Consider the following 220,148-nt stretch of genomic DNA (forward strand, 5'->3'; position numbering starts at 1 on the left):
GGTGCTGTGGCACAGCAGGTTAAAGCCCCAGCCTGCATCCCATACGGGCACTGGGTTCACGTCCTGGCTGCTCTACTTCCGATCCAGCTCTCTGCTAATGCACCTGGGAGAGCAGGAGAAGATGGCCCAAGTGCTTGGGCTCTTGCACCCACGTGGGAGACCTGGAGGAAGCTGCTGGCTCCTGGCTTTGGATCAGCTCAGCTCTGGCTGTTGCGGTCACTTGGAATGGAAGTGGAATGTGGAATGGAAGACCTCTCTCTCTCTCTCTTGCTCTACCTCTTTCTGTAACTCAAAAAATTAAAATAAATCTTAAAAAAAAAAACATGGCACAGTGACTAAATAACATTCAGCAACTGTGGAAATAGTTATTTATTTTAAATATCTTGGAAGCTTTAGGTTAAAAGGACCCTTGGGGCCCCCTCAATTTTCATGAGCATTCAACACTTACCAGTCTCAAAACATGCAGAATGTCATACAATTTGGGTTTACAGTGTCTTAAACAGTCACTTCTGACAGGCATTTTAACATTCTATTACATTAATTTAGATGGCACCAAATCAATAAAAGCTTAAAAAGTGATCTGTTGGGTTTACTTCACAGTCCATATCTACAAAATAGTACTTTTCCATGTACTGATAATCTGTAAGAAACTTATTCATACCCTTGTATTAATGTGACCTACTGATGCACTGGTGTAAACAGGTTATTACACAAAAATAGTTACACAATCGCAATGTTGAGACAAAAGCTATTTTATATAGTTAAAAACAGAAGTTATCTTGCAAAAGATTAGACTCTAATGTATAAATATATACAGTCCCTAGCTTTTATTCTGCCGAGTCTGGCTTTGGCTACATGCAGAGAGCATTCTATTCCCATCATGGAGATTTCATCTGATGCACCAGCATTCCAGCTGGTACCGCCAGGACTCCATCTGACCCAGTTCCGGGCACCAACGTCTTTGATTATGCTGTCTCGTCTTCATAGCTACTTGGCCTATTATTTTTCCAAAGCTTGTATTGAAAACAGGTGGCAGGGTGGAAAACATCTTGTGAAAAATGTTTTCCTTAGGTGAAACACCACCACCACTTTTTCCATTATCGAAAACGTCGGGGCTTCTCCCAAGCCGCTCGAAAACACTGACTGCTAGGGCGTGTCAGCAGAAACCTGCTGCCTTCACCACTTTTTGCCGTTGAAAACGATCTCCAAGAAGATGATCCCCATTAGCACAATGTAGCCTGTTGAGTTTCTGGGCCCACACACAGGAGGCCACGGGAGCTGGCATCTGGAGGCTTCTGTCTGTCTCGGGTACAAGCAGCAACGCATGCGCTGCGCGTACGACAGGCCAGAGGTGCTCAGCTTCTGTGTCTCCAGGGTCCGGCTGGCCTCCAGGCTCACCACTCACCTTATCAAACACTAGTGGCTCCCAAGCCTGCAGATACATCAGAGTCACCCGGAACACCAGTTACAACACAGCAGCCGGGCACCACCCCTCCTCGGCCCCTAACCAGCGTCCTCTGTTTCCTGAGTCTGGAATGGGACTTGAGCACCTGCACGTCCGACCAATGCCCAGGTGACGTCCGTGCTGCTGGGCTAAGGCCCACGCTTTGAGAAACGGTCACCGTCGACACCTGCCGAGCCACCACAAGCTGCTCTGGATGCTGTGAGACGGGCTGCTCATTCGCCAGGACGGACTGTGTCCACGACCCCTGCGCTCAGCGATCAGCTCCCCACCGAATCAGCTCCACTCCTGCTTCACTCCTCTGCTCTTCGGTCCAGCGGGCCCCTGTCCTCAGTATCCCACTCTCCGGCCCTCCTGAGACACGTGCTTCCTCCCATGCCATCCCCTCTTCCCGGAGTTCAGAAAAACGGTTAATCCTGAGAGGAAACCAAGGGCCGAGTTTTGTTGGTCCTGGCAAACATTCCAAGACATTCCAGGCAGAGTCTGGTCAATACAATGAGGCCACTGCTTCCGAGAGGAAGTGGTGCTTACGGTACACAGTTCACCTTGTTTTTAAAGGACGACGGGCTGTCCCACAGAGCGGAGCGGCCACGTGGGTGGACGTCTCTCCTCTCCTCACCCCCCCCCGGCAAAACATCAGCCTTGAAATTCTCTCCAGTTTCAAACCAAAAACAACCGCACCATTCCAGACCGGGTCTTGGTCCTTGGCTCATTTACCGTCAGCAACATCTCAATAAAAGGAAATAACCCATTTTCTTTGGCTCCTGCTCACCACAAGGAGACATCTCTGTCCTAAATAACGCTGCTCTCAAATGCGTGGTTTATCAAATTCATTTCACAGCACGGGGTGAAGGTTTTGTTTTTGGAAAAAAGGAGGAGAGGATGATAGTATATAAAGCAGGGTTGTGACTTCTGACCTCACATTGGATTCAGAGCCCAAGCACGGAGTCTGGGATTAGTGCAATCTGTTCCAGGGCAGATGGTGGAGGAGACCCGGATGTGTGCCAGCCACCTCCCAGCCTGCAAAGCGAAGACCTGAGGAAAAGAGCACGCGCCCCCACCCCACCAGCCCACCCGTGTCCGGTCGCCGGCGCTGCCTCGCCGTTCGAGCTACACCTTCTCCATCTCGATCTGCTGGTGGTAGTGCCGGGCGTGCCGCTGGCCCCCGTTCAGCTTGTATACAGAGCTCTTGTGCTGGCACCTGCGGTAGCCCCACACCGCCCCCACGCCAGCCAGGACCAGCAGCAGGCACAGCACAGTGACCACGGTGGCGGTCACGGGGCCCCTGCCCAGGCTGGGACACTTGTCCCCCACACATGGCTCCAAGCTTGGCAGCAGCGCCTCCTGGCTTGCACCCGGCCTGGGATGCTCCTGGCCCAGGAAGTCCTCGGACAGCAGGTATGGGAAGCTGTCCTGGACCCCAGGGGCGCTGGTGTCCCCCGGAGGCCGTGTGGCGGCCACGCTGGGGGAGGCCGTGCGGACATGTGTCTGGCGGGTAGCAGTCATCCTCACCGGCTCCAGGGTAGCACTGGTGAGGTCAGAGGGTTGAGTGGCCAGGGGGGACTGCTCAGTGGTCACTCTCCAAGGGGCAGTGGACCCGGTCACGTCGCCATGCCCGCTGCGGGCACTCTCAGTGTCAGACACATTTAGGGGGGTGACAGCCGAACCCTCCAGGCCCAGGATGGAAGTCGGGGCGATGCCCCCAGCCCGTGTCGCGGGCTGCGTGGCTCCCACCAGCTCGGGCTGGTCAGGGGGGAGGACACCGTCATCCGGCCCCATCGACCCGTCCCCAGGGTCCCCCTCCTCCTCCTCCTCCTCCTCGCCCTTCCCCCACGCCCCATCCGTCACGGGGTAGCCATCTAACCAGGACCCGTCGCTGCTGCTCACCATCGGGTCCCCCGGCCGGCGGCCCTCCCCGCCCAGGCGGGCCACCTTGGCCTCCCGCAGGCCCGGGGCCAGTTTGGCACCGCTGTGGTTGTCCCCGGCCGCCAGCCGCTTCTCGCTGTCGCCGCCCGCCTCCTCTTCCAGCTCAGGCTCCTGGAAGGCCGGGAGCAAGAACAAGTCCTTGCGGCTAAGTCGGGGCCCCAGCCAGTGGGGGGGCGCGCCTGGGCTTGGCCCCGGGACCTCCTCTCGCGCTGCGGGAGCAGACACCCCGCGGACCTCCTCCGCTTCTCCCTCAGCCGCCGCTTCTCCCTCAGCCGCCACGCGCTCCCGGGCCGCCACGGGCCTGTCACCCGGGAAGTTGTCTTCGTAGTCGATGTGCGCCTGGGCCTCCTCTGCAGGGGAACAGGGAGAGCCCCGCTGAGTCCAAAGCCCAGAGCCAGTTTCCGCGGTGTGGGGAGCGACCGCCTCAGGCGCCGGTTCGAGGCCCGGCTGCTCCACGTCTGGGCCTGCTCCCTGCGAACGTGCCCGGGGCCAGCCGGGAAAGATGGCCGCCCCCGCGAGAGACCCGGATGGAGCTCTGGCTCCTGGCCTCAGCCTGGCCCAGCGCGGGAGTGCTGGGACTGGATTGGTGGACAACTGGGTTATCACCACAAGCCCCTAGAGAAAGCCCCAGAGTTCTTGCTCTCTCTCTCTCTCTTTTTTTTTTTTTTTTAAGAATTATTTTATTTATTTGAAAGGCAGAGTTACGCAGAGGTAGAGCCAGAGAGAGAGAGAGAGAGAGAGGTCTTCCATCTGATGGTTCACTCCCCAAATGACCACAACGGCCAGAGCTGCGCCGATCCGAAGCCAGGAGCCAGGAGCTTCTTCTGGATCTCCCACATGGGTGCAGGGGCCCTACTTGGACCATCTTCCACTGCTTTCCCAGGCCACAGCAGAGAGCTGGATCAGAAAAGGAGTAGCTGGGACTCGAACTGGCGTCCCTATGGGATGCCGGCACTGCAGGCTGAACCCCAGAGTTCTAAATACCAGTTTTAAAATCCTTTCTGGGGACCAGCGCTGTACTGCAGTGAGTTAAAGCCCTGGCCTGCAGTGCTGGCATCCCATATGGGCGCTGGTTCTAGTCCCAGCTGCTCCTCTACCAATCCCACTCTCTGCTGTGGCCTGTGATAGCAGTAGAAGATGGCCCAAGTCTGTGGGCCCCTGTACCTGTGTGGGAGACCCAGAGGAAGTTCCTCATTCTTGGCTTCAGATTGGTGCAGCTCCAGCCATTGCGGCCATCTGGGGAGTGAACCAGTGGATGGAAGACCTCTCTCTCTGCCTCTACCTCTCTGTAACTCTGTCTTTCAAATAAATAAATAAATCTTAAAAAAAAAATCCTTTCTGATCTGCTCCTAAAATTTAAGCCCATTCACGTGTGTCTTCTGTCAAAAAATGGAAAACAGTGGATGAAGAGCAAACGCTGTTGAAAAATGTCAATTGCACACAGGTTTTATGCTCAGAAAAGGACAGCCCAGTTATTAGTTCAGCGCATTCTCTCCCCTTTGTTCCAGGAAAATCTGGCACAGAATTTGGCTACTGACGTGCAAGGGTAAAGAAAAAATTCAAAATCTGGGCAGAGGAGGCAAACCAGACCTAAGCACAAAAATTAAATCCAGCTTGCTTGCTTTCTCAATAGGAGAAAGCACCAATAGGCATAATATGTGAGTGGAGGAAAATGTAATCCAACAATGTTGTGCTTTGTCAAGATGTCACACAAGGAGACAGCACTGTGGCGCAGTGGGTTAAGCCACCACCTGTCACACTGGCACCCCATATGGGCACCAGTTCAAGTCCTGGCTGCTCCACTTCCCATCCAGCTCCCTGCTTCTGTAGCTGAGAAGACACATAACGATGATGGCTCAAGTACTTGAGTTCCTGCCACCCAGGTGGAAGACCCGGATGGAGTTGTTGGCTCCTGGCTTCAGCCTGGCCCAGACCTGTCTGTTGTTTTAAAATAAATATTGTTTTAAAATAAAACAAAATATTTATTAAAAAATAAAATATTTTAAAAAGAAAAAATTTTAAAGATTTATTTATTTATTTGAAAGGCAAGGTGACAGAGAAAGAGGGAAAGACAGACAGACAGACAGAGAGAGAGAGAGAGAGATCTTCCATCCATGGGTTTACTCCCTTAAATGGCTGCAATGGCCAGGGCTGGTCCAGGCTGAAGCCAGGAGTCCAGAGCTCCGTCTGGGTCTCCTATGTCGGTGATAGGGGCCCAAATACTTGGGCCATCATCTGCTGTTTTCCCAGGTGCATTAGCAGGGAGCTAGATCAGAAGTGGAGCAGCCGGGACTCAAACCAACGCTCTGATTTGGGAATGCAGGGTTGCAGGTGGAAGAATGTCCAGTGCTACGGGTACTGTGTGTGTGCTGCTCACAGAGCTGGTCATCACCTGGAATTTACAGTCCAGACGGTCAGTTAGCTTCGTCACCAGAAAGTCACCCTCTACCTGTGGTACTAGTCAATAGACAATTGACTACCAAGTACTTCCAGTACTGGTCTCTCAATTGAAAACTACTGCTTTGCTAATGAGTACCCTGAAAATGGATTTCTACAGGCAAAACACATGCCTATTAGCTACCATGATAAATATTAGAAACAGGCTGTCATTGGAAAAATGAAAGGTATATATGACGTTGGATTAGCTGAAAATATGTTAGAGATGCTTCACACCTTTATACGGACAAGGTCAAACCAACCTGGACCTTGATGGTGCTTGAGACGTGAACCCTAATGATCTCAGTGTGAGATCAATAAGCTGCACCCCCAGGACAGTGGGAGCGATGGGAACAGCGTCCACCTAGAACAGAGGTCATTGCTGTCACCTCGCACTGACCACACCCACCCAGCTCCCACTACTCTGCCTGCCCAACTAGCCCAGGAACTCCCTGAGGACAAGGACACGTCCCCTCTGCCTTTGCGTCCCCAGGACCCTGCATGGTGCGTGGCATGTAGTACACACCCCTTGAATGTCTGGTGAGTGAGGGCAGAGGTGAACCCGTGAGTGGTGGAAGACAGTGTTTAGAAAGCTTGACTCAGCCCGGAGGCCCAGCAGCCAGGGCAGAGCGCGATCAATGACCCGGGAGTTCTATGTCTGCAAATTCTTCCTCCGGGGGACGCAGCCCATGACCTTGAAGTAGGCCATGAGGTCCAGAGGCACCTGGAAGGCGGGCCTGTCCCTTCTGGTGTGGGGAACCCCAGCTTAGCGTACACAACCTCAGAGCTGAGAATGCAGAAGAGGGCAGCCCACTCTGCCCGAGATGGGGTCTGCTTAGCCCTGGGCCCCTGTGGTCAGCCTGAGCTGTGTGTGTGTGTGTGTGTGTGTGTGAGAGAGAGAGAGAGAGAGAGAGAGAGAGAGAGAGAGAGAGAGTTCTGCCCCCAGAGCTCTCTGAGGCGAGGGCACCCCTGGAGGGGAGCCCAGGGCCCTGAGCCTAGCTCTTCTGTCTCCCCATGGGTTCACAGGTCAAGGTCCTGGCTCTCAGGACCAGAGTCTCGCTCTGCCACTGTCTCCCCCAAAACCTTAAACAAAGGTGAGGACGACGAGCGTTTCCAAACAGCCTACTCGGGACGAAGCACCCCGGGCTCGTTTCCCGCCTCCCTGAGTTCGCGATTCACTGAATTCCGCCGGAGATGGCCAGGTGTTCCTTCTTGCACCTTCCCTGGCTTCCCGAGTCTGGGCCCTCTGACTCAGACCACGTGGCCAGCCTGCTCGCCCGTCCCCTCCTCCAGGCCCTGTGCAAACCCCTGCCAACACAGCAGGGGCCTTCTGAATCCTACAAGCCATCTAAGGCATGTCAGTTTGGTAAGTTCGCCTGGCAAAACCTGGGCCATTCGGTGTAAAGTCAGAGTTAACTGCTGCTTTCGGAAACCAGAGGAGCACAGACGGCTGAGTCAGGAGCAGGAGGCGATGGCTGGCTGTGCACCGCCTGGTCTCTACCAGGAGGACGTGGTGGGGGCGCTGAGGTGCCAGGGCCCAGGACCCTGGGGTGTTCCCAGTGCTGCCGCTGGCCACCTCTTTCGCATATTGTTGCATTTCTAGAAGCCCGCACATACTTTCTTTTTTTTTTTTCCCCCTCTGGTCTTGGTTACACAGCCTTTAAAAATAGCTTTTTAAAAAAAGACAACCAGACAAGCCAGAAATAACCGTGCGCGAAGCGCAGCCCTGAACAAATATGGCAACGCTGATGAGGAAATGCTAAATTCGGTCTTGGGCGCCTGCTGGACTTGTTGAAGGAAATTCAGTTCAAAAGATGGGGAGAAACAGAAATGGAAGTTAAAGTAGGAAGACAAAAGCAAGCTGAGAGAGAGAGCGAGCAAGCCCAGGGAACTTCCTGAAAGAACAGTTTGAAAAGGGGTCTGTGCACTGCCCTGGTGTGTTCTCTACAGATGGGATGCCAGGGTTGGGAGCAATGCTCCTGGGTTTAAGCCCTGGCTCTGCTGCTTTTTGGGTGGGTGACAAGGCGAGCCAATGACCCTTTCTCTCCCTCTGTTGTCCCATCTGTAAAAGGGACCTAGCCATTTCTACTCCCAGACTTGCAAAGATTGCAGGACACGAAGCAGGAGCACAGGAGGAACCTTGGGGATGACAGAAATGCTCTGTGTTTTTGGTTCCCATGGTGGTATACACCTGTGACAGCTCAGATGACTTATATTTTATTTTAAAAGATTTATTGTAGGGGCCAGGACTGTGCGTAGCGGGTAAAGCCGCTGCCTGCAGTGCCAGCATCCCATATGGGTGCCGGTTGTAGTCCACTTCCGATCCAGCTCCCTGCCATGGCCTGGGAAAGCAGTGCAAGATGGCCTGCACCATGCGAGAGACCCAGGGCAAGCTCCTGGCTCCTGGCTCCTGGCTTCAGATCGGCGCAGCTCTGGCTGTGGTGGGCGATCTGGGGAGCAAACCAATGGATGGAAGACCTCTTTCTCTCTCTCTGCCTTTCAAATAAATAAATAAATATTTTTTAAAAAAGATTTATATATTTGAAAGGCAGTGTGACAGAGAAGGAGAGAAACAGGGAAAGAGAGAGAGAAGGAGAAGGAGAAGGAGAGGGAGAGAGATAGGGAGAGAGAGTTTTCCATCTGCTGGTTTACTCCCCCAAATGGCTGCAAGAACCAGGGCTAAGCCAGGCCAAATCAAGGAGCCAGGAGCCCCATCCAGATCTCCCATGTGGATTTTAGGGACCCAAGCACTTGGGCCATCTTCCACTGCTCTCCCAGGTGCATTAGCAGGGAGCTGGATCACAAGAAGAGCAGCCAGGACTTGAACGAGCAAACATATAGAATGCTGGCATCACAAGCGGTGTCTTAACACAACGCCATTTCCCCCTATTTTATATTTTAAATTTGTACTATTTATTATATGCAAAGCAAAACTCAATAGAGTTGTTTAAAAAGCAATGCCCATGGGGCTGGTGCTGTGGCGCAGTGGGTAAAGCCACCGCCTGCAGTGCCTGCATTGCATATGGGCACCAGTTCAAGTCCTGGCTGCTCCACTTCCGATCCAGCTCTCTGCTGTGGCCTGGGAAAATAGCAGAAGATGGCCCAAGTCCTTGGGCCCCTGCACCCACGTGGGAGACCCAGAAGAAGCTCCTGGCTCCTGGCTTTGGATCGGCACAGCTCCAGCCGTTGCAGCCATTTGAGGAGTGAGCCGGAAGGACAACCTCTCCCTCTGTGTCTCCACCCAAACTAAAACCAATTCTCTCTCAGTAGAGACAGGGAGCAGGTCTTTGGCTGGCAGCAGCTCTTCTCTCAGCGCCTGCGGGCGACAAGTGTTCCAAGAGGAAGACGAGCAAGTGATGGAGGAAGAATCTGAGCTGCATCCCCTGCACTGTGTGTCTTCTGTCTTCTTGCCCCCAGCTCTTCTCTGCCACCCCACCCACCAGACAGGATCTTGGGCCACACCCGGGACCAGGAGAAGTGCTGAAGTCGGGAGGGAGCAGAGGTGTGAAATGGTGTGAGGAGAGGAGAGGAGAGCCAGCGTGGCCAACACTGGGACCAGGTGGCGGGGGTGGCCCCCTGGAGGCCGGGAGGTCAGAGACTCTTCGCAGGGAATGGCATCCGCGACCAGTCACAGCAAGGCCACAGGTACCACGGATCCACCAGGAACTGGGACGCGAGCGGATCACCACCTCTCAGCCCGCTGCAGACTACAAGAGCCTTCACCGCGGCTGCCTTGGGGAGCCCGGGGGGCTTAAGCACGAGCTGTCCGAGCTGTCCGGCTCCTTGCTCTGTGCTTTGCAATAAGCGTCTACTTCCTTCCACCACCCCGACATCAGTGATTGGCTTTCTGTGGGTCAGGCAAGAGGACCCAGGTTTGGGGGCTCTACAGCAACTTTGGGGTGAAGCTCTACCTTCATGGCTTCCCCAGGCCTCACTGCCGTGGGTGGCGCATCCCGCACTCCCCACGGACACGCTAAGACTACCAGGCCCCCGGAAGCTCCTGCGCGCTGTGGAGCTAATGGCCACTTTTCAGCTTTCATTAACTTGATTTCTGAGCACGTCTCTCTGGAAACGCACGCTCTTTAAAATGTCACCTGCGCCACCTCACTTTCCAGCCTCCTCTTCTACTTCATCCCCTGCTTTTCGGTCTCCTTCGAGGCTCCCAGTTCACCAGCGTTTCCTTTAGGGTGGGGACATGTCCTGCCACAGCACCTGGCTGCCGTAGGATGATGGGATGTGGGTGAGTGCATGGCCAGCCGGCCCATCAGCTCTCACAAACAGGAGGAGTATCCCAGCCCACGGGGTGCCAATGCCAACCTCGTCTCACCCACCCCCCACAAGCGCTTTTTGAAGCAGTGCCCGGATCAAAAAAGTGATGTTCTGGGCTGACACTGTGGTGTGGCGAGTACAGCTGCTGCCTGCAACGCTGGCATCCCATAGGGGAAGCTGGTTCATGGCCCAGCCGCTCCACTTCTGATCCAGCTCCCTGCTAATGGCCTGGGAAAAGCAGTGGAAGATGGCCCAAGTGCTTGGTCCCCTGCACTCACATGGGAGACCAGATGAAGCTCCTGGCTTCGATTTGGCCCCACCCTGGCCATGGCAGCCATCTGGGGAGTGAACCTGTGGATGAAAGATCTCTCTCTCTCTCTCTCTTTCTCTCTCTCTCTGTAACTGACTTTCCAAAATAAATTTAAAACATTTTTTTAAGAAAAGTTGATGTTCGCTGGAAAAAAATAAATGTGCAAACTATAGTGAAATATCTGATGAAAATATTCCTCTAACACACACACACACAGATATTTCTTATAAGGATACAGATACTTCAAGTGTTAAACCTACGGAGCAATGAAAACTGTAACAGTTTGTACCCAGCCAAGTGTAGAAACCAGAGTTGCTGCCCAGCGGCTGAGAGCTCTCCCAAGTCTGCACTGCGGTGAGAAAATAAACAGCCTTGCAGACGCACAAAACCTGCATTTAGTTCTCGCTCTCCGCTCTCCTCTCCGGGGGCCGATCAACAAGGCAGCTGACCGGCGGGCGTGGCTCACCGGACGGTGCCACCTCAGTGCCTTAGCATCTCCGGGTGAGGAGGGGAGCGCGGGTCCGTTTGGGGGCTGTGGAGTCAACACAACAGGGAGCTCAGTTCTTACGCCTGGCTCTGTCGGGCAGAACTCCTGCCTGGCACAAAGCAATAGCGAGGGAGAGAGACAAGGGGCCGGAAGGTGCTTCTCCTGCTCCTCCTGCTGTGTAACTTTTTGTTACTAGTATGCAACAAGGTATACCGATACAGGGAGAGGCAGTTTTGTAGGAGTCTCGCAGGGGAAGTTTGTGTTATTTAATCTAAAAAAAGGGGACGGGATGGGGGTGCAGCAGTGCCAGCCCGCTCCCTGGGCTGCCTGTGTCCCGAGGAAGAGTGAGTCCTGGCTACTGTGCCTCTGATTCTTGCTTCCTGGTGCTGCACATCCTGGGAGGCAGCAGGTGATGGCCACATCCTGGGAGGCAGCAGGTGACGGCTCCAGCACCGGGGTTTGTGCCACCCACAGGGGAGACCTGCTTTCCCAGGCCATAGCAGAGAGCTGGATTGGAAGAGGAGCAACCGGGACTAGAACTGGCGCCCATATGGGATGCTGGTACCGCAGGAGGCAGCTTTACCCGCTACACCACAGCACCGGCCCCCTATTTTATTTTTACATTCATTTTTATTGCATTTTACAAAAGTGTCAGTCTGCTCTGATGACTAAGAAAAGTCTAATAGTCCACATGAGCCTGAAAAGTAGTAAAATAGATCTGAAAAACTCCTATTTATTAAAAAACATTCTAAGACTGATAAACTAAGTCACAGAATGGGAGAAAATACTTGCAACACACACACTAGTTAAGAAGAAGTTCTATAACGTAAATAATCGGTTCAAATCAATTTTTAAAAGGGCAAAATCCTTGAACAGACATTTCCCATAAGGAAATTCTAGTGCCTGACGGACAAGTGTAAGTGCTCAACTTCACCCTCAGCAGAGGTATGAAGATTAGAACTCCAGTCACTAGACTGGCAGTCCTAAGGGTTGGTGAGGGAGCTGAACCTGCACAGCTGGTGGGGAAGTGCACTGAGCAAAAATCCTTTAGAAAACTCTTTGCTTAGAAAGCTAAGCACGGCCAGTGCCGTGGCTCACTAGGCTAATCCTCTGCCTGCGGCGCCGGCACACCGGGTTCTAGTCCTGGTTGGGGCACCGATTCTGTCCCGGTTGCCCCTCTTCCAGGCCAGCTCTCTGCTGTGGCCTGGGAAGGCAGTGGAGGATGGCCCAAGTGCTTGGGCCCTGCACCGCATGGGAGACCAGGAGGAAGCACCTGGTTCCTGGCTTCGGATCGGTGCAGCGTGCCAGCCGTAGTGGCCACTTGGGGGGTTGAACCAATGGAAAAAGGAAGACCTTTCTCTCTGTCTCTCTCTCACTAACTCTGTCCAAAAAAAAAAAAAAAGAAAAAAAAAAAAAAAGAAAAAAAGCAAGCACACACACCCTGGAGGCACAACTGCACTCCTAGCACCCCACAGAAATGGGCACACAGGGGACCCAGACCATCATGGTGGCCTCATGTGTGACAACCCCGCGCGGGAGCGAGCCACATGGCCCACCGTCAGACTGGACTAACGACAGTGGTGCTTTCACAGCAAACCGCAGCAACCCGGCGCCTGACTCACAGCCACGGTAGCTCCCAGCTGTCCTAAGAATGGAGTCCTGCCGGCGCCGCGGCTCACTAGGCTAATCCTCCGCCTTGCGGCGCCGGCACACCGGGTTCTAGTCCCGGTCGGGGCACCGATCCTGTCCCGGTTGCCCCTCTTCCAGGCCAGCTCTCTGCTGTGGCCAGGGAGTGCAGTGGAGGATGGCCCAAGTGCTTGGGCCCTGCACCCCATGGGAGACCAGGATAAGCACCTGGCTCCTGCCATCGGATCAGCGCAGTGCGCCGGCCGCAGCGTGCCTACCGCGGCGGCCATTGGAGGGTGAACCAACGGCAAAAGGAAGACCTTTCTCTCTGTCTCTCTCTCACTGTCCACTCTGCCTGTCAAAAAAAAAAAAAAAAAAAGAAGAATGGAGTCTTGGAGTCACCACTCTGTGGGACCACCCAGATGTCAGGGGGACCACAGGGAGCCTCCGGCTGAGTCTGAGGCACAGGAGCCCTAAGCCAAGGTTGGCGACGGAGCTGCCAAGCCCCACACCAGGGGCAGTGCCCCCCCTGGGGGTGGGGAGGCCAGGCCTGGCTGTGGTTGAAGACACCACCGCCCAGGAGAGTCGGGGCGGGGCGGAGTGCTGCGGATACCCGGGCCCTCCAAGAACGTGATGCTGCCAGAACTGGAAATCAGATTAACCGAGCGTTCGCCACGACTGCCCTTGGAGTTTCGAGAAAATATTCAGACTCACAGGAGTGTCCCAGGCCACACCCGGCACTAGGAAGGGTCCCGGCGGGGGACACAGCACAGGGCAGGCGGGGAGAGCAGTCCTCCCTCGGTCCACATGGCTATCCCAGGGTTAGTCTGCTCGCCTGCCCATCTGGCTCCGGCCTCCCACGACTGTGCAAGGAGACAGGGCTGGCAGGCGTGCATGAGACCCACCTGGGTCCCAAGTCCCACGCCCACTCTTCCACCAACCCCACAGAACAGCTCTCAAGGTCCCCACAAGGGTCAAGTGCAGAGAGAAGATTGGGCAGCCCAGCGAGGCCCAGAGCTGGCGGCCTCTGATGTATTCGCCATGGTCCTCACAGTCAGGAGAGGGTCATTTTTACCACAAGCCCTGCTGCTTGGTGCCCACGGCTTGCGGTCCACCTTGTCCAGCTTTCCAGGGAGACGAGCTAGAAAGCCAACCCAAGGTCAATGCCATTGCAAGGGGGCGAGGAGGGTTTGGTAAGGACGAGCAAGGGCTGGGTCACGGTGGTGCTGCAGGTGGGAAACAGGTGGGAACGGCTCTTTGCAGAGGGGCATGGCCGGGTGGCCCTGCGGAGGGGGAGGCGGTGGCGGCAGCAGCCGGCCCGGGGCACTTACCCTTACCACAGGCCTGCACCAGGCCGTACCACTCCCCGCAGCTGTTACACAGCAGGGTGAAGGCGGTCTCTCGCTGGCCGGTGGCCGAGCCCGGGGCACACACGTACAGCAACTCATCCCCCATCTCCAAGCCGGTGCGGCCCTGCAGGACGGTGTGCGGGAACGAAGGCGGGTCTCCGCACGGCTTCTCTGGGGAGAGGGGACCACGGTCAGCTCGGCCAAGGGGTGCCCAGCCTGGGAGAAAGCGATCAGGTCTCCCCTGCCACTCCCCGCCACCCCCGGCCTGCACCCCGAACCGTGGTCACAGGGGCCGCTTCTGGGTCACCCTGGTGACTCGGGGCCTGGCAGAACGCCGGGCACAGCTGAGGCACAGAGAAGTCAAATGGGGGAGAAAGTGTCACCGTGCTGTCATCCTAAACGGCCAGGCAACAGCCCTGGGAAGAGCCAGAGACCCGTGGCTGGCGGCGGACGCCTTATTTAGGGAAATAAACACGTAGGTGTCCCAGGTCTGAAGCTAGTGTATTAGGCTACAGAGGGCAGCACAAGGGCCTCCCCTCTGCCCATCTCAACCCCGACCAACTCGGTTACCAGTGGGTATGTACAAAAGACGCACGCACACACACACACAGGTACAAGCGGTCTTCAGAGGTCGTTCATCCACTGGTTCACTCCCCAAATGTCTACAACAGCTGAGGCTGGGCTCGGCTGGAGCCAGGAGCCAGGAACTCCAACTGGGTCTCCCACATGGCTGTCAGGGACCCAAGTACTCGAGCCCTCATCGGCTGCCTCCCAAGAGCGTGGGAAGCAGAAGTGGGACTCAGTCCCAGCCGGTTCAGTAAGGGATGCGGGTGTCCCAAGCGGCAGCTTAAACTTCTATGCTGTAAGGCTCACCTGCAAACTTATTTTTGTTTCTGGGGCAGGGCATTGGACGTAGTGGGTAAAGCCGCCGCCTACAACACCAGCATCCCATATGGGTTCAGGTTCATGTCCGGCTGCTCCATTTCCAACCCTGCTCCATGCTAATGGCCTAGGAAAAGCAGTGGAAAATGGTCCAAGCGCTTGGACCCCTACCACGCATGTGGAAGCCCTGGAAGAAGCTCCTGGCTTTGGATTGGCCCAGCGCGAGGGCATTGCAGCCATCTGGGGAGTGAACCAGTGGACAGACGATCTCTCTCTCTCTCTCTCTCTCTCTCTCTCTCCTTTCTCTGTAACCCTGGCAAATAAGTAAAAATTTTTAAAAATCTGTTGGCGCATATGCTCATATATAAATATATAGATCTATTCTGTGTGGCATTTTAAACATAAATGGGGTTACATTCTGAGGTCCTCAGAAAGTTCATGGAGAGTGTGTATTATGACAAAAACTACTGGGTCCGGTGCTGCAGTGCAGTGGGTTAAGCCACAGCCTGTGATGCTGGCATCCAATACGGGCACTGGTTCAAGTCCCGGCTACTCCACTTCTGATCCAGGTCTCTGCTGTGGCCTGGGAAAGCAGTGGAAGATGGCCCAAGTTAGGGGCCCCTGCACCCACGTGGGGGACCCGGATGAAACTCTTGGCTCAGCCTGGCTCAGCACTGACAGTTGTGGTCATGTGAACAGTGAATCAGTGGATGGGAGACCTCTCTCTCTCTCTCTCTAACTCTGACTTTAAATAAATAAATATTTAAAATAAAATAAAAGCAAAAAACTATGCATGCATTTCAAAATAGTTTTGTCCCAAGACAAACATCTCTCATTTTCATTTTTCCATCAACGGTCTGAAGTGTCGTGGTATTATTGAGTATTCAGCCCAGTCTCTGACAAGGGCCCCCTTGGCTGTGTTGCCACCTGGCAGAGCAACACGCAGGGAGCTGGCTGTGTGCAGACGGCCGAGCAGAGCACGTGGACCGGCCTCCGTTGATAAGGACTGCCCTTGTGAGAACTCACACAGTCAGATCAGCGTTACCCCTTCCAAGGGCGGACGCCCAGGACCTGTTCCCGCGCATCAGGCTCTCAGGCCCCACCTCTTAAAGGTCCACATTACTGCCCAACAATGAGGACAAAGCCTCCAGCACAGGGCAGGTGGGGGCAGCGCAGTGAAACCTATCCACACCATAGCACAGCATCTGGCGTGCTAATTTGCACTCTCCTAAAGACACACGATGTTGAACATCTCAGATGCGTACTGGCCGTCTGTATTGTCTTTATCTGCTGGGGGCTGTTCTCCCATTTTAATCAGGTTCTGTGATTCACTGCTGTTGGGTTGTAAGAGTTTCCCGCTTATTTTGTGTAACATCCTTTAGTAGACGGTGACTGTGCTGGTTTGTCCTACCACGCTCTTGACGCCGTCTTTTGAAAAGAAGAATGTTGTTGGCTGTAAAGATGTCTAGCTCAGGGCCAGTGTTGAGGCACAGCAGGTTAAGCTGTAGCCTGTAATGCCGGCATCTGCTTCAAGTCCTGGCTGCTCTACTTCCAATCCAGCTCCCTGCTAATGTCCCTGGAAAAGCACAAGAAGATGATCTAAGTGCTTGGGCCCCCGCTACCCATGTGGCATGCCTGAATGAAGCTCCTGGTTCCTGGCTTCAGCCTGGCCCAGCCCTAACCATTGCAGCCGTCTGGGGAGTGAACCAGCAGATGGAAGACCCCTCTCTATTTCTCCCCTTCTCTGGAACTCTGCCTTTCAAATAAATAAGTAAATAAATATGGGGCCGGTGCCATGGCTCACTTGGTTAATCCTCTGCCTGCGGTGCTGGCCTCCCCTATGGGCGCTGGGTTCTAGTCCCGGCTGCTCCTATTCCAGTCCAGCTCTCTGCTGTGGCCCGGGAGTGCAGTGGAGGATGGCCCAGGTGCTTGGGCCCTGCACCTGCACGGGAGACCAGGAGGAAGCACCTGGGTCCTGACTTCAGATCGGCGTAGCTCCAGCCATAGCGGCTATTTGGGGGGTGAACCAACAGAAGGAAGACCTTTATCTCTGTCTCTCTCTCTCACTGTCTAACTCTATCTGTCAAATAAAAAAAAGTTTTAAAAAAATTAATAAACAAGTCTTTTTTTAAAAAAAGATGTCTAGCTTATCAATTCCTTCTTTCCAAAACTATTTATTTACTTATTTCAAAGGCAAAGCAACAGAGACAGAGAGAATGGAACTCAAACAGGCACTGTAATGTGGGATGTGGTGTTGTAAGCAGCGGTTTAACCTACTCTGACACAACACGTGCCCCTAGTTGTTCTTTTAAATCACAGAGACCATGATCTAGTCACACTTTCTCTGTTTAAGATTTATTTATTTCGGGGCTGGCGCTGTGGCGCAGTGGGTTAACGTCCTGCGGCGCCGGCATCCCATGTGGGCGCCAATTCTGGTCCCGGCCGCTCCTCTTCCAATCCAGCTCTCTGCTGTGGCCCGGGAGTGCAGTAGAGGATGGCCCAGGTCCTTGGGCCCTTGCACCCATGTGGGAGACCTGAATGAAGCTCCTGGCTCCTGGCTTTGAATTGGTGCAGCTCCAGCCATTGCATCTGGTTGGAGAGTAAACCAGCAAATGGAAGACCTCTCTCTCTCTCTGCCTCTCCTTTCTCTCTGTATAACTCTGACTTTCAAATGAGTAAATAAATCTTAAAAAAAAAAAAAAGTGGGGGGGGGCACTGTGGCATAGCAGGTAAAACCCACTACCTGCAGTGCCGGTAGCCCATATGGGTGCCGCTTTGTGTCCTGGCTGCTCCACTTCCGATCCAGCTCTCTGCTATGGTCTGGGAAGGCAGTAGAAGATGGCCCATGTTCGTGGGCCCCTGCACCCACATGGGAGACCAGGAAGAAGCTCCTGGCTCCTGGCTTCGGATCGGTGCAGCTTCGGCCGTTGTGGCCAATTGAGGAGTGAACCAGCGGATGGAAGACCTCTCTCTGTCTCTCTGCCTCTCCTTCTCTCTCTGTGTAACTCTGACTTTCAAGTAAATAAATAAATCTTAAAAAGAGAGAGAGAGAAAGAGAGAACCACTGAACAGAAGCTCACGCTCTCTCCCTCCCTCTACCCCTTATGGGGCCAGCATCATATCATGATCCAACATTTGCTGAAATGTTAAGTGGCCTGTGACTGCATTTTGTTGAAGACTTGGCACCCATGTTACTGAGGTACATTGATTGGTACTTCCTTTATTGTAGTGTCTTCATCTAGTTTTGGTATTGGGGAAATACAGGCCTCATAAAATGATTCAGGAAGTATTTCTTCCACCCGAATCTCTGGAAAAGATTAGAAAATTGGTAAAATTTCTTCATTTAATGTTCGGTAGAATCAACCCATGAACCCACATGGGCTTGGTGGTGTTTTGGAAGATTACTAACGATCTATTCAATTTATTTAACAGGTATAGGCCTCTCAGATGGCCCGATTCCTCTGTGTGAGTTTTGGCAGACTGCATCTTTCAAGGGATTGGCTGGCTACCGGAGTTATCAATTTTGTGGGCGTGGGGCCAGCACTGTAGCACTGCAGGTTAAGCCACCATGTGTGAACCTGGCATCCTATCTGAGTGCCCGCTGGGTCCTGGCTGCTCCACTTCTGATCTGGTTTCCTGCTAATGTGCTTTTTTTTTTTTAAGATTTATTTTATTTATTTGAAAGAGTGACAGAGAGAGGCAGAGACAGAGAGAGAGGTCTTTCACCCATTGGTTCAATCCAGATGGCTGCAATGGCTGGAGCTGTGCCGATCTGAAGCCAGGAGCCAGGAGCTTCTTCCAGGTCTCCCACGTGAGTGCAGGGGCCCAAGGACTTGGGCCATCCCCCACTGCGTTCCCAGGCCATAGCAGAGAGCTGGATCGGAAGAGGAGCAGCCGGGACTAGAACTGGCGCCCACATGGGATGCCGGCACTTCAGGTCAGGGCTTTAACCCGCTGCACCACAGAGCTGGCCCCTGCTTTTGAAGGCAGCATGGCAGGACCCACATGCTTGGGCCTCTGCTACCACGTGAGAACCCGGATGGCGTTCCTAGGTTCTAGGTAGCCTGGCCCAGCCCTGGTGTTGCAGTCATCTGGGAAGGAACCAGTGGATGGAAGACCTCTCTAACTCCCTTCTCTTTCAAATAAATGATATATCAATCTTTTAAAACTTCATCAACATGGAGTTATTCATAATATTCTTTTACTACCCATTTATGTTCCTGGGATCTGTAGTGATTTCTCCTCTTCCACTCCTGAGAGTAATTTGCATCTTTTTTTCTTAATTAGCCTGGCTAGAGGTTTGTCAACATTATTTAACTTTTTCAAAGAACTAGATGTTCATTTGTTGATATCTTATATTGTTTTCCCAATTTCGGTTTCACTGTTTCTTGCCCTAGTTTTTTTTTTTTTCCTCTGCTTGCTTTGGATTTGATTTGATTTGCTCATCTTTGAAGCTCAGATTGATTCCAGATTTTGCTTCTAATACATACTTTCAATGCTGTAAATTTCCAAGTACTGCTTCCCACAAATCTTCAAAAGTTGTATTTTATTCTCATTTAAATTTCTCTTAAACTTTCTTCTTGGAATCCTGTGCTATGTAGAAGTGTGTCGTTCAGTCTCTGAGTACCTTGGGATTTCCGACTACTTCTGTTATTGGTTTCTAGTTTAACTCTACTGTGGTCGAAGCCTCCTATCTCAGGTCCGCTCGTGTGTGTGCTAGGACCGAGAAGTTGGTCTGTCTTGGTGGTCGGTCCACGGGAGCCTGAGAGAATGTGCCGTCTGCTGCTGTTGGATGAGGCTGTCGCTGCCGGTCTTGCCATCCAGTTGGTCGACGGTGCTGCTGGGTTCCATCTCCGTCCTTACTGATCTGCCTGCTCCATCTGTCCATTCCTGACGGGGGTGCTAGAGTCTCCAGCCACAACGACGGGGTCTTACAGGGGTGTCCACTGGGACGCTCCCGTTAGGCACATACGCAGAAAGGGTCCTTACGTCTGCACTCCTGCCCTCTGTCGTCCTACATGCGACCCTTTCTCCCTGACTTCTCTTGCTCTGAAGCCAGCTCTGCCCGAACACAACATCACTATTCCCGTTTTCTTATCACTGCCACCTCCGTCCCTTTACTTGTAATCTATGTGGGTCTTTATGTTTAAAGTGTTTTTTTTTTTTTTTTTGGACAGGCAGAGTGGACAGTGAGAGAGAGACAGAGAGAAAGGTCTTCCTTTGCCGTTGGTTCACCCTCCAATGGCCGCCGCGGTAGGCGCGCTGCGGCCGGTGCACTGTGCTGATCCGATGGCAGGAGCCAGGTGCTTCTCCTGGTCTCCCATGGGGTGCAGGGCCCAAGCACTTGGGCCATCCTCCACTGCACTCCCTGGCCACAGCAGAGAGCTGGCCTGGAAGAGGGGCAACCGGGACAGGATCGGTGCCCTGACCGGGACTAGAACCCGGTGTGCTGGCGCCACAAGGCAGAGGATTAGCCTAGTGAGCCGCGGTGCCGGCTAAAGTGTTTTAAAAAAAAATCTATTATTTGATGGCTGGTGCCGTGGTTCACTAGGCTAATCCTCCGCCTGCGGCGCCGGCACCCTGGGTTCTAGTCCCGGTTGGGGCGCCGGATTCTGTCCTGGTTGCCCCTCTTCCAGTCCAGCTCTCTGCTAGCCCGGGAGTGCAGTGGAGGATGGCCCAAGTGCTTGGGCCCTGCACCTGCATGGGAGACCAGGAGGAAGCACCTGGCTCCTGTCTTCGGATCAGCGCGGTGCACCGGCTGCAGCGGCCATTGCGGGGTGAACCAACGGAAAAGGAAGACCTTTCTCTCTGTCTCTCTCTCTCTCTCACTGTCCACTCTGCCTGTCTAAAATAAAAAAAAAATTTTTAGAAATTTAAAAAATCTATTATTTGAAAGGTACACACACACACACACACCACTCACACACACATACACACACACAGAGAGAGAGAGAGAGAGAGAGAGGTCTTCCATTCACTGGCTGACTCCCCAAATGGCTGCAGCAGCCAGGGCCGGGCCGGGCCAAAGACAGGAGTCAGGAGCCTGGAACTCCATCCTGGTCTCCCGTGGGGGCAGCAGGGTTTCAACCGTTTGAGCCGTCATCCGCTGCTTCTCCGAGCATAGCAGGGGGCTGGCTCAGAAGCAGAGCAGCTGAACTGGAGGCCTCCAAGCAGCAGCGTCATCTGCTGCTACACAGTGCGGGGCCCTGCCTCTCATGGTTTAAAGGGAAAAACTTCAGATTTTGTTTTCTCTCCTTAGCGTATCCATTATAAGTTCTCTCTTTAACCTTTCTTAGAGGTATTATTTTTTTGGACAGAGTTAGACAGTGAGAGAGAGACAGAGAGAAAGGTCTTCCTTTTTCCATTGGTTCACCCCCCAAGTGGCTGCTATGGCTGGCGCGCTGCGCCGATCCGAAGCCAGGAGCCAGGTGCTTCCTCCTGGTCTTCCATGCAGGTGCAGGGCCCAAGCACTTGGGCCATCCTCCACTGCACTCCCTGGCCACAGCAGAGAGCTGGCCTGGAAGAGGGGCAACCGGGACAGAATCCGGCGCCCCGACCGGGACTAGAACCCCATGTGCCGGCACCGCAGGTGGAGAATTAGCCTAGTGAGCTGCAGTGCCGGCCGGCCCTTTCTTAGAGTTTGTAATATACATCTACAACTGTCCCGAGCCCACTCCCATGTAACACTACACTGCTGCGCAGGTGCTGCAAGTACTTTCTAATACAAAGGATGCCAAATGCCCCCTCTTGTTCCTGTGTCATTGCTGCCATTCACTAACCTGTTCACAAGCATCTATGTGTGTGTGTGTGTTGCTGATTTTATGATAAGAACTGGTCTGCTAAATAAGTGAACAATATGAAAAACAGAAGTCTAATTTTACTAATTCATTTCCTCTCCTTACACGGATCTGAGTTTCTGAACTGTATCATTTACTCTCTTGAAGAACTTTTTTTTTTAGATTTACTTATTCATTAGAAAGTCAGAGTTACAGAGACAGAGACAGACAGACGGATAGACACACAGAGAGAGCGAAGTCTTTCACCTGCTGGTTCACTCCCCAGATAGCTGCAATGGCCAGTGCTGGGCCAAGCCAAAGCCAGGAGCCAGGAGCTTCATCCTGGTCTCCCACAAGGGTAGCAGGGTACAAACACTTGTGCCTTCTTCCGCTGCTTTCCCAGGTACATCAGCAGGGAGCTGGACCAGAAGCGGAGCAGCCGGGACTACAACTGGTGCCCACATGGGATGCTGGCTTTGCAAGTGGCAATTGTGGCTGTGCCACAGCACCAGCCCCCAGGAACTTCTTTAAGAACTCCTTGCAAGGCCAGGGTCCAGGCTCCAGTGTCCCCCTCTTTGTGTTTGTCCGAGAAAGCTGTCCCCTTCACTTCTGAAGCCTACTGCATCAGGTACACGGATCTGGGTGTTTCTCTCAAGTCTTTAACTCTTTCTCTATACTCTCTTTTTACTTGCATAGTTTCTGAGGAGAAATCAGATTTAATTCTTAACTTTGCTCCTCATCAGATAATATTCCCTGTAGGGTCTTTCAAGATTTTTCTTTCTTTGATCTTCTGTAGTTTGCAAATGACATGCCTGGGTGTGGTTTTGTAATTGGGCAGGGTAGATTTATTCTGCTTGATTTCTCTGAGCTTCCTGGATTGGTAGCTGTTGTCAGAGATTAACTTGGCACAAAGACTCCATTCGTTGTTGTTTCAAACATTGCTTCAACTTTTTCTTTTCCCTCTGCTATCCCCACATGCAGAGTTATACAAATCTTGGATATTTGGTTCTATTAAGTTTTATTCATTTATTTTAAAGGCAGAGTTACAGAGAGAGAGAGAGAGAGAGAGAGAGAGGGAGAAAGAGAGAGAGAGAGAGAGACAGAGAGATCTTCTATTTGCTGGTTCACTCCCCAAATGGCAGTAACAGCTGGGCTGGGCCAGGCCAAAGCCAGGAGCCTGGAGCTCCATCCGGGTCTCCCACGTGGGTGGCAGGGGCCTGATCATCCCAGGGATCTTCCATCTCCATCCCAGGCAGGTTAGCCAGGAGCTGGGTGGGAAGTGGAGCAACAGGGATTCAAACTGGTGCTCCTGTGTGGATGCTGGTATTGCAGGTACTGGCTTCATCGGCTGCTCCACGACTCCTGCCCCGGCTGTGGTTTTTTCCCAGTCTTTCTTCCCCTTTGTCTATCCCTGTGCTCCTGGCTTTGGCCTGGCTATTGTGGGCATTTGGAGAGGGAGCCAGCAGACGCAAGGTCTCTGCTTCTCTGCCTTTTAAATAAATGAATCTTAACAAAGACACACACACAGAGACACACACACACATACACATACACACCAGCGCACACACACACACATACACACATGCATACACAGAAACACACACAGACATAGACACACACACATATACACATGGACACACGGACACACACATTCACACACACCAACGCACACCAAGACACACACACATACACACATGCATACACAGAAACACACACAGACATAGACACACACACATATACACATGGACACACGGACACACACATTCACACACACCAACGCACACCAAGACACACACACATACACACATGCATACACAGAAACACACATAGACATAGACAAACACATATACACATGGACACACACGGACACACACACATGGACACACACACCAATGCACACACACATACACACATGCATACACAGAAACACACACATAGATACACACATATACACATGGACACACACACACACATGGACACACACACCAATGCACACACAGACACACACATATACACACATACACGGACACACACACAGACACACACACATGGACACACACACCAACGCACACACAGACACACACGGACATGCACACATACACACAAACACACACATGGACACACACACATATACACATGACACACACAGACACACGGACACACACGGACACACATACACACATGGATACACACATATACATATGACATACACGGACACATAGACACACACATGGACACACACATATACACATGACACACACAGACACACTGATGCACACACACACACGGACACACACATATACACATGACACACACAAACACTGACGCACACACACGCACGGACACACACATACACACATATACACATGACACACACAGACACACACAGACACACACATATACACATGACACACATGGACACACACTGACGCACACACTTACACGCACGGACACACACATACACACATATACACATGACACACACGGACACACACATATACACATGACACACACGGACACACACACACACACTGATGCACACACACACAGAGCTGTGCTAGAGCTCCTGACTTAGCAGTTGAGGCCCGAGAATCTGCACAGCTCCCAGGCGCTGCTGATGCTGCCGGTACCAGAGCTGTTTTGGATAAGCAGTTGTCTAGGTAAAAGCCCGCCCTCAGCATCAGCCAAAACCAGGGCAGGCGTCCGGCTCAGCTGTTGGGAGGCCGCCTCGGACGCCCACCGGCCACCCACACCACTGCCTCCTTCCAGTCCCGGCTCCGTTTCTCCTGCCAGTGCGCACCCTGGGGGCAGCAGGCACTGACTCAACCACGTCGGTCCCTCCGCTCACTTGGGAGACCTGGACTGCACACCTGGCTTCTGGCTCCAGCCTGGCCCAGCCCCTGCCGTCACAGGCATCTGGAGAATTAATCAGCGGAAGGAAGCTCTCTCGTGCTCGCTCGCTCTCTGCCATTCACATAAATCAGTAAATTTAGAAAATCTCTAACAAAAACAGGCAACATGAACACAAGGCGATGCGAATCCGAGCAGAGGTGGCCCCTGGATCTGGTGGAGCAGGGAGGGGCAGCCAGAGCCAGGAATTAAACCCGGACTCCGATGCGGATGCAGGCGGCTGGACCTCCAGGCTGCACGCCCCTCCTTCCGGAACTTTTGACGGAAACGGAGCTGGGGATGTGGGAGATCAAGGGACGCGAGGACAGTAGGGGACGTGTGGAGTGTGGAGGGCCCAAAGCAGCAGCCATCAGTAGCTGTCTCTAGGGAACTCAGGGCTCTTCGGGGAGATCTATGCCGGAGATATGATTTGGGATTGATGGGCATTTAGATGAAAATTGAAGCCTCTGGGGTATTGAGTATGGGCGAATGAGGGCCGAGGGCAAAGTCCTAAGTCTAAAAAACCAAAGAGTTCATAAAGGACATTACTATGGCCAGACACAGAAAACCACAGTGGGGCCGGTGCTGTGGTGTAGCAGGTAAGGCCGCCGCCTGCAGTGCCGGCATCTCTTATGGGCGCCGGTTCGTGTCCCAGCTGCTCCACTTCCAATCCAGCTCTCTGCTATCTCCTGGGAAAGCCGTGGAAGACGACACAAGTTCTTGGGCCCCTGCACCTGCATGGGAGACCTGGAAGAAGCTCCTGGCTCCTGGCTTTGGATCAGCCCAGCTCAGGCAGTTGCAGCCATCTGGGGAGTGAACCAGCGGATGGAAGACCTCTCTGTCTCTCTCTTCCTCTGCCTCTCTGTACCTCTCTCTTTCAAATAAATAAATACATCTTATATTAAAAAAAAGAAAACCATGAAACTACCAGGATGTCTAATAATGAGAGAATGTTGAATCTATGGTAATCCACACTACGGATTATTAAAATAGCCATTAAAGTCACCCAACGTTGCTTTCATGATTAAGTGAGGTGATAAAAGCAGTAACACTCTGGAGAAATACAATTTTGCAACCATAACATGTTGTAAATTTGCTCAATTTTTTTTTCTTGTCCTCTCTCATTTTTAAATGTTAGCAACCACTGAATTTTAAAAATTAATTTTAAATTTTACATTTAATTTTATTTGAGGGGAGAGAGATCTTCCATCTGCTGGTTCACTCCCCAAATGCCAGCAACAGCTGGAGCTGGGCCAGGCTGAATCCAGAAGCCAGGAGCTCCACCTGTCTCCCATGCCTTGTTCCGTTTTCTTAAGGTATTGTTTATAGAAATAAAATGTGCCATCTTCAACGCACAGCTTCGTAAATTCTGGTGAACGTCTACCACTGCATCAAGCGCAGAACAGCTCTCCGAAACCATCTCACTGGCCGCTGGCCCGGACGCCCTCCCTACCCCATCCCACCCAGGTCTGCTCTCTGTCCCCGGGATTTCTGGTTTTTCTAGAATTTCATTCGAATGGAATATAGTATGGATCTTGTGTGTCTGGCTTGCTTCGCTTAGCTGTTTCTGCCAAGTGCACCACAGCTGAGCTCTGATGAACTTTCTTGTCGTTGGCAGGGGGCTCGGAGCCCTCTGCAGGGAGGACCAGGCTGGTGGTTCTCCATCTACCGGACCACACCACCAGCAGCTGCAGCTGCCTTCAGGAAAATGTCCCAAAGGCACAATGTCCTGGCCAAGAACCCTGCAATCTGTTTCCGTTTCTCCTTAAAATTCTGTTCAATTTCTCACCCCTGCATTTCAGCTCTTCTTCTCCCAGCCTCCCCAGCGCCATCTTGGAGTGTTCTCCCCTCACCTGGAACCAGGTAGGCGCACTATTTCTCAAACACACCAAGCTCTGCTTGGCCCACTGTTCAACACAGTCACCCAGCCTGGTCCCTTCTCCTGGACGCATACACCCAGGCCTGGAGATGGGGGAATCTACAGAGATGTGGTGCGGTCCACAGGAAGAGAGATAGGGAGACGCGGCCACGCTTCACCCACTTCGAGGACAATGGACTCTTAGACATGGGCTCCAGGAATGTGAACACGGGGCACCCAAAATGTTGAAGGAAGCCTAGTTCTTTTTTTCCCTAAGATTTATTTATTAATTTATTTGAAAGGTAGAGTTACAGAGAGTGAGAGAAAGAGACAGAGTGAAAGGTCTTCCTTCCATTGGTTTGCTCCCAAAGTGGCTGTAACGGCCGGAGCTATGCCGATCCGAAGCCAGGAGCCAGGTGCTTCCTCCTGGTCTCCCATGCGGGTGCAGGGCCCAAGCACCTGGGCCATCCTCCACTGCACTCCCGGGCCACAGCAGAGAGCTGGCCTGGAAGAGGAGCAACCGGGACTAGAACCCGGCGCCCATATGGGATGCCGGCACTGCAGGCAGAGGATTAGTCTAGTGCACCACGGCGCAGGCCCCAGAAGGAAGCCTAGTTCTAAGCGCAGACGCTGGCTGCAGTAACAACCACATCACGAGTGAGCCCACCTCCCTCTTTGGGATGCTTGGGTCCAACTCCCCATTCCGGCTCCTGAGCCCAGCTTTCTGCTGGTGCAGAGCCTGGGAGGCAGGGATGCAGGCTTGGGTTCCTGCCATCCATGTGTGTGTGTGTGTGGGGGGGGGGGTCTGGACTGAGTTCCTGACCCCAGCTTCAACTCCAACACCGGCCATTGTGAGCACCGGGGAGTGAACCAGAAGGTGAGACCCCTCTCTCTGTCTTTGCCTCTCTAATGAATGAATTTTCAAAAAGAACACCTACGTAAAAGATGAAAGAGTGAGAACAGATATTCAGAGAGATTTTAAAGTTAAATAAGAAATGTACAGGGCATGACACTGTGGTGTAGTAAGTAAAGCCACTGCCTGCAGTGCTGGCATCCCATATGGGTGCTGGTTCAAGTCCCTGTTGCTCCACTTCCGATTGAGTTTTCTGTTGTAGCCTGGGAAAGCAGTAGAAGATGGCCCAAGTGCTTGGGCCCCTGCACTCATGTGGGAGACCCAGCAGAAGCTCCTGGCTCCTGGCTTTGGATCGGTGCAGCTCTGGCCATTGTGGTCATCTGGGGAGTGGACCAGCAGACAGAGGACCACCCCTTCCCCCTGCCACTGCCTGTCTGTAACTCTGCCTTTCAAGTAAATAAATCAATCTTAAAAAAAAAAAAAGGAATATACAATAAAAAAATCCAAGCATACATAAAGCACACAGCATGAACTATCACTGTCTTCCTTTAGTTTTATACGGCTCCTTTTCTAGGGTGTATTGACTTCAGATGTCTGTCTTCCAAGGGGAGAATTTCACATACACAAATACATTTAAAAAACAAACACAGGGCCTGCGCCGTGGCTCAACAGGCTAATCCTCTGCCTGCGGCGCCGTAACCCCGGGTTCTAGTCCCGGTTGGGGCGCTGGATTCTGTCCCGGTTGCTCTTCTTCCAGTCCAGCTCTCTGCTGTGGCCCAGGAAGGCAGTGGAGGATGGCCCAAGTGCTTGGGCCCTGCACCTGCATGGGAGACCAGGAGGAGCACCTGGCTCCTGGCTTCGGATCGGCGCAGCGCTGGCCGTAGTGGCCACTTGGGGGGTGAACCAACGGAAAAGGAAGACCTTTCTCTCTGTCTCTCTCTCTCACTGTCTAACTCTACCTGTCAAAAAATAATAATAAAAATAAAAAAAAAACAAAAAATAAAAAAAAAAAACCTAACACAGGTTCTGAGATCCGGGTACGAAGCCCTGGGTGACGTCCCTTGTCGTGGCTGTCACTCGGCTGTACACAGAGCGGTTATGTGACCCTCGGTGTTGTAGGATGAAACCTAATTCCCGTGGGACCCTGTGTGGGCTGGGAGCTTCCAGAGGTGACTGGGACCTGAGGACTCTGCTCGCTCTCCTGCCCTCCTGCCTTGCGCCACGCGCTGATGAAGCAAGTGGGCCCTCTCCAGGTGCCAGCGCCTTCATGCTGGCCCTCCAAGCCTCCAGAGTCGTGACTCAGTGACTGCCTGACCCAGCCTCGGGTCATAAATTGGAACAAGACAGGCCCTCACAAGTGGCCCAGTGCCCTCGTGACAGAGACCTCGAGACCTCCTGTCCCTTCAGCCGTATGAAGTCACAACAAGAAGACGGTTACTGCCGTGGTGCCGCAATGGGGGAGTGCTGGGGGTGAGCATAGGCAGCCCCAAAGTCAAGGCCAGTGTGGCGACCCCGGCCCACCGCAGGGCTGCACCGGCCGTGGCCCCGCCCGGCCCCTCCAGCTTAGCGTCACGTGTCGGTTCCCTGGGCCTCCGCGTTCTTCTGTTTCTGGGAGATAATTTTTGTCTGTCATTGCAAGAGGAGTACGTGGAGCATTTGACTATTTTTGAAATTTAAGTTTCTATGTAGTTTCAGAGTTAAAGAAAAATTATAAAAGTAAGGAAGCCCCGTATATCCTTTGGCCAAGTTTTCTTTTCTTTTCTTTTCTTTTCTTTTTTCTTCTTCTTCTTCTTTTTTTTGACTGGCAGAGTGGACAGTGAGAGAGAGAGAGACAGAATGAAAGGTCTTCCTTCCGTTGGTTCACCTCCCAATGGCCTCTGTGGCCGGCGCTGCGCTAATCCAAAGCCAGGAGCCAGGTGCTTCTCCTGGTCTCCATGCAGGTGCAGGGCCCAAGCACCTGGGCCATCCTCCACTGCCTTCCTGGGCCACAGCAGAGAGCTGGTCTGGAAGAGGAGCAACTGGGACAGAACCAGTGCCCCAACTGGGACTAGAACCCGGGGTGCCAGCGCCGCAGGTGGAGGATTAGCCTAGTGAGCCGAGGCGCCGGCCAGGTTTTCTGATGTGTTTACATTCAGTCTCATCTGTTGCACCTCTCTCCTCTCTGCCCCCCAACACATACATGCACACACATGTATACATGTTGTCTAAACACACACAAGTGAATGTATACACATATTCTTTTCTGAACTCCCTGAGTATGTTGTAGAAATGGTGTCTCTTCGCCCTTGAAAAATCTTAGTGTGCATTTCTCAAGAACAAGGCCATTCTCACATAACTGCGATACAGTTCCCAAAATGAGAGAATTTAAGCAGATATGACACTATTATTTAATTTGTAGTCCATATTTAAATGTCACTAATTATTTTTTCTGGTTCAAGATATAATCTACCATCACAAATTGAATTTTGTTGTTAATTATTTTTACTTTAAGATTTTCTTCATTTATTTGAAATGCAGAGGGAGAGAGAGAGAGAGAGAGAGAGAGAGAGAGATCTTCTATCTGCTGGTTCATTCCCCAAATGGCCACAACAGCTGGGGGTGGGCCAGGTGGAAGCCAGGAGCCCAGAACTCCGTCAGGGTCTCCCACGTCAGTGGCAGGACTCAAGCACTTGGGCCGTCCTCTGCTGCTTTCCCAGGTGCGCTAGCAGGGAGCTGGACTGGAAGTGCAGTAGGCGGGACTCAAACTGGTGCTCACATATGGAACACCCCTGTCCTGGGTGGCAGCTTAATGCATGGTGCCACCTTTTTACTTAATTTACATGGCATCCCCTTTTTACTTAATTTTTGAAAGTTTTTATTTATTTGCGAGGAAGAGAGAGTCAGAGAGAGCTCCATTCTCTGGTTCAGCCCCTTAAATGCCCACAGTGGCTGGGCTCAGGCTGGGCTGAAGCCGCAAGCCAGGAACTCAGTCCACGCCTGTTTAGTCTTTCTTACCCTCAACATTTTTCCTTTCCTTTCTTTCTTTCAAAATTTTTTTGGTTCAGCATATAGTACTTGTACAGTTTTATGGGGGTACTGTGCGGTATTTCAACACAAGAATACAGTATAAATTGACCATACAGGCAGTTGGTATTTGATTTCCTTACCTTTTCTTTGTTTGGAGCCTACCAGCCCTGTCTTCCAGTTCTTCACGCAGCGGACAACACGTACATGGTCCATACGTGACCCTCAGTCACCTCACTGTGCAATGCAACACTATTACTGCTGATGATCTGTGTTTGGGCACCTGATGACCAGCTTCCCTCTGTACTCCGTTCTAGCCTCTAGTAATCACTTTTCTAAGATCAGTCTGCTTTCTTTATTAACTCCACATATAAGAGAGACCCTGTGCTATCTGTCTGTCTGTCTGTCTTACTTAACACAACTGACCTCCACCCATTTTGCAGGATCCTTGACATTCTTCTAAAGTGTGGCTTGTTCCTCAATCTGAGCTTGGTTCATGTTTCCTGTGAGTGGACTCAGCCACGCACGTGTGGCAGGAACGTCACTGAATCGGTGTTCCTCTGTGTGCACCGTGTCACGGTTACATTGGCTTCCCCACGACTCAAATGTGAAGTCACCATCCTGGCTTTGATCCTGGTGCCCCATAGGCTACACAAATGTTTCCAGCCTCTGGCTTCATGCCCTACAGCTGTGGGCCCAAAGGGCACAGCCTTGCATCCACACAACCTACTCGATGGGCTGTGAGGTGGGAATCCCAGGTTAGACTACTGCACGATGAAGAACCCATGTCTCACTTAGCGCTGTACCTGAGCCAACCAACTCCCAAAAGCCAGGGTACTGAGCTACCCAGCAGCTACCCACAGGCTTATGAATAAACCCAACTAGGACTAGCAGAAAAGCAACACAAGCTGGTGGCCCACACAACAGGGAGCTAAGTAAACAGCTGTTGTTTGAAGCCATCATACTGTGGGGTGGTATGATACACAGCAAAAGCTAACGTAGACCTCTTGGAACCAGGGAAAGAGACAGAACCAGAAGTCCTACACATTTCATTTGAGATCAGTGAAGAACGGAGGTCACCATGTTCTAGCTCTGTCCTGTCTCTCTCATGGAGTGAACCCTTTGAAAGGCAGAATGACAGAGAGAGAGACACAGAGAGGGAGATCTTCCATCTAATGACCAGCTCACGCCCCAAACACCTGCAAGAGCCAGGGCTGGGCCAGGCTGAAGCCAGGCCCCTGGAACCCCATCCAGGCCCCTCACATGGGTGGCAGGGACCCAAGTACTCAAGCCATCACCTTCTGCCTCTCAGGTGCACTAGTAGGATGTTGGAGTTGGAAGTGGAGATGGGACTTCATCCCAGGCACTGCGAGATGGGATGCGTGTATCCCAAGCAGTGGCTTAACCTGCTGTGCAACAATGCCCACCCCTCTACATCTCCTTCTGGGAAAAGGGCTTTTTTTTCTTTTTGGGGTGCTGTTTGCTATGAAGAGAGACTACAGGGCCATCTGTGAGCGTCAGCAACCGTAGCACGTGCCACCAGGGCTCTGCCCTTGTTCCCTGTATGTCTTGACCATTCCCATGCCCAGGTGTACCCAGTGGGTACCTGCAACTCTTTGTTGGAGGGTGGTACTCAGGCTACCAGGACCTTTCACCTGAGCACATGCAAACTCCAGATGATCGTCTTCTTCGAGAGAACCCAACCCAACTCAGCAAGCCCCAGCGGCTCAACCCCAGGAGCTCCACAAAGCCTTGGTACCAACCTGCATCCTTCATACAGAGGGCACTGTACGTGCCACCAGGAACTGGGTTGCTCTCAACTCTCACGTCCACAGCTCTCATGAGCTGCTGCTCACCACTCCCTTTGCTACACACAGTTGTCCTGAAACAGACAAAGGAGACACCGGGTTAGGAGAACTCCTCTGGCTTGAAAAAAGAATAGGGAAGAACGATTCTTTTCTGCTGTCAGTTCTGTATCAACAGAGATTTTTCTGATTCCTGAGTGGTGTTTGAAAGCCCCAGGGTAGAAACATTCTCCCCAAACAGCTCTAAATTTAGGAAGACAGGTGGCACTTCAGTTAGGCACTGATTGAAGTTTCAGAGAAAATATATATATATATATATATATTTTTTGTTTTTGATTCTCAATTTCAAAAGCTGAGAGAGGAAGAGAGAGGGGGAAAGATCTTCCATCTACTGGTTCACTCCCCCAATGCCTGCAACAGCCAGGGCTGGGCCAAGTCAAAGCTAAGAGCCTGGACTCCATCCACGCCTCCTACCTGAGTGGCAGGGGCCCAAGTACTTGAACTTGATACAATGTGTATCCCAGGGTTTACATTAGCAGGGAACTGGATGGGACGTGGAGGACCCAGGATGCAAACCAGGCACTTGTAAGGGATGTAGGCATCCCAAGTGGCGTTCTAACCACAATGCTAAACACCCACCCACCATACACTGTGGCTATCTCCTAGGTACGTGCTAGATTTTTTTTATAAAATCCTTTTATTTTTCTCTCATTTTGTTATTCCTTTCCAAATTTCTTAAGATACATCATGAGTTAAAGAACCTTCAGCCACTTCCCTTAACACAACATTTAATGCTTTAGATTCCCTCTAGATATAGTTTTAGCAGTACTCCGGGAGTTTAGATTGTATTTTTAATGCCATTTTGCTCTAAATATGTTAATTTCCATTATAATTTATTTTTTGTCCCATGATTTATGTAAGGATGTCCTTTGTAAACAGCAAATAACTGAATTTGAAAAACCTATCTGACAATCTTTGTTTTCTTTATTTTTATTTTTTATTTTTTTTGACAGACAGAGTGGACAATGAGAGAGAGACAGAGAGAAAGGTCTTCCTTTTGCCGTTGGTTCACCCTCCAATGGCCGCCGCGGTAGCGCGCTGCGGCCGGTGCACCGCGCTGATCCGATGGCAGGAGCCAGGTGCTTCTCCTGGTCTCCCATGGGGTGCAGGGCCCAAGCACTTGGGCCATCCTCCACTGCATTCCCTGGCCACAGCAGAGAGCTGGCCTGGAAGAGGGGCAACCGGGACAGGATCGGTGCCCCGACCGGGACTAGAACCCGGTGTGCTGGCGCCGCAAGGCGGAGGATTAGCCTAGTGAGCCGCGGCGCCGGCCCTTTATTTTTTTTTAAAGATTTTGTTTGTTTATTTATTTATGAGGTAGAGTTACAGAGAGAGGGAGAGAGAGAGAGGCCTTCCATCTGCTGGTTCACTCCTCAAATGACTGCAACAGCTGGAGCTGTGCTGATCCGAAGCCAGGAGCCAGGAGTTTCCTCCAGGTCTCCCATGTGGGTGCAGAGGCCCAAGCACTTGGGCCATTTTCCACTGCTTTCCCAGGCCACAGCAGAGAGCTGGATCAGAAGAGGAGCACCCGGGACTCGAGCAGGCTCCCACATGGGATGCTGGCACTGCAGGCGGAGGCTTAGCCTACTGCGCCACAGCACCGGCCCCTGTTTTCTAGCAAGAGCATCCTGTCTACTCGGACGTCATTTAATCACCAACCTCTTTGAATTTATGTCTGCCATCGTACAAGTGTTTTCCATTAGTTCTTCTCATTCCCTCTTCCTCTCCTTTCTTTTCCCTATTTTGGATTGCTTGGATTCTTTTTCTTGTTTTTCTTTTTTTGGAGGGGGCATTCTTCCTTTCCCTCTGTGTTATTTTGGAAATTATAAATTTTTACTATTCATTTAGTGATCCAGAGGGTACAATCTGCTTCCTTGACTTAGTAAAATTTAACACTACTTTTACCTCTTCCTCAATAAAACCACTTAAAATTCTATCATTTTACCATTTTTTAGGGTTTAGTATTATTTTTAAAATAATTAAAATTTAAAGATTTATTTATTGAGCTGGTGCTGTGGCTCACTTGGCTAATCCTCTGCCTGCAGCACTGGCATCCCAGGTTCTAGTCCCGGTTGGGATGCCAGGAACTAGTCCCGGTTGCTCCTCTTCCAGTCCAGCTCTCTGCTGTGGCCTGGGAAGGCAGAGGAGGATGGCCCAAGGCTTGGTTCCCTGCACCCACATGGGAGACCTGGAGGAAGTACCCGGCTCCTGGCTTTGGATCAGTGCAGCACTGGCCATAGAGGCATTAGGGGAGTGAACCAACGGAAGGAAGACCTTTCTCTCTGTCTCTCTCTCACTGTCTATAACTCTCTCTATGTCTCTCTCTCACTAACTCTGCCTGGCAAAAAATAATTAAAAAAAGGATTTATTTATTGAAAGTCAGAATTAGGGAGAGGGAGAGAGAGAGAGAGAGATAGAGAGAGAGAGAGAGAGAGAGAGAGAGGAGAGAATCTTCCATCTGTTAGTTCACACCCCAAATGGCTGCAATGGCCAGGGCTGGGCCAAAGCCAGGAACTAGGAGCTTCATCTGGGTTTTCCACGTGCATAAAAGAGCCCAAGAACTTGGGCTACCTTCCACTGCTTTCCCAGGTGCATTAGCAGGGAGCTGGATTGGACTTGGAGGAGCTGGGACTCGAACATGCATTCACATGGGATGTCAATGCTACAGATTGTAGCTTAACCTGCTATACCACAGTGCCATAAAAAAAACAGTTTAAAAATTTTTAAAATTTATTTGAAAGGCAGACAGACAGAGTTATACAGAGACAGAGATATCTTCATCTGCTGGTTCATTCCCCAGAGTCGCAACAGCTGGGGCCGGGCCACGCCAAAGCCAGAAATCAGACACTCAGTCCGGGTCTCCCATGTGGGTGGCAGTGATGCAGATACTTGAGCCATCACCTGCTGCCTCCCAGGGTCTGCCTTACACAAGCTGGAGTCGGAAGCAGGACCAGGACCCAAACCCGGGCATGCCAATGTAAGATGCAGGCGTCTCATGGACGTCCTTGGGTGTGTGTGTCTTTAAAGCTTTGTTTATTTGAAAGTCAGAGTGACACAGAGAGATAGGGTGAGAGAGCAAGGTTGAGACAGAACAGAGAGAGAGAAATAGAGAGAGAGAGAGATCTTCCATCCACTGGTTCGCTCTAAAAATCCCCAGAACAGCCAGGGCTGGGCCAGGCTAAACCAGGAGTCAAAAACTCCACCCGAGTCTTCCCCACATGTGGCAGGGGCCCAAGCACTTGGGTCATCATTCCCTGACTCCTAGGATGCATTCGCAGGAAGCTGGATGGTGAGCAGAGCAGCTGGGACTTGACCCAGCCCTCTGCTATGGGAGGTGGTGTCACAAGCCTGCCCCTCAAGTGACGTCTTACTAGCTGACAAACAGCCACCCAGGGTTCAGTGTTACTGCTGCCATCCGCGGTTACATGACGGCAGTGCCCACAGTCACTCTTTCCACTCTTCTGCACCTGCAGGCTTTCACCTTCAATTATCTTCCCCTCGCTGAAGAGCACCTTCTGGTGCCAATGATTCTGAGGCACTGGATTCTTTCAGTGTTTGTCTGTCGGAAAATATTTTTACCCAAATTTATTCCTGGAAGATATTTTCACTAGGTTAGAAGTCTTAAGAAGTAGTAATTTTTTTTTCAAAACTTTTTTTTTAGGATTGATTTATTTGAGAGGCAGAGTTACAGAGAGGGAGAGACAGGGGCCGGCACTGTGGCACAGTGGGTAAAGCTGCCACCTGCAGTGTTGGCATCCCATATAGGTGCCAGGTCAAGTCTGACTGCTCCACTTCCAATCCAGCTCTCTGCTATGGCCTGGGAAAGCAGTAGAGGATGGCCCAAGTCCTTGGGCCCCTGCACCCACATGGGAGACCCGGAAGAAGCTCCTGGCTCCTGGCTTTGGATCGGCACAGTTCTGGCCATTGTGGCCTTTTGGGGAGTGAACCATCAGATGGAAGACCTCTCTCTCTCTGCTTCTCCTTCTCTCTGTGTGTATAACTCTGACTTTCAAATAAATAAATAAATCTTTAAAAAAAAAAAAAAAGACAGAGAGAGAGAGCTGGGGGGGGGGTGTCTTCCATCTGCTGGTTCACTTCCCAGATGGCCAAAACAGTCTGAGCTGTGCCGATCCAAAGCCAGGAGCCAGGAGCTTCTTCTGGGTCTCCCAAATGGGTGCAGGAGCCCAAGGACTTGGAGCATCCTCCCCTGCTTTCCCAGGCCATAGCAGAAAGCTGGATCGGAAGTGGAGCAGTTGGGACTCGAACCGGCGTCCATATGGATTTACCTGCTATGCCACAGCGCCAGCCCCTCCCATTGTCAGTCATCTCCGGGGTTTCATCATCAGTTTATTGTCGCTGCTTTGAAGCAATCTCTCTTTCTTATTTCTTTTAATGTTTTTCTTCATACTCAATCCTCTTAAGTCTCATCATGGTGTTGTACCTAGTTGTGGATTTCTTTTTATTTATTCTACTTGGGCTTTGCAAGGCTTCTCGACTCTGTGCCTTAATGATTTTCTTCAGTTTTAGGCCTTTCTCATACTGTTGTTATTCTACTTTTCTCTCCTTTTAGCATCCGAATGCATGCATCGTCTTTGCCTTCCGCCCTTTCTTCCATATTCTCACCCTCTTCCCCCTACTATTTATTCCAGATATCTCCTCTGCAATCCCTTCTAGTTCACTCATCCTCTTTTTTGCTGTTTATAAAAAATTCAACTGTTCTAAAACCTTGGGGGGTAGTCTTTCGGCCTCGTGGTTAAGATGCTGCTTGTGGCTCCCACATCCTATAGCAGAGCGCTGGGTTTGGGTTCTGATCTGCTCGAATTCCAGCCCGACAGGCAATGGGGAAGGCTCAAGAAGTTGAGTCCCAGTAAACCAACTGGGCATCAGAGGAGTGAACCAGTGGATGGAACATCTCTCTCTCTCTGTGTCTTGAAAAAAATTTTTTTTTTACAAATTAAAAATCTTTTCAACTGATACATAACAATTGTGCACATTTATGGGGTATCATGTAACACTGTAATACACACACATATTGTACAATGTTCAAATCAGGGTCAACACATGTATCTCCTCAGATATGTATCATTTCTTCAGAGTGAAAATTCTTTGGCTCTAATAAGATCCATCCATAAAGTTTTTCATTTTGATATAGTTTTCATGTCCAGAGTTTCCATTTGCTTATTTTAGAGTTTCTTGCTCTCTGCCAAAATTATCCATCTTGCTTTTTATATCTTTGGACATTTTAAGGATCATTATTTTAAAGTCTGCATCTACCAATGCTAATATCCATCTGGAGTTTCTATAAGCTATTGTCTACTGAATCGTAATCCTGTTGACTTGTCTCCCCATGTGACTAGCTATTTTATATGTGTGACAAATCCTGTATTTGCTATAGTTGTTTTTGGAAGTAAATTAAAGCCTAGGCAGAATGGAACCAACTAGTTGAAAAGTATGCATCTCACAAAAGATTAATATCCAGAATACATAAGGAACTCAAATAATTAATCACCAAAAACACAGTCCAGTTAAGAAAAGGGCAAAGAATCTAAATGGGCATCTTCCCAAAGGAGGAATGTACATGGCCCACGAATACATGAATAACTGCTCAGTGTCACTAGTCACCAGGGAAAGGCAGATCAAAACCCCAGTGAGGCATCACCTCTGGCTAGAACGGTCACTGTAAGAAGACAGAAGATCAGTGCTGGCGAGGAGGTGGAGGGCAGGGTGTGCGGCTCTAATGCACCACTCGTGAGGATGTGAACTGGCACAACCATTAGGGAGAACAGTGTGAGCCGTCCTCAGAACCCTGCAATAGGCCCACCCGGGCCCCAGCTCTCCCACTTCCGGGTAGGAATCCAAAGGAAATGAAATCAGCAGATGAAAGACATACCCGTCTCCAGTGTTTACTGCCATATTATCCACACAGCCAAGATAGCAATCAACCTCGGCGCCCACTGCCGGACCAGATAACCAGAGTGTGGTACAGATACACAACGCAGTGTAACTCAGCCACAGAAGAGCATGAACCCTTGCCATCTGCAGCAACATAGATGGAACTGGAAGACAGTCTGGTAAGCGAAATAAGCCAGACACAAAGACAAAGGCCACATTTTTCTCTCGTATGACAGAGGCTTGGGATAATATTATCTCCCTCAAAAGAGAATTTCTATCGATTCTGCTGGACATCTGGAGCAGCAGAGTTCACGACCATGTCAGTCCAAGTTCCTGGCTTTCGAAGGTGTGGTGCTGCTTCTAAGTCAGTCCACGTCCCACCTGCTCTCAAGTGTATGGTATCCAGTTCACTTTCACCCTGGAAGGCCTCAACCCAAACCCACACCTCCTGTTCCGCAGACTCTGAACTCCCACCTCCATTCTCCTGGTTCCCCGGGGCTACTGAGCTACGCAGCCACCATTCATGAAACCTGCAAAAGTCCCAGGAGACCAGAGGCCCCAAGTTCTGAATTTGTGACTGCAGGTCCTCACCGTTCTCTGGATTTATGTGTGCAGTGTGTACAATGAACATCATTGCATAGAGCCCCAGGTCAGATCCGCTGTATACTTACAACATCATCAATTACAAGGTGCACCATGCACCCAAATGGTTGTCCCCTAGGGCTGTGGGGGAGGGGACCCCACAAAAGAGACCCATGGTTAAATGCACACACTAGTGGTCAGATACCTCCTGGTTCCAGAAACATGACCATGGAAGGCTAAAAAAGCTATTTTTTTTAAAAAAAGATGCATTTATTTTATCTGAAAGTCAGAGATCAGGAGAGATAGAGAGATCTTCCATCTGCTGGTTCCCTCCCCAAACAGCCAACACTGGGCCAGACCAAAGCCAGGAGCCAGGAACTCAATCCAGGTCTCCCACGTGGGTGGCAGGGGCTCAAGTCCGCTGCCTCCTAGGATGTGTGTTAGCAGGAGGCTGGAATCGGGAGAGGAGCCAGGATTTGAACCCAGGCCCTCCAGTATGGGATGTGTGTTTCCCAAGCAGCAAGGTAAACTGCTGTGCCAAATGCCCGCCCCTGGTGGGCACATTTTAAAACCTCTCCATACACATGCAGGTGAGCATCGGGAGAACAAGAAAAAAGAATTAACAGTCACTACCCCCGAGGTGGGAGAAGAGAGAGAAACTCACGTTGCACTGCACACACTCCTGAAGTATTGGAAATGTAAGGAGAAAACTCAAAATGTCAGTGTAGACCAACAGAACTGCGGGACTCAGGATGCCAGCGCCCCCCAGGCCACTGCCCACTGCACAACGCCTGTCCCCTGTCCCGGCGCGGAGAGGGTCAGGGAGCCCACGCAGAAGCGGGAAGGGGCGCGTGCCCCTGGGGCCTGACTTACCCGATGGTGCCATCTGCCAGCCAGCCCGTGGCGCACACGGCCAAGGCACAGTCACGGACCAGCCTGCGCAGCTCGTGGGCCGACACCAGGTGAGCGCCTCTGCTCTCACAGGAGAGCCGTGCCGCCTCCAGCCCCAGGCCCCCCGAGCCGGCCGGGGGCTCCAGCACAAACAGCTTCCCTGTGGGACAAGCACAACACAGGCACTGAGATCCCTGGGCGTTCCTTTTTCTTTTTGTTTTTAATTTGAAAGGGAGAGGAGAGAGAGAGAGAGAGAGGGGTCTTCCATCTGCTGGTTCACTCCCCAATTGGCTGCAACAGCTGGAGCTGGGCCGATCAGAAGCCAGGAGCCAGGAGCTTCCCCCAGGTCTCTCACGCAAGTGCAGGGGCCCAAGGACTTGGGCCATCCTCTGCTGCTTTCTCAGGCCATAGCAGGGAGCTGGATCGCAAGTGCTCTGTTGCCAGAGCAGCTGCGGCCCTTATGGGATACTGGGGACCCAACCTGCTGGGCCACAGCTGGCCCCAATCCCTGGGAATTTATCTTAATGAACTCGGTTCCTGGCAGACACCTGTCACATCCAAGCATTCTACTACCTGAAGTCCCAAGGGTAGTAATGACAGCCCGGCAGGCCATCCTTGGGACCAGGTTACGACTACGACATTTGTGTCTTTCTTTCTTTCTTTCTTTCTTTCTTTCTTTCTTTCTTTCTTTCTTTCTTTCTTTCTTTCTTTCTTTCTTTCTTTCTTTCTTTCTTTTTTTGACAGGCAGAGTGGACAGTGAGAGAGCGAGACAGAGAGAAAGGTCTTCCTTTTTCCGTTGGTTCACCCTCCAGTGGCCGCCGTGGCCAGCGCGCTGCGGCTGGCGCACCAAACTGATCCGAAGCCAGGAGCCAGGTGCTTCCCCTGGTCTCCCATGCGGGTGCAGGGCCCAAGGACTTGGGCCATCCTCCACTGCCTTCCCGGGCCACAGCAGAGAGCTGACCTGGAAGAGGGGCAGCGGGACAGAATCCGGCGCCTCGACCAGGACTAGAACCTGGTGTGCCGGAGCCACAGGCAGAGGATTAGCCTATTGAGCCATAGTGCCAGCCAACATTTGTGTTTTCATCCGTTTTTGCCCTTCCTTAAAAAAAAAAAAAAAAAAAAAAAAAAAAACAGCCATCTGCTCTAGTGTGTTATGGACATACAGGCCGCCTGTGACGATGGCATCGCATACTGGAGTCCCGGCTGCTCCACTTTCCATCCAGCTCCCTGCTCCTGAACCTAGGAAGGCAGTGGAAGAGGCCCAAATTCTGGGGCCCCTGGCACCATGGGAGACCCGGATGGAGTTCCTCGCTCCTGGCTTCCGCCTGGCCCAGCCCTGGCCCAGCCCTGGCTGCTGTGGTTTTTTGGAGTGAATCAGCAAATGGGAGATCCTCCACTGTCTCCTCCCCCCCCTCCCCCTCCCTCCCCCCCACCCTCCCTCCCTCCCTCTCTCTCTCCTTCTCTGTCTCCTTCTCTCTTCCCCTCTCCCTCTCCAGCATTCTAAACTTCAAACAAAATAATAAATAAATCTTTCAGAAAAGACAAATCAGCAAAAATATAAGGAGAAACAGAAAAACCCACAATCGTTATGGAAAAATGTAAGTATGACTCTTCTCAGTAATTGATTAAACAGGAAAATTCAGAAAGGATGTGGACGATTTAATTCACAAATTAAGACTTTGAAATGTCTATTTTTTTTATTTGAGAGGCAGAGTTACAGACAGAGAGAAAGAGAGATAGACAGAAAGGTTTTCCACCTGCTGGTTCACCCCCTAAATGGCCATCACAGCCGGCACTGCGCCGATCCAAAGGCAGGAGCCGGGTGCTTCCTCCTGGTTTCCCATGTGGGTGCAGGGCCCAAGGACCTGGGCCATCCTCCACTGCACTCCCGGGCCACAGCAGAGAGCTGGACTGGAAGAGGGCCAACAGGGACAGTATCTGGCACCCTGACCAGGACTAGAACCTGGGGTGCCGGCGCCGCAGGTGGAGGATTAGCCTAGTGAGGCGCAGCGCCACCTATTTTTTATCTACTTAGAAGTAGAAAGAGACAGACAGAGAGAGAGAGAGAGAGAGAGAGAGAGATCGTCCATCTGCCAGTTTACTTCCCAAATGGCTGCAGCAACCAGGGCTGGGTCGGGTGGAAACCAGGATCTTGGAACTCCGTCCTGGTCTCCCACGTGAGTGGTAGGAACTCAACCACTGCCCCATCCTCTGGCTTCCCCCAGTGCATTAACAGGAAGCTGGATCAGAAGCAGAGAGACTGAGACTGCATTGGCACTCCAATGTGGAATGCAGGCGTCCGAAGTGGTGGCTTAACCTGCTGCACCACCGTGCCCACAGCACTAAATTAACACTCTGTGTAAGGCCATGTGTGTACTACGGAGTGCACACACAGTAGGCATACAGGGAACATTTGTAACACTGATCATATACTGAGCAGCAAGGCAAATCTAGGAACCTCTCACAAGACCAAAATCATGTTTTTTAGAGCACAACACAAGCAAACTAAAATCACTTATTTATGAAACAATTACAATGTGCTTCCCATGGGCCAGGTGTAAAACAAATTGCTTTACAAGTCTTCTTTATACTCATCCTTACAACAGTCTCATACACCTGGAGATGCTATTACTCCACTTTATAGTTAAGGTTTACTATTATTGCTTGTCCAAGATCACACAGCTGAGATGAAAAACCACACCAATTAGCTTTCCCTCGGTGATTTTTTTTATTTGAAAGGCACAACAGAGAGAGACAGAGACAGAAATATCTTTCATCCACTGGTTCACTCCCCAAATAGTCTCAATAGCCAAGGCTGGGCCAGGTCAAAGCTGGGAGCCAGGAGCCAGGAAGGGGCTTCCATATAGGTAGCAGGGGCCCAAGCAGTTGAATCATCACCTGTTGCTTTTTTTTTTTAAGATTTTTGTTTGTTTATTTATTTGAGAGGCAGAGTTACAGAGAGAGAGAGAGAGAGAGAGAGAGAGAGAAAGAGAAAGAGAGAGAGAGAAAGGTTTTCACTACCCAAACGGCCAAAACAGCCAGAGCTAGGTGGATCCAAAGCCAGGAGCCAGGAGCTTCTTCCAGGTCTCCCATGCAGGTGCAGGGGCCCAAGCACTTGGGCCATCTTCTACTGCTTTCCTAGGCCACAGCAGAGAGCTGGATTGGAAGTGGAACAGCCAGGACTTGAATCAGCACTCATAGGGAATGCTGGCGCTGCAGGCAGTGGCTTAGCCCACCATGCCACAGCGCCAGCTCTGATCTGTGCCCTTCCAGGTGTATTAACATGAAGCTTAATGAGAAGCAGAGTAGACCAGACTCAGGAGCTGGGATGTGGGGTGACTGTGCTGCAAGCTGTGGCTTACTCAGCTGTTCCAAGATGCCTGCCCTGCCTTCTGCGATCTTAATTACTGTGTTACATTTGTTGCCTCCCGATAACTATATAATAACTAGGAAAATCCCCCTGTGTATAGGAATTACAAAATATACTTTTTAAAAAGATTTATTTATTTGACAGGCATAGTGACAGAGAGAGAAGGAGAGACAGACAGAAAGAGATCCTCCATCTTCTGGTTCACTCCCCAGATGGCTGCAAAGTCCTGGCTGGGCCAAGCTAAAGCCAGGAGTCAGGAGCTCCATCCAGTCCCCCACAGGGGCAGCAAAGCCCAGGCACTTGGGCCATCTCCTGTGGCCTTCCCAGGTGCATTAGCAGGTAGATGGATCAGAAGTGAGGGAGTCAGGACTGGGATTGGTGCTCGTATGCGATGCTGGCATCACAGGCAACAGCTTAACCCACTGTGCCACAATGCCAGCCCCCAAAGCATAGTTTGAAATAAACCATGGGTTCAAAGAAGAAACCACATCACCTAAAACATGTTAACTTAAGGAGAAAAACTTGTGAGAAATTACATTAGTATTTAAGGGAAATCTCTAGCCTCAAAGGGTAATAGTATTTTGAAAGAAAGATGTTTGAATATCAGTGATCTAAGTTACTATCTCAAAAACCTAAAAAATGGAGAACATAAAATAAAAGCTCTTCAAGAAGCAGGAAGAACAAAGTCATAAAGGAAATGCAGAAATCCATGAAATGGAAAGCAGGCCTATAGAAAATAAATAAAGCCAAAAGCTGCCTTTTTTAAAAAGGATAACAAAATTGGTAAAAATCCTAGCAAGACTGATCAAGACAAAAAGAGAAAATACAGATAACCAATTCCAAGAATAAAAGGGAACATCACTACAGACCCCGTGGACATGGAAATGATAATTAAAGATCATTATATTGTATTTATGCCAGCACATTTGTCAAGTTAGATGAGCTGGGGAAACAAATTTTTTTTTTCATTAAAGTAAGTTTATTTAAAAGGCAGAGACGGGCCGGTGCTGTGGCGTAGTAAGTTAAGCCTCCTCCTGTGGCGCTGGTATCCAATATGGGTGCCAGTTCATGTCCCGGCTGCTCCTCTTCCAGTCCAGCTCTCTGCTGTGCCCTGGAAAAGCAATAGAAGATGGCCCAAATGCTGGGGCCCCTGTTCCTGCATGAAAGACCTGGAAAAAGCTCCTGGCTTCGGATCGGCCCAGCTCCAGCCTTTGCAGCCATCTGGGGAGTAAACCAGAGGATGGAGGACCTTTCTCCCTCTCTCTCCCTCTCTGTAACTCTGCCTCTCAAATGAATAAATTTTAAAAACTTAAAAAAAAGGCAGAGACAGAGAAAGAGGCACAGAGAGACAGAGAGAAAAATCTCTCATCCACTGTTTCACTCTTCAGATGCCCAAAACAACTGACACTGAAGCCACGAGCCCTGAACTCGTCTGGGTCTCTCACGTGGGTGGCAGTGGCCCAAATACTTTGCCATCACCTGCTGCCTCTAGTATGCATATTAGCAGGAAGCTGGAATCCAGATTGGAGCTAGGACTTGAACCCAGGTCCCCTGAAATAGGATGTGGGCATCCCAAACAGCATCTTAAATGCTGTGCCAAATATCAGCACCAGGAAATTTCTTAAAAAAGAAAATTTAGCAAAACTGATTTTAAAATCTGAATATTTCTTTATTTACTAAAGAAATTGCATTCATTACTTAAAATCTTCCCTTATGAGGGACCAGTGTTGTGGCGCAGAGGGTTAAGCAACTGTCCATGATGCTGACACCAGTATGGGTGCAGGTTCAAGTCCTGGCAGCTCCACTTCTGAACCAGCTCCCTGCTAATGTGCCTGGGAAGGCTGCAGAAGATGGCCTAAGTGCTTGGGCCCCTGCTACCCAAGTGGGAGACCTGGATTGAGTTCCTGTCTACTGGCTTTGGCCTGGCCCAGCCATATTGCCATGTGGGGAGTAAATCAACAGAAAATCTCTCTTTTTCAAATAAATAATTTTTAAAAATTTTTATTTATTTTATTTGAGAGCTAGAGTTACAGACAGTGAGAGGGAAAGACAGAGAGAAAGGTCTTCCTTCCATTGGTTCACTCCCCAGATGGCGGCAACAGCCGGAGTTGTGCAGATCTAAAGCCAGGAGCCAGGAGCTTCTTCCAGGTCTCCCATGTGGGTTCAGGACTTGGGCCATCTTCTACTGCTTTCCCAGGCCATAGCAGAGAGCAGGATCGGAAGAGGGGCAGCTGGGACTAGAACCGGCGCCCATATGAGATGCCAGCGCCGCAGATGGAGAATTAACCTACTGTGCCATGGTGCTGTCCCCTCAAATAAATAAATCTTTAAAAATAAAATAAAATCTTCCCATAAGAAACTCCAAACACAGATGACCTTACCACTAAAGCATAGGGAAGGGACAAGCGCTGTGACACAGCGGGTTAAAACCCTGGCCTGAAGAGCCGGCATCCCATATGGGTGCCGGTTCCAATCCCAACTGCTCCACTTCCCATTCAGCTCTCTGCTGTGGCCTGGGAAAGCAGTAGAAGATGGTTCAAGCACTTGGGCCCCTGCACCCACGTCGGAGACCTGAAGGAAGCTCCTGGCTCCTGATTTCGGATCGGCGCAGCTCCGGCCGTGGCAGCCATCTGGGGAGTGAACCAGCAGGTGGAGGATCTCTGTCTCTACCTCTCTCTGTAACTCTGTCTTTCAAATAAATAAAATAAATCTTAAAAAAAATATATAGGGAAAGTAACTTCACAGAATCCCCTCCTTTTCCAACTCACTTTAGGAACCATCCTTCTGCTGCTACCGACACCTGACAAGAATATTACAAGACATGAAAATCGCAGGCCGATATATCTCATGATAGATTCAAGAACCGTAACCTGTGTCTCTCACTGCAGGCCTGGTTCTAGGTCTGCTCACTGCAAAGCTTCTCCCTGGGACTCCAAGCACACACACGTGGCTTCAAAGCCCAACCTCACCTGGGTGATACACTTTTCTCTTCAGCCCAGATCTCTTCCATGCAGACAAAACTGAGCCCAGGAGGTGTTTGACGGTGCCCCTGCGAATTCCTCCAGCATCGTCTCAAACCACTCCGCCTCGTCCTCGGCTCCAGCCACTCTGCCTTCATACATGTCCCGTTTCCCCTATAACTCAGGTTCTTCCACACTCTGCCTTCATTTTTTATCTAGTTCATCCCTAACCCATCTCGTAGATCCTCCTGCACCAAGTCAGAGTCTCCAAGCGTAAAATCTCAGGGTACCTTCTGTCCTGTAATATTGCCAATGATCAAAACAGGTGCGATTTCACATTCCACTCCTACACTTCCTTGCTTAACGATTCTCCCCATCATCGGATTTTAAGCTCCCTGATAGAAAGAACTCATCTCTCTCAATTTTTCCATCTTCGTTACCAAGGACAGTGCCAGGCGTGTGGCAGAGGCTCAATGATATCTGTTGAATCCCCGGTAGCTATCACCCAAATGGTTCATTTGCATTCAATGAGTGTTGAGATTTTTCCATTTCAGAAATATTGAAAAAGACCACAACAGGTCACCTTTATGCATGAGATGTATGTCAAGCCAAATGTCAGCTAAATGGCTTTTGTCTGAATGTTTCCAATTGCCTTATTTTTATAGACATGGTTTCTCTCCAAACCTGTCTCTTCAGATACGTGCAATGCATCGCAGTGTGGCTGTACAAGTCTTCCTCCTCCCCTCCCTGCGGCACACAAATAACTCCATGTGGGAAGTGGTGGTAGTTAGGCATAAATTTAGTAAAGAATCTTTTCAGAGCAGCTTATAATTCTTCAATGGCTCTATTATAAAAATTGGAGCTCAGAAAGGAAGTGACCAATAATTCATCGGGGAAGAGGGGAGAGAGAGGGAAAGAGAAGGGAGAAGTGGAGCAGTTCTGGCCATCAGTGACAAGGAAACAAACGGGCGCCTGGTGCTGTATTTCCAGTGTCCAAAGGCAATTCTGCCTTCAGTCCTTTCTGACCGACACCAAGCCAGGCAGGCATCAAACACTCCCCGATGGAGGGAAACTCTAAAATCTTCCTAATGGCAATGATATTTCTCTGAGAGAGATTAAAACTGGCACAGAAGCAACAGTTGTGCAGAAGTTAATGCTTAATAAGTGTCAGGGAAACATCGTGGGCCGCCTGCCAACAGGTGAGGGCTTTCTCTGGGGCGCGATGGGACTGTTCCAGAATTCATGCACAACCATGATTTGGGAAATGTTACGGGAACCATATCCTAAGAATGTTGTGTCTCTAACCCTGCCAAGGAGGTTTGGAGAAATGAAAACACCCTGAATTAGGAGCAAGGGCTCTTCAAACCTGCACATAGGACAGAGAGCACTACAAATTCTAAGCTAACATCTGGAAGGCTTTAGATTTTTCTTCTGGGCTGTCCCCTATCCTGAACCACCGTGTTGCTTTTTGTTGTGTCTATACCCACTCCGTGGTCTTCACCGCAGGACGCTTCAATATATAAATACAAAGCATCCGAAATCAGCGGAGGGCTGCTCTCCACGACAATCTAATGGTCTCAAGTGCCAACTGCACAGACCCCTTCATGGATGCGAAACCTGCTGGTTTTCCAGCCTGCCTCCTTCAAGTCCAGCCGCGCCGTGTGTGTGTGTGTGTGTGTGTGTCCAAAATCCGAGCAAGCTGGATCAGCTTTAAAAACGGAGTTGATACGGAGCTCCGATCCTGCTCATGTAATGGAAGCCTCAAAGCTGAATTCAAGTCCAAAAACTTAAAAAAAAAAAAAAAATCCTCCTAAAAGTGGGCCAATTCTCAGAGAATCGGCAGCACCATTTCGCGACGTCTCAAGACATCCCGACCTCGCACTCTGGGCTCCGGCCACTTCGCGGTCATTTGTCCCACACTCAGAAACTGCTCCCCACACCCGGGGCGGGACGGCGGGAGCAACGCGCAGGCTTCCTCGGAGCGCGCCCCGGGTGTGGGGAGGTCCCCGGAGCCCGGCGGGCGCTGGGGCGCACGGCGACTCGGCGGCCGGGGACAGCCACTCGCCACTCGCCGCGCTCACTCCAAGGAGCGACCCCAGCGAACCTCGCCTTCCCCGCCCGCCCGCCCGCCCGCCCGCGGCATCCACGCGGGGCCCGCCACCTCCCGAACACTCACCATCCGCCCGCACGGAGAGCCGCGGGGCACTGAGCAGGAGCAGCGCTGTCGCCACCCAGAGCCCGGGCAGGCTGCAGTGCGCCCGGGCGCGCGGGGCCGGCCCCGGGGCAGTCATGGTCGGGGCGTCGGCGGCTGGCGAGGGGGTCTGGCTGCGCTCCGGGGGTGCCCAGGCCGCTGCGCGCTGCGCTCCACTGCGGGCTCGCGGGCTTCGCGCCCAGCGCGCCCAGCCCCAGCAGACGCCGGGATGCGAAGGGGAGGCCCGCCAGGCCGGGGCCGCCCAACTCCCGGGAGGGGGTGCCGGGGGGTGGGCTTCTCCGTGGCGCCGGGGAGGCGGCTACACCCCGGCTCCACCTGGAAGCCGCCGTGGCAAAAGGGGCTGCGCCCGGGGCGCGCGCGCTGGGGCGGAGAGCCAGGGCGCAGAGAGGCGGGGAGAGCGCAGCCGCCGGCTACGAACCCCCGCCTTTTGGGGGACCGCGGGCCGGAGGCTGACGCCGTCGGAGCGGGTGCCGGACTCCGTCCTCTGCCTGTGGACTTGCAGCCGGCGGCTCCTGCTTATAATTTTGTTTTTGAAAGAGGAGGGCGCTCCCAACTCGCCAGCCTCACTCGTTCCTAGGCACGTCAAGGACGCACTAGTATACCCGACCGCGTCTCCCCGATCGCCAGCAGCCCTGTGCGTTTGTCACCGTCTTCGCCCACCTCCCGAGCGGGGCTGAAATGCGGATTCTGGCCGGCTGGGCTGCGAACTTACACTGAATGAATGTCCCAGCGGATCCGCTGCGAGGGTCCCTGCCCCGAATTGCGTTCCTGCTTCCAGGGCACCCCCGCCCTGGGTCTCCCCCGTGCGCCACACCGAGCGGAGGAAGGAAGGTTTGTTGTCTCCGCAGGTGGAGAAGCAGAGATCAGCGTTGTCATGACTGGGACGCTGGCGGCAGTCTACAAACTCCGTCAATATGTGTGTATTTATCAGCAGATTATCTATGGAGCGCGCACAAGAGCGCCTGATCCTTGAACGAGGCCCCCATCTGTTATAAAAATGTTCACTTTTTTTTTTTTAAGGATTTATTTATGAATTTGAAAGGGCCGGCGCTGTGGCAGGTACAGCGGCCACCTGCAATGCTGGCATCCCATATGCCCCCAGTTCGAGCTCCAGCTGCTCCACTTCCCATCCAGCGCTCTGCTGTGGCCTGGGATAGCAGTGGAAGATCACCCACGTCCTTGAACCCTTGCACCTGCGTGGGAGATCCAGAAGAAGCTCCTGGCCCCTGGCTTCCCATCACCCCAGCTCTGGCTGTTGTGGCCATTGGGGAGTGAACCAGAGGATGGAAGACCTCTCTTGCTTGCTCGCTCGCTCTCTGTCTCTCTGTCTTTGCTTCTCTGTAATTCTGCCTTTCAAATAAATACATGCATCTTAAATTTATATAAAAATGTAAATATATAAGTAAATAGACATATGTTTTATAATACTTAATTTCTAATATACATTTTACAATAAATTAATTTTAAATTAATTTAATATAATGAATATTTATGCGTAAATATATAAGTAAATAAATCTCAAGATTTATGTATCTATTTGAAAGGCAGAGTCACAGAGAGAGAGAGAGAAAGAGAGGGAGAGACAGAGAGATCTATCGGCTGGTTCACTCCCCAAATGGCCACCATGGCCGGAGCTGGGCCAATGGGAAGCCAGGAGTCAGGGGCTTCTTCTGGGTGTTGAGGCCCACATACTTGAGCCATCTTCCACTGTTTTGCCAGGTCACTAGCAGGGACCTGGATCGGAAGTGGAGCAGCTGGGACTTGAACCCCGGGGCATATGGGATGCCAGCGCTGCAGGCAGAGGCTTAACCTGATATACCAGAGCGCTGGGCCAAAAATGTCAGATTTAAATGGCAGATACATCATTTAATGAACCAGGACACAAAGACTGAAAAAATTCACTTTTCTTTTCATGGTAAGAGCTGGGATTTGAACCCACACCTGATTACTGCAGGTGTCATTGTTCAGCTCTCATAATTTTCAAAGTGTTCTGAAAAGCTTTCCCCTCTTCGCTCCTTCCTGTCGCAGACTGCAGGGCTACGGTCAGTGATAATTAAACGTTGTCTTTATAGTGCAGATGCTCTGGAATGTTAAATGCAGGGGGCCTGACTGCATCGTTCACTTAGCTGCTTCCTTTCTTTCTTTTCTTTTCTTTTTTTTTTTTTTAAGGCAGAGTTAGACAGTGAGAGAGACAGAGAGAAAGGTCTTCCTTCCATTGGTTCACCCCCAAATGGCCGCTACGGCCGGCACTGTGCCGATCTGAAGCCAGGAGCCAGGTGCTTCTCCTGGTCTCCCATGGGAGTGCAGGGCCCAGGCATTTGGGCCATCCCTCACTGCACTCCCGGGCCACAGCAGAGAGCTGGACTGGAAGAGGAGCAACCGGGACAGAATCCGGCACCCCAACCGGGACTAGAACCCGGGGTGCAGGCGCTGCAGGCAGAGGATTAGCCTAGTGAGCAGCAGCACCAGCCAAGCTGCTTCCTTTCTAACAGCTGGTGACCTGAGCTTTGAGACTTCACACATCTGGGCTGGGGGGGTGGGGGACACATTTTTAAAAAGTATTTGAGACGGAGAGAGAGAGAGCGAGTGCGTGAGCTCCCATTTCTGATTCACTCCTCAAATGCCTGTAATGGCCGGGGCTGGGCCGACCCAAAGCCAAGAGCAGCAGGTTCCATCAGGGTCCCCCAGTGTTTGAGGCATCACCTGCTGCCTTCCAGGGTGTGCGTTAGTAGGAAGCTGCAGTCCAGCGCTGGATCCTAGAGGAGCCCAGATGCTCTGATGTGGGACATGAACATCGAAAGTTCTAGGCCAAATGTCTGCACGGAGGGGAAATTTTAAATCCTAGTCGGTGGGCCCCGATTGTGGTGCTGTGAGTTAAGCTTCTGCCTGGGTCGCCAGCCTCCCTGTGTGGCTTCTGATCCACTCCCTGTAATGGGCCTGGGGTGGCAGCAGAAGACGGTACAACTGCTTGGGTTCCTGCCACCTGCAAAGGAGACACGAATGGTGTTCCTGGCTCCTGGCTGAGTGAGCCCACGGAGGAAGATGTCTCTCTCTCTCTCTCTCTTTTTTTTTTTTAAGATTTATTTTATTTATTTGAAAGTCAGAGTTACAGAGAGAGGTAGAGACAGAGAGAGAGAGAGAGAGAGAGAGAGAGAGAGAGAGGTCTTTCACCCGCTGGTTCACCCCCCAGATGGCCACAATGGCTGGAACTGAGCCGATCTGAAGCCAGGAGCCAGGAGCTTCTTCCAGGTCTCCCACGTGGGTGCAGAGGCCGAAGGACTTGGGCCATCTTCTACTGCCTTCCCAGGCCACAGCAGAGCGCTGGAAGATGTCTCTCATTCTCTGTCTTTTCTTTCTTCCCAGTAGCTCTGCTTTTTCTAATAAATAAATAAATCTTTAAAAATAAATCCCAGTTAGTACTGAGAACGGGGTGGAGGGGAAGGGTGAGAAGGCAGCCACGTGCTGCCTCCCTCCGGGGCTGTGCCCAGCAAGGTTGCTATATATACACCTACCTAACCACAGTCCACCTCTCTCAGCCCTTGGTAGCCGCTGATCTGTTTTCTGCCTCCCTGGATTTGCCTATACTAGGTATCGCAAGGGGTAGAATGATGCAGTATTTGTCCTTTTGTGTGACCTCTGTTTCTTAGTTCTCTACTGGAGTAGGGATGACAAGTGCACACCCAAGTGTGAAGCAGCCAAGGCGTTTTCTCTTTTGTTAACGCGAAATTCCCCAAGAGGCCTGTAGGTGTGGGTCGAGGGAGAGAGAGCAAAGCAGTGGAGCCGGAGACGCTGGCCTCTGCTCCTTCCAGGGCCGCTCTTGGATACGCCAGCTCCATCTAAGAGTGGAATTCTGCCTTGTGATTCAAAATACCGCATTCATGGCGCCAGCACATGTGGAGAAGTGGTCAGTCTCTGGCATGGCCCAACAGCCAGGTAGGAACTGCTTAGCAAATGGAGAGTAGTTGACTGTGCTCTGAAACTCTCCAAGTCTGCACTACCCTATGTGCCACAGACAAACTGTGCCTCTTATAACATGAGGTCAGTAAGACAAGGCTCTTTGCACTGAAGCCTGGGTGGTGCAGAGGTGCCTCTGTTTGAAAGCTTCAAGCCTGGGGCCGGCACTGTGGCATAGCAGGTAAAGCTGCCAGGATGCCGGCATCCCATATGGCCACCAGTTCATGTCCTGGCTGCTCCACTTCCAATTCAGCTCCCTGCTAATGCGCCTGGGAAAGCAACAGAAGATGGCCCAAACACCTAGCCCCCAGGCACTGGTGGGAGACTCCTGGCTTCAGCTTGGCCTAGTGCTGGCCATTGCAGCCATCTGGGGAATGAAGCAGTGCATGGAAGATTCTCTCTCTTTCTATAACTCTGCTTTTCAAAACAAATAAATAAATCTTTAAAACAAAACTTTAAGTCTTTTAGGTTTACACCTAGTAAAATGGTCCCTAAACCATGGTGTCTTTTCCTTCGTGGTGTAGCACGTGGACATCACTTTGTCTCTAGATACTGCTCTGAGATAAGACCTGAGAACATGCTACCATCCTTACGAGAAGGCAGGCTGCTTCTGATTATTTTTGCTGATGGAGTTTTAGAAGTTAAAGCATTTATTGGGTCAGTAACTACGTAATAGGAACCAGAAGCTGAGTTGAGTTGTTCTTGCACTGACTATAAGTATACCTGGAAGGACAGTTACAATAGGAATCAAATCTGATTAAGCTGAATATACACAACTAGGGGCTGGTGCTGTGGCGCAGCGGGTTAAAGCCCTGGCCTGAAGTGCCGGCATCCCATATGGGCGCTGGTTCTAGTTCCGGCTGCTCCTCTTCTGATCCAGCTCTCTGCTATGGCCTGGGAAAGCAGTAGAAGTTGGCCCAAGTCCCTGGGGCCCTGCACCCACATGGGAGACCCGGAAGAAGCTCCTGACTCCTGTCTTTGGATCAGTGCAGCTCCGGCCGTTGCAGCCATCTGGGGAGTGAACCATCGGATGGAAGATCTCTCTCTCTCTGCCTCTACCTCTCTCTGTAACTCTGTCTTTCAAATAAATAAAATAAATCTTAAAAAAAAAAAAAAAAAAAAAAGAAGAAGAAGCCGGCGCTGCGGCTCACTAGGCTAATCCTCCGCCTTGCGGCGCCGGCACACCGGGTTCTAGTCCCGGTCGGGGCACCGATCCTGTCCCGGTTGCCCCTCTTCCAGGCCAGCTCTCTGCTGTGGCCAGGGAGTGCAGTGGAGGATGGCCCAAGTCCTTGGGCCCTGCACCCCATGGGAGACCAGGAGAAGCACCTGGCTCCTGCCATTGGATCAGCGCAGTGTGCCGGCCGCAGCGTGCCTACTGCGGCGGCCATTGGAGGGTGAACCAACGGCAAAAGGAAGACCTTTCTCTCTGTCTCTCTCTCACTGTCCACTCTGCCTGTCAAAAGTTTAAAAAAAAAAAGAAAGAAAATACACAACTAACATTCTCCAAGCTCGAATGGCTTTTGCCTTGGTAAACACAGAAGAAAACATTGAAAAGCCAAATATCCTCATTTATAACTCTTGTTTGCACCTGTTGTCCCAGCATTCTATCCAATGTCACATTTGACACAGATTTTTCTTGGTTTTAAAGAAATATTAATATGACAGTGTTCAGTTTTACACTTCTAGCTTCTACGTGCTCTCTCAAGTAGTGTGTAAGATGCAGGTGCAGTTCTTATTGGAAATCATGAATGATAACCAGAGATCCATCTTATTTTCCCTGATCTCTTCTTGGGTTGAAGAACTAACTTCTCCCTTTTAAGTACTTTATGCAGGATGATCAAGGATGTAAATCAGGTGCACTCAGATACAAGTAGCCAGGGACTGTTCACTCCGTCTCTGGTCTCTGGTCATGATGGAAGAATATCTATGCCTCTGCCAGTCAGCTTACTGTGAGGCCAGTGGGAAAGGTGAGACATTAAAGGTTAGGTTTATGTGAACCCCATGCAGAAAAAAAGAGCCTAAGCAATCATGTCTCAGAACTGTGGGTGTATAGTCTGAATTCTTTTGCTACATGGAATGATCAGCTATCCCGTGGTACAGATCTACACTATTTAGTTATTTTATTGGTTGATAACATTTTAATTTTGCAATAAATCCTATTAGTATCAATGGGTTTAAGACTAGAAGTGCATATTTAATCAAGATTAGGCACTCTGTTTCCATTTCTCAAAGTAACTCATGAACAAATACATTGCTCAAAATATTTACCATTATTTCCCATTCAACATGAAACAGGCCGGCGCCATGGCTCAACAGGCTAATCCTCCGCCTTGCGGCGCCGGCACACCGGGTTCTAGTCCCGGTCGGGCGCCGGATTCTGTCCCAATTGCCCCTCTTCCAGGCCAGCTCTCTGCTATGGCCCGGGAGTGCAGTGGAGGATGGCCCAAGTGCTTGGGTCCTGCACCCGCATGGGAGACCAGGAGAAGCACCTGGCTCCTGCCTTCGGATCAGTGCGGTATGCCGGCCGCGGCGGACATTGGAGAGTGAACCAAGGGCAAAGGAAGACCTTTCTCTCTGTCTCTCTCTCTCTCACTGTCCACTCTGCCTGTCAAAAAAAAAAAACCAAAAAACCCCCCCCCCAAAAAAAAAAACAAAAACCATGAAACTTAAGGAAAACATGACCTCAGATGCAGAGGCACCAGCGACCATTTCAAAAGGTGGCAGCTATTTTACTGCTTTTCAGCTTAATAGGGTTTTCTTTTTTTTTTTAGTTAATGCATTTTAAAATATTTATTTTTAATTTATTTGAAAAGCAGTTACAGGGTGGGGGAGTTCTTCCATCCTCTGGTTCACTCCCCAAACGGCCATGAGCTCCATCCAGGTTTCCCACACGCCTGGCAGGGATCCCAGTCCTTGGGCCGTCTTCCACTGCTTTCCAGAAGCAGAGTAGCGGGGACTTGAACTGGTGCTCCAGTATGGGATTCCAGTATCCCAGGGAGTGGCTTACCCTGCAAGGGCCCAGAAGTAAAATACTTTTAATTTGCATTATAGTCAAAGGCTCCCCTAAATGAAGAGTTCAACACAAGTTATCATAGTCCAGCAGGAAACAGGCAAGGCCTATCAACAAGAATCAGATGAGAAAGTGTTCAACTTCTCTCAGAGATGGTACATTTAAAATAGTCACAAAGTCACTACAACTCTAGCAAGTTGGCCGCTATTTTTTTTCTAAACTTGAGATGGGATGTTCTATATTCTTTTTTATTTTATTTTTTTATTAGACAGGCAGAGTTAGTGAGAGAGAGACAGAGAGAAAGGTCTTCTTTCCGCTGGTTCACTCCCAAAATGGCCGCTACGGCCGGCGTGCTGCGCTGATCCGAAGGCAGGAGCCAGGTGCTTCTCCTGGTCTCCCATGTGGGTGCAGGGCCCAAGGACCTGGGCCATCCTCTACTGCCCTCCCGGGCCACAGCAGAGAGCTGGCCTGGAAGAGGAGCAACCTGGACAGAAACGGCGCCCCGACCGGGACTAGAACCCGGAGTACCGGGGCTGCGGGCAGAGGATTAGCCCAGTGAGCGCCGGGCAGATTGGCTGCTATTTTAGGAAGCCTATTGGAAACCAATGTGTAGTAGAGAAGGTCCATTTTCCTGTTCCTCTGCAACACTGAGAGCACACCATCAAATTCGAGTTAAATTATAGGAAGGAAGAATAAAACATTGACGCTGTATGTCCGGGGGGAGAAGGAACCATAAGTAGCCTCTCAAGCAGCTTGTGAGAACTTAAGTCACTGTGCGCTGATGGTGATGGGCCCTCCCGGGAGAGGCAGTGTCCAGGGCCAGGGCCAGTGTCTTACCATCCCTATGGCAATATCTGCCACAGTGCCTATCCTGGCGCCTGGCACATAACAGGTACTCAATAACCGTTTGTCGAATGAATGAGTGAGGCACTCTCCAAGATTTCAGGGACACGCCCTCACCCACAAGCCCTCTGGCTGGACCCCTACTCTGTATCTCCAGCATCGGCATCCATTCACTGCCTCCTGTCCAGAGCTGTCCGTCTCAGTGAGTCTTCTTTAGTGGCTAAGCCCAATCCCCCCAGCGATGCTGGCCTTGCTTGGGCTCCCCCTGCACCGTGAGCAGCTAGCTCCCATCTCAGGAATTGTGGCTTTTAATTATTATAGTTACTGTTCTGCTAGTCTGACTGTCCCTAAGGGCAGAGACCACTTCTTTCTTATGTCTTTTTTTTTTTTTTTTTAAATCTTGGATCCTTTGAAAAATGCTCAGTTCTCAACCATAAAGTCAATTCCCCCTTTGCCCAATCTCTCAGGCCAGTTCACCCAAAGACCCCAAGGAGACAGCAAGGGTCGCAGCAATGCTATGAATAAACTAAGGAACTTGCCAAGGGATCCCAAGGTCTCGGCATCCTGTTTCTAGAGCAGCAGCCACGTCTATCTCTCGTGGCAACTCCGGCACCCAGCATACGGTGGGCATTTGATTGGACGTGGCTCAATGGACGGATGAATAGCTGAGCCTCCACAGCAGCGTAGACCCGCCGACAGAGCGTCTGAAACCCCACGTTCTGAAGCAGCCTCACAAATCATCTGCTACCGCCTGGAGCCACAGAACTGAAAAAAAAAATCCCCGCACAATGTGGCATTGACGTGCAGGCCGTGGAGGCGGTGGGCTGGGTCCTAAATAAACACGGGTTGCACTGCAGAGCCGTTGTGGGCGTCGGCCGTTCCTGCGAGCCCTTCTGGGGTCTGAAGTTGATTTGTAGCTGGAGCCAAGTCCCTGCCAAACTTCCCCCCTCTCAACTTACCTTTCTCTCTCTCTCGCTTTTTTAAAAAATTGACTAGAAGAAAGCCATCCAGGGTGTAGCAGCTAGCAAGAGGCTGCCAATGGCAGGAAAAAAAATATTTCTTTTTTTGTTTACCCAGAGCGTTTGCACCCAATCTACTGAGAAGAGGGAGGGAGGCCTTGGAGAGCAGTTCTGAAGCCTGCGCCCCAGAGTCCGGGCCTTGGAGGAGCAGGAAGGCAGGACAGGGCCGCCAAAGGGCAGGGTCTCAGTTTGGTGGGTGTTGGCCACGTGCTGCTTCTGTGCAGGCATTTCAGGAACCCTGGGAGGTGCCCAGCGCCACCATCTCCTGGAGGTCTGAACCCTGGTGCTTTCTTTAATCCTCGTTGAAATGCAAATGACCCTAAGAGGAGCAGCTCTGGAAAGGAGTCCAGAGAACCGAGTTTGATTCAGACGTGTGCAGTTGCACCCTTGGAAACACGGACACATCATTTTACACCTCCGGGACTCAGCAGTTTACCTGTAAAATCGACACGATGGTGCCAAGGAACGTGCAGGGTTTTTGAGGCTGGAATCACTTAGCCACTCAAAAATGTTCTGCCGATAAACATTTTCTCCATAATGCTCCCACATGCAAGTTTCCTTAGCTCACTGCACACCTCTACACTGCTTGGGAGCAAGAGCGGTGTCTTGCTCCATGTGTGGCACAGCCTAGGTGCCCAGGAAAGTGAGCTGAGCGAGGCTCATCTCCAATAGCAGGCAGGACCAGTATTCTTCACCCTTCTGTCATGCCTGAACTCTGAACTTTTGCTGAGGGAAAGCAAGCCAAGCTCACCAACCTCCCTGAACTCCCTGTGCGACGCTCAGCCATGAACCACAGCGGCTGCTATTCTGGGCACCATTCAGCCCAGATCTCCCCCGGAGAGACCCTCCATTAATCGTACCCATCAGTAGAGGGGTGCTTGTCCAGGAGAACGGTCGCCATGTACAGGGTCATGGTGAAATAGCAGGAAGAACACAGTCTAGTGATGGGACATGTTGAAATCACTCATCTGAGCCCTGTGTTGACTTTGGCTTTTGACTGATGTTTAGCAAAGGCATAGATATTTTTAAATGCACGTTGAGAAGTAGTTTGATACATGAGCCCAACACTGGCCCTCATAAAATTGAATTCTTTTTTTTTTTTTTTACAGGCAGAGTGGACAGTGAGAGAGAGAGAGACAGAGAGAAAGGTCTTCCTTTTTCCGTTGGTTCACCTTCCAATGGTCACTGCGGCCGGCGCACTGCACTGATCCGAAGCCAGGAGCCAGGTGCTTCTCCTGGTCTCCCATGCAGGTGCAGGGCCCAAGCACTTGGGCCATCCTCCACTGCACTCCTGGGCCATAGCAGAGAGCTGGCCTGGAAGAGGGGCAACCGGGACAGAACCCGGCGCCCCAACCGGGACTAGAACCTGGTGCGCTGGCGCCACAAGGTGGAGCATTAGCCTGTCAAGCCACGGCGCTGGCCATAAAATTGAATTCTGCTCTTAGTCTATCATCAACTTGTTTTTCTGGCGAGGGGAAAGCTACTCACTCCTTGGCCCTGTATTTCTTTTCCAGCAAAGCCCAGAAGATGGAGAGATGACTTCCAGGGAGATTTCCCTTACTCCATTGGGGTGCAAGGGCCACTTTCTCATGCATGGCTGTTCCCTGTGTTGAGGATGTTGGCTGTTGGCCATGCTGATGTTGTTGTTCCCACTCTTCCAAAATTTGTCAGAACCTGGGACCAAACCCAGACGCGCCCAGAGAGAGCTGGTGCAAGATTAGCTTGGGCCTGCCACCAAAGGTCTCCTGGAGAGGTGAAGAGACGTTAGCAGGGAGAGGACTGAAGTTGGTGTCAGCCACCCACGGGCTCAGTAAAAAGCAGTGATGGATCCCAAACAGAGATACATTCATGGGAGCCCAAACCAGCAGAGCGGGAAGACCTGGTGCCAAGCAGAGCTGTGAGTTTTAATTATTAAGCATCTGGGACCAATATCTAAGACAAAATCATGCTTGTAATGGAAAGTGGTAGCAAGACCATTACCTTAAAGCAGAAGAAGTGTTAAGTCTGCTGGAGGTTGGGGAACAAAGACAATTCTCCGGGCCGGCGCCGTGGCTCACTTGGTTAATCCTCCGCCTGCGGCGCCGACATCCCATATGGGCACCAGGTTCTAGTCCTGGTTGTTCCTCTTCCAGTCCAGCTCTCTGCTGTGGCCCTGGAGGGCAGTGGAGTATGGCCTAAGTGCTTGGGCCCTGCACCCCATGAGAGACCAGGAGAAGCACCTGGCTCCTGCCTTCGGATCGGCGCAGCGCCGGCCATAGTGGCCATTTGGGGGAGTGAACCAGCAGATGGAAAACCTTTCTCTCTGTCTTTCTCTCTCACTGTCTATAACTCTACCTGCCCAAAAAAAAAAAAAAAAAAAAAAAGACAATTACCCCTTAAATAATGTTCAAAGTTACAGTGGGTGGTAAAAAATGAACTTCCGCTCTGGTTATTTTTTTTAAAGATTTATTTATTTATTTGAAAGTCAGAGTTACACGGAGAAAAGGAGAGGCAGAGAGAGAGAGAGAGAGAGAGAGAGAAATAGAGGTCTTCCATCCGATAGTTCACTCCCCAATTGGCTGCAATAGCTGGAGCTGTGCCGATCCAAAGCCAGGAGCTTCCTCTGGGTCTCCCACTCAGGTGCAGGGGCCCAAGACCTTGGGCCATCTTCTACTGCTTTCCTAGGCCATAGCAGAGCTGGATAGGAAGTGGAACAGCCAGGTCTTGAACCGGTGCCAATAGGGATGCCAGCACTGCAGGCGGCGGCTCTACCCACTATGCCACAGCACCAGCTCCCTGCTCTGGTTATAACTCATACGTCGCTCTTGTTCAACAATCTGACTCGCAAGTTCTAAACATTTTTGTACTCATTTGAAATCTCAGTTTACTGCCTGAAGTAATGTATCAAGCTGTGTCAAAGTATTTTCTCTTTTTAGTATTAAGCAGTGGAGGCTAAAACCACTCGCTGCTGAGAGAACAAATCAACAATGATTATAGTTAGCTGCCACCTGTGACCCTGGCATTCCAAATCAGAGTGCCTATAGCGATCCGGCTGCTCCACTTCTGACCCAGCTCCCTACTAATACGCCTGGAAAAGCAGAACACGATGGCCCAAGTACTTGGACCCCTACCACGCACCTGAGAGCCCCGGATGGAGTTCCTGGTTCCTGGCTTCAGCCTGGCCCTGTCTCAACTGCCATGGCCATTTGGGGGGTGAATCAGTAGAAGGAAGCTCTCTCTCTGTGTGTGTGTGTATCTCTGCCTTTCAATAAATAAAAATAAATCTTAAAAATTGCGTTAAATCATCAATAACAAATAGGATAATAGGATACATCTATCTATAGGAACACACACATGGACCCATGAAGGTGATGGGGAAGGGAGGAGAGATGGTGTTTGTGTTTCAGCTTGACCCGAGTAGCAGAGTGCTGATTGGAGAAGCAAGCACAGTTTCTCATTTGGTAGCACTGTGACCATAAGCAAATTGGTTGGCTCCCACCCATTGTTCCATGCAAGAAACAGGTGACAGGAACACCAGAAGCTGAGAGGCAGTCCTGAGAAACAGGCAGCAGGAGGAGGCTGACAGTCGAAGTCCAGGAGGGATCCAGACAGGCAGCCGAGCACCCGGGAGGCAGTCCAGGCTCGGAGCCGCCGAGGGCCGAGCAGACAGCGAGCTCACGGCCGACTGACCCCTGCAGAAGGGCACCGCTCCTCTGGGAGACTGCACTGTCTGCGGCTGGCACGGCTAGGCACACCTCTGCTGTCTCGCTCCCTCTCTACTCTCATGCCATCCATTCACAGGTGGTCAACCTTGCTCCCACTTACTGGGAAGGGAAGCAGTGGCCTAGGGGAACAAGCAGAGTGCACTGTTTTGCACGACTTCATATTTTAAGACAGCGTATTCTCTTGTCTACCGACTTACAAGAGCGTCCCGCCAAATAGTCTGTGCAGGCGCAAATGAGCAAATAAAAGGATCGCTCTGGGCCGGCGCCGCGGCTCACTAGGCTAATCCTCCGCCTTGCGGCGCCGTCACACCGGGTTCTAGTCCCGGTCGGGGCACCGATCCTGTCCCGGTTGCCCCTCTTCCAGGCCAGCTCTCTGCTGTGGCCCGGGAGTGCAGTGGAGGATGGCCCAAGTGCTTGGGCCCTGCACCCCATGGGAGACCAGGAGAAGCACCTGGCTCCTGCCATCGGATCAGCGCAGTGCGCCGGCTGCAGCAGCCATTAGAGGGTGAACCAATGGCAAAAGGAAGACCTTTCTGTCTCTCTCACTGTCCACTCTGCCTGTCAAAAAAAATTAAAAAAAAAAAAAAAAGGATCGCTCTGTAGCGATTTGGACTTGGTTTTTAAGGAACTTTATCTTCACTCACATGAGAAAATAAACAAACTCTGACTTCAGCTTCTCCAGGTTCCACAAAAATGTACGATGTGTGCCTACAGGCAAGAGGCAGAAAAGCAAGGAAAGAATGACAGTGTTCAGAGGAGAATCTGCTACCAGTAGACAGAGTCATGCAGACTGGTCAGGCGTGATATTGACCAGGTTACGGGGGGAACCTGGAGGGAGCAAGGCTGCTATACATAGATTATTTTTTAAAGATTTATTTATTTTACTTGAAAGAGTTACACAGAGAGAGAAGAGGCAGAGAGAGAGAGAGAGAGAGAGAGAGAGAGAGAGAGAGAGAGAGGTCTTCCATCCGATAGTTCAATCCCCAATTGGCTGCAATGGCTGGAGCTGTGCCGATCCGAAGCCAGGAGCCAGGAGCCTCCTCCGGGTCTCCCACATAGGTGCAGGGGCCCAAGGACTTGGGCCATCTTCTACTGCTTTCCCAGGTCATAGCAGAGAGCTGGACAGGAAGTGGAGCAGCCGGGTCTCGAACCGGCGCCCACATGGGATGCCAGCGCTTCAGGCCAGGGCGTTAACCTGCTGCACCACAGCACCGGCCCCACATATATTATGTTAAAAAATAATTTCCAGTGGTGGGCATTGTGACACAGTGGGTTAAGCTGCTGCCGGTGATGCCAGCATCCCATATGGGCACTGGTTTGTGTCCCACCTGCTCCACTTCTGATCCAGCTCCTTTCTAATGGTCTGGGAAAGCAGTGGAAGATAGCCCAAATCCTTGGGCCCCTGCCACCTTTGTGGGAGACCTGGAAGAAGCTCCTGGCTCCTGACCGTTGAGGCCATTTTGGAGAGTGAAACAATGAATGGAAAATCTCTCTCTCTCATTCTCTTCTCTCTGTAATTCTGGCTTCCCATTAAATGAATAAATCTTTAAAAAATATATTTGATCCAACATTCAATGTTTGGGAACCATTGTAATTCACCATAATAAAAGACAATAGATGAAATATCACATGGTAATCTCAATGGATGTACAAAAAGTACAGAAAAAGAACTCAGCATGGGTGAACCAATGGAAAAGGAAGATCTTTCTCTCTCTCTCTCTCTCTCTCACTGTCTAACTCTGCCTGTCAAAAAAAAAAAATCAAATAAAGGAAATCAGGAATGGAAGGAAAATTCTTCAAGTTAATGAAGAGTATCTACAAAGCACACAAACACACACAGCTATGGCTTTGCATCATCTTAATGGTGAAATGCTAAATGCTTTCCTCCTAAGTTATTTAGTCAAATAAGTTGAAAAGTAATGTTCACGGGGCCAGTGCTGTGGTGTAGTAGGCTAAGCCTCCTCCTGCAGCACCAGCATCCCATATGGGCACAGGTTCGTGTCCTGGTTGCTTCTCTTCCAATCCAGCTCTCTGCTATGACACGGGAAAGCAGTAGAAGATGGCCCAAGTGCTTGGGCCCCTGCACCCGCATGGGAGACCTAGAAGAAGCTCCTGGCTCCTGGCTTCGGACCCACCCAGCTCCACTGATTGCGGCCGTTTGGGGAGTAAACCAGTAGGTGGAAGACCTTTCTCTCTATCTGTAACTTTACCTCTCAAATAAAATCTTTTAAAAAAAAAAGAAGAAATGTTTACATAAAAATCGCATTCAAGTGTTTACAGAAGTTTCATTCAAAATTGTCAAAAACGGGAAACAACTCAGAGGTTCTCCCAATAGTGAATGTCTACACAGCTGTGCTATGGCCGTATGATGGAACACCACTTAGCAATAAAAAAAGACAAAGTAGTGATGCATGTAACAGCATGAATGATTTTTTTTTTTTTTTTACAGGCAGAGTGGACAGTGAGAGAGAGAGAGAGACAGAGAGAAAGGTCTTCCTTTTTGCCGTTGGTTCACCCTCCAATGGCCGCTGCGGCAAGCACACCGTGCTGATCCGAAGCCAGGAGCCAGGAGCTTCTCCTGGCCTCCCATGCAGGTGCAGGGCCCAAGCACTTGGGCCATCCTCCACTGCCTTCCCGGGCCATAGCAGAAAGCTGGCCTGGAAGAGGGGCAACCGGGATAGAATCCGGCGCCCCAACCGGGACTAGAACCCGGTGTGCCAACACCGCAAGGCGGAGGACTAGCCTGTTGAGCCACAGCGCCGGCCCATGAATGAATCTTAAATGCACTTTGCTAAGTAAAAGTTTCAGAAGGCGGCCAGCGCCGCGGCTCAATAGGCTAATCCTCCGCCTGCGGTGCCAGTTCACCAGGTTCTAGTCTCGGTCGGGGCGCCGAATTCTGTCCTGGTTGCCCCTCTTCCAGGTCAGCTCTCTGCTATGGCCAGGGAAGGCAGTGGAGGATGGCCCAGGTCCTTGGGCCCTGCACCCCATGGGAGACCAGGAGAAGCACCTTGCTCCTGGCTTTGGATCAGCGCAATGCGCAGGCCGCAGTGGCCATTGGAGGGTGAACCAATGGCAAAAAGGAAGACCTTTCTCTCTGTCTCTCTCTCTCTCTCACTATCCACTCTGCCTGTCAAAAAAAAAAAAAAAAGTTTCAGAAGGCTACACACTGTGTGACTCCATTTATGGGACATTCTGAAAAAAAGTAAAACACTAGGATGAAAAATAGATAATTCAGTGCTAAATTGTGGGTGTGGGAGGAGAAATTGACTACAACAAGGTAGAACAAGGAATTTTGGGGACAATGTATCTGTTCCACATAGCCCTATGGTAGACATCACATCATACCTTTGCCAAAAGCCTGTAAACCATACACTGTAAGGAGAAAATTTCACCGTGTGTAAATTTCATGAAGCCCAATTAGCAGGGTGGAATTCAGAGTGTGGCGAATGAATCTAACTGTAATACACATGGCATGTGTATTACATATTCTCAGTAGCCTTGGAAAACAGTGTTCTGAATGGAAATTATAACAATAAAGATAAACATAACTGTGCAGAAACAACATACTCTGCTAAGTTTGTTACTTACAGCCATATGGATTCTGAAATCACTTTATGTGTATAGTGGAATGAAATAAGTAAATATATTATGTATATATTATAATAACCAAGCTAATTACTGGCAGGAAAAAAGTTGCAATGCAGAGGAGGGGTGTTAGAAGGAACCCTCTGTACTATACTGAAGTCTAAAACGGCAGGATGAATTCATGAATACTTTTAAAAATATTTTATTTATTTGAGAGGTGCGTTACAGACAGTGAGAGGGAAAGAGAGAGAGAGAGGTCTTCCATCTGCTGGTTCACTCCCCAAATGGCTGCAACGGCTGGAGCTGTGCTGATCAGAGGCCAGGAGTCAGGAGCTTCTTCCAGGTCTCCCATGAGTGTTCAGGGGCCCAAGGACTTGGGCCATCTTCTACTGCTTTCCCAGGCCATAGCAGAGAGCTGGATCGAAAGAGGAGCAGCCAGGACTAGAACTGGCGTCCAAATGGGATGCTGGTGCTGCAGGCGGAGGATTAATCTACTGCGCCAGAGCACGCCCCCCCCCCCCTTTTACACGCATACAGAGTGGTAACAGAATACGTGGACTAGCACATGTATAATACTGTCTACTTCTGTCTGCTTCAAGGGCCTAGGAACAGGATATCCTAACAGCAAATGAGCACCTTTAAGGCCCAGAATTTGGTTTCTAAATGCCATTCTCTAACATAAAGAACAAGGTTATTTGAAGAATTGGTTGATTCTAGGTTTGAGTAAGGGAAATACAAGAAACGCTGGGAGCACCTTTTAGAGCTACAATAAGGAAATGAAAAATAAAAAGAGAGAGACAGACAGACAGGAAGTGTGCGACATTCCCCAAAGTTGGAATAGTTTTAAGAATAAAATGAAAAACTGCAGCTTCAGGTTGTAACTTACAGAATAAACTAAACACCCACAGGGTCCTTGTTGTACATGTGAATACATAAATAAATTGAGAAAAAGAATCAATTCTAACAAATTAAACTTAGAAGGGATGAAAAATAACTTGCCAACAATATTGCTGCTGGAAGGTCTGCCCAGGTTTAAGGAGACAGAGTGTTTGCATTCTCTCAAAGCATCCCTCCACAAGACACGGATTAATTACAAGAGGAACCGCAACTTTCCAGCAGAGAGACCTGACTGGCACCCCCTCAAATGGTCAGGTTAATGCCATCAGCCTTAGGACATAACTGGCCTCATCAGGAACGAAGGAGGACATATTTTTTAATTAATTAATTAATTAATTTATTTTTGACAGGCAGAGTGGACACAGTGAGATAGAGAGACAGAGAGAAAGGTCTTCCTTTTCCGTTGGTTCACCCCGCAATGGCCGCTGTGGCCGGTGCACCGTGCTGATCCGAAGCCAGGAGCCAGGTGCTTCTCCTGGTCTCCCATGGGGTGCAAGGCCCAAGCTCTTGGGCCATCCTCCACTGCACTCCCGGGCCACTGGACTGGAAGAGGAGCAACCGGGACAGAACCGGCGCCCCAACTGGGATTAGAACCCAGGGTGCCAGCGCGGCAGGTGGAGGATTAGCCAAGTGAGCCGCGGCGCCTGCCAAAGGAGGACATATTAATCACTCCTGTGGTATTCTGCTCCAGAATCTAATTACACAAAGCTATCAGAAAAAAAAAAATCAGAAATTGAGGGACATTCTGCAAAACGCGTGATCAGCGGTCTTCCTAGGCGAACAGATCATGAAAGACTATAGAAAACAAGGAATGGTCCCAGTTCAGGAGGGACTAGTGATACACAGTAACTAAATGCAAGGTGACAGCCAGCACTTCGTGCTGGGGCAGCGAAAGGACGAGGAAATGTGAATAATTGCACACTTTAGTTAGTATCACTGTTCCAGTGTTAATTTCTTACTTTTGATAAGTATGCCGTGGTTACGGAATACGTTAGCATTAGGAGAAACTGGATAAAAGACATACAATAACCTTCTTTAGTAAGTGAAAAGATTTTTTTTCAAAATAAAAAATTTAACCCCAGTATGTAATATGAACAGCTGTGAGAAAAGAAACAAAACTTTGTAAATATAAAATACGGTTGTTGAAATTTTGTAAAAACTCAAACAGCTGGGATGAATGACAGATTGGATGGACAAGTCCAGGGAATGATTAGAGAACAAAGCACCAAGCTGAGGGTATCTTTCAGGACATGGCACAATGAGACAAAAAGATGGAAAATATGGGACCGGCGTTGTGGTGCAGTGGGTTAAGCTGCCGCCTGCAGCTCCGGTATGGGATATGGGTGCCAGTTTGAGTCTCGGCTGCTCCACTTCCAATCCAGCTCTCTGCTGTGGCCTGGGAAAGCAGCAGAAGATGGCTCAAGTGCTTGGACCCCTGCACCCGAGTGGGAGACCCAGGTGAGCCTCTTGGCTCCTGACCACCGGTGGGCGCAGCTCCAGCCGTTGTGGCCATTTGGCGAGTGACCCAGTGGATGGAAGACCGCTCTATCTGTCTCTCCCTTTCTCTCTCTGTAACTCTGCCTTTCAAATAAATGAACACATCCTTTAAAAAGAGAAAGCAAGAAACCTGGATCATGAGGTTTATTTGGGCCATATTAAATCTGTGATGCCCCTGGACTCAGGAGGAGAGACGCCAGCCAGGTGGTCGAATCTGTTCCTTCTTGCTATAGAGCTGGGCTCCAGGATCAAGTTCTGCTCCACCATGTTAAAATCACCCAACAAATTACTTAATAAATCAAAGGCAGTGCATCAGTGCTGTTCCAGAAATGGGCACGCAAAGGCAGAAATTTTAACAAAAAAAAAAAATGCGGATTATAAAACAGCACATGGTAGGCCTCCACTTCTAAGAACACGTATTTTGCTGGAAGCTTGGAAGCCGGTAGACCGGAATACAATGGGTACCTCAACCCTGGGTTTTAGAGTGATCTTTCTTTGTCATCCTTGTAATTGGTAGGTACATGCATCGTGCATCACCCGCGCAGTAGCGTCTTCATCAGGAAGATGCACCCAAGTCTGGGTCCCTGGGCACGCCCTGCGTGCTGGATCACCGGCAGGTGCGGGCCGCCCAGGTGACGAGGTGCGGGAGGTGCCAGCTGCGAAGTGGACGAGGCCCCGCCCCCTCAGGCCCCGCCCCCCGCACGTCACGTGCCCGCCGGCCGCCAATGGCCGGCTCCGAGCTCACCTGGGTGCCGGGGCGGGGCGCGCGGCTGGCGTCACCAGGACAACGGGCGTCGCCGGCGCCGCGGGACTCGGGGCTGTGGGCGCGCTCCCGGCTCTTCGGCCATGGTGAGTCCCGGCCGGCGCGGGCCTGCCCGCCTCGCCCTTAGGCGCCCTGGGCCGGGTGTTCGCGTGGCTGCCCGCTAGGGTCAGACCGGCGGCGCCGGGGTCGTGCAGAGGCCGGGCCGGGCTGGACCTGGCTGGGCAGGGCTGGGCAGGGCTGGGCAGGGCCGGGCCGGACTGGACCTGGCTAGGCAGCGCTGGGCAGAGCTGGGCCGGGCTGGACAGGGCTGGGCATGGCCGGGCCGGACTGGACCTGGCTGGGCCGGGCCGGGCAGGGCCGGGCTGGGCTGGGCAGCGCTGGGCCGGGCTGGGCCGGACTGGACCTGGCTGGGCTGGGCAGCGCTGGGCAGGGCTGGGCCAGACTGGACCTGGCTGGGCAGGGCCGGGCCAGGCCGGGCCGGGCAGCGCTGGGCAGCGCCGGGCGGGTCCTGGGAGGGGCGGCGGGGGTCTTCCGAGCGCCCTCCGGCCTGTCGCAGCCAGGACCCCTAGGCAGCGGGCCTGGGATGCTGTGAGCCTGTTTGTCCCCGCAGAGAACCTGAGAAACCTCCCTGGGAGGGTGTGGTTTTAAAAAAATATATCAATCTATGAATATGATGCACATTCCTATTTACAGGATTGCGGGCTGTGTGCCTGCTGCCTCGTTTGCGATTTTAGGTGGCACACCACATGTGTTTCAGATTCATCATTTGATTGCCTTAGGAGGTGCAAATTTAAATTCGTGATTTCAGCGACCTCCCTCTCCCCCGATTTTTAAAATGAGGGGCATTAGAACTGCAGGGTTCCCCCCCCCACCCCCGAGTGCAGCGCCCTCACTAAGATTTGATTGTTCCATAATGAGTACATTGTAAATGTCTTCAGAAATCACCACGTTTGTTCAGTAAACGTGGGAAGCTGTGGGCATGCCACCTGCCACCCCGCCCCCACTTCAGGTAGTTTTTAAAACCTGCCTGGAAGACTTGGGGGAGGACTCCAGCAACTGCTAGCAAAGGTATGATTTCTGCAGGGGCTCCAGAGGGATGGAGCTGGCCTCGGGCTTGGGAGCACACCCTTGAAGTGGAATGTTTGGGGGTTGTGGGGCTCGCTGGTTGGGAATAGGGACATGGCTCGTTTTAAGAAACAGGTGTTGTGTGTGTGTTCTACACCCAGAGTAGTTCAGTGGAGTTGGGCTCATCTGCAGGGCTTAGTGGAAGTGCTGATGAGATGAAAGCGCTGGGCGCTTCCCCCAAGGCCTGTTGCCTTCCGGAGAGAAAAGCTCCCACTGGGAGCCCTGGCTGGCTCTGTGTTCCCCACTTGAGGAGACAGGTGGATTGTCTGGGTCTCTCACTGACTCTGGAGAAAGACTCCCAGGTGTGGGCTGTGGATCCAGCAGGAAGAGCCCACCACCCACAGCGACCAGGACCGTCTTTGTGTGTATTTCTTTTTAACTCTGAGTTGTGTTAATGGAGCTGGGAGGAGTTGGAGAGTGAACTTGATGAGAACATCGCTGCGCTCAGCATGGCAGTGCTTTCTTCGTGCAAGCAGAAAGGACGTGTGCCGGGGCGTTGCGTTTTCCCAGCCGTCTGAAGGCTCATTCCTCCCTCCGCCCTTTTCTTCTCCACCCCTTCCGCACAGCCCGCTCTGAGTTTGGCCTGTCCTGTGATGGAGGTGTTCTGCGATACTTGTGCACTAGTGGTTGCTTTGCCGAGCTTAGGAGTGCTTTGCTTTGAGCATTAAGCCTTGGCTTCAGAGGCGTGGCTGGGGCGCGTGTGTGTCTGTGTTTGGGGGAGGAGGAGGAGACTGCCTACGTAGCCCTAAATCTGTATTCAAGATCACATTGCACTTCATTAAATGCTTGAATCTCAACATACAACTTGAGCAGTTGAAACTTGGCGTATTAATGTTGGAACTCTGCCTTAGCTGTTTCTCAATGAAAGTTTCTTCCATGAAGCCATTTGCTTCTGCTGCTGTTACCCAGCTGACATTCACTGTGTGTATTCCGTGTCTGGGGCATTGTTTCTTAGTTGCCCTTGACAGTGACACTGAGAAAGGTACCATTTCTCCATTTTAGGGTTGAGGAACTGACCCAGCTTCCTGATCAGTCTTCAGAACAAGGCAGTTTATCTCAGCTCTTCCTTATGTAATTACTGGATTGTACAGAAATGTACAGTGTGTCATTAAACATTTCCCAGTACGTGCATATGTGCCATAGGTATGTTAGGGTATTCGTTTCCCTATTTGGACTTTAAGGCTTTGAACCGTTATGAATGGCTTGCATTTTGTTGTTCCTGGCATTGGGTTAGGTGCTACAGAACAGTGGGCGTGCCTGGCTTTCTCTCCCCTTTTTTCCTTCCTCTCTTTTGCAGACTGTGGATGAAAAAGAATTAATGAAAACACAGGTGGTGAGATCAGGTTCATACTCCCGGCTGAAGTGGCGTTGAGAGTTTGGTGTTTGGCGTTCACTTTCTGAATCCCAAAGACCAGTGTTTTACATAGAGGCCTCTAGCTGTGGGCATTGAAACAGTGTTTTCACCTGGGGCCAGTGTTGTGGAAAGCCTGCATCCCATCTTGAAGTGCGAGTCCGAGCTGCCCTGTTTTTGGTCTGTCACCCTCCTAATGTATCCTGGGATACAGGCTCGTCCTGCGAGGCCCGCACTGTCGGGGTGGTGGGGTGCCCACCAACAAGAAGCACTGGGGACAAGTTCGGGAACGTGTCCGTTTATTAAAAATCAAGCACAAGCTCTTTTTTTTTTTTTTTGACAGGCAGAGGGGACAGTGAGAGAGAGACAGAAAGGTCTTCCTTTTCTGTTGGTTCACCCCCCCAGTGGCTGCTGCGGCCGGTACACCACGCTGTTCAGAAGCCAGGAGCCAGGTGCTTCTCCTGGTCTCCCATGCGGGTGCAGGACCCAAGCACTTGGGCCATCCTCCACTGCACTCCCGGGCCACAGCAGAGAGCTGGCCTGGAAGAGGAGAAACCGGGACAGAATCTGACCGGGACTAGAACCCAGGATGCCGGCGCCGCAGGCGGAGGCTTAGCCTAGTGAGCCACGGCACCGGCCCAAGCACAAGCTTTTGAAGGGCAGGCAGAGGGGCCGTAGCTAGTTCAGGGCAACGCTAATTCTAAAGGATAAAGCCTGTATTGGTGCTACTGTGCTTCTCCAATCAGCTTGAATGTCACGTAGCCTTCCAGGTGGTCCTTATGGGTCTGGGCCACACCTGGGAGCTGTTTACCTGATTGTTGCAAGGGCCTTCAACAGGAAGGGGGATGGGGGAAGTGTGCCTGGAGCCCCTGCCGCCTGCCAGCAGTCAGGTCCTGGGGAGGCATGGTGTGCCATGCCCTCTGAACCTCCTGTGTGGGCCAGGCAGGCAGTCTCCCAGCCAGGCACAGCATCACCCACACTGGGAGGCAATGGATGGAGTGTGCCTGGGTCTGAGGCCTCCCCAGCTTCCAGTCCAGCTTCCTGCTAGTGCAATAGATGATGGCTTACGTGCCTGGGTCCCTGCCACTCTTGTGGGAGACCTGGATGGAGTTCCCTCCTCTATTTGATCTGGTCCAGCCTCAGCTATTTTGGGAAATTGGGAAATGAGCTGAGCTGGCAGATGGAAGATCTGTCTCTCCTCTTTCTGTAACTCTGCCTTTCAAATAAATCTTTTAAAAAAATTATTTCATTTTGGCTGGCGCCGTGGCTTAACAGGCTAATCCTCCGCCTTGCGGCATTGGCATACCAGGTTCTAGTCCTGGTTGGGGCTCCGGATTCTATCCCAGTTGCCCCTCTTCCAGGCCAGCTCTCTGCTGTGGCCTGGGAAGGCAGTGGAGGATGGCCCAAGTGCTTGGGCCCTGCACCCGCATGGGAGACCAGAAGTACCTGGCTCCTGGCTTCAGATCAGCGAGATGCGCCAACCGCGGCGGCCATTGGAGGGTGAACCAACGGCAAAAAGGAAGACCTTTCTCTCTGTCTCTCTCTCACTGTCCACTCTGCCTGTCAAAAAAAAAAATTATTTCATTTTTATACACATTTATCCAAAAAGTTAGAGACTGCTGAAAGCAGGAAAAATAACAATTTAAGGAGTTGGGTACCCAAAAGGTATCCAAAAATTTCATGGAGTGTAGTTGTTATGAAAAAACTACATAGGCTGGCGCCGTGGCTCACTAGGCTAATCCTCTGCCTGTGGCGCCGGCACACCGGGTTCTAGTCCGGTCGGGGCACCGGATTCTGTCCTGGTTGCTCCTTTTCCAGGCCAGCTCTCTGCTGTGGCCCGGGAGTGCAGTGGAGGATGGCCCAAGTCCTTGGGCCCTGCACCCCATGGGAGACCAGGAAGAAGCACCTGGCTCCTGGCTTCGGATCGGCGCAGTGCGCTGGCCATAGCGGCCATTGAGGGGTGAACCAATGGAAAAAGGAAGACCTTTCTCTGTTTCTCTCTCACTGTCTACTCTGCCTGTCAAAACAAATAAAAACTACATGGATTTCAAAATGTCTTTGTACCAAATAAACTTAGTTTCATTTTCTGTAAGCTTTTTTTTTTTTTTTAAATTTATTTACTTGAAAGGCAGAGTTAGAGAGGTAGAGACAGAGAGAGGTCTTCCATCTGATGGTTTACTCCCCCAGTGGCTGCAACAGCTGGGGTTAGGCAAGGCTGGAGCCAGGAGCTTCCTCCTGGGTCTTACTCGTGGATGCAGGGGCCTAAGCACTGGGCCATTTTCTGCTGCTTTCCCAGGTGCATCAGCAGAGAGCTGGATGAGAAGCGGAGCACCTGGGACTCAGATCGGCATCCATATGCGATGCTGACGCTGCAGGTTGGGGCTTTAACCTGCTGCGCCACAGCACTGGCCCCTCCATAAGCTTTGTGAAGTACCATTATATAAGAAGAGACATGACAGAAAGTGCACTGCAGGAAGTTAAGTGAAGTTAGATTGTGATAAGTTTAAAAGGTACTCCACAATTACTAGAGCATATGTTAAAATAAACAGGTAAACTATAAGGTTGATTAATGAAATAAATAGTCTATAACAGTTATAAAAAAGAAGTCACGAGAACAGGACAGAGAAAGAACAAATGGATCAAGTAGAAAATGAATATAAATAGGATAGACTCTTGGGGCTAGAATAGGGGCATGGCTGCACCTATGACACTGGCATCCCATATGAGTGCCTGTTTCAGCCCTGGCTGCTCCACTTCTGATCGAACTCCCTGCTAATGCACCTGGGAAAGCAGAAGATGGTGGCCCAAGTGCTTGGGCCCCTGCACCCACATGAGAGACCTGGATGGAGTTCAGGCTCCTGTCTTTAGCCTGAACTATCCCTGGCCATTGTGACCATTTGGGGAGTGAACCAGCAGATGGATGATATTCTCTCTCTAGCTCTGCCTTTCAAATAAGGCAGACTGGTAGACTTTAAACCGAGCAGGAACATTGGTACAGTGGTTAAGATGCTGCTTGGGTGACCACAGTCCCACATTTCAGGGCCTGAATTTGAGTCTCAGCTCCACTTATAACTCCAGCTTCCGGCTATTGCACATCCTGGGAGGCAACAGATGATAGCCCAAGTAGATGGTTCCCTGCTGCCCATGTGGGAGACCTGGTCGTAGTTACAGGCTCCCAGCTTTAGCCTAAACCAGCCCTGGCTGTTGGAGTGAAAAAGTAGATGGAAGATAAGTGTTCTCTCTCTCTTCCAAATAAATGAAAATAAAAACTTTAAAACACCAACGATCAGTAATTACACTAAATGTAAATAGATCATATACTCAAAAGGTAGCAGTTCTCAGACTGGATAAAAACAGCATGGTCCAACTGCATGCCTTCTGTAAGAAACACTATGTGGTTATATATTGCACAGTGATGGGACTATAGGAGGAGGTCTCATCAGTGTGAGAATCATGAAGTGTACTTCCACAAAGTAGGATGGCCATGACAGCACTACACAATATAATCTCATAGGGACCTTTGACCACAGCATCACTATGTGGTGCATGACTATGTATGTGGAGACACAGATTGAGAATAAAAGAATGAAAAAGATGTACCGTGCGAAAAGCATACGAAAGCTGACGTTGTGGAGATGGCACTGTGGTGTAGTAGGCTAAGCCTCCACCTGCAGTGCTGGCATCCCACATGGGCGCTGGCTGGTGTCCCGGCTGCTCATCTGCCGATCAGCTCTCTGCTATGGCCTGGGAAAGCTGTGGAGCCTGGCACAAGTGCTTGAGCTCCTGCACCTGTGTGGAAGACTCAGAAGAAGCTCCTGGCTTCGGATCAGCCCAGCCTCAGCTGTTGTGGCCATGTAGGGAGTGAACCAGCAGATGGAAGACCTCTCCCTGTCTTTCCCTTTCTCTGTAACTCTGCCTGTCAAATAAAATCTTAAAGCTGATGTTGCTATATTAGCATTTGTCAAAATAGAATTTAAGACAAGGATCATTTCTACAGAGAAAGAAAAATGATTTGTAATTATCAAAAGGTCAGTTCATTTAAAAATACATAAAAATCCTAAATATATATACCTCATTACAAAGCTGCAAAACCTGTAAAGCCAAAAATATGACAGAACCTGAAAGAAAACCATAATCATGGTTGAATATAGTAACACTTTTCTCACTCATTGTTCCAACAGATTTAAAAAAAAAAAAAGTGGCAGGGGCAGTACTGTGGTGCAGTGGGTTAAAGCCCCAGTCTGTGACATTAGCATCCCATATGGGTGCCAGTTCGAGTCCCGGCTGCTCCACTTCTGATGCAGCTTTCTGCTATGGCCTGGGAAAGCAGTGGAGGATGGCCCAAGTCCTTGTGTCCCTGCACCCATGAGGGAGACCCAGAAGAAGCTCCTGGCTTTGGATGAGCCCAGCTCCAGCCGTTGTGGCAATTTGGGGAGTGAACCAGTAGAGGAAGACCTCTGTCTCTGTTTCTACCTTTTTCTGTAACTTTCAAATAAATCTTTAAAACATTATTAAAAAGTGGCAGAATTAAGTTATTCCTTATCAGTAATTACTATAGATGCAAAAAAGATTAAAGCCATTTAGAATACAGACCAGCATGGTGGCTAAAAACCATATCTGGGTGCTGGCACTATAGTATGGTAGGCTAAGTCTTTGCTTGTGGCACTAGCATCCCATATGAGTGCTAGTTCGTGTCCCAGCTACTCCCCTTCCAATCCAGCTTTCTTCTATGGCCTGGGAAAGCAGTAGAAGATGGCCCAAGTCCTTGGGCCCTTGCACTCGTGTGGGAGACCCAGAAAAAGCTCCTGGCTTCAGATTGGCTCAGCTCTGGCCATTGTGGTCATTTGGGGAGTGAACCAATGGATGGAAAATCTTTTTTTTCTTCCTCTCATTATGTAATTATGCCTCTCAAATAAATAAAATATTTTTTATATTTTTTAAAGATTTATTTATTTGTAAGTCAGAGTTAGAAGGAGAGACAGAGGGAGAGAGAGAGATAGAGGTCATCCATCCGTTGGTTCACTCCCCAGTTGGCTGTAATGGCTGGAGCTGTGCTGATCCAAAGACAGGAGCTAGGAGTTTCTTCTGGGTCTTCCACTTGGGTTTAGGGGCTCAAGGCCTTGGGCCATGTTCTGCTTTTCCAGGCCACAGCAGAGAGCTGGATCAGAAGTGGAGCAGCTGGGTCTTAAATTGGTGCCCTTATGGGATGCCAGCGCTGCAGGCGGTGGCTTTACCTGCTACGTCACAGCGTCATCCCCAATAAAACCTTTTTAAAAAAATTTATTTGACAGAGTTACAGAAAGAGGTAGACAGAGAAGGAGATCTTCCATCTGCTGGTTCACTCTCCAAATTGCTGCAATGGCCAGAGTTGAGCCTATCAAGCCAGGAGCTTCTTCCAGGTCTCCCACATGGGTGCAGGGGTCCAAGGACTTTGACCATCTTCCATTGCTTTCCCAGGCCATGGCAGAGAGCTGGATCAGAAGTGGAGCAGCTGAGACTTGAACTGGCCCCCATATGGGATGCTGGCAGTGCAGGCTGGGGCTTTAATCTGCTGCACCACAGTGCCAGCCCCTAAATAAAATCTTAAAAACAAAAACAAACACCTCATGCCTGATCCATTTATGTGCTATCAAAGACTTTCAGATACAAATACAGATTGAAAGTGGGCTGTACTATATATGAGACACCATAGACTAAGTTAAAAATTGTCACATGAGGCAAAGGCGGTAGCTTTACCTGCTATGCCACAACATTGGCTCCAAAGACCTATTTTCAATTAATTTTATACACATATATTAAGAGTTCAATTAATAGTCTGAAAAAAAAAAACTTCCTCAATAGTTGAGACAAGGGCTGTTCAAAGTCATTGCATCTCAGTGTCAATTTCACTTCTATAGATTAACTTTTAGATGCTGTATTAGTTATCACAGATCAGGAGGAATGCATGGTATTTGTCCTTTTGGGACTGGCTTATTTCACTAAGTGATGCTTTCCAGTTTCATGCATTTTGTTGTAATCAGGACTGGATTTCATAATTACCGTAGTAATTTCTGATGATTCTTTTTTTTCTGTGGTGTCTGTTACATTTCCTTTTTCATCTGTAATTTTATTGATTTGGGTCTTCTCCCTCCTTTTTTTGGTTAGTTGGGCCAATGGTGTGTTAATTTTGTTTATTTTTCAAAAAGCTGCTCTTCATATCATGGTTACTTTGTATTTTTTTTTTATTCAATTCTGTTGATTTCTCTAATTTTAATTATTTCTCTTCTAGATTTGGGTTTGGTTTGCTGTTTTCTAGGTACTTGAGATGCGTTGATTGCTCATTTATTTGGTGCCTTTCCAATTTCTTGATGTTGGCACCAATTGCTAAAACTTTCCTCTGAACACTGCTTTTGCTGTATCCCATAAGTTTTGATATGTAGTGTTGTCGTCTTCATTTGTTTCCTGAATTTTTTGACTTTTCTTTTGAAGATGACTCATTGTTCCTTCAGGAGCATGTTGTTCAGTCTCCATGTGTTTGCATATGTTCTAGAGATTCTTGAGCTGTTGATTTCCAGCTTAATTCCAATGAGATCAGAGAAGATACATGGTATGATTTCGATTTTTTGGAATTGGCTCAGACTTGTTTTACGGCCTAGCATGTGGTCAATCCTAGAGTAAGTTGCATGCACTGTGAGATAAGTGTGTGTCCTGTGACTATAGGATGGAAAGTTCTGTAGATACCTGTGAGGTCCATTTATTCTATAGTGTCGATTAACTCTGTTGTTTCCTTGCTGATTTTCTGTCTGGTTCCTGTGTCCTTTGCTGAAAATGGGGTGTTGAAGTTCCCTATTACTACTGTATTAGAGTCTAGTCTCCTTTTAGATCCCTTAACATTTCTTTTAAATAACCAGGTGCCCTATAATTAGGTATATATACGTTTATAATAATCACATCCTCCTGTTGAATTAATCACTTAATCATAGTCTTCCTTGTCTCTTTTAACAGTTTTTATATTAAAGTCTATTTTTTCTGATATTAGGATGGCTACACCAGCTCTTTTTTGGTTTCTGATAGCATGGAATATCTTTTTACATCATTTCATTTTCAGTCTGTGTGCATCTTTGTTGAGATGTGTTTCTTGTAAGCAGCAAATAGATGGATTCTATTTTTTAATCCATTCAGTCAGTGTGTGTCTTTTAACTGGAGATTTGAGGCCATTTCCATTCTAGGTGACTCTTGATAAGTAACGACTTGACCCTGCCATTTTTCCATAAATAGCCCTATTCTTTACTTTTGATTTTGTTTGTATTTTTTTAAGCAGATATTTTCTTTTAAATCTTTTTTTTTTATTTGACAGGTAGAGTTATAGACAGTGAGAGACAGAGAGAAAGGTCTTCCTTCTGTTGGTTCACTCCCCTAATGGGCACTACGGCTGGTGCTGCACCGATCCAAAACCAGGAGCCAGGTGCTTCTTCCTGGTCTCCCATGCGGGTGCAGGGCCCAAGCACTTGGACCATCCTCCACTGCACTCCCGGGCCACAGCAGAGAGCTGGACTGGAAGAGGAGCAACCGGGACTAGAACCCGGCTTCCATATGGCATGCCAGCACCGCAGGTGGAGGCCACTGTGTTGGCCGCGATTTTGTTTGTATTTTTACTGGGAAGTTTTCTGCGTTCACCGTCTTCTGTAGTGGACGAACATGTTTCTGTGTAAAGTACATCCTAAAGCGTGTTTTGTAAGTCTGGTTGAGTGGTGACAAATTCTTTCCATTTCTGTTTGTCATGGAAGGTCTTTATTTCACCTTCATTCATCAATGAGAGCTTTGCAGGGTACAGTATTCTGAGTTGACTGTTGTTTTGCACTTAAGAGTTGGAATATAGCTCTGCATTCTCTCCTAGCCTGAGTGTTTTTGATGAGAAGTCAACTGTGAGTCTAACTGGAGATGCTCTGAAAGTAACCTGGCGTTTCTCTTGTACACACTTTAGGCTCTTTGACTACAGTGCGTCATAGTGTAGATCTTTTCTGGTCATGTCTGTTAGGAGTTCTGTGTGCTTCTTGTACTTGGATTTCCCCTTTTTTCTCCAAATTAGGCAGGTTTTCTATAATTATTTCACTAAAAGACCTTCTAATCCATTCTCTCTTTTCATGCCTTCAAGAACTCCTAGAACCTGTATATATTTGGTCTTCTATAGTAATTATAGTATTTTACAGTCAGACAAAAAACAAGAAAAAGTAATTAGAAAATTAATAAAGACTGCTGGAGACCTACAGGATACTATCAAACGACTCAAATGAGCCGGCACAGCTGATACCTATGTCCAAAACGGCACCTGCCGTCTCTTGGCTTGTTAGAGGATGCTGTTGCAGGGTTGTTGGGGAGAGAGAAACATGCCCCCCCCCACTTTTGTCTCCTGTAGTTTGGCAGGTACACTGTCCCTACAGGGCTCCAAACTGGGCCCACGGAGGCTCTTCCCACAGCCTCATCGCCAATGACTTCAGCAACTGCAGACTAATTTCACCTCTGTCTCCAAAGCTGGTGCTGAGATTCTCAGCTGCTGGGTCCTGAGCTGTGCACGTCCACACCCTCCATGTGGGTCTACTGTGTCCCTCTGATTTGCATGAAGTTTCCTCTGCCATTTTCTCCCTGACTCACCCCTGAGGCTATACCTTCTTCACTTTGTAGAAGACTATGGCATAATTTCTTCATCTGGTCTTCAGTTGACAGGAATTTGGGTTGATGCCATATCTTAGCTATTGTGAATTGGGCTGCAGTAAACATGGGGTACAGATGACTCTCTGATCTGTTGGTTTCCTTTCCCTTGGATAAAGTCCCAGGAGCGGCATTCCCAGGAGTGGCTGGGTCATAGGGTAGGTCTGTTTTCAGATTGCTGAGGTATCTGCATACTGTCTTCCGCAGTGGCTGTACCAGTTTGCATTCCCACCAACAGTGGATTAGGGTGCCTTTTCCCCCACAACCTCGCCAGCATTTGTTGTTTGTTGATTTCTGTGTGAAAGCCATTCTAACAGGGGTGAGGTGAAACCTCATTGTGGTTTTGCTTTGCATTTCCCTGATGGCTAGTGATCCCAAGCATTTTTTCATGTGTCTGTTGGCCATTTGAATTTCCTCTTTTGAAAAATGTCTGTTTAAGTCGTTGGCCCATTTTTTAACTGGGTTGTTCGTTTTCTTGTTGTTGAGCTTCTTAATTGATCTCTTTGTATGGTCTGGTTATTAACCCTTTATCAATTGCATAGTTTGCAAATAATTTCTCCCCTTCTGTCAGTTGCCTCTTCCCTTTGGTGAGTTTTTCTTTTGCAGTGCAAAAGCATTTGAATTTGATGTCATCCCATTTGTCAATTTTGGATTTGATCACCTGTGCCTCTGGGGTCTTTCCAAAGATCTCTCTGCTTATGCCAAAGTGTTGCAGGGTTTCCCCAATGTTCTCTAATAATTTGATGGTATCAGGTCATAAATTGAGGTGTTTGATCCATTTTGAGTGGATTTTGTGTAAGGTGTGAGGTAGGGGTCTTGGTTCAAACCTCTGTATGTGAAGATCCAGCTTTCCCAGCACCGTTTGTTGAAGAGCCTGTCCTTGCTCCAGGGGTTGATTTTAGCTCCTTTGTCAAAGATAAGCTGGTTGTAGATGCATGGATTGATTTCTGACGTTTCCATTCTGTTCCACTGGTCTATCCATCTGTTTTTGTACCAGTATCAGACTGCTTTGATTGTAACTGCCCTGTAGTATGTATTTTTTTTCAAAGATTTATTTATTTGAAAGGCAGAGTTACACAGAGAAGGAGAGGCAGAGACAGAGAAAGAGAGATCAAGATCAAAATCTTTCATCCAATGATTGACTCCCCATTTGGCCACAATGTCTAGAGCTGTGCTGATCTGAAGCCAGGAGCCAGGAGCTTCCTCCGGGTCTCCCCAGTTGGGTGCAGGGGCCCAAGGACTTGGGCCATCTTCTGCTGGTTTCTCAGACCATAGCAGAGAGCTATATCAGAAGTGGAGCAGCTGGGACTAAAACTCTATTTTGTCTGATATTAGGATGGCTACGCCAGCTCTTTTTTGGTTTCTGTTGGTGTGGAGTCTCTCTTTCCATTATTTCACTTTCAGTCTGCATGCATCTTTGTTGCTGAGATGTGTTTCTTGTAGGCAGCAAATAGATGGGTTTTGTTTTTTCAACCCATTCAACCAGTCTGTGTCTTTTAACTGGAGAATTGAGGCCGTTTCCATTCTAGATGACTCTTGATAAGTAATGACTTGGCCATGCTGTCTTTCCATAAATATTCCTGTTGTTTTTAGCGGTGTATTTTTCTTTCTTTTTTTTTTTTAGAAAGCTTTTATTTAATGAATACAAATTTCACAGATATAGCTTTTGGAATATAGTGGTTCTTCCCCCCATCTGCCCTCCCACCCCCAAACCATCCTACCTCTTACTCCCTCTCCCATCCCATTCTTCATTAAGATTCATTTTTTTAAATTATCTTTATATACAGAAGATCAACTCTATACTAAATAAAGATTTTAACTGTTTGCACCCACACAGACATATAAAGTATAAAGTACTGTTTGAAGACAAGTATTACTGTTAATTCTCACAGTACAACTCATTAAAGACAGAGGTCCTACATGTGGAGCAATTGCACAGTGACTCCTATTGTTGATTTAACAATTGAGACTCTTATTTATGATGTCAGTGATCACTCGAGGCTCTTGTCATGAGCTGCCAAGGCTATGGAAGCATTTTGAGTCCACAAACTCTGTCAGCTTTAGACAGGGCCATAGGCAAAGTGGAAGTTCTCTCCTCCTTTCAGAGAAAAGTACTTCCTTTGATGGCCCCTTCTTTCCACTGGGATCTCCCTCATAAAGATTCTTCGTGTAGATCAATTTTTGCCACAGTGTCTTGGCTTTCCATGCTTGAAATGCTCTCATGGGCTTTCTAGGCAGAATGGAATGCCTTAAGGGCTGATTCTGAGGTCAGAGTGCTATTTAGGGTATTTGAATTCTGAGTCTGTTGTGTGGCCTGCTTCCCATGTTGGATCATTATCCCCTTTTTAATTCTATCTATTGTTATTAGCAGACACTTGGTCTTATGTGATCCCTTTAACACTTAATCCTGTCTATATGATCAGTTACACACTTAATATGATCACTTTAACATGTAAGATAGCATTAGTACCTGCCAACTAAATGGAATTTGGAGTCCCATCGCAAATTTTTAGCTTTACCTTAGATGTAAGACCGTAGGAATGTGTGCCGGACTGTACATCTCCTCCCTCTCTTATTCTCTTATTTTTCACAGGGGTTGATTTTTAGTTGCATTTAAACACCTAAGAATATTTCTGTTAAGAGTTCAAAAAATACTAAAAATAATAAAATAGTAAGTTGTTCCTTGACAGGACAAGGGCTGATCAAGTCATTGCTTCTCATAGTGTCAGTTTCACCTCTGCAGGTTTTCTTTTAGGTGCTCAGTTGTCACTGATCAGGGAGAATATATAATATTTGTCCCTTTTGGACTGGCTTATTTCACTCAGTATGATGTTTTCCAGATTCCTCCATTTTGTTGCAAGTGACCAGATTTCATTTTTTTTTACTGCTGTGTAATATTCCATAGAGTACATATCCCACAATTTCTTTATCCAGTCTTCCGTTGATGGGCATTTAGGTTGACTCCAAATGGTCTTTACCAGTTTGCATTCCCACCAACAGTGAATTAGTGTGCCTTTTTCCCCACATCCTCGCCAGCATTTGTTGTTTGTTGATTTCTGTATGAAAACCATTCTAACTGGGGTGAGGTGAAACCTCATTGTGGTTTTGATTTGCATTTCTCTGAGGGCTAGTGATCCTGGACATTTTCTTTCCTTCTTTCCTTCTTTCCTTCCTTCCTTCTTTCTCTCTTTCTTTCTTTCTCTCTTTCTCTCTTTCTCTCTCTCTCTCTCTCTTTCTCTCTTTCTCTCTTTCTCTCTTTCTTTCTTTCTTTCCAGCATCCCCTTTAATAAAACGTGGAAGGTTGTGAGACAGGGCGGGGGGGTGGGGGGTGAAATATGACCATTTACAACCCCCCTCCCCAAAACAAACAAGCAAACATAAAAACCAGCACCTCTGTACACGTCTACGCCTGGCAGAGGGGAGGCGGGCCGGCCGGCCCTGTTTGTAGAGGATGTCGTCGTGTCCGGCCCGATAGAGCAGGTGGACCTCGGGCTCCGAGCCCTCGGGGACGACGTGCGGGTTGGGGGTGCCACCTCGCCGCGGTCCATGGACTCCACCTGGGGGAGCCGCTGAGGGCCTGGGCCGGCGCGGGGATGTGGATGTGGCCGCTCCCCTTGCACATGGGCCCACCTCCTCTGGCCGAACTCCTTGACGACGAGGTGCTCCAAGAACTTGCTCTGGCGCCGCAGGTGGACCACGAGCAGTCCGAGGCGCTCCGGTCGTTGAAGGAGGCAGCAGGTCGGCGACGGAGGCCTGCTTGGCCAGCTGCTCGGTCAGGTCCCTGAGCGTGTTGTGGAAGCCCTGGACTGTGAACTCGGCGAAGCCCGGGACGCCAGGTCCTCTCCGCTCTCGGCAGACGCGGCCTCGAACCGCGGCAGCTCCTCGCTGTCGGCCTGCAGGCCTCCAAGTGGGAAAACCCGGGAGCGCGGCAGAGGCACTGCCCGGGCCTGGCCTGCGGAGGTAGGAGCACGCTCTGCGGAGCTCCGTGGTCTCCGTCGGCGGACCTGGGCGTCTTCAGCCTACTGCTCGTACAGGACCGAGAGCTCCAGCCCTTCGGACACAGGGGTTGTGCCCCGCGGTCTCTTGCTGGACCCGGTCCTGCTGTGCCAGGACGGCCTCATCGTAGGCCACACAGTTATCGCTGCCCAGCGGCTCTGAACGTTTCTTCATGTCTGTTGGCCGTTTGGATTTCCTTTCTTGAAAAACGTTTAGGTCCTTGGCCATCTCTTAAGTGGGTTGTTTGTTTTGATGTTGTGCAGTTTCTTGATCTCTTTGTAGATTCTGGTTATTAATCCTTTATCTGTTGCATAGTTTGCAAATAATTGCACCCATTCTGTTGGTTGCCTCTCATCTAAATTTGATGAAATCCCAGTTGTTAATGTTGGCTTTGGCTGCCTGTGCCCCTGGGGTCTTTTCCAAGAAGTCTTTGCCTGTGCCAATATCTTGCAGGGTTTTCTGATATTGTCTAATAATTTGATGATGTTGGGTTATAAATTTACATCTTTTAATCCATGATGAGTGGATTTTTGTATAAGGTGTAAGGTAAGGGTCTTGCTTCATATTTCTGCATGTGAAAATCCAGTTTTTCCAGCACCATTTGTTGAATACACTGTCCTTACTCCAGGAATTGCTTTTAGCTCCTTGACCAAATATAAGTTGTTTGTGGATGTTTGGATTGATTTCTGGTATTTCTATTTTGTTCTATTGGTTTATCCATCTGTTTTTGTACCAGTACCAGGCTATTTTGATTATAACGGCCCTATAGTGTGTCCTGAAATCTGGTATTGTGATGCCTCCTGTTTTGTTTTTGTTCTATAAGATTGCTTTAGCTATTCGAGGTTTCCTATGTCTCCATATGAATTTCAGCATCATTGTTTCTAGGCTGAGAAAAATGTCTTTGGGATTTTGATTGATATTGTGTTGAATCTGTAAATTGCCTTTTATGGATATTTTGATGATATTGATTCTTGAAATCCATGAACATGGAAGATTTTCCCTTTTTTTTTTTTTTGTATCTTCTGTTTCTTTAATGTTTTGTATTTCTCATTGTAGAGATCTTGGACATCCTTGGTTAAATTTATTCCAAGGTATTTGATTTTTTTGTAGCTATTGTGAATGGGATTAATCTTAGAAGTTCTTTCTCAGCTGTGGCATTGTCTGTGTATACAAAGGCTGCTGATTTTTGTGTGTTGATTTTATATCCTGCTAGGTTACCAAACTCTTCTATGAGTTCCAATAGTCTCTTAGTGGAGTTCTTTGGATTCCCTACATATAGAATCATGTCGTCTGCAAATAGGGGTAGTTTGACTTCTTCCTTCCCAAATTGTTTGATTTTTTTTTTCTTGCCTAATGGTTCTAAAACTTCCAGTACTATATTGAACAGCAATGGTGAGCGTGGGCATCCCTGTCTGGTACTGGTTTTCTATGTCTTCATGGCTCTATTTAGTTAGGTTGTACGTGTCCAGGAATCTATCCATTTCTTCTAGGTTTCCCAGTTTGTTGGCATATATCTCTTTGTAGTAATTTCTGATGATTCTTTTTATTTCTTTTGTGTCTGTTGTTACATTTTCTTTATCATCTCTAATTTTATTGAGTCTTCTCCTTTTTTTTGTTTAATTGGTCCAATGGTTTGTCAATGTTTCTTTTTTGAAAAAACTAGCTCTTTGTTTTGCTGATTCTTTGTATTTTTTTTTGGATTCAATTTTGTTGATTTCTACTCTAGTTTTAATTATTTCTTTTGTCCTATTAGTTTTGGGTTTGGTTTGCTGTTTTTTTTTTTTTTTTAGATCGTTGAGATGCATTGATAGCTCATCTGGTTCCTTTCCAATTTCTTGATGTGAGCACCTATTACTATAAACTTTCCTCTTAACACTGCTTTTACTGCATCCCACAAGTTTTGATATGTTGTGTTGTTATCCTCATTTGTTTCCAGAAAGTTTTTGATTTCTCTTTTGATTTCTTCTATGACCCACTGTTCATTCAGGAGCATGTTGTTCAGTCTCCATGTGTCTGTATATGCTCTAGGGATTCCTGAGCTGGTGATTTCCAGCTTCATTCCATTGTGTTCTGAGAGGATGCGTGGTATGATTTCAATTCTTTTGAATTTGCTGAGACTTGCTTTATGGTTTGGTATGTGGTGAGTCCTAGAGTAAGTTCCATGCACTGGTGAGAAGAATGTGGATTCTGCAACTGTAGGATGAAAAGTTCTGTAGATACCTGTTAGGTCCATTTGGTCTATGGTGTCGAGTAAATCTGCTGCTTCCTTGTTGATTTTCTTTCTGGTTTATCTGTCCATTGCTGTAAGTATTGTAGTTCTGCAATACTATTGTATTGTAGTCTAAGTCCCCTCTAAATCCCTTAACATTTCTTTTAAATAGCCAGGTGCCCTATGATTAGGTGTATATGTTTATAATAGTCCTGTTGAATTGATCCCTTAATCATTATATAGTGCTCTTCTTTGTCTCTTTTAAAAGCTTTTGTGTTGGCCAGTGCTGCGGCTCACTTGGCTAATCCTCTGCCTGTGGTGCCAGCATCCCGGGTTCTAGCCCCGGTCGGGGTGCCAGATTCTGTCCCGGCTGCTCCTCTTCCAGTCCAGCTCTCCGCTGTGGCCTGGGAGTGTAGTGGAGGATGGCCCAAGTCCTTGGGCCCTGCACCCACATGGGAGACCAGGAAGAGGCACCTGGCTCCTGGCTTCAGATTGGCACAGTGCGCTGGCTGTGGTGGCCATTTTGGGGGTGAACCAATGGAAGGAAGACCTTTCTCTCTGTCTCTCTCACTGTCTAACTCTGCCTGTCAAAAAAATAAAAATAAAAATAATTTTTTTAAAAAGCTTTTGTGTTAAAGTCTATTTTTTCCAATATTAAGATGGCTACGCCAGCTCTTTTTTGGTTTCTGTTGGCATGGGATATCTTTTTCCAACCTTTCACTTTCAGTCTGCATGCATCTTTGTTGGAAAGATGTGTTTCTTGTAAGCAGCAAATAGATGGGTTTTGTTTTTTAATCCATTCAGCCAGTCTGTCTTTTAACTGGGGAGCTGAGGCCATTAACGTTCAAGGTGACTATTGATAAGCAATGACTTTGCCCTGCCATTTTTCCAAAGATATTCCTGATTTATACTTTGAACTTCTTGTGATCTTTTACTGAGAGATTTTCTTCCTTTCTTGCTTTCGCACTGATGGCTGTGTTTCTGTGTTTCTGTGTGCCTCACCTCCTTAAGCGTCTTGAGCAGGACTCAGCGGTGTGTTTTCAAGGCTCATTCCTGTGGTGACGTGTAACAGTATTATTTCTTTGTGCTCAGGGGTACTCCAGTGATTTTTTTCATGTATTCATCAGTTGATGAACATTTGAATTATATCTACTTTTTAACAGTTACAAATAATGCCATTGTGAACATTCATATACACATTTTTATATGGATATATAGTTTCTCATGAGTTTTGATATGCAAGGTTCTTCAAAATGTTCATGGAAAATGGAATTAACTGATAAGTTTATTTTGGTGCCAAAATAAAAAATCAAAGCCAAACTCCATGCTTTCCAGGGGTCTTCAAGAAGTTTATGGAGGAGTGGGCATCATGGCACAGTGGGGTTAAGCAGGGATTTGGGATGCCTACAGCCCAAAGATTTGATTCCTGGATTCTCTTGCTTCTGATCTAGTTTCTTGCTAATGCACACCCTGGGAGTTAGCGGAGGATCTCTCATGCACTTGAGGATCTGCCATACAAATGGGAGACCTGGATTGAGTTCAAGCTCCTAGCTTTGCATCAGCCCAGTCAAGCTATTGTCGCAGTCCCTGCAGGCATCTGGTGACTTAACCAGGACACAGAGCTCTGTCGCCCCCCTCTCTCTGTGTTGATGTGCCCTTCAAATATATTAAAAAAAAAAAAACTTTTTTAAAGATTTGTTTTGTTTACTTGAAAGAGTTACAGAGGGAGAGAGAGACAGAGAGGTCTTCCATCTACTGGTTCATTCCCCAAATGGCCACAACGGATGGAGCTGAGCCAATCCAAAGCCAGGAGCCAGGAGCTTCATCCAGGTCTCCCACGTGGGTGCAGGAGCCCAAGGACTTGGACCATTTTCTGTTGCTTTCCCAGGCAGATTAGCAGGGAGCTGGATTGGAAGTGGAGCAGCCAGAATTCGAAGTGGCATCCGTATGGGGTGCCAGCGCCACAGGCCGGGGCTTTAACCCCCTGTGCCACAGTGCCAGCCCTATGTATGAACATTTAAAAAAATAATGATGCGGGGCCGGCACTACGGCTCACTAGGCTAATCCTCTGCCTGCGGCGCTGGAACCCTGGGTTCTAGTCCTGGTTGGGGTGCCGGATTCTGTCCCGGTTGCCCCTCTTCCAGTCCAGCTCTCTTCTGTGGCCCAGGAGTACAGTGGAGGATGGCCCAGGTGCTTGGGCCCTGCACCCGCATGGGAAACCAGGAGGAAACACCTGGCTCCTGGCTTCGGATTGGTGCAGCACGCTGGCCGCAACGCGCTGACCGTAGCGGCCACTTGGGGGGTGAACCAGTGAAAGGAAGACCTTTCTTTCTGTCTCTCTCACTGTCTAACTCTGCCTGTCAAAATAATAATAATAATAATAATAATAATGATGATGATGCCATTGAAAATTCATGGAATGTGCATCTTATGAAAAAACTATGCATGAATTTCAAAAATATTTGCACTAAAATCAATTTAACATTTTTATTTGAGATGCAGACATAGAGAGAGGTTGGGGGTGAGAACGAGCGGCTCTCCTACTTGCTGCTTCACTCTGCATTTACCCGCAACTGGGGCTGGGCCAGGCTGAAGTCAGGAGCTGGGAACTTGATGCACGTCCTCCTTGGGAATGGCCGGGACCCAGCCATCCGAGCCATCGCCCGTGGCCTCCCAAGAGGAGGCTGGAGTCAGAAGTGGAGCCATGGCTTGAGCCCAGGCACTTCGGTGTAGGATGTGGCCGCCAGCTAGACACCGCCTCCTGAACTGTAACTCCGTTTTCCCAGGCATCGTTAAGGTGTCCTCTCGTATGGCAGTCCTGCCTCACCTCTGGTGAGCTGCAGGTTGTTTTCCACAGCGGCTGTAGCGTTTTACATTCCTACAGCACGGTGTGAAGATGCCGATTTCCCATGTCCTCACCCTTACTTGTGAATTTCTTTTTAAATACCAGCCTTCCTTGTGGGTGTGAAATATCATTACGGTTTGACTTTAGTAGCTCCCTGGTGGCTCATGGTGAGCATGCTTTCATGGATGTGTTGGTCATTTTTGTGTCTTCTTTGTATAAGTATATTCAAATCTTTTACCCATTTTTAATGGGATTGTCTCTTTATTTCTGAGTTGTGGAAGTGTTCTGTATTCTGGGTATAAATCCCTTCTTTTTGTGTTTTGCAAGTGTTTTCTCTGAGGTGGTGGTTTTCCTTTCCACTCTCGGGGATGCTCTGGAAGCACAGAATTTGTGAATTCTGGTGAAGTCTGATCGTCTCTTTTCCTTTGGTTGTGCTTCTGGTGTCATGTCTAAAGAACTATTGCAAAGTCAACGTCATATATACAGTGTCTGTGTTCTCTTGAGGCTTATAGTTTTATCTTTCATGCTCATTTAGGTCTCTGATCTTTGTTGACTTGGTTTTCCTTTTGAATGGTGTGAGAGACAGAGGCCCAGCTTTACTGTTTGCATGGGAACACCCCGTTGGTCCAGCACCACTTCTTAAGACGACTTCCTGCTTATAAATCTGTTGCCCGTAATGTGAGTTTATTTCTGGCCTCTCAGTTCTCTTCCACTTATCTGTTCTTTATGTCTGTCCTTGTGCCAGTACTACAGTGTTCCAATTACTGTAGCTTTGTAGCAAATTTTGAATTTTGTAGTAAAGTTTGAATCCTCAAAGTATTTTGTTTTTCAAGATTATTTTAGCTATTCTTGATCTCTTGAATTTCCATCTAATTATAGGATCAGTGCGTCAATTTCTGGAAAAAAAGCAACAAAATAATAAAACTCCAGCTGGGATTCTGAATAGGGATTACAATGTTAACTCTGTGGATTAGTTTGGGAAGTGTTGCTAACATAACACTGTTAAATCTTCTAAGTCAGAATGAGGGTGTCTTTCAATTTAAGTCTTTTTGGATGTCTCTCAACATCTCTAAGTTTTCAGCGTGGAGTTCTTATACTTTTTTGGTTAAATTTACTCCTAAGTATTTTATCATTTTGATGAGGCTGTAAATGGGATTTTCTTGTTTACATTCAGAGTGTTCACTGCTGGTGTATAGAAATAAAGACATTTGATGTGGTGTCTTACAAACTTGCCGACTCCTTGATTAGTTTTGATTTCTGTGGATATTTACTGTATACACGGTCATGTCATGTGCAAGTAGAGGTTGTCTGTCTTTTCCAGTCGGTTTGCCTTTCATTTCTTGCCTAATTGCCTTGGCTAGAACCTCTGTTGTAATGTAATATACAGTGGCTTTGTGTTGACATTCTAATGAAATGGTACTAGAATATAGACTATTTTCTATCCCTCAATATTGTCGTGTGGCAACTTCATGAATTTATTGTCATATTTTCAGGGCTGTGATTGAGGCTGTTCTGATCCATACTGGATAAAGAACAGTTTAACAATTTCTTTTCTTTTTTCTTTCAGGTTTTCTCCAACAATGATGAAGGCCTTATTAACAAGAAGTTACCCAAAGAACTTCTCTTAAGGTAAGGGTAGATAACTTTGAACGAGGAGCCCAGATTCTCTTCAGTCATCAAGTTCCAAGACTGTCCTCTTTCTCACTCTCAGTGATAGCATAGAAGACAGATGGAATTAGCCTGACTGACTTTCTGTTTTTGTTTTATAGAATGCTGTTCAGCTTGTTGTTAACTTTTACTTGTCTAATCCAGAATGTACTAAGTATGTACGTAGCATTGGTCTGGATTCTTTTGTGTCGTGGTAAGTATTGTAACACTCTTCAGTAGGCGCCGTTGTTTCGGTATGAGTAGATTTTCGTGACAGAGTTAGTAACATGAAGAAAGATGGTTGTGAAAGGTGTGAACCTCTGATGTCAGGGTTTGATGTTTTCTGATAAGTGGGTGTTTAAATACAAAACGTAAGTGTAGTTATGATATGTTCTTACCAAGCATTTAAAATGTCAGTCCCACATATTGACGTTTTTTTATCTGTTTTATGAGAAGCTTGTGTTAAGTGACAGTGCGTACTGTGAAATGCTTTATTTCTGGTGTCTCTGGGTAAATAGTAAATTTCATTTGGTTGCCATTTCAGCAAGTAAAACTGCCAACCAACATGTGTTGCACCTGAAACAATGTAATTTCCTTTTGTATTTTGCAAACATCGAATTTTATTTTAGTTTTTGATGTTTTAATTCTTTATAATTAATGCATATATGGTAATGCATTTTTGCATTTTACTTGGAATGGCATTTCTCAAAATCTGTTTATCATTTCACTGATACTCCACAAAATAAAACAGCTTCTGTGGTCAGGTGAGTATGAGCATCAGTATGTTAACAGATCTGAGTTCTTAAAGTTTTTTTACAAAATTTTCATTTTAGGGGCCGGCACTGTGGCGCAGTGAGTAAAATCACTGCCTGTAGTGCTGGCATCTTATATGGGCACTGGTTTGAGTCCTGGCTGATCTACTTCCAATCCAGCTCTCTGCTAAGGCCTGGGAGAGTAATAGGAGATGGCCCAAGTGCTTGGGCCCCTGCACCTGCATGGGGGACCCAGAAGACACTCCTGGCTTCAGATTGGCCCAATTCAGCCCATTGCAGCCATCTGGGGAGTGTACCAGCAGATGGAAGATTCTCTCTCTGCCTCTGCCTCTCCCTCTCTGTAACTCTGCTTTTCAAATAAATGAATAAATCTTAAAAAAAAATTTTTTTTTGACAGGCAGAGTGGATAGTGAGAGAGAGACAGAGAGGAAGGTCTTCCTTTTTTTTTGCCGTTGGTTCACCCTCCAATGGCCGCCATGGCCAGCACGCTGCACCACGCTGATCCGAAGGCAGGAGCCAGGTGCTTCTCCTGGTCTCCCAGGTGGGTGCAGGGCCCAAGCACTTGGGCCATCCTCCACTGCCTTCCCGGGCCATAGCAGAGAGCTGGCCTGGAAGAGGGGCAACCGGGATAGAATCCGGTGCCCCAACTGGGACTAGAACCCGGTGTGCTGGCGCCACAAGGTGGAGGATTAGCCTGTTGAGCCACGGCGCCGGCCAAAAATTTTTTTTCATTTTATTTGAAAGGCAGAGACAGAAACAGGTTGAAATCTTCCATCCACTGGTTCACTCCCTAAATGCCCACAGAGGTGGTTCTGGTTGAAGACAGGACCCCAGAACTCCATCTGGGTTCCCCATGTGGGTGGTAGGGACCCAAGTCCTTGAGCCATTATCAGCTGTTGTCCAGGGTGTGCACTGGAGGGAGCTGGATTGGAGGCAGAGGTGGGGCTTGAATGCGGGTCCCGAGAATCAGCGTCTTTTCCACAGGGCTTCGCAGAGCCTTGCTAGGCTACTATGCACGGTGTGGCTCCAAGTGAAGGTCTGTGGCATTTCAAACTTGTTCACAGTGAACGCTGTTGATGTCTGTGGGAAATTCCGACACACAGTTAAAGCCTGACCAGACACGCCATTCCCTGGTTGCAGTCCATCTCATTGAGCATTTGAGGAATCAGTTTGAATTTTGTTTGAATATCGGTAGCGGTTCATTTTCTCTCTCTGAAGTCGCCACAGAGCCGCAGGTTTCTCGCCCACGCTGTCATCTGTGTTAGGGTTTTCCCCGAGTCAGACAAGGGCAGGGCTCAGTGTGTCTCTGGTGGTGGTCACATTTTCAGGACCTTGTTGTGTTTTTCATTAGTCATCAGATGTTGTTTGCCGCTGCTGCCATGAGCTCATTCTACTCAGTTAATAAAAATGGAAAATTAACCGGGACAGGATTGTGTGAAAATATCAATGAAAAGTTATTCCAAGAAAATAAATATTTGGATAAAAGAGAATATTCTTTGTCATTTGACTCTCTTTATACTAAGGAGGTGGTGACAGAAGGGACGTCTGGTAATCATATCAACCACAGGGGCGATCAGGAACCAGCACGGCTGAGCCCGAGTGGGTTGTCCCTGCGGGCGACAGTATACATCCTGCTTCCCAGGGCTGTGCAGTGCCCACACCCTTCCTGGGAGCACCTGCTCAGCCCTGGCTCTGGGCAGTCCCAGCCAGCTTTGCAAAGGCAACGTCTTAGTCGTTCAGCACGTGGGTGCCTACACCCCACCTTCTGGTGAACACTGCTGCTGTTGGTGACTCTAGGCTACTACGTATTTTTTCCTTTTTTGTAGAGTTGGCTTGCAAATTCTGCCTGGCCACGGAACACTGTTGATACTAAATAAATGAATGCAAGGAAGGGTGATATCACTTTGTGGTAGTGCGCTTTCTGAACTGGGGTCTTAGAAATAGTAGCATTTTGAAAGATGCATGAGAGACCCAGCTGCTGGGAACCTTGGAGCTGTTGTCAGTAGGTACAGCTTTTGACTCTTGCCACAAAGCTTGTCTTAGATCATCTTTCAGAAAGAATTGCCGGGCCAGTGCTGTGGCTTAACAGGCTAATCTTCCGCCTTGCCGGTGCCAGCACCCCGGGTTCTAGTCCCGGTTGGGACGCCGGATTCTGTTCCGGTTGCCCCTCTTCCAGGCCAGCTCTCTGCTGTGGCCCGGGAAGGCAGTGGAGGATGGCCCAAGTCCTTGGGCCCTGCACCGCATGGGAGACCAGGAGAAGCTCCTGGCTCCTGGCTCCTGGCTTCGGATCAGCGTGATGCAGCGTGCTGGCCATGGCGGCCATTGGAGGGTGAACCAACGGCAAAAAGGAAGACCTTTCTGTCTGTCTCTCTCTCTCATTGTCCACTCTGCCTGTCAAAAAAAAAAAAAAAAAAAAGAAAGAAAGAAAGAATTGCCAATGGAGAGCGAATGTTCATAACACGTCTTGTCATAGGTTTGGTTTCCCACTTCTGTTTTTATTTTGGATTCTGTAAGGGTCATTTAAATTTTTTGAAGATTTGTTGGAGAGGTAGAGTTATACACAGAGAGGTCCATCTGCTGGTTCACTCCCTGAATGACTGGCCAAAGCCAGGAGCTAGGAGGTTCTTCCAGGTCTCCCATGTGAGTGCAGGAGCCCAAACACTTGAGCCATCTTCCACTGCCTTCCCAGGTGCATTAGCAGGGAGCTGGGTGGAAAGTGGAGCATCTGGGACTTGAACTGGTACCCATTTGAGATGCCAGCACCACAGGTGGAGGCTTAACCTATATGCCACAGTGCTGGCCCCGGGTAATTTAAATTTTACAGCACTGCCTCCACACTCTTCTCTGCCTTGTGTATCTTAAAATGATCTCTCACTAGTGGCGTTTTAACTTTTAATGGTTTTGCTGTCCTTAAATCTTCCTCCAGACTTTGTGCTTAGCCATAGCAGCTCTCCCTGTTCTATGCAGTACTTTGAAGAGGGTTTGAGCCTGGTCATCCAAGTAGCTATCTCTGTCATTGGTGTCAATCCCACAGCAGTGAGTGCAGCCAGGGCCCGCCTCACGGCACTTATCTCTTGATGATTTCCTGTTCAGTTAAATGATGTCTGCCCAGGCTTGCTTTTTGCCTTGTTTTTGTGTATTGTTTTGTAACAGCTCAGACTCTTGGTCTCAATCTTGCTGAATTCTGTTCAGCTCAGTCTTACTTCATCAAGAGAAGTGAATTCTTTGGTTTATTTGCTGATAGTCCAGTCATTTTCTCTTCTGCCATGTTTGAGCTCTTCCTGTTACCGCCCTCTTAAATGTTCCTCTAGTTTCTCGTGCTAATCCCATCCACTGAAACCCCAGCTTCTCCTCTGGAACCATTAAAAAGCAGGACCTGGAGAAAATGCTTCTTTTCATCTCTTTAATTTCACTGGATTCAGAAAAGTCTGCATTTTCAACTGGTCATTTTATTGCTAGCTTACATACTCAATATTTTTAAAAAGATTTGTTATTCAGTTGAGATATAGAGTTAAAGAGAGAGGGAGAATCAGAGAAAGGTCTTCTATCCACAGTTCACTCTCCAGATGGCCACAACGGCTGGAGCTGGGCCAATCCGAAGCCAGGAGCTTCTTCTGGGTCTCCCGTGTGGGTGCAGGGGCACAAGCACTTGGACCACCTTCTGCTTTTCCAGACCATAGCAGAGAGCTGGATCGGAAGAGGGCAGCCGGGACTTGAACTGGTGCCCCTATGGGATGCCGCAACGGTGGTGGCTTTACCTGCTACGCTACAGGCTGGCCCTGATACTCAATATTATTAACTCATAGATTTATTCTGCCTAGTTTTAGTTTATCACTGTGCAAATTGTTTTTTTAAGGGTTTATTGGTTTTATTTGAAAGGCAGAGTTACAAAGAGAGGGAGATATCTTCCATACACTATTTCACTCCCCAGACAGTTGTGGAGGTCAGGACTGGGTCAGGCTGAAACCAGGAGCTTCATCCATGTCTCCCGTTTGGGTGGCAGGGGCCTAAGCTCCTGGGCCGTCCTCTGCTGCCTCCCCAGGTGCATCAGCAGGGAGCTGGGTCAGAAGTGGAGCAGCTGGCACTTGAACTGGCGCCCATGTGGGATGCTGGTGTCACAGGACCCTCGACGCCACAACACTGGCCCCTACTGAACAAGTTTTTATAATTTTGCTTTTTCTCCTCAACTTTCCCTGACAAATTAAAGGTATTAAGCTTTTCTATTTGACCTTTTGCTGTTTCTTTTACAGCTTGTAATTTTACATTTTTTGGGGGAGTCAGCTCTATAATGCTCATGACAATAGGAATATTTAATTTGTGATCTGTGTCTTTTAGTGAGTTGTATTGTCCTTATGTACATTTGCCCACATCGTACTTGTCTGTATTATTTTGGGAGCCAGGTTTCCTGGGTTAATATTTCAACTCTCCTCACTTATTAGAGGTGTGACCTTCGTTAAGTTACCTACGTCTCTTGGCCTTGGCCCTCCATCTGTTAAATGGGAATAGGAACAGTTCTTGCCCTGTGGGGTAATTACCAGTTCTTATAGTACTTGGGATTTCATGAGTATTAAATTAATCTCAGTGCTTATTTTACTCTGATCAGTTTTGGATGCCTGAATGTTTTGTTTCTTTTTTTAAATATTTGTTTATTTGAAAGTTAGAGTTACACAGAGAGAGAAGGAGAGGCAGAGAGAGAGGGGTCTTCCATCCGCTGGTTAACTCCCCAATTGGCCTCAACAGCCGGAGCTATGCTGATCCGAAGCCAGGAGCCTCCTCCGAGTCTTCCATGTGGGTGCAGGGGCCCAAGGTCTTGGGCCATCTTCTACTGCTTTCCCAGGCCACAGCAAAGAGCAGTATTGGAAGTGGAGCAGCTGGGTCTCGAGCCAGTGCCCATATGGGATGCTGGCACTGCAGGCGGCAGCTTTACCTGCTACACCAAAGAGTTGGCCCTGCCTGAATGTTTAATAAATGATTTTAATGATACAGTCAGTTTTAATGCAAGCAGCTGATCAACCAAGCTGCCCTAATATGAATCTTAATAAGTATTGTTACTAAAAGAAAATGGCAGTAAAGAACCTGATTGTTAGGTAAGTGGAAATAGCCCTGGACTAATTCAACCTCAGTGAAAACTGCATATTCCCATCTTAAGTGAAACCAACAGCTCTTTGGGCATAAGCAGATGGGTGGTGTTGGTGTGACAGTTATTTGTATTGAAAAGACACAGTCTCAGGGCCGGCGCTGTGGCGCAGTGGGTTAATGCCCTGGCCTGAAGAGCTGGCATCCCATATGGGCACCGGTTCTAGTCCCAGCTGCTCCTCTTCTGATCCAGCTCTCTGCTGTGGCCTGGGAAAGCAGTAGAAGATGGCCCAAATCCTTGGGCCCCTGCACCCGTGTGGGGTACGCGGAAGAAGCTCCTGCTCCTGGCTTCGGATTGGCATAGCTCCAGCCATTGAGGCCAATTGGGGAGTGAACCAGTGGATGGAAGACCTGTCTCTTTACCTCTCCTCTCTCTGTGTAACTCTGACTTTCAAATAAATAAATCTTAAAAAAAAAAAAAAAAAAAAAGACACAGTCTCTTTTAGGGAACCATTCCTGTTTTGAAAAAAAGTTACTGGCCTACAACTCTGATCATAAATTTTAGTATTAGTTGTTTTTGACCTTAAGTTTTAGTTTCTGTCATGGTTGCTTTCATTCCTTACTAATGAAGTGGAAGTCTTCAAAGGAGATAGTACTTGACCCCTGTGCTAGACAGTTTACAGCTACTCTAGAAGACGAAACTCTTGTTAGTCAGGCACATTTAAGAAATCATTATTGTTGGCATAATTTTTTTCCTCTTTAAGCTTACGTGGCTAGATCACAAAATTAGGCAGTCAGAGTGTGTGCTGGCTGAAGGAAGTTTCAGTTACCCTAACTGCAGGAGCCCAGCCTGGTAATTCTCAGCTACACTAGCTCAGCTACACAATTCCATGTCATTTGGCAGTTATAGTAGTTTATTAGGGAAGATTATAAAATGACCAGTACATAAATCTCCAAATTTTCTCTTTATAAAATTTTTTATTCATTATATTAAATATATTACCATTTCTATAACTTATAAAGCTAATCCTACAAGTGAAAATTATCGTGGTTTTGGTTGCCGTCACGAAGGTATAGCCCAGTACTTACGCGTACTCATGGGGCCTTGGCCAACAGTGCAGCACAGGGCTTGTGCCTGTGCGGCTGTCAGTGTGTGCGCGTCCTTGCCTGCTGGTGGATTTCAGCACTCCATGGACTTTCTCAAGGGCGGGGCCTCTCCCTCCTGCTGTCCGTGGCGCCTGCTGCCTTGTCTATTACAGGGCAACCCAGCAGCTAAGATGCCCATTGCAGGTGCACACTGCAGTATCAAGCGTACACATCTCTGGGATTTTCCCTTTTTATCATTTGGTTTTCCATTTGCTTGTTTGCTCTTGTTAGTGATTCACCTTACACTTCAGGCTGGATGAGTCAGGTGCAGCGGCCCACAGGCCCGCCCTCTTATTAGGTCTGTGCACTGCTGCACACGTTTCAGGATGGGCACTTTGGGGCTGGTGCTGGGGCGTAGTAGGCTAGGCCTCTGCCTGTGGCGCTGGCATCCCAGATGGCCACCAGTTCATGTCCTGGCTGCTCCTCTTCTGATCCAGCTCTCTGCTTATGGCCTGGAAAAGCAGAAGATGGCCCAAGTGCTTTGGCCCCTGGACCCGTGTGGCAAACCTGGAAGAAGCTCTGGCTTCGGATTGGCTCAGCTCCAGCCGTTGAGGCATTTGGGGAATGAAACAGTGGACGAAGACCTCTCTCTCTGTCATTCCCTCTCTCTGTCACTCTACCTCTCGAATAAGTAAACCTTTAAAAAGAAAAAAAGATTGGCATTTAAATTCAAATAGTGGTAGAAGCAGCTTTTCTTTAGTTGAGTTTGAGGCAATGCTTGGACATTAAAACTCCAGTGATAGCTTTGGATTTATTTTTTAATCTACAGCTAGGTGGCATGAAACACCAGTAAATCTCCACCGACTGAAGGGTGGAGCTGGATGACTTCTGCCCAGAGCCTCATCCCTGGAAGGTTCCATCAGAGAAATGCTGACCTGGAAGACTGAAGTCAGTGCTTACAACAGAACACACTGGCAGACGGGGCTCTGAACAGTCAAATAAGACAAAATACTGGCCCGTCAAAGACAAATAGCAAAGGAGCGCTGACATAACTAAGGCTGTAGTGTACAGATAAAACAGCTGTTAAGAATTTTAGGGGCTAATACTGTGGCTCACTAGGTTAATCCTCCGCCTGCAGCACCAGCATCCCATATGGGTGCCAGGTTCTAGACCTGGTTGCTCCTCTTCCAGTCCAGCTCTCTGCTGTGGCCCAGGAAGGCAGTGGAGGATGGCCCAGGTGCTTGGGCCCCTGTACCTGCATGGGAGACCAGGAAGAGGCACCTGGCTTTGGATCGGCATAGCTCCGGCCATGGCGGCCATTTTGGGGGGTGTGAACCAACGGAAGGAAGACCTTTCTCTCTGTCTCTCTCTCTCTCACTGTCTATAATTCTGTCAAATAAAAAGCAGATTGTCAAAAATTTAAAAAGAATTTTAAAAGAAACATAGATTAGTTCTATTAGAAAAACAATTTGAAGGGGCCATGAACAAATAGAGAAATACTGATGGCAAATAAATGTCCAAAAAGATGCTCCAACAGCCCCTACACATCAGAATGACAGTGTTGCCTATCAGATTGGCAAAACCCAAGTTGTGGTACCAGGTTTCGGCAAGGCAGTAGCTGATAATTTTGGTTAGTGTGTCACTGTATTAGCCATTCTGTGGGGAAAACACTGGGGAAGTGTTTTCACAGTGCTAGATGTACATATTCACAAATCCGTTACTAGGGATTTACTAACTCCTGTTTGCGTAGCCACACTGAGGTCTATACGAAGGGAAGACTACTGCAGCTTGTTTTTTCTAACGTTAGTTTCCCAGAATCAGATTGCTCATGATTCTTGGTTAATTATAGACTTGCTCACTGGTCCAGGTGTTATCAAAAGCTCCATCCCCGTCCCCAGTGCCAATCAAAGTAACAAGGACAAGGTTTGGGGTGAAGGAGAGAGACAGTCTGTTGACATACGAGAGCACAGCCGTCTTCCAAGTCCCAGGATTACCACTGCGCTGGAGGAGGGGGTTTGGGGCTTGTGAAGGGGGTGCTGGTATGGCGAAATCCCGAGAGAGCTGCAGGTCTGTGGTGTCAGGTGCCATGGCCGGAGCAGTGACCGTGCAGTCCTTCTCTGTCCTGTGGTCCTTCAGGCCCACAGGTGCTGAGATTACATCTGGGGTGAAACACCATGTTCCCCTGGTCTGGAAGAGAAGTTGAGATAGGAACAAGGCGGTGTGTACCTTAGCCGTGGGTAAGCGGGAAGCCAGCAGTCCACTGAAGTGTCAGCTTCCCAGCTTTTCATTTAAGTAGGAGAAGTTGTCTGCTAATGGTATTTTACCCTTACAGCACGCTCTTTGCTTTGTGATAAAGAATATCCATAGATATTGTACCCTTTCCCTCCCTACTATTAAGGTAATATTATAAAGAACTTTGTATGGATGTTTTCTCTTTAAGAAAATTATCTTAAATATATTTTGATTAAATATGTTTAGTTTATGAACTTTTTAAAAAAAGATTTTATGTATTTGAGAGGTAGAGTTACAGAGAGAAGGAGAGACAGAAAAGTCTTCCATCCACTGGTTCACTTCCCAAATGGCCACAGTGGCCGGAGCTGGGCCCATTGGAAGCCAGGAGCCAAGAGCTCCTTCTGGGTCTCCTTCCTATGTGGGTGTAGGGGCCCTCCTCTGCTTTCCCAGGCAGTAGCAGAGAGTTGTATCAGAAAGGGAGCTGCCGAGACACAAGCCAGCGCCTATATGGGATGCAGGCATCGCAGGCAGAGGCTCAGCCTACTAGGCCGCAGCGCCGGCCCCTGTTCGTTGACTGTAAAATAGAAAAAGAAAGTAAGTTCTTACATGGTCTCCTCTGAGAAGTGTTTTCCACTCCTGATTTTGTTACAAGAAGTGGCCCACGTTGGTCTGTTTAGCTTGCTCACTCACACTTGGTGCTGTGTGAATATGCTAATGTATTAGTATGTACTTCTTGCTCCTCCTCTTGATGAGTACTTGGTTTGTTTCCTGTGTGGTGTTAATGAGAGCAGCACTGCTGTAGAAATCTTTAGATGGCTCCTGGTCCACAGTACACTCTTCTCTCTGGAGTGGAAGTGTGGGGATTATAAGCAATACAAATATTAAATTTATTAAGTAATAATTTTTTTCAGTGTGGTCTTATCAGTTTACATTCATACAGTGAGTAAGAGATTCAGTTCAGTGTCTCCTTCCTAACACTTAGTACTCTCATATCATAATTTGTGTTAGAGAAGTCTAGAACAGCGTCTGATCGTGCTTTGGTTTTGAATTTTCTTGAATTCTCGTAATGTTGAGCATCTGCCCATATGTTTATTAGTCATACGCATTTCCTCTTCTGGCTTTTTTTTTTTCCTGTCTTTTATGTTTTTCTTACGGATTTGTAGGAGTTCTTATATTTTCAGTACAGTCTTTATACTTATATTAAAATTTATTTGACAAGTATTGCCTCCCATCTTTTAACTTGTTCATTTGTATTCTTTTTTATTTTTAAGATTTATTTTGTTTAGTTGAAATGCAGACTTACAAGGTAGGGGAGGGAGAAAGATACCTTCCATTTGCTGGTCCACTCCCCAAATAGCCACAGTGGTCGGGGCTGTGCCAGGACCCAGGAACAACTTCTGGTTCTCCCACATGGGTGCATGGACTCAAGGACTTGGGCCATCCTCCACTGATATCCCAGGTGCATTAGCAGGGAGCTGGGTTGAATGTAGAGCAGCCGGGACTCTAACCTGTACCCATTTGAGATGCTAGGGTTGCAGGAGGCAGCCTTACCTGCTACACCGCAGTGCTGGCCTCCATTTGCATTCTTTAAGGCATCTTTTGATGACCATATAACTTCTGTGATATCAAATGTACAAATCTTTTATTTTATGGGTAGTGTTTTGTTGTGCTTTCAAAAGAAACTTCTTCCCTACCCTGAGAACAGAGAAATACACACATATTTTCTTCTGAAAGCTTAAAAATTTTGTCTTTAGTATTTTAGTTTTTAATCATTCTGGTATGGATCTTTGTGGTATAAGAATCTATTTTCCATGTGGATTATTAATTTTTCCAGATTCATTGATTGAGTAAACCTTACTTTTCTTCAAAGAAATGCCGCATCACTTCAGTCATGTGTATGTGGGTCTGTTTCTAGAGTCCATGTTCTGTTCTATTACGTAAGGTTGTTACCACATATTTGATAAGGCATCTGTATTTTTGAGTGACTAGGGTCCATATAGTTCTCATACTGTGTTTATCTGAGTTTGGAATTAATAGCAAGCCTCAAAGAATTGAATGAAGGAATATATATTCATTCGCTGCTTCCTGGAAGAGTTTGTCTGAATTTTCCTGATCCTAGAAATGAAATGAAATGAACTCATAAATTTCTGAGAGTCTAGAATTTTCTTTGTGGGGAAATAACTACTAATTTACTTTGATAGGAATAGGATTTGTTTAAAAAAAAGATTTATTGATGGAGATTGGGTTAAGATGGCAGAGTAGGGAGGGAGCTTACTGCTTTAGTCTAGGAGAGGATAGCTTAAAAAAGTGGAGAGAGCGCAGTCTTCGGGAAGAGTTAGGGAGAAAATGGCAGAGGGAACTCCACGCAAATTAGAGGGACACTGTGCACCTATGTGGAGGGCGTGGACACCAACACTCAGGACCCCAGCAGCCGAGAGCCTGCGCACCAGCGTGGGAGAGTGAGGTGAGAGCAGACGGCAGCAGCCCAGGCCACTGGTGATAGAGCTGCAGGAGGAGCCTGGAGGGAATCTGGCTCGGAGCCTCATGGGGGACAGTGAACCTGCCAGACTGGAGGAGAAAAAAATGGTGGGGGGCACATTTCTCTCTCCCCGATCACCCTGCAGCGCTGTATGAAACAAGCGTTAGAGAGCAGGCGCCATTTTGGACATACATAACAGATGCACCAGCTTGTTCCATGCCCAGCAACCAGCCAAGCAGAGTCTGGCGGGAAGTGACAGGGGCTGGGTGCTCATGACTGTGGGAGGCTTGTGTGCCAGGACTGTGCAAACACTGAGGCTGCGTGGGAGGACTCAGGCTGTGGCTGGGACATTGGGCTGTCACTGTGGGAGACTCCACACGCTCAGGGCTTCCTGGTTACCTGGTGAGGGACATTGCTGGGGAATGTGAGCTTATACTGAGGACTGCACAGATCATTTGTGTGGTCTTTGTGGCAGAGCGGCAAATAATATACCCACTGGGGCTAGAGCTCAGGCACTGGTCCCCTTTGAGGAGAGGGGGTGAGCTGAGTCTATGCCAACAGAGCAGAATAAACCTTCCCTCTGATTAAAAAAAAAAATTTACCATTCCAACCTGGGTGTCACCGGAGACACTGCCTTCACCCTGCAGCACTGAACAGCTCCCTGGCCACACCCACCACACACTTCTAGCTAGTCACTCAAAAGCAGACACTGCACTCGTCCACAGAGGTGTAGTCCAGATAGAAGCAGCCACAGTGAAAAAATAAGCCAACGATTATGTCCAAAAATGCCAAATAACCAATTCAAGAAACAAGAATAAGGAAAACAACATGATGACCCCAAAAGAACACAACACTTCAGTACTAGATTGTGAAGATGAAGAGATTGAAGAAATGCCAGAAGTTGAATTAAAAAAAAATTGATTTTTTTAATAGGTTTACTTAGAAGTAACCAGAAGCAAATGCATGAACTAATAAAATCCACACATGACATGAAAGAAAATTTCTGACACGAAATTGAGATACTAAAGAGAAATCAAACTGAAATCTTGGAAATTAAGAATTCAGTAGAACAAATGCAAAATGTAGTGGAAAGCTTTGACAAATTGGTGAAGCAAAATAAATAATATCCAACTTAGAAGAAAAATCACAGGAAATTATACAATCAGACCAAAAATAAGAAGAAATTAGAAAAAAAAAAAAAACACTGCTGGTAATCTACAGGATGCTATCAAACAACCCAACATACTGGTCCTAGGAGTTCCTGAAGGCATGGAAAGAAAAATTATTAAAAGGCCTTTTAGTGAAATAATAACAGAAAACTCCCCTAATTTGGAGAAAGAGACAGGAAACAAATAGAACTTCTAATAGACATGACCAGAAAAGATCTTCACCATGACACATTCTAATCAAATGCTCCACAGTATTACATAAAAGATTCTAAAATGTCCACAAGAGAAACACCAGATTACTTTTAGAGAATCTCCAATTAGACTCACAGCAGACTTCTCATCAGAAATCCTACAGGCAGCCGGCGCCGCGGCTCACTAGGCTAATCCTCCGCCTGCGGCACCGGCACCCTGGATTCTAGTCCCAGTTGAGGCGCCGGTTCTGTCCCAGTTGGTCCTCTTCCAGTCCAGCTCTCTGCTGTGGCCCAGGAAGGCAGTGGAGGATGGCCCAAGTGCTTGGGCCCTGCACCTGCATGGGAGACCAGGAGGAAGCACCTGGTTCCTGGCTTCGGATTGGCGCAGCGCGCCCACCGTAGCGGCCATTTGGGGGTTGAACCAATGGAAGGAAGACCTTTCTCTCTCTCTCACTAACACTGCCTGTCAAAAAATAATAATAAAAAATAAAGACCCTCTAAACAAACAAAAAAAAAAAAAGCCCAGGACTGGATGACTTCACTGCTGAATTCTACCAGGCATTTAAGGAAGAGCTAACTATAATTCTTCTCAAGCTATTCAAAATAATTGAAATGGAGGGACTCCTCCCAAATTCTGTGAAGCCAGCATCACCTTAATTCCTAAACCTTAAGGGGCCAGCGCTGTGGCATAGCAGGTAAAGCCACCACCTGCAGTGCCAGCATCCTATGTAGGCGCTGGTTCGAGTCCCGGCTACTCCACTTCCAATACAGCTCTCTGCTATGGCCTGGGAAAGCAGTGGAAGATGGCCCAAGTCCTTTGGCCCCCGTGCCCACATGGGAGACCTGGAAAAAGCTCTTGGCTCCTGGCTTTGGATTGATGTAGCTCCAGCTGTTGCAGACATCTGGGGAGTGTACCAGCAGATGGAAGATCTCTCTCTCTTTGCCTCTCCTTCTCTCTCAATGTAACTCTGATGTTCAAGTAAATAAATATTTTTTTTTTGACAGGCAGAGTGGATAGTGAGAGAGAGACAGAGAGGAAGGTCTTCCTTTTTGCCGTTGGTTCACCCTCCAATGGCAGCTGCGGCCAGCACATCTCGCTGATCCGAAGCCAGGAGCCAGGTGCCTCTCCTGGTCTCCCATGTGGGTGCAGGGCCCAAGGACTTGGGCCATCCTCCACTGCCCTCCCGGGCCATAGCAGAGAGCTGGCCTGGAAGAGGGGCAACTGGGACAGAATCCAGCACCCCAACCAGGACTAGAACCCGGTGTGCCGGTGCCACAAGGCGGAGGATTAGCCTGTTGAGCTACGGCACCGGCATAAATAAATATTTTTAAAAATAAACTTAGGAAGATGCAGCAGGGGCTGCTGCTGTGGCACAGTGGGTTAAAGCCATGGACTGCAGTGACGGCATCCCATATGGGTGTTGGTTCGAGTCCCAGCTGCTCCACTTCTGATACAGCTCTCTGCTATGGCCTGGGAAAGCAGTAGAAGATGGCCCAAGTCCTTGGGCCCCTGCACCCACGTGGGAAACCCAGAAGAAGCTCCTGACTCCTAGCTTTGGATCAGCTCAGCTCTGGCCATTGCAGTCATTTGGGGAGTGAACCAGTGGAAGGAAGACTGCTCTCACTCTCGCTCTCGCTCTCCTTTGCTCTGTAACTCTTTCAAATAATTTAAAAAAAAAAAGATGCAACAGAGAAAGAGAACTACAGACCAATTTCCCTGATGAACATAGATGCAAAAATCCTCAACCAAATTTTGGCCAGTCAAATCCAACAACAAATCAGAAAGATCATTCCCTTGGACCAAGTAGGATTTATCCCCGGTATACAGGGATGGCTTAACATTCGCGAACCAATCCATGTGATACATCACATTAACTGAGGAACAAAATCTGTACGATTATCTCAATAGATGTAGAAAAAGCATTCAATGAAATACAACACTCTTTCATGATGAGAACTCTAAGCAAATTCTGTATAGAAGGAACCTTCCTTAACCTAAGGCAATCTATGACAAATCCATAGCCAGCATCCTATTGAATGGGGAAAAGTTGGAAGCATTCCCACTTAGATCCAGAACCAGACAGGGATGCCCACTCTCACCACTGCTATTCAGTATAGTCCTGGAAGGACATTCTTCTCAGATAAAGAAAAAATGATGCTGAAATTCATATGGAAACATAGGAGACCCTAAATAGCTAAAGCAATCTTACACAATGAAAACAAAGCTGGAGGCATCACGATTCTAGATTTCAAGATGCACTACAAGGCAGTTACAATGAAAACAGCCTGGTACTGGTACAAAACAGACAGACCGACCAATGGAACAGAATAGAAATTCCAGAAATCAATCCAAGCAGGTGCAACCAACTTATATTTGACCAAGGAGCTAAAACCAGTCTCTGGAGCAAGAACAACAAATGGTGCTGGGAAAACTGGAATCCCCATGCAAAGTATGAAGCAAGACCCCTACCTTACACTTAACTCAAAAATCCACTTAAATGGATTAAAGACCTAAGTCTACAAGCCGGTACCATTAAATTACTAGTAAACGTTGCAGAAACCGTGCAAGACATTGGCATAAGCAAAGAGTTCTTGGTAAAGACCCCAGAGGCATAGGCGATCAAAGCCAAAATTGACAAATTGGATTACATAAAATTCAGAAGCTTCTGCACTACAAAAGAAACACTCAGCAAAGTGAAGTGGCAACTGACAGAATGGGAGAAATAATTTACAAACTATGCATCTGATAAAGGATTAAAAACCAGGATATATAAAGAGATAAAGAAACTCAATACAACTAAACAAACAACCCAGTTTAAAAATGGGCCAAGGACTTATTTTTCTTTTTTTTAAAGAGTTATTTTATTTATTTGAAAAACAGAGTTACAGAGAGAGGTAGAGACCGAGAGAGGGGTCTTCCATCTGCTGGTTCACTTCCTAGATGGCCACAACAGCCGGAGCTGAGCCAGTCAGGAGCCAGGAGCCAGGAACTTCTTCCAGGTCTCCCATGTGGATGCAGGGGCCCAAGGACTTAACCCATCTTCTACTGCTATCCCAGGCCATAGAAGAAAGCTGGATAGGAAGAGGAGCAGCTGGGACTAGAACCAGTGCCCATATGGGATGCCAGGGCTTTAACCCACTGCGCCATAGAGCCGGCCCCTAAACAGACATTTTTCAAAACTGGAAATCTATATTATAACAGACACATGAAAAATGCTCAGGATCACTAGCTGTCAGGGAAATGCAACTCAAGACCGCAATGAGGTTTTACCTCAGCCCTGTTAGAATGGCTCTCATACAGAAATCAACAAACAACAAATGCTGGTGAGGATGTGGGGAAAAAAGCTCCCTGATCCACTGCTGGTGGGAATGTAAACCGGTAAAACCACTATGGAAGACAGTGTGGAGATCCTTAGAAATCCGAACATAGACCTACCATACGACCCAGCCATCCACTCCTGGGAATTTACCCAAGGGGAAATGAAACCAGCATATGAAAATGTTATCTGTACCCCCATATTTATTGCAGCTCAATTCACAATAGCTAAGACATGGAACTGATCTAAATTAGCCCAATCAACTGAAGAATGGATAAAGAAATCATGGGATATACTACACAGCATTAAAAAAAATGAAATCTGGTCATTTGCAACAAAATGGATGAATCTGGACAACATCATACTTAGTGAAATAAGCCATCCCAAAGAGACAAATGCCATGTGTTCTTCCTGACTGTGATAACTAGGAGAGCACCTGAATGCAATCTGTAGAAGTGAAATTGACATAGGAGAAGCAGTGACTTTGAACAGCCCCTGTCCTGACTGTTGAGGAGCAGTTCAACTATTTGTTGAACTCTTAAGGTAGAGTTAAACATTTGTAGAAGGTCAATTGAAAATAGATCTAAGTAAAAAATAAGAGTGGAATAAGAGAGGGAGAAAAAACGGGATGGAAGTACGGGTGGGCGAGCAGGCGTGGTGGAAAAAATCACCATGTTCCTAACTTTGAAATTATGAAATGTGTGAAGCTCGTAACTGTAAAGCTGTATAATTCTGCATATATTCCTTTGGACTGACTTCTAAGGGTACAGTTTAAAAGCTTGCCATGGATTCCCAAATCCTCTTAAGCTGGGTGGTAAAAATATTAAGTGTAGGTGATCATATGGATAGGATTAAGGGTCTGGTAATAATAATAGGTAGAATTAAAAAGGAGTAATGCTCCAACATGGGAAGCAGTCTACACAGAAGACTCATAGAATTACAGTTTTTCTTTTAAGGTTTATTTATTTATTTGAAAGTCAGAGTTACACAGAGAGAGGAGAGGCAGAGAGAGAGAGAGAGAGGTCTTCCATCCACTGGTTCACTCTCCAATTGGCTGTAACAGCCAGAGCTGCGCTGATCTGAAGCCAGGAGCCAGGAGCTTCTTGGTCTCCCACGTGGGTGCAGGGGCCCAAGGACTTGGGCCATCTTCTACTGCTTTCCAAGGCTACAGCAGGGAGCTGGATTGGAAATGGAGCAGCTGGGTCTTGAACCGGTGCCCATATAGGATGCTGGCGCTTCAGGCCAGAGCGTTAACCCACTGTGCCACAGCAATGGCCCCAAATGACGGTTTTTTTAAACAGCACTCTGACCTCAGAATCCGTCTTTGAGGCATTCTGTTCTTGCTGAAAAGCCCAGGAGAGCATTTCAGGCATGGAAAGCCAAGAGACTGAGCCAAAAATGTCCTATATGAAGGACCTCGGTGGGTGAGACCCCCGTGGAAAGAAGGGATCATCAAAGAAGGGAAGAGAGCCGGCTGCCCCTCTTCCAGTCCCGCTCTCTGCTGTGGCCAGGGAGTGCAGTGGAGGATGGCTCAAGTGCTTGGGCCCTGCACCTCATGGGAGACCAGGAGAAGCACCTGGCTCCTGCCATCGGATCAGCATGGTGCACCGGTGGCAGCGCGCCGGTGGCAGCGCGCCGGCCGCGGCGGCCATTGGAGGGTGAACCAACGGCAAAAGGAAGACCTTGCTCTCTGTCTCTCTCTCTCACTGTCCACTCTGCCTGTCAAAAAATTAAAAAAAAAAGAGAGAGCTGCTGCTTTGCGTATGACCTTGTCTAAATACTGATGGAGCTGTGGATTCAAAAGGCTTCCATAGCCTTGGCAGCTCATGTCAGGAACCTTGGGTGATCACTGACAACATACGTAAGAGTGTTAATTGTTAAATCAACACCAGGAGTCACTGCACGAACTTCCCATGCAGAATCTCTGTCCTCAAAGAGCTGTATTATAATTATGTCTATGTGCTCCCAAAAGATGTATCATTCTTGGGTGCTTCTTTAAAGTTAGGTTTCTCAAAAAAAGAAGTGAAATTAACTTCAAGATGCAATGACTTTGAACAGCCCTTGTCTTGACTGTTGAGGAGCAGTGTGTGCGTGTGTGTGTGTGTGCATGCAAATTGTTGAACTTTTTACATAGCATAGAGTTGGACTTCTGTGTATAAAGTTAATTGAGAACGGATCTTAGTGGAGAATGGGACTGGGAATGGGAGAGGGAGGAGGAGGAGGTATGGAGTGTGGATGGGAGAGTGGATATGGTGGGAAGAAGCACTATATTCCTAAAACTGTATTTATGAAATACATGAAGTTTATATTCCTAAATAAAAGTTTCTTTGGGAAAAAAGATTTATTTATTTGAAGGAGAGCTGAACTCCATCCTGGTCTCCCATGTGGCTGGCAGGGTCCTAAGCACTTGGATTATCTTCTGCCTTTCCCAGGTGTGTTAGCAGGGAACTGGATAGGAAGTGGAGCAGCTGAGACTTGAACTGGTGCCCATATGGGATGCCAGAATTGCAGGTGGCAGCTTTACCCACTACACTATAATGCCATGCCCTAGGTGTAGGATTTTTAAAGCTTTCTGTTTCTTCTTGAGTCATCTTTTCTAGTTTGATTTTTTTTTCCAGGAATTTGTCCATTTTGTCTGAGTTTAAAAAATTGTCGTCATGGGGCCTACGTGGTAGAACAGCAGTGAAGCCCATATGGGCCCATTTGAGCGCCATTCTGACTCTGCTTCTCCTCTTCTGATCCAGCTCCCTGCTACAGTGCCTGGGAACCCAGCAGAAGCTGGCCTGCTTGGGCCCTGCACCCACCTGGGAGACCTGTACGGTGTTCCAGGCTCCTGGCTTTGGCCCGGCCCAACCCTGGACATTGCAGTCATTTGGGGAGTGAACTGGCAAGTGGAAGATCTCTGTGTAACTCTGCCTTTCAAATATATAAGTAAATATTTTAAAAAATTGTCATCTCTATAGTTTTCTTATAAACTCTACAGTGTCTGGTGTAGTATACTTATTTTCATTCATATCATTGTTTACCTTCAAGTGCTGCTTTTCTTGATCGCTCTTACTAGCAGTTTACCTATTACTCCGGCTGAGGCTATGTCCTTGTTCCAGCAGTCCTGACTCTGAGTGTAGATAAGGAGATGGGGCACTAGTTTGTGTCTGGCTACTTCCTGCTGATTCGGGGCACTGACACACTCTGGATCGGATTGATTGAAGAGGAGCAGTCACCCTCTGTTACTGTCTGCAGCTGTGGTCCCAGCCCTAACGTTGGCCATAGGCTTGACAGCAGTCGCCCCCACGACTGGACCTGTGGTGAAAGACTTCTCCTAGCAGTCTTATCTCTCATGGATAGGATGCTTTTCTGCTGTCTCCTGCCTCTGGCCTGATCCCCTGTCGTGGCTCCAGTCCACCCCCCCCCCCCCGCACACCTCTCCCCCACATTTCCTCCTCAAATTCTTAGATGCCTCTCATTACCTCTCCTCTAGCCTCCCAATGTCTCTTCCTGTGGGATCTGCACACACTCCTCCCCCGAGGGCTGGGAAAAGGCCCATGGACTTGTTTACATTACAAGAACCAGATTAGCTTAACAGGCTAATCCTCCGCCTTGCGGCGCCCGCACACCGGGTTCTAGTCCTGGTCAGGGCGCCAGATTCTATCCCGGTTGCCCCTCTTCCAGGCCAGCTCTCTGCTATGGCCCGGGAAGGCAGTGGAGGATGGCCTAGGTGCTTGGGCCCTGCACTCCATGGGAGACCAGGAGAAGCACCTGGCTCCTGGCTCCGGATCAGCATGATGCGCCGGCCACAGCGGCCATTGGAGGGTGAACCAATGGCAAAAAGGAAGACCTTTCTCTCTGTCTCTCTTACTATCCACTCTGCCTGTCAAAACAAACAAACAAACAAGGACCAGAACCCCAGGGTGTGTATCTCTGGAATTCCCAGGGAGAAATGCCAGCACGGCTGGAGGAAGAAACACCAGCATTGCATAGGGAAATAACCCCTGGGGACCATCTGCCGTACCTGGGCAAGGCGTTCTTGCTGCGGCCTCACTCATCAGCCAAGCCCCTTTGTGCATCATGTGTGCTTCCTTTCCCCCTTCCCATAGTGCACTGCCCCCGGGCACATGCGGCCTGGCTGTCCCTCTCCCAGGCCCACCTCCTGCTGGCCACCACGGCTCCTCACACCCAGTGGAAGTGGCTGCGGTGACATTCACCACGTTCCCCTGCCACATGAAAGCATAAAGGTTGTCTTTACCGTGTGATCGCGTGTGTAGAGCCACAAACAGGTGTACATCTGCCTCCCCGCCAGCTGCTCAGGGATCTGTACACTCACCGTCCTACTTCCTCCTTTGTCTGTACCCTAGGCCGGTCTCTGTTTTCTGTTCCTATAACCCACTGCGTCAAGAGGGATTTCGGACTCACCCCCTTGATAACCTGGCTGGGTATCTCGATAGGAATCAGAACAGGAACAACTGGAGTAGCCATTTCAGTAGACGAGGCAAATAAAACAAGGTTTATAAATGACCTAGCACAGCACCATCTCCCCTCCAGGACCAGGTGGACTCATGGGCAGAGCTGCTTCTCCAGAACCGCCGGGCACTAGACCACCTCACAGCCTGGGTGAGGACTGTTGCTTTTACACCAATAAATCGGGTGTGGTAAGAGATGGGATCAAATACACAAATAGATGCGGCAACAAGATGTATTCACAGGGCCGGCACGGCGGCGTAGCGAGTAAAGCCACCGCCTGCAGTGCTGGCATCCCATATGGGCATTGGTTCAAGTCCCAGCTGCTCCACTTCCCATCCAGCTCTCTGCTATGGCCTGGGAAAGCAGTAAAAGATGGCTCAAGTGCTTGGGCCCTTGCACCCATGTGGGAGACCCGCAGGAAGCTCCTGGCTTTGGATTGGCACAGCTCCTCCATTGTGGAGTGAACCAGCTGATGGAAGACCTCTTTGTCTCTCCCTCTATCTGCCTCTTATCTCTCTGTGTAACTCTGAATTTCAAATAAATTTTAAAGTGTAATCACAAGGTAACTCTGCCTCCTTTTGGCCATCGTTTACCTCTGTGGGCAGTGTCTCTAGTGTCTCCTTTTGTCCTCGTGATCATAGTGCTCCTATTTCTGCCGTGTAAAATGAACTTAGTCCAGAGGTTCTTGCAGGGACGAGTAACTGCTCTATCTCAAGCCATCTCACAGTAGCAACACGAAACTGTTCTGCCATCAATCTGATCCCGAGTATAGATCTTTGCTCAAATCCTCGCCCCCATGTCTGTGCTCCGTATTAGCAGGAAATAGCCTTAAAGAAATGGGTGCCCCATCTCTTTATACTAGGAATCAAGATTGATGAACAAAGACGTGAGCCCCGGCAATCTTGGTCATTGCCCAAAGGATAGAAAATACTGGAATTTATTCCTGGTCCCTGAGTCTCAGTTCGGTCTCACACCCTGTTGTCTTTACACCGAACCCCACATTCTCCCCCAGGTCTGGAGGCTGGTGGCCACTTGAAACACCAACACGGAAGAATTCACCTCTGCCTGCTGTCCCCTACCCCCACCCCCACCCCACCCCATCTAAGATATAATAGAGCCTGGCCCCCGAGGCCAGAGCCCTCTGCCACTGTCCAGTCTGTGCACGCCGGCAGATGGTCACCCACCCCCGAGGATTTATCTTCGCCTAAGTTTGGTCTGGCTGCAGTTTCGTTTCCTGCTCCTCTTCTGAACACTTTGGTGCCCCCGGTGAGGCAGCACCGATCTGCACTGTTCTAACAAGGGCCTTGGTGGGTGGAGCTGAGCTGGCTGCTGCGGGCTTTTCCGCCTTCCTCTCTGTGGGCCAGTTAGTTGGAAAGGAATGCAGGGTTTGGGGTGGGGGGACAATACAGCGCCTAGACTGAGCAGGTCTGGAAGAAGGCAGCAGGGAAGGGTCCCTCGGGGATTCTGTCTGCTTTCAGGCAAGGAGCCACAGCGTGGCCATGTCCTTGCTCCATTGAGTTTAAGAACATGTGTATCTCCTGCGTACATCAAATCTCTACAGCTACTCTCCCTTTGGTCTCTTTTTGCATTGATAACCAAGGACTTTTTTCTTTTAAGTCTGTTAATTTTACTGGAACATGTCATGGTACTTGTTACTCTGAGCTGACGGTGCTGGGAAAGAAGAGACGGGTGTGAGGCCACAGCTGGGTGTATTCAGAAGAATGAAGCCTGCGAGGGGCTCACTCCCAGGGGAGCATGCAGCAGAGTTGCCAGCGAACACCTAGCAGAGAGAGCACCTGCCTTACAGACGTGGTCTATATAGTACAGAGTGGTGGGGAGGGGTCTGAGCTAAAGCTGGGCTGCCCAGATAGAGGGAGAGCTTGGGCTGGTTCTAAAGGTCCTGTGAGATCACAGTGTGAGCTGGGAGGGGTTTGGGCTGAGGCTGAGGCTGGACTCAGGGGCCGAGTTCCTGAGCTGGTGGCAGAGCTTGGGAGGAGCAGGGAGAGCTCAGGCTCATGGCTGGTGTGTCCAGCAGTCCAGGCAGGCTGGGGCTGTATGAGCAGGCAGGAAAATGGGGCCTGCTTGCTGTGTGTGGGTGAGAGGTCAGTATGGATCCAAGGTTTCTTGCCTTTGCTGCATCAGATAATGTCAATATGCATAGTGTTGGCCTGTTGGCCGGCACCATGGCTCACTAGGCTAATCCTCCGCCTGCAGCACCAGCACCTCGGGTTCTAGTCCCAGTCAGGGTACCCTGGGTTCTAGTCCCAGTTGGGGTGCTGGATTCTGTCCCAGTTGCCCCTCTTCCAGGCCAGCTCTCTGCTGTGGCCAGGGAGTGCAGTGGAGGATGGCCCAAGTGCTTGGGCCCTGCACCCCATGGGAGACCAGGAGGAAGCACATCCTTGCCAGCATTTGTTGTTTGTTGATTTCTACATGAGGGCCATTTTAACTGGAGTGAGGTGAAACCTCACCATGGTTTTGATTAGTATTTCCCTGATGACTAGTGATCTTGAGCATTTTCTCAAATTTCTTTTGACCATTGAATTTCTTCTCTAGAAAAATGCTTGATGAAGTCCTTTCCCCATTTCTTAACTGGGTTGTTTATTTCTTGTTGTTGAATTTCTTGAGCTATTTATAGATTCTGGTAATTAACCCTTGATCAGTTGTGTAGTTTGCAAATATTTTCTCCCATAATGTAGGTTGCCTCTTCACTTTGCTGAGTGTTTCTCTTGCAGTGCAGAAGCTTCTCAGTTTGGTGTAATCCCTTTTGTCAGTTTTGGCTCTGATTGCGCTTCTGGGATCTTTTCTAAGAAGACTCTGCCTATGCCAGTGTCTTGTAGAGTTTCCTCAATATTGTGATTTGATCGTATCAGGTCGTAGATTTAGTTCTTAGATTCATTTTGAGTGGATTTTTGTGTAAGGTGTGAGGTAGGGCTCTAGTTTCATACTTCTGCATGTGGAGATCCAGTTTCCCCAGCACCATTTGTTAAAGAGACTGTCCTCCTGGGATTGTCCTCCTTCTTTGTCAAACATAAGTTGGTTGTAGATGTATAAATTGATTTCTGGAGTTTCTGTTCTGTTCCATTGGTCTACAGGTCTGTTTTTGTGCCAGTAGCAGGCGTTTTTGATTATAACTGCCATGTAGTATGTCTTGAGATCAAGTATTGTGATGCATCCCACTTTGTTGTATAAGATTTCTTTAGCTATTCAGGGTCTCTTGTGTTCCATGTGAATTTTAGCATATTTTTCTAGATGCGAAAAATATCATTGATATTTTGATTGGTACTGCATTGAATCTGTAAATTGCTTTTGGTAGTATGGACATTTTGATGATGTTGATTCTTCCAATCCATGAACATGGATTATTTTTCCATTTTTTGTGTGTGTCATCTCCTATTTCTTTAGTGTTTTGTAATTATCATTGTAGAGATCTTTGACACCCTTGGTTAAGTCTGTTCCAAGGTATTTGATTTTTTTGTAGCTATTGTGAATGGGATTGATGTGTAAAGTTCTTTCTCAGCCATGACATTATCTGTGTATACAAAGGCTATTGATGTCTGTGTGTTGATTTTATATCCTGCCACTTTACCAAACTCTTCTATGAATTCCAATAGTCTTAGTGGAGTCTTTTGTATAGGATCATGTCATCTGCAAATAGGAATAATTTTATTTCCTCCTTTCCAATTTGTATCCTTTTGTTTTTCTTGCCTAATGGCTTCTGGCTAAAACTTTGAAGACTTTATTAAATAGCAGTTGTTAGAGTGGGTGTCCTTGTCTGGTTCTGAATCTTAGGGGGAATGCTTCCAGCATTTTCCTATTCAGTAGGATGCTGGCCATGGGTCTGTCATATATTGCGTTGATTGTATTGAGGAATGTTCCTTCTATATTCAATTTGCTTATGGTTTTCATCATAAAAAGCATGTTGTATTTTTTTATTTGTAAATTTTATATTGATTAATCATGATAATTGTAAAACCTTGATTTTCTGTATTTTACAAAAGTGTATGACAAGAAATTTGTTACTGATTTTAATAGAAAGCTTTTATTTAATAAATATAAATTTCATAAGTACAACTTTGGGATTATAGCAGTTCTTCCCCCCATACCTGCCCTCCCATCCTCAAACCATCCCACCTCCTACTCCCTCTCCCATCCCATTCTTGATTAAGATTCATTTGTAATTATTTTTATATACAAAAGATCAAATCTATACTAAGTAAAGATTTCAAAGTTTGCACCCACACGGACACACAAAGTATAAAGTACTGTTTGAAGATTAGTTTAACCATTAATTCTCATAGTACAACACATTAAGGACAGAGGTCCTACATGGGGAGCAAGTGCACAGTGACTCCTGTTGTTGATTTAACAATTGACACTCTTATTTATGATGTCAGTGATCACCCAAGGCTCTTTCATGAGCTACCAAGGCTATGGAAGCCTCTTGAGTCCACAGATGCCTACATTATTTAGACAGGGCCATAATCAAAGTGGAATTTCTCTCAACCTTCAGAGAAAGGTACCTTCTTCTTTGATGGCCCCTTCTTTCCACTGGGATCTCACTCACAGAAATCTTTCATGTAGGTAATTTTTTGCCAGTGTGTCTTGGCTTTCCAGCATGTTGTATTTTATCAAATGCTTTCTCTGCATCTATTGAGATAACCATATGGTTTTGTTCTTCAGTTTGTTAACGTGTTGTATCACATTTATTGATTTGCAAATGTTGAACCATCCCTGCATACTGGAGATAAATCCTACTTGGTCTGGGTGAATGATCTTTCTGATTGTTGTTGGATCAATTAGCTAATATTTTGTTGAGGATTTTTGCATCTATGTTCATCAGAGAAATTGGGCTGTAGGTCTCCTTCTTTGGTATTAAGGTGATGCAGACTTCATAGAAGGAGTTTGGGAGGATTCCCTCCCTTTCAGCTGTTTGGAGTAGTTTGAGAAGAATCGGACTTACTTCTTTAAATGTCTGGTAGAATTCAGTGAAGCTGTCCGGTCCTGGGCTTTTCTTTCTTGGGAGGGTCTTTGTTACTGATTCAATTTCCGTCTTGGTTATTGGTCTGCTTAGGTTTTCTGTATCTTCATGACTCAGTTTTGGTAGGTTGTGTCCAGGAATCTACCCATTTCTGCTAGATTTCCTAGTTTGTTGGCCTACAGCTCTTTATAGCAGTTTCTGGTGATTATTTTTATTTCTGTGGTGTCTGTTATATTTCCATTTTAATCTCATATTTTATTGATTTGGAAATTTTCTCTCTTTTTTTGGTTAATTACATCAATGATGTATCAGTTTTGTTTATTTTTTCAAAAAACCTGCTTTTCTTTTCACTGATTTTTGTATTTTTTGTTTCAATTTTATTTATTTCATCTGTAATTTTAATTATTTATTTCCTCCTACTTTTGGGTTTGGTTTGTTGTTTTTTTATTGGTCCTTGAGATATACTGATAGCTCATTTATTTGGTACTTTTCCAATTTTTTCATGTAGGTACCTATTGCCATAAACTTCCCTCTTTTTTTAATATATATACAGAAGATCGATTTAGTATATATTAAGTAAAGATTTCATCAGTTTGTACCCACACAGAAACACAAAGTGTAAAATACTGTTTCAGTACTAGTTATAGCATTACTTCACATTGGACAACATATTAAGGACAGATCCCACATGAGAAGTAAGTACACAGTGACTCCTGTTGTTGACTTAGCAATTTTTTTTTAAATTTTATTTAATGAATATAAATTTCCAGTGTACAGCTTATGGATTACAATGGCTTCCCCCTCCCATAACTTCCCTCCCACCCGCAACCCTCCCCTCTCCCGCTCCCTCTCCCCTTCCATTTGCATCAAGATTCATTTTCAATTCTCTTTATATACAGAAGATCAATTTAGTATAAAGGTTTCAACAGTTTGCACTCACATAGACACACAAAGTGAAACATACTGTTTGAATACTAGTTATAGCATCAAATCACAATGTACAGCACATTAAGGACAGAGATCCCACATGAGGAGCAAGTGCACAGTGGCTCCTGTTGTTGACCCAACAAATTGACACTCTAGTTTATGGCGCCAGTAACCACCCTAGGCTGTCGTCATGAGTTGCCAAGGCTATGGAAGCCTTCCAAGTTTGCCGACTCTGATCATATTTAGACAAGGTCATAAAAGACAGAGTGAGGATAGTAACCAATGATCCTAAGAGTGGCATTTACCAGGTTTGAACAATTATACAGCATTAAGTGGGGAAGAGGACCATCAGTACACACAGGTTGGGAGTAGAGCCATTGGTGGTAGAGTAGAGGTTATGATTACGAAGGAATGAGGCCCGAGTACGCTAGACAGGGTCTAGAACAAAGGACAGAGTCATTATTAGAGGAGCTAAGAAAGGTGCTGTCTAAGCTACAATTAAGTTTTCTGATTGAGAGGCAAATAGAACCTGATAGAAGGGGCTTGATAATAATCTGGTGGGCTTTAGGCCTTGTAAGTTAAGAGGCCCAGACCTATCTATCTCTTCACATGGGGTATATCCTAAGGGAGGTGTGAACCTCCTAGGGGAAGGCACTCTGTTGACTTTCATTACTTGGCTGGGCTGGGAGGAGAGCTGGCCAGGTAAAGGCAGGTGGCATCTCTAACAAGAAATTTACAGTTCTGCCTGCAATGTTGCTGACCCTACTTGACCACACCCTCAGCTGCAGTGGTCACTTTGGAAGTTGGGCTGAGTGAAGGGCTTTTCAGCCTAGAGCCAATAAGATCTGTGGCTCTGACCTGGGCATCCTTCGATTCCAGGGCAGGTCCATTTCCAGTGATCCAACTCTTGGCAGAGCTGCCAGGGCTCTTCACAAGCTGACTTCTGCTGAAGCCCAGGCTTACCACTTTGAAAGCCACTGCAGTGGACTGGCCTGTTGGGTCTCCTTGAGGGCAGATCACTGTACAGATCAGCCATTAATAGGCCTGCCACCCATTGCTTCTGATGCCTAGCTTTCTTTTCCTCCTGGTTTGTGTTAAAGCAGACCAGAGGATGCAAGTCAAGGGAGTGCCCATGTCCCATCTCTAATCTTCGGTGGCCTGAACTACAAGTCTATAGTCACAGGCATGTTCTGTAGTAGTTTTTCTAAGGTAGACAATGCCCATGAGGAAAATTATATTCTCACTTTAAAACTTTCTTTCCCTTTGGTCTGAAAGGGAGGTTTTTTCTACTTACTGTATACTTTGCTGATGGCGAAGTGAATCTAGCTATGAGATTATTATTTAAGTTCTTATTTTGGCTATGCTATTACAGAAAAATGTTAGCCATCTCTTTTATAAGGTCTAAAGATTAAATTGTGCGTCCTACAGATTCCTTCATAATAGAATTAGTTTCCTACCTTGAAGAGAATAGAGAAATGAAAGAAGAAGTTGGGCTTAGAATAGAGAAATGAGGGAGTAAGTCCTAGATCGCTTGCTGACAATAGCAATATCACATGAATACTTAGCAAACAGTTTCAACCATTAGATAACAACTTAAGAAAACATTTACCAGAAGGTCCAATGCCTTCTATAAATTTTAAGAATCATGTATTTGAAAACACCTCTTAAATATCTAACATGGTGTAGTTTGTTTAACCAGTAAACTTAAGCACAACCATATAAAATGTTTTTAGTTTCTTTCTACCAACAAGTTTAAAACATGATACACAGATTCAGGTCACACAAATTAAAATGTATCTTTGATTGATTTTAGCAGCTTAAATTTATGGACAATCTTATCTATAAGCCATTTAAAATAAAACTCTTAATAAAATTTCCCCATGTGGACATACAATATGCACACACATATAACATAACATAATAGACCAATATAGCATTTTTAATAATAGCTTTTAAAATCTTTAACTCTTTTTGTAGATTGCCAATTGATTTGAATTGCTTTTTTAGTAACCTCAGTTAACCATACTTTCTCTCAGTTGGTACTGTTAATACATTATTGGCTTCATCTGTTTACAGAGCCATCCCAAAGTACTGAATACAATGGAAGTGGCTGGAAAAAGTCCATAGGAACCTATAGGAGGACAGCTACACACAGAACTAACAACGCTTTAGTTTTATGAGCAGCAAATCATATATAACTGTGGATGACAAAAGACTTTAAGTCTCCATGTTTAAAATTATAAACTCATAGACCAAATTTGATCTTGTTACAAGGTGATTATTCAAATCTTTGAAAATAAGCACATATTTACATAACCTATAGCTCTTAATAAAAATTCAGCTGTTTTTGAACAATTAGAATTTAACAGACATCAAGAGAACATAATAGATTACTTTAACACATTGCTTTAACAGAGCATCAGAGTTTAATTCTATGTCAAAGAGAAATTGAGCTTCCTGTGATCTTTTGCTATGAGGTTTCCTTCCTTTACCTTCTTTCATATTGGTGACCATGTTTCTGTGTTTCTGTGTGTAACACATATTTAAGCATCTTTTGCAGGGCAGGATGAGTGGCAACAAATTCTTTCAGTTTCTGTTTGCTATGAAAAGTCTTAATTTCACCTTCATTCACAAATGAGAGCTTTGCAGGATATAATATTCTGGGCTGGCAGTTTTTCTCTCTTAGTACCTGGGCTATGTCTTGCCATTCCCTTCTAGCTTGTAGGGTTTCTGATGAGAAGTCTGCTGTGAGTCTAATTGGAGATCCTCTAAGAGTAATCTGACGTTTCTCTCTTGCACCTTTTAGAATCTTTTCTTTGTGTTTCACTGTGGTGAGTTTGATTACAACATGTCGTGGTGAGGATCTCTTTTGGTCATGTTTATTAGGGGTTCTATAAGCTTCCTGTACTAAGATGCCTCTGTCCTTCTCCAAACCTGGGAAATTTTCTGCTAGTATCTCACTGAAAATGCCTTCTAATCCTTTCTCCCTCTCCATGCCTTCAGGAACTCCTAGAACCCGAATGTTGGGTTTTTTAATAGTATCCTGTAGATTCCCGACAATATTTTTTAGATTTCTGATTTCTTCTTCTTTTCTTTGGTTTGCCTGTTTCCTTTCCTGTTCTCTGTCTTCTAAGTCCGATATTCTCTCTTCTGCTTCGCCCATTCTGTTTTTAAGGCTCTCTAATGTGTTTGTCATTTGATCTATTGAATTCTTCATTTCATTATGATTTCTTGTCACTATCAGAGTTTCTTGTTCCACTAATTGTTTCATTTCATTTTGATTTCTCCTTAATATTTCACTTTCACGAGAGAGATTTTCTATCTTGTCCATGAAGGATTTCTGTAGTTCAAGAATTTGTTTTTGAGAACTTCTTAATGTTCTTATCAATTTTTTGAGATCCGCTTCTTGCATTTCTTCTATCTCATCATCTTCATAATCTTGCATTGGGGTGTCTTTTTCATTTGGGGGCGTCATAGTGTCTTCCTTGTTCTTGTTACCTCGATTTTTGCATTTGTTGTTTGGCATGTTGGAGATATTTGGTTTCTTCACGGTGGTGTTTTTTCTTGTTACACTATGGCTCTATATTAAGTGGACTGTCTGCTTTCGGTGGAGCCTTAGAGGCTTGAGATGAGTGTGGCCTGAGAGCTGTGTTTGGTTCCTCAGGGCTGAGGGTGTGTCAAAAATGACACTCCCAGGTTAGGCGTGGTAAATCTCTTTGTTTTGTTTTGTTTTGTTTTTGTTTTTGTTTTTTTTGATTCAAAAGGGAAGTAATTCCACACAGCTGAACGTACTTGGAGGTAGTTAGCAGGCAAATGATATACCCACAGGAGCCAGAGATTAGAAGCTCTTTCCCAAGGACCACACAGGGAATCTGTGCTGCCCTCAGTGTGGGCTCCAATTCTCCTGCAGTCTCCCACTGGGTTGCCAAGTTAGATGCTAATCTCCTGTTATTTCACCCCTCCCCCCAGAGTCAGGTTTTTCTGCTAGGCTCAGGGCCGGTGCAGACCTGAGGTCGCCCTGCTTATGACGTATCTCCAAAATGGCGCCTGCTCTTTGTCTTGCTCGCCTTTGAGAGGTGAGCGGAGAGAGAGAAACTCGTGTCCGTATCGGTCACTTTTTTTTTTTTCCTCTCTCTCTTCTAGTTAGCCTGGTGAACTTTTCCCCACGGAGTTTCAAGCCTCGTTCCCTCTAGTCTCCTCTTTCCGCTTGCCCGCTGGTGTCTCAGGCTATGGAGGTTCGGCTCACCTCGCGTTCCAGCGCTGGTGCGTTGAGTCTGCCGCTGGTGTCCCGAACTTGGGCTCCCACGCTCTCCACGCAGGTCCACTGTGAATCACTAGTTCCGGAAGAGTTTCCTCTGCTGTTTATTCCCCTACTCTTCCTTGACCCTGCAGTATCTCCACTTATATTAACGTGTGTCTTGACGAACTATCAATGTGCTCCCTTCCTATTCCGCCATCTTGCCCCAGCTGACTTAGCAATTTGACACTCTTGTTTATGGCGTCAGTAATCTCCCTAGGCTCTAGTCATGAGTTGCCAAGGCTATGGAAGCCTTTTGAGTTCGCCGACTTCGATCTTATTCCGACAGGGTCGTAGTGCTGACTGCTGATGTACAATGTAATACTTTATCCATTTTAGTATTTTTTTCTCTGTTTTGTTCTAGTACTATTGGATGAACTCTGTAATTAACACACAATTATTCTTAGGTGTTTAAATTTTAATTGAAAAGTGAGCCCTGTTAAATATAACAGTGGGAATAAGAGAAGGAGGAGAAGAACAATTTGGGACATGCTCAATCGGACTTGCCCCAAATGGTGGAGTTAGAAACATGCCAGGGGATTCCAATACAATCCCATCAAGGTGGCATGTACCAATGCCATCTCACTAGTCCAAGTGATCAATTTCAGTTCACAGTTGATCACACTGATAGGTCTAAGAGTCAAAGGGGTCACACAAACAAGACTAGTTTCTGCTAATACTAACTGATAGAATCAAAAAGGGAGAGAACGATCCATCATGGGAAGCGGAATACACAGCAGACTCATAGAATGGCAGATGTCCTAATAGCACTCTGGCCTCAGAATCAGCCCTAAGGCATTTGGATATGGCTGAAGAACCCATGAGAGTATTGTAGGCATGGAAAGCCAAGACACTGTGGCAAAAAAAAAAAAAAAACAAAAACAAACAAAAAAAAAAACCCTAAATGAAAGATCTCTGTGAGTGAGATCCCAGTGGAAAGAACGGGGCCATCAAAGGAGGAGGTACCTTTCTCTGAAGGGAGGAGAGAACTTCCACTTTGACTATGACCCTGTCGGAATAAGATTGAAGTCGGCAAACTCAAAAGGCTTCCGTAAACTTCCCTCTTAATACTGCTTTTGCTATATCCCATAAGTTGTGATATGCTGTATTGTAACCTTCATTTGTTTCCAGAAATTTTTTCATTTTCTTTAGATTTCTTCTGTGACCCGCTGTTCATTTAGGAGCATGTTGTTCAGACTCTATGTGTTTACATTTGATCTAGACACTCTAGAGTTGTTGATTTCCAGCTTCATTCCATTGTGGTCAGAGAAGATGCATGGTATGATTTTTGTTTGTTTGTTTGTTTTTGCATTTGCTGAGACTTGCTTTATGGCCTAGCATATGGTCTATCCTGGAGAAAGTTCCATGCATTGGTGAAAAGAATGTGTATTCTATAATGATAGGATAAAAAGTTCTGTAGATATCCGTTAGGTCCATTTGGTCTGTAGTATCAATTAACTCTACTGTTTCCGTGCTGATTTTCTGCCTGATTAATCTGCCCATTGCTGAAAATGGAGTATTGAAGTCCCCATTACTACAGTACTGGAGTCTGTGTCTTCCTTTAGCTCCATTAACATTTCTTTTAAATAGCTAGGCACCCTGTCATTGGGTGCGTATGCATTTATTATAGTCACATCTTCCTGTTGAATTGGTCCTTAATCACTGTATAGTGCCCTTCTTTGTTTCTTTTAACAGTTTTTATGTTAAAGTCTATTTTGTCTTATATTAGGATGGCAACATCAGCTCTTTTTTGGATTCTGTTAGCATGGAGTATCTTTTTCTGTCCTTTTACTTTCAGTCTGTGTGTATCTTTGTTGGTGAGATGTGTTTCTTGTAGGCAGCAAATAGATGGGTCTTGTTTTTAATCCATCCATCCAGTCTATCTTTTAATCAGAGTTGAGTCCACTTATATCCAAGGTGACTATTGATGAGTAGTGACGTGGCCCTGCCATTTTCCCGTGAACATTCCTGTTGTTTGCTTTGGATTTCCTTTGTGCTTCTGGGGAGTTTTCTGCCATCTCATTCTTTTATAATGATGGCTCTCTTTCTGTGTTTCTGTGTGTAGAACATCCTTCAGCATCTTTGTAAGGCTGGGCAGGTGGAGACAAATTCTTTCAATTTCTGTTCATTATCAAAGGTCTTTGTTTCACCTTCATTCATCAGTGAGAGCCTTCAGGACGCAGCATTCCGGGTTGACAGTGTTGTTAAGACTCTGACTCTTTCACCATTGTAGCTGCAGGGTTTCTGATGAGAAGTCAGCTGTGAGTCTTACTGGAGATCCTCTGAGAGTGATTTGGCATTTCTCTCATACACATTTTAGAATCTTTATGTTTTATGTGGAAAGTGACTACATATGTCGTGGTGAAGATCTTTCCTGGTCATGTCTGTTAAGAGAATGTGTGATGGCCAGCACCGCAGCTCACTAGGCTAATCCTCTGCCTTGCAGCACCGGCACACTGGGTTCTAGTCCCGGTCGGGGCACCAGATTCTGTCCCAGTTGCCCCTCTTCCAGGCCAGCTCTCTGCTATGGTCCGGGAGTGCAGTGGAGGATGGCCCAAGTGCTTGGGCCCTGCACCCGCATGGGAGACCAGGAGAAGCACCTGGCTCTTGGCTCCGGATCAGCATGGTGCGCCGGCTACAGCGCGCCAGCCACGGCAGCCACTGGAGGGTGAAACCAACGGCAAAAGAAGACCTTTCTCTCTGTTTCTCTCTCTCACTGTCCACTCTGCCTGTAAAAAAAAAAAAAAAAAGTTCTGTGTGCTTCCTGTACTTGGATGTCCCTTTCTTTCTGCAAACTGGGGAGGTTTTCTGTAATTATTTCACCTTCAGAAACTCCTAAGACCTGCATTTTGGGTCATTAGATAGTATCCCATGGATCTCCAACACTGCTTTTAAGTTTTTAAATTTCTTCTTTTTTTTAAGATTTATTTATTTATTTGAAAGTCAGAGTTACACAGAGAGAGGAGAGGCAGAGAGAGAGAGAGGTCTTCCATTTGCTGGTTCACTCCCCAACTGGCTACAACAGCTGGAGCTATGCCGATCCAAAGCCAGGAGCTTCTTCCAGGTCTCCCACACGGGTGCAGGGGCCCAAGCACTTGGGCCATCTTCCACTGCTTTCCCAATCCACAGCAGAGAGCCAGATTGGAAGTGGAGCAGCCGGGACTCAAACCAGCACCCATATGGGATGCCGGCACTGCAGGCAGCAGCTTTACCTGCTATGCCACAGCGCCAGCCCCTGTTTTTTTGTTTTTTTAATTTTTGACAGGCAGAGTGGACAGTGAGAGAGAGACAGAGAGAAAGGTCTTCCTTTGCCGTTGATTCACCCTCCAATGGCCGCCGTGGTAGCGTGCTGCGGCCGGCGCACCGCGCTGATCCAGTGGCAGGAGCCAGGTGCTTCTCCTGGTCTCCCATGCGGGTGCAGGGCCCAAGCACTTGAGCCATCCTCCACTGCACTCCCTGGCCACAGCAGAGAGCTGGTCTGGAAGAGGGGCAACCGGGACAGGATCGGTGCCCCGACCGGGACTAGAACCCGGTGTGCTGGTGCCGGAAGGTGGAGGATTAGCCTAGTGAGCCGCGGCGCCGGCCCCTGTTTTGTCTTTTTGTTGTTCTTATTTCCAAGATTTGTCTTCTAATTAGGATATTCTTTGTTCTGCCTTTTCCAGTCTGCTGTTGAGGATTTCCACTGATTTTTTATTTGAGCAAATGAATTTCATTTTGATTTCTCTTTAATATCTCAGTTTCGTGGGAAAATTTTCATTCATGTCATGTAAGATTTTCTTTAGTTTGTGGATTTGATTCTAATTGCTTTTGAGTAATCCTATGATTAATTTTATTTCTGTTTCTGGCATTTTTTTCAGTCTCTTCATCTTTGTATTCTAATATTGAAATGTTGTGTTCCTTTTGGGGGGTGGTTATCATGATGTCTTCTGTATTCTTGTTTCTTGAATTTCTGTTTGTTTTTAGGCATTTGTGGAGTTGATTTTAGTTGTGTTTTCTCCTGGTGGCTGTTGTCTTTGAGCTATGCCTCTGTGGCTTTGTGGAATGTCTGCACTTTTAGTGATTACCAAGAGGTGTACTGTGGGTGTGGCCAGGGTGCTCTGGTCAGTGTTCCAGAGTAGGGCACATTTCCAGGGTAATACCCAAGCTGGGCATGGTAGATCTCAATCCCCAGCTACACCCTGCACCCACTCTTGTAACCACTGTGCCCTGGTCTCAGCACACAAGGCTCCCACAGTTGCCAGGTCCAGAGGTTTCTTTCTGCCCTGCCAGCTTGTCCAGGCATCAGAGGGGCAGGTACTCCCTGAGACAGCTCTGCCTAGACGTCTTGACTCTGGGAGGCTGTGGGTGCCCCACCGCCCCACATGGCTGCCCGGCACCTCCCAGCCAGACTCAGTCAGTGGGGACTGTGAACCATTCCCTCTGCTAGAATCTCTGTGTGACATGAGTGCACAAGAGCCTCTGGCCAAACATTGCTGCCTGCCCGCCACCGCCACTGCTGATTAGGCGTGTGCACAGAGGCTGTAGCTGCCACCGTAACCCAAAGTGGTACCTGCCCTCCCTGCCGGGCAGCGGGCGCTGTTTTGGGGAAGTTGCAGGAATGCAAACGCCCCCCTCCACTTTCACTGGGTCCACGAGCAACCGCCAGCCCCCAGGGCTCGAGTCTGGACGCGCACTGCACTCTCCCTCCAGCTGTCACCACGGGTTGCTGCAGTCCGCCCTCACCTCCGTCTCCAAACTGCTGCCCACTCTGGCTCTCGGCCCCTGCAGCTGTGCTGGTCCTGCGTGTCTGCACCCCTCACATGGGCCACAGCGTTCATCCTCCTCCCGTAGGACTTGCAGTGTGCTTTTCTCTCCAGTTCTCCCCTGAGCGTGCACACCCTATACTTCTCACTGTCATTAGCCCAGTGACACACGTTGCTCCCTAATCTGCCATCTTGGAATCTCTCCCTTGATTTGATCTTTTTTTTTTTTTTTAAGATTTATTTATTTGAAACTCAGAGTTAAGCAGAGAGAGAGAGAGAGAGAGAGAGAGAGAGGTCTTCCATCTGCTGGTTCACTCCCCAATTGGCCACAATGGCCAGAGCTGTGCCATTCTGAAGGGAGGAGCCAGGAGCTTCCTCCGTGTCTCCTATGCAGGTGCAGGGGTCCAAGGACTTGGGCCATCTTCTACTGCTTTCCCAGACCATAGCAAAGAGCTGGATTGGAAGTAGAGCAGCAGGGACTCAAACTGGTACCCATATGGGATGCCGGCACTGCAGGCAGCAGCTTTCCCTGCTATGCCACAGCGCTGGCCCCTTGATTTGAACTTGAGAATAATCTTACCTGGATTTTCTTTGGAATGTTGGCTTGGAAAATTTTCTTGGCTTTTTAGGAAAAACTGAGTGCTTACAGACCTACTAAATAATGAGTGCCATCCTTCTACCAAGTGAACAAATACATAGAATGGGTTTCATCACTGTGCTTTTTGGAGCCACATTATCTGTGGCTTGAGCCTCTGAGCTTGTTTGGGGCGTCCACCACCGGAAGTATTTGCACAGTGCAGTAGGAGTATGAGAAGGATCCAGCCAGCCCCAGGCTCCGTGCCTGAGAATGGAGCTAGGGGTGATCTGCTTTCCCATGTCCGTGTCTTAGAGCAAAGGCAATAAAATTGTAATGAGTTCTATTTTAAGAGAATTTGTAAAGTGTCTAATCAGAACAGCTCTGGATGTGCAAACATTTACTATTTCACAGTAGTGATCTAAAATTATAGTGCACTTGTGTGTTGCACATTGCGGAATCTTGAAACACCAGATGGCTCTTTAGGTTTTACCTTTTGAATTACGAGTATCCTAAATGTTTAACACCGGCTCATTTTTGTGTTTTTCCCTTTTCTTCCTAGAATATTTTCCTTCTTGGATATAGTCACTCTGTGCCGATGTGCACAGATTTCCAAGGTAGAGTATTCTGTAGATTTTCAATGAATACCAAATGCTGCTAGAATGGGGCTGAGTTTTAGTTTAAATAGTCATTGCAAATTAAAATCTCATCTTTCATATCTAACAATGTCATCATAATTCTGTATTTGATGATAAACTTTAATATACATCAAGAATGGGAGTTTAGAGGGACAAAAGCTGAGCCAAGACTATTACTGCTCTCAGTAAATGTATCTCCTTGACCTCAGCTCATGTCTCACCTCCCACCTCCTAGGCTTGGAACATCTTAGCCCTGGATGGAAGCAACTGGCAAAGAATAGACCTTTTTAACTTTCAGACGGATGTGGAGGTAAGGTTGTTGGCCTTGGTTTATGCAGCACACTCTTCTAGAAGGTGAGGAAGTGTTTGCTTCTTTCCTGCCTTGTTTCAGCTGCATTTAGATTGAATATTAAAATGCGGGTGTGGAAAAGAGGGAGGAAAACCTGGGAGGTATTGGGGTTTATCAAGACCAAATTTCTGCTTGCATGTTTCTTTTGCCTTGTGTCAGTTTTAGACAACTTTCCCCCTTGGTCATATTTCTGAACTGAGTTGTGTCACTCCATTTTTTTTTTTTAAGATTGATTTATTTATTTGAAGGCAGAGTTAGAGGGAGATGCTATGTGTCCGTGCGTGCACGCGCGCACACACACACACACACACACACAAGGATAGATATCTTCCATCCGCTGGTTCACTCTCCACATGGCTGCATTGGCCAAGACTGGGCCAGGCTGAAGCCAGGAGCTAGGAGCTTCATCTGGGTCTCTCATGTGGGTGCAGGGGCTCGAGGACTTGGGCCATCTCCCACTGCTTTCCCAGATGCATTATCAGGGAGCTGGATCAGAAGTGGAGCAGCTGGGACTTGAACTGGTGCCCATATGAGATGCGGCCTTACCCGTATACCACAGTGTGGGCCCTGCCACTCCATTGTTTAAAGCCTCTGGCAGTGCTGCCCACCGCTCCCGTGCAAGCACACGGCGTCATCAGTCACCCTGAGAAGGGGCAGCCACCTGATGACAGCTCACAGCCAGGCTGCAGTGGGAGGGGGCGCCTAGCTGTCCCGCTGGCCCACTGCTTCCTTGCAGTACATCCAGTAAATCCAGCTCACTCGCTCGCTCTCCCGCGCTCGCTCGCGCTCTCTCTCTCTCTTCCCCCTCTGGAGAATTCCTTCCCTGCCCCGACACAGGTGGACATGGTGTAAGATTTGGGGTAGAGCGAGGAGGACACAGACATAAAGCCTCCGCTCTGCGTTGTCACCCCTTGCCCAGCGCTCTAAGCTCGGGAGACCTGACCGTTGTTACTCTGAGTGGCGCACCGAGAACTCTACTTTGGCATCAGAAGAGTAGAAACGACAGGAGGAGGTGATCTGAGTGGCCCGACGGCCCAGAAGCTTCCCGTGCCTCTGTCGTGCTGTCTAGGAAGTCAAGAGGCCAGGCCGTCTTTGAAGCCTGGTGTGTTTCTAGGTTCTGTTGTGTTTAACGGGAAACAGGTCACTGATTTCTCTGAGGAGGAGTCAACATGACCGAATGAGGGAAGTTTGTTAAAACTTGACTGTGAAGTACCAAATTTCTCACCAAACAGAGGAGTAATAAGAAACACGGCCATTGTCTGGAGTGAGGACTCATTGGAGGTTCTTGAGATCCCAGAGTTTATTATCTGCTCAGTGGTGATCAAAGCTTATTCACTTCCAGTGTAGCCAACTCAGTTCTGGTGTGAAATTGCATTTTGACACTTACTCATGGGGCTGGCGCCATGGTACAGTAGGTCAATCCTCCGCCTGCGGTGCTGGCATCCCATGTGGGCGCCGGTTCTAGTCCTGGCTGCTCCACTTCCAATCCAGCTCCCTGCTCATGTGCCTGGGAAAGCAGCGGAAGATGGCCTGAGTGCTTAGTTCCCTGTCACCCATGTGGAGACCTGGATAGTGCTCCAGGATCCTGGTTTCAGCCTGGCCCAGCCCTGCCATTGTGGCCATTTAGGGAGTGAGCCAACAGGTAGAAGAGCTCTATGTCGCTCTCTGTAACTCTGCCTTTCAAATAAATAAGTAAATCTTACAGACTGCTGTTTTGTGAAGCAAGGTGCCAAGTCAGAGTTAGCTAGAAGGAGTGAGTTCCTAGTATTACACAGCCCTAGGGAACACTGAGGGGGATGAGAGGAAGCGTTTACAATACATCTAAAAAATGTATTTAATTTACTTGAAAGAGTTACACAGAGAGGAAAGGAAAGGCAGAGAGAGGGATGGAGAGGGAGAGAGAGGTCTTCCATCCACTGGTTCACTCCCTAAATGGCCACAACAGCCAGAGCGGTGCCGATCCGAAGTCAGGAACCAGGAGCTTCTTCCAAGTCTCCCACATGGGTGCAGGGGCCCAAAGACTTGGGCCATCTTCTACTGCTTTCCCAGGCCACAGCAGAGAGCTGGATCAGAAGTGGAGCAGCCGGGTCTCGAACTGTTGCCCATATGGGATGCCGGCACTGCAGGTGGCGGCCTTACCCACTTCGCCACTGCGCCGGCCCCCAATACATTTTCATACCCTTAGAATAGTAGTAATGCTTAGCTGGAGTAGGATTTCCCTTTTTTAAAAAAAAATTAAAAAGTATTTATTTTTTCATTCTATTTGAGAGAGCTCTGATCTACTGGTTCACTCCCTAAATGCTTGAAACAGCCAGGGCCGGTCAGGGTGAAGCCGGGAGCCCGTGGCTCCATCCCAGTCTCCCATGGGGGTGACAAGGACTCAGGTACTGGAGCCATCACCTGCTGCCCCCCAGGGTGCAGATTACCAGGAAGCTGGATGGGAAGCAGAGCCAGGACTCGGATGCACTCAGACGCGGGATGCACACGTCCCGAGTAGCGACCTAACTCCTGTGCTAAACATCCGACCCTGGGACTGCCTTCTTTAATCAATGTGCTTTAGAGCTCTCCTTTAGGGGGACAGTGTTCTCCCAGCTCCCTCAAAGAGCCTTATGGAAGGGGACAGCTGTGAGTGCCAAGTAGGTGAGGACTGATTCCAGGGCTAGCGTTTTCAAGAGTCAGTGCAAGGCTTTGTTGTGTTTTTCAAATGCACTTAATGCTTGAATTAAAACCATTTCCTTGCTTGCAGCCCATTTATGCACTAGGGGTAAGGCTGAGGTACTGGAGGGACGTTGCACACTGTCTTCTGTTACCCTGGAGACGTGGGTCTGGTTCCCAGGTTTCACCTGTTTTGCTGTTAGATAAGCAGCGTGAACAGTGACTTTCTCCGCCTGTCGATTCAAGGGCCGCGTGGTGGAGAACATCTCGAAGCGGTGCGGCGGGTTCCTGAGGAAGCTCAGCCTGCGCGGCTGCGTCGGGGTCGGGGACTCGTCCTTGAGGTAAGTCGGCCCCGTGCACAGCACACGCCTGTCTGCCAGGGATTCCCCCCGCGGCAGCCCTGGGCGTCGCAGGCCCGGGTCGGAAGCTGAGTCCCTCTGTTAGAGGAGAGGGGTTGGGTTGCTCCCTGTGGCTGAAGGTCAGTGCCCTCTTCTGCAGGGCAGCGCTGGTAGCGCCCGCGTGTCCTGGCTCCGTGTGAGACGATGCATGTGACGCACTTGTTCATCTCTTCCGTTCCCACTTCACGGTGCGGTCCTCCTGGTCTCCTGGCCCCTGCTTTCTAACAGGAACTGTGCTAAACGACAAAGTGACTAACAAAGCTCCTTAGCGCGAGCTGGAATTATGCTTGCTCATAATGAGCCGTGAGTATTATATTGATTTTATTAAAGTTAGCAATACGTATCCTGTCCAACCAAACCCATGCCCACTTCTCATGGGTAGTCATTGTTTATTGGAAATGTTATCGCACCGCTGCTAAGGTCCTGCATTTGGAGAGGCTGAGTCAGGAGACAGGGATTGGAGCTGTCAGGGCCTTGTCCGTGAGGGATTGGAGCTGTCAGGGCCTTGTCCGTGAGACCTCCGTACTGCGTCAGAGATTGGCTAACGGAGGAGCTACTCCTTGTAACAGACTTTGTGTTCTTGCAGACATAAGTGTTACCGCGGTGTGCATCAAGCACAGACCACAGAATGTGTGGAAAATAGAGAATGCAGACAGTAGAGTTGATGATGGAGACATCTGCTGTACCATGGCTAGAACAAATGGACTCAGAGCATTTTTCACGTGTCGGGCTGCTGCTGTGGCACACAGGGTTAAGCCTCAGCCTGCTGCGCCGGCATCCCACATCGGGGCACTGGTTCAATCCCCGCTGCTCCACTTCCCACCCAGCTCCCTGCTAATGGGCCTGGTGGTCGATGCAGCTGTTTGGGGAGTGAACCAGCAGAAGGAAGATTTCTCTCTCTCTCTTTTTCTCCCTCTCTTTCTGTAGCTCTGTCTTTCAAATAATAATTCTTTTAAAAAAAGTTACGGAACAAACATGGATTTGTTTTTAAATCAAGAACCTCATGCCATTTTCTGCTGCTTCTTAAGCATTGTAAACCAGTAGCATGGGCTGAATCTACCGTAAGTGCAAGCTGCCACAGTGACATGTCCTCAGATAAATTAGAACAAGGAGCGTGCATCTTTTGGAGGATACATTAAAGAATCTAAAGCTGTGGATTGCCAATGAGGGACAGCAAAGACACACATTTTTTTTTTTTTAATTTATTTATCTGAAAGTCTGAGTTACACAGAGAGGGAGAAATGGAGAAGAGAGATTGTCCATCCTCTGGTTCACTTCCCAAGTGGCTGCAACCGCCAGGGCTGAGCCAGGCTGAAGCCAGGAGCCGGGAGCTTCATCTGGGGCTTCCATGTGGGTGCAGGGGCCCAACACCTGGGCTGTCTTCCACTGCTTTTCCGGACGCTGGATTGGAAGTGGAGCAGCCAGGACACAAACCGGTGCCCACATAAGATGTCGGTGTTACATGGTGCACTTTACCTGCTGTGCCATAGTGCTGGCCCCAAGAACACATTCTTATCTTGGCAATTGACATAAAACCATAGCAGCCAAAGAATCTTATTTTAGAGAAATCATCTGTGTTACTTTGTCAAAGAACTGTGTATATTTTTGTGTGTGAAGACCAGATCACCGTGAGAAATGGTGATAGGAATAATGGCAGAATCATGACTGGGGAGGTATTGAGGTTGATTTGTTCTGAGGGGATTCGTTCTGAGAGGAGCAGCGTGGTGGGGCAAGAGGTGCGGAGTCACCACACTGACCCCGGGAGTCGGGTGAAAGCAGGCCTGAGGCGAGCAGCCTGCAGACTCCTTCATTTCAGTTGCTACAGCAGCTTATATAGCCAAGGCAGCCAATCCGGTCAAGGGGCGGTCTATTCCCCAACCAATCACAGCCTGTGGCCAGGCAGGCTCCAAAGCCATCCAATCACAGCCTGTTGTCAGTCAAGCTCTGTTGTCATGTGGTTTCTGAAGCCATCCAATCACGGCCTGTTGCCAGGCAGTTTCTGTTGTCAGAGGCCATCTTGGCATGACCTTCTCACCTCAGTGGCCATCTTGACATGACCTTCTCATCTCAGTGACCATCTTGACATGACCTTTTCACCTCATTCCACCACATTAAGATAAGCCCCCTCTCAGAATCCCGCACAGATTACCAAACATAGTGAATCTGTGAGTGATAAGAGCCTGACACTCCAGGTCCCTGTCTCACAGACAACAGTTGATGACTTAGGGAGAGAGAGCTCCAACAGTGAAAATGACAATGCAGCAAACAAGGTAGCAAACAATGTAGCAATGCCTCATCAGCCACCCCCACATACCCGTGGGATGAACTTAGAGGACCTCTAGACAATAACTCATGTGAGGTCATCCCATCCGCACCCAGTGAAGATCCTCACATTTGTGGCAGTCCCCGGGCACCCCAGGCTCTCAGGACAACCGCTAGACCCCATCCCACCTGCATGTTTGCCGTTAATGTAGGAGTGGACACAGAATCCAGGCCCTGGATTCCAACGCCTGTAGAAAGGCTTCTGCTAACCAAGGGTCGAGGATATGCTTGTGTCTTTCCAGAGAATGCAGAACAGCCCATTTGGGTACCAGCCAGAAACATCAAGCCTGCAACTGACATCCAACCAGAACCAGCTGAACAAGACCGAGACTCCGCCTTGTTAGCAGACGTACCTGCCCTATCATCCCACCCTGAGAAACTGCCCATAGCCACATCCGTTACTGTTTTATACCCCACAGCTCTGGTCAGCCACTCAAACGGCCCACAGCCTGTGTGTGGCCACTCCATTCCTGATTACCATTGTTCCTCATTCCTACCCCTATCTGAGCAAGCACTCCTGTGGTCTCTCATTTTGAGCGCTGGTTAGTCAATGACGGGTAAGATCCCCTGGGGGACAACCTAAGACAGGCACAGCCTCGTACGGAAACCACATGGAAACGGGGTCAACAATGGTATGGCCAAGAATCATGCCTCCTGTTGCTCAAAATAAATGAAAAGGGGGAAATGTGGTGGAAAGAGGTGAAAAGGTCATGTCAAGATGGCCACTGAGGTGAGAAGGTCATGCCAAGATGGCCTCTGACAACAGAAACTGCCTGGCAACAGGCCGTGATTGGATGGCTTCAGAAACCACATGACAACAGAGCTTGACTGACAACAGGCTGTGATTGGATGGCTTTGGAGCCTGCCTGGCCACAGGCTGTGATTGGTTGGGGCATAGACCGCCCCTTGACCGGATTGGCTGCCTTGGCTATATAAGCTGCTGTAGCAACTGAAATGAAGGAGTCTGTAGACTGCTCGCCTCAGGCCCGTGTTCACCCGACTCCCGGGGTCAGTGTGGTGACTCCACGCGTCTTGCCCCACCACGCTTCTCCTCTCAGAACGAATCCTCTCAGAAGAAATCAGCGGCCACAGGAAGGAGCAGCCTTGGCCTTGCTCGCCCATCGGCTGTCTCCCTGGTGGAGCGGCTGTCCATCCCCCCGGGCTGTTGAGCCCTCCTGTAACAGGCGCTGAGCTCGGCAGCTTACAGCCACCACCCAGGGCCTGGCGTGTGCTGTCTTTGTAGCCTCTGCCACATTGTTATGTGTGTGTAAGCCCTGGGCATTCTGAACACCTTCACTGACATTCAGTTGAGATACAAATTCCAAGTGTGTAATTGGGTAAGTTTTGCAATATGTGGACGCTCATAAAACCCATGTCACAGTCGGATAGTGAACATAGGCGTGTCACACCAGAGCTTCCTCGTGTGTGTCTGAAATTCACTCATCCCTCCCATCTCTGCCTCACGCCAAGCAGACAGCAATGTGCTTGCTGTCCCCGCACGCTAGCTCTCATTCCTAACATTTTGTATAACACAGTCAGCCGGCCTGCTGTACCAGGGGTTCACACCCATGGGTTCAGTCAGCCACACATCAGAAGCAGTTTTTCAGTTGCAGCTGCACTGAACATGTGCACGTTTTTGTTCTTGTATAGCAACTGTTTCCATAGCACTGTGCCGTGGGGTACTGTAAGTAGTCTGGAGATCATTTAACTTGTGTGGGAGGATCTGCAGAGGCTGTATGCATATGCTCCACCATTTATGTAAGGGACTTGAGCACCCACAGATACCCACAGGGAGTCTCCTGGAACCCGTCTGCCGTGGCTACTGAGGAACAGCTGTGTTCCTTTTTGCCTGACTTCTTTCAGCCCGTGTAATTGCTTTTAGATCACCCCTGTTGTGTGCACATCAAAAGTTCTTTCCTTTGCGTTTCTGCGTGGTAGTCCATGGTATAGAAATGGAGCCACTCCTAGACTTACGACAAGGCTGGTGTCCTCATAAACCCATCTTAAGTTGAAAATATCCTAAGTCAGAGCTGATGTTGGGACATAGCAAGTAAAGCTGCCACCTGCAGTGCCAGCATCCCATACAGGCGCCAGTTCATGTCTCAGCTGCTCCACTTCCGATCCAGCTCCCTGCTTAATGGCCGGGGAAAGCAGCAGAAGATGGTTCAAGTGTTTGGGCCTGCCACCCCCATAGGAGACCCAGATGAAGCTCCTGGCTCCTGACTTTGACCTGGCCCAGCCCTGTTCTTTGCAGCCATCTGGGGAGTAAACCAGAGGATAGGAGCTTGCTCTCTCTCTCTCTCTCTCTCTCTGATTTTCAAATAAATTAATTAATTTTAAAAAGAGAAGAAAACACCCTAAGTCAAAAATGCATTCCGGGGCCAGCGGTTAGTACCGTGGGTTAAGCGACTGCCTGCAGCACGAGCATCCCTCGTGAGCACTGTTTCAAGTCCCGGCTGCTCCACTTCCGATCTGGCTTCCTGCCTGGGAAAGCAGCAGGAAAATGGCCTGAGTCCTGGGCCCGGCCACCTATGTGGGAGACCTGGATGGAGCTCCAAGCTCCTGACTTTGACCTGGCCTAGCCCCAGCCATTGTGGTCATGTGGGGAGCAAACCAGTGGATGGAAGGAAGATCTCTCTCCCTGTCTCTCCCTCTGTCTCTGTAACTCTGGCTTTCAAATAAAACAAATCTTTTTTAAAAGACGCACTTAATAGGTGTGTTTGGCTTAGTGGTTAAGATGCCAGTTAGGAGACCCACATTCCCAAAGAGATGGTGTGGTTTTACATTACCACAGGGGGTATCAGACTTGTGGTTCTTCTGCTCCCTTGCTAGTTTTTGGCATGGTCAGTCCTTTTTAATTTTAACCATTCTAATAGATGTGTAGTAGTATCTTTTTGTGGTTTTAATTTTTATTGCTCTAACGATTAATGCTGTTGAACATATTTTTATGTAAATATTTGCTATACATATATCTCTTGAAAAATGCATTTATTTGACAGGGAGAGACACGGAAATTTCCCATCCCTTCATTAACTGCACAAGTTCTGCAGTGGCCAGGGCTGGGCCAGGCTGAAGCCAAGAGCTGGGAACTCAGTCCAGGTCCTGCATGTGAGAGGCAGGGACCCAGCCATTGCAGCCGTCACCTGCTGTCCCAGGGTGCAGGTTAGCAGGAAGCTCAGCCGGGGACCACACTGGGGAACCTGACAGAGGCGTGCCAGGAACCACACTGGGGAACCTGACAGAGGCGTGCCGGGGACCACCACACTGGGGAACCTGACAGAGGCGTGCCGGGAGCCACGCTGGGGAACCTGACAGAGGCGTGCCGGGGACCACACTGGGGAACCTGACAGAGGCGTGCCGGGGACCACCACACTGGGGAACCTGACAGAGGCGTGCCGGGGACCACCACGCTGGGGAACCTGACAGAGGCGTGCCGGGGACCACCACACTGGGGAACCTGACAGAGGCGTGCCGGGGACCACCACGCTGGGGAACCTGACAGAGGCGTGCCGGGGACCACCACACTGGGGAACCTGACAGAGGCGTGCCGGGGACCACCACACTGGGGAACCTGACAGAGGCGTGCCGGGGACCACCACGCTGGGGAACCTGACAGAGGCGTGCCGGGGACCACCACACTGGGGAACCTGACAGAGGTGTGCCAGGAACCACACTGGGGAACCTGACAGAGGTGTGCCGGGAGCCACGCTGGGGAACCTGACAGAGGCGTGCCGGGGACCACCACACTGGGGAACCTGACAGAGGCGTGCCGGGAGCCACGCTGGGGAACCTGACAGAGGCGTGCCGGGGACCACCACGCTGGGGAACCTGACAGAGGCGTGCCGGGGACCACCACGCTGGGGAACCTGACAGAGGCGTGCCGGGGACCACCACGCTGGGGAACCTGACAGAGGCGTGCCGGGGACCACCACGCTGGGGAACCTGACAGAGGCGTGCCGGGGACCACCACGCTGGGGAACCTGACAGAGGCGTGCCGGGGACCACCACGCTGGGGAACCTGACAGAGGCGTGCCGGGAGCCACGCTGGGGAACCTGACAGAGGCGTGCCGGGAGCCACGCTGGGGAACCTGACAGAGGCGTGCCGGGGACCACCACGCTGGGGAACCTGACAGAGGCGTGCCGGGGACCACCACGCTGGGGAACCTGACAGAGGCGTGCCGGGGACCACCACGCTGGGGAACCTGACAGAGGCGTGCCGGGAGCCACGCTGGGGAACCTGACAGAGGCGTGCCGGGGACCACCACACTGGGGAACCTGACAGAGGTGTGCCGGGGACCACCACACTGGGGAACCTGACAGAGGCGTGCCGGGGACCACCACACTGGGGAACCTGACAGAGGCGTGCCGGGAGCCACGCTGGGGCCACGCTGGGGAACCTGACAGAGGCGTGCCGGGAGCCACGCTGGGGAACCCGACAGAGGCGTGCCGGGAGCCACGCTGGGGAACCTGACAGAGGCGTCCCAGAGGCACCTTCACCGCCAGCCTGAACGTCTGCAGCCAATGTTCTTTCTTGGATGGAAAGTCTGTTAAAATCTTGTGCCCATTTTAAAATTAGACTATTTGTTTTCTTACCATTGACTTAAAAAATAGATTTTCAAAAAGATATTTGAAAACTAAACAATACACTTTGACATAACAAGTCAAAGAACAGGCACTCCATCCTGGAATGCCTGGGTTCAATCCCCAGTTCCAACTCCTCATTCCAGCTCCTTGCCAATGCAGAAACGGGAGGCAGCAGTGATGGCTCAAGTGGTTGGGTCCCCGCCACTTCTGTGGGAGGCCTGGGTTGGGTTCCCAGCTTGGTTCTTTGCTCAGCCCCTGGCCCAGCCTATAGGGAGTGAACCAACGAGTGGGACTCCGGTCTGCCTGCCTCCCTGCTCTTGAATAAGGAAATAAATTTAAAAACACTTTATAAAAACCAACCAAAAACTCAGCCAACTGGAAAGAGAGGCACACTTCCTCAATTTGATGATTACCTATAAAAAAAAAAATCTGTGGCTAACAACATACTTGCGTGCTTTCCCCTTGAGTTAGAGATCCCCTTAAGTTAAGCCAGTGCTGTGTCATGGTGGGTAAAGCCGTCGCTTGTGACACTGGCATCCCATATTGGTGTTGGTTTGTGTGCCGGCTGCTTCATTCCCAATCCAGCTCCCTGCTGATGTCCTGGGAGAGCAGTGGAAGATGGGCCAAGTGTTTGAGCCCCTGCATGAATGTGGGAGACCCCAGAGGAGCTCCTGGTTGCAGCCACTTGGGGAATGAACCAGTGGATGGAAGATCTCTCTCTCTCTTCCTCCCTCTCTCCCTCCTTAAAAGATTTATTGATTTATTTAGTTGAAAGTCAGAGTTAGAGGGAGCTTTGATCTACTGGTTCACTCCCCAAATGGCTGCCGTGGCCAGTGCTGAGCCAGGAGCTTCATCTGGGTCTCCCACATGAAGGGCAGGGGCCAAAGCACTCGAGCCATCTTCCACTGCTTTTCCCAGGCCACTAGCCGAGGGCCGGATCAGAAGTGGCAGCCGGGACTCGAACTGGTGCCTGTAAGGGATTCAGGCACTGCAGGTGGTGGCTTCACCTGCTGCGCCAAAGCACCAATCCTGCAGAACAGTCTTTACGATGAACGGGCCACTAGCAGGGAGCTGGATCGTCAGTGGAGCAGCCAGGACTCGGACTGGCACTCGTATGGGATACTGCCGTCACTGAGGCTTTGCCCGCTGTGCCACAGCGCCGGCCCTTCTTACCACTGATTTCTGAGGGTCCTTAGTATGTTCTACATACAGACACTTAGCACGTTTCTGTTTTAGAAGTATTTTCTCCAAGTTTATGGTTTTTTTTATTCTTAAAGATGTTTAGGAAGAGAAACTTTTAATTTTGGTGAAGTTCAGTTTGTCTGTTTTCTTTTATGGGTCACTCTTTTGGTGTCATTTATTGAGAAATTGTTGCCTAAATCCATGGTCATAAAAATTTCTTCTGTTTTCTTCTAGAAGTTAGTTTAGACCTAATGATCGATTTGGGGTTGATTTTTTTTTAAGATTTATTTATTTATTTGAAAGAGTTACACAGAGAGAGAAGGAGAGGCAGAGAGAAGAGAGGTCTTCCATCTGCTGGTTCACTCCCCAAATGGCCACAACGGTCAGAGCTGTGCCAATCTGAAGCCAGGAGCCAGGAGTTTCCTCCAGGTCTCCCACGCGGGTGCAGGGACCCACGGTCTCGGGCCACCTTCCATTGCTTTCCCAGCCCATAGCAGAGAGCTGGATCGGAAGTGGAGTAGCCGGGACTAGAACCAGCACCCATATAGGTTGCCAGCACTGCAGGCCAGGGCTTTAATCTGTTGTGCCACAGCACTGGCCCCTATATATATATATTATTTTTTCCTATAACATTAAGCCAGTCCTCAATCTTTCAGTTTATAAAACCCCACTTAAGTTGTAATATGTTTTCTATATTATTGTTAGATTCTATTTGTTAAATTTTTCACCCGTTTTCGTGAGCAATAATTTTTTTTTTTTTCTTGTAATGTTTTTGTCTGGTTTTGGTTTCGAGGTAATGTTGGCCTGGCCTGATGGAATGAAATGGGAAGAATGTCTTCCTGTTAAGTTTTCTAGACGAGTTCATGTCAACTTTGTGGGTTTGATCTTTTTTCTTAAAAATTCAGTAGAATTCATCATTGAGGCCATCAGGTCCTGCCTGTTTTTTGAAGGAGTTAAAGGAGGTTTTTAACTACAAATTCAGTTTCTTTAACATGTATAGAACTCCAGTTGTTTTTTTTTTTTTCTGAGTGAGTTTGGTGGGTTGTGTCTTTTACATTTTCCCTTTCATCTAAGTTTGTGGATTTATTAGCATGAAGTTTTCGTTATATCCCCTAACTATTACAGTATGTATAAAATCTGCATATTATATAGTATGTATAAAATCTCCTTTTATTTTGGAAACTGGGGAATTTTTGTGCCTTTTTCCCCCCTGTTGGTTGGACAGAGTTTTTTAATTGTACTGAAGGTGTCAAAGCGTTTGTGTTGGCTCGCCTTTCATTATTTCTCTGTTTTCTACACCACTGATGTAACTTTGATCCTCGTTTTTTGTTTGTTTACTTTGAGTTTCATTCAGCCTGTATTTGTTAGGATAGAAGCTGAAGCTGTGGAGACTCTTCTGTCCTAACATGGGAGTTTAGTGCTACAGATGTCCTGCAGAGGGCGGGCTAGAGCCTGCACAGGTTCTGTGGGCTCTGCTTCATTTCTGTCCAGTGCAGAGTGCTGACTTCCCTTTTCTTCCTGACTGTGGGTTGCTCAGCAGTGGATTCTTGAGTTCCCACACATTTGGATGCCTTCTGGATATCTTCGTGTTACTGATTCCTAATTTTATTCCATTGTTATCACAGAATATACTTTGCAAGGCCTGAGTCCCTTTCATTTTACTGGGACGTGGTGTGTGACCTCGCTTGGTAGATGTGCACCTGCATAGACATGATCGCTGCGGCTGCTGGGGAAGTGTGGAGCAGGGTGGCGGGTGGTGTCTCCGTCCTCCTGTCAGCCCTGCACTCTGGTGGCTTTTCTGACTGCGTGTTTTTTCAGCCATTGAGAGAAGAGTATTTCAATCTCTGCTTCTAATTTTAAGTCTGTCTACTGCTCCTTGAGGGTCTATCAGTTTATTTTCCTCCCCCACCTTACCCCTCCACTCCCTCTCCCTCCCCCTCTCCTCCCCCCTTTCCCCTCCCCCACCTTCTCCCCTTCCTTCCTTCTCCCCTCCCCCCATCCTACCTCCCCTCCCCCCACCCTACCTCCCCTCCCCTTCCCTCCCACCCTCCCTCCCCCTCCCCCCACATTCTCTCCCCTCCCTTCCCCTAATATCTTGATACTTGTTTTGTGTATGCTTTCCTTTTTCTGATTTTTTGGTCTCCTTTTGAACTAATTATTTTTATGATTCCATTTAGTAAAATATTTTAGTTGATAGCTAAAACTTCATTTCATAATTTTAGTGGTTAGAGTTTATAGTACACATCTTATTACTGTCTATCTTCACTTATCCTCATTTATGCATTTTAATCTGACTTACGACATAAATTCTAACAGTAGTTCATTAGTATTTTAACATTCACTTATTTTTAAAGAATTTAAATAACTAAGAAGTTGTATATATCCAAATAGTTACCATTTCCAGTATTCTCCATTCCCTTGTGCAGACACATTATTTTCTCTTGTGTCATTTTCTTTTTTTTTTTTTAAAGGTTTATTTATTTATTTGAAAGTCAGAGTTACATAGAGAGAGGAGAGGCAGAGAGAGAGAGTCTTCCATTCGATGGTTCACTCCCCAATGGCCGTAATGGCCGTAACTGCGCTGATCCAAAGCCAGGAGCCAGGAGCTTCCTCTAGGTCTCCCACACGGGTGCAGGGGCCCAAGGACTCAGGCCATCTTCTGCTTTCCCAGGCCATAGCAGAGAGCTGGATTGGAAGTGGAGCAGCCGGGAGTCGAACCAGCACCCATATGAGATGCTGGCGCTTCAGGCCAGGGCTTTAACCCACTGCGCCACAGCGCTGGCCCCTCTTGTGTCATTTTCCTTCTGCCTGAAATACTGTTCAACATTGATTTTGCTTCAAAATGTAATGTACTTTGGGAAAAAATGTATTCCCTGCATTGAAAAAATAATTCTTGTTAGATTTTGTGGTTTTAGGTTTTTGTTTTCAGATTTTAAGGATGCTCCTCTGTTTTCTCCCTTTTTTGTTACCGATGAGAAATCTGTCATTTTTTTTATTAAGATTTGTTTCATTTTATTTGAATGCAGACAGACACAGAGACAGGCAGAGATCTTCCACCTGCTGCTTCACTCCCTAAATGCCCGTAACATCCAGGGCTGAGTCAGAACAAAGCCAGGAGCCTGGCGCTCCATCCAGATCTCCCAGGTGGGTGGCAGGGAGCCAGGCTCTTGGGCCATCACCTGCTGCGTCCCAGGATGTGCCTTTGTCAAAAAGCAGAGCCACCACGAGACCCAGGCCCTGTCTAGGACGTGGGCGTCCCGGCAGCACCTTAACTGCTGCTCCAGGTGCCCACCTGTCGTGTCATGCTTATTGTTCTAATTTAAGAGTCATTCATTGGTTGGTTTGTTCATTCATTTGGAAGGCTGAGTGACAGCAAGGGGGAGGGAAAGGAAGGGTGGGAGAGAGGGAGAGGAGCGTCTTTTCGCTGGTTCACTCCCCAAATGGCTGCATCAGCCAGGGCTTGTCCAGGCCAAAGCCAGCGCCAGGAACTTCATCCTGCTCCCCGACATGGGTGGCAGGGGCCCAAGTGCTTGGGTCGTGTGGCACTGCCTCCCCAGCACATCAGCAGGAAGCCGGATTGGAAGCAGCGCAGCCAGACCTGAACCTGTGCCCCAGTACGGGATGCTGGCGTGGCAGGCAGCAGCATGACCCGCCGTGCCGCGATGCAGCCCTCGCCCTCAGGGTTATCCCCTGTGCGGAACATGTCCTCTCTCTGATTGCTGCCAGCGTTTTCTCTGCACTGCCTTGATCAGCGCGGTGGTGGTGTGCCTGGGCGCACGTTGGCCATGTTTCCTGTGCTTGGCTGTGCAACTGGTGCGCATGTGTAAGCCCCAGAAGGTGGCGACAGTTCAGTGACGGGGTCTGGGGAGTTCTGTGGTCACGGGGGCGGGTCTTTGAAGGTAGTTCTCACAAGAGGGTTGGTGGTGGAGGCCAAGCTGGGCCTTGCGGGTTGCCATGACTGTTCCTTTGCAAGCACCCCACCACTGCCACTGTCCGGCCCCAGCAAGACAGCCGACCAGCAGGGCCCAGCCCCCGAAAGCACGGCTCCAGGCCGACCTCTTCCCCCGTAAGTAGGTTCTCTGAGGTACCTCCTGGGGCGGCGCAAAGCTGATTACCACAGGCTTCTTTGAATGCCTTGCTTCTGTGGGTTTTCCTGAGGTTTGGGGAATGTGGCCATTGTTTCTTCAGACGTTTTCTCCCTCACCGCTCCGTGGGGCTCCGGTCATGGTTGTACACTGGGTTACCTGGCGGTGTCCCGTGTGCTCTGGGTTTGTTTTTTCTTTGTTTGTTTGTTTGTTTTGGGGGGGGGGTCTGTGTCTCTTTTTGGCTGGTTTGTATTGCCAAGTCTTGAGGTTTATTAATCTTTCTACTCAGTTGCTGGTATCACCCATAACTTGTCATCTCAGCCGTTTTCATTGTCATATCTTGGCGTGTCTCGCGTCTCTGCATGCCGTCCTTAGTCTTTACCCGGGCTCTGTGGGGCTGAATTTCACGTAACGCAGTTACGCCCCTGTGCTTCTCTGTACTTTCTGCCATAGAGTGGATTTCCATAGAATGAATTTTCTCCTCCTTAGGGGCAAATTGTCCTCCTTTCTCGACATCATGGTTGTTTCTGTTTGATGCCAGACATTGTGGGTTTTACTCTGTTGAATGCAGGATATTTTTGTCTTCCTGTGAATGCCTTTGAGTTTTGTGCTGGAATGCGGTCGAGGTACTTGGAAATAGTTCCTTTCCACTCCTGTTCTTAAGAGTTGTTAGATTGGACCAAGGCAGTCTTTAGTCCAAGGCTCCTTGTTCTCTACTCCTAAAGCAGGCCCCGCTGTGTTCTCCCTGGTGACCCGTAGGATCCGTTTTCCACTCAGGTCTGGTGGAAGGGGCACCACGCCCCTCCCAGGGTGAGCTCCGGCTGTTGTTCCAGGACACTTGGTGGTTGGATTCTTCCCCAGCCTTGGGCTCCCACACGGGTTTGCTGCTCAGGACACTGCGCTGCTGCATTCCCAGGGGGCGCTCTGCGCGCTCTGCAGCTCTGTGAATCCGCTCCACGTCAGCACGCTCTGTTTGCACTGGAGCTAGCCGCTGTGGTCTTCCCAGACCTCAGCCCCTCCCCTTGTCCATCAGGCTGTGCCAGGGCAAGCCAGGAGGAGAGAAGCCCGGGTTGGGGGCTTTGGGTGTTGAATGGAATAGGCGGGACTCAGTCTGACGCGATCTACTGATGCCGATTTAAGGAAGGTGCAGGTAGCCTGAGCCGGTCCCCGCTGATACATTCAGCAGTGAGTGGTCCCTAAGGATCTGGCCTTGCTACAGACCCGCAGACCACTGAAGCGTGCTTGCCAGTAAATGCGTGGGTGTGGGGACTGAGCAACACTGCTCCCTCCCAGGGGCCACCGAAGGTTTCTCCAGAGAGACCCCTGGGCAGCTCAGTGACGTCACGGCACTTCATGGCACAGGACAAGGAGGCTTCACTTGCTTGTTTCAGACTGATTTTTCTATTGAGGGGAAGGAACAGGGAGCCCGGCTTCCACACCCAGATGACTCTCCAAGATAGGTGTGAAGAATCGCTGAGCAGGTAGTCGACCCCAGGCCAGAGCAGCAGCACTGACACTCCTGCTCCCTAGAGCAGCAGGCTGTCTGGGCGCCTCCTAGATCCACCCCCGAATCCGCTCTGGTCTGTGTGCACAGGAATAAGCTGGGGGCGAGCTACTCGGAGTGTGAATGGGTACACCTGCCCTCTAGTGGCTGCCTGGAAACCTGCAAGGGTTTTAAAGCATTTTTCTCATTCCAGGACCTTTGCACAGAACTGCAGGAACATTGAACATCTAAACCTCAATGGGTGCACGAAGATCACCGACAGGTGAGGACGGATTCACTGGGAGGCTGAGTGGCCGCGGGGAGAGAGGGCAGAGACGTGGTTGACGATGTCTGCAGTGTGCTTGCCCTTCTCCACCCAGCACCTGTTACAGCCTAGGCAGATTCTGTTCCAAGCTGAGACATCTGGATCTGACCTCCTGTGTGTCCATCACAAACAGCTCCTTAAAGGGCATCAGGTAAGGGTGCTGGTGTCTGGCGAGAAGCCCCGAAGCTGCACACACTCCGGCGTATCCTGGTAAGTAGGTGGCTCGGAGAGGTCCCTGAGAGCGTGTCCCTCTGGACACCGGTGACGCCCTGGGCTCGGGGTGGTGGTGAACTGTCCAGGGAGCCTGCGCATGACGTTTCTGTTCTCTGTCACAGCGAGGGCTGCCGCAGCCTGGAGTACCTGAACCTCTCCTGGTGTGACCAGGTCACAAAGGATGGCATCGAGGCTCTGGTGCGGGGCTGCCGGGGCCTGAAGGCCCTGCTGCTGCGGGGCTGCACACAGGTGCCTGGGGCTGCCAGCAGGTTCCCTGTGGGGTCGCGGGGCTGCACACGGGTGCCTGGGGCTGCCAGCAGGTTCCCTGTGGGGTTGGCGGGGCTGCACACGGGTGCCTGGGGCTGCCAGCAGGTTGCCTGTGGGGTTGGCGGGGCTGCACACGGGTGCCTGGGGCTGCCAGCAGGTTCCCTGTGGGATCACGGGGCTGCACACGGGTGCCTGGGGCTGCCAGCAGGTTCCCTGTGGGGTTGGTGGGGCTGCACACAGGTGCCTGGGGCTGCCAGCAGGTTCCCTGTGGGGTTGGCGGGGCTGCACACAGGTGCCTGGGGCTGCCAGCAGGTTCCCTGTGGGGTGGGCTGTGGCCGTGTCCCCAGGGGCCACTGCTGCATTTGCCTTGATGCCCCGCCCTCCCCTTCACCTGGGACCTGCCTGCTCTTGTTTTTTTCTGTCTGCTCAGTTAGAAGACGAAGCTCTGAAGCACATTCAGAACTACTGCCCCGAGCTCGTGAGCCTCAACCTGCAGTCGTGCTCAGTGAGTACCGAGTCCCGCCGCGCGCTCCCTCCCACGGGAGCCCACGGGCACCGCGAACCACCACGCGCTCCCTCCCGCGAGAACCCATGGGCACCGGGTCCCACCGCATGGTCGCATCCCACGGCGTGCTCCCTCCCGCAGGAGCCCATGGGCCCCTCGCAGCAGAGGCAATGGGCAAGCGGCCGCGTGGCCACACCGCGGCTTCGCATCCGGGCTCTGTAGGTGGCTCCCAGTTTGCCACCAACGAGGGCAACATTGGCAACCACAGAATCTTCGTGCTCAGGGCAAAGCCCCTGACCTCCCCGAGCACCGTGCCGGGCAGCTCCTGGGCCCCGAGCACCGTGCCGGGCAGCTCCTGGGCCCCGAGCACCGTGCCGGGCAGCTCCTGGGCCCCGAGCACCGTGGGGGTTCCGAGCACCATGCCGGGCAGCTCCTGGGCCCCGAGCACCGTGCCGGGCGGCTCCTGGGCCCCGAGCACCATGCCGGGCAGCTCCTGAGCCCCGAGCACCGTGCCGGGCAGCTCCTGAGCCCCAAGCACCGTGCCGGGCAGCTCCTGGGCCCCGAGCACCGTGCCGGGCAGCTCCTGGGCCCCGAGCACCGTGGGGGTTCCGAGCACCATGCCGGGCAGCTCCTGGGCCCCGAGCACCGTGCCGGGCGGCTCCTGGGCCCCGAGCACCATGCCGGGCAGCTCCTGAGCCCCGAGCACCGTGCCGGGCAGCTCCTGAGCCCCAAGCACCGTGCCGGGCAGCTCCTGGGCCCCGAGCACCGTGCCGGGCAGCTCCTGGGCCCCGAGCACCGTGCCGGGCAGCTCCTGGGCTCCGAGCACCGTGGGGGTTTCCGAGCACCGTGCCGGGCAGCTCCTGGGCTCCGAGCACCGTGCCGGGCAGCTCCTGGGGTTCCGAGCACCGTGCCGGGCAGCTCCTGAGCCCCGAGCACCGTGGGGGTTCCGAGCACCGTGCCGGGCAGCTCCTGGGCTCCGAGCACCGTGCTGGGCAGCTCCTGGGCTCCGAGCACCGTGCCGGGCAGCTCCTGGGGTTCCGAGCACCGTGCCGGGCAGCTCCTGAGCCCCGAGCACCGTGCCGGGCAGCTCCTGGGCTCCGAGCACCGTGCCGGGCAGCTCCTGGGCCCCGAGCACCGTGCCGGGCAGCTCCTGGGCCCCGAGCACCGTGGGGGTTCCGAGCACCGTGCCGGGCAGCTCCTGGGCTCCGAGCACCGTGCTGGGTAGGTGTGGGGAGAGGGCACCATGCACGCCAGCATCTCCGTGTCTTTGTGGGTGGAAGGGAGTAAGCGCTCTGAGCAGTGAGGGGCGTGTGCGGAGCGCATGGGGTCAGCTGGCGCCAGCCTGGGAGGAGGCGCTGGGCCTTCCTCGCTGCCCTGGAGGGCGACAGCCGGCCCCAGCTCCCCAGGGAGCAGCTGTAGGTCTGCAGAGTCCCTGAGGTGGCAGGAGACAGCATCTGTCCCCTCGCGGGCGAATCTTGACCCTAGGCTCCTGGACTGGTCACTGGGCGCCGGCTCGGCAGGCGGCTCGGAGTGCGGTGCAGACCGCAGGTTCATTTTAATAATGTGCTGGGTTTTAATTTTCTCCAAGGCATTTGGGGAACTGTTACACGAATACACAGTGTGATCTGTATGGTGGATCTCTGCATCAGAATCAGAACTTGTCACGTCACGTGGCTAGGCACAGCTCATTAGCTTTTTATTGAACCTGATTTTTTATCAAGAGTTCATGAATTTTTCCTAAAAAAAGAAAGATGAGGTCTGTTTCTCTAGGAGAGGGAACAGGAGTTTTAGCTTCTGACCCCGGTGACAAAGCTGCAGTGCTGGAAGGCGACACAGCACGCAGGAGCAGCGGGGCTGGGAGCTGCCCGTGCCGCTGCCGCCTCCCCGCCCCCCTGACCGCAGCTCCCGTGTCCCCCGGTCTGTTTCCCCAGCGCATCACCGACGAGGGCGTGGTGCAAATATGCAGGGGCTGCCACCGGCTGCAGGCCCTCTGCCTCTCGGGCTGCAGCCACCTCACCGACGCCTCCCTCACCGCCCTGGGCCTGAACTGCCCGCGACTGCAGTGAGTACCACGCGCTTCCTTCGCGGCCCAAGGGTTGGCCGGGCTGGGCCGCGCACCAGGCACCGTGCAGGCGACACGGGCAGTGCAGGCACAGGCAGGGGTTGTCTGACGTCGGCTTGCGGCGAGACCGTGTGTAGGGGCCGTCTGCCACCAGGGACCCCAAGCCTGTACTGGCCACCTGTTGTTACTGCTTGGGGAAGCGGAGCGCTCTGACGGCCTCACATCCGCAGGTCGCCAGGGCTGCCTCTGATCTGCCGCTAAATGGACAGAAGGAGGGAGACATTACGGTTACCTTCCTGGTGACTCCCCCCGCTGGGAACAGATGTTCGGACAGATAACTTACTTTCTGATCCACAAGGTGTAATGCAGCGTTTTCGTTACTCACTGTGAATATTCAAACTTTTTAAAAAAATATTTATTTATTTTGAAAGGTAGAGTTACAGAGAGAGAGAGGGAGAGACAAGACAGGTCTTTCATCTGCTGGTTCACTCCCCAAATGTCCCCAACAGCCAGAGCTGTGCCGATCTGAAGCCAGGAGCTTCTTCTGGGTCTCCCACACAGGTGCAGGGGCCCAGGGACTTGGGCCATCTTCCACTGCTTTCCCAGTCGCATTAGGAGAGAGCTGGATTAGAAGTGGAGCAGCCAGGACTGGAACCAGCACCCCCATGGGATGCTGGCACTGCAGGCCCGGCTTTGCCACTGCACCGGCCCCTCGAACGTTAATGATAGGAAAAATGCCAAAGCGTAGCACAGTCAACATCAGCTGAGCTCACCCAAGTCCTGGCCCTGGGCGAGGTGCCCCCCTTTTTTTTTTGACAGGCAGAGTTAGACATTGGTTCACCCCCCAAATGGCCTACCACAGCCAGCACTGGGCCGATCCGAAGCCAGGAGCCAGGTGCTTCTTCTGGTCTCCCATGGGGTGCAGGGCCCAAGCACTGCACTCCTGGGCCACAGCAGAGAGCTGGACAGGATCCGGCACCCCAACCGGGACTAGAACCCAGTGTGCCGGCGCCGCAGGTGGAGGATTAGCCTAGTGAGCCGCGGCGCTGGCGCGAGGCCCTCTTTCTAAGCACGTCTCTTGGGGGTAGGTTCCAGTACCCTCGTCTGATCTGCAGAGGAGAAACAGGAAATGACAGATGGTCAGTAAAGAGCAGAAGTAGAGTTTGAAGACCAAGCATTGCTAATCTCTGCACAGGATTTATTGTCCTTTTTCATTTATCATTTCTTCTTCTTGGGCAGTGCTGGGCAGCAGTGTTTAGCTGAGCGCTGTTCCCCGGGCAGCCATCCCTGTTACACCCGGGTCGCTGAGAACTCACTGTGGTTCTCGTGGCCTGCGACAGGGTTATGACTCGCTGCCGTGTATGTCAGGATGGTTTTGCTGGTGCAAGTTCACGGTCACTGGACTGGAAAGATTTAAAACCGCAGCGGTGTGCCCTGACCCTCCCGAGCCCCACTCCCTTACCTGCCCAGGAGGGACGGCGTGTGTTTGGGTGGAGCTCTGGGGCTGGCCGCAGACGCCCGGGCGTGTCGGAGAGCAGAGCACGTCCTGAGCCGTTTCCATTGTTGACCAGTGCTTGCTTCTCCCCTGTGTGCCCCCTCAGAATTCTGGAGGCTGCCCGATGCTCCCACTTGACTGACGCAGGCTTTGCACTCTTGGCTCGGGTAAGGCATAGGCTTCATGTATGTATGTATGTATGTATGTATTTTGACAGGCAGAGTTAGACAGTGAGAGAGACAGAGAGAAGTCTTCCTTCCATTGGTTCACTCCCCAAATGGCTGCTACGGCTGGTGCGCAGTGCCGATCTGAAGCCAGGAGCCGGGTGCTTCTCCTGGTCTCCCATGGGGTGCAGGGCCCAAGCACTTGGGCCATCCTCCACTGCCCTCCTGGGCCGGAAGAGGAGCAACCGGGACTAGAACCCGGCGCCCATATGGGGTGCCGTCGCCGCAAGTGGAGGATTAACCAAGTGAGCCACGGCGCTGGCCCCAAGGCCTGGGTTTTAAAGAACAAAACCAAACTGTAACTCACCTCCAGTACTCCAGGTGACTGGGGAGTGGTGTCGGGGTATGCTCCAGAGCACGGCAGGAGAGAGGCACGAAGCAGGATAGGGCCCTCAGTCCCTTAGCCGCCCCTGCATAGGGCTGTGGTAGGGGCGAGCCTCCTCCACTTGGTCCTGCGGGACTGCCCTGCCTCACATTGTCCGTCCTGGCGGGAGCTCCCTTCCTCACACGGGTCCCAGCGCCACCGCTCGGTGCCACCTCAGCTGCCCCTGCTCTGTCCTCGGCACTGCTCTAGGATCGCTGACCACAGGGGCCTCGGGCCTGCTGCCCAGACCCCGCATCCTGCCGGGGCACGATGCGCTCTTCCTCCTCCCTGCTCCAGTCCCTGGTCCCCACACCGACTGGAACCTGTCTGTCGCTGAGCCCTGGGGGCCCCGGGAAGGGTGGGCAAGAGGAAGCAGCGTAGCCCAGGGCACCCCGAGGCCCTTTCCCAAAGCGACCGTGGCTCAGGGGCTCTGCCGGGAGGCGCCCAGAGAGACGGGGCAGGCCGTGGTGTTGCCCTGCACAGGGTGTGTCCTGTGGGCTCTTTCAGAACTGCCACGACCTGGAGAAGATGGATCTGGAAGAATGCATCCTGGTGAGTGGCTCCCGAGTGGCCCAGAGCAGCCAGCGACACGGGCACAGGAGCAGGGCTTGGGAGCCCCAGGCCCTTGGCAGTGGGAGTCTAAACTCTGGCTGTTCCCGGTCATCAGACAGAACCACGTGGGGGGAATTCAGCGAGGCTCGTCTTGGACCACACACTAAAACAGCAAGGAGACTTGAGGGGGAGAGGGGCTTGCGTGTCCAGTGATAGGACCGCTGCAGAGGGCAGTCCTGGAGCAGCCTCGTTCCCGCTGTCCCTGTGCCTCTGCCCCCGAAGGCCCCAGAGGAGGGGCTGCAGGAGGGTTTGCATTTCCAGGAGCGGGCGGGCCAGGAGAGGCCGGGGCTGGTGCGGAGCCTCGCTGACCCGTGTTTCTCTGCAGATCACCGACAGCACGCTGGTCCAGCTCTCCATTCACTGCCCGAAGCTGCAGGCCCTGGTGAGTCGGAGCCCCCTTGGGGGCAGTCAGCGCGGGTGAAAGGCCCCTCCCACATGGCCACGCTCGGTCACGGTCATCTTGCCAGGCCGTGAACGTCGGCGTGTTCAGGGTGGTCACGGTCGAGGCTGTCCTGTGTCCCTTGGCGGTTCCTGTCTGCCCACGCGCACTGAGCTCGGGCACGTTTCCCATCGCCCCTGCACTGAGCGAACGGGTGGTGGGAGTGGGCGCCCCTGCACCGCAGCCCTCACCTGCAGGCACTGAGCACGGCCCAGTCCAGTCGGGCGGCCACGGCTTGCTCTTGCCCGGAGGCCGGCTGTGCAGGGGCCTCGGCTCTCACGGCCTCCCCCGCGGAGGAGAGCACCAGTCTCTCCCCTCTGCCGGCTTGCTCGGTCCCCAGGGGCTGGAGCGCTGTCCTCCTCCCCGTGGCTGGGCTTGGGTGCCTCTGGCACTGTGCCCAGAGTGTGAGGTCGCTGCAGAGCTGCCCCCTCCCCACATCCTGGAGAGCGCGTGTCTTCCCCGCGGGCCCACTGCATCCGCTTTTATAACTGACGTGCCCGCCGCGAGACCGGCACCCTGGGTCCCCAGCAGGTGCCACTGGGCACAGCGGGCCTTCCACCAGCCCTTGCAGAAAAGGGGCCACAGCAGAAGATAAGCTGGGATAAAAACAGGGGAAAGTTAGAGTCCGAAAATTAAACCCAGCAGAGCCACACAGCACCACTAGCAGAAGCGGAGGGGAGCAACTGCGGTAGAAGTCTTCAGGCCTCTGAGACCAACAGCCCGGACACAGCAGGGCAGTGCTGCGGCTCGCACGCCTCCCCAGCTCCCCAGCTCCCCAGCGGCCCACGGCCACTCGCAGAGGCCCGCCGGGGCCTGGAGCCGCTCCATCCTGACTCCTGCATCCTTGCCGAATGGGGTCCGAGGGCAGATGAGAGGGCAGGCTCCGGCTCCGTGTGCCGTCCACTGAGCGCGGCCTCCGCACAGCCCGGAGGGGCAGCCGAGTCCGCACTCCGCACAGGAGGGTCAGGCAGTGCGGCCTGCTGCGCAGGGAGCCGCAGCCAGGCACTCCCGCCCCGCTTCGGGATCGCAGGAGGCGGTGCTCTGGGGCCAAAGCGCCATTTTGAACTTTATTTAAAGCATGGCAGCAGGAAGAAGTGTGGGGAGGGCCCTGGGGTCCCAGCTGCTCTCTGCTCTGGCCAGGAATCGAACCCTGGGCCTCCGCGGCAGAACGCAGAGGGCTGCGGGCCAGCGCTGCCCGCGTGTACTGACAAGTGTCAGAGGAGCCCGAGGACCCTGGCTCACAGGAGGTCAAGGACGCGGCCCCCTGGGCTTGCAGGACATTCTGGAGGGGCCCGCATTTCTCAGGCGACTCAGTGGCTCTAGGAGCGCCCGAGCAGGGTTTTAGCTATGAGCCCCGTTGGAGGAGGAATACAGCGAACACGGAAGCGGAGTTCTTTGTTAGTGTTAGGGTCTGCTGCTGCGTAGTGAGCCTCTCCCAGGAGCCCCCGCTGCCCCGCCCCCCAGAGTGCGGGCACTGGGCCTTCCCGGCTGCTGGCCAGCACCTCCCAGCTCGCCCAGTTAGCACTTCCCTTGCCCAACTTGCAGCCACACCTGAACTTAACGGATTATGGTCAGTCCCATTCCCCGCTCAGCTTAAATTCTGTGCCCAGTTATTCAACCTTGCCTTTAATCCCCCAAGAGTACCTTCCTGGGCAAAGCTGTGGTCTTGTTTAAATCTCACTGGGCCACTGAGCCAGCCCTTGAAGCCGGAGAAGGGTGAAGGAAGTTGGCTCTGCTGCGTCCACAGGGCCCTGGCCGGGCAGAAGCCAAGGGCTCCGAACTCCATCGCCATCTCTCAAGTGGGCACCCCTGCTCCACACCCTGCCCTGTCTCGAAGTCGTCTGACCTCGGGGGTGACAGCAGCCTTTTATGCTTCCTCTTTGTAGAGTTACAGAGAGGAGAGGCAGAGAGAGAGAGGTCTTCCATCCACTGGTTCACTCCCCAGATGGCCGCAATGGCCGGAGCTGTGCTGATCCAAAACCAGGAGCCAGGAGCTTCCTCTGGGTCTCCCACGCGGGTGCAGGGGCCCAAAGAACTTGGGTCATCTTCTAATGCTTTCCCAGGCCATAGCAGAGAGCTGGATCGGAAATGGAGTAGCTGGGTCTTGAACCGGCACCTATACGGGATGCCGGTGCTTCAGGCCAGGGTGTTAGCCGTTGTGTCACAGCACCGGCCCCATTAACTGAATATTTCTTAAAATTCTGTTGTAACTATTGACTTTTCAGCCATCTCTCTCTGTGCACTGATTTTTAGCGCTGCGCTCTGAACCTTAGGTTGTCAGAGTTCTTTCCAAAGGCAGCTTTCCTTGGTGGGAACTGAGGTGCAGTCGACTGTGGGCTCCCAGGGGCTGGACGTGCCCCCCTCACCCAGTGCCTGTGCCTTGCACAAGGCGTGGTCTTGATTCCCTTCTGGACCCAAGTGTCAGCGAGGGCCGCCGTGGCTGTGGGGGCCTCTCCCAGGAGCCCCCGCTGCCCTCGGCCCCACCCCAGAAGAGGGCAGGCGAGGGCTCCTGCCTCAGCGCCTGAAGCACTTCCTGGTCCGCAGCTCGGCGCGGCAGGCGCCAGCCCTCCCTGCTGGAACAGGAGAGGACGGGGTGCACCGCCTCCCGGAGCCAGGGCTGCGCATTCCCCAAATCTGGCAAAAGATTCAAGCAGCTCATCGCACCGAACGGAAGACAGTTCGCACCCAGGCCCCCGTCGTCAAACTTCCAAAGACCGAGACACGGGACACTTCTCAAACAAGAGAGATGCTTTGTGTGCGAGGGGAAGCCGTCCAGCTGCCAGCAGCTGTGTGACAGACGGCAGAGGCCGGCGAGCGGCACAGCCTTTACCGCGTACTGCGGAGTTCCCGAATCCCCAGGAACTCGCCTTCGGGAGTGAGGGGAATTGAGACCTCAGGAGCACCGAGGGAACTGCCCAGGTCCACCCCAAGAGGGCTTTCCTGTTCTTTGGTTTTGAAAGAAGTCTTAGAAGGTAGAGAAACTGGAACCACAGCTGGCGGGAACTGGGAAGTGGGAAGAGGGATAACGGGATGACGGCTTTCAACAAATTACAGCCGTCCCGCTTCCTGGTGTAGCCAAAGGAGTGAGCGGGCGTGGAGAGCTGTGTGCGAGCCCGGCCATGTTCACATGGCGCTCGTCATAACCGCCGGGAGGTGGAGGCCACCCAGAGGCCTGTGGGGTGATGGCTGGCTGGCGGAATGGGGCGGCCACACCGGCGCACGGCCTTCAAGACAGCTTCCGCGTGGAGGGCCGTGGGAGGCGTCAGGCTGAGGGACAGAAGCCAGTGACGGAACACCGGAACACCGCTGCACCTGGCCCTCCTGCTCCGTGGGGGCTACCGCCACGGCTTCAGCACATTCCGGAGAGCAGTGAGCCTATACAAGTGTGTACAGACCTCCCTCTCGCCGGTACTCCCTGAGTAACCAGCACAGGGGCTACTTACCTAGACGGCATTTACACCGCATTTGGTATTTACCGACCACCGAACGGCGTGTGGAAGGCAGTATACAGGCGCCATGCACATATGCCATCGTATGGAAGTGACTGGAACACCTGTGGGTGCTGGTATCCACAGGGGGTCCTGGAGCCAATTCCCCGTGGATCCCAAGGGACAACTATGACTCTTCCACACAGTATCTAGTCAAGTTGACAGGCACAGAAATGGAATGGGGGTTGTGCCAGGAGCTGGGGGAAGGGGAAATGGAGAGTGGTTTAAAGGGATAGAGTTTGGGCAGGCGCTGTGGCGCAGCGAGTTAATGCCCTGTCCTGAAGCGCTGGCATCCCATATGGGCACCGGTTCGAAACCTGGCTGCTCCACTTCCGATCCAGCTCTCTGCTGTGGCCTGGGATAGCAGTAGAAGATGGCCCAAGTCCTTGGGCCCCTGCATCCACATGGGAGACCCCGAGGGAAGCTCCTGGCTTCGGATCTGTGAAGCTCCGGCCATTGCGGCCATCTGGGGAGTGAACCAGTGGATGGAAGACCTCTCTTTCTCTCTGCCTCTCCTCTCTGTGTAACTGACTTTCAAATAAAAATAAATCTTAAAAAAAAAGGATAGAGTTCAATGTTTATAGTATGAACAGGTTCGGTAGATTCATTGCATGATGTGAACAGACTTAACAATACTGAGCTGTATACTTTATTTTTTAATGTTTATTTTCAACTTCTTGAATGTAGAGAGAGAAATAGAGATCTTCCATCTGCTGGTTCACTCCCCAAATGTCTACGATAGCCAGGGTGTCCCACATGGATGGCAGAGACCCGAGTACGTGAGCCATGAGCTGCTGCCTTCCGGGCGCATATTAGCAGGACGCTGGGCCAGGAGTGGAGAGGCACCGATGTGGGATGAGGGTGACCCACACGGCAGCTGAACTGGCTGTACCACATCCCCACCCCGGAATGCATCCCCAGAAGTGCTAGAGATGGTGATCGGCAACAGAGAACAGGAGAACTTCTGAACATCTGACCTGCAGGCCAAACCTGGAGCCAGGAACTTCGTCCGAGTCTCCCACGTGGGTGGCAGGGACCTAAAGCACTGGGGCCATCTTCCCTGCTTTCCCAGGCACATTGGCAGGGAACTGGATAGGAAATGGAGCAGCCAGGACTGAAACCAGCACTCATATGGGATGCTGGCATTGCGGGCAGTGGCCTAACCCACTGTGCCACAGCACCAGCCCGAGGGGAAGTTTTTTTAAATTAAGTTCAACTACAACAAAACTTTTTTTTTTTTTTTACAAATCTTAAGTTTGAAAATTAAAAATATGAGGGTACTTCAAAAGTTTGTGGAAAAATGTTAATTTCTAAAATGTGTTGTAGCCTTTTCATAATATATATTTCCATGGAATTTTTGAAGACCCAACACACACCGTGGTAAAATTTATTGGGTACAGCTAAAGGATTGCTCCCGGGGAAATTTAAAGATGAAGTGTTTACGGGTAAAAAGCAGAGGTGGGCATTTCGCTCTGGCCCCTGACTTCGGCTTCCTGCCAACGCATGCTGGGAGGCCACAGCGATGGCTCAGGTAACAGGGTCCCTGCCACCCCCACGGGAGACCTGGACGGAGCTCCCGAGTGCCAGCCACGGCCTCAGCCCGGCTCCAGCAGTCACAACTGTAAGGTCACATCCTCCTCGAAACTTCCCCGAGCCCTCGGAATCCGCAGAAGCTTCCTTCCCGTGCCGCACCAGGCTGCAGCCTGGCCCCATCTCCGCAGCTCCACGGCCTCCCTCACCCACCGGGCGTGCAGGGTCTTCACCGTTCTCCTGCCCCGGCCGACCCTGCTGCCTCTGCCACACGCCTCCCAGCCCTTCGGGTCAAACCCCACCATCGCACGCGCCCACAGCACGCACGTCGCTTAGGTCTACTAGTGGAACCCATGCACTTCCACGTCTCGTCAGGCCAGCCACCAGTGCTGAGAGGCAGTGTTTCCACACGCCACGCTGACCAGGGGCTGGCACAGTTGGAAATCGTGTTGGAAGGGATGCATGGCCCGGATGGTGCTGCCTCTGAAGAGTGTTTATGGTGGGGCGACTGTCCCAGCGACATGCTCTGAAATGTACTGATGGAGAACTCAGAATGACGGAGATGTCGTTCAGCCATACATTCACACAAATTTAATTTTGGTGACTTGAGTGCCTACCTGAGAGGCCGGTGATTTCAGATCCCACGGCTCCAGTTCTATGTGACGATAACCTTCAACGATGCCAGCGCCGGAGCCATGGCTGTTGGCATAATTTCCTCCCTGATCTCTTGGAGAATAGGGCAATAAAACTGATCTCAAAGAAAACTCCAGAGTTTCCCCCTGGAAGGTTTACCACCACCTTCACAAGAACTGAAAAGGTGGGCGAAGCCACGCTCGGGTGCAGTAATGCAGACACCCACGGCCCGGTCTCATCCCCCACGTCAGGTCTCGGCCACTCCATCTCTAATGGAATTCCAGCTCTGAAGATCGAGGGGCCAGCATCTGGGGAGGGCCGCCTTGCAGGCAGCCAGAAGGGCCAAGAGGCAGCCAGCGGGCGAGCAAGGGAGAGGGACAGACACCCAGTCTGTAGCTTGAAACCCTTCAGAAACCGGTGTTAGCCCACTCCTGCCCTAGACACACACCGGGTCCCACTGGCCGGCATGTGCCTTTGAGCAGTCACAGTGAAACCACAGCGAGCAGTTCCTGGGCACCGCCCAGCCAGCTTCCCTGGGAGCTGGGCCTGGGGGTGCGTGAGGTCCAGCAAACATCTCCTCTCCCCCCGTTCCAGAGCCTGTCCCACTGTGAGCTCATCACAGACGACGGGATCCTGCACCTGAGCAACAGTGCCTGCGGCCACGAGCGGCTGCAGGTTCTGGAGCTGGACAACTGCCTGCTCATCACGGACGCGGCGCTGGAGCACCTGGAGGCCTGCCGCGGCCTCGAGCGCCTGGAGCTCTACGACTGCCAGCAGGTCACCCGCGCCGGCATCAAGAGGATGCGGGTAGGCTGGGGCACGGGAGGGGTCGCGGGGTCTCCACTCTGTCCTCATCACACCTGCCCAATCAGGTGGCACCTTGGGCTTCTCAGAGCTCCCTTGTTTAGACCCCAGCCTTACAAGGACAAGGTGGTCTACAGCAAAGGAAGTAACTCGGGTCACTCCCAGGAGGCGGCGGCAGAACATGCTGTTGGACTTGGCTTTCTTTCCATGTCTGGTTCACTGCCATCATTTTCTTGACTAGCCTTAACAACTTTGGCACTCACATCCAGGGTGCTACACACAGGGCCGGTAGGAGGTGATGGGCTGGCTTCTGCCCCCACTTGGGGCATAGGGCTGATACTAACGTGCAGTCAAGGCTAACTGGGCACTGCAAACTCTACGAGGAGTCTAACCTCGGTCCTGAAGATGCCAGCGTAAGGGCCCCTCTCCTCTCCTCTCCGCATCCAGGCCCAGCTCCCTCATGTCAAAGTGCACGCCTACTTCGCTCCCGTCACCCCCCCGGCAGCAGTGGCAGGCGGCGGCCAGCGGCTGTGCAGGTGCTGTGTCATTCTCTGACCGAGTCTTCCGAGCGGCTCCAGCCTCACCCACATCTCCTGACTCTCCGCGGGGAAAGCGTTGGCAGGTAGACTTCTGTATGGTGGCAGTAGTGCGGCCGTGGCGCTCCCCTTTCCTCCCTGTGATGCAGTCCACCGTCCACTGGCAGCCTTGTCGGTTAGCACATGGCAGGAGCCGGGATCTCTTTCAAGGTGGACACCGACGGAAGTCCCACCCTTGGCGGTTCCTGCATTCCTCAGACCACCAGTGTCAGCACACGTGGAGCAGCAAAAAGCAGCTGTGGACTTGGACCTGCTCCCTAAGCCAGGGCCTGCTGGAAGTCAGCGATTCCGCGGTGATGCGCACGTTCGCAGGTGGCTGTACTGCACATCCGCAGTGCCTGGATTTCACGTGAAGCCTTAGATGGAAGGCACGTGACGGTCTCCACGAGACACCAAAGCATGAGGCGGAGCGAGGTCTTCCCGTCACCAGCTCCTCCAGGGACCACAGCGTGTGTGTTGCCTGAGGGGAAACTGTAAACTCTGGAAGATGCTACAGCACAGAATGCATCTTTGCTAAAAGGAAAAAAAACTATTTCCAAACTTCTCACAAAATCTGGGGGACTTGAAACAGAATTAAGACTTCAGTTATCTATAATATTATCAATTAAAATAATGAGTGGATGCCTGTAGAGCGGGTGTGATTCTTTCTCAAGTTTATTTTAAAAATCTTAGAAATCAGGTTACACCAGAACTAATCAAACTTTACACTTTAAACTCAGATCAGTAAAGTGTTGGCACCTTGTAAACTGATAATATAAAAATGAATAAACCATCGCAGTGCTTAAAAAAATCAGGTCAGAGGGTTTTATTGCTATCTTGTGACAGACATCTTCCAAACCCAGACCTTCCTAGAATGGCGTCTGGTAGGACCTTTTTCTGCTGATTGATGCACTGTGCTCTCCACATCTGTGGAGCTCACCTCCGGGTGAGCTGGCCATCGAGGCTCATGGGAAGCTTGAGTGAAACAGCAACACCAAGATTTGTCCTGCGACTCAACAGAGCGTCCAGAGGATGGACAGTATGGAGGCACATGTGCTCCGAGTCCCGCAAACTCGGCGGGATCATCAGGTACGCTGAGGCCCAGATGATTTTTATTGCTTTATGATAGGCTACAGCTGGCTGAAATACGCATGTTATAGCACTCCTGGGAGTGGGGGCAGACTGGCCCGGAAGCCATTTCAGCTTATGAGAGACTGCACTTCTGTGACTCCCAATGCCAACGACAGGCGCCTCAGGACCCATCCCATCCCAGCTTCGAGGCTCCATGCTCAGTGGCTCACCACCCCGCCTGCTTCCTCTCCAAGGGGGAACAGGGACTGCAAGGACCGGGCCTCAGCTGCATCCACGTTGAGAAAATAAACCGGAAACGCAGAACAAGCCATCTGGGCCTAACTCAGCATCGGACTGGCAGATGCTCAGCGCACACACAGGGCGCCCCTTAGTTCTGTGACTCGAGGTGTCATCAACAGGAACTGAGACACATGTGCAAAACAATCGGAAAACATTTATTATACTGAAATGTGTACATCCTACTATTAAAAAAACAAAGTAGCAAATCTGCTGGTGCCATAATTTAGCTGAGCCTATTCCCCTGGGACAGACTTGTGGTCAATGCTATCAGCGTCATTTCTGGTGTGAGGAGCTCGCAATGTCTCTGCTCCCGCTTCTAACCCTGGCGAGGGTTCAGGTAGCACAGTGGCGGGCGCCATCCCCTGCTCCACTGGAAATCATGGGCCCGAGGAGCAACACGAACAGACCCAGGAGAGCAGCTCGCTGCTGTCCCACGGGACTCGCACAGGGGCAGAGGGGAAAGCTCGCCTTCTGCGGGACCCACGGGGCAGAGTCCAAATCAAAGATGCAGACACGAGACAGCGCTTCCTTGCAGCAGAAAATGAACCCCCTTCAGGAAGAAAACTGGAGATGTCCCAAGTTTTTCACCCAAAGTTTTGTCTTCTGGGAGATTTCAAACTCAAAACTACTTTATTTCCACCTGAACAAAGATGAGGACCAACACCTGGATAGACGGACCAGAGATGCTATGATCAAAGTGGGAGTGGAAAACCAAAACCAGACCCCCTCAGCCTGCTCTGTGATGACCTCGGGGAGGGAGGAAACAGCAGGGGAAGGAGGACCGCGGTTTCCCTCGAGCATGCGAGCAGGTCAGATTTGGTTTATGAGAGAGGCACTCTGGAAAGGGAGTCGTTGCGGTGCGCAGAGGGCCCCTAGGCATCCCAGGACGGTCACCCATGACACTGCTAAAGCTCAACAGCTGTGAGGATTCCTGGGCGTCTTAGTGTTCGATTCGCGACGTCTAGTGTTTCCATGAGGAATCTCATCTGTTCTGACACCAAAGCAGAGGCCGTCAACAACCACGCTTGCTTGCTCTCACCCTGCCCATTTCCAGTGTCTGGGGCAGGGCAGTGTGGGGGCGGAGAGAGGGAGGGAAATAAGAAAACCACATGAATGTAAAAACCAAGGAGGCTTCAAAACATGAAAACCAGAAACTAAAATGCTAAAAATGGAAGCAGAAGCAAAAAGTTTCTCCATAACTCTGTGACAAAGCAAAAACACGTCTTTGTACCTATTAGGATTTACACTGATCCTCTCACCAAGGTACTACGAAGATGCCGTCTGCTTCAAGCCCATCTCCCCAGCTGGGATCCCCGCTCCGGCACGATCACGGCAGACGCAGGCAGGACTTCTGAGAAGACGCCGAGCCGCTCACGGGGCCACCGTCGCAGCACGCGCCTCTCCACAGGCGGGTTCCATGCTGGCTGCACACAGCACTGGCCCCAGCCCTCCCCAGGTCAGCGCAAGCAAGGTTCAGGCAATGAAAACCAAACTGGCACAGGAAGGTAAATGCCCACAGTAAGTTTACATTCAATTCCAAACCGCATACAGTGTGAAACGACAGCAGGGCTGCTTCCAGGACTGCATCACTGGCCTCTGCGGCACGCTGTCCCGACGCGCTCCCGCGCCAGTGCTCGGCCACGGCAGTGAGTGAGGAGACGTGCCTCCTGTACGGCTCCTTAGAAGGGTCAGCTTGTGTTTTCAATATGAAACATTTCATCTGGTAAAAATCCAATCCCAAGGCTTCTTGGATTCAGTCTTCACACACTTCTAAGCATGACTATTTGGTACTGAATTAGAGTTCAGAATACATAAGACATCACTTCAAAATTATGTGGATACCATCATGATTTTCAGCTGCAGAGAAAGGAAAACAGTTGTCATGTTTAACCAGGCTCAGGACATCAAGCTCCTGAACAGAAAACTCGCATCTGCAAGCTCCCACGTCCATTCAGGGGGGCCTACTCCCAGGAAAAGGCTGCTGGGCACCTGCCGACGGCACCAGGCCAGGCGTCAGAACCAGCAGAGCAGGCAGATCTGGACGCAGCACACGCCCCCTGTGTGCTGGCAAACATGGGAATGCCTGAGATGGATTTGAAACATTTAAAACATCCATCACTGCTCCTGCCTGATGCCGCCGTAGACAGAAGCGCTGTCGGAACCCACAAGTGACTGTTCAGGAGGACCAGTCTGAACAGCACTAGACTGGGAGCGGAGAGGGACCCCACGTTGTCTGACAGCGGCCCACGTTCCTGCTCCTTCTCTGTCTGCTGGCCAGGTTGGGCTGCTCTCCCCACTAGAGGGGGAGTCCCACAGGCTGTTTAGTTTTCCCTGCCTGTACCTCCCCCCACCCCCCCATCAAGACCAGAAGCGCAGGGTCGGACACCAAGCGCTCAGCGAGACGCTGACAGAGACGCCCGGGTCCCACAGAAAGACTGACTTCCTTACTGGCCAGCTAACTGCTGCTACAGCCACCAGAAACATTCTCTGATTTATTCCTCCAACTCCTATTGTCTTAGTAAAGCCTGCACTGTCAAGAGTAAACACATGTGGAAGCACGTCACTGTGTTTTAAGCCACACAACATGTAAAGTACCTTTTACTGTGGAGAACAAAAAACAACTCTCATCTTGAAAGTTCTGAACCATCTAGAAAAGTAAAGCAGATGTGTAAGACCCAGCCGTCCTTCACAGAGATTACTTTAATTAAAAGGAAATCCCATAATTTATATATTATTCTTTCAAACATAGAACTCAGCAGCCAAGATAATCCATAGGCAGTGTGAGACAGTGAAACCTGAGGCCTGCAGGTGCTGTGGATCCTGACAGGATGGCATGAGGTGCTCTGCTCCTGTTACTCGGTTGTGGAAGGCACTGTACTTCTGTCTTTTAAAACTGCCATTAAGTAACAAAGGGAAAACAGCCGAAGCCCACTGCTAGGCTCACGCCAGACTTCCCGTGAGCGTGGGGAACTTGCCAGCTTGCCTTGTATTCCTTATCACTAAGAGGACTGAAATTCTTCTGGTTGTAAATTCCTACAGTTTGGGACTAGTGTTGTGGCACAGTGGGTTAATAAGCTGCTGCCTGCAATGCTGGCATCCCATATTGGAGCGCCAATTTGAGTTCCGGTTACTCTGCTTCCAACCCAGCTCCCAGTACTACACCTGCGAAAGCAGCCAGAGGATGGTGGGCCTCCGCCACCCATGTGGGAGACCAGGATGGAGCTCCAGGCTCCTGCTCAGCCCCAGCAGCTGCAGCCATGTGGAGAGCGAATCGGCAGAAGGAGGATTTGTGTGTATGTAACTCTGCCTTTCAATACATAAAATCTTTAAAAATTCTTACACTGTGTCAACTTTTTGAAAATGATTCTCAGGAGTATTTGCACAAGAGGCCACACAATGTGTCTCCAGTTCTACAGTGCTGTAGACACGTGTGTGCGCTGTACCTGATCGCTCACAAGGACGTGGATACCAGTGGGACCTTGTCTGTAAACCTGGTTAATCCTGTGCAGAGGAATATTAAACACCAGTGCGAGTTTCCGAGCAACTTCCGAGGCGACCATTTCTTCCAAGTAGATGGCGTGATAAACTGAAACAAAGAAGACGAGCTTCAATCTGCTTCCCGGCTCATCGCAGGAAGAGCACCTCTTTCAGAGCACCAGCACAGTGAGGGAACTGAAGATGAGAACATGGGGCAGGCGTTCAGCTATGCAGCCTCTAGCAGAGCGCTGGGCTCAATTCCCGGCTCCGCTCCTCACTCCAGGTTTCTGCTAGTGCTCGGCTTGGGAGTCAGCAGTGATGGTGCAAGTAATCGGGTCCCTACCACCCACGTAGGAGATCTGCACTGGGTTCCTACATCCTGGCACCATCACCAGCCTTTGAGGAGTGAACCAGCAGATGGGACCGATGGGAGCTCTGTGTATCTCACTCTGCACTATAACACACATGGATCTGGCTGAAAAGAGGCATCTGTTTGGGAGAATGGCAATGCTGCACATCTCAAGCACCACTGACTCATATTCTTTTTATAATCGGGTTTTATGGTATTGTACATTACACCTAAAGAGAACTTTATTTTAAAAAAGTTATTACATTAATATATAAAAACCCCTAAGAGTCTTGGGTTTTTGATCTAGTAATCCTGCTGTTGAGAATTTACCCTAAGGAATAAAATCTATCTTGTACCTACTCACTCAGAAAAAAATAGAAGACACCATATGAAACCTGCGGGTACAGATAACGACCCCCAATTCTTTATACAAAGTTGCAGGCCTGGTCCGGGGGTGCTGGGCACCTCACTGAAAGCTGGCTTCTGCACCACACCTGTGCAGTGCGTCTCAGGCTAACAGCCCCCCACCCCACCCTGCTACTGAGCCACGCAGATGGGGGTCGGGAACAGCACCACCAGAACTGCCAACCAAAGGGTTTCTCCCTGGCTTCACGGAGCGCGACTACAGAAAACTCTGTTAATCAGACACTAAGATGGGCTTACGGTTGAGGCTACAGAGCTGATTCCAAACCACAGCCTCCATGGGCCAGGTCCTGCTCTGTTGTGTTTTTACTAGTTTTAAGGACACGCGGCCACACCTGCTATTCATGTATGGCCTATGGCTGTTAGCAATAACAGACCTGAATATTTACTACGTGGCCTTTTAAAAAAAAAGTTGATGACCTTTGATCTCAGGTCTCCAATATGTCTACAAATTGCTCCAAAAACACTCATGTTGAGGAGTCGCCTTCCAGAATGTAGACTTGACAGAGTAAACAACGTGTAGAACTTGGTGAGTTTTAAGATTAAGTTTACACCACAGAGTATTTCCCAGAGCTAGTTACTGTAGGGGATTTACGTGCTCTCCGAAACGCCCTGGGCCTGCTGCCTTCACGCAGGTGTGACGATGTGGGAGGAGGAAGTGCCACCAGGTGCCCATCTTAGAAACAAGAAACACACTTCTAAGTGGCACATTCGGAGGAGGGAGACGCGGCTCTGCCCGAATGCAACACTGCAGTGTACAATTAAGAAAATCTCAGGATTTGTTTTTTTAGAAGTCCTCCCAATACTGAGATGGGGGAAGACACATATGCAGAGTGCATTGACAATGACACTGGACACAGCACCAGAATCACCGCGTGCAAAGCTCAGAGTGCTGGTCACTTAGACAAGTCTACACACGGCGGCTGGTTTTGTAGACTGATTTACTTGAAAGGGGGTGGGAGACGGAGAGAGGAAAAGCATGCTTCCATCCACTGGTTCTTTCCCCAAATGGCTGCAACAGCCTAGGCTGAGCCCAGAAGCCAAGAAATACCTGGGTCTCCCTTTAGGGTGTCAGGGGTCTAAGCACTTGGGCCACCATCTGCTCTTTCCCAGGCATAAAAATCTGGGATTGTTAGAAATACAAGTCATTTTAGGGGTGGGCTTTCCCAGGCCCATTAGGAGAGAGTTGGATCAGAAGCAGAGCAGATGGGACTGTTGTCAAGTGACAGCTTAACCCGCTGTGCGGCATGGGGTGTGTGCACCATGGGAAGCAGTAAGTGATGGCAAGTGCTTGGGTCTCTTCTACCCATGTGGGAGACACAGATGGTCTGGGCTTCTGGCTTTGGCCTGTTCTGGTCACAGGTGCTGTGGGCATTTGGGGAGTGAACCAGCAGATGGGCAATCTCTGACACCCTCTCTGTGCCTTTCAAATAAACTGAGAAAACCAGAGATCCCTGGCGTTGCTGAAATAACAGGTTGCTAGCTTCCCCTTCTCCCAGGGACTTGGCCCGAGCAGCACTGCCTCCTATTGCTGTCAAAACTTACACTGCAGCCACCAGACAGTCCTAGTGCCGCCGGCGCTCTGCAAAGCACGACCCAAGTCCTCCCCGTCCGACAGAACCGAGACGCCCTCGATACCCACCGTAGGGTGCCCCACTGCCGTTCTCGCCCCCGCCACCCGCAGCTGGTGGCTGTCCTCGCAGGGGTGTGCTGCGTGGCTGCTCCTGGCACACGTAGATGGTCAGACGAGGCCTAACTGACCTGCAAGTCAGAAGACGCCGATTATGAGCCCGGAGAGACAGGGGCCCTACCCTAGGACAACTACAGGGATCTACGTTCTAGCTCCTTATGAGAACTTTACAGTGTTATTTCATTACACAAAATAATTTATGAATAAAAATATAAAAGCCACACACCTCACACCAACTATCACAGGTGGTCTAACATGATGATCCAGACTAACCACTGAGATGGCCTGTCACACGAAGTTAAGTCACAATTTAAAATCAGTAAGATTCAATGTTAGTGGGACTCCCACACCACAAGTCTAGAAATGCAATGACAGTAAATGGGTCTTAACAAAGTCAGCACTGTTCACAGTTCTAGGATTTTAATTCACAATCAGAAGTTGACATTTTAACAACTGTTCAGTACGTCACGACCTTGAAAACCAGAGATTCTGTAGAGCTCACCTAAATTAGGAGTTTTGTTTTCTTGGCAACAAACCCAGTCGTCTTCAAGAAATCAGTCCTGCCCATGTGTATTTCTACAGCCTTACAGTCTACCTCTGCCCTCATCATATCTGGGCCTGCCCTGAGGGTGCACACAAAACAGTCTTCTCGTGAGCACGACGCTGCCGAGGCCGGAAGCGCACACAGGCACACCCCTCGCGTGGACACGCGCTCTGCCCAGACCCCTTATCTCATGCAAAACAGCCCGCAGTATTTTACCTGGACTTCAGTGAATTATAGAGCCGAATTCCATCGGCTGCACCACAAATCTGAACTAAATCCTCCTTTGTCAGTTTTAATAAGTCGGCACCTGGAGAACAGCAGAGAGAGTCGTCTTAAATCAATGGAAAAAGAACAGAGCTGGCTTCCTTACAGACCTGTCTTCATAGAGTGAAACGTCCTTCCAAACACTAACAGGTATCCTCAACACATTCACATGGACGACCCGAGACACACACCTGCTCCTCAGAGCCAAAGAAAATGCTGGCTTCCCAACGTCCTCTCGGGAAGGATCCACCTGGAGGCCCGAGCTGGGCAGACCCCAGCTCTGGGCGGGGCCTGCAGGCGGAGCTTTCCCCACCCCAGGCCTCGCGCCTGCCACATTTCCAGGCTGGGTTGTGGTGCTGTGGGGAAGCAAGCTTCGGACTCCAGATAGTCTTGTTTTACAAAAGAGAAAAACAGAAGTCCAGGGTTTCAGGGACTGGCCCAAGCCTCTGTCCTGCAACACTACAGCTCTGGCACAGCAGAGAAACCACACGTCGTGCCTTCAGATGTTCCTTGTGGATACTTGATAGCATAAATGACATGACAGACAGGCTCTGCTGTCAAAGAGGAAAAGCAACAGAGCAGAACAGCCAAGGGTGGTAATTTTTGAAGCCAGTCACAGAGATGAGGAGAGTTCATCACATTCTTCTACCTTTCACGTCCAAGTGTGTCCGTAACTTTTGGTTTTGTCCTCTTACCAACTGTCGATGCAGTTTACTGTGGGAACTAAGATGTCCTGAGATGAAGGCGTGACTTCCATGTGATAAAGTCACTCACAAATCTAACAAGATAATGAGGGCTTTGTTCTTAAGGGTGCCAAATCTCTCACTCAGAGCCTAACACATTTCTAGTTTGTAAAATAAAACCAGGCATCAGTGTCGTGGCATAATGGGTTCAGCCATGGCCTGCAGTGCCAGCATCCTGCGTGGGCGTCAGTTCAAGTCCCGGCTGCTCCACTTGGATGCAGCTCCCTGCTGATGCGTCTGGGAAAGCAGTGGAGGACGGCCCACAGGCTTGGCCCCTGCGCCCACGTGGGAGACTGGGAAGAAGCTCCTGGCTTTGGCCTGGCCCAGCCCTGCTTGTTGTTGCCATCTGGGGAGTGAGCCAGCGGATGGAAGGTCTATCACCTCTCCTCTCTCTTTAGAACACTGCCCTTCAGTAAATAACTCTTAAAAATAAAGAGGCAGAAGTAAACCAGAGGAGCACACCTCCCAGGAGCACTGGAGAGTGGCAGGCCGCCCTCTCACCTGTGGACCACCCTTAACCCATTCAGACACAGGGACAGATGTCTGCACAGAGCCAGGGGTCTTGCAGAAAGCCTCCCTCCCCTCGCTGTTCTGTCAGGGCTGTGATGCCGGCAGCGCCCAGCCTGTCCCGTGCCCACCCTCTGAGGAGGCCAGGCCTCGAGACGGCCGCTCAGGTGGAAAGCAGGGCAGCACTCTCCGGAGGCGAACAGGAGCCTCCCTCAGTCCCAGCAGCCAGCGTCTTCCCTCCATACGATGCTTTTCATTTGCCGTCCCTGAGGGAAACAAGACTGCCCCCACCCCTGCCCTACAGTTGTACAGTTTCTGGTTCCTCACACAAAGGTTTTCCTGAGTCCTATAAAAATGTGGGTCTAAGCTAGCAAATGACTTCCATCTGGCCCTTTACTTCTAGGAGACAAAGAGCTCCGTGAGGAATAACTACTCATTGCACAAATACAATAAATGGCGTAAGAGGAAAGCATGCTTTGTGAAATCAAGCTTCCCCCACAAGCTGGTGTGTGCACACATGTTCTGTCCTCTGCGAGGGAGCACACTGTTTCAATGGCCCTGCAGGCCATGTCTGCTAAGTGTGTGGTGGAGAAAGGGCCCCGGGGTCCAACAGGTCTGGGAAATACTGCCTGCCCACCTGGCATCTCTATTTTTGCTCCTCTCAACCTTCCTTCAGCTCACCAGCATGGCGGGAGAAACTTACAAATGTAAAAACCACACCCCAGCACATTCATATTATGAAATACTCCTTAGCAATAAAGGGTCAGCTCAGATGGATCTTAAGGTCATCACATGGAATGAAAACAACAAAAGCCAGGCTCAAAAGGGCACAGCTATATGAGTCCATCACACCACATCCCGGAAATGATGAAATCACAGAAAACCAGTTCAGTGGTTGCTAGGGATTAGAGATGGTGGGGCAGGACGTGCATCTGACCATAGAGGAGTAGCAGGACAGACTTGTCGTGATGGTGTAACTCTCTCTGCTTATTACAACGGTGATGAAGTGCAACAGGGTATTCATACACTACACCAAGCTGAGCTTCCTGGTTCTGACAGTGCGTCACAGGTATGCAATATGTGACTGCTAGGGAGGACGGCACCGTGGCACAGCAGGTGACATGGCCACGTGCGGCGCCGGCACCCAGTGTCACAGTGCTGTTCAAGTTCCAGGTACTTTGCTTCCAGGCCAGCTCCCTGTGAGTGCGCCTGGGGAAAAGCAGAAATGGCCTGCTGGCACCCTCGTGAGATCAGGTTGGAGTTCCCGTCTCTTGGCTTCGTCCTGGCCCAGCCCTGGCGTTTATGGCCACTTGGGGAGTGACCCAGTAGATGGAAGATACTACCCTCTCTCTTGCCTTTCAGGAACCTGCCCCCTTTTTAAAGCTGTAATTACTGGAGATGGATACACTGGACTTCTCTGTACATTTTTTGCAACTTCATAACATTCCAAAATTTCAAAAAATTCTTAAGTATTTTCAAGCAGAGAAACACACAAGCAAAATACTTTAACATGCACATATACAAACATACCTGAAAAATTAGAAAACAGTCTTGTGTAGGAAGAGAATCTGTTTTTGAGCAGCCACTGCTGTGTTTCCTGGGTTGTAGCAGAAGGCTGAATTTGCTATTAACAAAGAAAGTGACATACAAGAAGAAATCATTCAAGTTTACAAAAAGAAGAACCGGGTTACTGTAATGTTATAGACATTTAAATAAATCACAGAAGGCCTCACATTTGAAGCAGCACCATGGGGAGAAGGAGTGACTGCTTGGGGACACCAGCAGTGACTCCAGCCCTGGTCAGGACCCTGCCAGCACAGCATGGGTTCAAGGAAGAGACACTTACCTCACTAGAGGCCTGGGAAGCTCCATCTCCCTGATGATTTGGGGACGAAGAATTGCTGGAGAGAAAGGAGAAGGACGGATGACATACGATTTTTTTGTAAGTCAAGCCACTAAAGACTGTTACAGCAGGTCCACTGAATGGGGCATGGCCCACTTGGATATTTTTGACATTACTTGCAGGCCAACAAAATCATCAACTTAGAAATTAGCCTGCCAGGAATGGCACTGTGGCATAGCGGGTAAAGCCACTGCCCACAGTGCCGGCATCCCATGTGGGCGCCGGTTTGAATCCTGGATGTTCCACTTCCAATTCAGCTCTCTGCCATGGTCTGGGAAAGCAGTGGAAGATGGTTCAAGTCCTTGGGCTCCTGCACTCGCGTGGGAGACCTAGAAGAAGCTCCTGGCTTCGGATCGGCTCAGTTCTGGCCGTGGTGGCCAGTTGGGGAGTGAACCAGCGGATGGAAGACCTCACTCTCTCTCTCTGCCTCTCCTTCTCTCTGTGTGTAACTCTTTCAAATAAATAAATAAATCTAAATAAATCTTTAAAAGAAATATTAGCCTGCCATAGAGTTACTGAATTCCGAGCCCCACCTTCGCAGAGCGAGACCTAACGATTTCATGGGCCTTACACAGCCTGCAAGCTGTATGTTCCTCACCCCTGGTTTAAAACAAGGCAACACCGGAAGAGCTGCGTAAGTGTGCAGCAAGGGCAGGCACAGCAGGTGAAGTGTGACTGTGATGACGAGATGCGGGCACAGAGTCTCCCCTATCTGTGCTTCTCCATTTGTTGTAACAATCCACATTTTGTGCAAGAAAAGGTCTCCCCCAATTATTTTCTGACAGTGTGAGGAAAGTGAAGGGAGACTCATGCATTTTAGTTAGGAGAAAATAAAAATCTAGTACTATAAACAACTGAAAGTAATGGTCAAAAAAATCTATCTCAGGAAAATAATGGGCTTCAATAAACAGTACTAATGGTCCTCAGTAAAAATGTAAGATGATACCCCTTAACAAATCCACACGCAAAAATGAAGCGCAAGATGAAGAAACAAAAGCACGCTGCCTGCATCATGACCCTGTGAGTTCAGTAAGATGGACGAGAAGCCACCCCACGGGCTGGGGCCGCCCTGCTGGCCCGGGCACCTGAACCTCAGGTTCTGAGCTGACCAGCCCTCAGGAGAACCTGGTCCTGTGCAGTGGATCTGCGGGGTCCCCAAGTGCACCCCCGAAGCTGTGCTCACTCTCTAAGCTGGCCAGGAAACGAGAAGGCCTCTTCTGTGGTCAAAGGCCCGCGCTCTGGTCTCTCCTTGTCTCTTCTACTTAGAGCACCACCACCCACATGGAACAAGCTGCCTCCTCAGGCTGTCCAGCTCTTCAGACCTTGTCAACATGAGCAGAGCTGGGGGTGGGCGCTGGTTGAAAAAAAAAACAAAACTCTCTTTCCTTTGTGGTCTCAGCTTTCGTAATTTTCCTCACCAACAAGAAACTTCCCCAAAGCAGGGAGCTCAGTCTGAAGGGATCTGCACCAGCTCATCACGGCCCCGAGGGAAAGCCCCGGGGCACAGGCACCTGCTCCCAGCCCAGCTCCCCGGTTTCTCCCAGATAACCGAGTGGAGAGTCCTCATTCCCACTTCTGAAACCACAGGGAATCTTTAGAAACGAAGAAACTTTCTTTAGTTTTAAAGAATTAAAGAATAAAAAAAGGTATGTCTGTTGAGAGTAAAAAGGAGCATAAAACAGTTTCATCTTGCGAGCACTAGGGACAAACACCCTCAGTGAGGAATGCCTTCTTACACATCCAAGTCACGCCCTCACCTCCACTAGTCACTCTGCCCTCCTCTCCTTCTCTGTGAAGCCGTTAGTGCCGTCTGTGACCGACAGGCTTATGTGTCGGCTCTGTCCTAACATCACCCCCTTTCCTACAGCATCACCGTAGGTGAGCACGTGGGGGCACCAGGGGCCAGGGGCACAAAGGCCGCTGAGTGGAGAGAAGACGGCGAGTGTCCTGAGACACCGTCACCATGCACACAAGCCAGTACCTGTCTGGGACACTGCATGTGCTCGGCTGTGAGGAGGTGAACGCGGGTGCCGGGGAAGGGCTGTTATTCACATAGGCTGTGGGAGTGTCAGGCCACGGAGAACACTACGGACAGAAACAGAAACACATTAATAATATACTTTTACAATATGTGCAGCAAGTACTTTTGTAATTCTCTAGTCTGGCCAAAGGCAAGAGTGTAAAACATGAGACACCTGATGTTTGCCAAGCCCCCTCACAGACCCATGTCAAATTCACTTCTGTGCATCAAATAAAAATGTTACCTGCTGTGTGCGTCTAGACACTGATTAATCTTAGAGAAGACCTGAAGTGATGACAGCAGCAAAAATTTGTAAGGGCATTTTAAATACAGATGTAGTTAAGTGCAGTTTCCCCTCAAGAACGCTCACTTCTCCCTTCCCAGTGTCCACTCATCAGTTCCCCACTGGACAGCTGTCAAGGTCTACGCACAGCAGAGACTGGAAAGGGTTTGTAAGCAGCAGCTGACCCCTCCAGCTGCCGTGGACAGCAGCTGCGCCCCACTCAGTGCCCCTTACACTCATCACCCATCTGCTTCCTTGATACCTCTTAAGATTAGCAAAGCCCAAGGGAGACCTGAGAAACCCAGCAGTCAAGGACATAGATGTGCAGATGCTACCGCCCTTCCTGTCTGACCATCTATGACATTATGTACGTGGGAGGGATGTGGTGAACTTAAATACTGTCAGCCCTATGCAACACTCTCACCAGAGGAAGCAGAGATACAGACACACACACTATTAGCGGTTAGGAGGGTTGTTAAAGCCAAAGTCAAAAGCATGATGACCAAGCTATGAGGACAGTCTCTCTCAAACAGAAGTCTTCAGTCCTGAGGCATGGGAAAGCCACCTCACTCCGCAGCTTTTCTTTCTAAAACCAATCTGCTGAGCTTGCAGTTTCAAAGGTCCCTTCCTTCCCAGGAGAAAGCATCACACCCTCCCAAAGTCAAGCAAGAGACCCCAGACGGAGACCCAGACAGGGCCTGCTCTTAATGGCCAAAGAGCGTCTCTCTAAGGAGATGGTTTTCTTTTTTTTTTTTTTTTTTTTTTTAATTTATTTTTTGACAGGCAGAATGGATAGTGAGAGAGAGAGACAGAGAGAAATGTCTTCCTTTTTGCCGTTGGTTCACCCTCCAATGGCTGCTGCGGCCAGCGCATCTCGCTGATCCGAAGCCAGGAGCCAGGTGCTTCTCCTGGTCTCCCATGCGGGTGCAGGGCCCAAGCACTTGGGCCATCCTCCACTGCCTTCCCGGGCCACAGCAGAGAGCTGGCCTGGAAGAGGGGCAACCGGGATAGAATCCGGCGCCCCAACCAGGACTAGAACCGGTGTGCCGGCGCCGCAAGGTGGAGGATTAGCCTGTTAAGCCACGGCGCCAGCCAGGAGATGGTTTTCGATCCTTGGCTTTCGGAGTAACTCAGGAAGACTGACTGACAGCTGGTGCATGAATCATCAGGCTGTACACAAAGGCCCATCACTGGGACTGCTCACAGACAACACGAAGAGTCCAAGATCTGAATGGCACTGCTGACAGAAAAATATGTAAATCAAAGTCTCTCTATCTCATATCCACTTATGAAACTATATCCTAGCCCATCATCATCTATTAAATAACTGTTCATCAAATTTGTGTGATCTGTTGCTTTCATAAGTCAGTAGTAACAGTACTGTTAGCCGGTGCCGCGGCTCACTAGGCTAATCCTCCGCCTTGCGGCGCCGGCACACCAGGTTCTAGTCCCGGTCGGGGCGCCGAATTCTGTCCTGGTTGCCCCTCTTCCAGGTCAGCTCTCTGCTATGGCCAGGGAAGGCAGTGGAGGATGGCCCAGGTCCTTGGGCCCTGCACCCCATGGGAGACCAGGATAGGCACCTGGCTCCTACCATCGGATTAGCGCGGTGCGCCGGCCACAGCGCGCCAGCCGCGGCAGCCATTGGAGGGTGAACCAACGGCAAAAGGAAGACCTTTCTCTCTGTCTCTCTCTCTCACTGTCCACTCTGCCTGTCAAAAAAAAAAAAAAAAAACAGTACTGCTAAATTTCTTGACTGAGTTACGGACACAGGTTCACAGGAAAGTTCTGAAATTTTACTTTGGGGCTAGCACGGCACCGTGAGTTAAGCCGCCACTTGCAATGCTGAAATCCCATACTGGAGCGCTGGTTCTAGCTGCAGCTGCTCTGCTTCTGAAACAGCTCCTGCTAATGGGACTGAGAAGGCAGCAGATAATGGCCCACGGACTTGGGTCCCTGCGCCTGGATGGAGTTCTGCGCTCCGGGCTTTGGCCTGGCCCAGCCCAGGCTCCTGCGGCCATGTGGCAAGTGAACCAACAGACCTCTCTCTCCCTACTGCTCTGCCTTTCAAAGGAATAAATCTCCGGATTTAACTAAAACCATGAGCTCCTTAGAGGAACGATGGTTAAGTGTCAATGGTTAAGTTATGGTATTTAGATTCCATGGGGTGCGTTTCAGAATACGGTGGTAATGTTACCGTACATTGTAAATACGCATATTCACCATGCAGAAAACTGCCTCCTCTGCAGTACTCAGTTATGGTGAAAACTCTCACATGCCAACCTCGGAATGTGTAAGGGAGTCTAGCCCTTTTCAGAATTCTGGAGGAGGCAAGTGTGAAGACCTGTAGAGCGTGAGGAACTAAGAAAATGTGGCATTCTGAGGGCAGAATCAAAATACTGCCAATAGGAGCCGGTTCAAGTCCTAGCTGCTCCTCTTCCAGGCCAGCTCTCTACTGTGGCCCAGGAAGGCAGTGGAGGATGGCCCAAGTGCTTGGGCCCTGCACCCGCATGGGAGACCAGGAGGAGGAACCTAGCTCCTGGCTTCAGATCAGCTCAGCTCCAGCCATTGTAGCCATTTGGGGAGTGAACCAGTGGATGGAAGACCTCTCTGTCTCTACCTCTCTCTATAACTCTTTCAAATAAATAAAAATAAATCTTAAAAAAAAAAATTATATATATATATATATATATTGCCAATGGTTACAGGAGCTCTAAACCCCTGTCTGACTGCCATCAAAGGCACAGCAATCAGGGCATAAGTTTGGAGAGTTAGGACACCACCTGGGACAAGGGCATCCCATGTCGCAGTGCCTGGATTCAAGCATCAGCTGTGTCTCCAATTCCAGCTCCCTACGTGCACATCCTGGGAGGCAGCAGGTGAGGGCTCAAGTACATGAGAATCTGCTACCCCCCTGGGAGACCTAGATTGAGTTCCTGGCTCTTGGCTTTAGCCTGACCCAGTCCCGGCTGTTATTTGGGGAGTGGACTGGTAGATCTGTTTCTGTATCTTTCACAAAAAAAAAAAAAAAGAAAGAAAAAGAAAAAAAAAGAAATCCCAGAAACTTAATGCTTTTTAGAACCACCCAATTATTTACCTTCTCAAAATTGGAGAACATGACCTAGACATTGTTCAATTACTAGTTGAATTTCAAAAAGAAATCTAATGTAATTGGACAGCTTTCATGAATTTGGTACATGGCATATTAATTTCCCTATAGATGACATTTTCCACAACAATGCCAAATCTATTAAAACTAGGTAGAGCCACCATTTTTCTTACGAAGTATCACCTTCTCAGCTTACACATTTTGAGGAATGCAAGACCTTGTAAAATGACTAACAAATCTAGTAACTCAAGTGTCACAGACACACTGCCACCTCAACTACCTGGAAGATTTCCGCATTACAGCATTCTCCCCAGACACAAAATATTACAACACAGATTAGTACGGATATCTAAATAATGTGAACCTTTTAACATAAAAAAGTAAAGTCTCTCCAAATTTTCTTTGGTGATTACTGCCACCTGTTTGAGGAAATAAAGCTTCAAAAAGCTCCAGGTTAGAATGGCAGAGACATCAAACAGATTTCATTTTTACACATTTAGATTTTTTTTAGCAGTAGAGGTAGTGCTGTTAAAAGTAAGCAATGGTGCACTGCCTATGTTGCTTTAGGTAGTCTGTTCATAATCGTTCTACCAATTCCTGGCCTGGACTTGAACACCATCACATTTCAACACACTGAACACGGCACCGCCCCAGCTAGATTAATATGGCGACTCACTGCAGGCTGTAAAAACCGGCAGCCTTAATGGGAGCCCATCAAAGACCAATAGCCACACTAGTGGTTCTGTGGGGCAGCATCTCCTGGGAACCGCAGTGAGTTTTCAGTGTGGGACAATTTCACACAGCATGTTTTAGACTTTACCAGTAAATCTGGATATAACTTTTTACTGAAAACCAAATTTAATCGTCTGAAAACTATGAAATGTTGGCCTTCCTTTGCAGGCATTTGAAGAAATAGATGAAATGCTGCAGACTTCTTTTTCTAATGAATTAATCTGCACCTGCTTTTTAAAGGCAAGGTGAGTCCACCACCCATAGAAACACCTTAACAAAACCAAATGCAGCCAGGGTGGCAAGCCACACGCGAGGAAGATGTGAAATCCCAGGCCAGTGGACTGCTGACGTTTTGCATACTTTAGACTTAAGGATTATTAAGAGTTTATCAAAAACTTCCCCCTCTTTAGATTAGTTCTGGCCTATACTAGGATTTCCTTTATTATGAATTCCTAAAACCCATTTCTTTATATTAGTTAATTTATATGAGAAAGAGAAAAGTCATCCGAGTTTCCCAGATCCCCCACCCCTACCCCGAAAAAGTAGTTTATTAAGAACCACTTGTGAGTCTTGGACTGGGAAGTTAGTAGAGAATGAAAACACAAAGCTGGAAGGGTGGGAGTTGGGGGAAGGAGCGTCCAGTGATTCCAACAACCTCTGACATAAATAAATGCAGCTCAGCTACAGAAAATGCAGTGTATGTTCCCTGTGGCAACAGCATGAGAACATCTTCAGTTTCATTACATAAAGAAACAGTTCAACATGGTCACTGCACACTTTAATACAGAAATGAGGTTCTTATGAAGTGCCTGTCGGTGACTGTCAGTGATTTTTAGATTCTACAGGTCTAAGAGTGAAAAATCCATTTTGCCCTTTCGTAGTGCAAGCACTACAATGATGAAGAGAGCAATCATGAACACTTTTGGTGATAATTTTAAAATGTGTATTAATGCTGTGTCTTTATTTCCTGCAAATACAATGGTCATTTAAGTTTGCATGACAAGAATCCTTTGTGGATGGATAGATGAAGAACCATGCCATAAAATACAGACTTGCTGTACTGAACCTGGCAAAACTCATACTCAATTCTGACCGCATGCCGGTGTGGAACCAGGTCTGAGTGTAGCAGGGGCACTACTTTTGAAGCGGTAAGTCAAGTCACATCGCAGGTGCCAAGAAGAAACACTAATGCGGTCAAAGAGTCTTTTTCTGAAGCCAGTGCTGCCAAATAGGCTTTTAAAAGCACAGACAGACACACACTCCTACGCTACACACGCAGGGAAGTGTGACCAAGTACTGCACATGTGAATGTCAAGCTTGCTGCCATCGTTTCTCTAAGTAGCCACAAAATTTTCTTATCAGGTCTACACGTAAGAAAGCAAACCCTTTTTTAATTACACAAGAAGACAACTGTTTGACAAAAGACAGTATTCTCAATTTGCTACAGTGCTCCTTAAGACGTGTGTGTGAAGGAGAGAAAGGGAGGGAGGGCGGGAGGGGGGAGGGAGACGGGGAGGGAACATATATCTCTGAATGTCTTTTTTTCCCTCCAAAACCACCCAATATGGTCAACATCGTTTTTATTGTGTTTTAAAGTGTTAGATTTAGGAAATTTTCCTCAGTGAGGAACAACCAGAAAGCAGGAAGTCTAAACAAAAGCAAATTAAATCAAGACATGGACATCAAAAACAATTTGGCTTTACTTTTCGGTGGAAGTCGGTCCTATATCTAACACTGCACAAGGTTTCTTGCACAATGAAAAGAGAAGCAGAAGTCCCTTACACTGCCTCGCTTTGCCAGAGAATCACCGTAGTCTGCTGGCAAAGTCCGCTTGCTGGACTTTTTCTGCTCATGTTCAACTGCATCTTCAATTATAGGCTCAAGCCTCATCTGGACAAACACCAAAGATTGGGATCAATGTCTTTTCATCATACAAAGAAAGATCTAATACCCTGTTTCATGTTTCTGCAGTCCAATTAAACAAATGTCTAACAGGATTCAAAGTTAAAGAAAATGCAAAACCCCAGCAGTGACAAAAGTTGGACATTCCAGGCCCCAACTTAATTTCTTGCCAACTTCAAGGTTTTTAAGGTCTACTTTTGAGACCTGATTGGGATTTCAACATCTTCATTCAAGCTCCCACCCAAGAAGCTAAGCTAGTAAAATCCCAAACTTTAAGTAAAACACTCTCCCCGTGCATTTCACAAGGAGTCTCGGCAGTCCACCACCCAGTCTTCCCAGCCCCTGGTCGACAGCTCATCCTAGGAGCCAGCACTAAGATGCAAACCTCTGCTTCCCTGGCAAAGCCACGCCGGCTCTACTTTACCTCTGTGAGGATTGTGGTGTCATAGGATGGCTGGTACTTTTCTTTCTCATGAGCTGTTCTCTTCTCCATCTTCTCCCGGTCAGTCTTTTGTTTCCTGTCTGCACCTTTAGGCTTCAAGACAGAAGACAGCACTTCACCCATCCGGACACGACAGCTCTACCAGTAGAGCAGCCTTAACTGACAGAACGCAGTCCATCTCTTACCTTGAACACTTTGATTTGGCAGCTAGCTGAGTGTAGATGGTCCGTGTATTCCCCATTCTCGTTCTGCTTAAAGGTGTCCACCTGGATCCTGAAAGGCACTCCCTTTTCACCTCCGTGCTTCCGTGGAGTGAATTCTGTGCTGATGCAGTGTACCTACAAAACAGGGAAGCTGAGACGGGCTCACAGCCCTTCCACTAATCACCTCTCCAATTCTGCTCCCTCTTGGATTGTCCCGTCACCACTAAATCCAACATCCTTTAACGTAGACTCCCAAACACCGGCCGCACTCTCTCTCACCCATTTCCCTCACGGCTTTTAGTACACGCCTCTGCTTTCACACAGCCACCTTTCTGAGAACAAGCTCCTCCCACTGCAATGCCACTCCTGTACTGCAGGGATATAGCAGGGCAGTGCCTTCCTGTACGACATCTACCTCACCTCACCACCTGGAGCTTCTGCTGGGCGCCCCCTGCTGCCACTGTGCCTGCTCTACAGCCAGTTGTCTTGGTGCTGTTCCCACAAACACCCATTGGTGATCCTTTGCCTAGGGAATTCCACAGTCCAGAGAGCCCACTCCTCCTCTCAGGTGTATGCACCTGAATTCTTCAGTCATCCGTTCAAAACCCACTCTGGATTCTGTGAGCAATGCTCACCTCCTCCACTTCCACCTCCTCCCCTACCACCCCAGAGACACCAGTCTTAGAGAGCCAGACAAAGTGAAGAGCAACGCCTGGCCCCTGCTGGTTTTGACCACTACACACTCCCTCTACAGAGGACCTGCTGCATGGAAACAGAACTCTGCAATGTGACTACACCCCCTTCAGGCCAGGGCTTGTACCTCTCTCTTTTATTATATAACTAGTTACCCTGCTGGACGAAAACAGTCAACTAACATGAATGTTCTGGTGATCATTAACAAGTAATCTGATAGATCACCAAAATGCAATAATACTAATGATTCTCCATAGCTCATGCAAACCACAGTACACTTAGGCTGGTCAGCAACTAGTAGTTTTCCTTTTGTACATAAAGATTACCTACTCACAAATTAGAACATTCTGGGTATTAAGAAATAGTTGATTTTTACAAACATTTAATAATGATTTAGTCTGTTCTTTAAAAAATTCGTCTCATGGATGAGATGCCATGTCTGGGATTTGCTCTCAACATGTCCATGACAGGGATGCCTGCATCCCATATCAGCTTCCTACTCAAGCGCACTAGAGGCAGCAGGTGATGGCGTAAGTATTTAGATCCCCGCCACCCACGTGGAAGACTTGGACTGAGTTCCTGGCTCCTAATTCAACCTGTCCCAGCCCAGCAGTTGTAGTGAGATAATTAAATACATAAATAATTAAAACATAAGGAAGCTAGAAAGAATTTTTTAAATTAAAACTTTTATTCAGTCATATCCTTTTAAATGGAAGAGTCTGTTCAAAAGAAATACAGCTCATAAAAATGTACGTTCTGATTGTTGTGACTACCAGTGAGTGATACAATTAACTCTCGGCTAATGCTTCATGCAACACAGAATGTCTTTCTAAGTTAGTCTATGATAGACTCGGGTTAGACCCAATCTAACTGTGTGTTAAAAAGGAGGGAAAAAAAATGACAATACCCACCAGTTTACAAATAAGCATGCTTAAAAAAATGGTAGCATGCTTCAAGAACTCTATCCCACCACGGCCTTGTAAAGACAAGGTCAGTGAGCTTCTCATGAGGAAGTAAAAATCCAAACCTGAATGAAAGCAGACGTGCGTTTTGCAGGGTCCCACAGAAATTCAACCGCATTTAACTGACTTGGATTCGTCCTTGTGTCAATTATTCCCACAGACATTGGAATATCTGTATTTTAAAAAGAAGTTACATAAAAACACATCCACTTTATATAATTAAAGAACTTGCAGCTATTATGTTCTAAGGAAATAACCATACCCACGTTGAGCTTTAGCCTTCAGAGTTCTCCACGAGCAACTTTATCTTCAACAACAAACCACTTAATGAGCATCAGTTTCTCCTACTGTGGTTCGTGTTTTAGTAAGAGTATGATGGATGGTGCCAACTGAGAGCTACATGGTTTCAGAAATCATACAGTTCCTGGGTTCAGGTTGAGCTTTTTAACTAAAAAGTCACACATGATCCACCAACACCAGAATGGGCTCCACAGACTAAAGACCTGTGGCACCCACATATTCATAAGCACACTGAACACCACCCTCCCTCCCTGGCCTTCTGACCGCAGCCAGTACCTAGATCAAGCAGTCTGTCTCCTGGGCGATTCCACTTCCACCCTTCAAGTTGCTGATGCTCTGTGTACTGCAGCCGTCTGTCATGGAACACAACCCTTATGATGCTCTGCAGAGTAAGCAGGGAAGCGAACACTTCAAACGGCTCCACAGAAAATGCAGAAGCAGTTCACATCTTACCGTTAACCTACGGCAGAACACTAAACACTGCAAAACTGAACTATTCTGCTCTTCAGTAACTGGATAATGATACAAGGAAGACTCAACATTAAAGAGCACAAATAAGACGGTTTTGTAGATAGGAACTCTATAATTTAATACTGTAATTCAAAATTAAGACACATTCCTATAAAACTAATGAGCAAAATTTACATTTCTATGAAGAAAATACCAGATGCAGAATAATTTTTTATAAAGATTCTATTTATTTATTTGAAAGGCAGCGTTAGAGAGAGAGAGGAAGGGCGAGGCAGAGAGAGAGAGAGAGAGAGAGAGAGAGAGAGAGAGAGAGAGAAATCAATCTTCCACCACTGGTTCACTACTCCCCAAATGGCTATAATGGCCAGGGCCAGGAGTTCATCCAGGTCTTCCAATCAGGTGCAGAGGCCAAAGCACTTGGGCCATCCTCTGTTGCTTTCCCAGGCCATTAGCAGAGAGCTGGATCGGAAGTGGAGCAGCTGGGACTCAAACTGGTGCCCATAAGGGATGCCAGCACTGCAGGCAGTGGCTTAACCTGCTATACCACAACACCAGTCCCGTAAAATAATTTTTAAGATAAAAAAGTAGTATAAACAGAGATAGGAAACCCCAGGCACAATGGTAAAACTGTGTAGATTTACAGTTAATTGAATGTCTTTAAGGGCAGTTACTCTATCAACCAACTAGGAGAGAGTGAAAGGAGGGAGAGTAAAATAAAAACCTGCCTACTCCCTCCCCCAAAATAAAACCTAAATGCAAAGTTAATTCAATCGTTTAACTTACAAAGGACATTATTTGAGGAAAGCAAGGGAGAATAAAATTTTATTCCATGGAGGCTGGCACTGTGGCATAGCAGGTAAAGCTGCCTGCCACCTGCAGTGCCAGCATCCCATATGGGTGCCAGTTCGTCCCAGCTGTTCCACTTCCCAGCCAGCTCTCTGCTATGGCCTGGGAAAGCAATGGAAGATGGCTCAAGTCCTTGGGCTCTTGCACAATGTGGGAGACCCAGAAGAAGTTCCTGGCTCCAGATTGGTGCAGCTCTGGCCATTGTGGCCATCTGGAGAATGAACCAGTGGATGGAAGATCTCTCTCTCTACCTCTGCCTCTCTGTAACACTGCCTTTCAAATAAATAAATCTTTTAAAAAAATTTATTCCAACACAAATTCTTAGAGAAAGCACAACCACATGGGAGACTCAAAAGGAGTTCCTGGCTCCTGGCTTTGGCATGGCCCAGCCCTGGGCTATTGAAGCCATCTGGGGAGTGAACCAGAAGATGGAAGCCCTCTCTCTTCTGTCTTTCCTTCTAACTCTGCTTTTCAAATAAATAAATTACTTTTTAAAAAATGTTGGTGGAAAATGGAATTAAAATTGATTTTGGGACCCAGCGCTGTGGCATGGTGGGTAAAGCCACTGCCTGTGATACCAGCATCCTATATGGGTACCAGTTTGAGTCCCAGTTGCTCTACTTCTGATTCAGCTCCCTGCTTTTGCGCCTGGGAAAGCTGTGGAAGATGGCCCAAGTGCTGGGCCCCTGCACCTATGTGGGAGAAATGGATGAAGCTCCTGGCTTCGGCCTGGCTTCGGCCTGGCTCAGCCCCGCTGTTTTGGCCATTTAGGGAGTGAACCAAAGGATGGAAGATCTCTGTCTCGCCATCTCTGTAATTCTTTCAAAAAAAAAAAAAAAATTAGGGGCTGCCATTTAGCCTAGCAGTTAAGACACAGGTTAAGATGTCCCTGTCCCAGATCGGAGTACCTAACAGTGAACTGCCAACTCTAGCTCCAGTCTCCAGCTTCCTGCTAAAAAGCACTCTGGGAGGCAGCACTGATGGCTCAAGTGTTAGGGTCCCCGCCATGCACACGGGAGACATGGATTGAGTTTCTAGCGCCTGGCTTCAGCCCTGGGCCAGCTCCAGCTATTGTGGGCATTTGGAGAGTTAACCAGGAGAGGTGAGCCCTGTCTGTCTCCATCTCCCTGTCTCTTAAATAATCTTTTAAAGTTTATTTTGAGGGGGAAAACCTGAACTCCATGCACAAGCGGGCTTTCAAAAAGTTTATGGGAAACGAGTATTGTGAAAAACTACATATGGATTTCAAAATTGTGTTGAACCAAAACAAACATGTTTAAGTTTTGAAGTTCCCCTGTAAGTAAGTAAGCCACTGAGGTAGATCACATTAACATAATGTCACAAAACATTCACTGTGCATTTATGGCTGGATAGTTTCTCTACTGTCAGTAGTCCCTTATTTCATGAGAAACTGTCATTTTTGCCTTAATTTCTTCTTTTAATTTTATATCCAATGTTTTTACATGTTTTACTTTGGAAGTAAATTCAAGAAGTTGAAGTTAAAGCAGTCATGCAATAATTACATTCCAAATGAATCTGACATGTATTGTAATTAGCTTGCCAAAGTATTTTAAGCATTAAATATCACCTATCCAACTAGTTATTTCTAGATTTTTACCATCTATTTAGGGAGCTCTCCTAGAAAGCATATCCTTATAAAAAGGAAAAAAAGAGGCAAAAGGGGGAAAAAAAATGAAGCAAGACTGGCAGATTGTTGATAACTGTTGACTGACAAACAGGCAGAACTGACTGCAGGAATCCAAGACAGAAACAGACGTGGCTTCATCATATCATTCTCTGTGCCTTTTCTATTCAAATATTCACATAATAAGAGATTAAAAAAACATCCCAACATTTTTCGTTGCCCATCAGCCCCAATTCAATTTTACTGTACAATCTTCAACTGGGGCCGGTGCTGTGGCTTAACAAGTAAAGCCACCGCCTGCGTGCTGATATCCCATATGGGCGCAGGTTTGAGTCCTGGCTGCTCCACTTCCGATCCACCTCCCTGCTGATGCACCTGGGAAAGCAGTGGAAGATAGCTCAAGAGCTTGAGGCCCTGAACCCACATGGGAGACCCAGAAGAAGCTGCTGGCTCCTGGCTTTGGACTGCCCAGCTCCAGCTGTTGCAGCCTTTGGGGAGTGAACCAGCAGGTGGAAGTTCTCCGTCTCTCTGCCTCTGCCTCTAACTCTTTCAAATAAATAAACATCTTAAAAACATAATTAAATCACTTTTCAACCCTTTCACAGATACTTAAAAAAAAGCATCTTACAGTCAACAAATCCAACTTTCACAGTGACAGAAGACAGACAGATCTCCTTTTTAAAAAAAATATTATTTAGGGGGCCGGCCCTGTGGAATAGCTGGTAAAGCTGCCGACTGCAGTGCCAGCATCCCATATGGGTGCCGGTTCAAGTCCCGGCTGCTCCACTTCCAATCCAGCTCTCTGCTATGGCCTGGGAAAGCAGTGGAAGATGGCCCATGTCCTTGGGCCCCTGTACCCATGTGGGAGACCTGGAAGAAGCTCCTGGCTTCCAATTAGCGCAGCTCCGGACATTTGTAGCCTACTTGGGAGTGAACTAGCAGATGGACGATCTCTCTCTCTCTGCTTCTCCTTCTCTCTCTGTGTAACTCTGACTTTCAAATAAATAAATAAATATTTTGAAAAATGTATTATTTAGTTGAATTTTAACCAGGTGTAGTACAACTGAGGGCAATAAGCCAGCTGGGACCAGAGGTGCAGAGAATCCCCAACATTTCTAAACCTCCTAGACCCCGCAGCCTGAGAACTCTGAGTATCTGTCATCAGTCTGACAGAATACAGCCAAGCCAAGTGGGCTTTGCTCACTGTGAACAACGCTGATGACTTTTTCAAACCGGCTGGAATGCCAATAAGAAGAGGGGAAAAAAAACCTGACTCACTCTCTATGGGAATGACAACCCCACTGATTGGGCAAAGGTAAGACAGACCCAAAGTCTTTGCAAAGACAGTAACCAGGGAAATGGGCAAATAACCTTCTCCTGATCCAAGTATGTCAGGAGACCCAGGTGCACACTACAAGCTGCCAAAACAAGCTGCAGTGGGAACAGGTCCCCTATCTTTCCCCTCACCATAGAGAATTGGGCCCCTCCTGCCTCCAAGGAATGAAAAGGAGAACCGAAATATCCCAAAGGCTTGCTCTTCTCAGGCTTGCAGGTGCTGGGCGATGGGCTTTCCCAGACACACAAAATCAGACTGCCAAGTGCAGACTGCACTCCCCCAGCCAGGCTGCCACAGAAGGTGAGGTGTGTCCAGTGGACGGCCTCAGGGTACTGAGGGCCCTGACACAGCTGATCTGTGTGATCAGGAGACTCAAGACTGCTTGTCTCTTCTTGCCAACACTTGGCCTCGTGACCTTCTGCTTTCCCCTGGAATGCTGTGGAATTTGAAACAACCCATGGTGCAAAGACAGGTAGAAGGCTCCACCATGCATGACCCAGAAGAGGACAGGGATGGTTCTGGAGATACTTCCTAAAGGAACAGGTAGACTGGACAATGACTACATCTCCTACAACCAGGATGACTGACTGACTTCACTCACCTATGTCAGAAGGATGTACAGACATTTCAAATTTTAATGAAATTTTAGCAGGTGAAGTAAGAGCATTTTTTAGGTTTAATATTAACATTTACATTCTCCCACATACTGTCTTTCAAAGAAAGAGTTATAGGGGGACTGTGTAGTATCAGAGTTTAGCCGCCACCTGAGATGCTGACTTGGGCTTGGGCCACCCATGTGGAAGACCTGGATGAAGCTCCTGGCTCCAGCCTGGCCCAGCCCTACCCATTGCAGCCATTTGAGGAATGAATCAGTAGATGGAAGATCTATGTCACCCTGCCTTTCAAATAAATAAAACATCTTAAAAAAAAAAAAAAAAAAAAAAAAGTCAGCCCGCGCTGTGGCTTACTAGGCTAATCCTCCGCCTGCGGCACCGGCACACCGGGTTCTAGTCCTGGTCAGGGCGCCGGATTCTGTCCCGGTTGCTCCTCTTCCAGGCCAGCTCTCTGCTGTGGCCTGGGAGGGCAGCGGAGGATGGCCTAGGTCCTTTGGGACCTGCACCCGCATAGGAGACACCTGGCTCCTGGCTTTGGATTGGCACAGCGCTGGGCGCAGTAGCCATTTGGGGGGGGTGAATCAACAGAAGGAAGACCTTTCTCTCTGTCTCTCTCTCTCTCACCGTCTAACTCTGCCTGTCAAAAAAAAAAAAAAAGTCTAAAGCTTTTGCTGTGGAAGTGAGTTTTTACCCCCATGACTGCAACTAACTTTTCTATTGCTCCATGGATTCCAAGGGTCTTTCGTACTCACTTCATCTGACAACTGCTATAATTCTCATTTTACAGATGAGCCAACAAAACATAGCTTAAAAAGTCAAAAGTTTTAATGTCATCATTACTTCTTGAAAAAATTTTCAAATAAAAACTTTTACAGCAAAAGCACTACTATATTCAAGTACTGCAATATCCACTGGGAGTTAAAGTGGATTATCCTGGGGCTGGCACTGCGGCATGTCAGGTAAAGCCTGTGATGCTGGCATCCCTCACAGGCACTGGTTCGAGTCCCAGCTGCTCCATTTCCAATCCAGCTCCTTGCCAACGTACCTGGGAGAGCAGTGGAAGATGGTTCAAGTGCTTTGGCCCCTGCCACCACATGGGAGACCTGGAAGGAGTTCCTGACTCCTGGTTTCAGCCTGGCCCACCCCTGGCCATTGTAGCCATCTGAGGAGTGAACCAGTGGATGAAGATCTCTCTGTCTTCTCTCTCTGTAACTCTTGATTTCAAATAATTAAATAAATCTTTTAAAAATTAAATTAAATGGATTATCCTTACCTTTACCAATTTTCCACTAATCTCAGGCATATCACCCATTTTCCGGTTATCCAGCATCCGGATTTCGTAAGACTGACCTATTTGAAGAAAGTGAGTATCAGAAACAATCTATATAAAGAACATCACTCTAAGTGACCTTACACACATAATATAGCAGTTATTAATCTGCTAAAAGCAAATGCAATTGCTCTTTGCCCTTCTTACACTATTACAGAAGACTCCACAGTTTACCCTAATTAATTTTCATCTACTATTCTTACACTAATATTTTATTATGTATGTATCTTTATCTGACACTAACTTTTATAACAGCTCTTTTGGAATATAATTTACATAGCATAAAATGCACCCTTCTAGAGTATATGATTCACTGTTTTTAGTATATTTTTAGTATATTCTAATATATATTTAGTATATTATATATAATAAATACATTTAGTATATTTAGTATATTTTAGTATATATATTTAGTATATATATTCACTGTTTTTAGTATATATATGCAACCACTACCACTACCAATTTTAGCACATTTTCATCATCTTACAAAGAAACACAAACCCATCAGCAGCCAGTTTAGTCTCCCATCTCAACCTCCAACTCCTTGCAACCACTCATCCACTTTGAAGATCTGTCTGTCCCAGACACTGCACACAGACTGCTGGTTTTTTATTCAGCATGGAGCAGTACTTCAATCTTTATTTTATTGCCATATTTTTCCATTGCATGAACATACCTAATTTTGCTTATCTACTACCAGCTGTCAGACATGAGCTGATGGACACCTGTTTCCACCTTTGGCTACAATGAATAAACAATACTATAACCATTTGTGCACAGGTTTATGCATAGAAAAGTCCAATTTTTTTTTTTTGGACAGGCAGAGTGGACAGTGAGAGAGAGACAGAGTGGACAGTGAGAGAGAGACAGAGAAAGGTCTTCCTTTGCCGTTGGTTCACTCTCCAATGGCTGCTGCGGCCCGACGCGCTGCGGCCGGCACACTGCGCTGATCCGAAGGCAGGAGCCAGGTGCTTCTCCTGGTCTCCCATGGGGTGCAGGGCCCAAGCACTTGGGCCATCCTCCACTGCCTTCCTGGGCCATAGCAGAGAGCTGGCCTGGAAGAGGGGCAACCGGGACAGAATCTGGAGCCCCGACCGGGACTAGAACCCGGTGTGCTGGCGCCGCAAGGCGGAGGATTAGCCTGTTGAGCCAAGGCGCCCGCTTAGAAAAGTCCAATTTTTTAAAGAAGATTTTATTATTTGAGTGACAGAGGGACAGAAACAAAGATCTTCGATCTGCTGGTTCACTCCCAAATGGCCACAACAGCTGTTGCCCCAGGCAAGAGCCGGAAGTCAGGAACTACATCCCAGTTTCCCACAAGGGTGGCAGGGGCCCAAGCACTTCATCTGACAGGGAGCTGAACCGAAAGTAAAGCAGCTAGAAGTCAGCTTTGGGATACGGGATGCTGCAGTCGCCAAGTGACAGCTTTAACCCAGTGTGTACAATGCTGGCCCTTAGGCTGATTTTAAATCCTGGATTCTTCTGCCCTGTGTTTGATGAACTCAAGCCACACTCTCCTACCGCTTAGAGTGTCCCAAAAAATTGCAAATGCAATTCACATGCCAATCTAGATAATCAGAAAAACAAGCTGCTGTAAAAAACTAATCATACTATAAATCCATGGAAATTATTTCTATAACTATTAAGTAATACAAAATAGTAAAACTTGGCATAAAGAAAAAAATCGGTGAAGAGAATTTTATTAGTACCACATGAAGTTGAGACTCTTTATACATATAACTACCAATGTTTTGTCCACTCTCTCATGGGGCTTACTGAAAAACATACAGAAAGGGTGACTGATCAAGGAGCCAAGACTCAAGAAAGGAGTACTGAAATACAGCTAAATATGGAGCACAAAAACTTTAATTATTATTTATAGCCCTCGTCTATACTCCTGCAGACCCTTCTTCCTACTTTTCTCGTGAACTCTCTCATTAGTGGAGGATTGAGCCTGTGATCATAAAGCAAGTTAAAAATGTTGCCATGGGGCCAGCAACACAGTGTAGCAGGGAAAGCCACCGCCTGCAATGCCAGCATCCCCTATGGGTGCCGGCCTGTGTCCCAGCTGCTCCACTTCCAGGCCAGCTCCCTGCTCTGGCCTGGGAAAGCACAGAAGACGGCCCCTGCACCCACATGGGAGACCCAGATGAAGCTCCTGGATTTGGCCTGGCCAAGTCCCAGCCACTGTGGCCATCTGAGAAGCGAAACAGCTGAAGGAAGACGGCTCGTCTCTCCCTCTCTCACTGTTAACTCTTTCAAGTTAAAAAATCTTTAAAAATTTTTTTCAGAAAAATTAAAAGAAAAAAGGAGGAGGGACAGAAGGAGGGATATATTCCTAGAATTCTATCTATGAACTACATGGAATGTGTTCTCTTTATACTAATTTTTAAAAAAGATTTATTTATTTTATTTGAAAGGCAGAGTTAGATGCAGAGGGGGAGAGGGGGAGCGAGGGGTGAGGGAGGGAGAGAGGGAGGGGGAGAGGGAGGGGGAGAGGAAGAGGGGAGAAGGAGGGAGTGAGGGAGGGGGGAGAGGGAAGAAGGAGTGAGGGAGGGGGAGAGGGAAGAAGGAGGGGGTGAGGGATGGAGAGGGGAGACGGAGGGGGAGTGGGAGAGGAAGGGGGTGAGGGAGAGACAGAGGGAGAAGAAGAGGAGAAAGGGAGGGGTGAGGGACTAGGGACATGGAGAGGAAGAGGGGAGAAGGAGGGAGGGAGGGAGGGGAAGAGAGGGAGAGAGAGATAGAGAGAAAGGGAGGTCAGTCAGTCAGTCGGTCAGTCCTCCATCTGCTGGTTCACACGCCAGATGGCCACAATGGCCAGAGCTGAGCTGATCTGAAGCCAGGAGCCAGGAGCTTCTTCTGAGTCTCCCAGGTGAGCTCAGGGGCCCAAGGACTTGGCCATTCTCCACTGCTTCCATTGCTTTCCCAGGCCATGGCAGGGAGCTGGACCGGAAGTGGAGCAGTCAGCCAGCTCGTGGCTCAATAGGCTAATCCTCCGCCTGTGGCGCCAGCACCCTGGGTTCTAGTCCCGGTTGGGGCGCCAGATTCTGTCCCGGTTGCTCCTCTTCCAGTCCAGCTCTCTGCTGTGGCCTGGGAGGGCAGGGGATGATGGCCCAAGTGCTTGGGCTCTGCACCCGCATGGGAGACCAGGAGAAGCTCCTGGCTCCTGGCTTCAGATCAGTGCGGTGTGCCAGCCGCAGCAGTCATTGGAGGGTGAACCAACAGCAAAAGGAAGACCTTTCTCTCTGTCTCTCTCTCACTGTCCACTCTGCCTTTCCAAAAAGGAAAAAGGGAAAAAAAAAAAAAAAAAACCAACGGAAGTGGAGCAGCCAGGACTCAAACAGGCACCCATATGGGATGCTGGTGCTGCAGGTGGTGGCTTTACCCACTATGCCACAGTGCCAGCTTCTATACTAATTTTTAAATATGAATTAAAATAAGTAAATAAATAACTGGAGAAAAAAAAAGAAATTCAGCTAAAATGCTCCAAGGTTAGTAAAGAAGAACCAAGAAATATTCCTTAGATTCTTAGAACAGAGCTGAGGGAAATTAACACTAGAGAACAGGTTTATGGCAAGAGACATTTTTAGTAAGTTAAACCAGACATAGATGGGAAGGAGATATTTATATTTATAATGGGTCTTAATTTGAAAAACATTAAGTAATATTTTTTCAAATAAAGTACTTAGTTTTGAAAAATATAGCATTATACATTTAAAACTACACTCAATCTCATAAGGATTTAAGAAAAGGTTTGTGCTATCAGATTAGCAAGAAATGGTTGATTAATTAAAAATCAAGAGGGCAAGCTTGGAGGAGAAAATAAATTCTGTAACATGGAGAAAGACAGAAATTCTTTTTAAAAAACAATCTTGGCTGCACGTGTCCACAAGTTAAATATCACAGAACTTCTGACTCAGGGAGTCTCCATGGTCAAGACAAACTGACCCAAGGGGAGGAGCTCACAGGACACACAAGGGCCAATCTCCCCACACATCCTGCAGAATCACTAAGCACATAGGTTCACGAAAAAGGAAATGCCAACAGTTCCTAAGCACGTCAGAGATATTCAACCTCCACGAGAACGGAAACTAAAACCTCACACGTATCCCCTCGCAGCAGCCTCACTCCCCCGTCTGCGGGCAGGGCTGCAGGGAGGCAGCCACCGTCCTCGGCACACAGAAGGGGACAGTCGCTGTGGAGATGCCCGCACCACCAAGTGCAGTCTGAGCAGGGTTCCGCTGCCCCAGATGTGCAGTGTGAGAAGACCTGGGGATCACTCAGATCTGGGGTCAAGGAGCTGAAGAACACGTGCCACTTCCTGAGACCCAAAAGAAGCTCCTGGCTTCAGACTGGCCCAACCTCTGCTGCTGCAGCCGCTTGGGGAATGAACCAGTGGACAGAAGATCCAGCTCTCTCTCCCCTTCTATCTCTGCCTTTCGAATAAATAAATAAATCTTAAAAAAAAAAAAAAAAAAGGGAGGCGGGGAGCTGTGAGGCTTACAGTTGCTAGGTAAAGCCAGCAAAAGGCCATGATCACCTAAGGCACAAGAGTAGCACTTCCCTGGCATGAGAACCGTAACACAAAGAAAAGCTACCAGTGAGGTGGGATATGGTGGGAGCCCATTCATTTGCCTCCCGGGGATGGAGAGCATACTCTTCTCATTAGGGTTATCATGTACTATGTTTCTATCTTCTTTTGTACTATTCTTCTTGGTCAATCTAAGAAGGAAGCCCATATGCTCATTATGAACTTCAATTGATTTCCACAAATAGATCCCAAGACTCACCGCTCCTGTGTTAAAGCACTCTAAATTTTTACTCTCCTAAGATCAAAGCTAGGGTTTTATACAAGGCTTTGTAATATTTTTGTTTCAAATGGTTTACTTACAGGAAACTACATATTCTTCAATGGTTATATGCATTGGTTGAATGAACAACCAGACTATTTCTATTTGTCTCTAATTTGTCTGGTAACACAGAATCTGGAAAAACATCAGTCTAAGTTTAATTGAAATATAAAGAAGGTTCCACTATAAATGAATAATAAAGTTCACATACTCAAAGAGGGTGTTTGGCACAGCTATTAAATCTCCACTTTAGGCACCGGCACACCAGGTTCTAGTCCCGGTTGGGGTGCCGGATTCTGTCCCGGTTGCCCCTCTTCCAGGCCAGCTCTCTGCTGTGGCCCGGGAAGGCAGTGGAGGATGGCCCAAGAGCTTGGTCCCTGCACCCGCATGGGAGACCAGGAGAAGCTCCTGGCTCCTGGCTTCAGATCAGTGCGGTGCATCAGCCGCAGCACGCACCGGCCACAGCGGCCACTGTGGGGTGAACCAACAGATAAGAAATATCTCTCTGTCTCTCTCACTGTCTAACTCTGCCTGGCAAAAAAAAAAAACAAACAAACAAACAAAAAAAACTCCACTTTAGGACACCCACATCTGGTATCACAATCCTTGGGTTCGAGTCTTAGCTCCATTTTCAACCCAACTTCTTGCTAATGGCATCCTGGGAGGCAGTGGTGATGGTTCAAGTACTTGAGTTCCTGCCAACCACATGGGAGAACCTATTGAGTTCCTGGCTTCAACGTGGCTATTGTGGTCATTTGGGGAGTGAACTAGCAGATGCAAGATCTTGATCTCTCTCTCTCTCCCCCTGCCTTTCAAGTAAATAAATAAATAATATTTTAAAAATACCTACAGTGGGAGCCAGTGTTGTGGCATAGAAGGCTAAGACTCTGCCTGTGGAGCCGGCATCCTATATGGGTGCCAGTTCGTGTCCTAGCTGCCCCTCTTCTAATCTAGCTCTCTGCTGTGGCCTGGGAAAGCAGTAGAAGATGACCCAAGTGCCTGGGTCCCTGCACCCACGGGGGAGACCCAGAAGAAGCTCCTGGCTTCAGATCCTCCCAGCTCAAGCCACTGCAGCCATTTGGGGGGTGAATCAGAAAATGGAAGACCTTTCTCTCTGTCTTTGTCTTTTCCTTTGTCTGTCTGTAACTCTACCTCTCAAATAAAATAAATAAAATCTTTATAAAACTAAACATAAACAAAATAGTTATAGTGATTCTTTTAAAAAAAACCTTAGGAGATATAGTATCTTATGAATGTTAATCCTATTTTCTTAGCTTTATCTTTTCACTTTACCTTTCATTTTTTTTTATTTTTGCTCCCTTTTTGGCTTAGAAAGGCCAACAATTTAACTGCTGTTAATGTCCCCACTAACCTACATATAATCTAAATCTAGTGTTCTCAGATGGACTCCATACAACATGGGACCCAAAAGCTCAGAGCTTTGGGGGCTGGCATTGTGTAGCAGGTAAAGCCGCTGCCTGTGACAGTAGCATCCATCATAGGTGCCCAGTTCGAGTCCCACTTCCAACCCAGCTCCCTGCTAATGCGCCTGGGAAAGCAGAGGAAGATGGCCCTACTCCCTGTGCCCCTGCACCCACATAGGAGACCCAGAAGAAGCCCCTGGCTTTGGCTGGCCCATCCTCTGCCATTGTGGCCATTTGAGGAGTGAACCAGCAGATGGAAGTGCACTCTCTCTCTCCCTTTTTCTGTAACTGAGCCTTTCAAATAAAATAAATCTTTAAAAATTTTTTAAAAAGCTCAAGGATTTTAGAAACTTTGTTTTACAAGGTCCTAACAAAACTTCAATTCAGCAGCAAGAACCAAGTTAATCAAAAGGAAATCTATGGTATAAAATGAAACTAATCCAAAAATGTATCTTTTATGAAGCTTATACCAATTTTCAGAATTTGTAATCCAATAAACCAAGAAACATGCTATTTCCCAGGGCCAAACACCTGTTCACAAAGTAGCTAACACTGGCGACTGGTATTCTCAGCAACATGCGCCAGGTAGTACTGGGCCTCCAAATCAACAGGCATTTGCGAGAGACTAGGGAAAGACTTTTTTTCATTTATATTTCAGAGGCAGAGAGAGCAAATGAGCTCTCCTCTGCTTGCTCAACCTCCCCACAAAACGCACGCATGGGCTGAGACAGGACTGAGGCTGAAGCTGAGACTGGAGCCATCACCATGAGCAGGAAGCCGGAGGCAGGAGTTGAAGCAGGGTACTGCACCCAGGCAGCCCCACACCTGCTGCAGATGTCCTCACCCCAGGCTCGGGTCTAACTCGAGAAAGGGACCTCTCACTTGACCAGTCAGGTGGTGATCCAATGTGGAACACAGCAACCAGGTAAAGCCAGAGGTCTCACTCAGTCACACTGTGAATGTGGAAGCTCCAAAGACTCAGCCCCCACTGTAAGATGAGGTGCAGCCTATTCCAGCCAGATGCCTGCTCAACAGCACAGCCAGTTACTTTGTGTTGGGACTACAGCTTTTACTTCATAGAGCCAGACACTTAACATCTCACAGAAAGTTAACTCAAGCAAAAGTAGGCAAGGATGAATCCAGTTTTTAAGCTCCGAACTCTTATGGTTCAAAAATAATTTTTGCCAGCACCGCGGCTCACTAGGCCAATCCTCCGCCTGCGGCACAGGCACCCCAGGTTCTAGCCCTGGCCGGGGCGCCGGATTCTGTCCCGGTTGCTCCTCTTCCAGTCCAGCTCTCTGCTGTGGCCCGGGAGGGCAGTGGAGGATGGCCCAGGTCCTTGGGCCCTGCACCCGCATGGGAGACCAGGAGGAAGCACCTGGCTCCTGGCTTCAGATCGGTGCAGCGCGCCGGCCATAGCGGCCACTTGGGGGGGTGAACCAATGGAAAAAGGAAGACCTTTCTCTCTGTCTCTCACTGTCTAACTCTGCCTGTCAAAAAATAAAGTAAAAAAAATTTTTTTTTAAGAAACAACACGCTAGGGGCTGGCGCCATGGCTCACTTGGTTAATCCTCCGCCTGTGGCACCAGCATCCCATATGGGCGCTGGGTTCTAGTCCCAGTTGCTCCTCTTCCAGTCCAGCTCTCTGCTGTGGCCCAGGAGGGCAGTGGAGGATGGCCCAAGTGCTTGGGCCCCTGCACCTGCATGGGAGCCAGGAAGAAGCTCCTGGCTCCTGGCTTCAGATTAGCACATGGCCACCAGCCATGGTGGCCATTTGGGCAGTGAACCAACGGAAAGAAGACCTTTCTCTCTGTCTCTCTCACTGTCTATAACTCTGCCTGTCAAATAAAAAAACAAACAACACTCTAAGAGAGCAACATAGCTAGGAAAACTTGATCCAGCTTCTACTTGACAAAAGTAAGCCTCCACAGAATTTTCTTCCTTTTCTCTACAGTGTTAATCAGTGGAAAATCCTGTTCATCACTAGCTGTCTAAGAGCAGAGGTGAGCAACGAGTCTAAGAGGAGGTTACGTAACAGTGCCGCAGCCACAAAGAATGTCAGTCAGCCCCCAACTCTGCACCAATCTCCTCCCAGCAAACCTTCCAAAAAAAGGTGGTGGTGAGGGAAATCCCACACGTCTCCCTGAATATTCAAGGCAACAACAAACCAGTGTGTCTTCAGACTTTCCGCAGCACCATGTGGAAACAGTAGGCACGCACAGTCCCAGACCCTGTCCCAAACCTACTGAACACTAGAGAGCACCGGAATCACATTTTGGCAAGCCCTGCAGGTGATTCCCATGAGGGCTACGGCTGGAGAACCACTGACCTATGGAGGAACACTCCAAATATCCAGCTGGTCAAAATTCTTTGACTAAGCATTCAGGACTGTATCCTGGAACAACCGAAAAAGCTCTCAGTAAAATGCTAAGAATTAACCATCTTTTCCCAGCAACTGAACTCTGCTGTAGGATACGCTGTGATAAACATTCCCCCAAAGTGCCACACCAGAGAGGAAGACGTCCTGAATTAGAAAAGCCAACCTTGTATCATTGCATCACTTTGTGTGCAGTTCATTTAGTACCATGTTACACCCGTGTACGAGTCACTGCACACCATTACAGGTGACCAGACGGACCACGTCACACCCGTGTACGAGTCACGGCACACCGTTACAGGTGACCAGACGGACCACGTCACACCCGTGTACGAGTCACGGCACACCGTTACAGGTGACCAGACGGACCACGTCACACCCGTGTACGAGTCACTGCACACCATTACAGGTGACCAGACGGACCACGTCACACCCGTGTACGAGTCACGGCACACCGTTACAGGTGACCAGACGGACCACGTCACACCCGTGTACAAGTCACTGCACACCGTTACAGGTTACCAGACGTACGACATTACACCCGTGTATGAGTGAGTCACTGCACACCATTACAGGTGACCACACGGACCATGTCACACCCGTATATGAGTCACGGCACACTATTACAGGTAATCAGCTTTTTCAAAAGGCCTCTCTAGTTCAGACTATTTCATTGTGTGGGTTAAAATTAAAGACTAGGGGCCAGGGCTATGTCGTAGCAGGTAAAGCGAGCACCTGCAACGCCAATATCCCATATATATGGGTGCAAATTTGAATCCCGGCTGCTCCACTTCCTTTCTAGCTAATATTAATACTCCTGGGAAAGCAGCAGAGGATGGCCCAAGTTTTTGGGCCCCTGCACACACGTGAGAGGCCTCAAAAGTTCTTGGATCCTAGCTTTGGCCTGGCCCAGCCCGGGCTGTGGCCATTTGGGGGTGAACCAGCAGATGGAAGATCTGTCTCCTTCTCTCTATAATTCTTTCAAATAAATCTTAAAAAAAAAAAAAAAAAATAGGCCGGCGCCATGGCTCAACAGGCTAATCCTCCGCCTAGCGGCGCCGGTATACACCAGGTTCTAGTCCTGGTCGGGGCGCCGGATTCTGTCCCGGTTGCCCCTCTTCCAGGCCAGCTCTCTGCTGTGGCCTGGGAGTGAAGTGGAGGATGGCCCAAGTGCTTGGGCCCTGCACCCCATGGGAGACCAGGAGAAGCACCTGGCTCCTGCCTTCGGAACAGCGTGGTGCGCTGGCCACAGCGTGCCAGCCGCGGCAGCCACTGGAGGGTGAACCAACAGCAAAAGGAAGACCTTTCTCTCTGTCTCTCTCACTGTCCACTCTGCCTGTCAAAAAGTTAAAAAAAAAAAAAAATTAAGGAGCAGGCATTGCGGTACAGTGGGTTAGTTGCCAATTATGATGCCTGCATCCCACACTACAGTGCTAGTTGGAGTCCTGGCTACTCGGTGCTTTGAATCCAGCTTCCGCTAACGCACGGAGAGATAGCAGATGACAGCCTGAGTACCTGTCTGTCCTCATGCGGGAGACCTAGATGAATCCCTGGCTCCTGGGTTCAGCCTGACCTACCCTCAGCTGTTACGGACATTTGGGGAGTGAACCAGTGGATGGAAGCACTCTCTCTGTGTGTGTCACTCTGCCTTTCATACAAATAAATAATCTTTTTTAAGATTTATTTATTTATTTGAAAGGCAGAGTTACAGAGAGGCGTGCAGGGGGTGGGCGAGGAGGGGTCTTACATCCACTGGTTCACTCCCCAATGGCCACAATAGATGGAGCTGGATTGATTCAAAGCCAAGAGCTTCTCTGGGTCTCCCATGTGGGTGCAGGGGTCCAGGCACTTGGGCCATCTTCCACTGCTTTCCCAGGCCACAGCAGAGAGCTGGATTGGAAGTGGAGCAGCCGGGACTCAAAACCAGCACCCATGTGGGATGCTGACACTGCAGGCAGTGGCTTTATCTGCTATACCACAGTGCCAGCCTCCAAATAAATAATGTTTAAAAAACAAAACGAGGACACTGTCACAGATGCTAAGGATAGAATTACCTGAATCAAAACCTCGTGGACAAGATGGGCATTGTGGTGCAGTTGTTGTCACCACTTGGGACGGCCACATCCCATATCAGAGTGCCGGTTTCAGTCTCAGCTGCTCCACTTCTGATCTAGCTCTCTGTCAATGCTCCTGGGAAGGCAGTGTAGGGGGTTACTGCATACTTGGGCCACCCATTTGAGAGGCCTATGAGGGAGTTCCTGGCCTCTGGCTTTGGCCTGGCCCAGCACCAACTGCTGAAGGTATTTGGGGGGTGAACCAGTAGATGGAAGATATCTCTGCCACTCTGGCTTTCAAATAAATAATTAAAAAAAAAAAAAAAAAGACAGCTGTAAAAAAAAGTTCTATCATTTGCAGCTAAATGGCTGGAACTGGATGGAGAACATCATGTTAAGTGAAAAAAGCCAGGCACAGAAGCTAAATACCACATATTCTCCCTTATATATGGGAGCTAGAATTAAAAAAAAAATAGAAGCAGCAGCAGCCTATGTGTATCAGTTTTGCGAATTTTTTTAAAAAGACATTTATTTCATGTGAAAGGCAGAATGACAGAGAGGGAGAGAGGGATTTTCTATCCACTGATTTACTCCCCAAATAGCTGCAACAGCCAGATCAGAGCCAGACAAAAGCCAGGAGACCGACACTCCATCTGGCTCTTCCATGTGGGTGCAGGGGCCCAGGCACTAAGGCCTTCTTCCACTGCTTTCCCAGGTGCAATAGCATGGAGTTGGATCAGAAGCGGAGCAGCTGAAAATTGAACCAGTGCCCATACAGGATGCTGGCACTGCAGGCAATGGCTTAACCCACTAGGCCACAGTGTCGGCCCCACAAACTTTAAGTCTTTGTCAAACAAATGGATAGGAATTATAATATAGATTATTGTAGTTTTTAGTGATTTTGTGATTATTTTAAAATTTACATGAATGAAGGGAAACATTTTCCCATTTATTATTGTTTACAGTCTTTGCCTATTTTCCTGCTCAATTATGGTCTTTTTACTTTCTTTATTTAGTGGAACATTAAGCCTTTCACTATAATATAAATTTAAAATGTCACCTCAATAAAAAAGAAATGTTATTTTTCCATATTTCCATATTTTTCCATATGAATAGGAATTCAGGGGCCAGTGCTATGACCAAGTAGATAAAGCCACTGCCTGCAGTGCCAGCATCACATAAGGGCTCTGGTTTCAGTCCCGGCTGCTCCACTTCCAATCCAGCTGCTCTGCTGTGACCTGGGAAAGCAGTGGAGGATGGCGCAAGTGCTTGGGCCCCTGAAACCACGTGGGAGACCTGGAGGAAGCTCCTGGCTCCTGGCTCCGGATCGGCCCAGCTCTGGTCATTGCAGCCATTGGGGAGTAAACCAACAGAAGACTTCTCTCTTTCTCTCTCTGCCTCTCTGTAACTCTGCCTTTCAAATAATAAATAAATCTTAAAAAAAAAAAAATAGGAACTCAGCATGTTTTCAGTACATGTATTTAACAAAGTTAATTCCTGCACAACCAAGTGCTCTTGTGTACAGAGGTGAAGTCACTTCGGCACGTGTGCAAACTGTAAAGCACACCTCAACACAGCCCCTTACCCTCTGCCAAGGTAGATTCCACTCCAGCGCCTCCACCTTCCATTCTGCTCTCACTTTCACAACACCGAAGTGTAACACGCTAACATGCGGTATTGACAAGACATGCACAGATAAAAACCATACTCTTCGTGCAGCTTACATCATTTTCAGTACAAGCCTGCTTCATGTCTAAGACCCAGGTTCCTTGCTAGCTGAACCTCTAAGACATTCTCAAGTTCCATTTTGAAGCTACAGTCCCTAAAAATAACTGACACCCTTTCTTACTTGCTCTTCCTTTGGCTGATGTCTGATAAACCCTGCTCCACAGACTCTCTCTAATGTAAATGAACTTCCACAAACCATTTCTGTGTTGACTCATAGTGCAATTCCTACAGGTTTCATTAGACAAAACTGTAAAATTTAAGAAAAAGAACCTATCACACCAAAGCATTTATTTTGGGTTTCTGTAGGTTCTTGCAAGTCAGGATAAAGACAGCCATACTGACCTTGGTTCAGGTACGTGAGTGTCTCATCGTGCAGCTTCACGGCCGGCGAGGTCGCAGCACACATCACGTACTGAAAGGGTGGGTGCTTCGTTTCACCATCCAGCGGAAGGCTAGAATCTTCCTGCTTGAAAATGGGCAGTGCCAACACATCACTGCAAAGCAGAAAATCAACAATGACTTACTTTGGAAATCTAGTGCATGTAAAGAAGTAGGGATAGTTTCCTAAAAATTTAACATCAGAAATAATACATAGAATAAAAGCTATTAATGCCAACCTAGTTGCCTTAAAAGACAGTATCAACCCATGTCTCTAGCTGGGGGATTAGGTGGCAGCTATGTTAATAAAGTCCACACCACTGATAAAGAACAGATCTAATATGGTGCTTTTAAAAAATTATAAAAAAACACACAAAAATCCTTTAAGAATTTTAAACTCCAAATTATTTCTACTGAGAAAAAAAAGAGCAAATCAAGAATGTGTAGCTACCTGTTTTGAAAGGTGCAAACTGCGCTGGCACACCGGGTTCTAGTCCCGGTCGGGGCACCGATCCTGTCCCGGTTGCCCCTCTTCCAGGCCAGCTCTCTGCTGTGGCCAGGGAGTGCAGTGGAGGATGGCCCAAGTGTTTGGGCTCTGCACCCCATGGGAGACCAGGAGAAGCACCTGGCTCCTGCCATCGGAACAGCGCGGTGCGCCTGCTGCAGCGTGCCTACCGCGGCGGCCATTAGAGGGTGAACCAACGGCAAAGGAAGACCTTTCTCTCTGTCTCTCTCTCTCTCTCTCACTGTCCACTCTGCCTTAAAAAAAAAAAAAAAAAAAAAAAGAAAGGTGCAAACTATTACTGCTGCCAAAGGTAGATAACACTGGCACCACAGAATTACCCAGAAGCATCTGATTATCTTTACAGAAAGTCCCTTCTGGGTGTGGCAGGTGCTGAGACCACAGAGCTTCCCGCCTGTCTAAAGCACACACACCACAATTTGGGCGCAGACCGGAGGACGACGCAGGGGTTCTCTAAGCACTGCCCACATTCTTGGCTGAACACACATGGGTACGTCTGGTTTTCTACTGCTGCTGTTGTTTAACTTACATACCATAGGAGCCATCTTTTCAAGGCATATAATTCAGTGATTTTTAATATATTCACAGTTGTGCCATTACACCACTATTTAATTTAAAAATACTGTCTCTGAAAAAGAAATCCCAGTATGGGTATTTGGACAAGCAATTAAGGTTCTGACTGCATGGGGCCAACACTGTGGCGTAGCAGGTGAAGCTGCCACCTGCAATACCAGCATCCCATATGGGCACAGGTTCGAGTCCTGGCTGCTCCACTTCTGATCCCACTCCCTGCTGATGCACCTGGGAAAGCAGTAGAGGATGATCCAAGTCCTTGGGTCCCTGCACCTGGCTCCTAGGTTTGGATCAGCCCAGCTCTGGCCATTGTGGCCATTTAGGGAGTGAACCACAGCAGACAGAAGAACTCTCTCTGCCTCTGCCTCTCTGTAATTCTTTCAAAATAAATCAATAAATCTTAAAAAAAAAAAAAAAAAAAGAATCTTGCCCTAGGGGAGTTCCTGGGTTTAAAGGCCAGCCTCTGGCTCCTAACTTCAGCTTCCTGCCAAGGTCATACACTGGGAAGCAGCAGTGACAGCTCAACTTAATTGGGTTCCTGCCACCCACTGGAGGAGACCTGGGCTGAGTTCCCAGATCCTGGCTTTGACCCTAGCTGGCCCTGGCCAATCCTTTGGACCACTGAAGGCATTTGGGGCATGAACCAGCAGATGGGCTCTCTCTCTGGTGGGGTAGGGGGTGGCCTGGAGGGGCTATTATCAATAACGTTTATATAAACACTTTCATATGCCTTTGTGTAGACATAATTTAAATTCTCTTAAGAATATGCCTATGAGTGCAGTCACTAGGTCATACCATAATTCTGTTTAACAGTTTTTAGGAATTTCCAAACTACTTTCTAAAATAACTACTATTTTGCATTCCTACCACTAATGTATTAAAGGTGACTGTTTCTGAGGTAATCCCGAGTTATATATTTATATCATAACTTTTCTTTTTTTTTTTTCATTTATTAGACTTCTATTTAATGAACATAAATTTCCAAAGTACAGCTTATGGATTACAATGGCTTCCCCCCTGTCATAACTTCCCCCCCACCCGCAACCCTCCCCTTTCCCGCTCCCTCTCCCCTTCCATTCACATCAAGATTCATTTTCAATTCTCTTTATATACAGAAAATCAGTTTAGTATATATTAAGTAAAGATTTCAACAGTTTGCCCCCATATAGCAACACAAAGTGAAAAAAATACTGTTGGAGTACTAGTTATAGCATTAAATAACAGTGTACAGCACATTAAAGACAGAGATCCTACATATATATCATAACTTTTCTATGTTCACTATTCAGTACAAAGTAAAATCACGAGAACAATAACACACACCCAAATGAATGAATGCTCCATCAACAATAGCAGCAACGTGTCTGAATTGCTTATTTTCCCCCTTTTGCTTCAATAAGCTCTTCTGTTTTTATAACTAGCAGCTACTTCAGTTAAATTCAATTCAAAAACAAAATGTGGGAATGGAATGGGAAGAAAACTGGGAAAATATTTTCCTACCTGTATTCCCTACTCTTCACATAAATTTCTTAAAAACAAAAAAGAAAAAAAGATTTATTTATTTGAAAGGCAGAGTTCCAGAGACAGACAGAGAAAGATCTTCATCCACTGGTTCCCTAAATAGCTACAATGGCTGGGGGTTGGGCCTGGTTGAAGCCAGGAGCTTCTTTCAGGTCTCCCAAGTGGGTGTAGGGACCCAAGGACTTGGGCCATCTTCCACCGCTTTCTCAGGAACATTAGCAGGAAGCTGAACTGGAAGTGGAGCAGCTGAGACTTGAACCGACACCCATATAGGATGCTGGTATCACAGGCAGTGGCTTAACCCACTATGCCTCAACACCAGCCTCCCTCACATAGATTGCTATTAAAGCACTGTACTGATTTTTCAGACGCTGCATTCTTCCTCTTCTGTAAGTAGACCAGGATAGCCAAGGACCACACAGTCAGCAGCCGTCCCTAACCCTCCCACAGAGCTTTCCTCAACATCTTGGCCTGGAGTCCGCCCCACCTAAGACCCTGCTATATAGAGGCAGCTACAAAAACTTCTCAGAGGATTTCAAACGGTACTCTGAGAATCAAGGCAGCTCTCTTTATAAGAAATCATCTACAACAGTAATAAAGGACTCCAGCGCAGATGAAGATTTCTGTATGTTCTTATCATATAAAGACCCTGGGTAAGAGGCTGGTGCTATGGCGTGATGGGTAAAGCCGCTGCCTGCAGTGCCAGGATCCCATATGAGCGCCAGTTCAAGTCCCGGTAGCTCCACTTCCAATCCAGCTCTCTGTTATGGCCTAGGAAAGCAGTAGAAGATGGCCCAAGTCCTTGGGGCCCTGCACCAGCATGGGAAACTCAGGAGAAGCTCCTGGCTCTTGGCTTCAGACTGGCCCAGCCCCTGCTGCTGCAGCCATTTGGGGAGTGAACCAGCGGATGGAAGATCTCTCTGACTCTTTCTCTCTGTAGTCTGCCTTTTAAATAAATAAATAAATCTTTAAAAAATAAAAGACCTTGGGTAAGAAAGGAGATGAGAGTTATTACTCTCATACTGAAAAGTGATATGAAAAATAACTTTCAGATTTTAATAACTCCTTGGCTTGATCATTAACACAGGACATTAAAAGACTGCGTAAGAATGGCTGTTTATAGGGGCCAGTATTATGGCATAGGTAAAGTCGTGGACTGTGACACCAGCACCCCACGTGGGTGCTAGGTTTAAGTCCAAGCCGTTCCACCTCTGATCCAGCTCCCTGCTAATAGCCTGGGAAAAGGAGCACAAAATGGCTCCAGTGTTTGGGCCCCTGCCACCCATGTGAGTGACTCAAGATAAAGCTCCTGGCCAGCTCAATAGGCTAATCCTCTGCCTACGGCGCCGGCACACCGGGTTCTAGTCCTGGTTGGGGCGCTGGATTCTGTCCTGGTTACCCCTCTTCCAGGCCAGCTCTCTGCTATGGCCCGGGAGTGCAGAGGAGGATGGCCCAGGTCCTTGGGCCCTGCACCCACATGGGAGACCAGGAGAAGCACCTGGCTCCTGGCTTTGGATCAGCGTGATGCACCGGCTGCAGTGCGTCGGCCGTGGCAGCCATTGGAGGGTGAACCAACGGCAAAAAGACCTTTCTCTCTGTCTCTCTCTCACTGTCCACTCTGCCTGTCAAAAAAAAAAAAAAAGATAAAGCTCCTGGCTCCAGCCTGGCCTGGCCCTGGGCTGCAGCCATCTGGGGAGTGAACCAGTGGACAGATGATCTCTCTGTCCTCCATTTCTCTAACTCTGCCTTTCAATAAATTAAAAAAAAAAAAAAACCTTTAAACAACAGCTATTTGTAAATAAAATCCTATATGGAAACTAAAGTTTTATGTTTCAGACATGGTTATAGCCTCAGTGAGTGACTCTTCAACAAACTTAACATTTGACTACAAAAAGATTTGCTATGGAAATTCCAATTAATTTCTTTCTTAGTTAGAAAACACATTCCAACCAACAGAGCCACCAGTGATCCTTCCAAAATAGAAAAAAAAAGCCAGTTCATTTCAAACTTCTGAAGCCTCTACTTGCTCACTTTCAGCTTTAGAAAATCCCACAGGGCCGGGCGCCATGGCTTAACAGGCTAATCCTCCGCCTTGCGGCGCCGGCACACCGGGTTCTAGTCCCTGTCGGGGCTCCGGATTCTGTTCCGATTGCCCCTCTTCCAGGCCAGCTCTCTGCTGTGGCCCGGGAAGGCAGTGGAGGATGGCCCAAGTGCTTGGGCCCTGCACCCCATGGGAGACCAGGAGAAGCACCTGGCTCCTGCCATCGGATCAGCGCGGTGCGCCGGCCGCGGCGGCCATTGGAGGGTGAACCAACGGCAAAAGGAAGACCTTTCTCTCAGATGTCTCTCTCTCTCTCAGAATCCACTCTGCCTGTCAAAAAAAAAGAAAAAGAAAAAGAAAAAAAAAAGAAAATCCTACAGGGCCTGCCCAGTCTGTGCACCCCCTCTCTTCCCACTCAGCCTCGGCCCTGGCCCCGCCACACCAATCTCCATGCCTTTTTCAGGGCCTGCACTACTCGTCTAGCAGCCATCCCAACAGCTCAGAAAGGTCCTCCCACCCACACTCCCAATTTCCCTTACACTGCTCTTGTCACTCTCCAACAATGCACGCGTCTTGGGTTGGATCCCCCATTAAGCACATAACTATTCCAGATGTCAGTTTTACCTAGCACAGCAGAGCTGAACTATTTGCTTACAAAATAAGCGCAATGTTAATAACCAATCAGTTCTTACTGAAAGGGAAGACCAGCTCCCCAGACAACTGAAAACTGTAATTTCTACTGTACTAAACCACAGGATGGTCCTAATATTTGATGATTTTTGTAATCCCATAAATGGAAACAGACTTCTGAGTATTAAAGGTAAATTTATAAATTACACTAAATAAACAGAATGTTTCTGAATTTAAAAAAAAAAAAAACAGTAGAACTAGCTACCAAAGTTTTTGATGCTTTAAGGCATCAAACTCATAGCCTTGTAATATACAGAACCAAATGATGGATTTTATAAGGCAAAACTGAGAAAAGATCTACATGGTAACAAATTTCTTTTTAAAGATTTACTTATTTGAAAGGCAGAGAGAAAGGGGGGGGGGGAGGGAGGGAGGGATCTCTTCCATCCACTGGATTACTCCCCAAATGGCCACAACGACTGGGGCTGGGCCAGGCTGAAGCCAGTAGCTTCATCTCAGTGGGTGCAGGGGCCCAAGCACCTGAGCCATGGACATGAAGCCGTGCCCATATGGGAGGTCAGCTCTGTAGATGGCATTACCCACTAAGCCACCGTGCTGGCCCAGAATGCTAACAAATTTTAGCAGAACTAAACACCAAAAACTAGTCTGCCTCATAAGACTTGAAATGTACAAGAAACTTATAAGGAACTAGGAGGACACCTAAAACCCAGCAACCTGGGGTGCTGTGGCGTAGGGAGTTGGGCCTCCACCAGAGGTGCTATTACCCCAAATGAGCACCAGTTCAAGTCCTGGCTGCTCCTCTTCCAATCCAGCTCTCTGCTAATGGCCAGGGAAAGCAGTGGAGGATGGCCCAGGTGCTTGGGCCCCTGGAACCACGTGGGAGACCCTGAGTAGGCTCCTGGCTCCTGGCTTTATTAGCCCAGCTCCAGCCACTGCAGCCCTTCCAGGGTGAACCAGTGGATTGAAGACCTCTTTCTGTGTCTCCCTCTGTCTGTAACTCTGCCTCTCAAATAAACGAATCTTAAAAAGGGGGGGGGGGGGGGGGCGGGGCCCGGCTCTGTGGTGGAGTAGGTTAATCCTCTGCCTGCAGCGCCAGCATCCCATATGGGTGCCGGTTCTAGTCCCAGCTGCTCCTCTTCCCATCCAGCTCTCTGTGGCCTGGGAAAGCAGTGGAAGATGGCCCAAGTCCTTGGGCCCCTGCACCCTCATGGGAAACCGGGAAGAAGTTCCTGGCTTCGGATCGACGCAGCTTCTGCTGTTGCGGCCATTTGGGGAGTGAACCAATGGAAGAAGACCTTTCTGTCTTTCCCTCTCACTGTAACTCTACCTCTCAAATAAATAAATAAAATCTTCAAAAAAAGCAAGGGGAAGGGGGAGGGGAGAGGGAAGGGGAAGGGGAAGGAAAGGAAGAAAACCCAGAAACCCAAGCTGCCCTCAAAGCTCAGCAACTAAAGGATTTGGAGACGCCAGTGGTGGACAGCAAGGCATATGTGTCTTTTCATATCTTTTCATGTTACTACAGGAGTGTATCAGTTTTCAAAAATGGTTAAAATGTGAATTTTCTTAATGACATGACAATAAAACATTACATATATGGAAGCAAAATGAAACTTCTAAAGAACTCAAAAGAAACGAGGATGTAAATAAATAACATAAAGCATGTTTAGTAATGCCAGGCTCATTTAGACCAACCTCTGTCCTATTCCATCCCTGCCCCAGAACAAGGAATCAACAAAGCTGCAGTATCACGCATATATTCCTGAAAGTACTGAGGACGAGGAGCTGGCAAGACAGTAAAGAAATAGGGCAAAATCTGGCAAAGTGCAGCAACTCGGCGAACGTGGTGCTCGAAGCAGCTTCTGCCACAGCCACCTCCCCGAACTGAAGAAGGCGCTGCAAACTGACTGCAAACTGACTGCAAACTACAAGAAGGCACTGCAAATCGCTCCAGGTGCTTTGGTTCTAGGATTCCCTGACCCACACGGAACGGGATGAGAAAGGTCAGCGGGCCACGGCAGGGCCAGAAATAAGCCTCTGCAAAGGCTTCCAGCACAGCTTAGCTGCTCCAGGGTGGCCCAGAACTGCTGGATTTGGACTAAGACACAGACAGGTAGGATCCCGGGATTCTAACAAGCAAATGAAAATCCTCAAGCATCAGCTCATTCCAAGTAATTCTGAAATGCCAATACTCCAAAATAACCAAGCATAAAAGGACAAACAAGACTCTAAGAGCCAGATCCAACAGCAAAAACAACAGATGGCTGACACCCAGTCCAGACTTCGCCTGCTGGTAACCAGCTCTTTCCTGCCTCTGTTGCAGAGGATTAGAGGCCTCAACAGCACGGAGTCTTGTTAAAGTTAGGTGCGCCAAAGGGAAGCACTGGTGGGAAACGAAGAGTGGGGAAGGGAAAAGCCAGGCGGGCGGACAGGCAGGCATGTAGGCAACACCACCAGCCCAGGGGCCAGCCTCCAGCAGCTGGCCCAGGAGCAACCAGGTTCCAACGCCTTCCCCCTAACCTTCCAGCACCTCTGAGTCAATACTTCATACACCCCTCTCTGCTGTGAAGTGTCTAGGTGACTTCTATTTTCCTGACTGGACACAGACTGACAGAGAAGAGCAAAGACTGCCGGTGCTGGAAGCATCAGACCCAAGTTACTTTGTTTGAAGAAATAAAAGAGATACCTAAAAAGAACAGGAAACTGTAAGGGCTAGAAAACTGAAACTGAACAAAGAGAACTTCTAGAGCTGGAAAACAGAACTACCAACATTAAGAACTCAGGTTTCGCCAGCACTGTGGCGCAGCAGGTTAACACCCTGGCCTGAAGTGCCGGCATCCCATATGGGCGCCAATAAAGCCGCTGCCTGCAGTGCCAGAATCACATATGAGCGCTGGTTCAAGTCTCAGCTGCTCCACTTCCTATCCAGCTCTCTGTTATGGCCTGGGAAAACAGCAGAAGATGGCCCAAGTCCTTGGGGCCCTGCACCTGCATGGGAGACCCGGAAGAAGCTCCTGGCTCCTGGATCCGGATTGGCATAGCTCTGGCCGTTGCGGCCAAATGGGGAGTGAACCAGCGGATGGAAGACCTCTCTCTCTCTTTCTGCCTCTCCTGCAATGCCAACATCCCATATAGGTGCCAGTTTGAGTCCCGGCTGCTCCACTTCTGATCCAGCTCTCTGCTGTGGCCTGGGAAAGCAGTGGAGGATGGCTCAAGAGACCTGGAAAAAGCTCCTGGCTTCGGATCAGCACAGCTCTGGCTGCAGTGGGCAACTGGGGAGTGAATCAGGGGATGGAAGACCTCTCTCTCTGTCTCTACCTCTCCCTGTAACTCTTTCAAATAAATAAAATAAATCTTTAAAAAAAAATCATCTAGAAAGCAGCAGAGAGAGAGAAATGATGGAAAACGTGAAAAAGAAAGGACAAAGGGAGAAGATTTTCCACTGAAATAACAGAGGAGGAAAGAATAGAGCAGAGACAACGTGTGGCAAGATAAAGGCTGAACAAACTCCAGAACTGATGAAGTACACCAAGTCACTGACTCAAGAAGCCCACATCACCAAACCAGAAAAACACAGGTAGACCCAGACCTAAATACATCACAGAAAAACTCTAAGGCAGCACAGGGTGGGAATTCGGTTTGCTCAGTGAGGTTCCAACCAAGGGAAGCTGCTGAAAGCAGGCACCGGAAGGAAGAGCTGAGTCTTAGAAGGCCTGGCCATGTCCTCTGGGAGAACAGCGCAGGGGAGGGACGAGAACTCCATGAAGCAACCAACCGAGCAGCAGGAAGGACACACTTTCGCCAAGGTCAGGAACCAGCCACAACCTAGACACAGAAAATCTGAACATCTCCTAAGTCATTAAACAAACTGCACATGTAGCCAAACACCTGTTCATCTAAATTAAGTTAAAATCACCAAGTCCAGGCTATTCCAGGTGAATACAGGTGAGTCTTATCTCTTAACAAAAATGTCTGTCCATAAAAGAAAACTCCAGCTCATTTGAAACTAACATAGGCTTAATATTTTAAAACAAGTTTTCAAGAAAAAAATTAGGAACCAGTCTCATCTAGGAACAATCTATTTCTGAAATACTGGACGAATTCTCACTAAAATCAGTAAGAGTAAAGATTCAAGTTCTTAGAACCTCTATATGACACAGTATTGAAACCTCAGAGAGCGGGGCCAGCGCTGTGGCATAGCAGGTAAAGCCGCCGCCTGCAGTGCCGGCATCCCATATGGGTGCTGGTTCGAGATCCAGCTGCTCCACTTCCTATCCAGCCCTCTGCTATGGCCTGGGAGGGCAGTAGAAGAGGGCCCAAGACTTGGGCCCCTGCACCTGCATGGGAGACCCAGAAGCTCCTGGCTCCTGGCTTCAGATCAGCACAGCTCCATTTGTTGCAGCCAAATGGGGAGTGAACCAGTGGATGGGAGACCTCTCTCTCTCTGCCTCTCTTTCTCTCTCTGGGTAACTCTGACTTCTGACTTTCAATCAAATAAATCTTTAAAAAAAAAAAGTGTTAAAAAAAAAAAAGAAAGCTCAGAGAGCCCATAAAAGAAAATGAAATCTAAGAATTGCATAGAAAGAGACAAAGCTATCAGAGTCAGCACTGTGGCGCAGCAGGTTAAGTCACTGTGACACCGCATTTCACATCAGAGTATGTGTGTCCAATTCCCAGCTGCTCTGCTGCGGTTCCAGCTCCCTGCTAATGCTCCTGGGAAAGCAGGAGATGGCCCAACTACTTGGGCCCCTGCCACACATGTGAGAGCTCCAGATGGAGTTCCCACTTCCAGGCTTCGACCTGCCCAGCCCAGGGAGTGAACCAGGGGATAGGAGATTCCCCACTCCCATCGCTCTTTCAAATAATTAAACACACACACACACACACACCTATTGTTATTATTATTATTTTTTGACAGGTAGAGTGGACAGTGAGAGAGAAAGACAGAGAGAAAGGTCTTCCTTTTTGCCGTTGGTTCACCCTCCAATGGCCCCTGTGGCTGGCACATCGCGCTGATCCGAAGCCAGGAGCCAGGTGCTTCTCCTGGTCTCCCATGTGGGTGCAGGGCCCAAGCACTTGGGCCATCCTCCACTGCCTTCCCGGGCCATAGCAGAGGGGCAACCGGGACAGAATCCCGCGCCCCGACCGGGACTAGAACCCGGTGTGCCGGCGCAGCAAAGCGGAGGATTAGCCTGTTAAGCCGTGGCGCCGGCCCCTATCGTTATTAACACTGTCCAACCACCTAGAAAATCTGAGATGCTGTAAGTGTTGGATACAAGAAGTTCAGCACGATCCTGGAGGGGAGCCTGCACTACCCCCCTGCCTTTCCTCCCATCAGATACGTTCTACCACACTCATAAACCGGCAGGCAGCCTAAGAATGCAGCGGAAAGCCCATCCTGGTGCTGGAGCTTCACAGCCCAGCGCTGAGGGACAGTGCGCAGGCCAGGTCACTTCTGTGAGCGTTAGGAATGACTGGTTTGAGTCAGAAGCAAACAGTTTAACTATCTCCTGGGAGAGCTAAAGCTCTTCAGAGGGCTCAGGAGGTGAACGTGAAAACATCACTGGCCTTTTCCACTGGTCAAGAGTTACACCTACAGCACAAAACCACCAGAGGTTAAAACTGCTGGGGCTTTGGACCAAACAGTACCAGGAGTCACATTATTCTTCATGGCCGTCCAACATAGGACAAATTAACTGAATGAAACACTGGCCCTTGGGTAGGTACAATGTATTTCTGCTGCATCTTGTGCCTGGGTTTGAGCTGTGAGCTGACTCAGCAGATTTTTTCATGAAGCATCATTTCCACTTGACAAAAAAAGTATGATTATTCAGATCCAAGTATCTAACAATTCCTCAAGATGAACGAAGTCTGCCACGTCAACAAAACTGGTAGCATTCGTTTCCAATGAGGAAACACGAGATGGTGGTGATACTAAGGAATGCAATGTTTTGTTACTACATACAAAAAAAGGGAAGATCTGCATAATACAGGAAATCATTATTTTCCAAATAACTAATGAACACGTATTTCAAAACTATGCCAGGTAAAAAATCCAGCCAATGGGCCTGTGCTGTGGCGTAGCAGGTTAAGTCTCCACCTGCAGAGCTGGCATCCCATATGGGTGCCTGTTCAAGTCCTGGCTGCTCCACTTCCAATCCAGCAGGGACCAGGAACCAGTCACTCAGATAATGGGATGTGCCAAACTTCTGTTCCCCGATTTTCTTCATTTATGTTAACGAAAACAACCCATTCCAAGTAACACATATCAGAATCCATTTATCTACCACTAAGTCAGACATGTAAGAGATACGCAAAAAAAAAATCAAATAATGGGGGCCGGCATTGTGGCACAGTAGATTAACGCCCTGGCCTGAAGCGCTGGCATCCCATATAAGCACCGGTTCAAGACCTGGCTGCTCCACTTCCAATCCAGCTCTCTGCTATGGTCTGGGAAAGCAGTAGAAGATGGCCCAAGTCCTTGGGCCCCTACACCTGCATGGGAGACCCAGAAGAAGCCCTGATTCCTGGCTTCGGATTGGTGCAGCTCCAGCCATTGCAGCCAAATGGGGAGTGAACCAGCGGATGGAAGACACCTCTCTCTCTCTCTCTCTCTCTGTCTGTCTCTCTCTGTCTCTCTCTCTGTAACTCTGCCTCTCCTCTCTCTGTGTAACTCTGACTTTCGAATAAATAAATAAATCTTTAAAAAAATTTAAACAATGCCACTCTTCTGAGTTGTTTTGGAAAATTAGTTATTAAAAAACACTGATGGCAATACAATTGTTATTTTAAATAAATTTAAAAATGTTGAAATTTCTTGATATTTTCATTATAAAGTGACTACAAATTACTGGTACACAGCATCCTGCTATGTTCAGATGGGTTGAGAAAAAGGAATTTGTAAAGGAACCACTCCACTCCACTAAAAATTACTGCTGAAACTACCTGTCCTTCAAAGGCTCAACAGCACTTGCAAATGTTTTGTATTTGCTCCCAAAAGCACCGTTTAAAAACAAGCATTTTGACCACTACATATCAACAGTGTCAAAATTATAAAAGAGAAGGAAAAACTAAGAAGCTATCAAAGCAGACAAAAACTAAAGGTAATACAGGATCCTGGACTGGAACCTGGATTAGAAAACAGACAACAGAAGAAAAACTAAAATCAAAACAAATCTTGCACTTTAAATAATTTAAAACTTAAATATTTTAAAGTATTTATTGCACCAAAGCTAACTGGCTAATTTTAAAAACTGCACTCTGGGGGCCGGCACTGTGGCATAGCAGATGAAGCCACCTGGTCTTCAGTGCCAGCATCCCATATGGGCATCGGTTCGAGTCCCGCAGGCTCCTCTTCTGATCCAGCTCTCTGCTATGGCCTGGGAAAGCAGTAGAAGATGGCCCAAGTGCTTAGGTCCCTGCACCTGCGTGGGAGACCCAGAGGAAGCTCAAGGCTCCCAGCTTTAGATTGGCCCAGCTCCGGTCGTTGCACCCATTTGGGGAGTGAACCAACAAAAGGAAGACCTCTCTCTCTCTCTCTCTCTGTCTCTCACTGTCTGTAACTCTACCTCTCAAATAAATAAATTCTTCCCAAAAAATAAATAAATAAATAAAAGAAGAAAGTTAAAAAAAAAAAACTGAACTCCAGTTACGTAAGTGAGAAAAGCTGGTGTAGGGTACATATGAGGAGCCAGCACTATGGCACAGAGGATAAAGCCACCACCTACAATACCAACATCCCACGTGGACACCAGTTGGAGTCCCAGCTGCTCCATTTCCAATCCAGTCCCCTGCTAACGCACCTAGGAAAGCAACGGAAGACGGCCCAAGTCCTTGGGTCCCTGCAGCAACGTGGGAGGCCCAGAATAAGCTGCTGGCTCCTGGATCAGGATCGGCGAGCTCCGGCCGTTTGTGGAGTGAATCAGCAGACAGAACACCTCACTCTCTCTCTTTCTGTTACTCTGCCTTTCAAATCAATAAATCACTAGGAAAAAAAGCATATATGAACTCTCTAAACTATTTGTATAAATTGTAAGCATTATTTCAGGGGACCAGCACTGTGACACAGCAGGCTAAACGACTTCCTGCAATGCTGGCATCCCATATGGGCACCCGTTCAGGTCCCGGCTGCTCCACTTTTGGTCCAGCTCATTTATGGCCGGAGAAAAGCAGAGGAAGATGGAACGTACAGGCCCCTGCCACCCATGTGGGAGACCAGGATGAAGTTCTGACAGGGTCCAGTACTGCTGCTGAGGCCACCTGGGGAGTGAACCAGCAGAAGGAATCTCTCTCTCTTTCAAAATAACTAAATCTTTAAAAAAAAAAACTTCAACTACCAATACATAAATAAGTAAATAAATAAAAGCTGGTTTTGTCATAGTTCATATGAAGGCAACAATTATCTAAAAAAACAAAACAAAACAAAACAACCCAGAAAGTTAAAAATTGGATGAAAGAAAAAAAAAAAAAGACTATCACCAAAGTTTAGGAGTTTCATCTATTAGATCTGTCTCAAGGCAAGAAAGCAAATATTACAGGGCTTCTTTTAAATTCAGCCACAGACCCACAGGAAGGAAGGCAAGGCAGGCAAGCAGGAAGAAAGAGATAAAATATCAGATAGAATTTCCAACAACAGCAACTGTTTTAAGTGTATACCAGCAAAATCAAGAAGTGCCACTGTGATGAAACATATCAAGTTTATATGAGACCATATCAGTAAGCTGCTAAGCTTCACACAAGCATAACCAAAGGCTATAAACTGTATTCAGTCTGCAGTGGGGTGGGGGAAACACCTAATTTAAAAATTGAACACAAGGATGTTCTATGGACAAACAATAAATGTACATAAACAGCTGAGATAGTCTTAAGTCTACATAAAAGAAACTGCTTGAACACGTATCAATGCTCAGTAAATTCTTTTCCAAGGCAATCAAAGTACGTTATCAGAATCTGTCCTTCTGACTAGAGCTAAGTACCTTGAACTTAGAATGGCTTTACATCTTTAAAGGGTTAAAAAAAAAAAAAAAAACTGTGATACAAATCATACAGCCTAAAACATTTACCATCCAGTCTCCTACAGAAAGGGTTTGTCAACTCCTGCCTGAAGGTGCTAAATTCAAAAGCCACTGTGGACACTAGAATCTGAAATCCTTACTTCATAAATCAGTAATTTGCCAAACTCCCTCCTGGATTACAGCCAAGTTTAAATCCAGAAAATGTTTTTAAGCCTTGAAATAACAAGTTTTATAGAAATGATTGCCACTTCTGGAAAAGCTCTGAAACACCATAGTGAAAAGTTCAAACATTTTACTGACTCTAAATTTTTTCTGTTTCCAAGATATAAATTCTAGTTTAGCATGAGACCAAAAGAAAATCATCAGCAATTAACTGCTACAATATAACCCCATTCTTACTAATCTTATACTACCTTCACACTGATCTAAGCAGAAATTTTCCCACTCACCCACAGGGTCTGTAAACTGGCATTATAACTTTTACCACTACAAAAGAATCTGTGTTTACCTCAAAGCAATTCTGACTTAGCGAATTATTTGTAGATTATAGGATATGCATCTCACTTCAAAATATGCAAAGGATACAATGTGCTTCACAACAGACACACGGTGGCGAAGTTTAACACACAAGCTTGGCACAATGCCTTTTGTAAGGTAATAATATCAAAGTTTTTATAAGAGGAAGCTGGAACAGCCATTACTTCTTATTACCCTCAAAAACAGTTCGACAGTTCGATACTGACCCGAAATCCTGAGAACCAACGTGTACAGCCTGTAAACATCGCATGAATGGCAGGACAGGAAACAACCAGGGAGGCCAAAGGCCCTCTCTTCAGAGAGCTGTAAGTTTCATTTTGTAGGGGCATTTGGCTATCCGCTCCATGTTTCCCAAGACATAAATGACCCGTATTTCAAGACACGGTGGGTTTCCACCGCCAGTCGGTGAGGGGGACCAGCCTTGCAGTGACAGGCCGCTCAGGCCATCGCTCTGACATCCTAGGAGCACTCCTGACAGGCCTGCTCTCTCCTCCACCTCCAGCACTCAGATCTGAAAAAGGATTTATGACCCGGCCCATTTCCAGCAGAATCTGCGGCAGCTAACATCTCTCACGCACGTGTGGCACAACAGTACACACACACACACACACACAGAACTGGAGTTAAAAAAAAAAGGGGAGTAAGCATCAGAAATCAGTGTCCACGTGTGCCCAAATATTACCACTCTGCACTGTCCAACACGGGTGCATTCAAGCCAGAGCACTCAGGGAAAGATCTTTCCAGCTATCTTCCCAAAAAGCTGAGAAAACCATGCTCCAAGTCTTAAGAAACACTTTCTGTATGACCTCATTCAAACGGCAAATGCAGCAACTTCACTTTGAAAAATGGAATGCCGCGCCTCTAACCTATGTTTTTATTAGCAAGTCATTTTCCCAATCATTTCCTCAAGTGAATTTCCTGAATTAAATAGAGAGAGAACAGCTCAAAGACGGGCTGCCTTCCTTCCAGTGTGAAGCCAGCGGAAAAGGCCGGCAGGCCCAAGCCCCACCAGTCTGGACTCCTGGGCCAAGCGTGGGAAGCGGAACTCAACCGGCTCGGCCTTCTTCACGCTTGGTCCTTGTTGGTCCATTTCAGAACTTCCTAGGGCCGAGATTTAAAATAAAGGGCCTGGCCTCTGCAAGAGGCGACTACTCCCATTACAGCCTCCATGAACGGCTCAACGAACAGCGCAAGCCCAGCCACTTGGAAATTCAGGTAAAATGACACAACCAAAAGCAGCCAGGCACCAAGCTCCCCGAGGAGCTGTAAATGACACAGAATTACAGAGACCGCAGGTGTGCCTTCCGGACAGGGCCAGGGCCAGGGCTGCTACCGTCCAGACTTCAGTCCCTTTTCACAGAAATCGATCATAAAGAGACGCTGACTGTGGCCGAGTCACTGAGTTCAAGCAAAACCCTAGGAAAAAAGTTAAAAGCTCGAAAAGAACCCTCAGTTCTTCAACTGTTCGCGGCGAACTTTCACTTCACCAAAGACGAGAAGCCAGTGGCCAGCGACACACCGTCGGCTCGTCCCCCCCCCCCCCCCGCCTCCTCCCCGGCCGTGCACAGCCAGGGCGGCGCGCACCGGGCAGCCCGGCCGCCGCTGCCCGCCGCGCGCCGACCCCGGGGCCCTCAGGTCACCCACTGCAGAGCCAGGTGCCAGGCTCCGGACGTGCTCCGGGCCCCAGACTCTCCTCCAGCTGCGAAGCCCCGACTTCGGGGCGCAGCGCCGGGCAGCGACGCCCCCGAGCTGCGGGCACTCCCAGGACGCCAGGCATCCCCCGGGCACAGCCAGCCGCACCCGACTCCCGGCCGGAGAGGCTGCCGACCTCGGGACCGGAGCCCGCTCACCGGGTGGGCTTCGGAGGGCAGGCTACGGACCCCCGACACCGCTTTACAGTAACAAAAAACCGAGTTCAGGACAAAGGGCAGAGCCCACGCTCGGGGCTGCTCCGGCCTCTCCGAGCACCGACGGCCGCTCGCGGGGCCGGGGCCCGGACGGGAGACCCAGCCGGGCCCTCCGCTCCCGACGAGCGCCCACCGACTGCACGCCGAGCCCAGGGCGGCCTCCCGCCGCAGCGCCCCCCAGCTCCGGGCGCCCGTGAACCGCCCGGCCCGAGGGCAAGCCCCTTCCCCCCACCGGAGCTGCCCGGGGCGCGGACCCCCGCCCGCCGGCGCCCCCCGCCCCGTACCTCATGCTGTAGGCGCCGGCGCCCAGCTCCTGCCCGATGCCGGACAGACTGGCGTCGAAGTCGTGCACCAGCCCGGACTCGATCACCTCGTCCATCTTGAGCACCCAAGCCATGGTCCGGCCTCGCCGCCGCCCCGCGGCCTCCGCGTCTGCGGCCAGGGGCGCCCTGCGGGAGGGCGCGGCGAGCGGTCACCAGCGGCGGCCGCGGCCGGGGCCCCGCGGGCGGGGCGCGAGCAGCGGGAGCGGCCGGGCCGCCGGCAGCGCCTGCCTCCCGCGGACACCGGCCCCGCGCCTCATGCCGCGGTCGCCCACCCCCTCAGCCCGCGCCGCTAGCGCCGCCGCCGCCGCCGCCCGCCCCGCCCGGAGGCCCCCGGGCGCATCCTCCGCGGGGCTGCGCGGGGGGCTCGTGCACGCCCGCCCAGGCTCTGGCGCCCCGCCGCCGCCGCCGCCGCCGCCGCCGCCGCCGCCGCCGCCGCCGCCGCCGCTCGGCCCGCCCGGACGCTGGCCCCGACGCGGATCCGGCTCGGGCCCGCGCGCCGCTTCCGCCTCCTCGGGCCCCGCCCCGGCCCCGCCCCCGCAGGCGCCCCCTCCCCACACGCGCACGACGGCCCGGCGCGCGGGGCCACTCCCAGCGTCCCGCGCGGCCCAGAAACTGCCTCCGGCTGGACGGCGCGACCCCGCCCTCGCCGCAAGTTCCCAGCCCCTACTGCCCCGCCGCCGCCCGCACTGCCAGTCCAGGAAGAGGCGGTGCAAAAGGACGGCCAGTTCCCGCCCCATCCGGGGAGCGGGTTGATTGACGAGCGAACTGAGCAATAAGGGCCAAGGCTTGGAGGAGGCTCCCGTGAGTCTCTGTGCCACTGGACAACCAACCAATCAAAATGTTCTTCCCCTTGGGCGGGCCCTAGAGCTTACTTTGCAGGCAGAACAAAGAGTTCATTGGACAGCGTTGGAGGAAGTGGCCCGAAACGCCACATCCGGAGGCGCTGTGCTCTCCAGAAGTATTTCCCGGTAGTCTTTGCTTCTTGGAGCGGGAGGGGGAGCGCTTTGATTGGCATAAGGAACAGCCAATGAACGCTCCCAACCAGGAACTCCGGAAGGTCTTCCCCGCGGCAGCTGGGCAGCATGGCGAGCTTGAGTGGAATTAGGAGTTAGCGCATAGTCAGGGTCGGCAGTCTCCTGGCCTTGGAGCGCTGGGCCCATAGAGCGCGCCCCAGAACTGCTGCGCACCCCGGAAGCGGCGCCGCCCGGGCACGCGTCTGTGGGGCCGAGAGACGGAAATCCATTTCCCGAGGGAGGAAGCTGGTTCCCGGGGCGCACGTGCGGGGCCTGGCGGGCGCGCTGCCTGTGAGAACCCTCACGGCCCGGCCGTACCCTGGATGGAGCCCAAGCCCGGATAATCTCACTGCGCACTCAGCCCGCGTCGCAGGTCGTCAGGCGCCCTGGCCTTCCTCGTGCTGGCCCGCGGGATGTTCTGTTCCACGGACATGGCGACCCGGCTGAGGGCGAACCACGCGGAGAGACGTGCTCGAGGCCTCGGGCAGGAGCCGGGGCAGGGCTTTCCGACCTCCAGGCTGGGGTTACTCGGGCCGACACGGCAGCCCCAGACGCTGCGGTCAGCTGTTACAGAGGAGCTGCACAACCTACGGTCAGCGGAAACACCAGGGCTGTGGGGTCCGGGCCCGGGTTCGAGCTCGTCCCCTGGACACTACTTGTGATCTCGCTGCACCCCTGGCAGCTAGTGTATAACCACACTGACTACTTCTGACCTCGCCGCACTCCTGTAGGCTAGTGTATAACCACAGTGACTACTTCGTGGTCACTCCTGTAAACTAGTCTACGATCACACTAACTACTTCGTGGTCACTCCTGTAAACTAGTCTACGATCACACTAACTACTTCGTGGTCACTCCTGTAAACTAGTGTATAACACACTGACTACTTCGTGGTCACTCCTGTGAACTAGTCTACAATCACACTGACTACCTCCGACCTCGCCGCACCCCTGTAAACTAGTCTACAATCACACTGACTACTTCCGACCTCGCCTCACTCCTGTAGGCTAGTCTACAATCACACTAACTACTTCGTGGTCACTCCTATTAACCAGTGTATAACCACACTGACTATTTCTGACCTCGCCACACCCCTGGCAGCTAGTGTATAACCACAATGACTACTTCGTGGTCACTCCTGTAAACTAGTTTATAATCACACTAACTACCTCCGACCTCGCCGCACCCCTGTAAACTAGTCTACAATCACACTGACTACTTCGTGGTCACTCCTGTAAACTAGTCTACAATCACACTGACTACCTCCGACCTCGCCTCACTTCTGTAGGCTAGTTTATAACCAGATTAACCAGTCTAGCATTGTTGGGACGTTTGGAGAAACAGGTGGCAGTGGGGGACAGCTGATTCTTGGGACGAGTCAACTACAAACTACCACCAGTTTCTATAACACGTCTGGAAGCAGAGCCCCGGCAATTCTAAGGTGCCATAATCTCCACGTGAGAAACTTGAAAAACAACCCAAGCTATTTCCTGGATTCCACCCCAAGATACCACATTGGGCGTGAGAAAGCCATGGGAAAACTCTAGAAGGACCCCTGGGGCTGTCGGAGGTGTGGCATCTGGAGGGACAGCAGCCTAGGACGGAGGAGACACGGCTCCGGCTCCACGGACTGGGCCAACTCTGCAGAAAAACAGCATCCTGCCAGTGTGAACAGCAGATCCAGGAATGGCTGCCTATCAGCACTTTCCCTCCCACCACTCCTCCCGACCTTTCTGTAACCAGAGGGAGGTGCACGAAAGAAAGGAGGGTGAGGGGGCTCACATGGCTAATCCTCTGCCTGCGACACCGGCACCCCATATGGGCACTGGGTTCTAGTCCCGGCTGCTCCTCTTCCAGGCCAGCTCTCTGCTGTGGCCCGGGAAGGCAGTGGAGGATGGCCCAAGTCCTTGGGCCCTACACCCGCAGACCAGCAGAAGCACCTGGCTCCTGCCTTCAGATCAGCGCAGTGCGCCTGCCGCAGCGGCCATTGGAGGGTGAACCAACGGAAAAGGAAGACCTTTCTCTCTGTCTCTCTCTCTCACTGTCCACTCTGCCTGTCAAAAACAAAACAAAACAAACTACATTGTTACTGGAGTGCCTGGGTTGGCTATCAGACTCCAACATCTTGCCAGTGTAGTCCCAAGGAGGCAGCAATGATGACTCAAGTAATTGCCCTCCTGACACTCTTGTGGGAGACTTGAATTGAATTCCCAGCTCCTGGTTTCAGTGGAACCCAACCACGGCCTGGCTGTTGCAGGCATTGGATGGGGGGGAGGTATCCAGAGAGGGAAGAGGTGGATCAGGGGATAGAGTCTCTCTCTCTGTGTGTCATTCAAATATATAAGTAAAATTGCAGAAAAATTTTAAAAGAAACTACTTTTTTTTTTTTTTTTTTGACAGGCAGAATGGATAGTGAGAGAGAGAGAGACAGAGAGAAAGGTCTTCCTTTGCCGTTGGTTCACCCTCCAATGGCCGCCGCGGCCGGCGCACCACGCTGATCCGAAGGCAGGAGCCAGGTGCTTCTCCTGGTCTCCCATGTGGGTGCAGGGCCCAAGCACTTGGGCCATCCTCCACTGCACTCCCTGGCCATAGCAGAGAGCTGGCCTGGAAGAGGGGCAACCGGGACAGAATCCGGTGCCCCGACCAGGACTAGAACCCGGTGTGCCGGCGCCACTAGGTGGAGGATCAGCCTGTTGAGCCACGGCGCCGGCTCAAGAAACTCTACATTCTTAAAAGAATGCTAAGCAGCATAAATGGAGGGAGAGGGGTGAAATACAACAAAGACAATTTCCCTAAAATGACCAAGAAGGCCAGAATTTAGCTGAGCAGTAGGATTCCCACATCTCACAGAGCAATGCCGAGTGGGATCCCCAGTCCCAGCTCCTGACTCCATTCTCCCGATAATGCAGACCCTGGAAGCCAGTGTTGGTGACTCCAGTAGTTGGGTCCCTGCCCGCCATGTGGGAGACCTGGGTTGACTTCCCAGCTGCAGCCCCTCCCTGTCTCAACCATTGCAGGCAGTTGGGGAGGGAACCAGGAGAAGCACTCCCTCTTCTTCTGCCTCACTGTCTCAGATAAATAGAAATTCCTATGTTTATTAAAAACCCACCAAGAGAGAAAGCAGATCACCCCCAAGGAATGATGATCAATCAAGACTGCTCAGCTGTAACACTGAGGGTTCAAAGATAAAAAGCAATTCCAAATTTTTTTTTCTTTCTTTTTTTTTTTTTTGACAGGCAGAGTGGATAGTGAGAGAGAGACAGAGAGAAAGGTCTTCCTTTTTGCCGTTGGTTCACCCTCCAATGGCCGCTGCGGCCGGTGCATCTCGCTGATCTGAAGCCAGGAGCCAGGCGCTTCTCCTGGTCTCCCATGGGGTAAAGGGCCCAAGCACTTGGGCCATCCTCCACTGCACTCCCAGGCCATAGCAGAGAGCTGGGCTGGAAGAGGGGCAACCGGGACAGAATCCGGCGCCCCGACCGGGACTAGAACCCGGTGTGCCAGCACTGCAAGACGGAGGATTAGCCTGTTAAGCCACGGCACCGGCCGCAATTCCAAATATTGAAGAGGGGCCGGCACTGTGGCGTAGTGGGTAAAGCCCCACCTGCAGTGCCGGCATCTCATAAGGGCGCTGGTTCAAGTCCTGACTGCTCCAATTCCCATCCAGCTCTCTGCTGTGGCCTGGGAAAGGAGTAGAAGATGGCCCAAGTGCTTGGGCCCCTGCACCCACGTGGGAGACCCAGAGGAAGCTCCTGGGCTCCTGGCTTCAGATCGGTGCAGCTCTGGCTATTGCAGCCATCTGGGGAGTGACCCAGCAGATGGAAGACCTCTCTCTCTCTCTCTCTCTCTCTCTCTCCCCCTCTCTTTCTCTCTGTAGCTCTGCCTTTCAAATAAATAAATAAATCTTTTAAAAAAAGACTATTAAAGAAGGAAAACTTTGAAACCAAATTTTTATGCTTGACTCTTAATATATCCAAGGATTAAAGAAAGACACTTCAAGCACATACAGCCTCCAAAGATGTATCAATGAAAACCATCTTTGTTTCGAAGGACTCAGAGGAAGTACTGCAACAATAAGATAAACCCAGGAGGGCATCCTGACACAGAGCAAACATGAAGAACCAGACCAGGAAAGATTTCTCTCTTCCAGATCAGGATATATACACAAGTTACAAACATTTCGAGTGACAAATTCTAGTCAAGACATAAAGGAGAAGAAAAGCTTAAAGCCAGGTAATAACATACTAAGATACTTTGATTTGCAAAAATCTACAAAAGTTATTTATAAAGCCAGAGTCTTGTTTCACTAATTTATCTTAGTTATTAAGATAAAATTTGCCACTATGACCATTTTATTTATTTTTTAAAAGATTTTATTTATGTATTTGAAAGGTAGAGGTAGAGAGGCAGAGGCAGAGAGAGGAGAGAGAGAGAGAGAGGTCTTCCATCCGTTGTTTCACTTCCCAGATGGCTGCAATGGCCAGAGCTGTGCTGATCTGAAGCCAGGAGCCAGGAGCTT

General features: G+C 49.3%; 3 protein-coding genes and 1 pseudogene across 8 annotated transcripts; 1 reads left to right on the forward strand and 3 right to left on the reverse strand.

Moving 5' to 3' along the window:
- Positions 1-2,572: 2,572 nt before the first annotated feature.
- SUSD5 (sushi domain containing 5) lies at positions 2,573-47,977 on the reverse strand. The gene is made up of 5 exons (XM_062182606.1): positions 47,863-47,977; positions 39,339-39,516; positions 31,890-32,008; positions 13,848-14,036; positions 2,573-3,738 (listed from the first exon to the last, which is right to left on the reverse strand). Exons 1-5 carry the CDS (start codon positions 47,975-47,977, stop codon positions 2,573-2,575), a joined length of 1,767 nt encoding a protein of 588 aa, XP_062038590.1.
- Positions 47,978-67,187: 19,210 nt separating this feature from the next.
- On the forward strand, positions 67,188-157,766 carry FBXL2 (F-box and leucine rich repeat protein 2). 4 transcript variants are annotated; one of them, XM_062215902.1, is made up of 15 exons: positions 67,188-67,256; positions 88,952-89,013; positions 125,893-125,947; positions 126,204-126,278; positions 129,219-129,313; positions 143,241-143,309; positions 143,407-143,502; positions 143,687-143,813; positions 144,262-144,336; positions 146,268-146,398; positions 148,000-148,060; positions 148,989-149,033; positions 149,419-149,475; positions 155,778-155,990; positions 156,435-157,766. In XM_062215902.1, the coding sequence occupies exons 1-15, from the start codon at positions 67,254-67,256 to the stop codon at positions 156,540-156,542; spliced, it is 1,272 nt and encodes a 423-aa protein (XP_062071886.1). In that variant the 5' UTR covers positions 67,188-67,253; the 3' UTR covers positions 156,543-157,766. The 4 variants fall into 4 exon arrangements, with proteins under 4 accessions (XP_062071886.1, XP_062071894.1, XP_062071904.1 ...); XM_062215910.1 differs by lacking the exons at positions 67,188-67,256; positions 88,952-89,013 and adding an exon at positions 127,237-127,419 and having other exon boundaries at positions 125,931-125,947; positions 143,384-143,561; XM_062215920.1 differs by lacking the exons at positions 67,188-67,256; positions 88,952-89,013; positions 125,893-125,947; positions 126,204-126,278; positions 129,219-129,313 and adding an exon at positions 129,529-129,673 and having other exon boundaries at positions 143,384-143,561.
- Positions 67,337-82,504, reverse strand: LOC133777300 (ubiquitin thioesterase OTUB1-like; annotated as a pseudogene).
- A 301-nt stretch (positions 157,767-158,067) lies between the features above and the next one.
- UBP1 (upstream binding protein 1) lies at positions 158,068-214,728 on the reverse strand. 3 transcript variants are annotated; one of them, XM_062215877.1, is made up of 16 exons: positions 214,581-214,728; positions 197,497-197,648; positions 184,662-184,738; positions 178,753-178,858; positions 178,242-178,348; positions 176,504-176,656; positions 176,301-176,411; positions 175,757-175,864; positions 169,815-169,918; positions 167,777-167,831; positions 167,461-167,554; positions 164,633-164,723; positions 163,825-163,943; positions 161,377-161,519; positions 160,529-160,580; positions 158,068-159,790 (listed from the first exon to the last, which is right to left on the reverse strand). In XM_062215877.1, the coding sequence occupies exons 1-16, from the start codon at positions 214,691-214,693 to the stop codon at positions 159,753-159,755; spliced, it is 1,623 nt and encodes a 540-aa protein (XP_062071861.1). In that variant the 5' UTR covers positions 214,694-214,728; the 3' UTR covers positions 158,068-159,752. The 3 variants fall into 3 exon arrangements, 2 of the variants coding, with proteins under 2 accessions (XP_062071861.1, XP_062071869.1); XM_062215885.1 differs by lacking the exon at positions 175,757-175,864 and having other exon boundaries at positions 214,581-214,724; XR_009868447.1 differs by lacking the exons at positions 158,068-159,790; positions 160,529-160,580; positions 161,377-161,519 and adding an exon at positions 164,099-164,495 and having other exon boundaries at positions 163,859-163,943.
- Between the last annotated feature and the right edge of the window lie 5,420 nt (positions 214,729-220,148).

This window comes from Lepus europaeus, chromosome 2, assembly GCF_033115175.1.
Source record: "Lepus europaeus isolate LE1 chromosome 2, mLepTim1.pri, whole genome shotgun sequence".
NCBI lineage: Eukaryota > Metazoa > Chordata > Mammalia > Lagomorpha > Leporidae > Lepus > Lepus europaeus.

What these genes read in the sequence shown, in the direction of transcription:
- SUSD5 (XM_062182606.1), bottom strand. Translation starts at nt 47,977, where the DNA reads ATGACTGCCCCGGGGCCGGCCCCGCGCGCCCGGGCGCACTGCAGCCTG. An exon ending in CCTCTGTATGAAGGATGCAG is followed by an intron (nt 14,037 to 31,889) that starts GTTGGTACCAAG and finishes CCCTCTCCCCAG; the next exon opens with AGAAGCCGTGCGGAGACCCG. An exon ending in GGTGCAGGCCTGTGGTAAGG is followed by an intron (nt 3,739 to 13,847) that starts GTAAGTGCCCCG and finishes GTTCCCCTGCAG; the next exon opens with AGGAGGCCCAGGCGCACATC.
- FBXL2 (XM_062215902.1), top strand. An exon ending in GCCCGAAGCTGCAGGCCCTG is followed by an intron (nt 149,476 to 155,777) that starts GTGAGTCGGAGC and finishes CCCCCGTTCCAG; the next exon opens with AGCCTGTCCCACTGTGAGCT. An exon ending in CCGGCATCAAGAGGATGCGG is followed by an intron (nt 155,991 to 156,434) that starts GTAGGCTGGGGC and finishes CTCCGCATCCAG; the next exon opens with GCCCAGCTCCCTCATGTCAA.
- UBP1 (XM_062215877.1), bottom strand. Translation starts at nt 214,693, where the DNA reads ATGGCTTGGGTGCTCAAGATGGACGAGGTGATCGAGTCCGGGCTGGTG. An exon ending in GCACGTCTGCTTTCATTCAG is followed by an intron (nt 176,657 to 178,241) that starts GTTTGGATTTTT and finishes CCTGTTTTGTAG; the next exon opens with GTACACTGCATCAGCACAGA. An exon ending in TTTGTTCTCCACAGTAAAAG is followed by an intron (nt 159,791 to 160,528) that starts GTACTTTACATG and finishes CTTTCTCTGCAG; the next exon opens with CTGAAAATCATGATGGTATC.